General features: G+C 40.7%; 2 protein-coding genes, 1 long non-coding RNA gene and 1 pseudogene across 16 annotated transcripts; 3 read left to right on the top strand and 1 right to left on the bottom strand.

Moving 5' to 3' along the window:
* Positions 1-253: 253 nt before the first annotated feature.
* On the top strand, positions 254-87,471 carry LOC117531395 (corticotropin-releasing factor receptor 1-like). The gene is made up of 14 exons (XM_034194489.1): positions 254-352; positions 14,604-14,691; positions 18,401-18,460; positions 21,652-21,777; positions 53,610-53,692; positions 58,692-58,798; positions 68,558-68,678; positions 72,332-72,485; positions 73,016-73,076; positions 73,540-73,612; positions 81,502-81,587; positions 81,716-81,851; positions 82,102-82,143; positions 86,903-87,471. Exons 1-14 carry the CDS (start codon positions 323-325, stop codon positions 87,041-87,043), a joined length of 1,308 nt encoding a protein of 435 aa, XP_034050380.1. The 5' UTR covers positions 254-322; the 3' UTR covers positions 87,044-87,471.
* Positions 87,472-89,295: 1,824 nt separating this feature from the next.
* On the top strand, positions 89,296-95,307 carry LOC117530946. Its single transcript, XR_004566489.1, has 3 exons — positions 89,296-89,750; positions 91,747-91,750; positions 95,297-95,307. It is a non-coding gene; the product is annotated as an uncharacterized LOC117530946 (long non-coding RNA).
* Positions 95,308-110,847: 15,540 nt separating this feature from the next.
* Positions 110,848-169,898, top strand: LOC117530713 (annotated as a pseudogene).
* Positions 169,899-170,982: 1,084 nt separating this feature from the next.
* Positions 170,983-224,865, bottom strand: LOC117530711 (microtubule-associated protein tau-like). 14 transcript variants are annotated; one of them, XM_034193600.1, is made up of 15 exons: positions 224,743-224,865; positions 216,247-216,250; positions 208,743-208,920; positions 201,638-201,658; positions 197,785-197,822; positions 197,518-197,658; positions 196,858-196,918; positions 196,714-196,752; positions 196,264-196,517; positions 195,707-195,799; positions 191,589-191,681; positions 189,528-189,620; positions 178,395-178,476; positions 178,093-178,201; positions 170,983-171,605 (listed from the first exon to the last, which is right to left on the bottom strand). In XM_034193600.1, exons 3-15 carry the CDS (start codon positions 208,888-208,890, stop codon positions 171,407-171,409), a joined length of 1,371 nt encoding a protein of 456 aa, XP_034049491.1. In that variant the 5' UTR covers positions 208,891-208,920; positions 216,247-216,250; positions 224,743-224,865; the 3' UTR covers positions 170,983-171,406. The 14 variants fall into 14 exon arrangements, with proteins under 14 accessions (XP_034049491.1, XP_034049493.1, XP_034049494.1 ...); XM_034193602.1 differs by having other exon boundaries at positions 197,785-197,824; positions 201,643-201,658; XM_034193603.1 differs by lacking the exon at positions 197,518-197,658.
* Positions 224,866-243,793: the final 18,928 nt, after the last annotated feature.

Genomic DNA, 243,793 nt, shown 5'->3' with positions numbered 1-243,793 from the left:
GTGTGAAAACAGTTGAGGTGGTGGATTGGACACGACTGTCGGTCCTGTAACACAAAGTGACTTCCCACTGGACTATCCACAGGAAACGGACCGGAGTGGACCGATCGCCGTCGCCAGAAATCAGAGAATTTTATTGGACGCGAGGTTACTTCATCCTTTGACGCCTCTTCGCAATTTTGCTTTTGCGACTTTGTGCACTGCGATAAAACTCAAAGGGAGGAGGAAAAGATACAATCAAGTCATAATCGCAGCAGTGGACTTCGGTTAAGAAGATATTTTGATGGCGCACGTGAGAATGATGTGAAACATAAAAGAACTGGAAATGCGCCGCGCGTGCTTTTATCTGCTGCAGGTGAGTTCTGCGCCTTTTACGCACGGATTAAAATCAATGAGCCGGTATTTAAATGTAATTAACGCAACTAAATTAAATCATAATGACATGCAGATTACACTCTCTATTGTTACAAATCAATTAAAGGCAAAAGCAGTAATTTAAGATTCCCCCCCCCCACACACACACCAACCTGACTGGGCTGCACGCACACACACTGAAGATGCAGATATTTACTTACAAAGGCTGAAAAATCATTTTGGTTAGATGGCATGAGAATGATATTCAGTTTATCATGATATGCTCTCTTTTGGGATTTGATGTTGGAAGAGAAAAAAAATGGTTCGGGACACTGAGGATTAGAAAGAGCCAGTCTTAGTGCAGCAGATGTTAAACCCAGTATGCCCCGTTACAAAACTGAAGTGAATATATTCATTACCTGCACTTAGGCACAAAGTGTTAACATTTTAAATCACATAAGAAAATACTTAATCGCATTTATTTTTAGTTAAAAGTGTGTCTTTTGTAACAACAGGGCATGGGGTACTTCAGGGTTCTGTTGTGGGCCCACTACTAGTTTTCCAGTGGCAGCTTCAGTGTTTTATTTATTTATTTATTTATTTATTCATTCATTCATTCATTCCGTACTGGGGCTAAGTGGCCACAATTATTTACTGATTTAAGTGCACAAATGTGCAATTCATAGAAATTTCATGTGAGTATGACATAATTGAGGTTATGACATATACAGTTTACAGCAGAACTCACAATAGCAATCTTAAAAAAGGACAACTACACCATGAAAAACAAATAATGCAGTCAGGAAAGAAGTTGTTCTCCTTTTGATGGCACAATTCTCTTCTACTCTTTCTAAATGTTAGGCTGCTTTCCTCCCATTTTTCAGTTTCACTAAGTTGTGGTTCCTGGACAGAGTTATTTGACAAGGACATGGGCAACCCGATCTCATGCCAAATTTGTGATGGCATCACAAAATCTATTAGTATCTAAAAAATCGATTAGTTAGTGATACATCAGAAAATGTGTTGCAGTTTCGTGACGATACAAAATTATTTTGTGATGCCATCTCGAAATTTGGGGTGATGCGTGTGTGTTTGGGGGGGGGGGGCGGGGTATGGATAGCCTCCCACATGTAACATGTCAACATGTTGTATGCTCAGTTACAGGATGTACCCAAACATGCAGGCAGTAACCTCACAGGATGTTGATGGAAAACAAAGGTGATCTAATTACTAAAATAGGTGGAAACAGTCCAACAAATGGAGTCCCAATGGAGCATTATGAGTAAATGTAAAACCAAACCAAAACACAGGCAAACAAACAGGTTAAACAAAGGGGCAATGACTACAGAGATCTTACATGTAGCAAACTCGCCGGCGGTGTCGACGATAATTAGTACTCACGACTATACAAACAGCTACAAATGGGAGGTGACAAAGAATCGTCTGGCAACGGAAAAGGAACCAGTGCAGTTTTAAATAGGGAACTGCAACTTTTGTTTTGTTTTTTTCCCATTACATGTTCTGTCAAATACACAACCCAGTCTCACAGCAAGTCATGGTACTGGGGAACGAAAAGTATGGGTTCGTGACGGGATTACGATAATGGGGCACTTTGCGTATTGGGGGCACAAATTCGTTTCTTGACGGGGGTCACAACAAAATGTGGGGTGAAAGGGGGGGCTCTGGGGGAGTCATGGTTAACTTTGGGGGAGGGTACACACTTACGCTATGGTTATGGTTAGAGTTAGAAGGGGAAGATTATAAATAGCAACAACAACAAAAAAAGGGCCACGAAACGCAGCGCTAAATGTGACGGGGGCACGGAAAAAAAAAAAAAAAACGTGAGACTGGGCTGCAAATAAACGTTGAGTCTTTTGTTTTAGTCTTAATAGAATGGCCAGAGCCAACCCCACTGAGTCTGGTCTGCTTAACATTTCTTCCTGTAATTAAATGAGGCTGAGGGACTTTTCCTTTCCTAGTGTCATCAATATGATTGGTCACGGGCTGAGTAAGGTCTCGGCCTTATCCATACATGATGGTTTGATGAAACTAATGTTATGATTTGGCGCTGTATAAATAAACAAACTCGAATTAAATTGAATTAAAGGTGGAAAATAAGTCAGTGGACTGCAGGATTTTTGATTATCATGCTCATATTTTGTGTAATAATAATAATAAAACAATAATAATAATTAATAATTTTATTCATGACAGACTTTGGGATTGAAAATTACTTTTACACAAAAATGATCTACCAAATCAGACAACTCACATACACAAGACATGAAAGTGGGGCACACAACAACCACACAAAAACACACACACACACACACACACACACACACACACACACACACACACACACACACACACACACACACACACACACACACACACACACACACACACACACACACACACACACACACACACACACACACACACACCAGAATCAGACACGAACCAGGGGTGCGCCCACACACAGCCTTTATTAAATTATTATGTAGAAATTTGTAAGTGTTGTCATATTATTTCTGTTCTTTTTCACTAATGCTAAATGTTGATGCTTTTTAACTTTGATGATGTTCTCAACCTTTTCAACTTAAAAACCCACCTACTATATTCATACATGTAATTAAGAATACCCTGATCTATTCTATTCTAACGATCTACTATAAAGAGTGTTACTGAAATGCAACATCATTCCCTGTTACAAATGGGAGCCCAGGAATTCAGTTAAAATAATGAAACAAACTGTCATCTGGATTGTATTTTCACAGAACTTTAGTATTTTTAGGTAAAATAGTAAAACGACTTGAGTTTTGTTTTGCACTTAACAAACTTTTACATTCTATCTATTGTTACATCACAGCAGAAAACATTAACTTGACAAATTACGAGTGTCAAATTGATGATGTTTAAAGTTCCAGGAATCATAGTATCTATTAATTTAAAAGTTGCTGTTTATAAATTTTATATGGTGTTTGAATAATCTAATTTCCATCATAGATTAGATCAATATTGTAATATTAATATTGTTAATATATTATTATTATATTATAATATAATATATTATTATTAATATAATTACCAAACTATAGAAGTCAAGTTCTGTGCGGAATAATAATATATACAGTAGAATAGACTACACTATATACAAGCAAAATAATTTTTGTAATATTGCACACGAGTATACAAGTATTATTGCACAAAATGTGTTGTTATTATAACAATATTAATGATTTGAGTGATCTGAGTGGTCTACTGGGAATAAAGGTTATGATTGACATTCATGTAAATATAGATTCTGGAAAAATATCATTTCTACAACTGACCAGTCTAAGTGCTGCCTCTGACACAGTTAAATTCTGACAGAGAGAAATGAAAACTCTGTTGGTCTCTTGGGAAATGGTTCAGTCCATACCTGCAAGGAAGGCCCTACTTTGCTGAAAGAATAGCCTACTTTAGTAAAAGAGAAAATCATGTTTCTTTACGAATGTAAGCAGTGATGCCGGTAACGCATTACTTAGTAACGCGTTACTCTAATCTGACCACTTTTTTTAGTAACGAGTAATCTAACGCGTTAATCTTTCCAAATCAGTAATCAGATTAAAGTTACTTCTCCAAGTCACTGTGCGTTACTATTATTTTTGCATTGTGGGTCGACAGCAGCATTAAACTTGGTCCGTGGGCAGGGGGCTGGGGTTTGACTGAACTACACACTTTAAGCGAGCTGTGAGCTTTTCATCCGCGGTTTTCTGCAGCAGCTACGACTCGTCCTCACCTCTTAAAGCACGGTGACAACAGCACACCTGCACTGAACTTTACCAAGACATTTTTATGCTTTATTTTTCTCCTTTATTTACAATTCTGATCTGAGCCGCTCCGTATCGTCTCGTTAAAAACAGCTGATCCTCCGCGACGTGTCAACAATTAACACTATTTTCCACTCAAATGCACCTAAACTCTCTTTCTGAGGACCACATGATGTGAAAACGCAATAAAACTTTCTTACCTGTAAATCTGGTCATGTTTTCTGCATAAATAAATGTTATCCATTCTTTGTGCTCAAACGCCAAAGCAGGGGCGAATCCAGATGGGATGGGGGCGTGGGGGAGGGATGTGCCCCCCCCAACACCCCTAGATTAAAGGTCCAGTTTTCAAGCCTTTTTTTGCTACAACTACTAATACTACTTATAATAATAATAATTTCGACAAGTAAAATGTTTAGAGAGAATTTAAATGTTAGAATAATGTTAGAAAGAATTTAATAGTTACATTTATAAACAATGTAGGCTAGAAATTGCAAGTTTTACTGTTACAGTGCTGTCAACAGTGAAATATGAGATCAAGAAAGAGGTCTTTATTTTACTTTTTATAAAACAAGTATTTATTTTCATTGAAGTCAAGAAAGGGTGACTATAAAGCGAGTTTTGGCTAAACAAGTATCATTGTCATGTTGAGGTGGCAGAGGGTTGTTGTCGACAGCTGGGGAAAGTAACTAAAAAAGTAACTAGTAATCTAACTTAGTTACTTTACAACTGAGTAATCAGTAAGTAACTAAGTTACTTTTTCAAGGAGTAATCAGTAATCAGTAATTGGATTACTTTTTCAAAGTAACTGTGGCAACACTGAATGTAAGTGACCTGTGGTGTCCCCAAGGGTTTGATTCTTGGGCCACTACTGTTTTTGCTGCTACAACCCCTGGCAATAATTATGGAATCACCGGCCTCGGAGGATGTTCATTCAGTTGTTTAATTTTGTAGAAAAAAGCAGATCACAGACATGACAAAACTAAAGTCATTTCAAATGGCAACTTTCTGGCTTTAAGAAACACTATAAGAAATCAAGAAAAATAATTGTGGCAGTCAGTAACGGTTACTTTTTTAGACCAAGCAGAGGGAAAAAATAAGGACTCATTCAATTCTGAGGAATAAATTATGGAATCACCCTGTAAATTTTCATCCCCAAAACTAACACCTGCATCAAATCAGATCTGCTCGTTAGTCTGCATCTAAAAAGGAGTGATCACACCTTGGAGAGCTGTTGCACCAAGTGGACTGACATGAATCAAAAGATGTTGGTTGTTCACAGTCAGCTGTGTCTAAACTCTGGACCAAATACAAACAACATGGGAAGGTTGTTAAAGGCAAACATACTGGTAGACCAAGGAAGACATCAAAGCGTCAAGACAGAAAAGTTAAAGCAATATGTCTCAAAAATCGAAAATGCACAACAAAACAAATGAGGAACGAATGGGAGGAAACTGGAGTCAACGTCTGTGACCGAACTGTAAGAAACTGCCTAAAGGAAATGGGATTTACATACAGAAAAGCTAAACAAAAGCCATCATTAACACCTAAACAGAAAAAAACAAGGTTACAATGGGCTAAGGAAAAGCAATCGTGGACTGTGGATGACTGGATGAAAGTCATATTCAGTGATGAATCTCGAATCTGCATTGGGCAAAGTGATGATGCTGGAACTTTTGTTTGGTGCCGTTCCAATGAGATTTATAAAGATGACTGCCTGAAGAGAACATGTAAATTTCCACAGTCATTGATGATATGGGGCTGCATGTCAAGTAAAGGCACTGGGGAGATGGCTGTCATTACATCATCAATAAATGCACAAGTTTACGTTGATATTTTGGACACTTTTCTTATCCCATCAATTGAAAGGATGTTTGGGGATGATATCATTTTTCAAGATGATAATGCATCTTGCCATAGAGTAAAAACTGTGAAAACATTCCTTGCAAAAAGACACATAGGGTCAATGTCATGGCCTGCAAATAGTCCGGATCTTAATCCAATTGAAAATCTTTGGTGGAAGTTGAAGAAAATGGTCCATGACAAGGCTCCAACCTGCAAAGCTGATCTGGCAACAGCAATCAGAGAAAGTTGGAGCCAGACTGATGAAGAGTACTGTTTGTCACTCATTAAGTCCATGCCTCAGAGACTGCAAGCTGTTATAAAAGCCAGAGGTGGTGCAACAAAATACTAGTGATGTGTTGGAGCGTTCTTTTGTTTTTCATGATTCCATAATTTTTTCCTCTGCTTGGTCTAAAAAAGTAACCGTTACTGACTGCCACAATTTTTTTTTCCTGATTTCTTATAGTGTTTCTTAAAGCCAGAAAGTTGCCATTTGAAATGACTTTAGTTTTGTGTCATGTCTGTGATCTGCTTTTTTTCTACAAAATTAAACAACTGAATGAACATCCTCAGAGGCCGGTGATTCCATAATTTTTGCCAGGGGTTGTATGCATGCTTCCTCTTGACCAAATCATATAAGTCTATATGTAAACATGCCACAGCTGCAGATATGATACTCAGCTTTAGTTTGCATTTTCTCCAAGCAACTATGGTGCCTCTGACTCACTTTGTAAATACATTGAAGGCATCACTAACTTGATATGAGATAACTCTCTACACTTGAGTAAAGATAAAACAGAGATTATTTTATCCGCAAATAGCCATGAGAAGCAGATACAAGTCACCTATCTGGGTTTGAGGGCCCAAAAAATTGTATGAACTAGTACATAGCCTTGGTGTACTAACAGTCTATGATCTCAGGTTTAGCAGTCATATCAAAGCAGTTACTAAATCTGCATTTTAGCATATTAAAATCCAGTGTAGTGCAAGTGGTTCAGAAGACATTGGCTAGATTAAGGAAATTTGATCTTCTTATTCAAGTGGGGGAGGTGATGGTGTTGTGGTTAAGCTCTGGGCTTGAGACCAGAGGATCCCAAATCCACATCTCGCAAGAAATTCAAAAAGGCTACTTGGTTGAGTTCCTTAACCCTCAAGTTGCTCCCAGTGTGTAGTGAGCACCATGCATAGCTGCACCCTGACATTGGAATCGGTGAATATGAGGCATCTTCAATGGCTATTTGCTCATGTGAGGTCAAATTTCAAGGTTTTGCTGCAACATATACAAAATACAGAATACACGCGTACACGCGAGCCTTCAGTGCCGCACTGGACAGTCAAATTTTGTTGAAACATTCAAGTCTACACTCAAACATACTTCTTTCTTGCCAGTTATAAGTATTGGATGTCTCTATGAACTAATCTGAATTTAGGGTTTTTTATGTACTTGTGGTATTGAATAGTTGTCTGTCTTCTCCACTGTCTTTTTATTTGAATTTCAATTAGTTTGCATATAATTGGAGAGAAATCCTGTATTGTGTGTTATAAAATTTAAAATTTTGTTCTCACAATGATGTTTGAATGACTGTACTGTTAAATTGTTTGGACTTTTTGGAGAAGTTCATCTACACCTTTATTTGTAACAGGACTGATTATTGTAATGGCATCCTGACTGGGCTGTCAGTAAAGTGAATCAGACAGCTGCAGCTGTCGGAGTTCTCACAAGGAATAAAAGAAGGAAACACATGAGCCCCATTCCTAAATCCTTTACCCTGGTTATCAGTATGTTCCAGAGCCGACTTTACGGTACTATTACTGGTCTGTAATAATGGTCTTGGTTCAGCATTTTTTATCTGATATGATGCAACGATATGAGACAAGCTGAACTCTCAGATTATTAGGAACTAGTTGCTTAGTTTTGCCAAGTGAAAAGACATGGAGAAGCAGCGTTTAGGTGATATTAAGTTGATATTAAATGGAACAAGCTGACAGAGAGCAGTGGATGAATCCCAACAGTAGATTATTTTAAATCAATGTTAAAAGCATTCCTACTTGAGCGGTCTTTCAGCTCACGTTAAAACACTGTTCACTTCACTGCACTTCTATCCTTTAATGGCATTTTGTTATGCTAATTTAATTTCAATTTGATATTAAATTTTAATGTTACATTTCTTCTTTTTATCTTCTGCTTAAATCCTGTTTGTATTTAATCTTTTAATCATGTTCCTATTTTCCATTGTCTTTTTACACTTACATTTTTTAATTCTCTGTGTTTCCTAATTTGCAAAACACCCAGAATGAGTTTTATGAAATGTGTTATATATTTAAATACATATATATCCATTGAATATATAAATATATGATTAATATGAGACAACAATACATATTTATTATCAGAATTATTATTACCACTTTCATCAACAACAACAACAAAAAAAAAAACAATAAAAATAGCAATAATAAAATCTCAACAGATATGGATTTTGCGGGGCCAGTACTAATATTTGTGAGAAAAAACTTTATGATACTGATATATCCACCGATATATGAAAGTGCTTATTTCTCGAACATTTACCAAATATAAGATTTAAAAAATGCCAGATATATTAGATTTATACAGAAATGCAGTTGTTTGGGAGTGTATTCACCCAACTTGGATGATATTGTCTGAGCCACCAACCAACATGTGCCACACTGCCATCACATTGCCTTCACTTGGATTGGCAAGCGCCGTGTCACATTGTTCATCATTTGCATAAAAAAGAATTTGCATCTATTTTGGCCCCACCTGTCTGACAACGTAGTGACCACTTGTCACTTCTCGCTGTAAAATCCCCCCTCTGACTGAAAATGAATGGCAGCTGGTCGCTTTGCCTTTGTCTCTTGTAGCTAACATGACCAAAGGGTGGTGGGGTATTAGCCATGCTTGACAACACTGCATGAAATGCCATCAGACTGCAACTCTGCTATGGCACCAATAGCCAGTGTTTTCTACAATGTTTATTCTGTAAAATAAAAGTTTTCATATCAGCTCAAATAATGCTGATACTGATATATATGTGAAAGGCTCATATCAGCAGATGGTATCAGTTAACCCATATATCGGGCGGTCTATGATAATAATAATAATAATAATAATAATAATAATAACTATTATTATTATTTTATTTGTTTATTTCTGGAGCAAACATGCAGCTAACACTGTATACATTGACATGTGGCTTGTTTCACTCAGAACAGACATGCTGATGCCTGAGGTGAGCTACTTCAGTAAGAATCCTGAAGAACCTTTTCTCAAATCCCCCTGCCTTCTATTTAAGGCACAATCCATTTGTCGTGAGTAACATTTCATGTATCACGTGTCAGATGAGGTCAAGAATGAGGCTTGATGGTATGAAAGATAAAATCTGATCCACTGACATTAACCAAACTGCAGTTTTGTGTTATTGATTTGCACACGGTGGTTGCTGTCAGCTTTAATTACTTGCAAAGACATCAAGCATCTTCACCCAGATTCTTCTTGCTGCTTCAAGGCACAGAATCTGGGCCAATATAGATTTTTTTTTTTTTATATGATGTGATGCCACCACAACCCCGTGATCATCAGCTATGACTGAATGACTTTTTTAAAAGCTGTTTTTTTTTCTCCTGCCTGCATTCTGGTCATTTTGAGCAGCTGTGTTTTACGTCGGCAAAAATGTTTCCTGTTTTAAAATGTTGCATTATTGATCGTTATGTTTTATTTAAGGAGGAATGAGCATTTTGCCTTTCGAGGAATAGTAGCCACCCCCTGTGTAGGGCAGCGTGTGCTAAGAAAAGGAGTAACCCAGTTTGGACTCAGTCAGAATAGACACTTCTGCCAAATCAGACAGCCTTTAATGGAGATAAATCTAGCTGAAGTTCAGGAGCAGGATCTCTTGCTGTCAGGCGTCTAGGCTTACCTGCCGAGACTGCCTGCTCATTCTTGGATCAGCTATATCCTTTTCATGGTTATTTATGCTGTTCCACCAACCATCGCTCACACATTTGATATCCAGTAACCAATGCTTGGCTCGAACTAATGGCACGCTCCTTTAAATGGCTTCTGATCTTTCTTGCATCTCAGAAAATGACACTGTGACACATGCCGCCTGTCTGCCAAAGGATCAATAGTGGCCAAATGTCATCAGCAGTGATGCTGTGCAGTTTGGCACACACGTCTTGCATCCTTAGATTTATGAAAACTGTTTATTTCGAACATTTGATACAACAACAAATACAAGATAGATCAGTGAAAACAACAACAAAAAGTTCCTACTGTGTACCCAACATGTCCGAAAAGGGGTAGGGTGAAGCATCAGCTTATTTATCCCTACCCCTTCTTCCCCACAACCAGTAATACCCTTTGCCACATATACACATAGATTCCTACACACCTAAACCGATATCAATATATATATATATATATATATATATATATATATATATATATATATATATATAATATAAACAAAAAGCACCCTAACCCTCATTACCCTTCCTCCTCCCTATACCTAGAAAAAAACATATTTTTGTACCGCTGTTTGAACTGATTCATGCTTGGACATTGCTTAAACCCCACTCCCAATCTGTTCCACATCCTCACCCCACAGACAGAAATACAGAAACCTTTTAATGTTGTTCGTGCCCACTGATGCTTTAAATTAAATTTCCCCTCAGACTGCAATCCCCTGATCTGTTAAAAAAGATATTTTTAATATTTGCTGGAAGTAAATTGTTATTATTGCTTTATACACAATTTGTACTGTTTGAAAATTAACCAAGTCTGTGAATTTTAAGAATTTGGATTGTAAAAATAGTGGATTTGTATGCTCTCTATAGCCAGTATTATGAATGATTCTTATAGCTCTTTTCTGCATTACTGATAGTGATTGTGTTGTACCTTTATAAGTATTACCCCATACCTCTGCACAGTACTGTAAATATGGTAAAACCAGTGAGCAGTAAAGAATGCGGAGTGAGTTGTGGTCCAGAATATGTTTCGCTTTGTTTAGAACTGAAATGCTTCTTGACAGTTTACTTTGTATATGTTTTATATGAGTCTTCCAGTTTATCTTATCATCTATTATCACCCCCAGAAACTTATTTCATGTATCCTTTCAAAATCTACCCCCTCGGCGTGTAACTGAACCTGTATGTCTGTATTACAATAGCCAAATAACATGTATTTTGTTTTACTTAAGTTTAATGATAATTTGTTTCTGTCAAACCATATTTTCAATTTTCCCATTTCTATACTGATCCTCCTCAGTAACTCCTGCAAATCCCCCCCTGAACAAAAATGCTTGTGTCATCTGCAAATAATACTAATTTTAATATTTTGGAAACATTGACAATATCATTTATATAAATTAGAAACAGTTTTGGACCCAATACTGACCCCTGTGGGACGCCACAAGCACTGTCCAAGCATGATGATGTATATTCCCCCAACTTCACAAACTGTTTTCTGTTACTTAAGTAGCTTCTCACCCAGTGCAACACCAACCCCCTAATCCCATACTGTTCAAGTTTATTGATTAATATGTCATGATTGATTGTATCAAAAGCCTTTTTAAGGTCTATAAATATTCCAACTGAATGTAATTTGTGGTCTATGGCATTTGTAATCTCCTCAACTGATTCTATTAATGCAAGTGATGTTGAACTATGTGCTCTGAATCCATATTGACTATCAGTAAGTAATTTATATTTATTTATGAATTTGTCTAATCTATTATTGAATAACTTTTCTAATAATTTGGAAAATTGTGGAAGCAAAGAAACAGGTCTATAATTTGTGAAGTGCTGTCTATCCCCAGTCTTTTATAGCGGCGCAACCTTAGCTATTTTCATTTGATTGGGAAATTTACCGGTTTGAAATGATAAGTTACAGATGTATGTTAATGGTTCTGCAATCCATTCAATGACCTGTTTTACCACCACCATATCAATTTCATTTAAATCGGTAGATGTTTTATATTTACAATTATTCACAATGTCTATAATTTCTTTTCCATCCACTGCTGTGAGGAACATTGAACAGGGATTTCTTTCTATGAGATTATTATCCCAATCCTCAGGTTGGGAATCGGGAATTTTTTCTGCCAAACTTGGTCCAATATTTACAAAAAAATTATTAAAACCATTGATTACCTCATCCTTATTTTCCTTCTTGACATTATTATCAATGAAATACTGAGGATAACTTTTTTTTATTACCATTTTTGATAATGCTATTTAATATATCCCATATTCCTTTAATATTGTTTTTGTTATTATATAATATGTTACTATAATATTCCTTCCTACATACCCGTATAATATTAGTTAATCTATTTTTGTATTTCTTATATCTATTTTCTGCCTCTTTAGTCTTTAGTTTTATGAATTCTCTATACAGTGTATTTTTCTTATTACATGCATTTCGTAACCCTTTCGTCATCCATGGTCAATCTTGGATTTTTTTGTTTTCTGTAGTCTTGTTTAATTGGACAATTTTTATCATATAATTGTTGTGTGGGCCGCTGAAGAGGAGGTACTGCTGGCCCACTACCACCAGAGGGCGCCCTGCTTGGAGTGCGGGCTCCAAGCACGAGAGGGCGCCAGACCCAGAGGAAGTGACAGCTGTCACTCATTACTCCAGCTGTCACTCATCTACACCACCATATAAGCCGGACTGCAACTCCACCTCCCCGCCGAGAAATCGACTACCAGTACTAAGGTAATTTCTCTGCTGAATTTAAACTGTGACTTACGTCTGATCTGTTTGCAGCCGTTGTCCTGTGGTGCCCTTTCAACTGGGTTGGCGGTCAGTGAGAGAAGCGACGTCTTCGCCTCTCACTCCATCCAGATAAGTGGTTCCAGGAGCTGCTAGTGTGTTCCTAGGTTGGAGGTGGAGGTGCTTCCTCCCAACTGTGTTTGGACTGTTAATTACTGAGTGTGCGGACTCACACTCACACATCATCTTTCTGTTTTCTGCCAGCAGTACCAGGGTCGACAGCCGAGACAGAGGCCACCTGGGGACTCGGGACTTGGCGGCTCCGGTGTTCTTCAGGCCGTTGGTGGTGGAGGCCGTGTGGGACGCGGCTTCTCTCTCGTCGGGCGTCTTCTATCTTCGAGCCTGCCCACACGTCACCTGGTGTTTATTGACTGTGAATATTAAGACACGTTTCGTTGTGTAATATCACAACATTAAATTGTTACCTTTTGGCTTACTCATTGTCCGTTCATTTGCGCCCCCTGTTGTGGGTCCGTGCTACGACACCTTCCCAACAATAATGATGTAAATATTTGTAAAAAAGTTTCATATGCACTATCAACATCACTTTCACTGTATACCTTTTCCCAGTTTTGCTCCTGTAAATCCTTCTTTAGTGTGTTCATGTTTTCCTCTGTCCGCACTCGCCTGTATTTTATTTTCTCTTCTGGCTGATTCCGCCAATGGTTTCTATTATAAACGATGAAAACTGGTAGATGATCACTAATGTCATTGATTACTACTCCACTCACAGTGTTATTCTCAATATCATTGCTGAATATATTATCAATTAAAGACTGTCGGCAACTTTCTTAGTTTGGACACGGACTCACCAGGCTGTAAGAAAACCATCTGGGTTGACAGTTTGTGGATTAAATATTAATCCAGACACTGTACACAGTTCCGCTGTTTGATTCTCTGCAAAGCTCGGACGCAGTTGGCGGCATCATAACAACAACCTGTGTGACACAAACAAACATGTAAATGCAGATTCAGTCAGTTAATGTGATTTGCTGCACGCTGATTACATTTTTTTTTATCATGAATTAGTCAGTTCCCCAGTCAGCAGTGCACCCATAAGATTAATGGAATCAGCCAGTAGAGCTGCCAGATTTTTGTTAGTACCTCTGTAAAAGCTACTGCATATTTAGCACTGAAATTCTGGATTCCAATAGATACAGATGAGGACCAGTGAACCTCCTATTTTGGGCCATGTTGTTATCTTTTAACATGCATAACCACCATAAGATAAAATAAAGACACACCAACCTACCCGGATCCTGTGGCCACTAAGGCCACTGTTGCTTGTCAGTTACAGTTTTAGAGTTAATGGTTTAGTCCAGTGGTTCCCAAAGTGCACCCCTAAGGCTTTACTGTGTGTGTGTGTACACACACACACACACACACACACACACACACACACACACACACACACACACACACACACACACACACACACATACACATCCATGGATCCACGATGATCAGCCGAAAGGTCAACATCAGTAAATCTTTCCTCGCCAACAAAGGTACCTAAACCACTATTTTCCAAAACCTACCCAGCACCCAGTGCGTATAAGCATTGAACAGAGTAGGACCCAGAACACATCCCTGAGGAATGCCAGTTCAGACTAAAACATACAGACACACACTAAGAAATGCTTTAAAATAGAAGCACTTAATCAGCAAACTGACAGTCAAACTTGAATAGGCAGCAAAAAAAAAAAGACATGAAAAGCTATGGAGAAAAATTATATTTTTCATTAGTCTCTAAAGCCTCTACATGTTACTTTCTCTCTCTCCCTCTCTGTCTTTCATTGCAGGTTTCTACCATTGTAAACCTCCTTCCTTCGGGCTCTTTAGCAGATCTGACATGTGAGGCTCTGCTCATGCTGGCCGGGAACGTCTCATGTACGTTTAGTGTCAACGACATGCACATTTGTCTGACAACTGTAAAAACAATTTCAAGTTGTTAACACGCTCGACTTCCCTGTGCAATGGAAGTTGAAAGTTAAATTGTTTTTGCTGGCAATGCACACACGCATATACTTATGCACACAAACACACACGGATGCATGCACACTCAAACACACACACTGAAACGCTATAATGATTTTTATTTTTCTAGTCCCAAAGTCGAAAGAAGTCATTACTAAATCCACTTCACAAGTAATCCCTTGTGTATATCTTGTGTATATCTACAAAATTTATTTTGTAATTGTTCTATTTGCACATGCACCTCATCGTGCCAGGCATTAAGACACATACACATGTAGGCATGCATGCACACGCATGTGCATACACACACACACACACACACACACACACACACACACACACACACACACACACACACACACACACACACCACAAACAGGGTCTTAAAATTGCATAAACAAATTATTGACAAATTATTTTTTATTTTGTACAAGTTTCAATAAGATCAAATTGAAGATTTGTTGAAAGATGTGTTCCCACAATAACATTCATTCATTCATTCATTCATCCTCTACCGCTTAGTCCAATTAAGGGTCGCGGGGGGCTGGAGCCTATCCCAGCAGTCATAGAGCGCAGGGCGGGGTACACCCAGGACAGGATGCTAGTCTGTCGCAGGGCCACAAACAGACAAACAAGCACAGACACACCCACACACACACCTATGGACAATTCAAAGACTCCAATCCACCTAACCTGCATGTCTCTGGATGTGGGTGGAAACCAGAGCACCCGGAGGAAACCCACGCACACATGGGGAGAACATGCAAACTCCACACAGAAAGACCATGGGAATTGAACCCACGACCTTCTCGCTGTGAGGCAACAGTGCTAACCACTAAGCCACCGTGCTGCACACCCCACAATAACAATAAATAAATAATCAAATATAGAAAAAAAATGCCCCATTTAGATATCACTAATTACTGAGATTACAAAGCACATTTTTGGCTGAAATAAATCAGAAACACAAATTTTCTGTTTAATCCAATTGAACATTTTTCCTGAAAATAATCAGAAATTCCTGTTGACCTTTGACTCCAATGAAGTGACCCCCCTCACTATATTTCAAAATATTTATTTTCATGTATATAAGCTATTAATGTAAGAGAATGAAGCATTTGCAAGAGGATCCCCCCCCCCCCCCCCCCCCCCACACACACACATTAAATCTTAGGGCCCCTTCACACATAACACGAAAGACGTAGAAACTGGAAGAAAATCTGCATGAAATGGGGAACTACAACTATCGTGCTCGTGCACGCACACAGTGCAAATAGCTGGAACATGTTGCACCATATCGCGGCACTGATGTGGAGAAAAATTAAATAAAAACCAGCTGTATAATTAGTGAATATCACTGGGATGATATGAATGATAAATAAAAGGGGACGCAATACAGAACCCTGCGGTTAAATAACCCTGGTTAAATAAAAAATTAATGCCACTCACAGGATTCAAACCTGCAATTTACAAAAGCTCTGATTAACAGCCGGAAACTTTACCACTGTGCTACAATCACTGTCTTATAACAGGAGCATAAAATGGCTAAAATCAACAAGGAGATAAACATATTTTTAAAAAAGAAAGAAAAGGTGCCGTAATAACTGACAAAACAGCATTTTTTACAGAGTATTTTTGGTGGTACATGACTTAAAGTGGTGTATTTGTGGCACTGGCTTGCCATAAGCTTGTCATATTGTCATAGTCCTGCGGCGCGCATGTTCTTCTGGACACGCGTGTTGGGCCGGACATGCGTAACATTCAGATCACCTGCTGCATGATCTGACAGTTTGTTCCGGTGATCATGTCTGGAAATACATATCAGCATGTCATGCAATTGTGCTCTCCCCCCACACGCCACATGTGTGTGTGTGGAGGGGTGGGGTGGGGGGGGTGGGGAGCACACGTGCACACCACATGCGTGTTACTTTGCAACGCCACACTCATGGGGGAACCTAGACAAATTTCATTGCCAGCTCGAAAATGATTGTCTAATGTCGTGCTGACAGTGCAGACGGCACCACATTTCTTCATTGTCCAGTGAGCGGTGTTGGATATTTGTGTGTGACACCTGGAATTTGGCCGACACCTGCCGCGACAGGGATTGAATGGGCTCTCACAGGGCACTCTCTGTCTTTCAGCCGCTGGTGTGCGCGAATATTTGTAGCAACAGGTGTACGAGGTGTTGGAAGCAGCTCCGATTTTTTACGACTGGCATGCAATTCGTCCTTCATGCGCTAGTCAGTTTCAATCGTGTGATGTGTGAAGGGGCCCTTAGCTATAATCAAAGTAAAACATTTTGACTATTTCATATTTTACATCATTATTTCATTTTACAGTTAAAACTAGAAGCACTCAGAGAGTGCAAACCTCCGCCAAGGCCATGGGGTCACTGACGCCATAACATCTACACGCCGTGGAATCATTGAACCTAAAAAAGTCTAACAATGATGTTTGCTCAGTAGTAAAAAAGTTTCATCCACTGTGACTGGATCACAATTTATTGCAACTTGCACCTTTCCCAGAAGCTACTGTCATCTGAGCACTGATATTGATATTGCATGTGCTTATAGACAAAACAAATTAGAGACAAAATTCAATTTATTATTCAGCTAAACTGCAAATATATGATTTTTTTTTTTTAACATTTATGAAACACTTCTCTAAACAAGGCCATAGGGTCACTGACCCTAAAGAGATTCCCTCCTTGGCACAGTGATCTATTTCTTTTTGTCTCTTTCTCTAAAATTGTATATAATAATCATTAGATTATTAATATATAAACAAAAATAAATGTAAGAAATATTACAATTTGAAAACAAATGCACCCGAATGTGATGACAGCTGCAGCTGCTTAATGCTAACTTTTAACACTGAAAATGCCATAGACATGCTAATGCGTTAGCATCGGGATCCGGATCATGATCCGGATCACCACTAAAATGTAATCACTTGTTCCTCTTGTCATTTCCAACCTCCTTGGCAGAGGTAAAAATAAATTTAAGAAATATTACAATTTGAAAACAAATGCACCCGAACGTGATGACAGCTGCAACTGCTTAATGCTAACTTTTAACATTGAAAATGCCACAGACATGATAACGCGTTAGCATCGGGATCCGGATCGTGATCCGGATCACCACTAAAATTTAATCACTTGTTCCTCTTGTCATTTCCAACCACTCCACAAAATTTCATCAAAATTCGTTCAAAACGTTTTGAGTTATCCTGCTGACAGACAGACAAACAAACAAACAAACAAACACGACCGAAAACGTAACCTCCTTGGCGGAGGTAAAAAAGAAAACATCCCAAAGCACAAGTATTTAACATGGAGTTAGCCTTCCAGAACACCCTTCCTCTTTTTGTTTAGATCATCTTGAGTTATGCCAGCACTGATAGTGCAGCCCTCGAGGTAAGTGTAGATTCATATTTGCCACTGCGGCACCGTGATTGCTTGGAAAAAGCTTTGTCACTAGTGGTTAATGTTGCCCTTTAATTCTCACCCTTTGTAGCTGTTAAGATGAATGTAATGAGATTTTTATATCCTCTGCTGCACTCTGCAAACTACAATGGACAAAAAAAAATTGGTATTGATGAAATTTCTCCCTCTGGATTGCAGTGCAGTTCCTGGCCTCCTCCTGGAACCAAACTGTCAGCAACACCACAGGTCAGTGGAGCGGTGAGTTGGACGCAAATAAGTGTAATAACAGACAGGCAAAGCTTGGGTGGGGAGTGGGGGAGCAAGGATTGGTGCATCTATACCGTTCGATAGTATCTATTAAAAGCCAATTGGCCTCTGTGTATGCATGCATACATGTGTGTGTGCGGCTTCAATCATGGACAAACTGGGGAGAGCTGACATTTGCCGTTTGGTATGTTTATGCATTTTGGATCAGAGATGATTGCTGCAAAAACAGAAACTTGATATGGCTAATATTTTTGGAGGAATTAGGGATATTATCTAACAACAGTGAACAATGGATGTTTAGAATTAAATTCTGGACTCACACACCATTCCAGCAGGGAATGGTGTGTAAATCATCCATATATTAAAAGCCAAGCGGCCTCTGTGTACGTGTATGTGTGTATGCGTGCATACGTGCGTGTGTGAGGCTTCGATCACGGACAAATTGGGGATTTGCTTTTTGGTATCTTTATATACTTTGGGTAAAGGATGAACGCTGGCAAAACAGAACGTTGGTAGGACTAATATTTGTGGAGAAACTACAAATATTAGCTACCAATGATGAACAATGGATGTTGATAATTAAATTCTGGAATCACATGCCATTCCGACATGGGGGAAGTAAATTATCTATATATTGAAAGCAAAGTGACCTCTGTGTATGTGTTTGCCTGTGTTTGTGTGTGTCGTGGACCAAACATAGGCACGGACAACAAAGGGGTAAAAGAAAATTTTCCCAATTTAATGAGGCCAACAAAAATGAACAAATCATTGTAAAAATCAAAGCAACTGAATAGTACAGAAATTCAAGAAAACTGACCTAATGATTATTAACAGAGGTTGCTTAAAAAGGCTTGGAGTAACCAACCCTTAACTCAAGAGGGGAGACATCAAACAAAAAGAAACAAAACTAATTTAGCAACAAAGGTAAAAACCAAAAGTAACACAAAACAACTTTAACATAACACAAACTCAAGTGATTACAAAAGTGAGATAAAGAAATTAAAAAATCTAAATTAACCAAAATTAAACTGAAGCTTCCCCCCTCAGTCCATTTTGACTTGGTAGGCCTCCAAAGTTATAAAATGGCTGCCAGCCCCTTCAGCCATCTTTTGTTCCCAAGCAACTCCTCAAACAGAGAAAACAAGGGTAAGATTCAGACAAATATTAACTAAAGTGTGCACCCAATAGAAAATATGTGTCCAAAATATATATATATATAGTAATAATGAAATTAATAAAAAAAAAAAGACTAACACTGTATGGTGGCAGGGGTGTTTACCACAGTGTGTGTGTCTGTATGTGTGGAGAAACTTGGAAGAGCTTACATGTGCTGTTTGGTATACTTATGTATTTTAGGTCAAGTATGAATACCGCCAAAGCGGAACGTCGATAGCACTAATATTTTTGGAGAAATTACGGATACTACATAACACTGAACAATGAGCCTTGATAATCACGTTCTGGACTCACACGCCTTTCCAAATCATTATAGAAACCTTGCATAATTTATTACTACCCTTGAAAAATGTCAGCTACCTATTTTATATAAAACTACCCAATCTAGAGCCCGTGGATCCACACGGGCAACATGCTAGTAAAGCACCTTATGAGGCGAGCGCCGTTCCTTCCTGTTTCATTTTCAGTTTTAGAAGTGTTTATTTCTCACTAGCTTTTACATAATATATGACAGAGGTTATATTTACACACAAACGAAAGAGTTTGCAGCTAGCTACCAGCCTGTGATGTCACCACGCTAACATCCGAGAAATATCTTATAAATCACTTCAAAGGGGTTATCAAGTTCGAAAAATGACATTTTCAGTTTTAGAAGTGTTTATTTCTCACTAGCTTTTACATAATATGTGACAGAGGTTATATTTACACACAAACGAAAGAGTTTGCAGCTAGCTACCAGCCTGTGATGTGACCACGCTAACATCCAAGAAATGTCTTATAAGTCATTTCAGAGGTGTTACCGGGTTCCAAAAACAGCATTTTCAGTTATAGAAGTTTTTATTTCTCACTAGCTTTTACATAATATATGACAAAATGGTTATATTTACACACAAATGAAACAGTTTGCCGCTAGCTACCAGCCTGTGATGTCACCATGCTAACATCCGAGAAATGTCTTATAAGTCACTTCAGAGGTGTTATCGGGTTCCAAAAATGGCGTTTTCAGTTTTAGAAGTGTTTATTTCTCACTAGCTTTTACATAATATATGACAAAGACGTTACATTTACACACAAACAAAACAGAGTTTGCAGCTAGCTACCAGCCTGTGATGTCACATGCTAACATCCGAGAAATATCTTATAAATCACTTCAGAGGTGTTTTCAGGTTCCAAAAACATCATTTTCAGTTTTAGAAGTGTTTATATTTCACTAGCTTTTATATAATTATCAGAAACATGTTGCATAAACACATAAATTAAGTGGTTTTGTATAGCTAGAGAGATGCCAGCCACTGACGTTAAGTTGCCATTCCACTGTGATTGGCTGTCACACCCACCCTTCAAAAAATAAAAAAAATAAAAACAAAGAAAATGGAACAGAATGAAACAATGTGAAATTTTAATCTCTTAAAAATACCACTTAACCCCCTACCACCTGCCTCATCTTGGCTTGTCAGTATCTCACAAATAAAAAGTGAAATTTCCAGTCAAGGTTAACTATCTTTGAATTAGTCCAAGATCTGTGTTCCAACAATGTTCCCTGTGAATTTGAAGACTCTGGGAGTAATAGAACTGGTCTGAGCACAGACAAGACAGACGGACGGATGCAAAGTCTTCGCAATACCCAAAGGCCATATTTGACGGCCTTGGGTAATGATGATATTTAGTGGAGAGTGGTTCCCCCACCCCCACTCCATGAATTCCTGGATCCACCCCTGGTTACTGATTCCTCCGCAGTGGCTAAAACTATGGAATTCCTCTTGCGAGGCATAAGTTTCATGTGAACACAGATTAACGGACTCACATCAAAGATAAGAACAATGCTGAAATAGAAGAGCGTGGCATCACAGGAGGCAGCGATGACTGCAAAATACTCATTAAAGACTGTGTATACATACAACTTCCTGCCAAGTTCACTGAAGCCTATTGAGATTTTCTCCAAGGCTCCAAGTGGCCGTGAGCCATGCCAAGTATGTATGTCTAACATTTGTGTTCCCACACTCCAGGCTCTGGTCTCTACTGTGACACCTCCATCGATGGCATCGGTACCTGCTGGCCCAAGACCAGTGCCGGGCAGGTGGCATCACGGCCCTGCCCGGAGATGTTCTACGGCGTCAGATACAACACCACTAGTAAGTCCCCGCAGTCATCCAGCGATTTTTAGATTGGCTGCGGATTAAAAATGTTTTTCCTCACTCTTATTCTTCCCCATGGGCCAACCCAGTTTGTGTAATTGTGGATAGAGAAATTAGCGATGGGATATAAATGAATGAGATAAAGAATCGTACTTGAAAGCGTGTAGACGAAGGATGGATGTGGATAATACACCGGTCTCAATCCCAGCGCCTTAACCCTCCTCAACTAGACCATCACCTCCCCTATATGTAGTCAAACTTTGCTCCAGCAGCCAGGATGTGGTGAGTTTATGGGAGGTGTCCCATAATGCTATGACTAATTATTTTTCCTTAAAAAGAAAAGATACTAACAATTAGTTTGTTAATCTTGATCTCCGTCTGATGGCATTTTGGCAAGAAATAAGAAATTTCTTGTCTTTTGAATAAAAGTCAAAATTTAAAGCCAAATATTTTTACATCCACCCAACGACATAATAAAATCATCGCCATTTATTTATTTGTCTGTCTATCTGTCTTTTAGCAAGATTACATCAAAACTACTGCATGGATTTTGATGAAATTTTTACCACAAGCAGATATTAAAGCATAGAAGACTCCATTAAATTTTGGAGGTGATCTGGATCCGGATCCAGATTCTGGATCAAGATTTCACTTTATTTACGCTTTGAAGGATTATATCAAAACTACTTAATGGATTCGCACCAAATTTGCACTGTGGAAGACTCCACTGAATTTTGGAGATCTGGATCTGGATTCTGGATCAAGATTTCCCTTTGTATAGGCTTTGAAGGATTATGTCAAAGTTACTTTACGGATTCTCACCAAATTTTCACCACAGATACATATTAGGCCATGGAAGACTCCATTCAATTTTGGAGGAGATCTGGATCTGGATCCGGATTCTGGATTAAGATACCCCTTTATATAGGCTTTGAAGGATTATGTCAAAGCTACTTAATGGATTCTCACCAAATTTTCACCACACATAGATATTAGAGCGTGGAAGACTCCACTGAATTTTGGAGAAGAGTCGGCTCTGGATCCAGATTCTGGATCAAGATATTCCTTTATATAGGCTCTGAAGGATTATGTCAAAGCTACTTTACGGATTCTCACCAAATTTTCACCACGGATACATATTAGGCCATGGAAGACTCCATTCACTTTTGGAGGTGATCTGGATCCGGATTCTGGATCAAGATTCCACTTTATATACGATTTGTAGGATTATGTCAAAGCTACTTAATGGATTCTCACCAAATTTGCACCACACATAGATATTAGAGCGTAGAAGACTCCACTGAATTTTGGAGAAGAGTCGGATCTGGATCCAGATTCTGGATCAAGATATTCCTTTATATAAGCTCTGAAGGATTATGTCAAAGCTACTTTACGGATTCTCACCAAATTTTCACCACGATACATATTAGGCCATGGAAGACTCCATTCACTTTTGGAGGTGATCTGGATCCGGATTCTGGATCAAGATTCCACTTTATATACGATTTGTAGGATTACGTCAAAACTACTTAATGGATTCTCACCAAATTTGCACCACACATAGATATTAGAGCGTGGAAGACTCCACTGAATTTTGGAGAAGAGTCGGATCTGGATCCAGATTCTGGATCAAGATATTCCTTTATATAGGCTTTGAGTGATTACGTCAAAACTACTTCACGGATTCTCACCAAAGTTTCACCACAGATAGATATTAGGGCATGGAAGACTCCACTGAATTGTGGAGGTCATCCAGATCCAGATTCTGGATCAAGATTTCCCATTATATAGGCTTTGAAGGATTTATTCCAAACTACTTCACAGGTTGAGTCCAGGTTTTTTGAGGATGGGGTGACAGCAGACAGTTTGAGTGTTTGAGGGACTAGAGCAGAGCTGAGGGAAGAGTTGATATCTGTGATGAGTGTGGAAATGACTGGAAAACAGTCCTTAACAAGAGTGGACGGGATGGGATCCAGAACACAGGTGGAGCTTCTCAGGCCTGCCATGAGGTTGTGGAGCTCAGTGGGAGACACACGGGAGCACTGAGACAGGAGCTGAGTGGTAAAGGGGGCAGAGAGAGGTGAGAGGGGATGAAGAGGGCGGGGGGCGCTGAGATTACTGTAGGTGGTGTCAATTTTTGTTTGGAAAAAGGAAAGGAAAGCGTTACATTTGTCAACTGTGAAGGAAGCAGAGGTGTTGTCACTGGATTTGAGACGTTTGTTAATGCTGGAGAAAAGAGCCTTGGGGTTGTTAGAAACATAGCGTATGATGTGTGAGTAGTAGGTGGAACAGGCAGCGGAAAGAGTGTCTTTGTACTGTTGAAGGTAATCAGTATAGGCTTAAAGATGTACTGTGAGAGCAGTTTTCTTGTGAAGTCTTTCAGGTTGGCGTTTACTGGATTTCATTTGATGGAGCTGAGGAGTACACCAGGGGGCAGAGTAAGTGAATGAGACGGTTTTGATTTTAATGGGAGCCAGCAGATCAAGACAGGAGGACAATGTGTCAATAAGGTCAGAGGGATTGTCAGATAAAGGAGGAGGGAATGTGGACATTGGACTGGAAAGAGAGGCTGAAAGAGCAGAAGGGGAGACAGACTTTATGTTCCTGAAGGACATTTTGCGTTTGTCCTTTGAAATGGGAACAAGGGTGTCAATATCCATTACGACTGCCAGGAGATCTGAGATCTTTAGATTGAGGCTGGAGATTTGGCAGAGAGTAATTGGGCAGCGCAGTCTCGTTTGAGGGCGGGCGCTAAAGGGGTAAAATATGACGCATGTGATGTAATTTCTCTACTTCCGGGGACAGAAACATGAGTTTTTGACCAAATTACACAAAACAAAGTGAAAATGCAAAGAAAAAGTGACAATGCGGTGGGAAAGTGGACATGTGTTGCAGTTTGTTTATGACCCGGAGCTCAAATGTGTCGAGGTGGTTGTGCAGGGGAGAGAATGTAGCTACACTGGTTAGGCTTAGAGTCGCCCCTTTGAGGCTGGTCTGCTTGAGGTTTCTTCCTCAAATCATCAGAGGGAGTTTTTCCTTATTACTTTTGCCTGTGTGCTTGCTGTAGGAGTTGGTAAGGTTAGACCTTACTTGTGTGAAGCGCCTTGAGTAGGGCTGGGTATTGATAAGATTTTATCGATATCGATACCCTTATCGATTCCGCTTATCAATCCGATTCCTTATTGATTCCCTTATCGATACTTCCTGTGAATTTTCTGTGTACTACAAATAGGCTTTACAGGTTTTCTATGTTAACAACATTTTATTGAGTCTTAATGTAAATAAATATGAAATTGGTTACTGGATCCTTGATCTCTGAACATAAATAGAAATAAACAAAAGCTGTAGTTTTGTCCAAAGCATTTCCTTTCAGACATTTTGGCATGAATGTCACTCCATATCTCTGAGCTGAACTTAGCCGGCTGCTGCACATCACGACATCTCATTTTGGGAGGTAAAAAAAGCATTTTGATCGATTGCAGCTTATTGTTTGTATTACAACATTTGGAAAGAGGTGTCATTTGATTTAAACGGCAATTCACTTTGAAGTTATTAATTCCGAGTGGACTCTGTCTTTCTAACTTGACTCAGTAGAGAGTGGCGCAGCGTTTGGAGCAACAGAACAGAGGACGATTCTTGTTTCTTTCTCGCAACAAGACAGGAGTCCCAGTTAGTCACTTTAATCTGCACAAACGTGACTCACGATTGACATATTCTAATGACTTTGAGAGGGGTTAAGAAGCAGAGTTGCTGCTTCTGAAGAGGAATGAAGCAAAGAACCAAAGAAACAGTGGATCGAAGCACTGCTTCATTGGTTCAAGTTTCAAAGCAGAGCCGTGCTGCAGAAATGGTTGATTACAGACCCGCTACAGGCTCTGTAATCAATGTAGAGAAATGATAATTTTCCTGACAAACACCCTCAAAAACAACAGTGGATCGAATCATTTCTTAACAATACCTGAAAAGAAGTGGTTCTTGATACCCAACCGTAGCCTTGAGGCAACTTTGTTGTGATTTTGCGCTATATAAATGAAGCTGTGTAGGCTAACACTTATCATCACAACGTCTCACATTTGCCTCGTCTTCCCTTCTCCACTGGGAACCGAAAAAACCTGCACTTTTCGCGACTGCAGCCAAAAACAAAACAGTACACCATTTTCCCGTGTGAAGTGTTGTGTATATATTGTGCAATGGGAGCAGCTGTCCCCATAAGTGGTCAAATCCCGTGATATCACGGAGGGTTCAGATGAGACTGCACTGCCCTCTTGGCGCAGACCAAATCAAGGATGTGACCACGGCTGTGAGGCAATGTAGCAGTTCCAGAAATTCAAGAGCAATTTTGCATTCAGAGTAGCATGGTCCAAGCAGAGGGTCACCTCTTTGAGTCTGGTCTGCTTGAGGTTTCTTCCTCAATATCATCAGAGGGAGTGGAGAGGTGGCACAGAGCTGAGTCCGGAAGTCAGAAAAATCAGAGAGAAAAGACAGATTTGGTTTGGGGGGGACAATAGATTAAGGCAATGACCAAAAGGAGCGGGGGGGGGGGGGGGGGTGTCCAGACAGTTTTATTGTAACGTGTTCAAAAGACTGAGAGGCAGGAATGGAAATGATGGAAATGGTACTCCCTCTGTGAGACCTGTACATATTAACTTGTTGAAATTGTGTATAATATGATCAGTTTGATGAAGTCTGTTCCAGATTAGACTTGACTTCCTTGTAGTTTTGTGAAAAATGTTTGATTACTTTTTCCTGATCCTCCCAGAAAAATATAACCTCCTTACCGGGCAAAATCATACCCAAAATCTTGCTGGCAGCAATTCTTATTACACTTGGAGCCTGTGGATTCTGTGATGTGTATTAGTTTGGGACACTGCGGCGTTCTGACAAACACTTACAAAAGGTTTAAAAGGGAACCTATTTGGGTAAATATAGGAGATAAAAGAAAACGTAATGCACTGTCATTTCAACCTTTCAAGATTTTTAAGAGCCAATTATGAGGCTGCTTGAGCTGGTTTATATTTCAGCCTGAGACCGCTGGTAATTTGTGATAATCTATTCTCTCTATTCAAGTGCATCATTTAAAAAAAGAGAGAAAAGAAAAAAGAAAAAAAAAACATTCAGCAATGCACTTCATGCACTTGAAGTTATTTTGCAGATGACACCCTCCTCTATGGTATTATTGCCACAGTGGAGATGGCAAAGATTGACAAACGTGTGGCATATTTTTAGCGTGAATTCATTATTAATCATTATGAAATATTAGAGAGAGAGAGAGAGAGAGAGAGAGAGAGACCTAACGCTCTAAAAAGCATTTTTCTTCTGCATAAGGCCTGTGCCGGAAGCAGCGCTTATACACAATTGTAATTGCCATCCATTTGTTTCTAAAGCGCAACATTTTCAGTCAGGGCCTTGTATAAATCACTTTATGCTGAAGAGTTTGTTTAAAGGCTGCAGCACCGAGGACACACTGTGCATTCTAAATTGTCCTCTAAAAGTTTGGACTTTCTTTCAAGAACCTTTTCTATGAGTTTTAGCAACATGAAGAAGGTTGAACTGGAGCTGAAAAGATAAAAGAACTCAAAACGCCAATGAGATTAACACATATTACTGTAGACGCATTTTATTTCTTTAGTCAGAGTAATTAACTTCATCTGATATATGATTTTTCTCGATCTGATATGTGATTTTTCTGTTCATTTCAATGTGTTGCAACAACAAAAAATAAAGTGAGTTGTTTTAACTGAGCTTGCTGTATGTTTAGAGTATTAGGTCATAGTACCCAAGTGGATGACGTTGCTAAGGCACTTAGGCAGCGTAAGTAATAGCATCAGTGAGGATGGGCACACTTTGTTTAGCTTAGAATTTCCAGATAAACACAATTAATTGCCGAGTATAAATCTGTCAATTCAGACCAATGACTGTAACCACAGGCTGTACACCGCCTCACACGCAATGACTGTTGGGATAGGCTCCAGCGCCTCCATGACCCTTAATTGGAGTAAGCGGGTATAGAAAACAGATGGATGGACTGTAACCATCACCCAAATTGTTAACCTTTGGCTCATGTTGCCAAGGTAGTTCCGGTGTCACAGACCGAACGGTCCACCCCTAAAAATTGGTCCACATTTTGCATCTGTGCATGCGTCATTTCGGACCACAGCGACACGTCTGAGACGGAGTCTCTTCACCCAAAGCAATCAAATGGATTAATGGGATTATTAACCATCAGATGATGAAGATAAAACCTCTTAAATCATTCTAAAGTCCGTTTTAAGCAGAAACTCAATGAAATTCCGGGACGCTGTGAAATGACCAAGGCGCAGTGAACACATCAGCTAGCAGCTCGTTTAGCTGCAGCGCTCTAATCGCTTCCGCCGCCTTTTATGATGAAATAATGCTGAATTTATGTGGAAATGATTGTTGTACAAAAGTTTCAGATATCTGTTGCTGAGATAGATGATGACTGGAGTGCAGTTTGAAGCAGAAACGAGGTGTTAATCCGTGAACCACGTCATCAGGGGGGGACTGATTTTTAGGGGGACCGTTCAGTCTGCAACAACGGAACAAACCTATATACACAGTAAATTTTGCTGAGTAAAATTTACTCTGCTGGGATAACATTTGATCCCAGTCTAAATAGAGTAAAAAGCATTATTGTAGAGTGAAATCAGCTCCACCAATGTCCCCGCACGCTCCGCCCTACCTCCACTGCACGTGTGTCATTTTGGAGCACAGCCGCTCTGTGGATGGACTGTCTTCACCCAAAGTGATCAAATGGATTAATGGGATTCTTAACCATCAGATGACAAGGTAAAACCTCTTAAATCATTCTAAAGTCAGTTTTTAGCAGAAACTAGGCCGTTTTAAGCAGGAACGAGGCAATACTGTGACACTTTGAAAGGACGGAGGGTCAGTGAATGCAACAGCTAGTAGCCATGTAGCTGTGGCGCTCTTATCGCTTCCTCCGCCTTTTCTGATGAAATAATGGTGAATTTATGTGGAAGTGATTGTTGTACAAAAGCTTCAGATGTCTGTCGCTGAGACAGATGATGACTGAAGTGCAGTTTGAAGCAGAAATGAGGTGATAATCAGTGAACCGCGGCTAATGACGCACGCGCAGTGAAGGCAGGGCAGACCGTGTTTTAGGGTGGACTGTTCGGTCGGCGACACCGTCTACTCAATCCAAGTGGTTTTACTCCAATAAGAGTTGATTTTACACTATGTTGAGTTGATTTAGCCCCATGGTAGAGTATATTTTACTCTATTTACACTGGGATCAAATCTTATCCCAGCAGAGTAAATTTTATTCAGCAGTATTTCCTGTGTATGTGTGCCAAGCTGGAATCTGATCTGGTCTGAAATCATATTTGTCGACCTTGACCGTAATGACGATGACCCATTGCTGGGAAGTAGGGATGCTGGAAATGTTAAGCTTACAGCACCCCCTGACAGATGGCAAAAATCTAATAATAAAACTTAAAATGGTCATTTTTGAGAATAAGCAATTCCAAATAAGTATTATTTAATGCTGTGGCCTAGAATCTGGTAATATTAGCTGCAGCACCTTTCTAGCGTCGGTTGATTTGTTGATGCTGATAGTGTCTGTCTGTGCCCTGTCACGGAGTAGGTGGTTTCAGTGAAATATAGCAATTTCTATGCTGTTTAAATATTGTGTGCATCCTTTTTAGAAGTGATTTTTAGCTTAGCTGGGCACCCCACTACAGTACCCCCCAGCCCAAATCCTCTTCCCATGGCCAGGTCATGACCTTTGCTAAATTGAACCCTTCAAGCAAATTTATGTGGTGGACCTTAATCCAAATAGGGTAAACGGACAAACAGACAGACATGACCTCGACCTTAACCTTAACCCCAAACACTGACCTTTGTCAAAATTGACCTGGCCTTGGTCATCTGGAACCCACCAATGTGGCACACGTGGGAGTGAAAAATCTAAATTTTGACTGCTGATCCCAATGACCTTGACACTTGTTGATCCATACCCTTTAAGGACAATTCCAGGGTTGACCTTCCTTACATAGGCTAACACGCACTCACTCATCTTCAACCGCTTACTCCAGTTAAGGGTCACGGGGGCTGGAGCCTATCCCAGCAGTCATAGGGCATGGGGGGGGTACACCCAAACATCAAACAAACAAACATCTTCACACCCACACGCACACCGACGGACAATTTAAAATTTCCAATCCACCTAATCTGCAATTCTTTGGATGTGGGAGGAAGCCGGAGCACCCGGAGAAAACCCACACAAACACGGGGAGAACATGCAAACTCCACACAGAAAGGCCACAGGTGGGAATCGATCCCATGACCTTCTTGTTGTGAGGAATCAGTGCTAACCACTAAGCCACCGTGCTGCCCTCACATAACACATTTGGTGTAAATTGGGCAAAGGACCTAGGAGGAGGGACAAATGGGCAGACAGAGAGATGGACGGATGGACAGACAGGCAGGCAGATGCTGCTTAAATAATAGTATAATTCTCACTGACTTTGGGGAGTTTTAGCCTTTAAATTTAATAGATGGGATGGTGAAGACTGGGAAACGGCATTGCCTTTAAATTTCAAATCGCTGGCGTGTTTGGCAGGGTTTCATAAATCTCAGCTGAAATACTCTGGGAGTGATCGAGGGCGTACGGCAGGCAAGATGCGAGGAATCTTCTCACATCACTCCATTTCACTGGCAGTTTATTTTCTGCAACCAAGACAAACAGTTCTATTTGATTGTGGTGTTCCTATATCTCTGTCAATCAATTACTTTTACTTATGTAGTAAGTTTATCTTTTTCTTTTCTTTTTTTTTTGTCAAGAATATACAGTGCCTTGCAAAAGTATTCGGCTCCTTGGTATTTCATCCATATTAATTTGTTTATGCCATTTCCAACACAAAAGCAAATCAGGCTTCTCAATATAAAAATTTCTAAAATTATCTTCCTTAAACTCAAACTCAAAGCAAATCTCTACAACTTTTAAGGTTCTGTTATTGGCTTTTAAAATTGTTCACAGACTTGCACCTCCCTATCTGGCTGAACTGGTCAAGCCCTACGTACCGGCTCGGGCCCTGCGTTCTTAGGATGCAAGACTTTGTGTGTTCCCCAGAGTGACTAAAAAGTATTCTCCTACCATGCCCCAGCTCTGTGGAATGATCTCCTGGCACATATATGGCAGTCGGATAATGTGGAGACTTTTAAATTGAGACTGAAAATCCATTTGTTTTCCTTGTTTTATCATTAGTTTTATTTTGTTATGTGTTTTTATGTCTTCTTATTGTGTTTTTAATTTTTTTATTCAATTTTTTCTCTGTTTTCGGTATTGTATTGTTTAGTTTTGTTTAGTTTTGAAGGTTTTATTTGGACATGAAAAACAAAACAAACTAGGACTGCAAGCAGTCATATACGGGCCCTCGTTCCGCGCAACCGCCTACCCAGGCCAGTGGGTGCCCTTGTGACCACATGTGGGCATGTGCATGCAGGGGCAACCACTCATCACACAGTTAAAATTTTAAACAAATCACACAATGCATCAAGGAGTTATGACATGTTGATTGTTCATCCACTAGGGGGCGCTCAGTGTACAGAGGGGCTGGGTGTGTTCAGGGGCCAACCGTCATCATACATGTGAAGTTTCAAGTCAATCAGGCAAAGCATGAAGGAGTTATCATGACTTGATGTTCCATGGCAAAGGGTCAAAATGGCGGCACCATAGCGGCCACATCCTGCAACATAGAGAAAAGCTTTCGATAACTTTTGGTCAGTATCATCTTTGGATGTTGTGAAAGAAATTTGAAGTGCATTGGACAAAATCCCTAGGAGGAGTTCGTTCAAATACAACATGTGGAAATCATTGCAAAATGAAAAGAAAATGCAAAATGGCTGACTTCCTGTTTGGAGTAGACTCATGGTGCAAGAGACTTTTTTGTACGTCTATGCAAGTCACACATGTGTACCAATTTTCATCTCCCTACTCCAAAAAAACCCCTATGGGGAGGGGTTTTTGAAATTTTCAAGGGGGCACTATTGAGGCACTTTGCCCCGCCCATGGGCGAGGCCCCTATGAATTGTAGGAGGTTGTCATGCTTGACCTGTGTATCAATTTTCATGATGATATGACAAAATTAAAGCCGTCAAAAGGAAGAACGTAATTTCATGGCGAATGGGCAATATTCGGCACACCGCCACACAGAAGCCGTTACTCGTAAGTTCACGGCGATCATCACCAACGTTCAACAACTTGTTCTGCATGTTTTAGAAGTGGAAGGAAGTTCATGGGGTTAACTATGTGACTTCAGCACCTGTTTAAGTATAATGTTCCATGGCGAAGGGTCAAAATGGCGGCACCATAGCGGCCACACCTTTCAACATAAAGAAAAGCTTTCGATAACTTTTGGTCAGAATCGTCTCTGGGTGATGTGGAAGAAATTTGAAGTGCATTGGACAAAATCCCTGGGAGGAGTTCGTTCAAATACAACATGTGGAAATCACGCCAAAATGAGAAGAAAATTCAAAATGGCTGACTTCCTGTTTGGAGTAGACTCATGGTGCAAGAGACTTTTTTGTACGTCTATGAAAGTCACACGTGTACCAATTTTCATCTCCCTACTCCAAAAAAACCCTATGGAGAGGGGTTTTTGAAAGTTTCAAGGGGGCGCTATTGAGGCATTTTGCCCCACCCATGGGCAACGCCCCTATGAATTGTAAGAGGTTGTCGTGCTCGACCTGTGTATCAGTTTTCATGATGATGTAACAAAATTAAAGCCGTCAAAATGAAGAACGTAATTTCATGGCGAATGGGCAATATTCAGCACACCGCCACACGGACGCCATTACTCATAACTTCACGCCGTTCATCACCTACATTCACCAATTTGTTGTGCATGTTTTAGAAGTGGAATGAAGTTGATTGGGTTAAGTATGTGACATCAGGAACTCTTAAAGTAAAAATAGGACATTTCCCGCCACCACCAGGGGGCGCTATGGCGCAGGTGGGAACTTAAGATATGTAGACGTTCAGGGTGGAGCCCTCATCATGTCCAGCAAGTTTGAAGGATCTACGATGAAGTATGTGGGCGTGACAGCCGTTCGAAGTGAAATGGCATGCTCCGAAAAACTCGCCAAAGTTTGACGACCCCTAGCAGCCACGCCTTTTGACTTAATTAGAATCTTTTGATAACCTTTGATCACCATTGTGTTGTGATGATTTTGACCAAATTTGAAGACGATCGGATGAAATTCCTAGGACGAGTTCGTTCAAATGTAAGTAGTGGAAATGGCCAAAAATGGCAAAAATTTGCTCAAAATCGAAACTTAAAATCAAAATGGCCGACTTCCTGTCGATATTTCACCATGACAGTAAGAGACTTTTTCGTGCATCCTGGCATGGTAAATATGTGTACCGAATTTCGTGAGGCTACGATGAAAAAAGCCCAATGCGGAGGGGTTTTTGAAAATTTGTAGGGGGCGCTATTTCGTGATTTTTCTGCGACCATGTGCGACGCCCCCAAAATATCGAATTTTGGATCCGGCCGGACGACTTTGGAAAGTTTGAGTTTTTGAGCATGGGAAGAGGCCGAAATTTCTATTTCAAGAGTGAGAATAATAATAATAATAATAATAAATAATAATAATAATAAACAGCGCAATTACAATAGGGTCCTCGTAGGACAATGCCTACTCGGGCCCTAATAATAATAATAATAATAATAATAATAATAAATAATAATAATAATAAACAGCGCAATTACAATAGGGTCCTCGTAGGACGTTGCCTACTCGGGCCCTAATAATGAAAAACAACAACATAGAAAAGCAGCATAATTTCAATTTCAATTGCAATTTATCAAATCATAACAAAGTTGCCTCAAAGCACTTCACACAGGTAAGGTCTAACCTTACCAACTCCCAGAGCAACAGTGGTAAGGAAAAACTCCCTCTGAGGAAGAAACCTCAAGCAGAGCAGACTCAAAGGTGGTGACCCTCTGCTTGGGCCATGCTACAAACATAAATTACAGAAGAATTCACAGAACAGTTCACGGACGAATATACAAGTAATGCTATTGGTGCACAGGACAGGAGGATCGCCAACACGAATACAACTCCCATCTCTGGATGGAGTTGCACCTTAAACAGAGAGAAAAAACAGAATCAGGCACCAGAAAGACAAAAAATACTGTATAATTTGTCAGCATTAATCAACAAGAAAAACAGAAGAAATACGAAGGTGATCGCCGGCCACTAGCCCTAAACTTCACTAAAAGACCCAGAATTTAGGTAAAGTTGAGGCCGCGGCCAGCTCCAATTACTAATAAATGAATTTAAAGAGTAAAAAGCGTAAAACAAAACTGTACCAGTATGCTAGCCATATGAAAGGGAAAATAAGTGCGTCTTAAGTCTGGACTTGAAAGTCTCCACAGAATCTGACTGTTTTATTGACGCAGGGAGATCATTCCACAGAACAGGGGCACGATAAGAGAAAGCTCTGTGACCCGCAGACTTCTTATTCACCTTAGGGACACAAAGTAGTCCTGCACCCTGAGAACGTAAAGCCCGGGCCGGTACGTAAGGTTTAATTAAGTCAGCAAGGTAGGGAGGTGCCAGTCCATGAATAATTTTATAGGTTAGTAGCAGGACCTTAAAATGATCTCAATGGGACAGGAAGCCAGTGAAGGGATGCCAAAATGGGTGTAATGTGGTCGAACTTTCTGCTTTGTCTCAAAAGTCTGGCTGCAGCATTTTGAACCAATTGGAGACCCCTAATGCTAGACTGCGGTAAACCAGAAAATAGAACATTGCAGTAGTCCAATCTAGAAGAGATAAATGCATGGATCAGGGTCTCGGCATCAGCCATAGACAGGATGGGACGAATCTTCGCTATATTTCGCAGGTGGAAGAAAGCAGTCCTAGTAATATTTCAAATGTGGAGGCCAAAGGACAACGAAGGATCAAAAATTACCCCAAGGTTCCTCACTTTGTCAGTGTGATGTATGACACACGAGCCAAGGCTGAGCGTTAACTGGTCAAATTGATGCCGATGTCTCACTGGACCAAGAACCATCATTTCAGTCTTATCAGAGTTTAAAAATAGGAAGTTTCTAGACATCCAACTTCTCACTGCTGCAAGGCAATCTTCTAAGGATTTTATGTGAACGAGATTACCAGCAGTTATCGGCATGTATAACTGAGTATCATCTGCATAGCAGGGAAAGGTAATCCAAAAACACCGCAATATGTGCCCAAGGGGTGCTATATAAAGGGAGAAAAGCAGGGGGCCTAAGACAGACCCCTGTGGAACCCCAAATTTCATGTCACTAAGGTTAGAGGTAGTGTTACTGTACAAAACACAGTGAGAACGACTGGTCAAGTATGACGTCAGCCATGCAAGGGCACTCCCAGTAATCCCAAAATGATTTTCCAGCCTATCAAGTAGAATATGATGATCCACTGTATCAAATGCAGCACTGAGATCTAACAGCAACAGAACCGTAGTGGTGTCCGAATCCATTGTAAGCAGAAGATCATTCACCACTTTAGTGAGAGCCGTCTCTGGGGAATGATATTTTCTAAAAGCAGACTGAAGTGGCTCAGAGATTATTCTCAGTAAGATAGTCTACGAGCTGCCGTGACACCACTTTTTCCAGAATTTTAGAGAAAAATTATAGATTTGATATCGGCCGATAGTTTGTCAATACACTAGGGTCAAGATTAGGTTTCTTAAGTAATGGTTTAATCACTGCAGATTTGAAACATTTAGGAACAGATCCAGAAGTTAAAGATTAATCATTTCCAGCACAGTCGGCCCAGGAGTGGGCCACAGGTCCTTAAACAGTTTTGTTTTGGTATAGGATCAAATAAACAGGTTGTGCTTTTTGTTGACATTACGAGTTCTGTCAGCATGCCTATGAGATACTGTCAAATTCTGTAAATCTAGGTAATACCTCAGTAGTGGAGCTCACATCAATAGCAGGGTGTAGTGGCTGGATTAAGGCATGCCGGGATATGTTTAACCTGATGTCTTCTGTTTTCTTCCCAAAGTAATCCAGGAAATCTTGTGCTGTAAAAGGAGAGCGAACTACAGGTGGTTGTCCATGCAAAACTGTTGCCACCGTGTCAAACAAGAACTTTGAGTTATGCTTGTTTTTGTTGATCAAATCAGAGTAGTAAGTCCACTTTGTAGCCAATAATGCATGCTTATATTCTAAGATAGCATCACGCCATGCAAGATGAAATAATTCTAATTTTGAACAACGCCATTTTCGTTCTAGACCTCTTGCTTTATGCTTGAGGTCACGCAGATAATCATTAAACCAAGGTGACTGTGATTTGGTGGAGCGCGGTTTTAACACAGGTGGTGCAATCATGTTGAGTGTAGTTTTGAGCACAGAGTTTAAACTATCCACAAGTCTGTCTACTGACTGGGTATTTGTCAAATGTGAAGCTAAGGCATCAGGCAGTCTAGCTTCAAGTTCAGTCTTAGTTGAGGAGTTGATGCATCGCCGTAATGATATATAAGGTTGTTGTTCCACTAAACATGGCAGCGAAACTGTAAACTTAATGAGTGATCAGACACCACTGATGTAAGAGGCATGATGTCAATATTCGCGAAAGCAATACCACGTGCAAGAACCAGATACAGAGTATTTCCACTAATGTGCGTTGAATCCCGAACGCATTGCCGAAATCCTAATGCATTCACAATTTCCATAAATGATTTGCAGAGGGGATCAGAAGGCTTATTTATATGAATGTTAAAGTCACCAATGATCAGAATGTTATCTACACGAGTTGACAAGTTAGAGATGAACGCACCAAATTCATCTAAGAATTCAGAATATGGGCCAGGAGGTCTATATACAGTGACAAAGTAATACGACTGATTTTTATTCTTCTGACCTTGGCAATGTGTAATATCCTGAGCAGAGCGGAGAATCAGATGCTCAATGAGTGATATTTGTAACCCCCAACAGCTAATAAGCTAAACCTAGATTTATAAATAAGAGCAACACCCCCGCCTTGCTTCGCATCACGAGGGACATGACTAAATGTATATGCTGGTGGGCAGGCCTCATTTAAGGGGAGGACAGCTGTAGGTTTAAGCCAGGTTTCACATAGCCCAATCATATCTAAGTGATGATCAATAATTAGATCATTTGTCATCAATTATTTTGAGGACAGTGATCTTATGTTAATGAGACCCAGTCTAAGGACCCAGTCTAATGAAAACAAAACAAAAGAACAATATCAACATAACGTGTCCAAAAGGAAGTAGAAAGAAGGATGTGCTTATTCAGTCCTACACCTTGTCCTATCTAAGTCCTTTTATCATCATTTGATGTCAAAATATGTCAAACAAATTTGCAACTAATAACAGTAATACTATTAATAGTAATGATAATAGTAACCACAATAACAATAATAACAACAACAATAATATACCAAACAATTTACATTCACAATATAACAGCACAACCTTGTCTTTCTTCATCAGACACATATCTAGAGAACATCATTTCTTTATATTGATATTTAAACTGATTAATATTTGGACACCGCTTGAGTTCCTCCGTCAAGTTATTCCATATTCCACAAATGGAGATACAGAAAACCTTTCCTGGTCATCTGAGCACCAGCAATTTTAAAATAATACAAGCCCCTTCGTATAACATTGTTATAATGTTGACTTTTTACTTTTACATTTACTAACTACATTAATAATTTCCCTTTCATCCACTGGGCCAAGACATATTGTGTACGGGTTTCTGTCAATTGAGGATTTTCCCATGGGCTGTGTGGAATTTCAGCTGCCAGTGAGTAAAGTGCCTTGTGGCGCTCGCTTCGTGAGTTGGCGCTGTAGAAATTAATAAATTTGAAATTTGATTTGAACTTAATATAAATGAATTCAAAATATAAAAACCAAGACGATGGGTTGCATAAGTATTGAGCCTCTTTGGTATAATACCTGTATTGCCAGTTTTCTTCAGACAAGTCAGGGGATGGATACATGAACATTTCCAAGTCACTGAATATGTCTTGGACTTTATTTACATCAATTATGAAGAAATACAAACAGTATGGCACTCTATGGTAAATCTGTGTGAAGTAGACAGTTCTCAAAAACTGTGACTGTGCAAGAAAAAGTGAGGAAAGCCACCAAGACACCCAGACAACCCAGAAGAAGTTATAGGCTTCTGTGGCTGTGATTGGAGAAATTGTGCACACTGCATGTTTTTGCATTTTGTATCCCCACTTACGTATACATCAAATCTAGGCTTGCATCTCAGATGTACCTTCTAGCAAATTGTAGCTGAACTTTTGGGTCTTCTTTTTAAGAAAATCCTTGGGAAATACCAAGGGGCCAAATACTTTTGCAAGGCACTGTCAATCTAAACATGGATTGTAGATGGAAACTTTAAGCAGATGGTCACCCCTTTGAGTCTGGTCTGCTTGTGGTTTCTTCCTCAGAGGGAGTTTTTCCTTACCACTGTTGCTCTGGGCGTTGGTAAGGTTAGACCTTACTTGTGTGAAGCGCCTTGAGGCAACCTTGTTATGATTTGCCATTATATAAATGAAATAAATTGAAATTAACAGGACATTTTATGGTTAATCATTTTAATATGAAGAATAAATTTCAAAAATTAGCAAGCAGAAAAATAATTTTTCGTAATAATTTTTGCTTGGATTTGGAAAAGCCTCGGCATGTTCCCTAAGAAACGCAGTGAATAAATAGACACACAAACTGGAAAACTGGATGTAAAAATGATGAGCCCAGTCTCACGTTTTTTTTTTTTGTTTTTGTTTTGTATTTTTTGGTTGTTTTTTTTTTTCATGTTCCCGTGTCGAAGTGAGCCAAATTTTCATGACGTGGTTTTTTAACTCACTATTCCTAACCCCACTCCTACCCTCGACCCTAACCTTAACCACCCCCCGCTTCACTTTTAATTTCGTGCAGGCATCACGGAATGAATGAGAATGAATTTGTGCTGCCATGATGAAAATTAGGCGCTTTTTGTCACAATATCACAAACCAATAGATTATTGTATATTTCATGCTGCTGAATCACGACTTGCTGTGAGACCAGGTTGTTTATATCAATAATAATCCTTATATTTACCATATTTTCCAGAGTAAAAACATTTTATATGAGTTTGGAAGCTTTCTCGACATATATACTGAAAAATCACATCTTTGTTATTAATAATAATTAGAATGACTATTTATAAAAGACTTTCCCAGGAATGAACGCACAAAACTAAATAAATGCCAATAATAAAAGCACATTGCAATGCACAAAAATCCAGAATAAAAGCATTAATACTCTTTAACTTCTCTTTAAAATCAGCTGACTGTGATATGGATGATTTACTAAAGTTCCATTACTCTGATTTTATAACAAGTATCCACAGACTATTCCCATTGTTGGCCAGATAGAGGAAGTCCTCTCTGTTTTACATGTAAATAATGTAAAGGGTTTTATGTTATTACAAATATGTGTAAATGAGTGGTTTTATTAAATTTTTAAATAAGTTGTCCTTTGATTCTTTTTTTATATGTTTTATGTTTTTGTTATGTAGCTCTCGATTTTATTTTAATACTCTTATGCATCTCTGGGGTTTTTTGAGTACACCATGTAAATTTTGAGTGCATGTGTGTGAATAAACATATGAATATAATTTAGAAAAATGGTGCGAATTACATAACTCCAGTGAGTTTTATATATGGTTCTTTTTCCCTTTTTAATAGGTGTGAATGAACTGCATTTATATGGCGCTTTTACGTACATCTGAATCAGAAGCTCAAATTGTTTTACAACAATGCCTCCCATTCTCTCTCTCACACACACACACACACACACACACACACACACACACACACACACACACACACACACACACACACACACACACACACACACACACACACACACACACACACACACACACACACTGGGAGCTACTGGGGCATTAAGGACTTTACCCAAAGGCCCTTAATGATTTTCCGGGGTATTGAACCAAGGATCTGCTCACCTCAGGACCACCACCACCATCACCTCCCTGGTAGTTTTTTCAATTTTTGTGCCCTCTGAAAATTCCCTTAGTTTAGTTTCAACTCTATAGTGGTGACATACAGAGGACTAACATGGTCCAAATATGTTTGAACCTGACTGTAACTATATTTTATTCTGAGGATGTATCTGACTGTTATTTATTTATTTTATTAAATTCATGCTACTGCTACAAATCCTCCATAAAATCTGTTTTAAATTCTCAAAACCATTATGTCTCAGGCTTTAAACTTCCTGCCCCGAGCAGCAATACGATCAAATTGCTCTTCCGCAAATCAGGATAAAAATACTAGGCTGGATTTCCAAAATTAGATTGCAGCAAATCCTCCTGCTTTAAAGTTGGTGAGCTGTCGGAGTTCATCTGTGTGGTCCCAATGGGTGATGTCCTTTTCTTTTTTTTCTTTTTTTCTTTTTAAATCTGATCAGGTCAGGGCTGTTGGTGTTGAGAATACGTTACCGGCTATGCAGAGTGTGAAGACTCAAAACGGCAAATAACACTCGAATGAACCTTCTTGCGGAGACGTGGAGTCTGCATGGACGCCTAATTGAAGCGATCAGCACATGCTAAACATCTAATCAGTGCAAACTCCTCGTTATGTTTGATGCTGTCTTCCAAGATCACAACCTGCTGTCAAACATATGTGCCAAGGGATGACAGACGTCCAGGGGGCGTTGTCCACACCATTCAGCCACGGATTCCTGACAGGTGCCCTTGGCACTGCTTGCCCTCCTCTGAGTTAGTGACTCAGCCTGGCAGGGCTGTCTTTGTTGGCGCTTCACCCATTGCCCCTTCACCAAGCTTGGTTTTCCCTTCATACGCTCCTTGGGGGCATTTGTACATGTGTGTATGCGTGTGCTTGAGTCTGTGTACCCCAGAGTGTGGGATCGTGTGACGGGTTGGTGTTGATGCCCATTTCAGAGCCATGCTGTGACCTGTCGCGTCTTGAGCACTCAGAGTAGATGGAGGGTGGGGGAAGGTATTTTATTTAGAGTAGTGCCCGCGGTCAATAGCAGTGGCAAAACCCCGGCCGGGGGTCTCCCTGCTGCACGCTCACAAAGAATGTAATGAATCTTTTTTGTTGAATGATGTGCATTCGATCAATGTTAATAACGAGCTGCACCAAAGCAAGAAAGGCAGACGATGTAGGGTTGTAGAAGTTTTATATAGTCACCGGCCACTTTATTAGGTACACCTGTTCAAATACTTAACACAAATAGCTACACAACCAGTCACATGGCAGCAATTCAGTGCATTTAATCTAGACATGGTGATGATGACTTGAAGTTCAAACTGAGCATCAGAATGGGTAAGAAAGGAGATTTAAGTTATTTTGAATGTGGCATGGTTGTTGGTGCCAGACAGGATGGTCTGAGTATTTCAGAAACTGCTGATCTACTGAGATTTTCACACACAGCCATCTCTAGGGTTTACAGAGAATGGTCCAAAAAGGTAAGATGTTCAGTGAGCGGGAGTTGTGTGGATGAAAATGCCTTGTTGATGTCAGAAGTGAGAGGAGAATGGGCAGACTGGTTGAATCAATCAATCAATCAATCAATTTTTTTATATAGCGCCAAATCACAACAAACAGTTGCCCCAAGGCGCTTTATATTGTAAGGCAAGGCCATACAATAATTATGTAAAACCCCAACGGTCAAAACGACCCCCTGTGAGCAAGCACTTGGCTACAGTGGGAAGGAAAAACTCCCTTTTAACAGGAAGAAACCTCCAGCAGAACCAGGCTCAGGGAGGGGCAGTCTTCTGCTGGGACTGGTTGGGGCTGAGGGAGAGAACCAGGAAAAAGACATGCTGTGGAGGGGAGCAGAGATCGATCACTAATGATTAAATGCAGAGTGGTGCATACAGAGCAAAAAGAGAAAGAAACACTCAGTGCATCATGGGAACCCCCCAGCAGTCTACGTCTATAGCAGCATAACTAAGGGATGGTTCAGGGTCACCTGATCCAGCCCTAACTATAAGCTTTAGCAAAAAGGAAAGTTTTAAGCCTAATCTTAAAAGTAGAGAGGGTGTCTGTCTCCCTGATCTGAATTGGGAGCTGGTTCCACAGGAGAGGAGCCTGAAAGCTGAAGGCTCTGCCTCCCATTCTACTCTTACAAAATGAACGACTGCGTGATGCTATCATGTCAATATGGACTAGCATCTCTGAGGAATGTTTCCAACACCTTGTTGAATCTATGCCACTAAGAATTAAGGCAGTTCTGAAGGCACAAAGGGGTCCAAAGTGGAACTAGCAAGGTGTACCTAATAAAGTGGCCATTGAGTGTATTGGCTTTGGCCATTGAGTGTATTGTACCTAAAGCCATATCTGATAAGTTTGAAAGATGTTGACTTTGACCTTCAAGTTAACTCAAGGTAACATTCGTTCATTCATTCATTTTCTACTGCTTAGTCTAATTAAGGGTCGCGGGGGGGCTGGAGCCTATCCCAGCAGTCATAGGGCGTGAGGCGGTGTACACCCAGGACAGGACGCCAGTCTGTCGCAGGGCCACAAACAGACAAACAAACACAGACACACCCACACACACACACCTAAGGACAATTTTAAAGATTCCAATCCACCTAACCTGCATGTCTTTGGATGTGGGAGGAAACCGGAGCACCCGGAGGAAACCCACGGAAACACGGGGAGAACATGCAAACTCCACACAGAAAGGCCACGGAAATTGAACCCACGACCTTCTCGCTGTGAGGCAACAGTGCTAACCATTAAGCCACCGCGCAAGGTAACATCTGATGGTATATTTTTGAAAACTGATACATGAGTTCCTATTCATGTCTAACAGTAACTATTAGTTTAGCCGCTCAGATTCAGGAGTTACAAGCTTTTGAATGTGCTTTGAGCCAAAATTTGACCTTGCGTTGTGTTGTGACCTCGGCCTTTGACTCCCAAACCTCAAAAATTAATGGGACCATCCTTGGGTGGAAGGCAACTCTTTGTCATATTTGAATGAAATTGACATACATACACACCAGAATAGTTTGAACACGTTGATTGTAATATATAATGGACAGTGAGCTCCCCCACCACCCCCCAAAAAGCTGACTAGGTGGCGAGGTTTCTCATTCTGTCAAACCAAAGAGGGAGACCCACACACTCCACAAGGCTGGAACAAATTCTCCTTAGTAGCTGACAAATGTATTCCAATTGCTCCACTTTCCACTTGGTGTGAATTACGTGCTTCTTTTCTGAACGGATGCGAGTAAAGTCCAAACCGAGACAACAGAAGTACACACGGTTCACCTGAATACTAACTATTGTTTCGGTCAGGGAATGTGGAAACTCGCAGCTGTATATCTGTCATCTGGCTTATTTCATGAGCTTTCCTCTGCTTTTATGTGCTGCTAGTGAATAGGTTTATTTGTAGAGCAGAATGCTTTATTGTTATAACACCATCATAATTCCCTTTTACATTGCACAGCTCCCATGAATGTTCATAAAAATGATATGAATCACATTAGGATTATACAGTTTGTTTGTGTTGTGTTGTGTTTGTTTGGTTTGCGCCGGGTGATGTTTTCCTTGTGTGTATACCCTCGAAAAACGACCAGGCGCAATGCAGTGTCACCGTGTGTGCAGGGCTTGCACAGGGCTGAGCTGAGAGGAAAACAGGCCTGGCCCGTGCACCCGCTTTCTGGCTAAAAGGGAAGGACCAGTACTTCAGGATTCCACCAGGATGATTAAACACCTGGCACTCACCCTGTCTTTTCACGAACAACAAAGGCTCAGCAGTAAGCAGACGCTGTTTGTATCACCTCGCACAATGACTTCCAGTCACAGGCTTGTAAAATGTTTCAGTAATATCTGTCAGTCAGTGCCACTCCTATCAAGTTACTGCTTTTTCTTGACATCAAATGAGCAGTTGTTTTAATAACATTGATCTGTTGACCCCTGCAAAGAGAACTGAACTAGAGCTTGACCGATACCAATATTTGGGGGTCCGATACTGAAACCAATATTGGGAGAAAAACAAATTATGCCGATATATCTGCCGGTATACGTATACATCAAAAATGGCAGTGATTCCTATAAAGAAATGTAATTGAAGCTTTATGTTTTACAGTTTAAACATGAACTTTATTATAATTATTAGGGATGCACCGATACCACTCATTTCCAGACTGAGTACAAGTATGAGTACATACATTTGAGTACTTGTCGATACAGAGTACCGATACAAATAATGATACATTACAGTTTTATGATGACTTTGAAAACATGTTTTATTCATCAGTTGTTCCTTACTTTTTGACTGTAACTGCTACCTATATCATAAGCATTGTTTATAATTTACAAACATTTCACTTAAATCCTGTAACGTCACTTTTTGACTACAACAAATTGTCCTTTAACGTTAATCATGTGTTTCTTAACAAACATGACACTGCCAGACATCTCACTTAAATGTAACCTGAGGACTTCAGCAATACAAAATATACAACAGAAATAAGGCAGAAACAAATACATACTAAAGCAAAATTATTGGTTATTCTGTTGATTAATCTTAAAAATATTATTTGCTAATTTTTATTTATTTATTGTTTCATTCTGTTTTGTCCAGGCAGAAATCAATCAATGATGTTCCATTAATAGTTACATGAAACAGAAAACCATCAACTCCTCAGGTTTTAGAAGTTACAGTCCATCAAAATTTTGCATTTGTTACCTTCACAAAGGGAGTTATGATTTCTCCTGATTGCTTTGTTACCAGAATTGCTTAAAAACTTATAGACCATTTCTTATGAAAGCTGGTGGAACTGGGGGAACCAGACAATGAAAATGAAACTTTGCAACTTTACAAGATGGTACGTTTTGGCTGTTTCTCATGAATCCTCCACCAAGGTACAGGAGACCCTTTAGCCACATTAACCAGAGTGTGACTTTTCAAACTATAAGCCTAGTACACACTTTACCCACGGATGTCTACTGTAGTCACTGGAACTGCTGTTCAGAACCGCAACAATTTTCATATGTTTATAGACATTAAAATTCCACACGTGTGATTTTATAAAAATTTAGATTGCTGCATTATTTCATGAGAAACTGTGAAAACACCATTTAAAAAGGCCTGCTTGACCATGCTGATAAGTGTGAAGAAGAAGAAGGTTGACATGGTTGAAGAACCTGTAGTAGATGCATGCACTCCACTAAGTGCCAGTCTAGATGATTATTAATTAACTTCAAAATAGTTTCTGATTATTTTTTTTTCTTGATCAGAAAGTTGATGAATGATCACGGTGCTGCACACTAGAGGTGGGCGGATCGATTCTAATATCGATAATATCGATACCAACACTGGTATTGATATTGAACGATCCTTGTGTAAAAAGATCGATACTCAAGCTCTTTTCTCTCCTGTACGCACTGACTATTGCGCACCCAGATACATCAAAGTCTACTCTCTGTCTGTAAAAGCAGCACTGCACTGTGTCACACAACATGGAGCAGCACCCCCCCGGTCTTTTGTTGTTGCACCGTCACGTGGCTCAGCAGCGCCAGCCAACAGCCATGCAGGTAGGCTCATCCTGGCCCGCCCACTCAGCGCTCTCCAAGGGTCAGCCCTCTACCTCAGGAGAGTTTGTTTTAAGTTGTGTTGAGTGATATTTTTTTAACAAAAATGTTTATTGTGATAAAGTATTTTGTTGTCATGTACAGTGTTTGGCAAAATTCTGTCCTAGGTTTTTTGGATACTTTGGGTCTATGAAGCTTACATATGAAAAAGTATCGGTATCGATATCGGCGATACTGGGCCTATATTTACTTGGTATCGGATCAATACCAAAATTCCCTGTATCGCCCACCTCTAATTTGCTCCCATGGAGCAGTTACTGTATCTCTGCATTGGGATCTGAACCATCCTCATCCTGTGACGTGTGTATGAAGCAGTCTGTGTTGATTTTCAGGGCATAATGTTTCGTGTGGCTCTCGATTCGTTCTGCACAACACACTTTTTAAAGTCTCCAGTCCAGTCATATTGAGACTTGACCCACCACTAATTGAAAAAAAAAGTTTTATGTGGTATTCTCCACGTACGTATTTTCTTGAAGTTCTAAGCGTTATGGTAAAATAGGTGTACTTTTCAATAATGGTGATACTTAATTAACTTAATTAAGGGTACCCAATTTCAGTTTCTAGTATTTCTAACACTACAGCTGAATTTGGATCACATTTCAGTCCTCCTTTTGATGACAGATACAAGATTTCCAGTTGTTTGACTGACTGGTTCCTTTGTTGTTCGTGCTTAATTAACATACATTTGCATATTTTGGGCTCTTCCACCCCTTCTATTGTGCTCTATTTTAAATATGTTACTCCTGGGTATATCAGAGGAGAATCCCACAAGAAACATTTTTTTAGTGGTGCATTGGAGCCTTAAATTGAATAACATGACTGGACTACCCTGCATGTGCAGTTTGTTCCACTATAGCATTTTACACCTTTTTTTATGTTTTTTAAATCTTCTTTTAAAAATGTACATGCTGCTGTACTCTTTACGTGTGCCTTCAATGTGGCTTGTCTCAACTGTAATCTATGCAAATTATTTGTGACCATGCGCCTGGGCGAAAGTTCTCCAGTGATGCAAAGTTGCGAATTTGATTTGAATAAGCAATGAGGCTGATGGAAGCCATGCGTGAATCTGAGAGGATTTGTTTGGTTTTGGAAATCAAGAACCTTACCACCCTTCATTTATGTGGGATTGAGCTGTCTTGTTGGCTTCCCTCACTTGTCTCCTTCTAGCTATGGTCACCCAGTTGTTGAAAACTGCCTACTTGACAGATTTACCACACAGTATCATCCTGTGTCTTTCTTAATGGGTGATGTGATTATAGTCCAGGACATATTCAGTGACTTGGAAATCTTCATGCATCCGTCCCCTGAATGTCTCAAGAAAACTGGCTGCAAACACACAACATTTAATCCTCATATTTAGAATAAATTTTCAACGCCCCAGCTTTTTGGAATGTCTTGCAGACCTCCCAATGCAGGAATGGATGCATATTAATAAATTGTGTGTTGACTACACATGTAGAAGACATGCCTTACTGAATTTTCAGGAAACATGAAAATTCAGTAAGGTATGTCTTCTATAATATATTCCAATTCTAAAGTAAAACTCTACTAGTGTATACTAAGGTATATCTAAATACCTAAAAAAAAAAAAAAAAGAAGAGTAGAATAGAGTAGAGCCACTTAGGTGCCTGGTCTTGAGAACCAGGGATAGGTAGGTTCAAAAACTGTTTTATCCCATGGGAACTCTCCCTACCCACCCAAGCGGCTCAAGAAATTGGACATCATGTATATAAGTGATATTTACACAATAAGGGTAATAAACAACATATACAACGACATATACAAGAAATATAGTACTACATCATATATAGGAATGAGCTTCTAAAACCTAAATATTCATACAGGAGAAGATTGTACTATATGTATACCTAGTCTGTAGAGTAGTAGTAAAATAAATTATAACTATTAGGCTAAGCTATAAATATGGTTATTTTATTATAGAAACAGAAGCTATGATGTAATATGTTTTAGGTATCTATCTAAAGTTCGCCCTACTAGCTTACTATAGGAAGACAAAATACATATTCTATATGCTATCCAGTGTTGTGAAAGTAACTTTGACAAGTTACTTTTTAGTTACTTTTTCAGTTGATTTATACAGTTACTTTATGCAGTTACTTCATTAGCAGCTTTATGCAATTACTTTATTAGAATCTGCCGAAAACTTACAACTAAGTAATGTAACTAATAAGGTTGTTGTGAAAGTGTAGTGACACGGACCCACAACAGGGGGCGCAAATGAACGGTCAATAGATGAGCCAAAAAGTAACAATTTAATGTTGTGAAATGTGCACAACGAAATACAGACAATCTCAGAATATAATTACAGTCAAATCACAAAGGTGACGTGTGGGCAGGCTCGAGGATAGAAGACGTCTGTTCTGAGAAGAGCCGGAACCACACGATTTCCGCCACCACCGAACCTGGTGAATACTGGAGCTGCCAAGTCCCGAATTCCCAGGTGATCACCGTCCCCGACTGTCGGATCTGGTACTGCTGGCGAGAACAAAGACAGTCAAGTGTAGGTGTGTGCACACCCAGTAACAATAACGGTGGGAATGCCACCTCCACCTCTCACTCTATAACTTGCAGAGTACTGTAGTGATGCCTCAGGGGAAAAGAGTGCCTTCTAGCGCTCTCTCAGCTTCCACCGACAGAGGTACCGGTACTCCTGCAAACACTCAGAATATACAAATAATATTGTAACACAAAACGGCTGAGGATATTACCTCCAATGAAGTATGATATCTCGGCGATGAGGTGGAGATGACGTCTGGGTTTTATGGAGTGAGATGATGAAGAATGAGTGACAGCTGTCAGGAAATAATGAGTAACAGCTGTCACTCCCGGCTGTGTCCGTGGCGGCAGCGCCCTCTCGTGCCTGAAGCCCGCACTTCAGGCAGGGCGCCCTCTGGTGGTGGGCCAGCAGTACCTCCTCTTCTGGCGGCCCACACAACAAAGGTAACTAGTAATCTAACTTGGTTACTCTTAAGATTAAGCAATTAGCAAAGTAACTCATCAGCAAAGTAACTAATAGTTACTTTTCTGAGTACAAAATCTTAAAAATATCCAAATTAGATCATGAGTTACTTTATTAATTACATTCAGCAGCTGCTGACAAGTTGTCCGCAGCTGCTGATGAAGTAACTGTATTAAGTAATTGTAAAACATAACTGTATAAAGTAACTAATGAAGTAACTCACCTGTCCTTTTTACTTTATATACTAATGAGTGTTCAGCCAAGCACCCTGGGAACTATATTTTTAAATATTCAGACGACTCAGCACTTCTGTGCTTACTTCAACAGAATGATGATTTGAATATCTATCATTCAGAGGTGAGGCAGTTTGTTGAGTGGTGTGATTCCAGTTACCTTACTTTAAATGTTAAAAAGACAGAGGAAGTCATTTTTGATCCAAAGTTAGTTGGCAATCACAACCCTGTAATTATACACCAGCAACCAATCACACAGGTGCAATCGTACAAATATCTTGGTGTCTGTATAGACATTTTCCTTACATGGAACACTCATGTTGACTGGTTATGTTCACGCTTGAATCGACTGTATTTTCTACGGCGTTTGCGTTTTCATGGAGTCGACCAAAAAATTATGTTACTGTTTTATCAGGCAGTTCTTGAAAGCATTCTAAGATATGGCATAACCACTTGGTTTGGGAACCTTCCTGTGTCCCTAAGATTAAAATTAAACTACCTTGTTCTCACAGCAATGAAAATCATTGGTTTGAAACAGTATAACAATCCTCAGTCAATTTTTGATCAGTGCGTGATGAAGCAAGCGGACAGAATTCTTTCTGACTCCTCCCATGTTCTTCACACGCAATATGAGTTGCTACCATCGGGCCGGCGTTTCAGAGTCCCCCATTGCAGACTGAATAGATATAGGAACTCTTTTGTTCCTATATCAATCATAGCCCTTAACAAATATCATAATAAACACCGCTAACAATCAGGCACATTAGGAGGTTTTAGTACTTGTATGTTTTTTTAATTTATTTTTATTCTTTATTTATTTATTTATTGTTATGAACTGTTTATGTCTTGTTCTGTATCTTTGTATGGGTCATGATTTTTGAGAAGTCCAAGACGAATTTCCCCATGGGGACATTAAATCTATCTATCTATCGATCGATCAATCGATCGATCGTTGCCAACACTGATGCTAATGGAAAACCCAAAATAAGATACTATATGTTGATATCTATTAAAGAACCCATAAACTGAAGAATATTAAAAATCTACACCATGTAAAATAAATAAGTAAATCACAAAAATAAGCTAACTATAGCTAGATAAGCTACCGTTAAATTAGTTTATACTGTCTGCAATGAAAAGAAATGTAAGTCTCACTGTTTTGTTTTAAATTTGCATTTTCCATATTATCCCTGCTTTTTCTGATTCATGGTTGTAATATAGTTATGAATGTTGACACATAATAATGACTGTTTTACATCCCCCCCAAACACACACGCACACAATAAATATATCAGTTTAATTAATATTAGCTCTCAACTTGGTCAGATTTCTGGACGCAGACGGGTTTTTAAAACTCTCTGGAATATTACACTCAGGGTTTGGGGAATATCACCAGCAACGTAATGCTGATTAAGGATGACAGTCCCCTTACAGTGTCCACATCCTGTTTTTACTCAGCTTGTTACACATTATTGGCCTCAGGCATCTCTATCTGATTTTATCTCTTACGCTGCCCCAAAATCATTTTATTTAAGATGCACTCAGGCTATGAATGTGGGTAGACTGAATTTGAAGCATGTTTTGCTTTCGACTCCCCCTCCCTCCCTCCTCCCCCCCTCCTCTCTGTGCAAAATGGACACACTTGGAACAGAAGCCAATTTTCTGTTGTGGTGCAGACTGGGAACAAACAGTTTCAATCCACAATTAGCATGATTGCTGTGGAATGCATGTATGAATATGTTTGTGCAAGAGTGTTTTGTGTTTTTAAGTCATTTGGCTCAAACTTTATGCAGCTACTATTTGGCTCAATGATCTACATAAAAGCTGTCAAAGCTTTTTAGCCGTTCAGAAAGGATAGAATGTAATCTGAGAATGTTCGGGAAGATGACAAGCATTCCAAAGTCAACACAGAGAACGTGTCACATGTACTGAAATGTAACACCTCGTCCAAACACATGAACCTGTTTCACCCAAGAGAGCTTCTCACGTCAATGTGCTGTGTAATGAAAAATGTCATTAATTTATAATTACACAAAAAATTATTACTCGTCTGTCGTATGTGATTATCAGAATGACAGCTCAAGATGAAAATGATTTGAATAATCCTTTAAAGAAATGCTCTTGTTTTTTGGGGGTTTTTTTTGCTTTTTTTTAAACTCTTGGTGATGGGGTTTGTAGGTGTGGCTTTCTATAACCTTGTGTGCATAAACTCAGTGAGGCTGAATTTTCCTTCAAGATCAGCCAGGATCAAAATCATGTAGTCATCCTTTACTACTGAGGGATATCTTCTTTTATTCACAATGAAGTCCTGATTTTTATTTATTTATTCATTTATTTTTAAAGGGAATTCCTGATTTGACAGTCAAAATAATGTGCTTTTGTACAAATCAAGTTATTGTGTCCATTTCAATTTAGTTTCATACCAGTATGAAACTAAATTGGATATCCATTATTACCATAGATATAAAATTTTACACAGATATAGTAGCTGACATACAGAAGACGTGATTAATTGCATTATTCTAACTTTTGGCATTACTTAGTTATCATTGTTGAAATGCTCATATGTAGGTAAGAAGCAAAAGGCAATTTTAATTAACATGTTGCATTTGACATGATGTGGCTTATAGTGTGATGGTGTCACAGACTAAACTAGAGGAGCATGTTGGGTGTAACAACCATATACACATTTTTATTGAGGTCACCAAAATTTGAGGGGGAAGGGAGGGGGAAAAAGGCACAATTTGACATTGTTAATTAACCCTCTGGAGTCATTTAACCGAATTAAGCGGTCCCCCATCAAATTCCTCACACTTTCAGTTTGAATGTTTATTGAAAGTGCAGACTTCAACCTACATAGCAGTTTTTACATTTTGTTAATACACCAAGTAAAACCTGAACAATGATTAATCATTTTTGACAGGTGTTTTCCTGATTTTTTTATGTTAAAGTAAAAACAGTCCATGGATCCACCCTTGGATACAGATCTGGACCAATATTTGATGAAGTCTTCTGTGACCCATGCCCCGCCCCTTCCCAGTGTTCCGTGACAATTAGTTTGTACATTTTTGAGTAATCGCAGCGGTGAATCTATGATGGCAGCTGTAACTGGCACAGTTTTGAAAAACCAGAGTCATGTGCCCATGATTTGGGTTGACAGATGGTCTGGGAAAGATGAGGTGGGTGGGGCGTGGAGGCGGGGGCAGATAGAATAAAGACACTAGCATCTCTATGCAGAAGTTTGGAGCTGATCAGCGGAGTTGTGTGTCTGAATCTCAGATTGTCAAGTTTGCCTTTATGCATTATTCCACAGGCCTGTGCACATCGATACAGCTATCAGTCAGAAAATAAATGTTGTTTTTTAAAATTTCGCCTTCAACTTCAAATTGGGTCATTTATTGTACTTGAATGGTGCAGTGACCTGTTTTATGAATTCCATTTTCATCTGTGTTAGAAACAACAAAGTAAAAATAATAAATGATGAATGGGAAATTTGTCATTCCAGCCTGATTGCTGCACAAAGTGAGTGCTGTGTGGGCGGGAGGGGAGGAGTAATTTTAACTTTGTCGTCCAGCAATGTGCAGAAGTGATTTTGTTTAATAGAAAAAAAAAACACTTATGTTTTACTGGCCCCAAGAAATATGCACATCCTGAAAAGACTGCAAACAGTGGAGCATCCTCAAATCAAAAGCTAAGAAAACCCACCTCTCTGGATGAGAGGTGGATTGAGGAGTTGCTGGTGACCTCTCTCCTATGCCTTTAGCAGCTCGAAACAATCGTGCAAATGGTGATAGAAGCACCAAATTCAGCACAAATACTCCTTAGACATTACGCTTTTGAAAAACCGATTGGCCACTTACAGGCAGCCAGGTAGGGGTCAATTAAAGGGGTCAAAATTAAAAGATGCTCGAATCATGTTGAAAACTACACTACATTGTGTCTGATCATAAAGATTCCAAAAAGGTATAGTTTGGACTATCTGTGACTGACTGTCATGGAGTTATGGGGTAAAAACAGCAAGAATGGTGACAAAGGTCAGTTTCAGTTTGTACAAAGGTCAAAAGTTAATTTGCTCCAATTTTTGTAAAAAGTGGTGCAGATTATTGATTGAGCTAATAGAAATAATAAATGTAATAGTTGTGACTGTGTTGAGTGCTTGGTTTGCAAAGTAAAGGTCAAACAATGCCAATGTCCATTGGATTCTACGACTTGTGACCTATATATTACCCTGCATGACACATGGTGCAAACTATTCCTTTTTAAAACACTATTAACTCAACCAATAGTTTGCATCACGTTTTACCAGCATTAGAGCAACTGTAACTTTTGACCCCTGTACAAACTGAATCTGCCTTTTGTCACCATTCTTGCGGTTTTTAACCCATAACTCCAGAACATTTAGTCAAAGATAGTCTAAACTATATATTTTCAGAATATTTATGATCAGACAAATAATGTGGTATAGTTCTCAAAATGATTGGAACATCTTTTAATTTTGACCCCTGTGTAATTGTTCAATTGACCCCTACCTGGTTGCATATTGAAAATTCAACTGGCCAAAAGAGTAATGTCTAAGGACTATTGGTGCTGAATTTGGTGCTTCAATCACCATTTGCAGGATTCCTCTGTAAATATTCTGTTATCAAATGCACTAAGAAGATCAAGAACGTCATGTTGGTAAATGTAGGCCGAACTGACAGAAATGGCGTCTCTGTGTAAAAATAATAACAATGCTCAGGCACAAAGTGATAGACTGTACTGACAGCGAAAGTGTGAAAAATCACACTTTGTACCACTAATTAGTTTCAAAAGTTGAAAAGGTCATAGTGGCTCCAGGAAATTCCGCCACAGGATAATTCCACCACAGATGAGAAAAAAAAAAAAAAAAAAATAGACAAATGATAACTTCGCCTTTTAATCGCAGCCTTTGTCTGTGTCCCCCCACACCTTTTTTTTGCAGGCAGTGTTTATAGAAAATGTCTTACAAACGGTACGTGGGCACTGAAGGGGAACTACTCCATGTGTAAGGCCATTCTTCCTAAGGTAAGACAATTATCTACTGAGCGACTTGATTATTGTGGCTTAAAAACCATTAAGAATGATATACGAGTCTGTCGAAACCAATTCTAAGCACAAAGTGATCAAAGATATCATCTTAAATCACATTTTTAGCAGGTGTCCTAATGCATCCTTAGACATGGTGGTGATGTAACCTAAAAAAGAAAGGCATAAAAATGCTGTACGGTGGCCATGAGAGGCTACAACTCTTCCAAATTCCAGTAAGATAAGACGTGCGGCCGGATTGCAGCGTCGGCTCGCAGCCGCCACGACGCTCCACCACAGGAAAAACACCTCTGTTGGAAGCCTTAAGGACAAGCTGGAACATGTCCAGCTGTTAAACAATTTCTCATATACTCACTCCTCTGAAAGCCATCAAAAGCCGCCTGGATTTTACAAATGGTTATCAACACGGAGGTGTTTTTCCTGTGCCGCCGCACCGCGCCGGCTGCGTCCCGATGCGCGGACCCGTCCGCACGTCTTTCATTAAAAAAAAACCTCCTTTAACAGTGGAATATCTGGATAAAATGCTGAAACCAACTTCTTCTGAAACTTCTCTGTTCTCTCACGACATCCTGGATCAATAGAGCCTGAAATGTGGAGGTTTTCAGCTTGAAACAGGCTGACGACGGCGCCTGGGAGTGCTGCGCAACGTCTCGCACCGTGGGAAGTCCTTAAAGCGACAGTATCACCTCAAAATCTCTCATCAGCCGTTAAAATTTTCACCGAAAACCAGCTTAATTTTTCGAACAGTGTCCACTTCGATGTGTCTCACAGGTTTAGAAAAAATTTTGATCAAACAAAGCACCAGTCTCTCAGCAACTTCTCAGACAAAGGAATTCCGACGAGGGGCTGGACGACTCCTCCCACAAGGAGTGCTCACAGGCGAATGACGTCACCGACAGGCGTGGAAAAACTCACGCATGCGCACGAGGGTTCAAGCATGTCTGACGTAAAAACATATGAATGAAATCCATATAGTTTTTGAAAAAAATAAAAAGGACCTATACTTTATTGACAGCCCTCGTATTATATTATGACTTTATTCTCGTAAAATTACAAATTTATTCTCATATTATGACTTTATTCTCGTAAAATTACAAATTTATTCTTGTAATATTACGACTTTATTCTCGTAAAATTACGACTTTATTCTTGTAATATTACAACTTTATTCTCGAAGTCTTAAAATTACGACTTTATTCTCGAAGTCTAAAAAAAAAATTCTATGTGGCCCTAAAACGCCATCGTACAGTAGATACTCTGAGTTTGAAACAAAAAATTTGAATATTTGCAAAGTCCTGTCAGTCTTTTAAATGTTAAAACACAATGTGGCTTTAGTGTCATGTTGCCAGAGTTGCAGGGGTTTGGCTGGTTTGTGTGGAAACTGTGGGAGACTGCAGACTAAAAAAACAACTTACAGCTATTTATTTTTTTAACAAAACAAAACGTTTATTTGGTAAACTCCTGACAATGAGTAGGGGGGTTTCATACACCTCGCTGTCCTCGCTGCGATAATGGAGGTGAGAAGAGGAAAACGTCATGCTGCTGTTTTCATCCCACTGTGCTCCAGATTTTTATTCATTTACACATCTCAGCCATTTTTTTCAAAAAGCTCTCTCCTCCACCTGGACAGTGTGGAGTTCTATTCAAACAGCATTATTTTAACAAGTGAGCGCGCGACAAAGCATCTGCATAAAACCATGTCGCAACAAGTAGGGCCTCTGCAGATAAAAATGGCAAACATGATGACAAAAAAGAGGTGTATTTTTCTGCATCCTTTAGAAAAGATTTTGCATAAACAGTGCAAATATAAAATTATATAAAAAGTGGCAACGTGTGTTTTCGTCGTGCAAAAATGTTCTCTTTTTGTTGTTGCTTTGATTGAATATTTTTGATGTTTTTCCTGGCAAATTTGAGGTGATGCATTTTTTGTTTTTTTGTTTTTTTCTGAAACATCAATGGAGTTGAATCCATCTTAAATGTGTGCAGCACAACCGTAGTGATTTATAGATTTGTGAGTAATGAGAGAACAGTGTTTTGAAATAAGAATCTCTGGGTCTAATCGATCCCAGCAGAAGACAGATATAGAATGTCTGACCTTTATTTTAAAAAACTTTGATCCCCCCCCCTTCAGATTTTTGTTTCTCAAGAAAAACTAAGCAGGTGATAGCAGTGTGAGGAGAATCAGATGGAGGGCGGTTCAGCCTCTGAAGCGGTGGATGTTCGGTGACAGCTTTTGGAAAGAGAAGTGAAGCGGATCAATCACTGCAAATTTAGGCTTGCAGTGTTGCTGCTGCTTCCAGAGTGAGGAGGCAGGTTGCAATTTAATTCTCAGGACCCACATGCCTAGTGGGAGACGGGGCTAATGCACATTTTACCTACCCGTATGGTGGCCATGACACTTCCAATTTAAGACAACACTAGCAAATCAGAATCAGATTTATTGCCAAGTAAGTTCTCATGTACAAGGAATTTGATCTGGTGTCATAGGTGCATAAACAGCAATAAAAAAAAATGCTTCTGTAAGAAGTAATAGGTGTATAAACAACAACAAAAAAGAAAAAGACACTTCTGTAAGAAGTAAAGGAGTCAAATAGACAAATGGGGAAAACTGTTTACTGTCAAATAGATATGATGGAATGGGGCTGTGCAGGCATGCAGATGAACAGTACAGGGATGATCAGTCTGTACTTTGTGAGAGTGGGGGGGGGGGGGGTGGCAGGGTAAATGTGGGTCTCTGGCATTATTTATAAGTCTAACTGCAGACAGAAGGAAGCTGTTTTTTTGTGTCTTGAGGTTTTAGTCCTGATGAACCTCAGCCATCTGCCAGAGGGTAACAAAAGATGTGTCCTGGGTGAGAGGGATCGGTCACTATTTTCCTTGTTCATGTTAATTCTACCCGGTTCTTATTGTAATACTGTCCCTTACAAAGTGCAAAGTCAAACTATTTCGCACTTTAAATTTATTCCAAGTCATATTGGAAAAACAGGCCTGGATTCTGAAGAATGTTTCTCTTGCAGGAGAGCCATCCGTTCAGAACCTCGAACAATGGACTGAAACAGTTTTTAGAAAGCACAACATGGGCGTGACAAAGGCGGACCTTATTTTGCAAAATCCTTCCCTTATTGGTCCCAGTGGGCATTCAAGGAAGGTCCAGCCCCCTGCCCATAACCTGCGCGATAATGGGACATATGTTTTATATTGTAACTTGAATCTCTTTGTTCTAAGTGGTAAAACCAGTTCAACCCAGTTCAACATGCACATTTAGATAAATAACAGACTAAAAGTATATCAAACTAAGAATATAACCGTTGAAGTAAAGTAAAGTACTTAATACCAAAACAAATAGCAAAGAAAACAAAATAATAGATAACCACAGAAATATATCTAACACTCACCTCGGGGCCCTCGAGGTGTACAGGTCCTGTAGGGATGGCAGATTGCAGAAAGCATCAATTCTATAATGGACAGGTGTTTCAAAACCTGTCTTACAAATTGGAAAACACTTGCAAACACTGAGGAAACAAATATGAGCTACAGCACATGCAACAGTTGAATTTGATATGTCTGCTGCAAATTCACACAATGCATGTAAAAACTCAGACATGCTACCAATAGCCACAACACAATGGAAGTACGAGTGACACAAAACAGAGGACTGTTACTGACGGTCTATTTAATGAATCGCTGTTATTAGTGCACAACTGGTCTACAGAGCTGAGCAATTTACTGATATACTTCAATATTTTATGGTAAGATAGCTATATTTTTTGCATTTTGCGATTTTATTTGCAATGCATTGAATGGTCCATCAGTAAAAATCATATTTTGTGTTACAAGTACCTGTTTTTGTATGTGATGTGTGAATTTGCAACAAACACATTATCAAATTAAGTTCTTGCAAGTACTGTAGGTTATATTACAATGTAGGTTGGATGTAGATTTTTGATGCAACCTTCTGTTGTTGAATTAATGCAAGGTTTCTCATGGCCACCATATACCTCCCTCCTGAATCCCATTTCCATGCATCATGCCAGCTCACTTCAAATGTTTAATGTCCTGAGTTAAACTTGTCTGTATTTTTAACACATACTGAGTGAAAAGTTTGTTCTGCAAACATCCATGCGACACCTGTATTTTCCGCATGCGATCTGCTGACTGCACTTTGACAGGTTTGAGCTGCCTGTGAGGATACAGTGAGCACAGCAGATGATGCGCTTATGGGTGGGCCAGGCGGGGATTAAAGATGCCCCACATTTAATCTCCACGTTGACACCAGTTGGTTACATAAATCCACTTACAGTAGTTTCATCAAAGATGTGTCTCTGTTCCTTTGGATGCAGTGCTGGAAGGCCTCCAGTGTAAATCGCAGGGACATAGCAAGAAAATCTTTTGTTACTGGTGATGGTGGTGGTGGGGCTGTCCAACAGTGAACAATTTTCAAAAATAATTGCCTTTGGTGTTGAGTGTTTTGAAACAGTGAATCGTTTCTTGAAGCAACTGTTCCACTTTCAGTGAATAATGAATAATGAATGTCAAAACCGTGCTGTTTCAAATATTGCAAAACAATGAATCATTGTCTGAAGCAATTGTTTCTTGTGTTTTAAGCACATCAAAACAGCAGTGGTTCATTATTTTTATTTTGGCTCACTGGATCACACGGCATTGTTTTTTTTTTTGCCATCTTGCCAATCACTACGGTTGCGCTGCCATCTTCGGGAGGAGGTTTAAACCTAAACTTTCCACCCCACCAGCTACGCCAACGGCAGGATATCTGTGAACATATGTTTATTTGTCTCACAAACACCCTTTAATTGGTGTTTCAAAATAACAGCTGGAGCCACTTTTTTACAATAAAATAAAAACAGAATAAAGGAGGATTTGCAGCCTTTGAAATCCCACTTTCTTTTTCTGACAGCATGTGAAACTGAGAAGTACCCTGAAGACTAACCTGTGTGGGTGTTTGTTTTTCCCACTGCAGAAAAAAGAAAAGATGCACTATCAAATAGCTGTGATCATAAATTTCCTTGGTCACTGTATCTCGATGGTGGCTCTCCTCATCGCTTTCTTCCTCTTCTTGTGTTTGAGGTGAGTGTTCGTCCATCTGTCACCAGCCCACTAATAATCCCAGAGACATCCTTGATGTGACACAAACATCGGAATTCTCATGATCCCCTGTTCAAAGCACCTCCAGCTCTTATCCCAAAACCGTTTGGTCATGGGATGGATCCTTCAATTTCTCAATCCGCCTGATGTAAAAGGGTTTAGATGCCTGTAAAACTAGGGCACATTTCACCATGAGTGGGAATAATAAACCCCTGTCAGACAGCAGAGAGAAACAGAAACAGCCATGTGGAAACCTGGTGGGATGGCGGCGGAGGTGGAATGGATTTCTCTGACCAAGCGAAATAAAATGCATGCTAACGAGAGAAAGGTCTTTGCACCCTCAACAGTGACGCTATCGATCTCCAAGACACCCAGAGGAGTGCGAAAAGCGCGAAAGGGCACAGAGAGACATAATAAAGAGGCTCTACAGGACAGCGTTTGTGCACAATTATGTTTGTGCAACATCGCACTTTGGACAAATACGGAGATACATGAGAAACAAGCATTGCCCATCTGAAAATGACATTTTTAATTGCAGAGGTGTTTGGGTTTCCTTATTCATTATGCTCATCTATTGAATTATAATTGCATTTAAAGGGATCCTAGAAGCATCTTTTAGTGAACGTTCATGGGTAAATATGATTGGGCTTTCATGCTAAACATCCCCAAAGTCCCACAATTCTGTGTCTTTGCATGTCGAAAATAAGTTTTGACTTCATTTTAGAAAACAGTGTCTTTGGACTGACTCTGGGGAAAGTTCCAATGACTAAATGGATTGCATTTATATAGCGTTTTTCCATCTGCATCAGGCGTTCAAAGCGCTTTACACATCAGTGCCTCACATTCACCCCGATGTCAGGCTGCTGCCATTCAACGCGCCCACTACACACTGGGAGCAACTAGGAGATTAAGGACCTTGCCCAAGGGCGCTTAGTGATTTTCCGGTCAGGATGGGATGGCTGCAGAGAAAGATCGTCTGACTGCCTGGAAAGTACTGCTAACAGTCAGGAAAGACTATAAATCAGATCCTTTTTGGGGCACATAAGACCAACAGGAGAACTATGAGGTTGGGCAGTGTCTCAGGTTGTATCTCGGCACCTTACCTGGGTTTGTTTCTCTTCTTGACTTAGTGAGGGGTAAACCGTGTGCCTGCACAATAGGGCAGCGCAGTCTCCTATGAACTCCTACGTGATATTGCAGGATTTGACCACAAATGGGGACAGCCCGCATGAACACGGCAAAGAATACCCGGGTGGAGTGTGTGTAGGAAGTTCAGCACAAACCATTCAGCCCGACTCTGTAAACTTAAAAGCATACTCTCTGTCACCTAGCGACCTGCCGGTTTAAGAAGTGATGGTTTAAAATGGTTTCCACTGAAACGCCCATCCTCCGAATGGTTTGTGCTGACACTCCCACACTCCACCCGGGGATTAGTCTCTTCCCACAAACAGCGTCAATTCTAACAGGAAAATGGTGTACTGTTTTGTTTTCGGCTGCAGTCACCGAAGCAGTTGCGAAAAATGCAGTTTTTTCAGTTCTCAGTGAAGAAGGAAAGATGAGGCAAAAGGGAGCGGTTGTGTCTGTAAGTGTTAGCCTACACAGCTAACCAGAGTAGCTGTGTTCTCTCCCCTGCATATAAACAAATCACAACACATATCCATTTTCCACTGGTGCACTTTTTCTTTGCATTTTCACTTTGTTTGCATGTAATTTGCCCAAAAACTCAGAGAAAGTGCTGCGTTTCTGTCCCTGGAAGTAGAGACGTTACGTCATATTTTACGTCTTTAGCACCCGCCCTCATACGAGACCGCTGCCCAATAGCAACACATCAGAGCTCGCAAAGATGGTACAGGGCTGCTGAATAGAGGTGGGCGGATCGATCCTAATATCGATAATATCGATACCAATGCTGGTATTGATATTGAATGATCCTCGTGTAAAAAGATCGATACTCAAGCTTTTTTTCTCTCCCGTACGCACAGACTGCTGCGCACGCAGATTCATCAAAGTCTACTCTCTGTCTGTAAGAGCAGTGCTGCGCTGTGTCACACAACACGGAGCAGTGCACCCTCCCCCCCCCCCCCCCCGGTCTTTTATTGTTGCGCCGTAACGTGGCTCAGCGGCGCCAGCCAACAGCCATACCTCTAGGCTCAGCCTGGCCCGCCCACTCAGCGCTCTCCTTGAGTCAGCCCTCTACGTCAGGAGATTTTGTTTTAAGTTGTGTTGAGTGATATTTTTTTTTTTAACAAAAATGGTGATTGTGATAATAAAGTATTTTGTTGTCATGTACAATGTTTGGTGAAATTCTATTCTGGGTCTTTTGGATCCTTTGTATCTATGAAGCTTAAATATGAAAAAGTATCAGTATCGACATCGGTGATACTGGGCCTGTATTTACTTGGTATCGGATCAATACCAAAATTCCCGGTATCGCCCACCTCTACTGCTGAAGTTGGTAGGTGAGTTGAGACTACTCTACGTCCAACTGCACTGCAAGGTGTAATTGAAGAATACTTCCAAACATCCACAATGACATTTTGACTATTTCAGCTTCCCCCTTTTTTTTTTCCCTTGGGGTTGCCACAGCAGATTCCATATGCGTCTGCATGTTGATTTAGCACAAGTTTTATCCTGGATGTCCTGATGCAACTAAACCTTATATAAAGACTGGACATGGGTAGTCTTGAACCGGGAACCTTCTATTTTAAAAGCGCTGACTACTTGGCTACTAGCATCCTGACTTATGCCTGTTGTTTGATGCTGGTGACTGACTGGAGTGCAGTGTTGTTGCAGTGTTGTGGGTCATTTGCTCTTACCAGTTGTGTGTTGCTCCGTTTCCTTGCTGTTGGCAAGAGGGACTGTTTGTTGTAGATTGTAGGGCGGGATTTGTGGTGGCCCGGGGTCTTGGTTTGTGGTTCAGTGAGAGGTCATGTTAGAGTGGCATAAACTGTGGCTGACAACAGTTGTTAATTCAGTAAATAAATTACATATTTATAACCAGCCCAGTTTCATGGTTTGTTTTGTTTGTGCTACTGTCATGAAATGCGTCACATTTTTTTGACGCGGTCAAGTTTAGGTCAGTGTTTTTAACCCTAGCACTAATCCCAAGGCTCCCCACTCCTCATTACTCCACATTTTGTGGTACCATCACAACATAATTTTGTGATACCATAGTTAAAATGTAACACATTTCATGATGGTATCATAAACTGATAGTCACTTGTCATGACATTAGCCTTTATATGTGATCGAGTTGATTCTAACAGTGTGCTAAGTTTGAAATGGTGCCTCTCTTCTTTTTTTTGCGAGCTACTTGTCATAATTGTTTCTGTATTAAACCCAGTGGTGGGCAAAGTTCTGCTAACTGCTAATTAGCGAAGCTAACATTTTCGTTGACGGATTAGCTTTTCAGCTAACTTTGAAAACCATCAGCAGACCAATTAGCTTCCACTAAATTTAGTTCCGCTAACTTTCAGTCCGCTAACTTTTTTTTGCTGGTAAAAGGAGTAAATTCAACGATCAAAAACGTTTCTAAACCCTAAAATCATACATGTTAGTTCCTGTATATGAACGCAGAGAGCTAGCTAACACTTCCGGTTAACAGGTCAAAGCACACAAGTGCTGCTATTGCAACTTAGAGCCAAATGTAGTTACACTGTGGACAAAAACGGTATGTAAGCAGCTCAAAAGGTCAGTATTTTTTGTGTATTTGTTTTGTGTTTCTGAACACAAGATGGTTGAGCCTAAGCGCTGTTAACGGTTGATAAGTATATAATATTGAGAAAGACTGTGACTTCTGATACTGCGATTTACCGCTAAGATGATGACAGTGTTTGGGGTTTTATTTTTTATTTATTTATTTTTCGTTCGACTTCTAATGCTGCAGTTTAGTGTTTTGATAAAGATAACAGTGTTTGGGGTTTTATTTATTCATTTATTTATTTTTTGTGCATTCATTTTGTATTTGTGATCCCGCGAATGCCCATCAGCCCCTGTAGCGCTTAAACTCACAACTGGCTTATCAGTACCCGCAGTGTAATCCGATGTAGCTGTGACTGAGTCAATACTAAAAGTTAGCAGTTTAACGGTTTAGCGTCATAAAAGTTAACTTTTCAGTTGGCAGTTTAATGGTTATCAAAGCTAACATTTTGATTAGCTGTGCCTACCACTGATTTAAAAAAAAAAAAAAAAAAATATATATATATATATATATATATATATATATATATATATATATTTAGCACAGCACATGAACACATCACCTGGGAATCATATCTTGCTCTAGAGTTATTCCGTTAGCGCTAAATTTGCGTGACTTAGAAAATACATTATTTTTGTTGGGGCTGTCCCAAAAAGGTTCTGAGTTCCAGAAAGTGGATTTTAATAATACACCAAAATGAAATATAACAAAGGTAGGAAAATGTGTTTATAAATTCCCTGTTCCAGTTATGTTAAGAAATACTTTGCTAGTAACATAGCATGTATGCTATGTTACTAGCAAACTTCTATGTTACTAGCACAGGACAGGAGGATCGTGTTAGCGATCCTCCTGTCCTGTGAGCCAATAGCATTTCTTGTATATTCGTCCGTGAATTGTTTTGTGAATTGCTCTGTAATTTATGTTTGTACTATGGCCCAAGCAGAGGGTCACCCCTTTGAGTCTGGTCTGCTTGAGGTTTCTTCCTCAGAGGGAGTTTTTCCTTACCACTGTTGCTCTGGGGGTTAGTAAGGTTAGACCTTACTTGTGTGAAGCGCTTTGAGGCAACTCTGTTGTGATTTGGCACTATATAAATGAAAATAAATTGAAATTGAAATGCTAGCTGTCTCTATTGCAGTGATTCAGCTGAGACCGCAAACCGCATCAGTAAGGCAATAAATATATGAAGTAATGCATTGTTCTTACCTCTAAAGCATCCCAAAGCCCCATTGCCACTTTAAATGTTTAGTGTCCTGTCTCGCTTGGTTTGACCATGGCCATGATACTTTTACAATAATGTGACTGGCGTCAATTTGCATTCACATTTAACATTCATACAAATGAGTTTAGTTAAATATCATTGAAGATATACAGCCACAGAGCTCTTTAAGATTTAAGGCATAAAATGAATTTTCATTGGCACCACTATCATTTTATTTATAGCCTTTAAGTAGGGGTTTTCATAATAATATATTACCAATACAATCAAAATTTGTGTTCCTAGGGGTAAATTTTCAAAAGAACAGACGATCTTGAACTACTTACGGCAGCAACGGTTGAGACTGACAGTGACATCATAGATCATGGTGGTGGTGGTGGGGGGACTTTCCCAGACTACCCCAGACTTGTGTGAAGCATTATGGGAAGCACATGATATGGCAGCCAATCAGAGTAGAGAAGTACAGTGACGTTTGCTGGCTCCTCCCCCAAATTGTGGAAAATTCTCCAAAACCAAAGTGTTTATGTGTAACTCTGTTTCTCATATATTATGTAAAAGCTAGAGAAATAAACAGGTCTGAAATGAAAAATGCTGTTTTTGGAAATTCATAATAACTCTGGAGTGATTTACAAGACATTTCACGGACATCAGCTAGTGTCACACATTGCATCAAGGTAACCTCCGATCTTTTCAAAAGCTCATGCATGTGCACATGTGTGCCCTCCTGCAGATGCAGATTATGGAATTCCCCCCAGATAAATATGTTCTCTTTATTAAAATGAGCTGTAATTTTTCAAGGTGTTTCAAAAATAAGCGCACATTATAATGCTTGGATTTCAGGAGAAACTAAATTTTGTCAGTTTATTGAAATGTGGGCGGCCCTATAGGTTTAAGGTACCTTGACACTTGTACGAATTTGAGCCGTGCACTGGTACACAATCTGTTGTGCCAGAGAGTAAACTTGTAAACTCATTGTAAACCACTGCAAACTGTGCGCAGTTTGTGCAAGTGCGCAAAGAAAATTTTGAAATCTTTGGCACATATTAATTTTGTGAACTACACATGAACATTCCGCAAACAATTAAAAAATACTGTGTGCTAGTGCAAGTCATTGCGTCAGCGCAGCGCAGCTCATCTGAATGATTATGACGAGATGTTAAATCTATAATGAGCATAATTTTACAGATACTCATAAGAAGGGATGAAAATGCAACTGTTTTACCAAGCCATTACAATATAAATATTACAAATCATTACCTTTGCGATGATTCCAAATGTGTTCTTCACCTCATGAAGCGCAGGACAGAGGGGGGAAAAGCACCAGCTGAAATGGTTCTCTGTGATTCTGGAAGCAATTAGAAGTGGTTTCATCAGCCAAACTCTTACAGCAAATGATTCATTTGGTGCAAAATAATTATTTTATATAACGTAGTGCCCAGCGGCACAAAGCGCAGCATACAGCAGAACACAGCGGGTCGCAATGGCACGACAGATTGTGCAGCAGTGTTGGGGTTAAATGTATGCAAGTATCAAGGTGGCTTTAAACATAAAAACAAGTCTATGAATTGCATGGCAAATGGCCCATTGAAATTGCAAAAGGCCCATTGTGCTCAGCAACGAGGTGCCAATGGTCCATTCATATTTTTTTTTATTGGCTGAATCACTGGTTTTGGGCTAAAATATCAAAATGGACGGTATGAGTGAACAAACTCAAATTTTGTTGCAATAACTGTAACCATGTATGTTCTTAACGTAGATGTTTGTTTCATCACATACTCATACTCATCTTCAACCGCTTAGTCCAGTTAAGGGACTGGAGGCTATCCCAGCAGTCATAGAGCGTGAGGCAGGGTACACCCTGGACAGGACACCAGTCTGTCACAGAGCAACATATAGACAGACACATTCACACATCTACGGACAATTTAAAGCTTCCAATCCACCTCACCCACGCAAACACGGGGAGAACACGCAAACCCCACACAGAAAGGCCACAGGTGGGAATTGAACCCATGACCTTCTCCCTGTGAGGCAACAGTGCTAACCACTAAGCCACCGTGCTACCTTGTCTCATCACATATGAAATCAAATTCTAATATGATCAGTGTCACTTTAATTCATGGTAAAACAGCCTGTCACATTCTTCACTCTGCAACGGGATTGAGTCGGGAACTGTTGAAGAGAAAGCAGCTGCTGCCAAGAAGAAGCACATGAAGGTCAAGCGTCCCCGAGATGGACTTTACACTGTGTAGAAAAGCTCATTTTAACAAAGAGAACTGTCAGGCGTCCGGCTTTCACCCTAATTAATATGCATCAGTTGGTGCCGACCCCACCAGCAACGCTGCCGAGAGAGGTGAGGTCACGCGGCGTAATTAATACGATTATAAAAAAAACTCCTCCCTCGAAGCACTTTGGTAGGGCCTTCGTGCTACAAAGCCACTAACTCTGAAATGAACTGCTACAACACTTTCTTAATGTTCACTCCATGTTACTCGTACCCTCGAGGCTACCGTCGAAAATTTAGCAAAAAAATTGTAAAAGTGGAGTCGTTGTATAACATCTCCATGTATGTATGTTGTGTTGATGAAGCTTTCATTGCCTTTAGGACTCCTGTAAATAAAAAAAAAAAACAGGTGGATCATTCAATATTGTTGTAAAATTCCTGCCATTGTGCATATGCACATTCAGCATGATGACAGGCTGATACCTTTGCATAATAAATGCGCGCTAAAAGAATCAACCCTGTCACACGCGGTTAGCAGAGGGCGAGGCAGGCTGTGCCGTCAGCTGGTGGCGTCACTACAGTGACCGAGGACGGTTCCTTCTGTCCGTCCAGTTTTACGTGCTTCTATTTTGGACTGAGTGCTTTGAGGCAGCCGAGCAGATTTTAATTGTATCCTAAGGTTGATTTATTTACGGCGAATAAAGAAGCATGCAGCAGTTAAAACAGTGAGAATAAAATGCTACTTCATAATGAAGTAAGCGTGAGGAGCGCTGAGGAGTGATGGGAAATGTTACTCAGCAGCCCCGCATGTCTTCATTATTCATATTCATCATCTTCTTTTCCACTTCACTTCTTTGGAAGGGGGGTGGGGTTCTTTATGGATGATAGTTGTGGAATACTTAATATTGCTTCAAATCTCATGCTCGACTCTTTAAAAGGGGTCGTGTTACGTAACCATTGACTGGCTAATATTGGTCACTGGGTACCTTTGAACCCGATATTAAATTTTGGGCTCAGGTCGATAAGTATGCCAGTGTGACATAGTATGACACATAGTGACACTTTTTGAAAATTTGCATCGATGCACCGTCACAGTGAAGTGAAACAATGTGTTTGCAGTGTAGATTATAATAATTTTTTTTGCCACTAGATGTCACTCTAGTTTTGATTTTTCAGGGCCAAAGCAAAACTTCCCTCCTCGGCCACTCTTCCCCAAGCTTCCCTCCCTCTGCCCCCTGTCCCCTGTAGCCAACCAAAGGAGGGACATTTGGAACCTTTAACAGATTTAATGGCTGTATGGGTGGGGGGCAGGAAATGTATGTGGATTGTAGTTCAACCACATTCTTTGTCAGAGGCATTTTTCCTCTCAAAATGTGATTTTTGGATGTATTTATGGAATGTTGCTAGCAGGGGGTGGTGGCCAAGTGATGAAGTGCACTTGTTTCCAGTGCAGAGGGTTCTCAGTTCAAATGACACCCCTGCCCATTCTCTGTCATATGGAGTTGTGTCAGGAAGGGCATCCGGCGTAAAACCTGTGCCAAATCAACATGCAGATCCACCTTGGATTTGCTGTGGCGACCGCAAGTAAAAACAATGGAGAAGCTGAAGGGACTTACTTTACTATGGAATGTTGCTGCTGTCTGCCCAGCTTAAAAATATTGAACAGCTATGCGGTAAGCAGTGAGTACTGATGTCTCTTCACATGTGGACAGGAGCAGTGATTTTCACAGGGACGGACTACCATGCACTACACATTATGTGCACGCCAGACAGACAATGTGAACAAGGGAGAGAAAAGCTCAGAGCACAGATGGCATGTTGCTTCATTCTCCATACAGCATGCCTTTAAGCCACAAAATATTTACATAGAAAAGAGCTGTTGGATGCTATATTAATGTGTATAGTGTCATTTAGAATATTTTTAATTCAAGTGGTTTAACGAAAACATCACGTTAACCATTTTGGAATAACTGTAATTTTTATACATAGCCCCTCCATTTTCAGAGACCTTTTTTAAGACAGGTCAGTCAAAAATAAATGAATAGGACTTAAAGCTAAAAGTCGACATTACAAACATATTGTGTTTCATGGTGGTGTACAGAGGGAAAAATTTAACAAACAAAAAAATGGACCTGAATGTGGATACTGAGGCAATGCTGCATTAAAAAAACAAAATCATGTCTCAATGAACCTGCCTGTTTTTCCCCTGTTGTTTTAAGTGGTAAAAACAAAAACTGCTGCTTGCCACAACCTTACTCCAAAGAGGATGTTAATTTATGTGACATGCGTCACAGAAATGGAAAACAAGCCTTTTCACACCTACTTTTGAATAATAGCAGTAAACTTTGCACAGATACAGATATGTTGGGGCTTTGATGACGTTAAACATGAAATGTCATTTATTTGCGTAAAGTAGATTAAAAACTGCTTTTTGCACAATACTCTCTTTAACCCAAACATTTTTATATTATACTCATGTGTGTGTGTTTCCACACTTGTAATCACGCTGTTTTCTGAAGCACCGCAGGAAAAACAGTGGAATGAACCATAAAACCTCACAGATATTCATTTGAGGGTGTTTTCTTCCGCTGTGTGTCTCAGGAGCATCCGCTGCTTAAGAAACATCATCCACTGGAATCTCATCACCGCCTTTATCCTGAGGAACGCTACCTGGTTTATAGTCCAAATCACCATGAGCCCCAAGGTGCACGAAAGTAACGTGGTAGGTTTCATCGAAATTTGATTGCACTCAGAAAGATGAAGCTCAGAAGCACCTTATTCTCCCAGTGTGTTATGTAACATTGATATGTATTTCTATGAAACCGTGAACATGGACAAGTACTGTTTCACAGGGGGGGGGGGGTGCTTAAAAATGCTATTTTTAATGTGCAAACCACCACACATCAAATTTGAAGTTTGAGATAAAGGCTTTACTCTGCAGTAAAGACATCCATACCTCATGGGTACAAACTGTTTTTGTTTGGTAACAATAACTAGCACAGGTCTAGTTTATTTACTCTAACTAGCGCAGTGCCCGTAGGAAGTTTGTATTCCTTATAAAAAATTGGGAGCATAAATAGATTTCTCATGGATGGTCGTATGAGGCTGTGTTTGAAGGTGGGATGTACAAAGAGGTGTATTTATGTTATTTTATGTTATTTGAATATAGTATTTCATATTGTTTTAAAAAATTAGTTTCATTATCAATTATATGAAAATAAAAAGATTCCCATTAAACAAATTATTGGAAGAGAGTCAGAGAAAATTAAAAAGAGCATTTAGAATATTTGAAACAGCAAATCCTCAGTACCTCACCTCCTGAACACAGTTTATTTAAACTTGAACTCACAGCAAATATAAGATTTTACGCAGTTTATGTACTTACTGAAATGTTGTACAAATAGTGGAAAAATGTAATGTTATTCAGTGTATGTACATACTGAAATGTACAAATAGTGGGAAAATATAAGATTTCATTCAGCTTATGTACTTACTGAAATATTGTACAAATAGTGGGAAAATATAAAATTTCATTCAGCTTATATACTTACTGAAATGTTGTACAAATAGTGGGAAAATATAAGATTTTATTCAGCTTATGTACTTACTGAAATGTTGTACAAATAATGGGAAAAGATAAGATTGCATTCAGCTTATATGTACTTAATGAAATGTACCAATAGTGGAAAAAGATAAGATTTCATTCAGCTTATGTACTTACTGAAATGTTGTACAAATAGTGGGAAAATATTAAATTTCATTCAGCTTATATACTTGGAGCCGGTTTGCTCTGTCAGCCTGATCCTGTCAGATCTCAGAAACTAAGCAGTGTGGCATCTGGTTAGTGCTTGGATGGGAGACTTCTTTGGAACACCAGCGGCTCTGTGTGTTTCTCCTGGTAAAACTGGAGTTGCATCAGGAAGGGCTTCCGGTGTAAAACTTGTGCCAAATACCAATACAAATCTGGCTGTATCTGTGGCGACTCCGTACAATAGGAGCAGCTGAAATGACAACACACATATTCAGCTTATGTGCTCACTGAAACGTTGTACAAATAGTAGGAAATTTGTTGGTGTTCGCTAACGTCTCCTCGGTGTTGTCAAGTGAGTTTCAAGTGTGTTATTTGCTGAGATGCTGGCATTAAACATTTTATTGTTAAATGGTGCGAGCAACATTAACTATCTGATGTTTGTCAGCGAGCCACGCCATCTTGGAAGTACGACTGCTACAATGATTAAAATAAAGGTTTCAAAATAGTTGTTTTGAAAATTAATTCCCAAAATTTTCATAAAAAAGGATGCACATCATCATACTATGTGCAACCCATATCCGAAAGCTGAGGCCGATCTGACAAATAGATATGCAAGCTACATACCCACACACAGACACTTCTTGCATAATGGATAAATACAATTTTAAAGTTGGCTGAAGATTAGAAAATTTAAAGTCATAGTGAAATAGGAGTATTTCAGGGTATGTTTTCAAGTTAAATCAGATTTGTGCAGGGGCTTGTTTTATTTGGTTGGATCAGTGATTCCCAAAGTGTGGGTTGCTACCCCCTACTGGGCTGTGAAGGTACTGCAGGTTATCTAGACGAAATCATTAAGCATAAACTTTTTTTAGTTTCAATTTTGCATTAAAGTTTAAAATTACATTAAAAAATATTCAAGATTACTTATAAAATGTCATCATAAGATTAAAAAAAAATATTTTATGCGGTATTCTTGATTTAACTGAGTATACCATAATTTAGCAACGTATTCTCATGATGCATTTCATATGATGTCGTATGGAAAAAAAAAAAAACACTATTTTGTGCATATTCTTACAGATTTCCATGCATAAGTGCAAATCCTGCGTAAAAACCTGCATAATTAATGCCTAGAAAGAGACATTTTCCCATTCAACTGAATGGGAAAGTGTCCAAACGTTTGACTGGTAGTGTATATTAACCTATTGAAAAGGTGTGTAATATAGTCTTAAGCTCTGGCACCTGGGATTTGAGTGTTAACTTGGCATTTGTGGCTATGAATTTAGCCCAAACAAGCAATTACTTAATTTGTTGATTTCTTAATCTAAACAAGAATATATATGTAAGTCCTATGGAGTCCTTGATGCCCATTGATGCCGGTGCTTATACCCAGATTTCGTAGCATGTCTACGATCCCCCTGGATGGGACACCAGTCAGATACAGGTTACTTCCCCAGCCAATGCTGGTACCCTTTCACAGCGGGATGGACTAGGACAATGCAGATGAAGTGTTTTATAGGCTACTAGCCTATAAAATTATTCACAGACTGGCACCTCCCTACCAAGCTGACCTAATTAAACCCTATGTACCGGCCCGGGCTTTGCGTTCTCAAGGTGCAGGACTACTTAGTGTCCCTAGGGTGAATCAAAGGTCTGTGGGTTACAGAGCTTTCGCTTATGCCCCCGTTCTGTGGAATTATCTCCTTGCATCAATAAAACAGTCAGATTCTGTAGAAACTTTCAAGTCCAGACTTAAGATGCACTCATTTTCCCTTTCGTATGGCTAGCATACCGGCATAGTATGTTTCTATGCTTTTTACTCTTTTAATTAATTTTATTAGGCCGCGGCCTCAGCTTTAGCTAAATTCTGGGTCTTTTAGTGAAGCTTAGGGCTAGTGGCTGGCGATCACCTTAGTATTTCTTCTGTATTTCTTGTTGCTTAATGCTGACAACTTACACTGTATTTGTCTTTCTGATGCGTGATTCTGCTTTTTTTCTTTTCTCTCTGTTTGAGGTGTGGCTCCATCCAGAGATGGGTGTGGTATGTGTTCCAGAAACTTTCCTGTGCACCAGCAACATTTCCTGTATGTTCGTTTTGTGAATTGTTTTGTAATTTGTGTCAGTAACATGGCCCAAGCAGAGGGTCACCCATTTGAGTCTGGTCTGCGTGAGGTTTCTTCCTCAGCTGGAGTTTTTCCTTACCACTGTTGCTCTGGGGGTGGGTAAGGTTAGACCTTACTTGTGTGAAGTGCCTTGAGGCAACCTTGTTGTGATATGGTGCTAAATAATAATAAATTGAAATTGAAAATTGAAGTGTCTTGTCTAAGGACACAGAGAGCTAGCGTGACAAGGAATCAAAACTAAGTCTACGCAGTGGTAGCCCAACTCCACTGATCTACCTGCTCTGCAACTTTAAAAACAGGTGTTATTGTTTGAGAGTCAACTTTCAAAAGATAGCGCTTCATCAGAAGTGCCAAAAATAAAAGCAAACCAGTCTAACTGCGTGGTAATTATGCAAATTTACATTCAAACTGTTGAATGTATTGTGAAAGCATTTAAAATAACTTTGAAATGAATTTGGTGGCAATAGAAAGTAATTGTACTAACATTGTCTCACTTTGTAGGTTTGGTGCCGCCTTGTCACCGCCTCTTTTAATTATTTCCACTCTACTAATTTCTTTTGGATGTTTGGCGAAGGCTGTTACCTCCACACGGCCATCGTTCTCACCTACTCGACCGACAAGCTGCGCAAGTGGATGTTCATCTGTATTGGCTGGTGTACGTACACTTTGTGCTCAGATAACCTGCATAATTAAAGCCAATTCTGGTGTGTAAATTCCTTACGAATAGGTCAACACTTTATCTGAGAAATTCAGAGTCTGAAAGGTCACAAATTTATTAGCGCTCTCGTCTTGAGGCACACAGATTTGATCTGGCAGTGGAAGCTGAGAAATATACTGGTGTGGAGTTCTGCAAATGGGTATAATGTAATTTAGATGAGAAAAAGGGTCCAATAATTCAGTTTATGAGGTCTCTCTGCATCATCATCAATCAGACTCTGTGTAGCTTTTCAGTCATTTCAAGAAGCATCAGTATGCTGACAAGTACTGGCTCCCATGTGGAGACCACAGCGGATAGGCACAGATTGTTTTTGACAGGGGTTGGAAGGCATTGATACCACACTGATAAAAAGAAAAGCATTTAATATGCCAGTGTGAAATCCTCCCAGGATATATGGCATAATTTAAATAACAGAGAAAGATGAAAGAATCAGTCACTTAATCCTTTGTCTTTCGTCTCTCTCACAGGTATACCATTCCCAATTATTGTGGCATGGGCCATCGGGAAACTGTACTATGACAATGAAAAGTAAGCCCTTTGTAACCACTCTTGATGTCATTCAAAGATATGCAGGAAGGCTGCTATTTTTTTTCCTTTGAAATGGCGATAAAGGACGAAATCAAAGTCAAAACGTGTTGCATTAAAGAGATGAATGGCTATTAATAATCTAGTGTAATCATGTTAGTACTGAGACATATTCTTAATTGCACATGAGCCTGCAGCTATTGTCAACTTGATTGGAAATGCTCCATTGGATTGACATTTATAGTCTGTTTTTACACCATTTATTGTTGCTAATGATTCCTTTTTAATGGTGCGTCTAAAAGTTGAATCTTAATTTAAATTTCTCAGTCATAGTCAAAACAGTCTTTATGGTTATCATTCATATTTTGGCCAATTAATTGGAAAATATACTTTATTACTTCACACATGTAGATGTTCTATATTATTAACTCACAAGAACTATGTGTGACTTTTTTTTTTATTTCAGGTGCTGGTTTGGAAAGCGAGCTGATGTGTACACAGACTATATCTACCAGGGACCCATGATTCTGGTGTTAGTGGTAAGAAGTTATTTTTTTTCCTGCAATTGTAGAGACAATTAGGTAATAGTAATAGTAATTCTGAACCTGAAGATGGAAAGGGTTCCAGCAATGTGACTTTTGGATACTTCGACCTTAACCTGATTCCAAAATGGAGAAAATTCTTTTTTTCCCCTCAAAATTCTCCTTACAACACCCCCATAATGACAATATGAAAAAGTTTTTTTTGAAATTATTGAAAATGTATTAAAAATTAAAAAGTAACATGTACACCTGTACATAAGTATTCACAGCCTTTACTCAATACTTTGTTGATGCACCTTTGGCAGCAATTACTGCTTCAAGTCTTCGTGATGCCACAAGCTTGGTGTACTGATCTTTGGGCAGTTTTGCCCATTCCTCTTTTCAGCACCTCTCAAGCTCCATTAGGTTGGATAGGGAGCATCAGTACACAGCCGTTTTCAGATCTCTCCAGAGATGTTCAATCAGATTCACGTCTGAGCTCTGGCTGGGCCACTCAAGGACATTCACATTTGTCCTGTAGCCATTCCTTTGATATTTTGGCTGTGTGCTTTGGGTCATTGTCCTGCTGAAAGATGAACTGTTGCCCCAGTCTGAGGTCAAGAGCGCTCTGGAGCAGCTTTTCATCCAGGATGTCTCTGTACATTGCTGCACTCAGTCCTTACTAGTCTCCTAGTTCCTGCCATCAAAAAACATCCCCACAGCATGATGCTGCCACCACCATGCTTCACTTGTAGGGATGGTATTGGCTAGGTGATGAGTAGTGTCTGGTTTCCTCCAAACATGACACTTGCCATTCTTGCCAACGAGTTCAGTCTTTGTCTCATCAGACCAGGACCACAGGATTTTGTTTCTCATGGTCTGAGAGACTTTCAGGTGCCTTTTGGCAAATGCCAGGTGGCCTGCCACTCCTTTTACTGAAGAGTGGCTTCCATCTGGCCACTCTGCCATACAGACCTGATTGGTGGATTGCTGTAGAGATGGTTGTCCTTCTGGATGGTTCCTCTCTCTTCACAGACTAGAGGTGGAAAACACCGGCTTCAGAAAGTAAAAGTCCAACCACGTACTTGTTCCATCTTCCTAATAAACCAGCTGATTGTAATTAGTTCAACTCTTCAAGCAGGTGGATGAGCTAATTATTGAGATCACCTGTTTTAGGTGCACAGGTAGAAGCAATACATGGTAGGGCTTTTACTTTGTGAAGCCAGAGTTTTCCATCTCTGCTACAGATGAATGTTGGAGCTCTGACAGAGCAGTTATCGGGTTCTTGGGTACCTCCATGATTATGGCCCTTCTCCTCTGATCCCTCAGTTTAGGCGGGCAGTCAACTCTAGGAAGAGTCCTGGTGGATTAGAGCTTCTTCCACTTACAGATGATGGAGGCCACTGTCCTCATTGGGACCTTCAAAGCAGCAGAAATGTTTCTGTACCGTTCCCCAGATTTGTGCTTCAAGACAATCCTGTCTTGGAGGTGTACAAACAATAGGGAACCGCAGTCTTGTTTGAACCCCTGTGTGATTTTGATTTTTGACCACTTCTGGGGACAGCCTGCAGAAACACAGCATCGCTTCTAACAGAAAAATGGTGTACTGTTTTGTTTTCGGCTGCAATCACAGAAGCAGTCGCGAAAAGTGCAGGGTTTTTTTATTTTTCGGTTCCCAGTGGAAAAGGGAAGACGAGGCAAATGAAAGAGGTTGTGTCAGAAGTTTTAGGGCCCTGTCCCACTGGGGAGAGGATTAATTGTGCGTGATTTGAGTACACAAATTGCGGGCATTTGTAGCCGTCTGCAACAAAAATGGCCAAAAATAACAAATGTCCCAGTATGAATTACGGATATATTAATAATATATAGCGAATATATGATGAACAATCACGGTTATATAACGCATGTAGTGAGGAAACTTATCCGACACATTGAGATTATCACGGCAGTATTACGGGTGTATTATGAATGCATCGCGCACGTGTTGCGTGTGCACAGCATCTGCATTGCGGTCATAAAATAAGCTCACTCGGGCCGTCGGCATCGCTATTCACACCAACAATACAGCCTCTGGAGCATTTGCTGGACTTGGACAAGTTGATCACAGGGTGTTGTCATGCGAGGCTTAACTGTTCATGAGAGGGCGCAAGCACCAATGACATCGCTCATCGTTGTCGTTTTAAGCCTGGCTGGTCCCTCGAAGAGATCAAAATACACATTTTCAAATACTTTTCTTACAGTAATGGCCCCATAAATGTCCAAAAGACAAATGTCGGACTAGAAAAGATGAGACAGTTGCTGGACACACAGCATAAAAAACACACAGTTTTGTTTCCGCCCTTGAGACCATCCACTAATCACAGATGTGATATCTAGCATATAGACGACACACTGCTGCATCATTGACTTGGAAAATTGTCTTGTCTTTTCCAGCCCGACATTTGTCTTTTGGACATTTATGGGGGGTTGTTGTATGGGTTGTTGTGTGTAGAATTTTGAGGGAAAAATTAATTTAATCCATTTTGGAATAAGGCTGATACATAAAAAAAAAGGAAAAAGTGCAGCGTTGTGAATACCTTCTGGATGCACTGTATATGCTTAATTAAGTTAACAGGCTAACTTCTAAGACAGCTATATGACTTACTAGATAGTTTAACAGTTAATAAAATCAATCAATCAATCAACTTTTTTCTTATATAGCACCAAATCACAACAAACAGTTGCCCCAAGGCGCTCCACATTGTAAGGCAAGGCCATACAATAATTATGAAAAACCCCAACGGTCAAAAGTGAGTGTGCTTCTCTTATCCAGTATTCTCTTACAACTTTCTGCAATTTACATATATTAATTTGTTTCTGGAATCTTTCTATTTCAATATGGCAGAATTTTGAAGCATGATCATGTGCCATCGCTACGATATCATCCTCTATAAAATAGCACAGAAACATATCGCACTGATTAGGTCACAGTAGATTGTTAGCTAGCATGGCTGTAATAAATGCATCAAAAGAGTGTATTCGTACTCTTCAATATTGTCTTAGAACTGACTGAAAATGATAAAGATTTTTAAATAAACTTTGGTAAGACAACTTTTAATCAGATGATGATTGATGGCTATCTGCTATGATAATCAACGCAAAGTGGATCACAATAGCAGGCTAGCTAGCGTGGGTGCTAGTCATTAACAAATGAAGAAAAACATAAAAGGACTTGATTTGTCCTGTCTAGTATTGTCTTACATCAAACTGAAAATCATATTCATTTGTTTTTAGAACAGTTTATGCTTTGGTAGGGCAAAAATGTAAAAAAAAACAAAAAAAAAAAAAAAACAGCTAGCTGCTTTGTGTCCCTGATTTATAAAGATTAGAGGTGGGCGGATCGAGCCTAATATCGATAATATCGATACCAACGCTGGTATTGATATTGAATGATCCTTGTGTAAAAAGGTCGATACTCAAGCTTTTTTTCTCTCCCGCATACACTAACTGCTGTGCACACAGATTCATCAAAGTCTACTCTCTGTCTGTAAAGCCCAGGTTACACATAGACGGTTTTGTCGGCGAGTAGTACGTAGACAGAAGTTCGCGGTAGTTCTGGCTGTTTTCGCTGTGGAAAGGGGCGGAGCGCGCGCACGTAAAAAAAAAAGAAACTCCACTCCCCGCTGCTGTTTGCGGCGGGGCTGCTCCTCCGCTCTTTCCCCCAAAAAACTGTCATAATTGTTTAGAAACCAGTCACCATTTGTTTTATTATACATCTGTGTAGTTAATTAATAAAATATTCTCTACAGACGATTCGCTCGCGCGCACATAAAAAAAGAAAGAAAAAAAGAAACTCCGCTGGCTGCTCCTCCGCTCTTTCCCCCAAAAAACTCTGTCATAATTGTGTTTAGAAACCAGTCACCATTTGTTTTATTATACATCTGTGTAGTTAATTAATAAAATATTCTCTACAGATGATTCGCTCGCCCGCACGTAAAAAAAAAGAAAGTAAAAAATGAAACTCCGCTCAGCGGGGCTGCTCCTCTGCTCTTTCCCCAAAAAAACTGTCATAATTGTGTTTAGAAGCCAGTCACCATTTGCTTTATTATACAGCTGTGTAGCTAATAAGCAAAATAATCTCCAGGACAATTTGCGCGCGCACGCACGTAAAATAAAAATAAAAATAAACTCCGCTCCACGCTGCTGTGGTGCTGCTGCTCGCTCCAAAAATTCTGTCATGATTGTAAAATAAAGGACAAAAGAGACATAAGTCCTGCTCACAGGCTGCTATCAGATACAGGACATGTTCACATCTTCAAACTCCAGACATCTCCACGTCACTACATATTCAGTCCCTGATTGGTCATCATGTCGCGATGAGAACTGCGGCACTACAGGAAGCAGCAAGATGAAACGGCGATTAAAAAGTATCAAATGCCGTTGTTCGCGTTGTCGCTCTCGTCACGGGAGGTCTCTGGGAGTGCTCCCGGAATTATTCGACATGTTGAATAATTTTTCAACGATTCCCGGTAATGCTGGAACTAAGCCACACCCCCTATTGCCGGCGTTAACAACGGAGTGTGATCCTTAAGACGGCCAAAAACTCTTCCGGGACGCTTCCGGGAGCTCTTACCGTCTGTGTGTAAACGGGGCTTAAGAGCAGCACTGCGCTGTGTCACACAACACGGAGCAGCGCACCCTTGTATTGTGGTTTGTCAGCCCTCTACCTAAGGAGACTTTAAGTTGTGTTGAGTGATATTTTTTTAAACAAAAATGTTGATTGTGATAAAGTATTTTGTTGTCACGTACAATGTTTGGCGAAATTCTATCCTAGGTCTTTTGGGTCCTTTGGATCTATGAAGCTTAAATATGAAAAAGTATTAGTATCGGTATCGATATCGGCGATACGGGGCCTGTATTTACTTGGTATCGGATCAATACCAAAATTCCCGGTATCACCCACCTCTAAAGTTTCAGTAAAGACTGATAGATGAAAGCAGAACTAAGGAAAGAAATCATAAATGGTCAGTACTAGCTTTTCATTAATGTTGCTGTTGTTTTTCCAAAAGCAAACTATTATGATCAATTTGCTGACAGGTTTTCAGATAAATGCAGTTTTTTTGTAAACGGTTAGTCTGCACATCATGATGCATGAACATTCTCCCACCCACTGCAGCTATTAAATCTGAGATATTTGGCATTAAAAAAGAATTATGGCTGCAATTTTGGGATTAATAACAAGAATCAAATCCAAGGTCGTATTGAGTCTCCTTAACAATTAGATTTACATGAGGTTGTTATCCTTTGAGAGATTTATTTGTGGCTTTTATTTATTTATATCCTTACATACTAGATCGATGTCATCTACTACCAAGTTCAGCAGCTCACATCTGAAATACAACTGAGGGTGAAGAGCATTTCAACAACACTTTAAACTGACACTGCCGTCTGCCAAACCTCTCCGTCAGCATTCAAAACATCGGTGTTACTCTTCATTGCCTTGTGAAAAATTTCTCCTCAACAGCAGACACTTCAGCACTGCTTGTGCAGAATCTTGCAAATTGGCTAGGGACTCTGTACAAGCTTTAGCCATCTCTCGTCTGGACTCCCCCATGACTGGGCTTCTAAAACACTGTTTTCAGCCTGTACATCTCATCCAGAGTGCGCCCTCACTCACCAAACACTGCCTCTGTTAGCACTCCCTTTGCAGCAGCGAATTGACCATTTTTCTGCTTTGTTTCAACAATCTGCGGGGTCTCTGGTGATGAAATGAGCTTTGCATCTTGTGTTTTCCTCTGTACTTGAAAAGTCATCTCTACAAGAAGCACTAAAACATACATCTGTGCCCTCATATCTCATATTCTACCAGAAAATCCTTCAGTTTGGCTGACAAGAGAATCAGTGAATTATTGCTATTTGTTTTTGGCATGGTGCTGTGTTTTTGAGCTTGTTGGACTTTACAATTCGTGACTTAAAATGTAGTTGAAAAAAAAGCATATTAATGTCCAAGCAAGCACTAATGAATGGACTTGTTTAAACTGAGTAGTGAGAGAGTGTCTTCAGAGACTAACAGGCTCTTCAGGCCAACTGTGCAAAAGTGAGTACAAAGGTTTGACTCCAGCGCACTGAACAGATCAAATGATTAAGTTCAAAATTCTTTAGTCAGACATTGGAGGCGGTTCAACATCAAAAACACAGGAGATCAGTCCAAACAGGTAGAAGTCTTTCTGAAAGAGGCAGCATTGGATTTTCCAAACACAGGCAGAGTTCAGTATCAAGACTTCATAAGAGAATCAATCCAGAAAGGCAGGTCAAAATCCGGAACATGGAACAGCAGCAAAGGTCTGTAAGAGGAAAGCAGTAACGTAGAATACAACAAGAGACACTAGAATCACAAGGAAAATGCTTAACAATCCAGCAAAGATGTCAAGATAGGGAAACACTAAAGCTGTGCCCCAATTCAGTGTCCGGACCCTTCTAAGGGCTGTGTCCTATGGAATTCTTCAGGCTTCAGATCTTCAAACACAGCGGAGGCTGAAACCAACCATTCTTAAATGAGACAGTCTAGCTCATGGGGTGTTTCGCTATTGTGTCATTAGCATTTCACGCGTCTACTACTACTGCAGCTGACATCCAGGACCAGAAATGTCTCGAGTGTTGGCACCCAGCCACGCCCCCGTCCGTTCAACGCACAGACCGAGGTGTCACTCTGTGATCAGATGAGAAGCGCCTCACCTGTGGGGGCACGCGAACCACATGCACGTGTTGTTTGGGGAGCCGACACTCTGGCACATCACATGTGTACTTGGCATCTCCACAGTCGTGGGGGCACTTAGACACATTTCACCACCAGCTCGAAAGTGATAGTCTGCTGTCTGTTTTTATGTTAATAGCGCAAATGGACACACATTTTCTAAGTGCCAAGCGAACAGTGTAGATGTTCGTGTGTGTCACCTGGAATTTGGCCGACACCTGCCGCGAGAGGGATCGAATGGGCTCTCACAGGGCACATTCTGTCTTTCAGCCACTGGTGTGAGCAAATAGTTGTAGCAACAGGTGTATGAGTCGTTGGAGGCAGCTACGATTTTACACGTATTGCATACGATTCCTGCTTCATGCACAATTCGACCACATTCGTACTATGTGTGAAGATATATATATATATATATATATGGAAAAATTAATGGATTGATCCAGAGAATATTCATCAGATTAATAGATAACAAAAGTAACTGTTAGTTGAAGCTCTATGAAATATGATCTTTGAATTTTATTTTCTGTCATTTGTGTCCCAGGAGGAGGAAAAGCTGTACACAGGATTTTCTTCCATATTTTTTCCATGTCTGCATTTTTCATTTTTGGCACTATATATCATTTATATATTAGGATTTCTTTTTTATTATTTGTAAAATAAACACTTTTCGTGCCAATAAATTTTGAATTCAATGACAAATATTATTTTTTAGTTTGTGGTTGTGATTTACTGGTTAATTAACCTAATTAGAAAATAATCAGTAGACTAATGTAAAAAAAAATCCTTTAGATTAATTGATTAATCAGAAAAATTAAAATTGTTTATTACATGCGTGCGGGTTTTCATTTTTGCACCCATAAACTGGTTCCTGTTAAGTGGGCAACAAATGGTTACTTTCACTGGACCCAAAGCAGTTCTGGGGATAGCTCAGTAGCAGTGCATGTTCCCAAACCTGACCTGAAACTGCCCATCATTATAATCTTCTTATGTAATCCAGTATTTAGCAAATTGTAGAAAATAATAACCTCACACCAGATAGTTGTTTTTACATTAATAGCAATTGAATGTCTGTATAGCTCATTCCATCTTCTGAGGCTAGACAAATGGAATGGACTGGAAAAGACTCTTTATTACCGCTAAGAAACCTCACCATGTTCTTTTGTTTTATCCCCAGATCAATTTTATATTCCTCTTCAACATAGTGAGAATCTTGATGACCAAACTGCGAGCTTCTACCACATCGGAGACAATTCAGTACAGGTATATTTGAAAACATCGTCTGCAGCACCAAATGGAGAAACGGGCTGAAGGCCTTGATTTCGAGTGTTTCTGTCACTGTAAAGACAGTTTGTCTCGCCTCTCATGGCTGACTGCATCCTCATCTGTAGGAAAGCTGTGAAGGCTACGCTGGTGCTCCTTCCTCTCCTGGGAATCACGTATATGCTCTTTTTCGTCAACCCGGGGGAAGATGAGATCTCTCAAATCGTCTTTATATATTTCAACTCCTTCTTGGAATCCTTCCAGGTTTGGCCCCATCTATCATTAAAACCAAAGTTTAGCATGTAAAGAGTTTTTGTGTGAGTGGATTTTTTATGCTAAGACAGTAATTGTGCTGAGTGGACAGCAAAAAATGACATGGCACACTCAGATGATTGAATGAATGTAATGTGCTTGGTAATCTGCTGTCAGTGTGATTAAAAAAGGATCAGGGTGTTGTTTTTCTATGTCCTCCTTTAGATGGTAATGATGTTTTCTTCCTCTCCTTCTCACACAGGGCTTCTTTGTGTCAGTATTTTATTGCTTCCTAAACAGTGAGGTAAGCAAATTCATGTCTGCTATTGATCTTAAATATTTTATGGTGCTTCCGTCCAGACTTTACTGTCCGTATTTGCAGGTTAATGAGGGATTAAGCTTAATGTACTTTTATTGAGGCATCATTAAGATTTGCCACGTGTCAACACAAGTGACATCATGTTGTACGCTTTAAGACAGTGTCAAACCTAACTTGATTGTCAAAACAATCAGGGGTAAAATCCTCTTAAAATAGCACCGAAACATTAAGAAGTGTACATGTTGCGGTTTATTTAATGCATTATTATTGTAGATGTACTATCAGTATTTATTAATTACCTAAAAATGAGTGCTTGACACCTTTTGCATTTAAAGATTAATCATTCAGTGATACTCTTCAAATATGCAAGAGCAGTGGGAGAACACATACCATTACCAAGGCCAAAAAAGAAAATTTTCGATTTTCTGGCAAATTTCTGACCAAATTTCCAAAAGAACATTTTGTTAGTATTTGAGAAATTAGTTAAATGTCTACAAAATCCCCTAAATGGTCCATAATTCACATCCTATTCCAATCAGTACCAATTTTTGAATGATCAGATTTCCAAAAGAACATTTTGTTAGTATTTGAGAAATTAGTTAAATGTCTAAAAAATCCCCTAAATGGTCCATAATTCACATCCTATTCCAATCAGTACCAATTTTTAAATGGAAGCTCTTGAATCTTACAACATCAGCTCTGTTTTTAGATGTTTTGTAAATCATTTTTTGAGTCAGGACAAAAACTAACCGGTATAATGTTGATTTAGATCGTAAACACCGCCATGGGTTAACTGGCTATATACAACCCCTGGCAATAATTATGGAATCACCGGCCTCAGAGGATGTTCATTAAGTTGTTTAATTTTGTAGAAAAAAGCAGATCACAGACATGACACAAAACCAAAGTCATTTCAAATGGCAACTTTCTGGCTTTAAGAAACACTATAAGGAATCAGGAAAAAAAATTGTGGCAGTCAGTAACGGTTACTTTTTTAGACCAAGCAGAGGGAAAAAAATATGGACTCACTCAATTCTGAGGAATAAATTATGGAATCACCCTGTAAATTTTCATCCCCAAAACTAACACCTGCATCAAATCAGATCTGCTCATTAGTCTGCATCTAAAAAGGAGTGATCACACCTTGGAGAGCTGTTGCACCAAATGGACTGACATGAATAATAGCTCCAACACGAGAGATGTCAATTGAAACAAAGGAGAGGATTATCAAACTCTTAAAAGAGGGTAAATCATCACGCAATGTTGCAAAAGATGTTGGTTGTTCACAGTCAGCTGTGTCTAAACTCTGGACCAAATACAAACATGGGAAGGTTGTTAAAGGCAAACATACTGGTAGACCAAGGAAGACAGCAAAGCGTCAAGACAGAAAACTTAAAGCAATATGTCTCAAAAATCGAAAATGCACAACAAAACAAATGAGGAACGAATGGGAGGAAACTGGAGTCAATGTCTGTGACCGAACTGTAAGAAACCGCCTAAAGGAAATGGGATTTTCATACAGAAAAGCTAAACGAAAGCCATCATTAACACCTAAACAGAAAAAAACAAGGTTACAATGGGCTAAAGAAAAGTAATTGTGGACTGTGGATGACTGGATGAAAGTCATATTCAGTGATGAATCTCGAATCTGCATTGGGCAAGGTGATGATGCTGGAACTTTTGTTTGGTGCCATTCCAATGAGATTTATAAAGATGACTGCCTGAAGAGAACATGTAAATTTCCACAGTCATTGATGATATGGGGTTGCATGTCAGGTAAAGGCACTGGGGAGATGGCTGTCATTACATCATCAATAAATGCACAAGTTTACGTTGATATTTTGGACACTTTTCTTATCCCATCAATTGAAAGGATGTTTGGGGATGATGAAATCATTTTTCAAGATGATAATGCATCTTGCCATAGAGCAAAAACTGTGAAAACATTCCTTGCAAAAAGACACATAGGGTCAATGTCATGGCCTGCAAATAGTCCGGATCTTAATCCAATTGAAAATCTTTGGTGGAAGCTGAAGAAAAAGGTCCATGGAAAGGCTCCAACCTGCAAAGCTGATCTGGCAACAGCAATCAGAGAAAGTTGGAGCCAGACTGATGAAGAGTACTGTTTGTCATTCATTAAGTCCATGCCTCAGACACTGCAAGCTGTTATAAAAGCCAGAGGTGGTGCAACAAAATACTAGTGATGTGTTGGAGCGTTCTTTTGTTTTTCATGATTCCATAATTTTTTCCTCAGAACTGAGTGATTCCATATTTTTTTCCCCTCTGCTTGGTCTAAAAAAGTAACCGTTACTGACTGCCACAATTTTTTTTTCCTGATTTCTTATATTGTTTCTTAAAGCCAGAAAGTTGCCATTTAAAATGACTTTAGTTTTGTGTCATGTCTGTGATCTTCTTTTTTTCTACAAAATTGAACAACTGAGGCCGGTGATTCCATAATTTTTGCCAGGGGTTGTAGTATTAACGGTGGGGCAATTTAAAAACACAGGCATGTTTACCTCAGTAATGTAAAGAAACTTTTTTAAGTTGAATGATTACACAGTTAGCTGCTTACCTTAGCCCAGCTATCCTCCCCTGGCGTTGCTTTACACTGAGTCGATTACTGATCAGGGGCCAGGTCTTACAGAAAGAGCCTCTCATTTACCTCCACAGGGATCCTCTGTGCTACCAGACATCGCTACAAAAAGCAGTTTATTCCAAGTGTTTTTAGCTTGCCTATGATGATGTTTGCTTTCTAAATCAGTAATGTGCCAACTAATTTATCTTTTCTCCTGAGTCAATAAAATGACCCCAAATACTTGTTCAGGTTGAAAAATGTCTAAATTCTCCTTTAATAGTTGTCTTCCTAATGATATCAATCACATTAATTGACTTCATGGAGATGCTAAAAAAAAGTAGTAGTGGTAATACATTGAAAATACCAAGATCCTGTTCTGTTTGATGTGTATGAAAAAAAATCTCATCCAGATGTGAGGCAAAAATGGATCAATTGATGGTGCTACTTGGAGAGCACTGAACAGGCATCACATTTTAACTGTAATCCTAACTGTTACCACTGTAATATGCATGACCTGCAGTTTTAATCAAGATAGTTTAGTAACTGACTTAGTTTCTACCATTCCATCATGCCAGATCTTGTATGGATACACGTTAATTTAGGAGATGTTTACGCTAAACGTTCTTCCTTACCCAACATCCAGATGGAGTCTGGTGGGCTTTGGAACCTGGTCATTTTTGCTGTGAGGCAAAAGTGAAGCACTGTATCATTGTGCTCCCCAAGTATTAGATTTACAGACATTGATTGGAATGTCAAGAAATACATAAAAAAAATGATTTGTTTATTTATTTTTGGATTGATTGATGACTGTACCAAGTTTTGACTAGATTGTTTGAAGACTTTTTGAGTGCAGTAATCTTTCTTGCAGACACACAAACAAAATAAATTGCAACTGAAAATGCAAAAACCTTGGTAACAGATGAGGGGGAAAATGGATATGATTTATCAGGTCAGTATACCTTTACACCATAAAGGATATTTTTGATTAATCCGACCAAGGTGCTTGCTCATCCTCAGTCACCATACAAGCAAGACGTTTGATCCATGTACCATCCTGCATTGCAGTATCCCTGGTGCTGTTTGGTGTATTTGCCAAACAGCAACTTCACAAGGAAGTAACCCTAACCCTAACATCCAAAGCAATGGAAGCTGTCATAGTTCGCTAACTGTGCCAGTTTATCTAAATGTGTGCAATTCTGGGATACCAAAGTATAAACTGGTCCAGAACAAATTGATATAATTTGTAGTCAGTTGTGAAAAGAAATGGCGAAGACAAACCACACATTTCATTATAGGCTCTGAAAATACAGTATGGGACGGTCTGTAAAACTGTCCATAATCACTAAAAGGGTAATATATTTTTGTGAGATGTCGTTTGGTGGTCCAGGGGAATTTTCTCAGTTTTACAATACCTTTTGTAACTTCCCTTTTAAGTTATAGTGCAGCAGATAACTGAAACAATCCTGCAAATGGTGATACAAGCATCAAATTTGGCACAAATACTCCTTAGACATTACTCTTTTGAAACAACCGATTAGCCACCTGAATTTTCAATAGGCAGCCAGGTAGGGGTCAACTGAAGAATTACACAGTGGTCAAAAATTAAAAATGCTCTAATCATATTAAAAACTATATCGCATCATTCACTTGATCATACCGATTCCAAAAAGGTATAGTTTGGAGTATCTGTGACTGAATGTTATGGAGTTATGGGGTAAAAACAGCAAAAATGGTGACAAAGGTCAGTTTCAGTTTGTACAGGGGTCAAAAGTTAAAGTTGCCCCAATTTTGGTAAAAAGTGATGCAAATTATTGGTTGAGCTAATAGGATGAATAAATGGAATAGTTTTGACAGTGTTGAATGCTTGGTCTCCAAAGTAAAGGTCAAACAAGGTCAACATCCACTGGGTTCTATGACATGTCACATATGTCAACCTGTAACGTGATAACTAAGCATGACACTTGGTCCAAACTCTTCCTTTTTAAAACTCTGTAAACTCAACTAATGTGCATGTGGAGAGAAAATAATTAGACATCAGCAAGCATCCCAAACACTGCAAGGTAACGTGCCAGAAATCAGTGTGCATGTGGAAGCATAAATCACGATCAGGTTAACAGAACAATCAATCAGCTGCCTGACTGCCCTCGTCTCTCGGGTTGTCACTGACAGGTGCGGTCAGCTGCGAGGAAGCGCTTTCATCGATGGCAGGAGCAGCACTCTATCCGAGCCAGAATGACCCAAGCTATATCCATCCCCACATCTCCTTCACGGGTCAGCTTCCACAGCATCAAGCAGTCCACTTCACTATGAGAGTGAAAGGCAGCCGTGTCCTAGTAAGTGCACCGGGATAAACCTCCAGCTGCATTTCTCGTCGTTTTCTGTCACATCAGCACCAGAGCACACTGAAACATTTAGAGTTTGGACAAGGCCAAAGAGAGAGATGGCTGTATCACTCTGCAGGACCTCTGGGGGATTGACATTAAGCAGCCTTTGCTGAGAAAGTGGATGAGGGACAGGATAAAGGACACTGCAGTATTTAGTAAATGGCAGGTTAGAGGACCAAGAGCTGCAAGAGACCAAGCCGAGTCCAGATCTGTATGACTGGGTGTGAATGTTCTGTGATATTCATCTGCCATTGAAATGATCTCTTATATTCCTGCTTGCACTTCGTTTTTTGTTTGTTTGTTTGGTTTTGGCGCTTATGCTGCTGGACTGCAATGACGTAGTCAGTCCCAGGAGATGCTAAAAGGTCATGAAGAGGGCAGTGAATAAATTATTAAAATAAACATTACAGGTTTTTTTCCCTTTATTTTATGATTTATTCATTTTATTTTATTTTGGGGTTAATGCAAACAGGTGTCTGGTCATTGTTGGTTAATTTGGTGTTGTGCTATTTTTCTTATGTTCTCAGTTGTGTTAATTTCATGAGCTTTCAAGGAAGATTGAATATATTCCATTCTTCCCAACTGGAGAGTTTTGTTCCAAAATAAATTTGCCAGTTAAAATAAGTAAATCTGTAACTGTATGGCACTCCCTGCTGTCCTTAAAGGGATACTGCACTTGAAAAAAATAAATAAAATGCCAGTCTGAATTTTCCCATTACCCAAAATGCAATGTATACTCAACAAAAATATAAACGCAACACTTTTGGTTTTGCTCCCATTTTGTATGAGATGAACTCAAAGATCTAAAACTTTTTCCACATACACAATATCACCATTTCCCTCAAATATTGTTCACAAACCAGTCGAAATCTGTGATAGTGAGCACTTCTCCTTTGCTGAGAAGTGAATGAAATATTCTTTCCATTGCACGAATGAAAAAGAAATCATTATTTGTTTTATATAACACCTAAATTAGATTCTTGTCATTTGATATTTTATTAATTTATAAACAAGAGAAAGGGACTTAAGCCCTTCCCGTTCCCGGTAGTGAGACTGAGACGCCCCGTCTCACCCAGGTGTCATCAGTCGGAGCCTGCTGTGTCCCACTGACTCACTGCAAGCCCCTAACTGTGGTGGGATCAATCCAGCCTGCAGCAGGGCCAACCTGGCCTGCGCAGCTCTGCCTCCGGCAAACACTGCTTTCTCATGACCTCCTCCACTTGCTCTTGAGCCCCTCGCGTAAACAGCCTTCCCGTCCATTACCCAGCGAATCTGGGCATTGTTTGTTTTTAAGCTATGCACTTTCACTGCTAGCTAATGTGAGCGCGCAGTGGTGTTGGCGTGCAATAACATAAAATGAATAAAACCAAACTCTAAATACAACCAAAATTACAAGGTAAATCATATACAATGGCCAATGGGATGAATGATCCATATCACGTGATATACAAACCACCAATCAAATGACAAGGATCGATTTAAGAGTTATATAAAACAATATTTAACACCTCTCTGTTGATACAAGCTATATTTTAACACAACAATTGCCTCCTCTGGCTGGAAAAAGGGAGATCACACCACATTTTATTTTTAATCACCTTCTGCTGGTAAATTTCTCTCGGCCATTAAAAGATGTGTACAATGTTTAAAGGAAGACAGGACGTAAACGTAGCACCATGCTATTGCTAGCAGAAAAGAGATTAATCTGTAATAAAATAAACAATGACAAAAATAACTATTATATCAGGTTACCATTATGCTCAAAAAATGTTTGTGTACTGGAACATTAAAGAAGAATAAAGTTTCTAGTTTTGCTTTCTTTCCTTGAATGCATTCGTAGGCTTGCTTTAAGTCACTGAAATTGCATTTTGTTTTTCATTTGTTTGTTCAATCACAGCTGTAATTTTTGTAACCTATTACCTGTATGTCAGGAATAATTAAGAATTAATGCTTTCAGAACAGGTTTTGGAATGAAACTCTTCGAACGATCATTAGCTCATATTAAATCAAGAAATCAGCACTCATAACTTTCCGGAGAGTTTTGTTGTTGTTGTTGTTGTTTTGTGTTGTTTTTAACATAAAATGTTGTTTGGGTGGCTGAAATGTAACTTTGCAAATGACTTGTTGTACATATTTAAACACAACAAGGGATGTTAAAATACAGTGGAGCTGTCATGAAAATAAACCAAAAAAAAAAAACAATCTACACGCTGTAAATACAAGCACATTATCCAAATAATGAAGACTTCACACAGTAGCATTTGACAACCACATTCCTATGATACCGACAAGCCTCACACCTGTGCTTTTTTTCCTGAACTGCTGTTTATCTAACGTACAGTATGTGGACTTCATCAATGTGTCACCATGAATCTGATTTTTATTTTTACCTTTTTTTTAAATCCCCTTAAAGTGATGTGTGTATTGTAGTTGTTAAATGTGACAAAAAAAATTCACGACACTTTAATGCATCACTTAATGAACTGTGACGGGATTGATTGAGGTGTTTACTGAGTGTTGTAAAAGACGAGGATGGCACTGCTCATTGTTAAGAACTTTTAAAGAGGTCATGTTGTGCACTTCTTTTACTTAGATAATACGGTACACCAGGGGACTCACGAAGACGTGTGTACGTACATCCATACATACGTCCATCTCCACGCTAACGTTCAGATGTATCAAAAGTGAAATGGCCGTGGAAATGTGCGGTACATCACACAAAAATCCTTGTTGGCTTATGCACGTTTCTACAGTTATTGTTCCACTGTGGACATGTAGCGGTGATGCTAGCGACCGTTAATAGATTGAAAACATGAAGTCATCAGAGTGATGTTCACACCAGAGACACACTGATGAGCAGTTAACATACCCACGTGTTTGCAATTATATGGGCATGCATAAAGTGATGCGTAAAATGGTATTAACAATGGCTGCGTTAGCGTTCTTAGAGGACCTTGCAAATGTCATAATCCGGCGAGAGCATGTATTCAGGGAACACAAGGATTTACTTGCTACTGATGATAATTGGCTCATAAGCCGATTTCGTTTACCAAGGCCACTATCACTGGAGTTTCACGCAGAACTGTGGCCCAGAGCCCAATCCACGCTGGGCTTCCTGACAACAGGGGCATTCCAGCGGAGCTGGCCGATGATTCAGGAGTGTGCCAGTCAACCTTGAGCCGGAACGCAGTCATCCAAATGTCATCCGGGTACATCACATTCCAACATTAAAGCACAATTTGCAGCGAGAGCAGGTTTCCCTAATATAATCAAATTTGTTTTTGTTAAGGGAACAATTTCATTCCATCAATGTTCAAACCATATGTGATGCGCAAATGCATCTAACTACCGTAATTTCCGCACCATAAGGCGCACCTAAAAGCCTTAAATTTTCACAAAAATCGGCCGTGCGCCCTATAATCTGGTGCGCACTGAATTCCAAAATCTGTAAAAACGTTGTCTTTGACTGTCAGAATATCGGACCATTTCCCGCTGACACAAGGACGTAATACGTAAAGTACGTACGCTAGCAGCGTAGAGTACGTACCCTGGCAGCGATAAACCAATCAGAGAACATTACGTAATATGTAAAGTACGAGGTCTATTAGAAAAGTATCCGACCTTATTATTTTTTTCAAAAACCATATGGATTTGAATCATGTGTGATTACATCAGACATGCTTGAACCCTCGTGGGCATGCAAGAGTTTTCTCACGCCTGTCGGTTACGTCATTCGCCTGTGGGCAGTCTTTGAGTGAGGAGTGGTCCACCCTCTCATCGTTTTTTTCATTGTTTAGGAATGGCTCAGAGACTGCTGCTTTGTTTGATCAAAATTTTTTCAAAACTGTTAGTGTGGTGCGATATGTTATTCCGTAGGATTTTTGTGCCAAAATTGATTTTTTTGTTGATTTGACTTGGTTAGTGGTCCAGTTAACTGAAAATAATGGGGTACAATTTTTCTGACCCCTGTAACCCCCCTCTATGGGGGTCATTCTGCCCGGGTGGCCCTCAAACAGTATAAAGCGTATCTTCCTCAATTCTAGACCAATTTTCACAATCTTACAGTCCTTTTTTTAATTTGTAAGGGTGCTAAATACATAAATAATACACCCTGCATGCAATAAATCAAGCTTTGTTGCTTTTCTGTATTTTGGGGGGCTGGGTCTCCTAAGGGCCCCAAAATTAATCTATGGGGTTATGAGGGTACTCAACATAATAATGATACACCCTGGATAACATGAAAAATATTGATTTCATTTTTGGTTATCTCCCTTCGCAAGATATCAGCTGTCACTCTGTTTTGCAACTGTCAAGTGAATCTAGGTGGACATCAATAGCTTTGCTAACACCCTTCAGGGTAACAAGTTTGTCAGGCTCATTCTTACGCAGTGATTTGACAAACTGGAAATTTGGCAGACGCTCAGTGATTAACCTTTTCAGGTGTTTTCTGTAGTTTTCATCACCCTTGACCTCTATCTGATATCTTTTCAAGAGCGAGATGTAGGCCTCATTCACCTCAGCCATATTTATTGTGTCACAATCATCCACAACTGTATTTTGAATGAACATGAGTAACTCTTCATCACAAAGAGATTGGATCAGAGGCACATTGCTGTGGCCCTCAGAAAGACAGGTTCTCTGTGCTGACCGTAAGCAGTTTCTGTGATAGAACTTTTCTTGAGCAGCTGCATCACCAGCATCAAACAGATCAGAAACACAAGTTCGGACATGATCATCACAACTTTATCTGAAGCAATGTTTCACCCATTCTATCAGTAAAAACCTGATGCAAAGACTCTTTGGCCTCAGATGCACAGAAAGAACATGAAGAGAACAGACACACCTCTGCTTTAGATAGACTTTTTGACCTTTTTGGACGGTTTGGAGCATTTGAACATGAGGGGCGACCTAGAGCAGGAAAGAAACCTATGGGGGAGTTAGATCTATCACGCTTTTTAGCACCCTCCCTGAGTCTTTTAATTACACATTTATTCACAAGGGGTTTACGGCATTCACTGTGATATAACAAGTCTTTTCTTTTTGACTGTTCCAAACTTGACAAGCTCTCTGTGAGGTTTTGAATGCTGGTATCCCCAAGGCTTAGTCTTTCTTTACAACAGTCCAGGAGTTCTTCAACCATCTGTGGATTACAAACAAGTCTTTTGGATGATGTTTCACCCTCATTGCAGATGATACAAGCACTCATTTTGCAGACACAGCTTCAAGGATACTCACTTCACCGTTATGCATAATCTACAACACACACAAATATAAATATATTTTAATACAGTTACCTATAGATGTTATTTTGATAATGTGTGGTGTCTTATTCTAACTTATTCTATCTTATTCTGTTATCTTGTGTAAACTAATTGTTAATCAGAAAACATTTACCTTATTTACTTATATAACGTGTTATTGTTACAGTATATAAAAATAACTATTACTTAACTGGTCATGAAACCAAATGTTAACACTGAAATTATTATTCCCTTAAAAACCACAGCATCTCCAAAGATTCCTGTCTGTCCAAAACTGACTGTGGTCACTGAAAAATTTATGAGTAACATGTAGTTGATAAAACTGGCAAATTGTAACAAATCCTTATTCCATTAATAATATAAAGACTTAAATATCAGTCTGTGCTGAGTCTGCAATTTATAAAAAAAAGTTTTATATGAAGTTAGCAACAATGAAAACCCATAAAAGACTCTAAAGTTTGATAGAAGTGACTAAGAACAGGGGAAGATAGTAATTTAGAGGGTTTTTTGCATCCTCGGCAAACAAGTCCCTCCAAAAGGGGGTTATGAGGGTCAGAAAAATTGTACCCCACTATTTTCAGTCAACTGGACCCCTACCCAAGTCAAATCAGCAAAAAAATCAATTTTGGCACAAAAATCCTATGGGAGCCCTTTTTATGACATATCGCACCACACTATGTAAGGCACAACTGAGTGGACACCATTCGATAAATTCAGCTGGTTTTTGGTAAAAATGTTAACGGCTGATGAGAGATTTTGGTCTAGTAGTGTCACTTTAAGGACGGCCCACGGCGCCTGACGGCGATCTGCACTTTGAGGCGGCAGCGTCTCGCTGTTTAAAGTTGAAAACTTCCACATTTCAGGCTCTGTTGACCCAGTAAGTCGTCAGAGAACTTTCAGAAGAAGTCGGCATGAGGAGTTTATTCGGACATTCCATTGTTAACGGACATTTTGTAATGAAAGAACATGCGGGCAGAGTCGCATGTCGGGCCGGACCCAATCGCGGGGGTCGCAACAGGAAAAACCTCCGTTGGAAACCTTAACGGACAAGTTGGAACATGCCCAAGCTGTTAAACAATTTCTCAGTTACTCACTTGTTGAAAGCCATCAAAAGCCACCTGAGTTTTACAAATGGTTTTCAACACGGAGGTGTTTTTCCTGTCGCGGCGCACACAGATTTGCCGAGTCGTCACGGAAACGACTCGGCGAATTTGCGCGCACGTCTTTCATTAAAAAAATGTCCTTAAACAGTGGAATGTCCGCATAAAGTCCTCATGCCGGCCTCTTCTGAATCTTCTCTGTTCTCTCACGACGTCCTGGGTGAATTAAGCCTTAAATTAAGATGTTTGTTTTCAGCTCGAAACAGGCCGACGATGGCGCCTGGAAGCGCTGCAGGACGTCCCGCTCCGTAGGAAGTCCTTACACCGACAGAAACACCCCATAATCTCTCATCAGCCGTTAAACTTTTCACCGAAAACCAGCTTAATTTCTCGAATAGTGTCCACTCGGATATTCCTCACAGGTCCAGAAAATTTTTTGATAAAGCAACGCGCACTGTCTCGAGCAGCGTGTGAAACAAAGGAATTCAGCCGAGAGGGCGGGACCACATTTCACTCAAGGCCTGCCCACAGGGAAATGACGTCACCGACACGCGTGAAAAAACTCACGCATGCGCACGAGGGTTCAAGCATGATTGGTGTAATCGCACGTCATTCAAAGCCATATAGTTAAAAATAAATAAATAAAAGGGTCGATTTATTATCTAAGAGACCTCGTACGTACGCTGGTAGCGTAGAGGACGTACGCTGCCAGCGATAAACCAATCAGCGAAGAGTCCGTGAGTCCGTGGTACGTACACTTACCTCCGCCACTTCTCCGGTAGTTACCGTATACTACAGGTATCCTGCAAAACATTTGCTTGTCTAAGGGCCCCCGAAAATGGCGCCAGTGAAGGGACATGCTTACGAGGCACAATTCAAACTGCAGGCTATCAGTTACGCAGTTGTTCATGGGAATAGAGCAGCTGCGAGAGGAAACAAGAAAATGAACTGCGTCAAGTTAAAAAGACCAAACGGAGTTTCTGCAGAAACAAAGCGAGGTGGCCACAGCTAGAAGACCAGCTGTTCAAGTCATACACAGAAGATGAAGACTTCAATGGATTTGTGACAGAACCATAATAAAAAATAATGTGAGTACCATATTGTTAAATACCGGTAGTTCAAAGTTGTTAAAAAGTTCAAATAAACTCACCGTTTTGCTTCCCTGACCTTTTTTTTTTTTGTAGACTGTTTTAGCATGCGCCTTTTGTAAGGGTTAAGTACCCGCTAATTGAGGCCGCCCTTTATAATTCGGTGCGCCTTTTGTAAGGGTTAAGTACCTGCTAATTGAGGGCGCGCCTTATAATCCGGTGCACCTTATGGTGCAGAAAATACGGTAACATTGTGACTAGGTGGCCTGGTTCAACGCATGACTCATTCATCCTGACTAACAGCATAGCTGGGGCAGCCCAGTCTCACACTTTTTTTTTCATGCTCCTGTCACAAAATGAGCAACACTTCTGTGATGCTGTTTCTTTTATTTTACTATTCTAACCTTAACCCCTTCTCCTAACTCTAACCATAACCCTCCCAGATCCCCCCCGTGTCACCCCGCATTTCATCCCCCTGTCTGGCATGTGCCCGATGAGTAGTTTATTCGTGTAAATTTTTCAGAATGAAACCAGCACGGGCACATTTGGCATATGCGCATTCAAATGTTTTTTGTTATTATTATTTTGTTTTTGTTTCCTGATCGTAAAACTAGAGCTTCTTAACAGATCCCCCAATTGTCTCCCCATGTTCAGTATTTGTCAAAAAATGTGTCCACTTGTGAATGTCACACACTGTCAGCTGCGATACCCCTCACTCTTTTAACTTCAGTGTGTGTACGCTGCCCTGAGCACACTGTGTTGCGGCCTCATACTCATGATCCTACTGTTTTCCACTTCATGTGCTCATTTCTACATTCAGTGGGATATACTAACGTAACATACGTGGATCCTTGCGTTCCCACAGTTTGATACATCTGGATATTTTTGTGCTTACGCCAGTTTCTGGGTTTTAGCGTACACCATGTTTCAGTAGGAAATCCACGAAGGTTTTTGTACATGAGGCCCCAGGTGACTTGAAAATTGATGCGTTATTTGCAATGTACTATAATTTGAGAAACATTTGTGTATGTGTTCCTGTACTCCTCTGAGGTCCTCTGGCTGATTTCCAAAAATTCAAAATTAAAGTTTTTTGCTATGATTTGCACCAATCTTGGTACACATAAGGGGCGGGTACTAGAGTTGGGCACCAAGGTCATATTTGTGAAAGGTCAGTCAGTCTTTGTTTCTGTGCCTATCGCATTAAATGAGAGGAGGATAATTGTACTTTAATGAAATTACAATGACAGAAAAATTTGTCCATATTCTAGGTTACTGGTAAAAAATTTGGCCTGATTATAATTCTGTTACCGTAGATTTACTCATGCTAGATAGATAGATATACATAGATATGACCTTTTTAAATGTAAAAAATTTGCACAATGGGAAAAGCTTCTTTTGTTTGTAGCAGAAATAAAAATATGTAGGATGTCGATGCATATTTCCATCCACAAATGACCATTACATCACAGTTAAAAAAAAAAAAAAAAAAAAAAAAAAAAAAAAAAAAACTCAGAGAAAATGTACTTGTTGCTGACACTGATGTTTTCACGTGGTACATATGGTGGTCAGTGATAATCCTATTGTTATGAATGATATTTATTACTATTTATTTGAAATGTTATTTTCATACTTGAAAAATGTCAAATGATAATAAACTGTTCTCTGTGATTGAAATGAAAAATTTACAAATGGTTGCGATGTCAAGTGTGGTTTATTTATAGAGCATACACGGGGCAAGCATGATGCGGTTCTGGTAGAAAAAAAAACTAAACTACACATACGCATCCAGCCGATGTTTCACGGTACCCACTTTCAGTCTCGCTGTTTGTCTCCAGAATCCCCTGAGACTAAGCAAAGAAGGAATACATTTTGAGCTCCTTTTATGCTTAGTGTGTGTGTGTGTCTCAGAAGGGAATACAGCTGCACATCAAATCTTTCTGCACAAACGAACATTCTCTGTTCTATTCCATAACCATGAACCACAGTTCTTTTTTTTCCGCCTTTAATCCGGAACGTCACCGCAAAGCTCAGCTCCAAATAACAGTGGAAAGTCTTGAAAGCAGACGATGGAAACTTTCTTGATGCTTTCTGCGAGTAACAATATGCACTAGGATGTAGTGGTGTTGTTGAGGCTAAACTGAAAAGCCTTCATCTGTTGTGGTGCGCTCTCTGTGTCCTGCTGTTGGTTTTCTCAGGGTCCATCCCCTGTCTGTGGCTGTGGATTGTTCATCCTGTGTTGTGATTTGTCTTCTGGTATGTGTGTCTGTGGTGTTGTTTGTGTTTGCTCACTGTCTGTTTGTCATGTTCCTCTGCCTTCTACGGTGACTGAGAAGTGCAAAAATACTTTTATAAGAAGTCCCAAAACACATTTCCAAAGTTCTGAAACAAATTTACAAATGACAAATTCTGACAGAAGGGGAATGTACCAAATGACAGACATTCCCCTTCCGTCACATTCGCCATTTGATTCTGTTAGGTTCTTTTATGTGGTGAGTGATCTCAATAAGAATTGGACAGGAAACTGACTTCAAAGTTTAGATGTTGTATTGAAAGGTACCTACACTGAAACAGAGTCATCTATTAGCGCTGGGGCCTTTGAACAGATCACATGCAACATCTGGAACAAGGAGCCTAGATTTTCTCTCTACACTAACTTTTATTTCTGCGCCTAGGTCGGCCCCATATGGGCGGCCCTTAGCCTGTCGTGAATCAATGGCTATGTAATTGACTGCAAAAGTGAAGTAGGCGGCTACAGGCGGGTGTCATGCTCATGTTGCGTTGAAGGCTGTATGTAAAAATATTATGGCATATGTCTGTGTCATGCAACAAAGCTGAGTGTTCCATCATGTTGATTCTTTTCCAAATAGATGTGAATACTTTGGTTTTATCAATTAGACATCTATATAAAGATCAAATGGTTGTGCCAAATACAAGGACATTTTGGATGTGTTGGCCATTTTGTAATATGCATCATAGACCACTCTGACAGTACGTGCAGTCATGGATGCATGCCAGCCTCATGTCCACACTCTTGGCACTGTCATGGACTCCTGTTGGCCACATGGCCACCCTCCTGATGCCGCTATGGATTCCTGTCATCTGTCAGACTCCGCTGTGGACTCCAGCCACTCCATGGCCTTCATTCAGGCCCTGCCTACAACTCCTACCAGCCGTCTGGCCGACCTCTAGACTTTGCCTTCGGCTCCTGCTTGTGGCACAGCCAGCCTCCAGACTTTGCCTTCGGCTCCTGCCGAATAATTTTGTGTTGAAAAATTGTTACTTTGGTGTTCCCACATTGTTTGTGGGCAAGAACCCAAACACAGGACTGTCACTACCGAGATATAAGTGAATGTCTCTACAAGTTCAACACTGTCACCACATACAGATACACGTCTTATGGCTAAATCCAGGAAGTTACTGAAAATCTGGATCTTAGTTTTGATCCAGGACAATCGCAAACCCAGACACTCTCATTAATCACTCAGCTTCTCAGGTTCCAAAGATCACAAGACCATCTGCAAAGAGGTCAGTTGACCTTTCCTCACCAACAAAACACTGGTACTTTCCACAAGCCTACCCAACAACCCCAATCCATGCCAACACTGAAAAAAGAAGGAGCCAGAACACATCCCTGATGATCACCAGCCACTATTCACTACATTCAACAGAAATTTTTGAAAAATTCACACAAGATTTTCATTATATACTGTAACCATTTGTCTCAGTTTATCTTTATAGTACTTTTGTCTTAATCCTTTCCTAAAGAGGCAGATTTCATTGCACATACCTGAAATTTTGCTTTCTCACAAGTAAAGACAAGCTTCATCATATATTCAAAAAGGTAAATCACCTCCAAAGAGGAATAAGATCTAGCCAGTGTCAAATATATTGAGTGGAACTAAAGGATTGGTTTGTTTCCCTTCACGCCAGAGTATTGTATTCACATGTGTATGCACAATCTGTGTACAAAATAATTCAAAAACGAGTGGACAGATTTTCACCAAACCTGGTAGGAATATTCATTATGTGGTTGTCACCAGATGATTGCCTTTTGCAGCAGATCAATCAAGCATCAAGGTTGGCAAAAACATCATCTTAAAAACACATTTAGGATATCTTAGCAACAACTACAGCTGGAGAAGCAATGTAAAGTAATGCAAAGCAATAGCAGTAAATCATTTTGAACCAACTACTATGAGTAATGTTATGATAACATGCTCCAAAATTCAGAGTCTTTAAAATTAACCAAATATTAACTGATTTTTATATGCTTTATAATAGCACTGGAGTATATTCTTTAAAAGTTCATATTATGGACCTTTTCGGCAAGATAGTTTCATTCACCTGGCACCTTAAAAAGAGTACTAAAGTTTGCAGACAAAGTTGAGCTTCTCTCATTTCCATTTCCATGATCTTATTCTTTCAGTCATTACCCAAACTTCATGACAATACAGTAGGTGGGGATAGAAGCGAAAATTGACTGGTAAATTGAGAGTCTCGCCTTCACACTGAGCTCCTCCTTCACCAGAACAGTCAGTACAGTGCTCGTAAAACATCAGATGCCACCCCAATTCGTCTATCGATCTCACGCTCTGACTTACACCCATTTGTGAACAAGACCCAGAGATAATTAAACTCCTCCATTTGGGGCAATAACTCTCCCCTGACCCAGATGGGACAATCTACCATTTTCCGACAGAGAACCATGGCCTCAGATTTGGAGGTGCTGATTCTCATCCCAATCGCTTCACATTTGTCCTCAAACCTGCTCAGTGTCCACTGGAGGTCACTGCTTGATGTAGCCAACAGAATTACTGTACATCATCCACAAAAGCACTAGTCACTAGTCCTCACTACATACCCACCTTCCACCTCTGACTCAGAGAAGTTGCTTGCGTGTAGCAGCAGCCACACCGTGGTAAGCCACACTCGCTTGTGGGCTGAACCAAGTGAGGGTAGTGCTTCTGGGTGATTCTTTAACTACGGGCACTATTGGCCTTGTAAATGTAATTTCCACCACACCATTGCCTTACAATATAAAGTGCCTTGGGGCAACTGTTTGTTGTGATTTGGTGCTATATACATGTGCTCTGATGTCACTGTTTATCTCCATAGAAACTACCCAAACAATCTTTCATAAAAACTGTTTAAAGGGACATTAAAGTGTTGTGGTGGAAATTACGGCAATAGTGTGGGACAACTACATTTTGTTTAAAAAAATCACAACAGTTGTATGACATTTAATACCCCAATTATGTTTTGATTATTTTACTGATATTTTATTCAGAGATATTTTAAAACATTAGAAAAAATGTTTTTTTACCATTCATTTTTATCATTGAAGATCAAAAGTCTGGGTGTGGGACAAGCACAAAACGGCAATATTTGCATATAATCATGCTGAAAAAAGGTGAAAAAATCATCATAGACTACTAGAACAAATTTCTTAAAACACTTTCATTGTAAAGATAACTATAAAAGTGTGAAATTTCCCCTTTTTTCTGTTTTTCATACAATATGATCAAAGGACATAATAAGTGCCCGTAGTCTAAGAATCACCCTTCTACATGTGACAAAGTATGTTAAAATGGACACCAAAACAACAAAAGTCAATGAAATTGCATTTAAAGAGGCAAGAACTGGCCTACCCAGTCAACAGATTTAAAAAAGTATAAAAAGTATAAAATAATATTGCTAAGAGCAGCCATCTTGAAAAATAGCTGACATTTTGAGTTTCCAACCGGCAACCGTTCTATTATGAAATACTAAAGCAACACATGGGATGATTAAAGTGATGGTGTGTCTAGTTTCAGGGTCAAGAGCCCCCAAACATATGGTGCTCTGTGTTTTTCTAAAAAAAAAAAAAAAAAGAAAAATTACAGTGACTTGCAGGATGAACAGCGAGCCATGACAAGCACGTGATTAATAACAGAGACTTTATATTGATCAGCTGATGTTTTTACAAACTCAGATTCCCGCTTTGGTTGCTACACATGAAATGTTAGCAGCTAGCACAAGCGACTATTGCCACCACATCTTGAATGCTAACAACATCATAGCATTGTATGATGGGAACAGAGGCACCCCGGGAACCACAAGATTTTTTATGTTTATCAAAAATAGATAAATAAAATCTAAAACTTGTTTATAAACATGTTGGGCCCCTACTCAAAAAAGGTTTTTCAATAAACAGACATTTTAAATTTTTGTTTTTAAAACGTACTTATGGTGGTACAAAGTGCTGTTTGCATTATTTTGACACAAATCATCTCCATCCTGAAATGGAATTTTTGAGATCCGCGGGCTGTGACCACTTTAATTCCCCTGGTGCAACACAATAAAATGTGCAAAAAAAAAAAAAAAGGAAAAGTCCTAAAATGATCCGAATGTACTATATCTGCGAGCATATAATAAAAACAAAGAGGAACTGTGAAGTGAATGCTGAAATCCTTGGAGTTAAGTGGAGTAGGAATGATAAATGGTGAAGCTTACGGAACTCCAGCATGGTGATTTAGTTGAAAGTGTTTTAGCTCCATCTAGTGTTCTTACCCCATAACTACATTTGCACATCAGATGAGTTTTGCAGTTAATTTTTAACAATAAATATATATGACCTTTTGCCTTTGAATTACTTATGTTAAAATGAGTTATTTCACACTACTACAAACACAGGTAAGTGCAACAATGTCTGGTTCAATTTATTTCATTTATATCGTGCCAAATCACAACAAAGCTGCCTCAATGCACTTCACACAAGTAAGGTCTAACCTTACCAACCCCTAGAGCAAACACACAGGCGACAGTAGTAAGGAAAAACTCCCTCTGATGATTTGAGGAAGAAACCTCAAGCAGACCAGACTCAAGGGGGTGACCCTCTATTTGGGCCATGATACCGACACACTTGACAATACAAATACACAGGAAATTTTGGAAGTCTATGCTGGTGTATAGAACGGGAGGCTTGCAGAAGAAGACACCCACTCCCTCTTCTGGATGGAGCCGCACCTCAAACAGAAAAAAAAAAAACAGAATCAGGTGGCAGAAACACAACAAATAAGGTATAATTTGTTAGCATTAAGCAACAAGAAAAACAGATGAAATACGAAGATGATCACCAGCCACTAGCCCTAAGCTTCACTAAATCCAGTGTACTATATCTACTTTCTAGCTCCTCTAATTCCATTTAATTAAAATGGTGACATTGACTAATAAATAAAATGGAAATTATTGACCTATTTAAGAGTTGTGAGCTTGGTTCATGGTTATGGATTTCTGTGTTTTCTGAAAGGTCCTATGATGCGTCTACCGCATGTCAAATATTGTACAGCTTGAGTTTCTAAATGTAAGTTTGACTTCATACATAGTCCCATGTTGTGTTGACCGGACTCATACTCGTGACCTTGGGCATGAGAAGTGGACTCTCTAACAAGGAGGCTAAAAGCCAAGGGCTAGTGTCTGTTGAACATCTCTTGGCCTGAAGGAGATGCATTGTATCCACTGGCGACCATCTCATTTGCAAGCACTGAACAGAGCAGAATTAACCGTACTAACACAGAAACAAGAGAAGTATCATGGCTCTGTATTTGTTGTAATGCATGCGTTATATTACCATGCATTCACTTGCAATGACTACTGTGGGACGAGGCGTGTGTTTGAAGAAACTCTGTCCTTCAATTCCTCTGGAAACACCCCAAGGATCACTACACCACAGATGGTGTGTCACCTGCTCCCAGATTCCTCCAACAAATGCCTCCTTGTTTACCCTCAATGCCACCACAGCCCATTTTCTCAGCTGCTTAGATAAACACAATCCCCAGCTGCTTTCCAGGCCTTGTCATGAAAGAACTCCCACATTCTATTTGGGTCACTAGTTGTGTCCTCCAGATTGTGGCTACAAAATCCCCACAAAACAGTCAGATCTTGTGTCTATCAAGATTAAGTCTGGAACACTGAGCATACAGCGACCTGTAGTACTTCAAAAAAGTACTTCCTGATGTAAGATGCAACAGGTCTGTGGTCAGAGTTCAAAAACTGGGTAGTTGTATAGTCCTTAGAGTTCTGTAGGAGTCTCCATCATCTTCCCAAAAGGGCGTGATTGACCCTCTTAGCTATACTACTTGTATCACAACACCATGCCTGGTAGTGCTGCTCTGGATACTGAGACCAGGATCCAGCAATTCATAGTCCCAATCTTTATGCAAAGCCAAAATTTGTTTTTATGACTCATGTTTCTTAGATAACAAAAACCAATTACCTACTCAACCATACAATGATCCAAATTTTAACTCAAATTTTGTGGATCACTAGGACAGACTACTAAAACCACAAATGTGTCACATTTCCAACTTCTGTATTCCATTGGGCTAGTTGGTCATTTTGTTATGACATATTACATTGTAGCCAATCAGAAGACTGTGTATGGTTCAGAGTGGTAATACTGTTTGGGGGGGTGGAATCTGCGGTTGTTTCCCAGATCCATGAGGACAATAAAGTGCTAGTAGTTGACTTGTAATCATCAATGACCAGAGGAATATCACCTTTGGGACCGTTGTCAATCACAAAGTGAAGATAAAAGTCTCCCTCACTGAGATGCCACTCACCATAGTTGGAATGAGGACTGCGATAACAAATGGGGCACTAAAAGAATTCCGAAGTCTGAGCTTCATAATATGGTCTTTGACAGGGATGGCCTGACACCATTGGATGGAGCCATTCTGCCACTGCAACTGCCACTACTGCAGTAGTAACCAGACCAAAAGTAATTGCATGCAGTACACTTTGTGAGATCTGGCCATGTCATTGTCTGTGGACCTCAGAGTGCACTACCACTGCGATGCAGAGATTTCAAAGCTGCCTCAACAGCATTCTGTCATTGTTGACAGAAAGGATGTTCTAGGTGCCAAAGTTTTGGATCTCAGAGCCGCTGTGCAGTGGATGACTCCAAAGTACCCAAAGTATACCCTCCATACATAATACCCTTTATACTCTCTGGTGGTTTCTTCTTTCCTGGAAATGAGGAGCTATATGTCATTCCCACATCCACTTCATAAAGTACACCACCCTCCACTGGAAAGATCTTCTTTTCCAGTATAAAGCTTGTGAAGTGTTTTACGATGATAATCCCGCTACCAACCCTCAAAATGGAATCATCTGTCATCTGGAGGACCACCTACAATCCAAGATGCAGTTACCATTCCCAGGGTGCATAGAAACACTTAAATAGTGTATTTGAAAGAAAAGATTATGTACTGCAGTGGTGAACACATGACTGATGACTTTTTGCAAACTTGTTGTTGGTATCGATTTCAAAATTAAATATACTCTTCAAAAAGGAAAAAAGATTTCTCAGTTTCAACATTTGACATGTTGTCTTTGTAGTACGTATTTCCAAATAAACACTGGATTTAAATTATTTGCAAATTATTTGTTGTTATTTATGTTTTAACCTGAATCACATTTTTGAGAAACGAGGTTTTATAAACAAAAATCCTTAACTCCGGTCAGTTGCCCGTGCATCTACATTCTTGCCAGAGGTCATATTATGCTCAAATTGAAAGACCAAATACTTTGAAAATGTGGACATTAAATGAAATGTAGTGTGTAAATATAGACAAATAACAGCAAATTTGTCAGAAATACTTAGTGTGTGGCATCCATTTTAACTTATTTTTAATGTATATCAGTGGTTGAATTGAATAAAACACCTTTTCAATAACATCTATGTACATATGTATCCTATATTTGTACTTTATGCATACATTTTTGGTGGTACTGTTTCATTTAATGCTACAGATTAACATCTTTAGCATTAATGAAGTTAATATAAGGAATAACCATTTGCATAGATCCTAAAACATATGCAGTGGGAGCATTTTAAAAAATTTTAAAAACGCACTTGATACCATAGATGTTGACATATTAATCAATAAAATGGGAAGGTACAGAATCAGAGGGGTTCAACCAAACTGGGTGAAAAACTATATAAGAAACCATCAACAATTTGTACAAACAGGTGACTACAAACCTAAATGATATTACTTGTGGAGTACCACAGGACTTGTTATTAGGCCTCATATTGTTTATTCTCTTTAAATTACATTCCTAAAGTAACAAACATAACATTGAAAATTTGAAAATTGAAATTTGGTTTATGTGCAGATGATACACATATTTTATGTTCTTTGAAACATTTGCACCCTTTAGAGGTGGTCACCAAAGAAATAAAAAAATTTAAGATGTAGTTTAAATCAAATTATCATCACCTTTATATGTTAGTGCTCTTAGTTTCAGCACAGAAGGTTCCCAGTTCAGACCCCACCATCCCTGCCACATTTCTCCATGTAATGTGGAGTTGTGTCAGGAAAGGCATCCGGCAACCCCGAGTGAGAACAAGGGAGCAGCCAAAGGGACTTACTCTTACATTTATATGAAACCAAACATATGTTGTTTGAAAATCATGGTATAAATACACAAGTGCAAGTTATGATTGATAATGTTATTATTGGAAATATAAATGAAAAATTTCTGGGTGTTATCTTCTGGAAACATCAAATAACATATATACAATCAAAGTTGACAAAGAGCATTGTATTTCTGAGTAAAACTACATATATTCTGTACAGCAAAGCATTGCACACTCTGTTGATATTATCATATTTGAATTATTGTGTAGAGGTACAGGACAACACTTACAAAAGCATCATTATGGATTATACAATAAAGAGCCATAAGGATAAGATTGGACACTGAAAACACACTAACACTCTGCAGGTAAAGTTACATGCATTGAACTCAAGGGATCCTGCAGAATTTAAAACTGCAGGAATGATATACAATGGAAGCAATTATTTTGTTCCTGACAAGACACAAAGCATACTTTTGGACAGAAAGTGGGGTTATAAGTAAGAAGAAGATGAAATATGCCCTATTCAGCCTCTGATGTCCATCGGTCCAGTGCATATCAGTGCGTGAAGTGGATAAGAGTCCGTGACTCCTGATGGATGAGATGCCAGTTCATTGCAGATAACTTCCCCAGCTAAGGCCAGTACCCATTTCCAGCTGGTTTGGACTGGGAAGTGTCTTGTATATGGACACATAGGCAAGTAGCCTGAAGCAGACACATGGAATCAAACCATAGTCTGGGTATAGATAGTCCAACTCCACTCCCACAAAGCCTTCCACTGTGCCTGTGGTAATCTGCTATAAAGTGGCATTTGTACTAATTTTAAAGGTATGTACAAGGTATGTGTGATAAGGAGTTGGACTAGCAATATATAGACCTGGGTTCCATTCCTGGTCACATGACCTGTCTGTGTCTTCAGACAAGACACTTGACTTGTACCGTCCCAGTCCACCCAGCTGAAAATGGCTACTCGCCTTGGCTGGGGTAGTAACCTGCGTCGGACCGGCGTCCCATCCAGGTCAAGTTTTAGACTCTCATCCATTTCAGAATCTGGGTATAAGCACTGGCACCAGTGGGCCTCAGGTCCTACACAGGACTTTTTCTTCTTTGTGGATTGCACTGATGAAAGAACTCAAACAAAAAGATATCAGATGGTTTAAAATGATGCATAAATCAATTATTTTTTCAAAGTTTGTAAATAAGGGGAATGTAAAACACTTTAATGATACTTATTATGATTTTTCTTGTTGTTTTTATATTTTTGATTATGCAGTGATGTTGACAAGGTATGTAACTGATATATTTTTGATGAATTATTACTGAACAGATGTAGGAACTACTTATTTTCAGACGTGCAATGTTAATTTATGTTGATCATTGAAGGTAGATTTATTTATAGTGGCTTGTATATTTTTCTGTATATTTTTTATTTTAAAAAAATTCACAATAAATAAATCTATTTTTTATTAAAACATTTATGCATTTAGGGATATTTATACTGATATTTAATATGATCAGACGTATTTCTTATGTTTTAAATTGCCTGGATTTTCTTTTTTCATCTGAATTTTGGATTGTTCTGTGTTTACTGTTTTAAATAAAAGCCTAAATAAATAACTGATTATAGTTATGCTACTACAATGCTACAATCTTGGATTTTCATGCCATGAAAGCCCAATTTTTTCTCAATAAATTAGACTTCAAACCGAATTTGGAGCCTCGCCTTCACTCTTGTCTCACTGCTACAGTCTTATAAAGCCTATGCTTCCTATTTGGTTCACTTCATCACATTATTCATGTCTCATTTAGCAGCCACAATCTCATCTAAAAAAAAATGAACAAAGGGCAAATTGAGCACATTCATTCGCACTTTCTCCGCATTATCTGTTTGCAACTTGCATGTGCGATGCTGCAAATATCACTAAATCCCTCGGATGCACAGTCTTTCGCGCTGATGACTGAAAATATTACAATTTAGAGTTACTTTATGTGGAAAATGCATTAGCTTGGACAGTGAGTAGTTAGCATACGCGCTGCGTAAATAACGTCTGAATTAGGGCAAAGTAAATGCAGTGATTTACAAATGAGGGAAACATTGTGAGATTGCTAAAAGTGCTAAAATATCTACATTTTGAATAATGAAGTTTCGTGATATGAACTTTTGTCCACATTTCCGCTGTACGGGTATTTGCAAAGACTGACAGCTGCTGTGACCAATAAAAAGCCTTAAATGAAAGCGTTGACCAATAGGGACTCGGGGGACGGTTGTTATCGCGTCGTAAACGGTTAGTGAACAGCAGAAGCAGGTAAGTCAGATTTTGTCTTGTTATTTTCTCAGAAATAACCAGCGTGCCGCTTGCCTGAAAAAATACTTAGTACTTTAAACATTCTGCTGTTTGGTTTGTGTCGGTTATTTTTTTGTGCGCTACTTTTTTCCACACATACGCATAAAACGGTAGTAAGTCAGTATGGTATCGGAGAGCTAGCAAGCATTAGCACAGCTTGCTAGCTTTATGTTATTGGGCAGCCGATCTGCGTTAGCTGATGATGTCACTGCGCCAGCCGCAAACATTAGCTCGCTAACGCTAGCTCCCCAAAATTTCGTTCAGAGAAAGTAAGGTTAATTTTATCACAATAATATGAATTGCGGCGTATTCATTCACACCATAATAAGCATAGGAGGCCTTTGTGTAATGTACTGTTAAATTTCCACGCTTGTTATTGATTTTATTTGACATATAAAACTTTTTTTATTTAAATAAACCATGTAACGCTAACGATAGTGTAGCCTGCTGCAGTTAGCTTGACGAACAGTGATTTAAAGATACTCAACTTTATTTACTGACCCTCCCTGAGATTAAACTATTGTTGTCTGTTCATTTTCTCTCCCCCCCCCCCCCCCCCCCCATAGGTACATGTTATCACTATATGTGGTAATTTGGATTATGGCCCCTTGGATCGTTTCAATAATGGATTTTAAGGTATTTCCAAACAAATATTCCTGTTGTACATTACAATTCCACTATATATATATTTTTTTTTTTTTTTGAAAGAGAGTGTCAAGAGAATTAATTTTGAAGTCTCTAAATATTCATAGTCCAATAAAAATAAAGGCTGTGGGTATCATTACGGTTACTGTAACTAGGCGCTGTGTTGGTAGGTTATTATTACTGCGGTGATGTGACATCCTAACTTAACCTTAATAGCCCAAATAACCCAAATATTACAGATACACATGAACCAAACAAAAAGTCTTCTGTCAGAGAATCAAAACCCTGTCTCTCGCATGACAAGAGGAAATGCTTACCGCTATACTAATGAGGAGCTAGCAACACACACTGAGTCACAGAACATCAATTACGGCAGCTGCGAGAATAGCTCCAAGATTTGGGGTTCGAAGTGGCTACGGTTACATACATCCGTATCTTCTGTGGAACTGCTAAAAGTACAGACCGAGGTTCGCTGAAGATACCGACAATATACGGATGAATTTTGAAGCCTTGCCGGACCTTTAGCCACATATGGTACGGGTACGGACATATTTGCGCATTCTGATTGGTCGGTAAGACACCCTCTGTTTCTTTAGAATGGTCTCTGTAGATACGGGTCTACCCGTAGCCATGGTCTTTAGGGTTACAGCTGCCGTAACTGTAACCACTGATATTTTTCTTTAGCTTTATTAAAGACATCAACCAGTTTTAATTCATAAGAACATTCAGACATTGGAACTGGAATGTGGGGAAATATTAAAACATCCTAAATAAACAAATAAAATGGACTGTCAGTCTGGTAACAAAAACTGTAAAATAAACAGGGGCTTTAAATTGTTGCTACACCAGCTTTTTTTAATGTTAATGGGCTCTTGAAATGTTTTTACAGTTGTTGAGCTGTGGAGTGTGGCTTTGAAACTAAATTTATTTAGACTTATTCTTCTAAACTGTAGTTGGAATTATGCAGTCACTGGGAAAAACGACTATTACCGCTGAGTAATGTGCTACCTTCACTTCTGACTTTTGCTTCTCTGTGGTGGAGCTGCTGAGCCCTGCCCACGGTAAAATTGACACAGAGACCAGAGGAGCTGTACAGAAAAAAACAGATACAAAACACACACATTTTTATATATATATATATATATATATATATATATATATATATATATATATATATACACAGTTTTTTATTAGTTTGAGAGGTCCTCTGACTTATACTCCAGTGCGACTTACATACTGAAAAATCACATGTTCATAATTGGAATAAATATTTATATCAGGCTTTCCCAGGAATCAAAGCACGAAATGAAACAAAATAAACTTGAATCATAAATTAGTAAATGTGAATAATTAAAAAGTACACTACAAAAATGCACAAAAATCCCAAAGAGCTGATAATACAGAAAAGAGGTCCATTTGGCATTTGCTGTGGGGAGAAAAGGGAAAAGCTGAAGGGACATACGTGTGTGTCCCAAAGAGGCTTTTTTTTTTTTTTTTCTTCAGGTGTGACTTATACTCTAGTCAGTGACATATCTATTTCTGTTAATTTGGCTTACATACAACGGGAAAAAAAATACTATTATACTAACTTGTGCCAACTACCAATGCCGATCTGGCTGTATCCGCTGTGGCCACCACGAACACAAAACGGGAGCAGCCGAATGAACAACAACTATTGTGCTATCATGTTCTGACATTCTTATGTAAACGTAGTGGACAACATCAAGGTGACAGAAATGATCAAGGCCATGTCCATATATTGTATGATGAATCAAGGCAGTAAATATCGCGACAGGCCTGAGGAGCATATGATTTGAATTTCCACCACATACATTCCTATTGAGGTATTCTGCAGTCTGTCTGTGTACAACGGGAGGAGACCCTAGATCAGACTCAGACCGTGCTGCAGGGATTTCATGTCTCATCAGGACAGGGATGACTGTGATATCTCCCCACAAAGTTGCAGCAGGATGTGGTTCAAGAGCTGGATGTCATGGATACTTGTTTAATTGGCTTGTTAGTATATTTTTACAAACTACAGGCATGTTATTATATTTTGCCTTCAAATGCTTTTATACTAGCACAATCTGATATATGAGTTTCAGAAGAAATGGATGCACAATCAGATAATAGTAATTAGTTGAATTCACAAACAGCAACATCAAGGTAACGTGACAGTACTGTCTCTTTGTGTTAATAATTCCTCATCTAGAAGATGTTATTTAGAGACCCAAAGTGAAGTGTTGGGCACATCAAATTGCTTTACACACATTTTCAGTGTACTTTGAATATGTTTGTCCTGCACATATTAGTGGATATAATATGTAATCCAGGTCGTCTAGGTTGACTTTTAACAATCATGTGTAGAAGGGCTCCGTCAAGTGGCCAGAGGCTGTATCTTCATTGAAATGACTGTGGAGAGGGTCGATGGAATTTTTTCCCAGCGTCGTGAGAGTGAGACAGTCTGGGCTGGGCTTAGTTTCTTCAAAGGTTTGTTTCCTATAATGTTGTAGAGAAACATCAGTGGCTCATTATCACACTTCCTGTTAACAGTATTCTGTTATTTACAACAGCGAAGTCAGTCAGCCAGAGATTTGTGTTTTAACTTTTTGAACAAGTGTTGTAGGTGACCACATTAGCGTAATGTAATATGTATGCAACAGTAGAGCAGTTTTTTGTTTTGGTTTTCTTTTCCTTTAGTGACTGAAGAAGTGCACAGATTGAAGTTGCGCTATTTTTTATTATTATTATTATTGATGATGGGGTGGACGTTGCTCTTCCGTGCCACGTTCCTTTGAGCCCTTTTATTCTCTTTTCGTGTCGTTTCTTATCTGCCCTTTGCTCTAGTGGCGACTATGAGAAGCGTCTCCCGCCTACCAGCAGCGCAGGCGCGTGCGCGCGCGCACGCACGGCACTTCTATGTTTGTCAGGCTGAAAGCCGAGGGAGAGGAGCTAGCCGCCATTTTCTAAGCGTCTCTCCCTAAAACGAGAGAAAAAGCCTCCCGACAAACAGCCTTCCGGACTACCTTTCGCGGGCCGAGAATAAGGTTTTTTGGCGAAGGACTGGTGTGAAATCCCATAGGTGTGAAGTAATTTGGAATCGAAAGGAGCGTTTCACGGCCTTGCCTTATATTCGCTGTTAGCGGCGAGGTGAGCTAGCTGGCGAGCAAGGTGTAGATTCGCCCTGAATCCGGAACGAACCCAATCGACTCTGTGGACTGGGGCCTGTGCCCCCCCTGTAATCCGGCTGCATTTTTTATTTTTATTTTTTTTTTATTATTTTTTGGGATTAATTAATGGAAACGTGATCGGGCTGCGCTGTGTTTTGTGGCAGCACTCTTTTATTTATTTATTTTTTTCTTCGCCAAAACTGCAGGGGATTGTTGCCGAAATTCCCTCGGATAGTGCAACCTCGTCACGTGGTAGGTTCCTCCTTTTTCTTTGTTAGCGAGCTAGCCTGACTGGCAAGGTCTACTCCCAACTCCTCGGCTTTTTGACATGCTGTGTCTAGTGTTTCAGTGTCTAATAGCCAGCACACGTTTAACGTTGCAAACGCCGTTGGGCGCAGATCTACATCGACAGGAGACGTGTATTTATATTCTTCCGGACATTGCAATGCGCAGCGTGTCTCCGCTCTGCAATAGGGCTTAACTGCGTTGTGTAAAATAAAGTTGTTTTCTGACGCGGATGGTTGTACCAGGAAGGGGAAAAAAACGTTTGTGGCGTCACCTGTGGGTGAAACGAGCATTATTATTTTTTTTTCCCACGGCTTTAAACATAATCATGCTCGTCACTTTGGGCGTTATTAGCGATCACTTGTCCCCGACGTGAGCGCATGTTTACATGGTTAACAGGCTGCCGTAAAGCTCGAAAATCGCCCTTCACCGAAAGAGAATTTGCGTAACCAGAACGCACGCTGGCATAACGTGATGTTAAGGGAGTGTTTTAGACTGCAGTTGGCACGCTTAGCTTTCGAGCAGGTTGTGCTTCTTGCATCAGCAGGTTTCCTGAGCTAGCGTTAGCCACACAGCAAGCGTATTAATTTCCACGCAGCGTGTGTGTGTGCGCGAGAAAGAGACATTGTTCAGCAAGGTGTTTTTAATGTTGAATGATTTGGTTAACGTGGCGATCGGTTGCTGGTATTTGCCGACACGGCACGTGTGAAGACGCACCCACGTCCGATCAAGTATTCGGTTAATAATTACGAAATAACACTGTTGGACTTGTGGTCAGCTTGGACCGGAAGACATGAAGGTGGCTCCACCATAAATATGCACATATTCCTGTAAACATTAGCAGACGTTACACTTTGCAATACACGTCGTGTGTGTGCATTCTTGTCGCATAGATGGTTTGTACACGTACTGCTATCGGCAACGCGTACGATCTTTTTTTTTTCGCATTACCATACGCTTGACTATTTAATTACTGGTCATGCAGTGTAAGGAGTTATGTATGTTTGGAGAGGAATGGGTGGTTTAAAGGTGATGAATTGCATTGCATAATCAGCTTCGGAAATACCAACATGGCGTAGTGCGCGCTGAGTAGAAACTGCGGAGAAATTCTGAGCACTCTTTCCATCTGACCCTGCAGACGATCAGTGGAGATGCAGTCTGCTTTTTTATTTCCCCTCTTGCGCCCCCCCCCCCCCCCAAAAAAAAATCATCACACTGACATGGCTCAGCAGGCAGTCATTGTGAGTTGCACATTAATCGCTGAACCAGTGCTTCGCCTTTAACTACACAATCGTGTGAATACAATTTTAAATCATTTTTAATTATTCCTATCATGTTGGGAAGGATTTTAGTGCATGTGGAATTGACAGAACCACCTATGCACGATGACATCATGTGCTTTGGACTAATGCTTAGGCCTAAATCCGCCTACTCCTGCGTGGAACCTTTCTGTGCACTGACTCGCCAGGGCACATGTAGGACAGTGGGGTTTCATTCATTTGTGTTGACTCATTGTTTATCCTGTTTTGTCCTTTACCCAGTCCCCCAGTATATCAAGCCATGTTAAATATATTCGCTCATCATATATATAGCTAATTTGTAAATGCATCACTTTAAACAATTCTCTTGTATATGGTAATTAATTAATGTGTGAACTACAGCCCCTGTAGAAAATCAATGTGATTTTTCTCAGCTTTTCTGGCCTTATGGTAAGACTGTCATGTTAAAATGTCAAAATGTCTTAGGGGTCAGCAGTGTTGATGGATTTCTTTGATTAGGATTTGAATGTTTGTACACATTAATGTGGCCTTTGTTTGTAGTTCAGAGTATTAATCTACATGTTATGTGTTGGTGTGATTAAATGATTGTTTTAATGTTATGCTTGTGCTTTTTGGTTTGTGTTGAGTAACTTTCCATGAAGCAAAGGTTCGCATAACATGTACTGCAAGTATTCTGACTGGATGTTTCAGTTCATGTGGGTGCCTTTGTAACATGTTTACTGAATGGTCACGTTTATGTTTTGTAATAATCTGTTGTTTTGAGTAAAGGTTTAGCATTCACTTCCTCATGAAGTGGGTCATGGTCTTTGATATAATTCTTAGTTATATTTGAGCTTTTTTCTCGTCCTGTCTTATAAATAATAGTCACAATGTAAACTTGACAGGAAACTGGGAGGGAGAGAGCAAAGGAGAGATTTACAACAAAGGTCACCCAGCCTGAGAATCAAACCTGGTGATGTTTCAGACTGCTTCAGTAGTACCTGGTGTACCCCATGTATTCGTAGTTGTTGACTCTCTTCGTGTCTTTCTTGATTTTCTTTTATTGTTAGGACAGTAATACAAAACTGGCTTTCTCCACCATTATGCAGGCTCATGGGGCCCATGAACCAAAGCTGGCTGCCCCTGGGCCTGAAAATTTGAGAGGGTACACTTCAAACTGGACAAAATAACAGGAGCAAGCCACAAAAGCTTTGGGCTGCTCTGTGTTTTTCTGGCTTTGCTGATCCGTGTAGTTATTGAAATGTGTGAAGTAGGTATGGGTTGGTTACTAGTTTCACGACGTATACCACAGGTTGGAAATGCCTTAGTTTCAAAACCACAAAGATTTGATGTTCCAAAGTACAACTAATGTAAACAAACCTGACACCAATCCACATGGATCAGTCAGTAAACTTTGCATAGCTAAAACCTGTGTTATGGCCAGAAGTGTATGGAAATGTATATTAAAAAAAAAAAAAAACAAACGAAGAGGACAGCTGCACCTTAGAGGAGGAAAGCCACCTAACAATGGGTAATATGTGCTTTTGAAGAGTTAATAGGAAAACATTCCACCCATCCACAGCTCTCTGCTGAATTTAAGCTAACATATTGAAATCTACTTCATTAAGAATTCAGTATGGAGCTGCTATGTCTGAGATAATTACTCTAACCTCACTAAACCAGCAGATAAGGCCATTTAATTAAACAAGCTAACATCGGTGAGTTGCCTCAACATTTACTTTGATTACAATTGAATGTAGAGTCATCAAACTGTTCAAGAAATGCATCGATATTTTACTTATTCAAAATTTTAATTGATTCATGAAAGCCTTCTGTGGTACAAAATTATTTCTGTATGCCTACTAACGTAAAAAAAAATTCTTGAAAAGGGACTTAAATGTTGCCAATGCCTTTTTGCTACAGTCATCGTTTAGAAACATTTGTTTGTGATGAGCACGATATATGACTGGGTCAAAACCATGATTGATGAACAACTACTCATCAGCTCTCGGAACTCTGTAGTGTTTAGGGACGGGTATTGATAAGATTTTATCTATCAATCCGATTCCTTATCGATTCCCTGATTGATACCTCCTGTGATTTTTGTGTGTGTGTGTGTGTGTGTACTAAAAGTAGGCTTTACAGGTTTTCTAGGTCAATACATTTTATTGAGTCTTAAAGTAAACAAACATAAAATTGGTCACTGGATCCTTGATCGCTGGACATAAATAGAAATAAACAAAATCTGTAGTTTTTGTCAAAAGCATTTCCTTTCAGACATTAATGACGGATGTCTCTCCATACGTCTGAGCTGAACTCAGACGGCTGCTGGAGTCTGCAGTTCTGCATCCATACAGTCTTGGACTGCTGCACATCAGCGCGGAATGTCTCATTTTGGGAGGAAAAACATTTTGATCGATTGCAATTTGTTTGTATTACAATGTTTGGAAAGACGTGTAATTTGATTTTAAACTGCGATTCGCTTTGAAGTTATTAATTCTGAGCTGCACAGTGTTGGGAGCAACGGAACGGAGGAAGATACTTGTTTCTTTCTCGCAACAAGACAGGAGTCCCAATTAGTCACTTTATTCCGCACAAAAGTGACTCACATTTGACATATTTTAATGGCTTTGAGAGGGCTTTAAGAAGCAGAGTTGCTGCTTCTGAAGAGGAGCGAAGCACAGATCCAACAAAGCAGTGGATCGGAGCACTGCTTCATTGGTTCAAGGTCCAAAGCAGATCTGCGCTGCAGAAACAGTTGATTACAGACCCACTGCAGGGTCTGTAGTCAATGTAGAGAAATTATCATTTTCCCGACAAACACTCTCAAAAACAACGGCCGCACCGAAGGACTGATAAGGGAATCATTAAGCAAAAAGGCCATTGATATCGGTGGATGAATCATTTAACGATACCCAAAAAGAACCGGTTCCTGATACCCAACCCTAGTAGTGTTAAAGTCTACAATTTAAAGAGACAAATACTTTGATTAACTTAACTATTTTCCATTGTTTATACACTTGTGTAAGAAGTGAAGGAAAAATGTGACTTTTCTGCTTGTGGCAGAGCAGGGAGAGAGAGACTATGTGGGTTAGGTGGTACTTGAAGATCGGGTTGAGAACTATTGGTATAACCAGAGGGGTTACTTGGTACAACAGTGCATGACTAAAGGCTGATGTGCTGTTGGATGAGCAACTTCAAATAATAGTTTCTTTTTATTTTGGTTTAATTTGAGGAAATTGCTCATTGCAAGCATTAAATACTGTATTTGTAAGTATATAACAAAATATATTGATAAAATGACAAAAGGGCCTTTACTCAGAGTGAATACCATTGTTTTGTCTTGCAAACATGACAAACCAATTTATCTCAAATCAAATGAATCACCAAACTAAAACTAACCAAATTTGAAAGTAATGTCAGAGACTTTGAATTTGAATCAGAATGAGACATAAGACTTATTTGTCCTTTTTTAAATTGTTTAATTTTTGCTTCTGGTCTTCCCTCTTCTCATTTGTCTATACTTCATTTTGTTTTATGTAGGCTGTCCTCTGGTGGGGCAGTAAGCGGGTGGTGTGGAGCAGGCCGCGGTGCCCGTCCCTCTGCACTGCATGGCTGCGATGGCGCCCGCTCTCACCGACGCCCCAGCCGAAGCTCACCACATCCGCTTCAAACTGGCTGCCCCTTCCTCAAGTCTCTCACCTGCCAGTGCAGAGAACAACGGTAACGCCAGCAACATCCTTGTTCCTAACAGCGGCACTGCAAAGTGCAAGGTTGGATCCGAAGAGTGTCCTCTCAACTTCTGTGGCAGTGAACAGGAGGAGCAGCAGCAGCCCCCAAGCGACTCGGTTACCCAGGCTTCTGCCTTGGGCAAACTCCAGCCACTGGTGGCTTCCTACCTGTGCTCTGATGTGACACCTGTCACTTCAACTAAGGAGTCAATCAAGTTGCAAGGAGTGCTCATTAAACAGTCTGTGTTGAAAAGCCACAGAATATTGCCTAGTGCCCTGCTCAACGGCAGAGGTGATTTCCTGCTAAGGAAGCGGCAGGCAATAGATTTCTCAGGCAGCCAGTTCAAATCCCTGATGAGTGGCAGCACTAACGGTGGTGGGCAGCCCATGGCACCTGTCAATGGCTTGGCCAAAAAGCTGACCAGCATGTCTGGCTCTGGTTGTGTGGTTGTGAATGGTGATAAGCCATCACTCACGGCAGACTCTCAAATACAGAACCTGCCCTTGAACCCAGAGACCTTAACAGCGAACTTGTCAGGTCATATCTCAGTAAAAGGAGCGCTTAAACAGAAAAATTACTCTGGGTTTTCTCAGAATATAGTTGGAAAAAACTTTGAGCCACCACAAATTCAGTCTGCTGCAATTTCCCCCTTTACCCATGACAACCCTAACCCCACCGAAGAACTGAACTTGGAGGATGCTGAATCATACACATCTACCACTCCACAGGGGTCTGATGTGGAGAGACCATGCAGTAGCCGGCAGGACTCCCCATCTTGTGTACCTGCATCACAGCCTCCTCTTTCCTGCACTCCATTCTCAGATAGCCTTGAAGCCCATGTCAGGGAGCGCACCTTTCTCAACAGCAGCCGCCAAACAGAGATTGAAAATCGACTACGGCGCCTGCGCAAACGTCTTCAGGTTGTGCAGGCTAAGCAGGTGGAGCGGCACATTCAGCAGCAGTTGGGTGGTTTCTTGGACTCTGCTCTCAACCGGCTCCTAGTCGGGACCCGCAAATCGGAGACGGCCTCTACAGCTTCTTGGAGGACTGGGCGCCATTCCTCAAACAACAGAGACAGCCTGACTCGCTTCTTGAAAAGTGGCTGTATGCCTTTGGAACTGGAAAGGCTGTACCTGAGCGGGTCGGCCAACCTTCGCTCAGCAGAAAGCGCCTTTGACTCAGATGTAACAGAAAGTAGCTCTGGAGGGGACTCTGACCTCGAAGAGGAGGAGCTGGCCAGAGTGGACATTGAGCAGCGACATGTCAAAATGTAAGTAAAGGTGTCCCCACCCACAGAGATGAAAAGATTAATTGTTCATGTGTTTTTACTTTGTCAGTTCTGCTAGATTTGATAATAATGTATTCAGTAAGGCTACTCCACATATGCTGAAATTGAATACACATTGTTACACTTACCAAACACCTTTTACTCTTAATAAAAAATATTCTTAAAACATTGCATTGTACAACTTGCTAGCTAAGCCTTTGTCTGGCCTGTAAAAGTCATTGTATTTCCAGTCCTTCCAGTATGCTGCCTTGGCCTAAATGCCTGATGTTCCATGGTAGTGGTTTGGTCAGACTTCAGGGAAAGAGATACCATTTGTCCAGTAAGGTGTAGGTTGTCATGTGGCTAATACAGTGTTATCTATAGATCACACAGTCATAAAAACAATTGTAAATAGTCATTGTGGCTCCATATAAAGGTACTATAGAGTACACCGGTAGGTGTTTGCTCTGTGGTGTGAATTTCCAGGGTGGTTTCAAGAGGGGGAAAAAGGGCATGAGGGCAGTGCTGATGGCAAGGGAGTGAAGCAACTGTGTTGAAGGGGTCTGGGCTTGTGAAAATGGTACATTCCGGGGTGGGGCTGGTTATTTCTTGTTTCTGCGGGAAGTATCTCCTTGTATGTCAGATGATACTGTATATAAACTATATGAAATCAGGAGAACATGTGGCACATAGACAAGATGGCATCGCAGACTGAACAACAACAGGATGTTGGTGCTACATGAAGTGAAAGTTGTTCAAGCCGCCTGACATCCGTAATTTTGATGTCTTTATTTTTTTGAGCAATTATACTAGGACTGCATGGTATTCTCAGCCCCATGTTCTCATGCTCAATAGCTGTTATCGCGGGGTATGTCAAGCAAAGCTATTTAAATACAAGCTTAAATAGAAGTGTGTTCTGACAAAGAAAGAAAACTATCGGGTTGTGTCTAATAATTGTCATAAAAGGAAAATGCTGGCCTTAGATCAGTCATTTTCCCAAATGACTTTTGTAGAAACTATAAAATTGAGTTTACCAGAAATCTTACCAAAGTTTGGTCAGACCTTAATACATTGCTCATTGTATAATAAATTCACACAAAGCATTATATACTTTGATACTATGGTTATTTGTTTTCCCTTTTAACAGTTGCTGTGAAAATGTTAATTGTTTCCCATGCCAATAAAACCTTTTTGAATTTATTCAAATATTATACAGATACATTTAAAAAAAAGTTTATTGAACAAAAACAATAATTTACAAGAAAATGCGTGCCAGGGGACCACACCAGACATTAATAATTTAACATTAGCTATTTACAGTGGTATGTAAGTTTGGGCACCCCTGATGATTGCCATGATTTTCCTTTATAAATCATTGGTTGCTTGGATCAGCAATTTTAGTTAAATATCATATAGCAGACAGTGATATTTGAGAAGTGAAATGAAGTTTCTAGGATTTGTAGAAAGTGTGCAATAATTCTTCAAACAAAATTAGGCAGGTGCATAAATTTGGCACTACAACAGGAAAAAAAAAACATCAGTATTTAGTAGATCCTCCTTTTGCAGAAATAACAGCCTCTAAACACTTCCTGTAGCTTCCACTGAGAGTCTGGATTCTGGTTGAAGGTATTTTGGACCATTCTTCTTAACAAAACATCTCCAGTTCAGTCAGGTTTGTTGGTTTCTGAGCATGAACAGCCTGCTTAAAATCACACCACAGATTTTCCATAATATTCAGGTCTGGGGACTGAGATGGCCATTCCAGAACATTGTACTTGTTCCTCTGCATGAATGCCTTAGTAGATTTTGAGCAGTGTTTAGGGTCGTCGTCTTGTTGAAAGATCCAACCCTGGTGCACCTTCAACTTTGTCACCAATTCCTGAACATTGTTCTCAAGAATCTGCTGATATTGACTGGAATCCATGAGACCCTCAACTTTAACAAGATTCCCAGTACCTGCACTGGCCACACAGCCCCATCGCATGATGGAACCACCTCCAAATCTTACTGTAGGTAGTGTTTTTCTTGGAATGCTGTGTTCTTTTTCAGCCATGCATACCGCCCCTTATGTCCAAATAACTAAATTTTAGTTTCATCAGTCCACAGCACCTTATTCCTAAATGAAGCTAGCTTGTCCAAATGTGCTTGAGCATACCTCAAGTGTCTCTTTGTGGTGTGTACACAGAAAAGGCTTCCTCTGCATTACAACATCATACAGCATCTCCTTGTGCAAAGTGTGCTGCATAGTTGAACGATGCACAGAGACACGATCTGCTGCATGATCATTTTGTAGGTCTTTGGAGCACGTCTGTGGGTTGACTATGACTGTTCTAACCTTCCTTCACTTCAGTTTATCTGAGATTTTTCTTGGCCTGCTACTTCTGGACTTAACTAATACTGTGCCTGTGGTCTTCCATTTCCTCACTATATTCCTCACAGTGGGAACTGACAGCTGAAATCTCTGAGATAGCTTTTTGTATCCTTCTCCTAAACCATGATGTTGAACAATTTTTGTTTTCAGGTCATTTGAGAGTTGTTTAGAGGCTCCCATGTTGCACTCATTAGAAGAGATGCAAAGAGGGGAAACATTTGCAAATGGTCCCCTTAAATAACCCTTCTCATGATTGGATTCACCTATGTAAGGAAGTCAAGGGTCAATGAGCTTACCAAACCAATTTTGTGTTACAATAATTAGAGCTAAATGCATTCAAATCAGTAAAATGACATGGTTGCCCAAATTTATGCACCTGCCCAATTTTATTTAATTATTACACAGTTTCTGTAAATCTTAGAAACTTCATTTCACTTCTCAAATATCACTGTTTGTCCGCTATATGATATATTTACCTGAAATTTATGATCCAGACAACCAATGATTTATAAAGGAAAATTCTCAGGGGTGCCCAAACTTTTGCATACAACTGTACATACAGATTATAATTAAAATAAAGTGCTGCTCTAGTAGTGTTAAAATGAATAGACAAAAACATTTTAAGACAATAAATTCAACTTTATATACAGATTAATTATTGCAAGACATTGGTCGAGTGCTGACAAACATGAGTCTGTCCAATTGGTGTTGCTGTACTATATCCTTTACAAATCTGGCAGTGACAAGCTCTTCTCCATAATCAGCAGAGCCAAGTAATGCTCTGTGATAAAACTGAGCAAAACAGGATAAAAAACTGAAATAAAACATAGAAATGGCTGTAAAATCAATCAGGATGCCATTGACCAAAAACAGGCAGTTTGAGTTAATTGCCGTTCTTAAACTTTTTAGTTTAAAAGTAGCCTTCTCTCCAGTCACATACAAAATCACCCTAGTCATTCTAGAATGAGTCAGTTTTGCAAGTACAGCTATTCAAGTGATGTATGAAATTTTCTGTAATTATTTTTAAAAACACAATATATTGCAGAAAAAATACAGCAATGTCAGTTTTTACAATATTGTGAAGCCAAAAATTAGTGTGCATTTATTTATTTTTAAAATGAACAGGCATGTTGTTCACTGGCTGCAAACGTGGGCCTCTACCTCCCGGGGAGTGTATTCTGTGCCCGACCTATGGGAAATGCTGTGTTGCCAACTTTGGGCTCTGAAATATCAAAGGAGACATCAAAGACACCCCCCTTCTCCTTACCTTTCTGAATTTGAGAGAGTGAGAAATGTCAAGGACATTGATGGACACCTGAAAATTATTTATTTTCATGATCTGGCCAAACGATCATATCACAATCATTTTGGGTAGAATCACAGTTCAGTTTGAATCTTGTTTTTTTTTTTTTTCTTTCTTTCACCTCTTAAATTGTAGACTAACTACAGCCCCTGGCAAAAAATTATGGAATCACCGGCCTTGGAGGATGTTCAATTTTGTAGAAAAAAAGCAGATCACAGACATGACACAAAACTAAAGTCATTTCAAATGGCAACTTTCTGGCTTTAAGAAACACTATAAGAAATCAGGAAAAAAAATTGTGGCAGTCAGTAACGGTTACTTTTTTAGACGAAGCAGAGGGAAAAAAATATGGACTCACTCAATTCTGAGGAAAAAATTCTGGAATCATGAAAAACAAAAGAATGCTCCAACACATCACTAGTATTTTGTTGCACCACCTCTGGCTTTTATAACATCTTGCAGTCTCTGAGGCATGGACTTAATGAGTGACAAACAGTACTCTTCATCAATCTGGCTCCAACTTTCTCTGATTGCTGTTGCCAGATCAGCTTTGCAGGTTGGAGCCTTGTCATGGACCATTTTCTTCAATTTCCACCAAAGATTTTCAATTGGATTAAGATCCGGACTATTTGCAGGCCATGACATTGACCCTATGTGTCTTTGCAAGGAATGTTTTCACAGTTTTTGCTCTATGGCAAGATGCATTATCATCTTGAAAAATTATTTCATCATCCCCAAACATCCTTTCAATTGATGGGATAAGAAAAGTGTCCGAAATATCAACGTAAACTTGTGCATTTATTGATGATGTAATGACAGCCATCTCCCCGGTGCCTTTACTTGACATGCAGCCCCATATCATCAATGACTGTGGAAATTTACATGTTCTCTTCAGGCAGTCATCTTTATAAATGTCATTGAAACGGCACCAAACAAAAGTTCCAGCATCATCACCTTGCCCAATGCAGATTCGAGATTCATCACTGAATGATTTTCATCCAGTCATCCAGCCACTTGTCAGTCCACTTGGTGCAACAGCTCTCCAAGGTGTGATCACTTCTTTTTAGATGCAGACTAACAAGCAGATCTGATTTGATGCAGGTGTTAGTTTTGGAGATGAAAATTTACAGGGTGATTCCATAATTTATTCCTCAGAATTGAGTGAGTTCATATTTTTTTCCCTCTGCTTGGTCTAAAAAGGTAACCGTTACTGACTGCCACAGTTTTTTTGTTTTTTGTTTTTTTCTTGATTTCTTAGTCTTTCTTAAATCCAAAAAGTTGGCATTTGAAATGACTTTAGTTTTGTGTCATGTCTGTGATCTGCTTTTTTTTTTTCTACAAAATTAAACAACTGAATGAACATCCTCCGAGGCCGGTGATTCCATAATTATTGCCAGGGGTTGTACAACCAGACTTCAAATATTTTTAGAGTTTTTGTTTAATTAAACAAATTATGCTAAAAGTAATTTCAAAATACTAGTGCCGCTTAATTATGAATTTAAGCCAAATTGGTAAATAATAAAGTAACTGCCAAAATGGTATAAATATCAGTTTTGAATAATAAAACTCAATGCAACCAGAGTTGGAGCTGTGTCTTCAATCTCTGCATTTTATCAAACCAGTTTCCTTTGTGTGTTGGATTCTGCCAGGGCTGCCCCTTGTCACTAATCCTGTTTGTGATTTTCAGACAGGATTTCAAGGTGCAGTTGGGGACTGGAGGGTAGCAAGTTTGACCTCAGAACTACATCTGTTTGTTGCAGATGATGTGGTTCTGTTAGTCTCACTAGACAGTCACCTGTGATACCCAATAGGCAGGTTTGAGGCAGTATGTGAGGTGATTGGGATGAGCATCAGCACCTTCAAATTCAAGGCTATGGCCCTCTGTTTGAAAAACGTGGATTATAGGACTGTTGATATGTTGCAGTATTCGCTAAAAATCTGGTTATGTACTTTTGTGACATTCTGAATGTTTTCTTTGGCTGTTCTTTTCCACCATTACAAACATAAATTTTTGCGATAGTTACATTATACAGTGTAACAGCATGTGATCCGCTATTATTGTTATGCTTGCAATTGGTATTGTAGGTGGTGCAGGGTTCTCCCCAGAAATCTTTAGTATAGCAGTGTTGTTGACAATTATTACCCAAGGTGGCACACATAGGTCTTCCAGAGGAGGAAGCTCTAGAATGTTAACTGTTTCAAAGTACAAATGGAGGCCATTTCCTTAAGTTCAATCTTCTGTAAACATACAACTTGAAAGAAATAAAATCCCCAACACAAAGTTGTTCTTATGATGGAATGTAATTTATTGCTTGTAGGGCTGCAGTTATCGAATATTCTATCGATTTATTTTATTGAGTAATTGGATAAAAAGTACCTTTGTGTTTTTAAACAGTAGCAGTAGTGGCAGGGCTCTTTCTAAGCAGTGGCACAATGTTTCTGTGCCATCATGCAGATTTTTAAGTTTAGGGTGTTCTCTCTCTCTCTGTTTTGCCGGGTTATTATTTATTTTTTCATATTGAGATTTAGAGCTTTGCCAAACCATAAGCCCAGGCAGTCTGTGAAATCTTCAGTCTGCGGACAGTGCATTCTTTTTTTTTTCCTTCTTATTGCATATTTCATTTGCACTTTTTATTACTGTGATTTATTCAGTGTTTAATGTATATTTATACATGCTGTATAGAGTGTAGCTCAAACCAAAGTCAAATTCTTTTTCTGTGGATACTTGGTGAATAACAGTCTTTGAAAAACGGCTGTGGATTGCAGCGTTTCCACAAAAGCTGCCTGTTGATTTAAAAACTCTTACTAAATCTGAATTAAAGGTTTTTTTTTAATCATTAAACATGACTCATTTAAAGTGCGCGCGTCCTTTCGCTTCATCTGCGGAGGTGGAGAACGGCCAGTGGAGCAAAACGTGTGTTTTTATATATATATATATATATATACACAAACACACTGCTCACTTTAAATGCGCAGTAAGTCTGTTTTAGACGATCCGCGTGGACCCTTTCTCTTAAAAGGCTTTATTTTACTCAGCGTGTGGCTTTGCAAACTTGTAGCATTGCCTGCTACATTGATTAGCGCTATGGTCTTCTTCTGTATTTTTTGTGCGTTACAGTGCCACATACAGGCCTGGCATATGTACTACAGCTTTAAACAAAGCCTCGAGGCAAAGAATTTGCCTCGAACATTTTTTGTAATCGAATTATTCGAATTGCTCGATGAATCGTTTCAGCCCTAATTGCTTGACACATAACAGTCTACACTCTAAATATACCAAATAGCTCTGGAATTAACTTAATTAGACCGTGATATTTTTACCGTTTACATACGTTTCCAAAATATTAGACAATCCGGTACTTAACAGGGTTCTCACCAGGATTTTTTCACAGTGTAGGGGGAAATTTAGCAGGGCATAACCATGTGACAAGTATTGTAGGAGGGTCCAGGGGCTTTTCTTTTCTTTTTTTTTTTTTTTTTTTTTTTTTAATCCTTTGAAACACAGTTTCCTACATTTTGGGAGCCAATTTGTGTTGCTGAGACATTAATGTGTGACTTCTTTTAAAACAGGAAAAGGAAAAAAAACAAAACAGAGGCTCCCTATGCTGGTTAAATCACAGCACAGGGGCCGTGATGCTCAACTGTGCTGGCAAGAACCCTGTTTAAGATCACAATAACATCCAAATCATCAGCGCATAACATTTTTTGAAATTGTTACGTGTACATTTCTATCATACACTCAACAAAAATATAAACGTAACACTTTTGGTTTTGCTCCCATTTTGTATGAGATGAACTCAAAGATCTAAAACTTTTTCCACATACACAATATCACCATTTCCCTCAAATATTGTTCACAAATCAGTCTAAATCTGTGATAGTGAGCACTTCTCCTTTGCTGACATAATCCATCCCACCTCACAGGTGTGCTATATCAAGATGATGATTAGACACCATGATTAGTGCACAGGTGTGCCTTAGACTGTTCATAATAAAAGGCCACTCTGAAAGGTGCAGTTTTGTTTCATTGGGGGGGATACCAGTCAGTATCTGGTGTGACCACCATTTGCCTCATGCAGTGCAACGCATCTCCTTCGCATAGAGTTGATCAGGTTGTCAATTGTGGCCTGTGGAATGTTGGTCCACTCCTCTCCAATGGCTGTGCGAAGTTGCTGGATATTGGCTGGAACTGGTACACGCTGTCGTATACGCCGGTCCAGAGCATCCCAAACATGCTCAATGGGTGACATGTCCGGTGAGTATGCCGGCCATGCAAGAACTGGGACATTTTCAGCTTCCAAGAATTGTGTACAGATCCTTGCAACATGGGGCCGTGCATTATCCTGCTGCAACATGAGGTGATGTTCTTGGTTGGCACAGCAATGGGCCTCAGGATCTCGTCACGGTATCTCTGTGCATTCAAAATGCCATCAATAGAATGCACCTGTGTTCTTCGTCCATAACAGACGTCTGCCCATACCATAACCCCACTGCCACCATGGGCCACTCGATCCACAACATTGACATCAGAAAACTGCTCACCCACACGATGCCACACATGCTGTCTGCTATCTGCCCTGAACAGTGTGAACCGGGAGAGAACACCTCTCCAATGTGCCAAACGCCAGCGAATGTGAGCATTTGCCCACTCAAGTCGGTTACGACAACGAACTGGAGTCAGGTCGAGACCCCGATGAGGACGACGAGCATGCAGATGAGCTTCCCTGAGACGGTTTCTGACAGTTTGTGCAGAAATTATTTGGTTATGCAAACCGGTTGTTTCAGCAGCTGTCCGAGTGGCTGGTCTCAGACAATCTTGGAGGTGAACATGCTGGATGTGGAGGTCCTGGGCTGGTGTGGTTACATGTGGTCTGCGGTTGTGAGGCTGGTTGGATGTACTGCCAAATTCTCTGAAACGCCTTTGGAGACGGCTTATGGTAGAGAAATGAACATTCAATACACGAGCAACAGCTCTGGTTGACATTCCTGCTGTCAGCATGCCAATTGCACGCTCCCTCAAATCTTGCGACATCTGTGGCATTGTGCTGTGATAAAACTGCACCTTTCATAGTGGCCTTTTATTGTGGGCAGTCTAAGGCACACCTGTGCACTAATCATGATGTCTAATCAGCATCTTGATATGGCACACCTGTGAGGTGGGATGGATTATCTCAGCAAAGGAGAAGTGCTCTATCACAGATTTAGACTGGTTTGTGAACAATATTTGAGGGAAATGGTGATATTGTGTATGTGGAAAATGTTTTAGATCTTTGAGTTCATTTCATGGGAAATGGGAAGTGTTGCGTTTATATTTTTGTTGAGTATAGATTTAATTAAAGAATGTTCAGGCAGTAACATCAATTCTTCTTTTATTCATCTTGGCCCAGTTGTTGCAAGCTGGATGTTTCTGCATCATCTTCTTAAGTAGAAATCATTATAATGTACTACAATGAAAATAAGTGGTTACATGGATGACACTTTCTGCCATAATCTGTGCATTTTTTAAATGTTATTTATTTATTTTTTTTAGTAAGTTCAGTCAATCAAAGAGGTTGTCCAAGGTGTGATGTGATTGTCGTGGGAACAGAGGTGCCGTTTCCTTGTTGGTGAACGCCTGCGTTTTCACACATGCCTTCATGTGGTCTGGGATTTAGCAAATTTCAACAGAAATGGAGCATTTTCTACGGCAGCCGGGCTTTAAACATGCTCCAGCAAACAGCCTGAAGCAAGCGAACACCTGGACATTCGGAACTGGGCTGGAAAAGCTGCAGGAGCGAGTCGAGCAGAGAGGGAGCTTCTCGTCAGCGGGGCCTGCGGCCCGTAGCAGAGATGCGCACTCTTACACACAGCTGCGGCAGAGAACGAGTCATTTGGAGGAAGTGCTTATTCAGTGAAGTCCCTCAAAAACAATGCATGAAGGATATTCCCCCCCCCCCCCCCCCCTTTGCACGAGGGATGGTACCTTCTGTTTGCTGGCCAGCCGTTAGCAGCCACAGAGAACGAGTCATTTGGAGGAAAGTGCTTAATTACTGAACTCCTACAAAAACAACACTCGGAGGATATTTTTTCTTTTTTCCTTTGCATGAGGGACCATAACTTCAGTTTACAAACCAGTGAAGGGTTTGTATAGGGATATGAAGGGATATTAATAGTACATTCCACAATTGAGAGCTGTTGTGCGCTGTCCCATGAAAAGACATGTTAATGAGGAACGCATAAGCCAGTCTGGTGTGAAACGGACGATTCTTGTTTCTTGCCTGCAATAACGGACAAGAGTCCGGTTAGGAGCTTCAATCAGCAGAAAGGTGAGTCATGATTGATATTTTTAAATGGCTTTGATGAAGGTTGATGACTAAATTGTCAAAAAAAACAAACATTGTGAGTAGGGATGGGTATTGATAAGATTTTATCAATATCAATGCCATTATCGATTCTGCTTATCGATCCGATTCCTTATCGATACCTCGTGAATTTTGTACTAAAAGTAGGCTTTACAGGTTTTATATGTATTTCATTGAATCTTAAAGTAAATAAATATGAAATTTGTCACTGTATCCTTGATCTCTGGACATAAATAAAAATAAACAAAATGGTGTTTCGCTTTGAAGTTATTAATTCCTACTGGATTCTATCATTCTAACTTGACTCGGCAGAGAGCCGCGTAGCGTTTGGAGCTGTGTGAACAGAACGTAGGACGACGCTCTCTCTTCTTTCACCAAGACAGGAGTCCCAGTTAGTAACTTTAATCCGCACAAATGTTTCTCACGATTTCACATATTCAGGTATGAATGTGGTGAAAAACCAAAAAAAGCTGAAACTCAAAATTACCCCCCCCCCCCCCCCCCCCCCAACACCACCTGCATGAAAATGTTTCGATTCTAGAAGCTCTGAAATGCAATCTGGGACTATTCCAGACAATAAACTGCAGTGAGTGTAGCATCTATTTAGTGAGGGGGAAAAAAAAAACTTATTCAAATTAATTCCAGTAGTATTCTGCTCTTACTAGGATGCAGCAGTTTTCTAGCTTGGCAGATAGTGCTGGAGGAAATCACTGAAGAAATTAACACATTGAAAATATGGTTTGACTGAAACAAACTCTCATTAAACTTAAATAAGACAGGGATGAAATGGAGGTGTAAGAGTCACTAGGTGTTCACAGGAAACACTTATTTATTTCCGTATGTATGTATTTATGTATGTTAGTTGGTTTTATATTTTCTGTTTCTATTCAGGTTCTTTTTGTCGCTTTCTTTAAAATTGTATATAATAAATACGAGGTCTGTCAGAAAAGTATCGGACCTTTTTTTTTTTTTTCAAAAACCATATGGATTTGAATCACGTGTGATTGCATCAGCCAAGCTTGAACCTTTGTGCGCATGCGTGAGTTTTTTCACGCCTGTCGGTTGCGTCATTTGCCTGTGAGCAGGCTTTGTGTGAGCACTGGTCCACCCCTCTCGTCGTTTTTTTTTTATTGTGAATAAATGTCTGAACGATTTGGAGCTTTGCTGCATCGAATTTTTTCCAGAAACTGTGAGAGACCTCCAGGTGGACACCGTTCGGAAAATTAATATGGCTTTCAGGGACGATTTTATGGGGATTACACTGATGGAGTGATCCAGATGGTTTAAAGACCGCCCACAACTGCTGAGAGCTCAGCTGGAAGACGAGACTCATGATTTATCACTCGATATCTGATGTCATTTATTTAAGCATTGCAGTAGAAATCCAGGAGACGTTGTGCTCTTTTGTTGTTTCTGTTATGACAAAGAATTGAACCTTAGATGTAAGCGCCCATTCTCACCTATGACCATGAGCTGTGTATAGTGACTGAAACAGCAAGATTGCAGAAGCAGCAGAATTTGGAGTCCTCTTGGAGTTGTTATTTTGGGTTTAAGTTAGCTAGCTGAGGTGGTTAGAGGGCCAGGAAGAGAGCCTGGCCAAGGATAGGGAAGTGTGAGATGAGCTGAGAAAAGAAAATACAAATGTATTACACATTAGCAGTATTTCAAAAATGTTGCTCGGCCCATCTCTTAATTTCAGCTTAACTGTAGTGCTGTACAGAGGCAAATTACAAAATTGCCATTGCCCAAATACTTATGGGCCTCTACCTGCAGAAGTGAACACATTTTGCATGTATTCATTTTATGACAGCAGCTTTCATTGCTCCTCTCACTCAAATAATTACTTTAATTGAAACTGGTCACTGCTGTTTAGTCATTGAAAGGATGGACTGTTAAGGATGTGTGTTTAGCACATAGAATAAATGGTGCACACACAAAGGGGGACACAAATAGATTGTTCTTTGCAAAGAGGCTTAAAGAAATACTTGAATTTAGCTTGATCCCCCAACCTTATGTACCACTGTGGAGTTGTCCCCTTTGTCAGTTAAGTTGTTGAACAGATGGCACTTGCTTGCCCACGATACAGGTTACGGCTGTTCCTGTTTTACTACTAAATCTGACCCACCATGCCCTGTGAAAAGCAGAAGCGATGTAAATGTTGTCATGCAGACTGAAAAGCACTTTTTCATAAGTACCACAGACTATGGTTTGAAAATGGCTTTTTTTTTTTTTGTGTTTCCCCCCACAATTTGAAGTGAAATCATAACATTCTGGTGACATCTCTATTGCCTATGTCATGGAAATCATTAAGTATTTAGTATCATCGTAATCACATACTTGTTTTCCGGGGGGTACTTGCACAGGGTAACCGCAAGTAATGTATATGCTTGACAAGTGAACAGCTCTTAAGTGTGTTAAGAAAAATAACTACCTACATTCCAAACTGATTCATATTGTTTTTTTTCTGTTAAACCATTTTTGTATGGCTCTTATTAGTTGTATTTAGTGCAACATTATGGTCGTTAAACAAGACCACTGAGTAATCCTGATTAACATGGATCAAATATTAGTGGCTGTGTTTTAGCTGTCAAAATGCATTAAACATTTTTTTTTTGTTCCTCCCCGTATAAAGTATGGGGTGGGGGATATAGCGATCAGAATGTCAGTCCACATTTTCACTTGTTAGCGCAATATCTCAAGAACCAGCTGACCAATTTCATTCATATTTAGCATGCGGGTGTACTTGGGTGATCCCCCAACACCACGTGATTACTGTGACCTTGGGGTCAATTTCAAGGTCACAGTGAGATATCCAAGATGTCATTGCCACCCTTGTTAGTGCAATATCTCAAGAACCAGGTGACCAATTTAATTCATATTCAGCATGTTTGTGGGGACTGGGGGCACATGCCATCTCCTGATGACTCTGATGTGCAACAACAACAACAAAAAAAAGTTTAGAATGTGAAGAAAACACTGGGCTAAGCTAATGAGGGGGGAAAAAAACTTGTCATCAAAAGACTGTGCGTATTTTAAGGCAGAGTGTAGATATGCTTTTGAAACATATCGTGACACTGCCAGTGAGCTTATAGAGTGGTGGCTACAAGTTTTTTGGGTGCCATGCTTATGAAAAGAACTGAGAGTGGAACACAGACTGATTAGTGTGACACTCATGTTTAAATCCAGTACAATCAATAAAATATTACCTTTACCAGGTCAGATACAATCTTTACATTTGGATCAGGGCATCCACATTTGGTGGGATTTGTATGTATGTATTCCAGAATTGTGGGACTTTGAGAATGTTCAATGTGAAACTCCAAATGAAGCAAATTAAAAAAACATAATACATCGTGCAGTGTAAAAATGAGCACTTTAATAGGAGGGTACATCCTGACTGCAGAGTGGCACAGTGCTCCTCTTCCCCAGATTAAGAAAATCCCTTCTCCAGGTGAACATATTTTATACAGTTACATTGACCATTTTAGCTAATATGTGTTGAGCTATTGTGTGTGATGTAGATATTTTATTTAAAAAATGAGGTGGGCTTCATAGATAATTGGCAAAGCTTCTGGGGAAAACCTGGTCCTTAGGAGAGACGGCATCCATCCCACTTTGGATGGAGCAGCTCTCATTTCTAGAAATCTGGCCAATTTTCTTAAATCCTCCAAACCGTGACTATCCAGGGTTGGGACCAGGAAGCAGAGTTGTAGTCTTACACACCTCTCTGCAGCTTCTCTCCCCCTGCCATCCCCTCATTACCCCATCCCCGTAGAGACGGTGCCTGCTCCCAGACCACCAATAACCAGCAAAAATCTATTTAAGCATAAAAATTCAAAAAGAAAAATAATATAGCACCTTCAACTGCACCACAGACTAAAACAGTTAAATGTGGTCTATTAAACATTAGGTCTCTCTCTTCTAAGTCCCTGTTAGTAAATGATATAATAATTGATCAACATATTGATTTATTCTGCCTTACAGAAACCTGGTTACAGCAGGATGAATATGTTAGTTTAAATGAGTCAACACCCCCGAGTCACACCAACTGCCAGAACGCTCGTAGCACGGGCCGAGGCGGAGGATTAGCAGCAATCTTCCATTCCAGCTTATTAATTAATCAAAAACCCAGACAGAGCTTTAATTCATTTGAAAGCTTGACTCTTAGTCTTGTCCATCCAAATTGGAAGTCCCAAAAACCAGTTTTATTTGTTGTTATCTATCGTCCTCCTGGTCGTTACTGTGAGTTTCTCTGTGAATTTTCAGAACTTTTGTCTGACTTAGTGCTTAGCTCAGATAAGATAATTATAGTGGGCGATTTTAACATCCACACAGATGCTGAGAATGACAGCCTCAACACTGCATTTAATCTATTATTAGACTCAATTGGCTTTGCTCAAAATGTAAATGAGTCCACCCACCACTTTAATCATATCTTAGATCTTGTTCTGACTTATGGTATGGAAATTGAAGACTTAACAGTATTCCCTGAAAACTCCCTTCTGTCTGATCATTTCTTAATAACATTTACATTTACTCTGATGGACTACCCAGCAGTGGGGAATAAGTTTCATTACACTAGAAGTCTTTCAGAAAGCGCTGTAACTAGGTTTAAGGATATGTTTCCTTCTTTATGTTCCCTAATGCCATATACCAACACAGTGCAGAGTAGCTACCTAAACTCTGTAAGTGAGATAGAGTATCTCGTCAGTAGTTTTACATCCTCTTTGAAGACAACTTTGGATGCTGTAGCTCCTCTGAAAAAGAGACCTTTAAATCAGAAGTGCCTGACTCCGTGGTATAACTCACAAACTCGCAGCTTAAAGCAGATAACCCGTAAGTTGGAGAGGAAATGGCGTCTCACTAATTTAGAAGATCTTCACTTAGCCTGGAAAAAGAGTCTGTTGCTCTATAAAAAAGCCCTCCGTAAAGATAGGACATCTTACTACTCATCACTAATTGAAGAAAATAAGAACAACCCCAGGTTTCTTTTCAGCACTGTAGCCAGGCTGACAGAGTCAGAGCTCTATTGAGCCGAGTATTACTAGTAATGACTTCATGACTTTCTTTGCTAATAAAATTTAACTATTATAGAAAAAATTACTCATAACCATCCCAAAGACGTATCGTTATCTTTGGCTGCTTTCAGTGATGCCGGTATTTGGTTAGACTCTTTCTCTCCGATTGTTCTGAGTATTTTCATTAGTTAGTTCATCCAAACCATCAACATGTCTATTAGACCCCATTCCTACGAGGCTGCTCAAGGAAGCCCTACCATTATTTAATGCTTCGATCTTAAATATGATCAATCTATCTTTATTAGTTGGCTATGTACCACAGGCTTTTAAGGTGGCAGTAATTAAACCATTGCTTAAAAAGCCATCACATGACCCAGCTATCTTAGCTAATTATAGGCCAATCTCCAACCTTCCTTTTCTCTCAAAAATTCTTGAAAGGGTAGTTGTAAACAGCTAACTGATCATCTGCAGAGGAATGGTCTATTTGAAGAGTTTCAGTCAGGTTTTAGAATTCATCATAGTACAGAAACAGCATTAGTGAAGGTTACAAATGATCTTCTTATGGCCTCAGACAGTGGACTCATCTCTGTGCTTGTTCTGTTAGACCTCAGTGCTGCTTTTGATACTGTTGACCATAAAATTTTATTAGAGATTAGAGCATGCCATAGGTATTAAAGGTACTGCGCTGCGGTGGTTTGAATCATATTTATCTAATAGATTACAATTTGTTCATGTAAATGAGGAATCTTCTTCACAGACTAAGGTTAATTATGGAGTTCCACAAGGTTCTGTGCTAGGACCAATTTTATTCACTTTATACATGCTTCCCTTAGGCAGTATTATTAGACGGCATTGCTTAAATTTTCATTGTTACGCAGATGATACCCAGCTTTATCTATCCATGAAGCCAGAGGACACACACCAATTAGCTAAACTGCAGGATTGTCTTACAGACATAAGAACATGGATGACCTCTAATTTCCTGCTTTTAAACTCAGATAAAACTGAAGTTATTGTACTTGGCCCCACAAATCTTAGAAACATGGTGTCTAACCAGATCCTTACTCTGGATGGCATTACCCTGACCTCTAGTAATACTGTGAGAAATCTTGGAGTCATTTTTGATCAGGATATGTCATTCAAAGCGCATATTAAACAAATATGTAAGACTGCTTTTTTGCATTACGCAATATCTCTAAAATTAGAAAGGTCTTGTCTCAGAGTGATGCTGAAAAAACTAATTCATACATTTATTTCCTCTAGGCTGGACTATTGTAATTCATTATTATCAGGTTGTCCTAAAAGTTCCCAGAAAAGCCTTCAGTTAATTCAAAATGCTGCAGCTAGAGTACTGACGGGGTCTAGAAGGAGAGAGCATATCTCACCCATATTGGCCTCTCTTCATTGGCTTCCTGTTAATTCTAGAATATAATTTAAAATTCTTCTTCTTACTTATAAGGTTTTGAATAATCAGGTCCCTTCTTATCTTAGGGACCTCATAGTACCATATCACCCCAATAGAGCGCTTCGCTCTCAGACTGCAGGCTTACTTGTAGTTCCTAGGGTTTGTAAGAGTAGAATGGGAGGCAGAGCCTTCAGCTTTCAGGCTCCTCTCCTGTGGAACCAGCTCCCAATTCGGATCAGGGAGACAGACACCCTCTCTACTTTTAAGATTAGGCTTAAACTTTCCTTTTTGCTAAAGCTTATAGTTAGGGCTGGATCAGGTGACCCTGAACCATCCTTAGTTATGCTGCTATAGACTTAGACTACTGGGGGGTTCCCATAATGCACTGAGTGTTTCTTCTCTTTTTGCTCTGTATGCACCACTCTGCATTTAATCGTTAGTGATTGATCTCTGCTCCCCTCCACAGCATGTCTTTTTCCTGGTTCTCTCCCTCAGCCCCAACCAGTCCCAGCAGAAGACTGCCCCTCCCTGACCCTGGGTCTGCTGGAGGTTTCTTCCTGTTAAAAGGGAGTTTTTCCTTCCCACTGTCGCCAAGTGCTTGCTCACAGGGGGTCGTTTTGACCATTGGGGTTTTTACGTAATTATTGTATGGCCTTGCCTTACAGTCTAAAGCGCCTTGGGGCAGTTGTTTGTTGTGATTTGGCGCTATATAAATAAAATTGATTATTTTATTTTAGTGCGTCAGACTAATCAGGCGTCTGGCATCAAGTCTCTCTCTCTTTTAACTGCATGAAGACGATCGAAGCGCAGAGAGCGTCTCAGTGTCCTGAACCAGAGCGTGATCAGTCTGAAGTGGTCTGGATGTACGAGAGAAGGTGGATTCACCGATCTGTGCACACATGCTCTCCACAGTGGATCGAACTGTGTGTTTCTGCTCCAGCGCTGAGTCCTGGCCCAGAGCAGGGTGGAGAGACACACTGCCCCAGCAGTCAGCAGGCTCCAGGGGTGGAGAACCCTCAAAGTCCAAAGCACCCTTTTTGTTTTGTTTTTTTGGGGGCCACTAGCACAGCCAGGACAGTCTGTACCAACAGCAAAAAATGCTACAAAAAGAAGGAATTAGGGAAAAATACACATGGATATTGAGGTGGAATATCTATACAAATGTTTGGAGCATCTGATGAGCATTGGACAGGAATTTGTTTTGAGTGGCACAAATATAATTTATGCGGCATCTTATTGCATGTAAATAACCACAAAACGCCTGAAGCATTTCCTCCATTTTAATGTGAATTGTTGCATATAACTTGTTTATGCTACATTTTTACATATATTTTTGAAATTTACAATTATTTGATATCTTGGCTGTGTGTTTAGGGCAGGGCTGTGAAAAACTCCGCGGATTTCATCATGGGGAGGGGTGCGGGAGTGTCAGTGTTGTACTCTTTAATTGTGTTCTTTACCTGAGTTTTTAAAATGTTATTGCAAAGCATTCTCTTTTTTACGACATCATGCAAGTTTTATAAGTCCGTGGACACTGATCTGTGTGTTACAGATACAAATCAGTTTCCTCGGATCCGCGGAGTTTCAAGGAAATAAATGCCACTCAAAGCCTGGCTGTTACGACAGTTGTCGTAAAGCGGGACTGGTTGGTTGCTGCGGTGACGCTGTGTGGCTCCTGTGCGAAGCTAGCTGAACGTAGCATGTGGACATCGCAAACTTTTAGAACTTTAAAGTTTTTTAAAAGAAGAATTTTGCAGCATGTCTGTCACGGAGCGACATCAGACAGTGAAGATGGCAAGAAAGACGTTTTGAAAAAGTGTGATAAGGACAAGAATCCGTGGAATTGTTGCTGGCTTCATCAACACCTGAAAGATAAACGGGAAAAAGCGAACTGAAATTTTTTTTCTCTCTGGAAAATAAACATTGTGCTGTTCAAACAGGATTTCAGAAAAGATTATGTGCCTTTTTTTTCCATTAATCTAGAGTTTCTTTGATTGGAAAAGACATTGTGGCTTTGAATGAATTTAGGCTACATGAATTTACACAAGTGTAAATTAGTTTTTATTAATGTAGACTTTTCATGGGAAAAAAAGACATTGGCTTTGAGTGGATTTACAGGAATTTACACAAGAATGTGTGGCTTTTTATTATTAGGTATGTTATTGATATTTTACCCTGATTTTTTTTTTTTTTTTTTTTTATGTTCTACAATCTACCCCCTGCAAATTTTCCTTGGATTTCACAAGTTTCATTTCACAGCCCTGGTTAGGGTCATTGTTCTGCTGAAAAGATGAACTGTCGCCCCAGTCTGAGGTCAGAAGCGCTCCAGGGCAGGTTTTCATCCCGGATGTCTCTGTACATTGCTGCAGTCATCTTTCCCTCAATCCTGACTAGTCTCCCCAGTTCCTGCCGTTGAAACACATCCCCACAGCATGATGATGCCACCACCATGCTTCACTGTAGGGATGGTGTCTGGTTTCCTCCAAACATGACACCTGGCATTCACGCCAAAGAGTTCAATCTTTGTCTCATCAGACCAGAGACCTTTGTTTCTCACGGTCTGAGTCCTTTAGGTGCCTTTTGACAAACTCCAGGCAGGCTGCCAAGTGCCTTTTTCTAAGGAGTGGCTTCCGTCTGGCCACTCTACGATACAGGCCTGATTGGTGAATTGCTGCAGAGATGGTTGGCCTTCTGTAAGGTTCTATTCTCTCCACACAGGAATACTGGAGTAAAGTGCTGTGAATACTTTCTGGATGCACTGCATATGCCACATCTGATGGGTAGATATGGGCAGTATGGCCTAAAGTCCTTACTGCGATATATATTGCGGCTTTGTGCGATAATGATATATATATCACAAACTGCTAATCTATCTCCATATGCCAACAACTTCTGTGTCGTGTGAGAGGGTCTACTCCAAAACTGGAGAGGTAGTAACAAAGAAGAGGAGCAGACTTAAACCTGACACTGCTGAACTGATCTTGTTTTTAATAAAAACCTTTGAGGCGTCCAAATCTCCATCACTTGTACTAAGGATGGGTAAGTAAGTCCCTTCGGCTGCTCCCTTGTTTGCACTCGGGGTCGCCACAGCAAATCCAAGGTGGATCTGCATGTTGATTTATACGATTCCTTATTGATTCCCTTATCGATACCTGTTGTGAATTTTCTGTGTACTAAAAGTAGGCTTTACAGGTTTTCACTGTCAACATTTTATTGAGTCTTAAAGTAAATAAATGTGAAATTGGTCACTAGACCCTTAAACTCTGGACATAATAAACTCTACATGGTGGATCCTTGATCTCAGGACATGAATAGAAATAATCTAGTTTTTGTCAAAAGCATTTCCTTCAGACGTTGGCATAAATGTCTTCCATACATCTGAGCTGAGCTCTTGCAGCTGGCTGTGCTGCACATCAGGATATAATTCATAAAGAATGTAGGGCGTCTCATTTTGAGAGAAAAAAACTTTCTAGTCGATTGTAGTTTATGGTTTGTATTACAGCGTTTTGAAAGAGTTGTCATTTTATTTAAAGCGGCAATTTGTTTTGAAGTTATTAATTCTGACCGGACTCTGTCTCGGCAGAGAGCCATGCAGCGTTTGGAGCTGTGCCAATGGAACGGAGGAAAATAATCTTTTCTTGACTGAAAGAAGACAAGAGTCCCAGTTAGTGACTTTAATCCACACAAAAGAGACTGACGATTGACATATTGTTAATGGCTTTGAGAGGGGTTAAGAAGTGGACTTACCGCTTATGAAGAGCAGCGAATGAAAGATCCATTGAGCCAGTGGATCAAAGCATTGCTTCATAGTAGTGCCTGAGTCCTGGAGAAACTGCAAACAGAAGCGCATGATCCGACCCACTGTTGAGATCTGTGCACACGTCGGTGGATCCACCTGCTCTGGTTCCTCGTCCAGAACAAAAGAGGGATAATCTCCTTCATCATCAGAATCCTCACTGTCTGGTTCAGACAGTGCACCTGATGACACGCTGCACTCTGTCTTGCTCCAATTTAAAAAAAAAAAAAAAAAAAAAAAAAAAAAAAAATACTGAAGTGCTAAACATTCATAAGACGCCTCATTTTTACAAGAAGAAAAAAAAAAAAACACCACACTAACCACACACTCTAAATACTCCACCAAAATTATATACACTGCAGACTCGCCAAATATTTCTTAAATCTCTCAAATACCAAAACTCTAATCGCTGTCTGTACATCCGAAATGCACGTGTACTCAGCGTTTGTGTGTCGTTGCGTTCGCTTGCAGCTTTGTATGTTTGCCTTTAATGAATGCATTCTGCTGTGTGTACCCCATGCCGTGCGCCTGCCTTCCTTTTTTTTTTCCCCGTGTTGTAGAAATGCGCTCCATTCTCAAAACCGTAAAGCAAATGGCACTCAAGTTTGAAAATGTACAGCGGGACACACTGCTTCCTTGTCAGCTCTGGGAACATCAGATCGCCAAGTTCAGAGTCCTTCTGTGTCCCCCGTTTACCATTTCTGATCACCCACGCACAGGCACTGTGGGCGTTTATCAGACGCATGCATTCACCTCCTCTCCAGCTGATTCACTCTGGATGAATGCATGCAGTTTTTGGATGTGTTATAGCGCATTTACACGTGCGTACAAAAGGCTGCCTCGTATATGGTTTTGCGACTCAAGCGTTCAAATGACTCGAACACTGGGTTTCTGTTTTCATATGTCACACCTCTGTGGATCAAAGCTGTTCACCACGAGAATGTCTGCTCCTGCTGGAACTTTTTCCATACTTGATGGCTCAAAATTACGCATCTATAAACTGCTGCCTGGTTTGCACAAACGGATGCGCAGTTTGCTTTGATCACAGCAGACGACACAAATGGCTCCATGAAAACAAACAAGGTCATCACTTTTCTGTAAAGCACCCCTGCTGTGAACAAATGCACAGCCATCAAGGATCGTGTCGGCCGTCAGTAGCTACACGGAACGAGGCTGATCGTGCTCCTGCAAAGTGCTGCAAACAAATACACAGCAATCAAGGATCAAGTTCTCAGAACCTTTGAACTGTCAGAAAGGGCCAGCAGGCTCTTGTCTGCACAGGCTAGAGGACAGCAAGCCCTTCAGAGTTCATGGACAGAATGATGCAGTTCTGGCCAGACTTTTTGTGCAGCAACTCTCCACTGGTACGTGCAGCGCTGGAACACCACCACAGACAGCCCTGCGCTGGTGGAGAGGTCGACAAATTCTTCCTGGCCGGGCAGCACTTGCAACGTCACACACAGCAACAGACGCCCCACACCAGCTCCACCACGGAGTTGCTGCATCTCTCCTCCACAAAAGCACTCACAAACTGGCTTCTGTACTGTGTGAAAACATACAGGGCGATGCAATGGACGCGAATGAAGCGCCGTGAGTGAAGCGATTTTGAGCGATTGGCACATTTGTGGCGCAGTATTGCGTCACGTCGCACTGCCCTCCTCACCAAGTTGAAAAATCTGAACTTTTTCATCTTGCCGCAATGACCAATCAGGGACTGAATATGTAGTGACGTTGAGATGTCTGGAGTTTGACTGAGGATATGAACATGTCCTGTCTCTGGTATCCAGCCTGTGAGTAGGACTTATGTCCCTTTTTGTCCTTTTATTTCACAATTATGACAGTTTTTGGAGCGAGCAGCAGCCCGCAGCAGCGGGGCGTGGAGTTTCTATCTTTATTTTACGTGCACGCGCAAGCGAATCGTCCATGGAGGGGTGATTCTTTAACTACGGACACTATTGGCCTTGTAAATGTAATTTCCACCACACCATTGCCTTACAATATAAGCACTTGGGGCAACTGTTTGTTGTGATTTGGCGCTATATACATGTGCTCTGCTGTCACTGTTTATCTCCATAGGAACTACCCAAACAATCTTTCATACAAACTGTTTGAAGGGACATTACATTGTTGTGGTGGAAATTATGGCAGTAGTGTTGGACAACTACATTTTGTTTAAAAAAAAAAAAATCACAACAGTTGTATGACATTGAATACCCCAATTATGTTTTGATTATTTTACTGATATTTATTCAGAGATATTTTAAAACATTAGAAAAAACGTTTCTTTACCATTCATTTTTATCATTGAAGATCAAAAGTCTGGGTGTGGGACAAGCACAAAACGGCAATATTTGCATATAATGATGCTGAAAAAAAGGTGAAAAAGCCATCATAGACTACTAGAACAAATTCCCTTAACACACTTTCATTGTAAAGATAACTATAAAAGTGTGAAATTTCCCCTTTTTTCTGTTTTTCATACAATATGATCAAAGGACATAATAAGTGCCCGTAGTCTAAGAATCACCCGGAGATTATTTATTAACGACACATATGTATAATAAAGCAAATGGTGTCTGGTTATAAACACAGTTATGACAGTTTTTTGGGGAAGAGCGAACAGCAGCCCCACAGCAAGCAGCGGAGTTTTTTTATACGTATGTGCACGAGCAATCATCTGTGGAGATTATTTTATTAACGACACAGATGTATAATAAAGCAAATGGTGACTGGTTTATAAACAGTTATGACAGTTTTTTTGGGGGGAAGAGCAAGGAGCAGCCCCAGAGCGGAGTTTTCTTTTTTTTTTTTATTTTTTATTTTTATTGTATACATGTGCGCGTGTGAACGGGACAGGAGGTCCTCAAACTGGGTCCCGCAGAGGTGGAAGGACCACTGAAAGCGGCCGTCATCCAGACGCAGCTCATGCAGCAAATGATGATACTCCCCGAATTGGGAACGTCTCTTGACGTTTGTCAGCTTTCCATAACAACTTGCTCCGTGTGATCAAGGTCCGTCATGTTAACTTGACTTGACAACCATCTTATTTACATCCAGATGACACACAACAAGCTTTACACAAAGCCAGATCTCTGCATTTTTTTGTTTCGTCTTGGCAGGGGTGCAACTATCGCCAGGCCGTCTGGGGAGGAGGCACTCCGGTGATCATCGCGGAGTCAGGTGCACAGCCGACTCATTTAACGCTGTCTGCTGTGGGATTGATCAGATCAGAGGCTAAGAACGATACTGCAGCCTCTGTGACAGTGAACAGGGAGGCTTTTATGAAGAAAATGGCAGAGCAGAATTCAAAATTATTCAGGTACTGAGACGCACTTTCAGATTTTGGTGCTGGACAGCAGCGTGCATTATTTACATTCTTCTATGTTTTAAAGAACATGTCGCACAGAAATCAGAACATTTCCGAGTGTTTTCGACAGCGTATCGTAGGAGGAAACCGCGCACTTTGAATGAAATGCTTCTAACGTTAAAAAAATGGAACCACAGATTAATTACAAAGTTTATATGTGTGCTGTGGTGTTATGATGATTTGTTTTTTTTTAAGTTATAACTATTAATTTTGATGCAGTCGCAGTAAAAGCAGCCGCTTTCCACTGTGGTGCGCGCTGCTCCGTTACAGAACAGTGTCACGTCAAGACAGACTCTAAAAATAAAACGAAAATAAACTGTACCAGTTCCACTCAGAATAAACCCTGAACAGTCATCCACTTGTGATTTCCAAGGTCGGCTCCACCAAAGAAGTCCCCACGCACGGACCACGCACGATCGCCAGCTGGTTTTGCGGATCTCCTCACAAAGTTCTCTCACGGTTAGATAGAAGGTCCATTATCTCCTGAAAATAACATATTCCGACTTTCTCCAAATGTAAAAAAAAAAAATCCATCTGCATGTCCAGCCTGTTAACAAAAAAAAGGCATTATGAAGACATTCCGCGTGCATGCTCACGGTGGGACTAAAATAGTGTCCAGCAACACAAACGGCAGCGTCACCACACGTTGGAATCCAAAATATGACAGACTCTGAAACTATTAAGAGTTTTGGGGTGAAGTGTGTCACCTCCTGTCTCTCTGTACAGCCTCTGTAAATCCAAACCTTTACTTTCGAATGAAAGCTCACAAGCTTCATTATTAGACGAAGCAGTGTTTGTTTCTTCACCGTGTCAGCCTGATGTTTCTGCTTTTCCTAAAAGGTGCATCACATGCAGAGAAATGCCAACAGGTGCAGAGTAATAAGACATTTTCCAGAAACGCACCTGCTGACTCGGGGAGGAAAGCGGACCTTTTGTTTTTCTATTTTATTTTATTTTACAATATAGAGAAGTGTCAAAACTGAATGACGTGGACAAGGTGAGATTTTAACACTTTGAAGTGAATGCCCCCAGCCTGGTGAAATTACGACTTGGGAATTCAAACTTTTCAAATTGAAATTGAAAGCTATGCAGGGGAAAAAGTGTAAAGTCTGGAATCTCCCACATTTTAAATTGTCTTTCTGTACATTATTTTTTTCTTTCAAACAAGTTTATTGCACTTTTTTTTACATATAGCGTGTCAACAAAACACAAACATTTCAGACTAATTTAACTCATCAACTAGGCATGGGCCGGTATGAGATTTGGACGGTATAACCGTGGGCAAAAATACCGCGGTTTCACGGTATTATGTATAGCCTTAAAATGTGCTTTAACATTATGGCTATTTGCATATGAAGCGCATGTGATTGAGGCGCACTAATTGATGCAATGTCTACCGCTACAAGCACTATACCACTGATAACTTTAGAGAAAATACCAAATAATATTCACTCTTTAAGACATGTAGCATCTGTCCCGTGGGAACCATGACTGACTTAGGGAGGAAACGTGGATGGAATAAGGTCTGGAAATCCGGATGCTCAATACTTGTCCCAGCTTCACCCAACAAGTGCTTGGAATAGATCTATTTGTCCTTCTTGACATGTTTGTGGGAGAAATTTAGTCAACACAAGCACGACTTGAGTTCACCGCTTGTACTTCTCAATGGTTTCAAGGATGGGATAAAGTTTACCTCCTTCCATGTAATCCTTTGTGGGGATCTTGAATCGCTCTGTGTCCCGACAAGGCCATAGCTACGGTGCTTTGTTGCACGGTTTGTGGTTTGAAGGGCTATTCCACAGAAATGGAAAAAGCCAACTTGGTCCTTTTAGACGAAGGGAAACGTTCAGTGTAGGCATTAGCCTCCTTCAGCAATGATGCAGAGCTAAATAACGTTAGCTGCCCTGTTGTAACAGAGACAGAGGTGCACACCAGTGGGAAGGACCGCAGCGGCCGCCTCCGCTCTGCTTGTCAAGAATTCTCATAACCCGCTCATACCTGTAGGGACGGTCTAACGGAAAATTTTAGTGGTTTTGATACCGTGGCTTTTTCATACCGCGGTATACCAGTGAACAGGTTATCGGTATAACCTCAGTTTTGTTATAATTAGTAACTCACTCTGGGGACATTCTGAATATTCTTTATTGTTCTTCCTTTTTTCATTTTTGCAATACCTTGTACTTATTTAACAGCATGTGAATATTAATATTACTGTTTATTGTGGTTTGATAGAGAGATGTGTAATTCTAATTGGTATCATTGGTAAGAGTACTGGACTTCTATGTACATTACTCCTAGCTGTTGAGTACAAAGGAATAAGATTAATCTAATCTGCTTTTTTTAAAAAGACACTAAACGTACGTAAGTGAACACTATTTAACTAATGTAGGCAAACAACAACAAAAACACGTCTGTCTATACTTTAACCATGATTTATCAGTGACAGCAGTATTCTGGCCACACAAGTAAATATGATCAGTCACAGCATCACATTCTATTACCCACAGCTTTTAGCTCTGATGAGCTGCTGGGAGACAGGCTGGTAGCGACTAAACTGCTGTGAACGGACCTTTCTGAGCATTTTATTCAAAATACCTGAAATAATGGCTTGCTGTCTCATGGTTGTACTAACAGACCATCTAAGTCCTCCCGTATTTTAATCTAGTGGAATTTCATGTTTATGTTAGCACTATCAGCAGGGATCCTGTAGCATGGTGATGTTAACTCCAGTCTTTCTACACAGAAGCAATAAGACACTTACAATTTTTTAATACCTGCACCCGAGCCCCCATCATGAATGCCACTTCTCAGTTCAAAAAAAAAAATGCCTTAACACAACCTAGCTTGGTTTGATACCTATGAGACTGGGGCTAAGAAAAAGCCCCATCTGTCACTGGTGAGACTTCAGAATGCAGCTAGCAGGTGAACTCTTTGTTAATGTCACCTGACACCTGAGCTCTTTGTTGGTGTCAACTACAGAGGCCGAAGTAAAACATGGCAAGATGAGCCAAGTGGGATAGAGTTTTTAAAATAGTGAAACAGAATGTTATTTATGCTTTTTTTTTTTTTTTTTTTTTTTTTCTAAATTGATGGTGGGGGGAGAAGAGACCTTTCATGACTAATTGTAAGTGAAGTCCAAGACTTAATCACTGACGTGGAAATATTCGTGTGTCCATCGACTGACATTTCCAAAGACACTGGCCGAAAAGGATTTTTTTTATGTTTTAAACTATGCTGTTATTTATGCAACTCATTGTTTTTGACTTTGATATATTATTTTATACCAAGTTATAAAATAAACTTGGTGTAAAGGAATTTAAAATGTATGAAAGCCCAAAGGGAGTGAATACTTTCATAGTTACTGAAGCTCAGTAGATAAATTGCTGCTCTGCCTGTCTGTGTTCTTGTACAAGACATTTATTTGCATTGTCTCAGTTCATCGTAACTTGAGTCGGACTGGTGTCCTGTCCAATTCATAGTCTGAAATCTGGGGATGAGAATCAGGGCCTATGTGGGACTTTTGTTTTTGTTTTTTTTTTAACATCACCACACATGTACGTGAGCTATATTCCAGGAAAGAGGAGGTGGAGGCCTGCTATGCGTTCAGTAAGAATCAATCTGTTGATCAAATGTCAGATTCTGGTGTCTGCTGCCCTCTGTTGAAAGCTCTGGCTGCCAACTTTGTTGCTTGACAGGAGGATATTTAACATTCTGGGATCAATAGGACATACCAGTGTGTCAAAGCCTTTTTTTGTCGTATTTGTTTTGATGAATCAGTGACAGAATCAGAGACTTCAATCAGCTATTTCCAGAAACTACAAATTGTCAGCTGTAATATTCATCTCTTCACTAGACTATCTTTCACTGATAGCCAATCCTAGAAGCCAGAGAAGATCACATGGGTATGGCCTTTCTCTCTTTGCAAGAGGCTGTACTCTGGCTGCAGCATCTGTTAGATTTGAGACCATCACTGAAATGCACAAGTAAGCTCTCAGAAGCTGTAAAAGAATTGTCCTCTGAACCTGAAAACACTTTTTTTTTCCTTACCAGACAATGAAAAATAAAAAATGTCATGTAAAAACATGTGGAGGGATTATTTTCTTATTTTCCCCCCAAACGTTTCCCAAAGTAGCAATGGATAGTTTTCAAAATCATCAATAGATTAATTAATATAAAGAACTAATCATTAGTTGCAGCCCTAACTGATGCCCAAGTCTTAATTATTTTTACTGGAAGCTGTTTGACACCTGAGTGTGGACTTTACTGCAGAGGCAAAGTAAAGAGGAACTGGGAGTAAGAAACACTGCAAACTAAATTTTCATTGAGAGATAAAGATTAACTAATAATAGCTTACTTCAGTCTGCAGTAAAAACTGTATAATACAGGTGATCTTACTACAGTTGTTTACCTAAGTTGACTGCACTGTGAAAATAGCATTTACGCAGCATGTTTCATTGCAGTGCATTGCCCATCACTGATCCTCTTGTCCTGCTTGTTTCTGTAGACGTGGTTTCCCGTATCTTAGATGTGATTGGGGGTTAGCCAACATCTGTTGCTGTGCTTCCAGCTCATCCTGTTTAAGTCAGTGTGACGTGTTTGAATGTAGTGCTCACTTCAGAAATGATGTTGAATCTGAACATGATCTCTATCAATTTCTTAGGTACTTGCTGAAGAATGTGGAGTGAAGATCATATTTAAGCAATATAAGAAGAACAGGCTGTTCTCTTGAGAAATGAGTGGGTACAGTTTTGTGTTTTTGAGGCAACAATGGTCATCAGAAAAGCTCTATCTTACATAATGTTCCACACACAACACTGAAAATATCTGAAATGAGCTACTACCACCAGAATATAACTAGGTGTCAGAGCATTTTATATGCGGAGATGAAATGACACTAGCAGATGATGGTACTTGCTGTCTGTATGATCTTCATGTATAAAACGCCTGTCTGCTGGCTGCTCTTGAATTAGGGGAACTAGGTTGGCTGAGAGGACAGCATGCCTTTCATACATAGCTCAACATTACTCAGAGTCTAAGTAGTTTCACTATGAACCCCCCCCCCCCCCCCAAAAAAAAATATTGTGCGTGTGCATGCACACGCATGTACATTGCTGTCCCTATAGGTTTTCTCCGTTTGACACATCTGGATATGTTCAGCTCAGTCAGAGTTCCCCAACACAAACCCACAGGCGTTACATAACCTCCCTCTTTTATGTAATGACTGCTGCAGCTCTACAGCTGAATTTGTTCTCTGTAGTTTCTCTGCTCCACGCCCTGTCTGCTTCATTCACAATCCTGGCTCACCAGTACGTTTTTCATTTTAAAAAAAACAAAAAAAAAAAAACAACCAGCTTACATTAAGCAGCTGTGTAATGGAACACTATTCCAGCTTTATTGGCACATCAAAAGTAGTGGGTGTAGGACCTGAGGTCCACTGGTAGTGGTGTTTATCCCCAGATTTTGTAGCGTAAATCATTGAGCCTGTGACTTCCCCTGGATGGGACTCCAGTCCATCTCAGGTTATTTCCCTAGCCTAGGCACGCACCCATTTTTCTGTGTGAACTGAGAGAATGCGTGTCTTCTCTAACGGCAAAGATGAGTCGCAGTGAACCCAGATTTACTGTTGTGCTCAAAAGTTTACATACCCTGGCAGTTTTTTGTTTTGTTTTTGTTTTGTTTTTTTTGGCCATTTCTCCGAGAATATGAATGACACAAACCTTTTTTCACTCATGGTTAGCGGTTGTGTGAAGCAATTTATTGTCAAACAGCTGTTTACTCTTGAAATCATAATGACAAGAGAAAGTACTCAAATGACCCTGATCTAAAGTTTACATACCCCAGTTCTTAACAACACTGTACTGCCCCCTTTACCATCAACGAGAGCTTGGAGTCTTTTGTGGGTGAGTTGTAGGTGAGGCTCTTTATTTACTCTGATGGTAAAGCTGCCCATCCTCTTGGCAAAAGATCAAGCATTCATGATATGCACACTCTTAAGGCTATGAAATTGGGCTATTAGTAAGAAAAAGTAGAAAAGGGGGTGTTCACAATAATAGTAGCATCTGCTGTTGATGCTACAAACTCAAAACTATTATGTTCAAGCTGCTTTTTAGCAATCCTGTGAATCACTAAACTAGTATTTAGTTGTATAACCACAGTTTTTCATGATTTCTTCACATTTGCGAGGCATTAATTTTGTTGGTTTGGAACCAAGATTTTGCTCATTTACTAGTGTGCTTGGGGTCATTGTCTTGTTGAAACACCCATTTCAAGGGCATGTCCTCTTCAGCATAGGCAACATGATCTCTTCAAGTATTTGACATATCCAAACTGATCCATGATACCTGGTATGCGATATATAGGCCCACACACCATAGTAGGAGAAACCTGCCCATATCATGATGCTGCGCTGCCATGCTTCACTGTCTTCACTGTGAACTGTGGCTTGAATCAGAGTTTGGGGGTCATCTCACAAACTGTCTGCGGCCCTTAGACCCAGAAAGAAAATTTTACTCTCATCAGTCCCACAAAATATTCCTCCATTTCTCTTTAGGCCATTTGATGTGTTCTTTGGCAAATGTAACCTCTTCTGCACTGTCTTTTATTAACAGAGGGACTCTTGCGGGGGATTCTTGCAAATAAATTAGCTTCACACATGCGTCTTCTAACTGTCACAGCACTTACAGGTAACTCCCAGACTGTCTTGATCACCCTGGAGCTGATCAATGGGTGAGTCTTTTGCCATTCGGTTATTCTTCTATCCATTTTGATGGTTTCCGTTTTCTTCCCCGCGTCTGTTTTTTTTGTCCATTTTAAAGCATTGGAGATCATTGTAGATGAACAGCTATAATTTTTTGCACCTGCGTATATGTTTTCCCCTCGCAATCAACTTTTTAATCAACTACGATGCTTCTTCTGAACAATGTCTTGGATGTCCCATTTTTCCAGGCTTTCAAAGAGAAAAGCACGTTCAACAGGTGCTGGCTTCATCCTTAAATAGGGGACACCTGATTCACACCTGTTTGTGAATATTGTGAATACCCCCTTTTCTGCCTTTTTTTTTTTTTTTTTTTTTTTACTTTTTACTAATAGCCCGATTTCATAGCCTTAAGAGTGTGCATATCATGAATGCTTGGTCTTGTTGGATTTGTGAGAATCTACTGGTACCTTGTTTCCCATGTAACAATAAGAAATATACTCAAAACCTGGATTAATCTTTTTAGTCACATAGCACTACTATTATTCTGAACACTACTGTAGATAGTCCAAACTATACCCTTTTTGGTATAGTAAATCTACTCCCGTGTCACCCTCTAGTTCAGAGGTAGGCAACCTGTTCCAGAAAGAGCCATGAGGGTGCAGGTTTTCTTTGCAGCCACTGACTCCACCAGGTGATTTTCACTGATTAACTGATTCCATCTGCTCAAAGTGATATTAATCAGTAAAATCACCTGGTGGAGTCAGTGGCTGCAAAGAAAAACCTGCACCCTCATGGCTCTTTCTGGAACAGGTTGCCTACCCCTGCTCTAGTTTGTATCATCTTCTTGCGGAGATACTATGGCGGGAAACAGATAACGAACATGCATTCAATTACACGCCTTTTGAAGAATATATGAACAGAATATATTTTCTAAAACCTCCGAAACCGGGCCAGATACCAGGGAAAGCGCCAGTCAAACGCAAAGCATCAACCCTGCAAGTGTAGAAGCTTTCAGCGAAGAACTGGCATTTTGGCAAATAATTTATAATTAATTACTTTATTCCTATTGATTTGATTAAACAAACATGATACATTTACTTAAGTAGCAAAATAAGTTAAATTATCGCATAATGATTACTTTCCAAGCCTTTGGACCAAGTGCTGTTGAAAACTGGAAAAAAGAATAACAGTGGTGCACATGCTTCCAGCCAAAATGGCGGCTGCTACAGTGCATGCTGGGAGGTCAAGCAGTGGTCACTGCTGAAGAGCTGAGGGCACAGTAAATAACTGCTGCCATCTTTTGACTGCCAGCTGAGTATTGCTCTCATAGGAATCAAGCAAAATTTGCACAAAGAAAAAATGGCCACTGCTACATGCAGAAGTGGGTAAATGGTATATGTACTCGAAGGTGATGGTTATATTTTTATTTTTAACAGTAGCCTGCTGAAACTTTAGAAGTTATGAAACATGTCTAGTACATCATGTTAAGTTAATCAGTTGGGATTTTTTTTAACTGAAAAGAAACACTAAGGTCCTAAATTTATTTTCACCTTATAAAAATCTAATTGGGACATTCACCATGCTTTTAACCCAGTATCATGCACCCCTAATCAGAATTAGAGATGGGAACTATTCGATGCTGATCGGTATCTGGTTCTGATACTGACGTAATTCGCGTACGGAAAATACAGATTCACCTCGCGACATTTTCCAATACCGGAGAAGAGCTACTCTGAATCCTCTCAACTGCTGTTGTTTGCTCTCTGCTTGTCTACTGCCTAGCAGGAGGAGGAGAGAGGGAGGTTTTTAAAGCTGGGCTGTTGAGAGAGCTCTCTTCCGCATGTTCTATCTGCAGTTAGCAGCAAATTCTGCCCAGCTCTCCAGTTCAAATTGTCTGTTTGTCGAGCGTGGATTTTTCCGAAAAAAGTAACTGAATTGTTGATGAAAATGTGTGCTAAAATGTTAGCCCCTTCACTGTCCTGAAGCTGTAAAACACCAGCTCAGCGTGCAGCTGAGGAGGACAGCGAACAGAGATTCTGTCCATGAAAGGGGAAAAAGTCTCCATTAAAGTCCTGCGTTCGTGAGCGTCAATGGCGATACATTTATTTTAGTTGAAAGGCTCGTGTTTGCCAAAGTTCAGTTGCGCAGCACAAAAACAGCAAGAGAGAGAGAGCGACGGAGGGAGACAGAGAGAGAGAGAGAGATGGCTTTCTCTATAAGGCTATAAAAAAAATGAAAGTACTTAATTCTTTCACCAAAAATCAAATCTAGGCTTTCATCTTAGATACACCTTCTGGCAAATTGTAGCTCAAATTTCAGGTCTCCTTTGTAAGAAAATCCTCATGTAAAATCAACAGTAATGATGATGATATTAAAGCAAACAGAGCTCTGATATCGGATTGGAAAATTATCGGCAGATATCCAAATTCAGGTATCAGGATCAGATAGGAAGTGAAAAATTGTGGATCGGTGCATCCCTAATCAGAAAGATTGTATTGTGAAGTCATCTATCAGACTGAAACTGCTACATCTGGTAAGAAAACTGGTCTGAACGAGAATGCAGTGCAGTTAGATAGGAAGATATTAGCCATGTAAACACACAATTAGATTGCTCTTTTGCTTCTATGCGTGCTTTGTGTAGTGACATAAGAGCAGAAATGTACTGTGAGGACGTTTCCTGTGTTGGTGTCCTAAAACTCACTAAAGGCTTTCCCCTAAAGGGATGAGAAGACTATTGCTGGAAAATAAAAAAAAAACCCAAAAAAAAAACTTGAAACTGTTTTGACAGCCATAAACAGAGCAATGAGCTATTCCATACTGTACATAACCACCCATGCCTGCTTGAAGTGTGGTCTGAGCTAGACATATCTTAAAAAAAAAAAAAAAAAACACAGATGGTGTGATTCTGCAGCTGTTCTTAAGGTAAATTTTGTTGGAGTTTGTAGAGTGGAAATAAGAGTGAAGAGAGTAAATCAGGAAGTACAAGGGATAACTGAGGGCAGCTATGAAAAGGATGAAGAGTGGAAGGGCAGTTGATCTAGATGCATTCCGGTGGAGGCATGAAATGTCTTGGAGAAATGGCAGTGGTGTTTCTAACGAGAGTGTTTAACCTTCTGGGGCCGACGCTGTCGTATACGACGGCTAAGACCAAGCCTTATTAAATTGTAAACACCTTTTTAATGATATGAGATAGAAATTTACTTTTTTTTTTTTTTTTTTTTTTTGCTGAAAAGTTAACTCTACGGACTTCCGAGCCAGCCATCGGCCATCTTTGTACTCCTCATAGAAGCTGTGTGAAGATGTGCGCAATGTGAGTGTCCAATCGGAATTGGTTCAACGTGACATGGTTTTCCAAATCCAATCGTAGGGCAGATTTACCTCACGTGAAAAGCCAAAGATTGTTTTCAGGAGTGATATGTTACTAGTTGGCCCGTTTGAATAGCCCCCTGGGTGCTCCAATGAGTACATGCTATTCCAATGCGCCTTGCGCCATTACGCACAGCAATCAGTGAAAGTGAGCAGACGAAGAGTCTCTGATGACAATCTCACGTGCTCAAACAAAGAGTCTGTAGCTATCAGGATTGCTCCACTAGTTTGCATTTGAAAGCTTTAACACAGTGGTGAGACCACATATCTTGTACAGCTTAGAGATTGTGGTACTAACAAGACAGGAGGCAGAGCTGAAGATGTTGCGATTCTCTTTGGGAGTGACAAGAATGGACAGGATTAGGAATGAACATATCAGAGGGACAGCTCAGGTGGGACGGTTTGGGGACAAAGTCAGAGGCGAGATTGCAATGGTTTGGACATGTGCAAAGGAGAGACCCAGTGTGTATAGTGAGAAGGAGGCTGAGGATGGAGCCACCAGGCAGGAGGAAAAAGAGGGAGGCCAAAGAGGAGGTTTATGGATGTGCTAAAGGAGGACATGCCACCTGCACGTCAGTTGTGACAGCAGAAGTTACAGAGGACAGGGTGAAATGGAAACGATTGATTCTACTGTGGCGAACCCTAACGGGAGCAGCCCAGAGGGCAGATTAAAATGACATCTGCATCATTTAAGTAAAATTGCTGCAAGCCAATTACAGATATTATGAATCTTAAGTATTCTGCTTCACGTAGACTAGTTGACATCTGAGAAGGACCCAACATATGGAGCAAATTGAACCCCTACTTCAGGCACTGAGGGGCTATTAGCCCATACCACTCTCTTAAAATATGAATTCTTGGTTATAGCAAAGCCCCGCCCACAACACTGCTTTTGTTAGAGAAGTTCAGCCTGTCAGTGCTGAAGGCTGCTGTCCCACAGACTGGCATAGAAGAAGGTAGCAGTGTGCAGGCTGCAGCTGTGGTGGTTGTATTTATTTAATTGTTCATTTGTTCAACTTCATGATGATATTTGTAGCTCCTTGCACTCTTGTGAGGGTCATGTTGAAGGGTTCTGTGAATTAAACATATGCTGCAAAACATTTAAAGAAAGTTTTGTGTTCAGAGTGTAATATATGTGTTGGCCCTTAAAAATACATATCGGTCCACCCCGAATTTGAATATTATAAAACCTGTAAAAGATTTGAGTTTCAATGTTAATATTACTGTACATGATATTTTACTTCACATATACATGATTAAATCTGTTTATATAGGTATGTGTTTGAGCAAACTAACTATGCCTTCTAGTTCTAAGAGTGGAAAGTGTATCAGCTGTGCATTGGTTGGCTAACCCCGGTGGGCCTGTTTACAGGCTTGAGGCCTTGGATTTTGGCAGAGGTCTAGAGCACATTTTTGAGTGTCATGATAGTTTCAGAAGGGGCTGTGATAAAGGCGCAGCCAGCATCATACAACATATATGCTGCATACAGAGAAGTGCCACAATAGAGAATGTGCTGACCGCCAGTAAACTGTGGCGGTAGCGATTGCTGATGAAGGTGCTTTGTGTGGGAGTGGGGTGTTCTCTGCAGCGTTATCTTGTACCCTCAGTATCCTCCTCTGGACCCCTATGGTTTGTGGCTGTTTATATTCCAGCCTAACCATAACCGTTGCACTTCCTCCTACATCACCTTCAATAATGGTTCCAAGGGCTTGAATAAGAGCACTGTTGTCCTTGAACCATCATTTCCAGGTTTTCTTCTCCTTCTCTGACTTCTTCTGATCATTCTGGACAACAGCGCTGGCCTTACAAAGCAGGTCTACTCTGAGGCGGCTTTTGCTTCAGTGGTGTGATCAGTGCGTCTGAATATGTCCTCATTTTCTTGTAAACTTGCTACGAGTTGACTTGATAATTTTCCAGCTCACCCTCAGGACATTAATCTTCATCTCTATGGTGGGTCACTTGCCCACCTGCTGTTTTCACAGTTGGTGCACCTGCGCGCTCGCTGGTGCTGTTAAATGTGCAACATGCCTCTGGTTTTGTGAGGAGCCCCCACGGGGACACACTGTTGTAATCAAACAATTGATTTGATGGACCAGCTGTGGGTGTGTTTAGCAGCGTTGCATTGTTTGCGACCATTCGCCTCCTAGTGTTTATGTGCAGACCAGGTTCGAGTCTGTAAAATAGGGACAAGAAATGCAGTTGGAAAACAGCTGCAGTCATATTTGCAGCATTGCCCTTCATACTGTATTGCAGTGGACCAGTCATGGAAGGTTAATGAGTAGCTGATGTCTATACCAAACTAAAAATAATTTCCTTCAGCATAACTCCATAGAAAGACAGGCTTCTGGTCGGATTATTCATTATTCCAGTATCTGTTCAACTGTGACCCAGCCTCGCTTTCCTACAGCACCTTGTGGCTTGCAGACTGCTTTTAAAGCATGTCTATTCCTATTTCAGGGTTTCCCCTACAACCAGGCCACACGCACAGTACTGGGATCCCTCAGCCCTGAAATTCAAAAAGTACACCACAAATGATGAAAGTTACTTGAGAGCTCTTACAAACAATTCTGCAAGTCTGTGATCTGTGTTGCTGCAAGTAGTAAAGTTAAATGTATAACATTGCCGATTACTCATCTTACTGAATGTCTTTCACAATAAAAGTTTAAAGTAAAAGAGGTGATGACACACATACTTTTTCCATGAAAGACGCCTTGGGGTGGCAGGTGAATGTCTATAATTTAGCAGCACTTATCTCAAGTCTGGTGTTGGCATGAAAAGGTTTTGCTGAAAACACACTAACTTTTAAACAAATACAAACCTACAATAGCAGACAATGCACCACATTTTTACTTAAATCGTGAAGCAGATTCAACATAAAACAAAACGGGCAGGATTGAAGTGCTGAGGTCACCAAGTTTGCCACAGTTTGGATAATGTTTCAGTAAATTGTGAAGATGGATAAACTCTAACCGTCCTCTGGTTGTGAAACATTCAGCTGCTCCTGTGTTATATATGTCAGCTGTATTCAGCAGTGACTCAGTGAGAGTTAACTGGATGTTTACCCGAGTTAAGATTACAGTGTTATATTACGAAATACTTTGCTGTAAGGTTCTAACTTTAAATATTGTGTAATTTCACCCTTCAAACTAACAACAAGGTTTCTTGTTGTGATTCTTGGTTCAGCCCTGTATACTGTGTGAGGATTGTCAGTACTCTTTGTCTCGCTGACTCCCCCCATTCTCCTTTTTCTTGCCGCACACTTTTCTGGGGGGTTTGTGTGTGTTGTAAACTGAGACGTGGATGCTGGGAGGAGAAGAAACAGAGTGCAGGGTCTTGTTTAGGTCTGCCATCTGACTCATTATTTTCATTATTCAGCCACTGCAGCCAATTTTTTTTGAAATTGCACCCTCTGTTGTCACTGATGCATAGCGCAGGAGCAGACATTTTCCTCTCATGTCCAGCTTTGAAATGCCCATTCTGTGTATCATACTGGTAAAATGGAGTACTATTCTCACAGTTGGCATTCATCCATTGATATGACTGCATCAGTTTAATGGAAATCCCCCGTCCTATTTTGTTGGAGATGGATGCTTGACTGTTACATTTTTGATAAATTACAATCTTTTTCCAGAGTCCTGACTTTTGTCATTGCTGATTCACTGACCTCTGTGTGCAGGGAAATTGCTGGATATTCAGTTGATGATCAGTTTGTGTTGTATGAATATTTTCTGGTGACGATCAAGGTATCATGTTCTGTATGGTCTTAAGTGGTTGCAGAGAGATTCTCACTGCTGGTCTGTATTGCTTACAAGATACGATTTATTTATTTATTTATTTTGGGTTAAAATATAATTTTCAAAAAAAGGTAAAGTTCATTTTTACATTCGATTTTTAGCTTGATTGAGGTGACTATGATTTCTTCTAGAAGCACTAGCCTAGCTGTTGATCTTAACCAAGCGATCTCACTTTATTTATTTATTTATTTGCTTGAACCCCAGATGGAAGCGGGCAGAGAGTCGCTACACAGTGGAGAGAGCTGCTATCATCAGCCACTGGAATTGGCTTCAGGCCCACATCTCAGACTTGGAGTACCGCATTCGACAGCAGACTGACATCTACAGACAGATCCGAGCCAGCAAGGTCAGTTGCTCACCGTTGTATACGTAGTATGAGGAGCAAAATATTGTCATAGTGAGGGGTACATGATTGTTTTTGTGTGTGTGTGTGGAGACGAACTGGTGTAAACATAAATCGAGAACAATACATGGAATATACTCACAACTTGGGTATGGGGAGTAAATGAGGTGTTTACATTTTTGAGTTGTTTGCACATGTTTGCTTATTACCTCATTAAAACCAGGTGCGACGTCTTAGTGTATCTCTGTTTGGAGCCAGATGTGATGTGAACAAAATTTCAAAAGATAGTGTCACTTAGCTTACTGCCTTTTGAGGCACTGCTTCAGTGTTGTTCTCTATGGTCAAGATGTTGGCCACTGTCTGAAGTGAAACTTTTAAAAACATGTCGGCACAAAAAATAAAAATCCAAACTACTTGTCTCACATCCTGCACATTTCACTGAATCACAATATATTTTCATTGGTCTTGTATCAAGAAAAGTGACCAACTCGCTCACAATACGTCCAGCTTTTATGGGAGCTGCACAAAAAATGTTGCTCCCCCATGTTACGTGCACACGTTATCCGATCTTAGTGCGTTAATAACAATTAAGTCTCAATTGCATAGGGCTCAGTGGAGTTGGGAGGTGTTGCGCCTAGTGTGCTGTCTGCTGGTGGGTCAGAAGTGAAGGCAGAGCCTGTCAGTACTCAGGTAAGCAGACATGAAGGTAACGGTGGCTTTTCATCAACAACTTCCTCCTGTCTGTACTTTCATTGGCTATTTGGTTTCAATTATAAACCAAACTAAAGTGATGTGCAACACTTTTGGACAGACAAGTCAAAAAGATACATTAACAGTTGGGATGTTTTGATCGCCCCTGATCCCAGTCAGTCATTCAGTATGGAGTATCTGCAGACTGTCACTAACTGTGACTGTGCTATGAAACTGTTGATGATCTGTGTGAATAAAATAAAACTTGTTGCATATAAAGGCAAAGGAGAGTATTATAATACCTCTAAAATGTGCATAGGAAATGGAAGTGAGTGGAAACCTCCACTCATTTAGCGACTTGGATTTTATTTATCAGACCACGATCAATCAAAAAATGCTTGATTAGCCCAATTCTGTTTGCTTCCATCAGATTGGGATATCCTGATTGATAGTAATAATGTTTAAAGTTTCATCTTTTTTTTTAACATATATTTGTATATCCTTCATGTCATGCTTTGTCAGTCAGCCACCTCAGGGTATTGTGATAGTTTAAGTATGCTCAGTGTTATTCTTACAGTTAATGAAATCTGACAGAATTGTGTATAAAATTTCTGCCAACTGCACACAAACAAAAGTGTTGAGGTATTTATAGGCATTGCCCTGTCTTGTCTGAGTCTTGTAAGACCAGTTCCTCCTAAAAAACAAAACAAAAAAAAACAAAAAAAAAAAATTTAATTGGATTCACTCCATGGTAGTAGGGTTGCCCTGATCAGGCAATCTCCGGTCATCTGAAATGAAGCAAACATGGAAATCTAAAATCTTGCGTCCCTTGAATGGCCAATTGAGGCTTCTTCCAAAAGCGAGTCACTTCTTATAGAAGCCCAAGTTAAAATGCCAAGCTTTAAATGAGAAATAAACATGTTATCAGCCTGGTAACATAAATAAAGCTTTAGTCTGTGTTGCTAGTTTTCCCCTTCATAACTGTATAGCAGCATTTTTCTTAATAACTAATCAGTTTAACTATTTTAAGAGACAAAAAATATGACTAGATAGTGTCTGTAGTCAGGGTTAAACTTAATATAATGACCTTAATGAAAGGCCTACTTTTTTTGCCTATAGGCAAAAAAAAAGTGTTCTGTCCAGCCACACACAAAAAGTGAAACGCTGTGCCAAGGTGAAAAATTCAAGTCACAGACTACTAATCTGTTATGACAAGGAATCTGTTAGTCATTCAATGCTGAAAGTGAGTGTGGTGCTTTCAGTTAAAAAGGTTTGCTTGGCATTAAAACACCAGCTACACACTCTGACGTTCGTTGTAATACATCAAGTAAATTGGTGATATCAGAGCTGATGCATGCTGTGTGATGCATGCATGTGCGGCTGGAGGGCGGATGTTCTGTGTGTGCGCACTATGAAATTACATCTTAGATTCGGGGAGGGGGAGTGGGCAAGGCAGTGAGTGGAAGTGAGATTTTATCTGCCTGGGCAGGTCGCCCAAGGACAGCCGATCATGGGGCACAACGTATTTTATGGCATAAAAACTCTACGTAGCCCGGTAGTTACTAGGTAAAATGTAAAATTGCTCCTTTGTTTTTGTTTTTAAGGGCATATAGGAATGTACATGAGTCTTGCAAGTGCCACTTGTACTATTCCAGTGGTGGATTTCAGTTAAGTTTTACACAACGATAGCGCACAATGTGAAGATGTGCATGAAGGAAAATAATTGTTCTCCAACATCTTCAAGGTCATTGGGCTTCATGTTGTATTTGTCCATTTTATTAATTAACAGACCTGCCGGGGTCTTCAGTACAATAGTTGATCAGTTTAAAAACTGGTATTTCTTTACAAACAATTTACTATCACTAGCTCAGTTAAATTCAATTTATTTCATTTATATAGTGCCAAATCATAGTAAAGTTGCCTCAGGGTGCTCACACATCTAAGGTCTAACCTTACCAACCCCAGCGCAAGCACACAGGTGACAGTGGTAAAGAAAAACTCCCTCTGATTTGAGGAAGAAACCTCAAGCAGGCCAGACTCAAAGGGGCGACCCTCTGCTTGGGCCATACTACCTACACAATTAACAATATCAATGCCCAGGAAATTTTTGGGAGTCCTTGCCAGTGCACAGAACGGGAGGGTTGCAGAAGTAGACACCACAACCATCTCTGGATGGAGCCGCACCTCAAACAGGGAGACGAAACAGAATTGGGCATCGGAAAGACAACAAATACAGTTTAATTTGTCAGCATTAAGCAACAAGAAAAACAGAAGAAATACTAAGGTGAATCACTGGCCACTGGCCCTAAGCTTCACTAAAGACCCAGACTTTAGATAAAGTTGAGGCCACGGCACGCTGTCTTTACTAGTAAAATTCATTTAAAAAGGGATAAAAAGCATAGTAACATTGCTATGCCAGTATGCTAGCCATACGAAAGAAAAATAAGTGCTTCTTAAGTCTGGACTTAAAATTCTCTACAGATTCTGATTGTTTTATTGATGCAGGGAGATCATTCCACAAAGTAGGGACATGATAACAGAAAGATCTGTGACCCGCGGACTTTTTATTCACCCTGACTAACCATCTGGGATGGCAGAGTGAGGGATTTTGTAAGCTTTATCACAGATCTCTTGTTTTGTCATTGAACATTTTTCTATTTTGAGACAATTGTTGGAGTGGTGAAATTCTGTAGGCTTTCTTGTCTATCCTAATCCAACCTGTTTCACCTGAAGTTTTGGTTGGAACCTCCCAGCTGTTAAAAATCATGTTGTGGAGGCCGTTTGATGCATAACTGCTTAGAAACATGTCATTGTTGAATCAGGCTTGCCATTATTGTGTGAAGGATATTTGGGAGAAGCTAGTGCTTTCTCTGAAAAGCAGACTGAATAATTCAGCGTCACGACTCAGACAAATCTGGGCAGTTGTCACTTTAAACATCTTTTATTGGACGTTGTTGATCAGCTAGTGTTGCTGTGGCAGTTACCATTAGGTGTAGTCTCACTGTCTTGCCTTATCTTTCTGTGCAGGATGTTGGTTCAGAACGACTGGAGCACACAGACACCGCCCACGTCACCAATACAGAGCCTGGGCCCTGGAAAGGTCAAAACGGGCAGCCAGTTAATGGCATTCTCAGCAGGTATAAATACAAATTATTTCCTGATGTTTGATCTTCTGCACAGAGGAACCCAAATGAGCAGTGGGAATATCATTTTAATAATAAAATTTCTAATTGAGGTGCTGATACTTCTGTTGCTGAAACTCACATTTTTGTGGTATTGACATTTCCTGCTCAATGGTAATCTCACCATGTCTGTTTCATTTTTGAGATCTTTCATCTCCTCTAAGCAGTGCTGAAAGCACAGAGGGGCTATCATTTTGTGAGCTTGTTCCCAGATGTCTAGGTCTTCTGTATTTGATAATTAACTGGCCCAATGTTCCAACAGAAGAATCAAGTGGTCACATAAATTAATGCGGGCACAGTCCTTTTATCAGGCAGTTTGTAGTTTTTATTAGTTTCATACTTTTACTTCATTCTGCTTTGTGCATGTGTTCAGACACACCATGTTCTACTCATGAATAAGACCATTTATTCACTAGATTGCGTATGTGAAAAAAGCCCGTCACAGTGTCTTAATGTAAATTCAGTACACATTAAAACTGTCAAGCGTTTGGGTCAGTGTTAATCTCTACTTGAGCTTGGTGGAGATGATTGTGTTATCAGATATTGCTCCATTGACATGACATACACAATCTTCATGTGCCCTTCTAGTCCTTATTTGTGGGTGGGACTTACTGGCACTGTGTTAAATTGGTTCACATCTTATTTACATAAGGACTATTTTGTCTCAATTGGTATTTATGAATTGGATATTTATGAATCGGAGCCAATAAACATCACAAGGTTCCGCAAGGGTCCATTCTTGGACCAATTTTATTTAATATCTAGATGCTGCTCCTTGTTCAAATTATGCAATATCATAAGATCTCTTATCATACTTGTGCAGATGACACACAAGTTTACATTTCATTGTCATCACATGGTTATAGTTCTTTGCTTTCTTTAAGTGCATTCATCAATCATGAGTCGATATACCAGAATTTTCTCCAGCTCAATCCAGATAAGACAGGATTATTTTCGGTTCCCAAAACTGAAAGGTTAAAGATCAGCACTTACCATAACTCCCATGTCATTGAAAGCTACAAATTTAGCCAGAAATCTGAGTGTAATTATTGACTTGGATCTGAATTTTAACAACCACTTAAATGTGATTACTAAATCTGCCTATTACCATTTGAAAAACATAGCTTGAATTAAGGGTTTTCTGTCTAAATAAGACATGAAAAACTTGTCCCTGCTTTTATTTTTAATAGGCTAGATTACTGTAATAATGTCCTTCACAGATCTTAACAAAAATCAATTAGGCAATTGGCAGCTAATCCAGAATGTTGCTGCTAGAGTCGTCACAAACACTAGGAAACTGCACTATATGACACCGGTCCTTAAATCATTATACTGGCTTCCTCAGAGTCAAAGGATAGATTTTAAAATCTTACTGCTGCTCTGAATGGTCATGGTCCAAAATACATGCTAGATTTACTAGTTCCCTACAAGCATCCAGACCCCTCAGGTCACCTGAGACGGGTTTATTGTCTTTCCCAGAACTAGATCTAAACAAGTGAAGCAGCATTAGTATTATGCTCCTCACCTGTGGAACAAACTTCCTGAATACCTGAGATCTGCTCGAACTGTCACTTCATTTAAATCAGGACTGAAAACAGTATTGTTTACTGCAGCCTTTTCATGTATTACTTTTTATATAAAAAATTATTTTCACTGTTCTGAATGCACTTTTATTAGTTTTATTTTTCTGTTTGAATTGCCTTTTGTCTTTTAATGTTCTTTTGTTATTTTATCTATGGATTTTTTGCTTTTGTAAAGCACTTTGAATTGCCTGTGTATGAATTGAGCTATACAAATGCATTTGCCTGGAAATTGTATTTGGATCATGGTGAATATACTGCTGTTGCACTTGAACAATATTCTAAATTCTGCTCCCTGAATTGCAGTGTTGGTTGTCCTTGTCTTAGGATGGCAGACAGTACAGATGCAAAGCATCAACAGCCTTGACCCAGTGACAGCACATGCGTGGCTGCACGAACACGTCCTCTTGTCAGCTGTCGACGACGGCGGCTCATTCAGCCCAGCACTGTGCCCAACCTTAATGGCAAGGTGAGTGTTGCTGTCCTGCTGGGCACTTGCATGCTTAAATAGTTTGACGCCCGTCTGTGGGACGGGCAGAATTGAAGATTTACATGTCCAATTCCATATTGAAGTTAGTTACACACACACACACGACGCCAGAGAATAAAAATAAATAAACCTAAAAATGTTGTCATAGCCATCACCCTGTCTGTCCATAAAACTTGTAAGCACAACTCCTCCTCCTTGTTTGATTTCATTGAAACTTCACAGTGGTAGCAAATCAAAAGAAGGTATTCATGAAGGAAAATAATTCCCATCCACCATTTTCTGTAGAATATCATTGAACTTTTATTGTGTAATCCTATTTGTCTGTTACTTTAATAGTGTTTGTTAATTCAGGTGTCTCATCACAAATAGTTTACTACTGCCACATATGTAATAATACATGTAAGGAACGAGTATGGCAGAACGAAGGATAGCATTTTGTGAGATTGCTCGCAGATCTTGTTTTAGTTCTTCTTGCTATTTTCTTAGTAATGACTATAATATTGCTTGCTGTTATTTGCCCACAGAAATTTTGGTCTATTGCTTACAGATTATCAAAATCACAGTAGGCTTTGCATTTTATTTGACCAATTAATATTGGTAGTTTGAAATGAACTATTAAATGAAGCTTCAAGTCATGAAGCATTTGGTGATGCAGTTGGCTGAGATTTTTGAAGTGTCATGAGACTTCATCTTGCGAAACCTGAATGTGCTTTGTGATACTGATTTATCTGTGATCATCTTCCTCTTTACTGCCAACGAGAACGTTGTCACATTTGACTGTATACTGCATGGCACTTGCACTGCCATGATGTTAGCACGCAGACACACGTCAACGTACATGTGTGCGCCTATGTAAATATGGACTCCTCCTTTGGTGTAAACAAAGGGTTATTAAGTTTAATCTCATGCTGCCTGTCCACTGGACTGGTAAGAGACTTTTCAAAATATCTGGTAGCCTGTGACAGCCAGACATGACTGTAAAGACCAGGTGCAGACATTCAGTCTGTCAATTCATTGTGTAAACAGTTATCATTTACAATTCATGCTATGTACAACTCATGTGACAGTTTTTGATGAATTTAGAATCTCCGAATATCAGCAGTTTCATTTCGCCTGCTAGTTCTGCATCTTTCTGTCGGTGCACAGGCCCAGAGAAGCAGCTGTATTCCACGGTACCTGCAGGGTTAACCCCAGCTGTGTGATGTGTGGTGGCTGGCCCACCCCCAGAGACGAGCCTCACTATGAGCTACCCATCCTGGATCGCATGTCAAGACTGGATCTTGGCGTCCACCCCGTTCTCTCCTTCAGCGACGGTCAGTGCTGGACTTGCCGCTCAAAAGAGAACTCCAGTATTTATCCAGTCATTTCCTACTTTACATGTAGAGAGGAAGACAAACAAGGCGTGGCTGCCCAGACTCCTGGCCAGGAAGTTCTTGGAGAACATTTTCAGGATTGTTCAGTCTTTCTGTATGTCATGAGCATCCCACATTTTGAGTATATCTTTTTACTTTTGAAGACTGTCCTTTGTTGTATTGTCATTAAACGTTTGTGTGAAATATCTGTAAAAGAAATTTGGACATGTTCCAAGTAAATGATCAAATGCTGACATGAACGCTTAGATGAGACAAAGCTGTAACAAACACTGGAGAGCAAAGCTGGATTGGACCCGGGGGGGGGACTTAATGCACACACTGCCTGTGGCATATTCAGATTTTTCTTTAGTTATGAGGTTCTGCACTACAATAGAATTACTGTTAGATGTGATGTGACTACACACCCACCCCATTCACTCTGGTAACCAGCGCTGTTCCCGTATGGATCTACAAATAGATTTGGCACAGTTTGATACTGGATGCCCATCCTGATGTAACTCCAGTTCTAGATGGAGAAAACTGTGTTGCATCTTATCGTTTTAAATGTTGCAATGTTTAATTTCTCCCACAGATGTTAGTGTAGGTCTCCGGCTGCAGCAGGTGATGAAAAGCCAGTGGCAGAACAAAGCACTGGAGAGGAGAAACCACTTAAGAAGCTCTCTCTCAAACACAAGCTTTCCTCATCCAAAGAAAAGCACAAGTTCACCAACTCGCTTATGGCAGTCCGTAAGTACAGATACTACTGATCAAAAGAGCAGCGTGTGTGTGTGTGTGTGTGTGTGTGTGTGTGTGTGTGTTGTACTGCCTGCAAACAAAGATTTAGATGGGTGTGGAGGAATCACCCCGTCAGTTGGTCTGTCCATGAGGCTTATAAGCACAACTCTTCCTAAACCATTGAAAGGATTTCTGTTAAATTTCAAAAAATGGCTGCACACCATATGAAGATCCGCCTGAAGGAAAATGATCCTGGTCTGACGTCCTGAAGAGGGAAATAATGTGTTTAATTGTTGCATTACATGTTATTCATCTTGTAAGTCTAAATCCTCCTAAACCGTTGAGTGGATTTCAGTGAAACGTCACACAGTGGTGGCACACCATATGAACCTGAGCATGAAGGAGTCATTCTGGTCTGATGTCTTCCATATGAGGTCATTGGACTTGTTGTGTTCCTCCTAAAATGCTTTATGCATTTCAGTAAAGCTTCATGCAGTGGTAGGACACCGTGTGAAGATGCGCTGTTAAGGGAAATTATTCTAGTCTGATATTTTCACTGGCTTATAATTGGGGCCTTTTTATGTATTATATTTGTAAACTACATGTTTAGAGGTGATTAACATATTTAATTCCAAAAGATTTGTTCCCATTAATGTAGGGTGGTGGGTTTTTTTTTTCCCCTCCTCTCTATTTGCCTACACAGTTGTCACATTAATGCCTCCCAGTGTTAAATGTCTTGAATATTTGTTTACATTTGAAATATTTAATGAGACAACGATAAAACGACAAAGGTAACTTAAGTTTAAATGTCCACTGATGACGTTACTGGTTTCTGTTGCAGGAATGGGTCACTACAAGAGTCGTCCTGATAAGACGAGGACAGCGGACAGCAGTGCCGTACTTAACACAGCCAGACTCGAGGGCCAGGCCATGTGCAAAACAGAGCGACTGCAATCCATCTCACCTTCCTTAGGGCCATATGACAGAAACTACAGCCGCAAGAGATTAAGAGAGCACACGCAGGACAGGGCGGACTGTGAGTCATCAATAAATGAAGTCACATGTCTGCAGGGGAAAGGCGCTGTAGCTCAGGCCACTTTAATAACAATACTGAAGGATATTTGTCTTTTGGGGTTTTTTTTTCCCCCCTTTGGCACTTTCAGGCACTTTTTGCATATCTTGATGAGGAAATGCACAGATTATTTATTTATTTTTATTTTTTAAAATTAATTACAACATGTGGAAACACGCCGGTCATCTAAAGGTGAATCTCTCATCCTTTAGCCTCCCCAAAGCTTTTCATGGACTCCAGCAGCTCCTGCTCAACACTGGCCAACCTGCACCCGTCCCTTCACAGCCCTCTTGTCCGCCAGCTGTCCATGTCTTCAGAGAATGCAACAACACTGGGCCTAACTAACCAGTGCATGACAAGCACACCTGTAAGGACACACCAGACTAAGTCTTTTAAGTGTGGAAAAAGGGGTATGTGTGAAACTGGGCCTACCTGTGTCGTCATTTAGTAGACTGGGATGCACGATAAGAGAAAGCTCTGTGACCTGCAGACTTCTTATTTGCCCTAGGGACACTAAGTAGTCCTGCACCCTGAGAACGCAAAGCCTGGGCCGGTACGTAAGGTTTAATTAGGTCAGCTAAGTAGGGAGGTGCAGTCCACGAACAATTTTGTCATAAATAGATGGTGCTCAGCAGCTCAGTCCTATCATTCGCATGGTTCCTGTACCATACTCTCTTGCTGGAACGCTCAGGGCGTTCTGCTTGTAAATATGCCCGTAAAGGGGGTGAGCACATGCACGAGTGCATGGTCAAGAGTGGGTTCAATGCAATGTCCGTCACGTCCCAGCTAATCATAACTGGGTAAAGAGGTGGAGCTCTGGTTAGCCCCTTTGCAATCTTTGTCATGACAAATGAAGGCCAAACATGCACCCCATCATAGTTACAGAATTTACAGATAACAGATGAGCCTCTTGGGTTGGGTTTTATATTAAAGCATATTTTGGGGACTGGGTAGGGTTTTCATAACTGTTTGCTTGGTGTGGGTATGAAAAAAAAAATTACAACCATCTTGTTTCCTCAGTAACCACTGACTAACTGGGCCTAATGTCATCAAACTACCCAATAGCTGCTAAAAGTGCTAACCAGTCCAACCTCGCTAACATAACACCAAATTTTCACTGTAATTGTAGGCTGTAGTTTAGTTTTTTTTAGTCTTTTATAGATGGACGCTACATTTCACATCATAACATTTAATGTCGTTGGTTTTTATTCTGCACATCCACTGCATACATACTTGATACATATTTACCCTCATGCTTTAATGTTTCTCCGCTCCATAGCAACAGCCAATCAAGCGGCGGCGCGGTGAGAGCTCTTTCGACATCAACAACATAGTAATTCCCATGTCAGTGGCTGCCACCACCAGAGTGGAGAAACTGCAATACAAAGAGATTCTCACACCCAGGTACCTGTTCTTTGTCACCATGTGTTTGGAGCTTTCATGTTCTGCTGAGGGAATGGATATTTAGATATTTCAACTAATATGGGGATGGTTGATCACAGATCTCTAGTTTATACAGGGTTAGTATTTGTTTTGTTCCCCTCCTTACATATTTGTTTATTTCTTAGTTGGAGACCTGTGGATGTTTTTGCTCAGCCCATAACTGAAGAGGAGAATGAGAGAGAGGTGAATTTACCGTTTTTCGCTTGATGTGCTTGTACACTCAACAAAAATATAAACGCAACACTTTTGGTTTTGCTCCCATTTTGTATGAGATGAACTCAAAGATCTAAAACTTTTTCCACATACACAATATCACCATTTCCCTCAAATATTGTTCACAAACCAGTCGAAATCCTGTGATAGTTAGCACTTCTCCTTTGCTGAGATAATCCATCCCACCTCACCGGTGTGCCATACCAAGATGCCTGATTAGACCACCATGATTAGTGCACAGGTGTGCCTTAGACTGCCCACAATAAAAGGCCACTCTGAAAGGTGCAGTTTATCACACAGCACATGCCACAGATGTCGCAAGATTTGAGGGAGTGTGCAATTGGCATGCTGACAGCAGGAATGTCAACCAGAGCTGTTGCTCGTGTATTGAAGGTTCATTCTCTACATAAGCCATCTCCAAAGGCGTTTCAGAGAATTTGGCAGTACATCCAACCAGCCTCACAACCGCAGACCACGTGTAACCACACCAGCCCAGGACCTCCACATCCAAGCATGTCACCTCCAAGATCGTCGGAGACCAAGCCACTCGGACAGCTGCTGAACAATCGTTTGCATAACCAAAGAATTTCTGCACAAACTGTCAGAAACCGTCTCAGGAAGCTCATCTGCATGCTCGTCGTCCTCATCAGGGTCTCGACCTGACTCCAGTTCATCGTCATAACCAACTTGAGTGGGCAAATGCTCACATTCGCTGGTGTTGGCACGTTGGAGAGGTGTTCTCTTCACGGATGATGCGAAGGAGATGTGTTGCACTGCATGAGGCAAATGGTGGTCCCACCAGATACGACTGGTATCCCCCCCCAGTAAACAAAACTGCACCTTTCAGAGTGGCCTTTTATTGTGGGCAGTCTAAGGCACACCTGTGCACTAATCATGGTGTCTAATCAGCATCTTGATATGGCACACCTGTGAGGTGGGATGGATTATCACAGCAAAGGAGAAGTGGCTCACTATCACAGATTTCGACTGGTTTGTGAACAATATTTGAGGGAATGGTGATATTGTGTATGTGGAAAAAGTTTTAGATCTTTGAGTTTCATCTCATACAAAATGGGAGCAAAACCAAAAGTGTTGCGTTTATATTTTTGTTGAGTATACATCCTCAACCCTTTAAATTGTGCTAGGTGGTAAACAGCACCACCTGGTGCTCAAATTCTCAAACATCTCTGAGGTGTTTCATTTAAGAGTTCCCAGTTCAATTGAAATGCAGCCTCTTGAGGGCGCTGATGTGTTTCTGTAGCTGGAGGATTGTCAGATGCAGCCTTCATCCAGCTCCACCAGCCCTACGAGGACCAGGAACGTTTCCCGCTGGACTTGGATGGCCTTGGCCCCTGCTAAGAGGAGGGGCAGCAGGTAATGAAACTGCATCCGTCAGTATGTGGTCATGTTTGAGCAGCAGCAGACTCCTGACGTCCCTCTGTTTTGTGCCTCAGGTCATATAAATCTGTCGATGGGCGGACAACGCCGCTCCTGTGCGGGACCAACCCTCCTACCCCTCAGCCTGCATCCCCAGACCCAGGGCACTGCCCAATGCTCCATGACTACAGCTACGTGCCCTCACCCATGAGCCCACCCAGCCCCGACACCACCTCCAACCCCCACACGCCCTGCTCAAGGGACTCGCTTCGGCTCTTGTCCAGCGAGGACACACGGTGTTCCACGCCCGATTTCACCTTTGAAGAACGGGTATGCGCTGCCACCTTCCACACAGCTCAGACGGGGGGGATTTGCAAACAAAGGGGGCTATTTATGTTTGTATTCAGACCTTAAGTTTGGTTTTAAAAAACAATTGTCACCTGTCTGTTGCCTTCAGACGGTGGCACCGTGGGAACGTCGAAGCTTTCCCCTGTCAGAAGACCCACCCCTGAGCCGGAGGCAGAGAGCGAGCACCACATCAGTCCAGAATGCGCAGCATCTCAGGTTGCCGAGCAACAGCCTATGGACGGTTTGATTCAGACGACATGGACCTGCCTTGTGATGATGACGGCCCTAAAAACACGAGGCGTCCACCCACCGATAAATAACTGACGGGCTGAGGTGTCGTCTCTCCCAACCCCCCCCCCCCGCTCCCTCTCTCTCTCTCTCTGGCATTAACAAGCAGAACCTCAAAGTAAAAGATGTTAAATGGGTTCCTGTTGTTTGATATTCAAACATCAGTCTAATACTTTTCACAGTTTTTAGTGAACATTATGGAGATAGAAGCCTTTCCCAACACTTGTTTTTTGTCACAGGAGATGATTAAAAAAAAGATCAATATTTAAAAAATGCATAAAACAACACATTACAAAAAATGATTTCTGTAGTAGGCTAAACAATGTACATGGGAGGCTTAGTGGTGTTTCATATGTCGTGTGTACACTGTAGCGCACTATGTAGCGGACTCCTCAAAATATGGCCAAAGGGTGGTTTTTTTATTGACTAGTTTGCTTGTAATTCCCATGTACATTTTTAGTGGAGTGACAAATAACAAAACAGGAAGACGTACTTCCCCCTCCCTCCCCAATCCAAATAAACAGGTACATTTGAGACGTGGTCCCACAGCTCCCTCTTCAGGTCGACTGAGATCACAGCACTTCTCTAACTGCCAAGTTTAGTTATTGTTTGTTGGGCTTTCTTTTTCATTCCTGACATGTTTGGTTTGTGTCTGTTGTGTCTGCTTGCGCATAATGTTATTTTGTGTTTTTCCCTCCAACAGTAAAAATCATTCCTTCGTAGTCTCTTCAGAGGGCGTCTGGCTCGTCTCCCCCTCTTTTTTTTTTTTTTTTTGTCTCTGTTCTGTTTAAAAGAGGCTGATGACAAATGCCTGCGGGGGGTGTCTTTTGAGCACTCGCCCCCACCCATGCCGCATGCCAAAAACATGCTCACATCTTTAGTCTTATTACAGCAACACACCAAACGTTTTCCCACTTATTTAACAAAATAATAATCACAGATAACGGGAATGATTGTACAATCTGCTGATTTCATTCCTTGTTGCATACAGTCATTGCTGTTACATTAGAAAAAAAATTAATGCAGAATAATGACTTTACACCAACGGCTCTTGCATTTGAAATGTAGCAGCTCTTCGCTAGACGCCACCCTGAGCTCAGGTTCTAAAATTTAAGGGAATTATATTCTGTAGTGTTAAAATAGTTTCTGCATCAGCTCAAGCAGATCTGACTCTTCTGTTGAAAGATGGATTTCTTTTCTTCCCAACCCGCAGATATCATAACCAGACTATTAAATGGCCCCTTAAGTAATTAATTGCTATGCAAAAAAAAAAAAAAAAAAAAATCTGGTTGTTTTCATCTTCCACCTGTTTTTTGCCACATGGATTCATTCACTGTTTTTTCTTTTGTAGTTAAGCAAGATGTCAATGTACCTGTTTGATTGTTGCAGCAGTTAACCTAATCAACAGCAGAATTTTCTCTTTTTTTTGTAAATAGTACCATTAAAACATTTATGTTAACTTGGTGTTGCTGTTGTGGCCTCGTCATTCTGTTGTGCAATGCGACGCGGCGGGTGAGTTGGCACAGACGGCAACTTCAGAGAGTTATTTTCAAATACACATATACAGCAACAAGAACCGTCCTTAAACCAGTTATTGATCCAATGCACAATGATAAACAATCACATTTCCACAACTGTAGCAGCATAAGAGTAACAAAGTGATGAGACCAGTTACTGCAAGAGAAAAGCCCTCTCAGGTTGCGCCGTTACAAAGGTGAGGATCACGAACCGTTTGTTCTGTGCAGCTGGAGCAGCGGCGCTCACGTCTGTCTCGCACGCCGACACCAGAGCGGCCTTAAACGTGGGGAGAAAAAGAACCAGAGTTTAGCATGCAGAGAACATTGCAGTTGTTTCCTTTGACTTTGCAATTATAGACGTAAAGTACTATTTTAAATCTATGCTGCTGGCAACACATCTTAAATGTACACATTAAGGAACGTTTGGGACTTTTGTGACTGGTGGAGCGTTTTCCCTTGCGGGTTGGCATTGCATCTGCTTCCAACTCAACAGTGAAGTAACGGATGTGCAAACAAACCACTGAGGGAGGCGGCGGCGACCAGATAGCTCAGTCTTACACAAGCTGCATGCAAGAAGGCGATAAGTTCTGTACACGACCTGTAATCTTTTATTTAAGGGAGCATATTAAAACCGAGGGCACAGGGTGGTGGGGGTAAGAAACTACTATCCAGCTGGTTGTGATAATTAGCAAATACAAGCAGCTGTTTGTGTTTTCTGCACGTTTAAAGCTCAGATTCACAACAAGCTGGAGAGATGTCCCGACGCAAACATCACTTCTGTTACATCAAACGCCCCCCCCCCCCCCCCCAAACAATGCACATGTTGCCAACAATAAGCACCCCAATCAAAACCAAGCTAGGTACTTTTTCAAAGAGCTGCTGCCAAGTTTCTGCGTGCTGTTTTGAATGATACACTTTAAATGTTAATCCTTAGGAATAGAGTTTTAGCACATTTACAGTAGAGCGGTAACAAAGGGGAGAAAAAAAAAACACTGACAGCAGCACAATACAAATGTTTCTTCATGTCAATACTTGTCATATATCCACAGAATACGATAGAAAACTGTGCCCGACACAAATGTTTCTACTCTACCAGCCTGTTTGGAATCCAGCTGTAGCAGGACAACACAATACAGACCGCTGGCCGCTCACAATACTTTATCCTTCCCCGTCATCAGTTTGATACTTTCCTAAACGGTTTTCATTTCCTTGCCGCACCCTGTAACTCTTCCTTCTGCATCCTCCATTTAGCAAAGCACTGTTTGGATTTAAACAAAAATTAAGTCACCCATCAACTTGAACGTTGAAAATAATTTTCTAAAGGGTTTACGGTCAGTGTGGCAACCAGGCGAGTAATGAAGGTAAATAAAGGAACGTTTTCACCTGCAAGGGCGCGCAGCCATCAGGGTCGTCTAAGGTACCGGTATCAAGATATAAAAGACCACAGACGAGATTAAGTTAATTTTGGCCCTTTTTTCGTCAAGACTTGGACTAATAATGCATTGAGAAACATTCAAAGGTTAACCAATGACAAATTGGTGGGTAGCTTTAAAAAAAAAAGTCAAAAGATGAGGAAAGCATCACAACTCCTCGAGGTGGTGGTGTGGCGGAGGAAAGGCGGGGTCAGGGGTCATCGTCGACTGCATTCACAAGCCCTGTTTGGCCAGAGAGGCGGACACCTGATCGGCCAGCGTGGACAGCTGCGGAGAGTCCGCCATGTTGATGCTGCCGGAGGAGGACACGGTGCTGAGCTGGTGGGGAGAGTCTTCCAACGAGATGATCTCTGCGCCATGGTCGGTGCGGGCCTTGGCCGTCTCACGGAAACTCAGTTTGTGGCTCTCAATCTGCAGTCAGGCAACAAGGGACATTTCAGCTCAGGTGAGTCATTACAGGTCAGACAACAGTTTTCTACTTTGGTCAACGAGTGACAAAGCAGGAAAAATGTTTTGTGATTTCCTCATCAGTGGCACTGCTACGTGATATACAGTGACACCTAGTGGCCAAGAATGAGATTGAAATTCCAGTTACTGAAAATACTTTTATATGCACTTGAAGTATTTAAGTTAATGAAACCAATCAAAAATAACTATATATATATATATATATATATATATAAACTTCAAGGATTAGTGTTGATTGACACCATCCCTGTGTCAGTTCCATTTCAAAGTTTAGTTGCGCTTTTGCCCAAAGGATTCAGCTAAATAATAATAATGGCTCATTCAATGCAGATAAATGTAATTTTCCAGAAATGTTCTTATCACCATTGGTAAGACCAGAAATGTCACATGTCTGTGTAAAATGTAAAAGTCCAGTAAAATGGACAATGTGTTGAAAATTAGACTTTGGTTTTGTAACATTTACATTTTGGAATAACTGTCCCCAAATATGTAGTTACTATAAAAAAAAATATATTGTGTATTACCAATAAATAAATGAATAAAGCTGAGATTGATTCCAGCACTCCCAAGATCCTTCACTGGAATAAGCGGGTTTAGAAAACTGATTGATGTCCAGGTCCCTATATCGAGTATTTTAGGATTGCATGAATGCACAGGAGAAATGGGCAAATTCTTCATGAATTCAAAGCAGATTATGTTAAGAAGCCTTAAACTCTTGCAAGAATAAAATGGTATCATCTGCAAATAAACATTTTATTCTTTGTGAATTTAAATGGCACTTATGCTTCACAGCAATAAGGTTATGGGATCGATACCCGCCTTTCTGTGTGGAGTTTTGCATGTTCTCCCCATGTTTGCGTGGGTTCCCACCGGGTGCTCCGGCTTCCTCCCACGTCCAAAGACATGCAAGTTAGGTGGCCTGGAAACTTTAAATTGTCTATAGGTGTGCGGGCGTGTGTGAATGTGTTTGTCTGTTAGTCCATGGGCCAAGCAAGTTTTCGGTACCACTTATGGTAAGGAAACAACACTTAGAATCCAGCCTCAGCCTCAGTGTACCATGACCTACACAAAAATGTATAACCATTCCAGGGTGGTAGTTATAGCCACGTAGGGGTCAGTGAAAAATTACACAGAGGTCCAAATGTAAAAATGCTGCAATCATGCTCAAAATTACACCAAGTTATTTGTCTGATCATAATGATTCCAAAAAGGTATAGTTTGGACTATCTACAGTAGTGTTCAGAATAATAGTAGTGCTATGTGACTAAAAAGATTAATCCAGGTTTTGAGTATATTTCTTATTGTTACATGGGAAACAAGGTACCAGTAGATTCTCACAAATCCAACAAGACCAAGCATTCATGATATGCACACTCTTAAGGCTATGAAATTGGGCTATTAATAAAAAAGTAGAAAAGGGGGTGTTCACAATAATAGTAGCATCTGCTGTTGATGCTACAAACTCAAAACTATTATGTTCAAACTGCTTTTTTAGCAATCCTGTGAATCACTAAACTAGTATTTAGTTGTATAACCACAGTTTTCATGATTTCTTCACATCTGTGAGGCATTAATTTTGTTGTTTGGAACCAAGATTTGCTTGTTTACTAGTGTGCTTGGGGTCATTGTCTTGTTGAAACACCCATTTAAAGGGCATGTCCTCTTCAGGATAAGGTAACATGACCTCTTCAAATATTCTGACATATCCAAACTGATCCATGATACCTGGTATGCGATATATAGGCCCAACACCATAGTAGGAGAAACATGCCCATATTATGATGCTTGCACCACCATGCTTCACTGTCTTCACTGTGAACTGTGGCTTGAATTCAGAGTTTGGGGGTTGTCTCACAAACTGTCTGCGGCCCTTGGACCCAAAAAGAACAATTTTAATCTCATCAGTCCACAAAATATTCCTCCATTTCTCTTTAGGCCAGTTGATGTGTTCTTTGGCAAATTGTAACCTCTTCTGCACATCTTTTATTTAAGAGAGGGACTTTGCGGGGGATTATTGCAAATAAATTAGCTTCACACAGGCGTCTTCTAACTGTCACAGCACTTACAGGTAACTCCAGACTGTCTTTGATCATCCTGGAGCTGATCAATCGGTGAGCCTTTGCCATTCTGGGTTATTCTTCTATCCATTTTGATGGTTGTTTCTGTTTTTCTTCCACACGTCTCTGGTTTTTTTTTGTCCTTTTTAAAGCATTGGAGATCATGGCAGATGAGCAGCCTATATTTTTTGCACCTGCGTATAGGTTTTCCCCTCTCCAATCAACTTTTAATCAAACTACGCTGTTCTTCTGTCTTGAATGTCCCATGTTCCTCAGGCTTTCAAAGAGGAAAAGCATGTTCAACAGGTGCTGGCTTCATCCTTAAATAGGGGACACCTGATTCACACCTGTTTGTTCCACAAAATTGACAAACTCACTGACTGAATGCCACACTACTATATTGTGAACACCCCCTTTTCTACTTTTTTTACTAATAGCCCAATTTCATAGCCTTAAGAGTGTGCATATCATGAATGTTTGGTCTTGTTGGATTTGTGAGAATCTACTGAATCTACTGGTACCTTGTTTCCCATGTAACAATAAGAAATATACTCAAAACCTGGATTAATCTTTTTAGTCACATAGCACTACTATTATTCTGAACACTACTGTATGACTGGTGTTATGGGGTAAAAACAGAAAAAAATGGTGACAAAGGTCAGTTTCAGTTTGTACAGGGGTCAGAAGTTAAAGTTGCTCCAATTTGAGTAAGAAAATGATGCAAATTATTGTTTGGCTTAATAGGGTAAAAAAAAAAGAATAGTTTACACCATCTCTCATGCTTAGTTATCATGTACAGGGTAACATACAACACCAATTCCAATGAAGTTAGAATGTTGTGTAAAATGTAAATAAAACAGAATACAATGATTTGCCAAACCTCTTCAACCTATATTCAATAGAATACACCACAAAGACGATATTTAATGTTCAAACTGATAAACTTTATTGTTTTGTGCAAATATTTGCTCATTTTGAAATGGATTCCTGCAACATGTTTCAAAAAAGCTGGGACAGTGGTATGTTTACCACTGTGTTACGTCATCTTTCCTTCTAACAACACTCAATAAGTGTTTTGGAACTGAGGACACTAACTGTTGAAGCTTTGTAGGTGGAATTCTTTCCCATTCTTGCTTAATGTACGACTTCAGTTGTTCAACAGTCTAGGGTCTCTGTTGTCGTATTTTGCGCTTCTTAATGTGCCACACATTTTCAATGGGCGACAAGTCTGGACTGCAGGCAGGCCAGTCTAGTACCCGCACTCTTTTACTACGAAGCCACGCTGTTGTAACGTGCAGAATGTGGCTTGGCATTGTCTTGCTGAAATAAGCAGTGACGTTCCTGAAAAAGACGTTGCTTGGATGGCAGCATGTGTTGCTCCGAACCTGGATGTACCTTTCAGCACTGATGGTGCCATCACAGATGTGTAAGTTGCCCATGTCATGGGCACTAACACATCCCCATACCATCACAGATGCTGACTTTTGAACTTTGCGCTGGTAACAATCTGGATGGTCTTTTTCCTCTTTTATCCAGAGGACACAACGTCAATAATTTCCAAAAACAATTTGAAATGTGGACTCATCAGACCACAGCACACTTTTCCACTTTGCGTCTGTCCATTTCAAAAGAGCTTGGGCCCAGAGAAGGAGACGGTCTTTCTGGATGTTGTTGATGTATGGCTTTCACTTTGCATGGTAGAGTTTTAACTTGCACTTGTAGATGTAGCGACGAACTGTGTTAACTGACAATGGTTTTCTGAAGTGTTCCTGAGCCCACGCCGTAAGATCCTTTACACAATGACGTCGGATGTTGGTTTTTGGCCTTGCCGCTTACGTGTAGAAAGTTCTCCAGATTCTCTGAATCTTCTTATTATATTATGGACTGTAGATGACGGAATCCCTAAATTCCTTGCAACTGAACGTTGAGAAACATTGTTCTTAAACTGTTTGACTATTTTTTTATGCAGTTGTTCACAAAGTGGTGATCCTCGTCCCATCTTTGCTTGTGAACAGCTGAGACTTTTGGGGATGCTTCTTTTATACCCAGTCATGAGTGTCCTCAGTTCCCAAACGCTTATTGAGTGTTGTTAGAAGGAAAGGTGATGTAACACAGTGGTAACGTTGATAACGTTTATCAGTTTGAACATTCAATTCAATATAGGTTGAAGAGGATTTGCAAATCATTGTATTCTGTTTTTATTTACATTTTACACAACGTCCCAACTTCATTGGAATTGGGGTTGTACCACCTGTTATTGAATTCAACAGACATCGACCTTGTTTCACCTTTAGTTTGGAGACAAAACATTCAGCACAGCCAAAACTATTACATTTATTAATCATTTTATTTCAACCTTTTGACCCCTGTACAAACTGAAACTGACCTTTGTCACTATTTTTGCTATTTTACTCCATAACTCCAGTACATTCAGTCATAGATAGATAGATATTTAAGATCAAACAAATAATGCGGTGTAGTTTTTAACATGATTGAAGCATTTTTACATCTTGATCTCTGTGTAATTCTTAATTGACCCCTACCTGGCTACAGCTGCCACCCTGGGGTGGTTATTGTACATTTTTTTTGTAGGCCATGATACACTGAGGCTGGATTCTAAGTGTCGTTCCGTCACCTTACGTGGTACTGATTAGGTCAAAACTGATGACTGGCCTCATAGATTATGTATGTGGCCCTGCAACAGACTGGCATCCTGTCGCAAGTAGGCATAGCAATACTTTAACAAATTATGTAACAAATGAATTCCGATATTTGAAAAGTTCTCATTTGCATTGAAAGTTTGAGATGTTGATGCTGTCTGTTTCAGCACATGGCCAAAGTACTTACGGAAATCCTCAATCTTTACGAGGGGAGTTCATCAAGATTGGCGCAGCGGATGCTGATGGGACATTCAGAGGTGACTGAGGGGGGGTGACAGCGGGGGAGGGGAGGGAAGGGCTGTCTGAGGTGGTCCCCCCTGCTTCCTTCCCCTTCTCTCTCTAAGGAGGAGCCCCAGCAAAAGGAATGAGTGGGCATGCAACAAAAATACGATGGTGTCAACAGAAATCAAAGTGCAACACAATACATGAAAAATCCAAATGAATTCTGCAGAACGGCAACAAAAGCAAATCAAGATGGCAACAAAACTTTAAAGCCTGGATGGTGAAAATGAATGGAAGTGAGACTGATGCGTCATTTGAATGGAACAGGGAGGAAAAAGCAGGAAGGGGAGAGTTGAAGCGCCAAAACTGGAGGAAGTGAGGAGAGAATAAGGAGGTTTGCTGAGACAGCCGCCTTCAGTCAGCGCGCTCTAAGAACTGATGACGAGTGCAGGTGACAGCCGCTTCTTAACTTCTCAATCGCAACCAGTAGTCGCACTCGGAACTCATCCACATGAAAAAGTGCAACAGGGCAAATATTTAACTCCGTTAAAAGTTGTAAACTTAGCTTGATTCAGCTTTTCTTAAATAATTGTGCAACCAAGAAAAAAAGCACCACAAGTATGCGGCTTTGTACACGGTAAACAAAATAAGAAAAGGAAAAAAAAACCCTGGTTAACAACTGGTAATAAATTACAATAACCAGTACTGTAAAGTGGGCGGGGCCTTAGAGGATCTTGGTGAAACCTGATGGTCAAACTCAAACTGGACATGTTCAAATTTGGTAAATATGATACATTTTGTTCCAAGTTATTTGCACGTGAAAGTGTGAGGTCCTGTATCCATATACCCCACCCCCCGCCTCTCTTTTCACTTCTTTTTTCTCCAATTCTTAAAAAGGGCAATGGAGCTATGCAGCTGCCTTCAGAAACGTACCACATCCAGTGTGGTACGTTTCTTTTCACAGAATGCTCCACTTTTCTTGTGCGGCCGCTCTGAGTGTTTTAACTTGAAAATCCCTCGACTTTTCAGAAAGACACTGTGACGTCACTGCAGTGACTTCTCAGGCAACCACAAAGAGCAAAACCTAAGACTCTATCTGGAGGAGGGAGAGGTTTATTTATGCTCTTTCTGCCTGCAATCAGCTGATTTGTCACTCAAAATCTATCACAATAGAGACCGAAAAAAATCCCATCTTCACTTTCACTTTATTCAATGTCTCCAAATCTCCATCTGTGATAGCGGATTGGACAGACTCTTGGTTCTGGCTCTGGGTATATGCCAGTCATTGGCTGCTTTTGCTAAGATTGGCACAAACACTTTTTCAAAGACATTCCTGCTTGTGAAGGTGAACAAATAAGCAAAAATCGTTTTCCTAAAGAAAAGCTGTGCAGGTGAAAGTATGGCCATGCAGCAGGGAGAACAAGGCGGTGTGAAGAACCGCCCAACAAGGAATACCCAACAAAACTAAATCTACAAACTCTGCAACATTTTTACCTTCTTCTGTCCACCCCCAGGCATGTGGCCAATGTTGTCAAGGGAGCCGATCTTAGACTGGACTTTGAACTCCATCTTCTCGTTTTTTATCTCAATGTTTCCACCGCCTGATTGAACAGAAAATAATAGAATTATGATGAGTTGGACCAAACGTGGCACACACATACCCTAGGTAGACATCATTCATTTGGATGCAGGTCAAGATCAATGGGGTCAAATGTCAGTTTCCCATAGCAGTTAGTCTTCATGTCCAGTGGTACTCTTAACCAGGTATTTTAGACTATTATTGTCCTATGTTACCTGGTTTATGATGAATGTTGTCTTTTGAGCCACATTTAGCTGTAACATTGCTCAGATCGATCTTTTTGTGGACGATCTGAACCTGTGCAGGAAAAAAACAGCAGACACAATAAATACTTTACAATGAAAACTCGACTGTCTAAAATCGTCTTGTGTGCAGATACAGTTGAAGTGATGCCACAAACGGACAGGTTTAATTAAAATACAACTATCAGTAAAGACATCCATAAAGGCTCAAATCATGACGACATAAAGACAGACAAAATGCATCCACGTGAGTTTAACATATTAGGGTTGTGAGTTTTACAGGAGCTTTAAGGTAAAAAAAAATGCAGAATGATATAATCCACTTTCTTGTTAAAATGGTTTAGTTCCAGTATTCTGCATTCTTTTACATGCATTGCTCATGTTGACAAATTTTCCAGCCCTGCGTCACAGTACAAACTAAAATCAGTGCCTCCACGATGGCATTTATCTCTTAACACAAAGCGTTCACTTTCTCTCAGCTGAGGTCATTGCAGCGTCCACGACAACAGACACATTTTTGTGAAGAACAGGAGGACAGAGACTCTTTGTTCTGGTCTGGAGTCATCTTTTCTTTATATTTTTATGGCACAATCAGTTTGTTTTGCCATAAATGAGGGGAAGATGACAGAAGTAGGATTGATCTGGTTATTTTTAAAGGGGTCATACACTGTCAACAAGCAAATATGGGTTATGGGGATGACTTAAAAATTGATATTTATGTTTGTAGCCAAAAACACCAGACACACTGAGGTGGTACATGGATAGAAAATTACCCTCCGCTCCCCCAAACCCAGTGCCAAACCTTCAAAACTCTTAGGGCTCCTTCACACAGTAGGAATGTGATTGAACTGCACATGAATCAGGAATCGTATGCAATACATATAAAATCATAGCTGCCTCCAACGCCTCGTACACCTGTTGCTACAACTATTTGCGCACAACAGCAGCTGAAAGACAGAGTGCGCTGTGAGAGCCCATTCAATCCCTTTCACGACAGGTGTCGGCCAAATTCCAGGTGACACGCACAAACATCTAACACCGCTTGCTTGGCACTTAGAAAATGTGTGGTCATTTGCGCTCTTAGCACAAAAACAGCCAGCAGGCAATCACTTTCAAGCTGGCGGTGAAATTTGTGTAAGTGCCCCCACGCTTGTTTTGTTGTCGAGTACACGTGCATGCATGTGATTCGCGCCCCCCCACCACCCTGCAGACGACGCGCCGCTCATCTGATCACAGAGTGACACCTTGGTCTTTGCACCGAATGGACAGGGGGCATGGCTGATTGTCAACAGCAGCGACTGTTGACAACTCTGGTTGTGGACGTCACAGCTGCAGAACACGTACCATGTTTTGACGGACACTCGCATGTGTGTGCTTGCTATCCTCACATGGAAATACATAAAAACATGATTGCTTTTGTGACGGGCTGGAGAGAGTGCACATTGACAGGCTGTCCCAGCTGAAACAGATCATCAGTTCATGAGTACATGCAGCAGGCGTACATGCAGCAGGACAGACGTGTCTTGTGAGCGGTGCGCCACAGGACTATATGACAAGCCAACAGTGCGACAAATACATCACTTTCAGTCACGTATCAGCAGAAATACACCATAAGAAATGCCGTTTGGTCAGTTATCACTGCGCTTTTTCGTCTTTTTAAAAAAAAATACGTTTATGTCCTTGCTGATTTCAGGCATTTCTCCATACCTTTTACAGGACAGCGATGGTAGAGCAGTGGTAAAGTTTCTTTTGTAAATTGTAGGTTCAAATCCCGTAGTTGGCTGTATTTTTTTTTTCACAGCAGCTGCACGATGTGGTTACATGTGCTCCAGCTGCTCAATTTCAATTTATTTCTGTTGTGTGGGCCGCTGAAGAGGAGGTACTGCTGGCCCACCACCACCAGATGGCGCCCTGCTTGGAGTGTGGGCTTCAAGCACAAGAGGGTGCCAGAACCACTGGGAGTGACAGCCATCACTCATCCTCAACACCAGCTGTCACTCATTCATCTCATCACCATCACCATAAAGGCCGGACGGCAACTCCACCTCCTCGCCGAGAAATCTTCTACGATTAGAGGTAATTCTCTGCTGTGATCACGTATTAATCTATTATTGTTCTGTGTGCAGTTGCAAACCCGTGAAGACCCAGGAGAGGGACAAACGGGAGCTTCACAAGTAAAGACGTTCCTGGAGGTGGAGGTTATCCCTCCCGGAGGAATCACTAATCAAGGTTGCTGGGTGTGAGGATTCACACTCACCACCTTCTGTTTCTGTCTGCCAGCAGTACCAGGGCCGACAACAGAGGACAGAGACCACCTGGGGACTCAGGGCTTGGCGGCTTCGGTGTTCTTCAGGCCGTTGGTGGTAGAAGCGGTGTGGGCCCCGGCTCTTCGTTCATCCGAGGTCTCCTATCTTCAAGCCTGCCCGCAGTCCTCTTGTGTATGATTGGCAGTACTCTTGTTTATATTCCGTTGTGTTCTTTCGCAACATTAAATTGTTACTCCTTCTCTTATCCATTGTCCGTTCATTTGCGCCCCCTGTTGTGGGTCCGTGTTACGACACCTTCCCAACAGGATTTCTCGGCCATTCGTCATGGATCCCGAGGGGCGTCAACCACAGCTTGAACAGCCAATGGGAGAACAAGGAGCGCAGGCGTCAGCAGGAGGCGTGGTAAGTGATCTGCAGCAAATCCTTACCGCTTTCACTGCTCAGTTACAGCTGGTAACCGAGCAAAATGCAATCCTCAATCAGAGGATGGAGGCTCTCACCGCCAGAGTGGAAGCACGCGAGTCGAGCGTCGCTGCAGTGTCTCCTCCTGCTGGCCCGGGGCCTAATGTAGATGTTCCACTGGCCATTCAACTACCCCCCCCACCGTCCCCTGAAGCTTACATAAGTCCTCCCGAAACGTACGGAGGCTGTGTGGAAACGTGCGCAGACTTCTTAATGCAGTGTTCGCTCGTTTTTGCACAGCGTCCAGTCATGTACGCAGCAGACGCCACCCGGGTGGCTTATGTAATTAATCTGCTTCGAGGTGAGGCACGCGCTTGGGCTACAGCGCTCTGGGAACAGCAGTCCATGGCTTCTGACGTCATACGCTGGGTTTATACGGGAATTCAAACAGGTGTTTGATCATCCCAACAGAGGCGAGACCGCCTCGACCGTGCTGCTGTCACTGAGACAGGGGCGTCGGAGCGCAGCTGATTACGCTGTCGACTTCCGCATCGCGGCTGCGAGGTCGGGTTGGAATGACGTTGCGCTCCGCGCTGCCTTCATAAGCGGACTGTCTCCAGTACTGAAGGAGCATTTACTGGCTAAGGACGAACCGCAGACTTTCGACGGGCTTGTCACTCTGGTTATACGCTTAGACAACCGCTTGAATGAACACCGTCGGGAGCAGGCCGGGGGGCGTGGCCGGGCACAAGCCGTCCCTCTCTCTTCCGGGTCTGAAAGGGTGACGTCGTCCCCACGCTCCATTGCCAGTGGGCTCCGTGTGGCAACAGCTCCCCTGCTGACGAAGCTATGGACACGAGCAGGGCCAAAGTGAGATCTGATATCAGACAAAGGAGACTGGCCCGCGGGGAATGTTTTTACTGTGGCTCATGTGAACACATGTTAAAAGACTGCCCCAAACGGTCAAACACCAACGCCCGTCCTTAGAAACTGGGCAAAGGGTGGGCCATAACATGTGCACGGGGAAACCCCGCAAATCAGCACGAATCCCAGTGTTAATCCTGAGTGGGGATTTAACCCTTCACGCCCCAGCACTGGTGGACACGGGGTCCGAAGGGAATCTGTTGGATAGCAGATGGGCAAAGGAAGTGGGGCTCCCTCTAGTGGCTCTGCCTTCGCCCTTGAAGGTACGGGCACTAGATGGCACTCTACTCCCGCTAATCACACACCGGACCCAGCCTGTGACCCTGGTTGTGTCTGGGAATCACCGGGAGGAGATAGTGTTTTACGTGACACCTTCTACCTCCCGAGTGATTTTGGGTTTTCCTTGGATGGTGAAGCACAATCCCCGGATCGATTGGCCGTCTGGGGCCGTGGTGCAGTGGAGCGAAACCTGCCACCGGGAGTGTTTAGGATCCTCGGTTCCTCCCGGGATCACGGCTAAGGAGGAGGTTAAAATCCCTCCCAATCTGACGGCGGTGCCAGGGGAGTACCATGATCTGGCTGACGTCTTCAGCAAAGATCTGGCACTCACTCTTCCACCGCACCGACCGTACGATTGTGCCATTGATTTGATTCCGGACGTTGAGTACCCGTCCAGTAGACTGTACAACCTCTCACGTCCGGAACGCGAATCAATGGAGACCTACATCCGGGACTCCTTGGCCGCCGGGTTGATCCGGAACTCCACCTCCCCGATGGGTGCTGGTTTCTTTTTTGTGGGTAAGAAAGACGGCGGACTTCGTCCATGCATCGATTACAGGGGATTGAACGAGATCACGGTTCGCAATCGATACCCATTGCCCCTCTTGGATTCGGTGTTCACACCCCTGCATGGAGCCAAAATATTCACCAAACTCGATCTTAGGAATGCGTACCACCTAGTTCGGATCCGGAAGGGAGACGAATGGAAGACGGCATTTAACACCCCGTTAGGTCATTTTGAGTACCTGGTCATGCCATTTGGTCTTACCAGTGCGCCCGCGACGTTCCAAGCATTGGTTAACGACGTCTTGCGGGACTTCCTCCATCGGTTTGTCTTCGTATACCTGGATGATATACTCATCTTTTCCCCGGATCCTGAGACCCATGTCCGACATGTACGTCAGGTCCTACAGCGGTTGTTAGAAAACCGGCTGTTTGTGAAGGGCGAGAAGTGTGAGTTTCACCGCACTTCTTTGTCCTTCTTGGGGTTTATCATCTCCTCCAACTCCGTCGCCCCGGATCCGGCCAAGGTTGCGGCGGTGAGGGATTGGCCCCAACCAAAAAGCCGTAGGAAGCTGCAACAGTTCCTCGGCTTTGCAAACTTCTACAGGAGGTTCATTAAGGGTTACAGTCAGGTTGTTAGCCCCCTGACCGCCCTGACCTCCACCAAAGTCCCCTTCACCTGGTCGGACCGGTGCGAAGCCGCGTTTAGGGAGTTGAAACGCCGATTTTCATCTGCTCCAGTTCTGGTGCAGCCTGATCCTACTCGCCAGTTTGTAGTGGAGGTGGACGCTGTTAAGGATTTTATATATATATATATATATATATATATATATATATATATATATATATATATGTTATCACTGTTAAACATTTGTACCTTCGTCTTCTTTCTTATGAAAACGGTGTTGTGCTGTTTGCACCTAACCCCGAGAATGTATGTGTTATTCAACCTTGTTTTAGCATGCTGGGGTCAATCTGAACTGGGAATGAAGAGCTGGATGTACTTATTATTATTATTATTATACAACTTGTTTTTGTAGCCGCTAACGACTGGGAGTGAAGCATGACGGGGTCAGTCATGAACTGGGAGTAATAGACCTGAAGGTTGTTTTGACTGTTGTGATGTGATGCTTAGTGTGAAGACCAGGACACTCCAGGCAGATGCACAACAGCTGATAACTGCAACAGACGAACGAGATGTGCTGACCTTCGACGATAAGAGTAAAAGAAAGAAACTGTTTTTCCTTACAGCTGCGCTTATTGACGTATGTGTTTATGTTACGGGAAGAAACTTGTCTCGCGTTGTCCCCCCCCCCCCCTTAGGACAAGTTTTATGATGTAATGAGGGCATCTCTAATAAAAAGAGCGGGAGCACAGGCCAGACTTTAGTGTAGCCTTGGTGTACAGCCTGGCTGCACTCCGCGCGTGATTAATTTGACTTTCTGTCTCACTGGTGTTTCTTGACTCTGTTTGTCTTATCAAAGGTTTTAAGAATGTTTGGAGGAGAAAATACCCAACAGACGCCTCAGACTCAGGAATAGGAGCCGTGCTGTCCCAGAGCGGGGAGTCCGATAAGGTTCTCCATCCTTGTGCCTACTATTCCCGCAGGTTGACCCCCGCTGAACGGAATTATGACGTGGGCAATCGAGAACTCCTCGCGGTGAAGGAGGCTCTAGAAGAGTGGAGACACCTGTTGGAGGGAGCTACGGGGCCTTTCACGGTTTTTACGGACCACCGGAACCTGGAGTACATCCGGACCGCCAAGCGGCTGAACCCCAGGCAAGCCCGCTGGTCCCTGTTCTTCGCGCGCTTTGACTTCCGGATCACCTACCGCCCCGGGACCAGGAATCAACGATCCGATGCATTGTCCCGGGTGCACGAAGAGGAGGCCAAGGCCGAGTTGTCGGACCCCATCGACACCATCCTTCCCGAGTCCACTGTCGTGGCCACCCTCACCTAGGACGTGGAGGAGATCGTCCGGGAGGCCCAGGCAAAGAACCCGGACCCGGGAGACGGTCCGAAGAACAGACTCGACGTCCCACCAGAGGCTAGGGCTGCCGTCTTGGACTTCTGCCACGGATCCAAGCTCTCCTGTCATCCCGGAGTGCGTAGGACCGTGGCAGTAGTCCAGCAGCGCTTCTGGTGGGCGTCACTGGAAGCCGACATCCGGGACTACGTCCAGGCCTGCACCACCTGTGCCAGGGGCAAGGCGGACCATCACAAGACCAGGGGTCTACTCCAACCCCTGCCTGTGCCTCATCGCCCCTGGTCCCACATCGGCCTGGACTTCGTCACGGGCCTCCCGCCGTCCCAGGGCAACACCGCCATACTGACGGTAGTGGACCGATTCTCCAAGGCGGCCCACTTCGTGGCCCTCCCGAAGCTCCCGACGGCCCAGGAGACGGCAGACCTCCTGGTCCACCACGTCGTGCGTCTGCATGGGATACCGTCGGACATCATCTCGGATCGTGGTCCCCAGTTTTCCTCGCAAGTCTGGAGGTGTTTTTGTAAGGAGCTGGGGGCCACCGTACGTCTCTCGTCCGGGTATCACCCACAGACGAACGGCCAGGCAGAGCAGGCGAACCAGGACCTTGAACAGGCTCTTCGTTGTGTCACCTCCGCGCACCCGGCGGCCTGGAGTAACTATCTGGCCTGGATCGAGTACGCTCACAACAGCCAAGTATCTTCTGCCACCGGCCTCTCCCCCCTTTGAAGCGTGTCTGGGCTACCAGCCCCCGTTATTCCCACTTGTGGAGGGAGAGGTCGGGGTACCCTCGGTCCAGGCCCACCTGCGGAGGTGCCGCCGGGTGTGGCGGACCGCCCGCTCTGCCCTGTTACAGGCCCGGACGAGGGCCAAGGCCCATGCAGATCGCCGGCGTTCCCCGGCCCCTACATACCAACCGGGGCAGGAGGTGTGGTTATCCACCAAGGACATCCTGCTCCAGGTGACATCCCACAAACTCAAGGACCGTTTCATCGGGCCGTTCCCCATCGCCAAGATCCTCAGTCCGGCCACAGTGAAGCTGACACTCCCGGCTTCACTGCGGATCCATCCGGTTTTTCATGTTTCCAAACTCAAGCCATACCACACCTCACCGCTCTGCACCCCTGGACCCGACCCACCTCCTGCCCGGATCATCGACGGGGAGCCGGCATGGACTGTTCGTCGGCTCCTGGACGTCCGTCGGAAGGGTCGGGGTTTTCAGTACTTGGTGGACTGGGAGGGTTACGGACCCGAAGAACGCTCCTGGGTGAAGAGGAGCTTCATCCTGGACCCGGCCCTTCTGGTCGATTTCCACCACCGACACCCGGACAAGTCTGGTCGGGCGCCAGGAGGTGCCCGTTGAGGGGGGGGTCCTGTTGTGTGGGCCGCTGAAGAGGAGGTACTGCTGGCCCACCACCACCAGATGGCGCCCTGCTTGGAGTGCGGGCTTCAAGCACAAGAGGGCGCCAGAACCACTGGAAGTGACAGCCATCACTCATCCTCAACACCAGCTGTCACTCATTCATCTCATCACCATCACCATAAAGGCCGGACGGCAACTCCACCTCCTCGCCGAGAAATCTTCTACGATTAGAGGTAATTCTCTGCTGTGATCACGTATTAATCTATTATTGTTCTGTGTGCAGTTGCAAACCCGTGAAGACCCAGGAGAGGGACAAACGGGAGCTTCACAAGTAAAGACGTTCCTGGAGGTGGAGGTTATCCCTCCCGGAGGAATCACTAATCAAGGTTGCTGGGTGTGAGGATTCACACTCACCACCTTCTGTTTCTGTCTGCCAGCAGTACCAGGGCCGACAACAGAGGACAGAGACCACCTGGGGACTCAGGGCTTGGCGGCTTCGGTGTTCTTCAGGCCGTTGGTGGTAGAAGCGGTGTGGGCCCCGGCTCTTCGTTCATCCGAGGTCTCCTATCTTCAAGACTGCCCGATGCCCGCAGTCCTCTTGTGTATGATTGGCAGTACTCTTGTTTATATTCCGTTGTGTTCTTTCGCAACATTAAATTGTTACTCCTTCTCTTATCCATTGTCCGTTCATTTGCGCCCCCTGTTGTGGGTCCGTGTTACGACACCTTCCCAACAATTTCATTTATATAGCACCAAATCACAACAAAGTTGCCTCAAGGTGCTTCACACAAGGTCTAACCTTACCAACCCATCGCACTGTGTTCCCGCTGCGACGGTGTTGTGCACGAACCCATCACAGTGGGTTTGTTCATGCCTGCTGTTCGCTCCGATGTTTTCACAGTTCACTCATACGAGCTGTTCTGCCGTAATTTGCTCTGATTTGTACTTATTCGTACAACCCCATTTCCAGTGAAGTTGGGACATTGTGTGAAATGTAAATAAAAACAGAATACAATGATTTGTAAATCCTCTTCAACCTATATTCAGTTGAATACACCACAAAGACAAGATATTTAATGTTCAAACTGATAAACTTTATTGTTTTTGTGCAAATATTTGCTAATTTTTAAATGGATGCCTGCAACACGTTTCAAAAAAGCTGGGACAGTGGTATGTTTACCACTGTGTTACATCACCTTTCCCTCTAACGACACTCAGTAAGTGTTTGGGAACTGAGGACACTAATTGTGAGTGTCATGACTGGGTATAAAAGCATCCCCAAAAGGCTCAGCCGTTCACAAGCAAAGATGGGGTGAGGATCACCACTTTGTGAACAACTGCGTGAAAAAATAGTCCAACAGTTTAAGAAAAATGTTTCTCAACGCAAGGAATTTATAGATTCCGTCATCTACAGTCCATAATATAATCAGAAGATTCAGAGAATCTGGAGAACTTTCTACACGTAAGCGGCAAGGCCAAAAAACAACATTGAATGCCTGTGACCTTCGATCCCTCAGGCGGCACTGCATTAAAAACTGACATCGTGTGAAGGCTCTTTTCATAGTAAAAGAGTACGGGTACTAGACTGGCCTGCCTGCAGTCCAGACCTGTCGCCCATTGAAAATGTGTGGCGCATTGTCATGCGCAAATTATGACAACGGAGACCCCGAACTGTTGAACAACTGAAGTCGTACATCAAGCAAGAATTGGAAAGAATTCCATCTACAAAGCTTCAACAATTAGTGTCCTCAGTTCCAAAATGTTTGAGTGTTGTTAGAAGGTGATGTAACACAGTGGTAAACATACCACTGTCCCAGCTTTTTTGAAATGTGTTGCAGCATTTCAAAATGAGCAAATATTTGCATAAAAACAATAAAGTTTATCAGTTTGAACATTAAATATCTTGTCTTTGTCGTGTATTCAATTGAATATAGGTTGAAGAGGATTTGCAAATCATTGTATTCTGTTTTTATGTACATTTTACACAATATCCCAACTTCATTGGAATTGGGGTTGTACTATGTGTGAAGGGGCCCTTAGACAGGTGACCTTGTGTACCAAGTTTTACCTTTTATACATGATAAGGTTTTCAAGATACAGCATTAACCCCTTAATGCCTGAATTTATATAGCTGTATATAAAAAAAATGTTTTGTGTGTGTTTTTGCCTTTAAGTAGATGGTAAATAATGTTGAGATTATTAATTTCACTTTTGCACAAAAAATAAATAGTAATTTTGGTATTTTGGTAATGACTTTATGTTATAACGTTATAATAATAATAATGGTATGTTGCAAATTTGCAACAACAGGCATACTGGTCAATTTGGTATGTTGCATATTTTAGTCAAATATTGTAGCATATATGCGACAATAGGCGTTAAGGGGTTAAAACTGAAATGTGCAAAATGCTGATCTTCTCTGAGGTCGTAGTGAGCTGATCTCATGTACCAAGATTCACCATAATACACAAAGCCTGTGCTGACTTATCATGTACACACTGATCATGTGGATACAGACTTGAGAAAGTTACTAGACCTGCTCCATTTCCAGTGACACAAGGGGGAAAAAACAAGCAAATTAAAAAAGAAAAAAACCTAAATTTCTACATATACAGACATAGAGTTGTAGAATTTTGGAGATGTTTAAGGTGGAATGCTGGCCATACTTAAAACATTAAAGTTGCAGTTTCTTTTGAATCATATTTTGCACATGTCCTCCTGCACTTATGGAATGGGTGCTGGAGTTGACCAAAAATGGAACTTACTATTAAGCCCCCGCCGCCCCAAATAAACACCATCAATTGAATTACCAGTAATTTTGTGATATACCACAGAAATAAATTTACTTTATAATAAGTAGGTTTCAACACAAAGTAAATTTTGTCAATGTTGTGTTAAAAGGGACTACAACTTTAACCTCATTTTCTATAATATGACCCCTTGAAAATATTAAATAAGGAAACTCGGACAACATCAACATTAACATACATCAGGAATTGTGCATGTCGTTTTCAGGTCTGGTCTGGATTTTTCAGTCAAACTGACAAACACACATCCAACAGAACTATCAGGCCTACAGCAGACCATGAGCATTACAGAACACCGTTAGCCAAGGTGTCGTACACGTTGCACCGCCAAGATCCGCTAAGGAAAACTCTTCAAGTCAGATCAGCTAGCCATAAGCTTTAAAAAAAAAAAAAAAAAGCTAGAGGACTTGTAATGCTCATGACTGTTTTGGTGATTAACACTGTTAATAGGATGTGTTAAGAGGTGAGCGTTGAGATCTGGAGGGTGGAACACAAATGGGGGGTTTCGTGCAGTCTCACATCCTGCTCCTTTGGCATTCATTAGAAGCAGCCTGCTGTGGTTTATTCACTACTCACGTTGCCACCACCAGGTACATGTTTTATATTATCTTTGGAGCCACACCGCGACTGCACATAGCTTAAGTCCAGCTTCTTATTAAGAATTTGTACCTGGAAAGTCGATATGTAAAAGGGGGGGGGGGGGGGGGGGAGACTGTTATCCAGGAGAAACCAGACCACTGCTGCAGGAAATGGAAGGAAGAGGCTCAGGGAGGCGAGTGCTAACTGGGGAACGTGGCTGGTTAAGAGTACGAAACAGCTTCTTTATTGTGTTTGATCCTCAAGACTCCTTTGAGGAATAAATTTCTTATGTTACTCACATTCCCGCCTTACATTTTGTATTTTCCATTCATCATAACTGTAGAGATGCGCAAGACTGGTGTTGAGTTCATCCCTTAAGCCCGTGTCACACATAGCAAGAATGTGCAGGAACCAGCCCGACAAGAGGCGTGGTCAGCAGTGTCAGAACGCATCCAGATTTCCTCATCCGCGCCTGCATGATGGCATCCACAGCGCATGTAGACAACAGGTAGATGACACAGACTGCTGTAGGACGGGCATAAAAGGCGCTGAAGACTGCCCGATGTCCAAACGTCAGGCTGGCAAACACAAGACAGGAGTGGGAGGGAGCGCGACCGGACTCACGCCATTATTATACGTGGCACATGCAGGTCATACCGGCAGGCTTTACCGTGCCAAATCCATCTCAAGGTTCCCTCATACGCATTCAAATCATTTCAGATCCTGTTTTGGCGCCACCAGAATATGTAAATTGCAGTCAGATGGTGCTCAGATTGCACATGGACCGCAGTCGGGTAGGCGTCCCATCTCGACAGCGCCTGGAGGATTTTGAACATGTGCATCACACTCGGGGCCGCTGGCCGATTTTGACCAACTGTGTGGACTCTTGCAGATGGCTGTCAGAACGTTTTCGGACGGCAACTGGACACTTTTCAGATGTGGGTCAAATCATCATTCTGACGCTAATCGGCCTCATTCCGGCTATGTGTGGCAGGGGTTTTAAGTTACTCACATTTCCACCACCAGGTACATATTTCAAATGGTCTTTGGAACCGCAATTAGACTGGACATTACTATAGTCCACCTTTTGATCAAGTATTTTAACCTGGAAAAGTGCAGAGGTAAGGGGGAGAGACCACTGAGAGGCTGCAGGTGAAGACTGAGACCATCCAACTGTAAAGCCTTAAAGGGAGCTCCTGGATTCTTTTATCCTGGGCTCCATTTTTAGATGATTTTGAGTTCATCTTTTCCCTCAGAACAAAAACTATTTTAATCTTTCCCTACTGATTTAGAATGTAAATATAGTTATTGGCTAACCGGTGGCATAGTGAAATCATATGGCGCAAGCAAAAACACTCTCAGTAACCTGTTTCCTGTTGCCACAGACTTGCCGAAAGTATCACTAGAAGTGTCCAGGAGCATGAACTCTACAAAGGCAAACATGCACTAATATTGCTCATTTATACAGTTATCTATTTGCATCAGCAGTAACAGGGACTTGTTCTGTCAGACAAAGTCCCTTAGCAGTTGGCTTGTAATGACTTACTGACGGCAAGGCTAAGGTAAGCAATACACTCTACAAATTGTAATTTTAAAAAGTTTCTTTACATTTTGTGAGGAAACATGCAAATGTTTACCTCCATGAGGATCCTTTCCGTGCTACCAGACACTTTTACTGACATTTTCGCCTGTTTAGTGATCACAAGCAGTTAGCGTGTGACCCTGTTTGTGTTATAAATCAACACACCATCATTTAAAATCACTTTTGTCCCAATTGAAAAGATGAACTCCAAAACATCTAAAAATAGAGTCCAGTTTGTAAAATATCAGAATTCCCCTTTTAGTTTATAAAATAAAAAACAGAAATAATATATTAAAAAAAAGCTTGAAATTAAATGTGCTTTTGCTGTCACAAGTGAAAAGCCACTGATGTCATAATGTGAAGCTGTGAATATTTTTAAAGAGGACAGAAAATAATCTGATGATCAAAATTCTACTCTGACAGAGGACCAGGAAACTGGTTTTTGGATTGTTTGTGTCAATGGGCGTGTTTCTCACCTTGCCTCCTCCAGGTGTGTGCTTTATGTTGTCTTTGGAGCCGCAACGAGACTGAACATTAGTCAAGTCCAGTTTCTTATCAAGGATTTGGACCTGTGAAATTACAAATAAAAAATAATTTAGGATTAAAAGCAAAATAACTGCAGTGGATCAACCCAAACGTGTCATTTAATTCAAATGAATTAAATGACACATTTGGTTCTTTTTTTATGAACCTTAATTATTATATACAGGTGGGACTTTATGTTAAAGTTAATCAAAAAACAAAGTTCTATATGTGCATGTTGAACCCAAATGTATATAGCAGAATCCCCTTTAAAGATGAAACTCTTCTGTGCATTCATTCTCTTTCCAGCAATGAAAGCAGCTGCAATTATTCCACAACTACATCAATAAAACCAGACATGGGTGAGAAATGTGTCATTTTACTGAGCTGTCAACCGGAACACTTGAGTATTTCTAGTCTGTCCTAACAGGAACTTGTTTTTACACCCAAAAATAAAACCATTGCAGATACAAGCGTTAATTAATTAAAGCTGTGTTGGTAAATTCACTTTATGTAAATATATGGGCCAAACAATCCTAAAATCTAATTAGCTCATCTATTTCCCAGAATGTAGCTACGGTGTAAGCAGTGGTGGGCACAGCTAACCAAAAAGTTAGCTTCGATAACAGATAATCAGCTAACTGAAAAGTTATCTTTTATAAAACTAAACCGATAAACCACCCAAAAATTTATCGGAAGCTACAGATAACCGATAACTTCCAGTATTGTCTCCGGTACACTTGCAACTGCTAACAAGCTGATTTTGAGTTTTAACACCACAATCGCTTCTGGTAGCATCAAAAGTGACAAAAGACCCAAACAATGAATCCGCACTTTTGTTTTTGTGCACCCTGCCCACTACTGGAAGCTCCTGTTTATTACACAGCTTCAAAAAGCGAAACAGTTGAAAAGAGCAGCAAAGCTCAACTCTCTACTCAATAACAGCGTTGCCCTGAGGTGGAGGTCTTGGAAAATAAAGCACTGCTGACTTATGGTTTGGTTTATAAATAAAATTAATACTGATAGATTAACTCCATTAATGTCAATTCTGTCATTTGTACAAAGTTAAAATATAACATATACCTTTTAATTTTGAATAATGCACTCATTCTAAAGTTTTGTAATAGACAGATGCCAAAGGGATTATGGGTAAAATGTGCCTCCGCTAACACTGATTGGTTGACTCATTCATTCTATATAAACCAACACGTTAATGTGATGTGTGTGTTGGTGTTTACATATAAATGTGCTTTTGTAAAATATGCCATTTTTTATTTGTAAAAAAAAAGGGCATTAAAAAAAAAGCCACGTTATAATTAGATAACCGTCTGATATAACCGTTGTCAAAATAAATAGAACAGTGCCATCTACTGGTGTCCAGATGCTCAGTACTTAAGCTGGGCTTACACTGTGCAAGTTTTGGCCCTTTTTCAGCCGATTTTTAACTCGTGCGAGAATTTTTTGGATCGCGCTAAGTTTCAGCTTAATCGCGTGTCCTGCATCGTGTAGTATACATGGAGTAATGAGCTGCATTTAACCTCTCACGACCACCTCCCAATCTGCAATCGTATGGTGGGATGAAAATCAAACCTGTTTGATATTCTGCTCGGCTGTCGTGAGGGTATCCCGCTGCTGAAGAGCTACATCGAGCGTATAGTGTGAGAACATAAATCCTGTGCTCTGAACTTTTTCATTGTGCGGTTTTGTTGTACAGTCTGAGCTGGAACCGAGTACAATGATTGAAAATATTGTAGTGTCTGCCCAGCTTTAGGGTGAATACTGCCATATATTAGCACTTTGAGATTTCTTTGAAATGTAAGGTGCAATACAAATAAAATGTATTATTATTATTATTATTATAATATTAGGGTGAATACTACTGGCCAGTAGATGGCAGTAGAGACCATGAAAACTTGCCAAAACGAAATTCCAGATAATCCGTGTCTGCTACGTTTAAGATGCGTGGAATTTAATAAACGCAAACTGAATTTCAGACATCTTATATATATTACTCTGGAACAAAGACGACAGACAGTGTTTGACATAAGCAGGACTCTAAATAGCAAACAGGAATCGATTGCAGTGATTCCAATTGAAAATAATGGAGAAGCAACCTGAGCTTCTTCTGACATTTTTACATAAAACAAACACAATAACAATGTCTATAAACCCAGAGAATATATTCACGAGAGTTTTAGGCACAATATACAAAGTGTTTAATGCTGTTGTCCGTGTGGAGCCTGATCAGAGCATCTCAAATGCATTTCTTCTGTCGTGAATGTACTGAGATACCCATAATGCACAGGGCACAGCATGTCCACACTACAACCTTCAAAATTAGTGCATTACTTTAAAATTAAGACATATATCTGATATTTTCACTTTATAAAACTTCAGACGTGACGTTAATTTAAATAACTTGTCCGAAATTAGCTTGATTAAAATTTTAACCATAAGTTAAAACTGTATGCCTCTGGATGACTTGGGTGATATTGCCAGCATATCAGTATGGGGTCAAAATAAATGAGCTTTTTTTCTTTTCTGTGACCAGTACGCCTTTATTTGCAGAGGACAGAGTGGTTTCTCCTGGAACCAACTTTCCCATGTTTACAGAGGACAGAACTGCACATCTACTACAAAACATTTAACAGGTAGGTACTCAGCAGCTTTACCATGCCTGTAAAAATACATTAGTGGTCTAAAAATTATTGGTCCAAAACATATCAGAAGATAATTAGTCCGATAATGGTTTTCAAAGTTATTTAAAAAGCTAATTCAATAATGAAAACATTATCTTTGATAACACTATGTAACAAATTTTTATTTTTGTTTTGTTTCTGGGTACACAGTGTGTTTTCCTAACCTGTTATGCCTTAAATAAATAGAAAATAGCTGTTATTCCACAGAAACTTTGCTTCTGTGATCAGGACAATGATATTTTGAAATTTGTCTGTTTTCAAGAATATTCTCGATTCGCCTTCACTACTACTGAGTAGTCTTCTAGAATATTCTTTAACTGCTAGAACTGTCCAGAATTTTCTAGACGTTTCCAGAATTATCTAGAAATTTCAGGAAACTTTTAGAACTTTCTAGAACATAAAAAAAAATAAAATCAAAGTTTGTGCTGAATGTAGTCATTTTTCCATAGACTTTAGACATAAGCAGTTGAAATATAACACTTAGAAGCCAGGAACAAAAATTGTGTTACATAGTGTAATTAGCAGAACTGTGCCCACCACTGGGTGTAAGTATCAATTGGCTATCATTGTACTCAAGAATCACTGTATCCTCATTAATATGTAGACATATGCACCAAACAATGATCAAGACTAATTAGCACATCTAGTCCCCAGACTTTATCTCTGGAGTACGTAAGTCTCAAGTGCCTACCATGCATTATTAGTTATTGTTTTCGCAAGAAGATTGACTTAATCGTTATTTAATATGTAATATATGTACTAATCAGCTCATCTGTTCTTCAGGTTGTACCTATGGGATAAGTATCAAGTGTCTACCACATAGGTGTCAAACCGATTCCAGAAAGGGCCAAGAGGGTGCAGGTTTTCTTTGTAACCACCAACTCCAGCAGGTGATTTCACTGATGAACATCACTTTGAGCAGATGGGAAGAGTTCATCAGTGAAATCACCTGCTGGAGTTGGTGGTTACAAAGAAAACCTGCACCCTCTTGGCCCTTTCTGGAATCAGTTTGACACCTATGGTCTACCATGTGGTTTTTATTGAGTTATTGATTGTATTTTCAAACAGAATCACAGCATCATCATTAATCTGCAGATATATGTATTAAACAATCATAAAATTGAATTATATTGTTTACTTCTGAGGGCGTACCTATGGTGTAAGTACCAAGTGCTTACCATGTAATGCCAATGAGTGATCCTATTTACCAGAACAGACAAGGAGACAGAAGCATGACAAAATAATGTCTCGTATACTATGTACATAGCGGTGGGACATAACAATTTGTTTCTTTGACCAAAAGCTGGTATTCAGGATCATAACTGCAGAGATACTCAAGAGTCTGGTGTTGAGTTCATCCCTCAGTTACTCACATTGCCTCCACCGGGTACATGTTTTATATTGTCTTTGGAGCCACACTTAGACTGGACATTACTGTAGTCCACCTTCTGATCAAGTATGTGTACCTGAAAAAATGAAAACGTCAACTTTTAGACCTGGATTGTAGATGAGGTATGTAAAGGAGATACGGGAAAAAGTGAATTCAGAAAAAGTAGTTACTCGTGTTGTCACCCTTTGTATATCAGTTCTCAGGGACAATCATCAAACCTGTAATGTTTACGACACAGTTTTTCCTTTGAAATTTTTTAAATTTACGAATCTGTCACTTAGTCGATCGCTGAAATCAATCAAGATGCAAAAAATTCCATCGGTAAAAACTGTTGCATATATAGCTTTTAAATTTGGGTTCTGATAGATGTAGTTACTCTTGTAACTACACATGATATTGTATCACGCTTATAAAGTAGACGTTTTCTTTGCATGCACTTTAAGAAGCCTTGTTGCTAATCGCACAGCCCTGATGGTCACTCAGGCCACTGGTGCTTGTTTAGACGCATTTAGTCATTCAAACCATCTGAGGTATTGTTACCTTTCCACCACCGGGCTGGTGTTTGATGTTCTCTATGGAGCCGATTTTTGACCTGACGTTCTTCAGGTCTGGCATCGGGGCTGCAGTGGCCAGAGGAGCCGGTGAGCGGCTCTTCAGGGAGCCCGGGGACTTGGGTGTCGAACGCACCACTGCAATCTTCTTCACCTTGTTGGCCTCGGACACAGACTTTCCAGACTGCGTTTGGCTAGAGGGGGACTTGGGAGTACCGGGGCTGCTCTGCCCGCTTGAAGCATCTTAAGATGTAAAAGTGAAGCAGTGGAGAATTTACACACGCTGACAGTCATAAACAAGAGTTAGAAATGATGAAATGATGAAAACTGACTGAGAATTCCGACGTCTATAAGATGACAAAGTCTAATCCAGGGCAGACCTGATCGGGATAAGGCACTGAGGCCATGTGAGGGTAAAAGTACTCTGTAGGCATTTTACCTTTTTCATTTTTTGGAGTAGGAGGTTTCTTGGCACTAGCTGTATCACAAAAATATAACACATTATAAATAATCCTTAATTCTTATTTATTCTAACAAAAACAAAAGAAAATTTAATGTAAACCGTGAAGTCATCACCCCCTACCTGGCTGACTTCTAGCAGGAGATTTGGTACCTGGAGCTTGAGACTTTGCACCAGCAAGACTCTGTAAAAAATAAAGAGTGATTTACCTTTAAGCACAAACTTTATATATATATATATATATATATATATATATATATATATATATATATATATATATATATATATATATATATATATATATATATATATATATAATTTCTTCTCTCTCTTCTTTTTTCCCTTCTGAAGGCTGTTCAAGGTTTTATACTACTCTTTGAATGCAATAACCACACCGGTTGCCATGACGATATGCTGCATTCTGATCAGGCTGAGCAAGCGATTGGAAAAACGAATTAGTGATGAATAGACAAGGCTTTGGTTAGTGTTCATGACCAAAAAAAAAAAAAAAAATCCTAGTTTGCAATGATGATTTGCATGCTTTTTCATTCCCTTAAAAAAAAAATCTAAATATTGCATAACATCATAAACAATAATTATAAATGCATGCAAGCATGTGTAAATTCAAACAGAACAGCCTGCTTTACAGGTGTTGTTCTTTCTTGACCTTTTCAAGAAGATTTTTTTTTATCAGAGAGGGTCAACGAGTTGGTGGCCATCCATCCCTTTTAGACAGTTAGCTACATTCAGGTTTAGGCAGAAGTGTGTCGGTCCCGTACTTACTCGGAGCTGCCTGAGCCCCGTGCTGCTGTCTTTAACGGGGATGGAGCTGTTTCGGGGTGACGTGTGTGTTTTGTTGCCCTTGGTGACTACGGATGGTCTTTTTAGGGAACCGTTTGGTCTAGCTTGGGTGGCGGTATGAGCCTTTTTCATACAGGGGAGAAAATCAAACGCTCTAATGATGGTAAAAACAAAGGTATGACATCACAAATGTGGAAAATGAAAACGAGAAACCCAAATACGAAGAAGGCAAAGTTAAAAATCACATACCTTGTTCTCCACGGAGCCGTTATCCAGCTTCGCTTGAGCTACAACAAGAAGAAACGTTTTTAAAGTAATCTGACAAATATCAATCTGCAATTCCAGCTTTGTATCGACCCCAATCCTGTTTTATGCATTTCCATGGCAAGAAATTACCAAATGAAAGACCCGCTCGGTCAAGTGGAGCATTCAACATGCAATGTGACGTGATGGTGGAAATCAAAGTGCGGCCAGTGGGGCTGCATAACCAGTGAAGTGATGGATGGATTAAATAAAAGGCTAAACACCCGGGAAGGGAGGACAACAAGCTTCTCCTCGAGTCAAAGTTAAAGTTCTGCGGGAAAGTGCTGCATCACATAGAAGCTGCTTTGGAACTTAAAGAAGTGGGAGAAATTAGAGTATTTGAACAGTGACCCTTTTTGTAGTTGTTTCTCTGTGCACCATGGTGGTAGTGATTTTTTAAAAAAAACCATCAAGATGTGCCTGTAGTGTAGCATTTTAACCTCATTTCATTGGGCTGAACAAAAAATATTAACAATTTAGGAATTAGAGCCATCTGAGAAGTCAAGGATAGATGTATGGACATTTCCAATTCACTGAATATGTCTTGGAGTTCATTTGCATAATTATTGCTTAACTGGAGCAGATAGCTTTTGGGCCACACCCCTAAAAGGCATACAAGCACCTAGGGTGGTAAAACTGACCACCAGTAACTTAATAGGTATATATTCCTAGTTAATATTTATGTATGATAGCTGTCTCATGGTGATAGGTAGGTAGGTTAAGTAGGGGACCAATGAAGGATTACACAGGGGTCAACATTTTAAAATATAACGCAATGCTAAAACACCCTCAGCCATATGAGCATAAAAATAGGAAACAATGTGACCTTTTGACCTCTTAAAATAGGTCAAGTTTCCCAGCTAACAATTTGACGTTGCCGGAACATTGCACAGAAGTTGCAATGACGTTGTAGCAACGTGAATTTGTAGACCCCCCCACAACGTAGCTGCAATGTTGTCAGCAACGTTGCTGACAACATTGTAGCAACGTGAATTTATAGATCCCCCACAACGTTGCTGCAATGTTGCTGCAACATTGCTGACAACATTGCTGACAACGTTGTAGCAACGTTGTGGGGAGTCTACAAATTCACGCTGCTACAACATTGTCAGCAACCTTCCAGCAACGTTGCATTTACATTGTGTGTTACCTGGGTTAGCCATCCTTTAACCCGTCCAAGGTCGGTGTCTCAAGAATGCTCTCCGTGAATTTGAAGACCCTGGCAGTAATAGGACTGGAGTTATGCTGAGCACGGATGGATGGACACAAAGTCTTCTCAGTATCATATACCATATACCATTTTAACCACGGCCATATTTTGGCCTTGGGTAAAAATAAGGGATAGACCGTTAATCTGTAATTTATGTCTGTAGCGTGGCCCAAGCAGAGGGTCACCCCCTTGAGTCTGGTCTGCTTGAGGTTTCTTCCTCAGACCACTTTCCTGACCACTGCTGCTCTGAGGGTTAGTAAGGTTAGACCTTACTTGTGTGAAGCGCCTTGAGGCACCTCTGTTGTGATTTGACGCTATATAAATGAAAATAAATTGAAATTGAATTGAAAAATTGAAAAATCGGCATTGGCTGATAACTGGCCGATTATCGGCCAATGCCGATTATCAGCCAGCTCACAATTGGCAGATCATTGCCCGAGCCAATTATCGGTCTATCCCTAGTAAAAATGCTCCAAACATATTAGATCATCTACCACATAAATTGCACTTCAGTATGATTGGAGCATTTTTAAATTTTAACCCCTTGCTGTCATACATTTTTTAAGTCCCCGTATATATCAGTGACCAAAATGTCAAATCAAAAATGTTTTGCCACCCTGGGTGGGAGTGAGAAATCTATCTGGCCCACGGACTAACAGAAGGATTTTCATACGAGTAAACAAATCAGATTTGGGCTTGAGTATTCCACACACCTTCAGGCAAACTACAGATGAAACAACTTCTTTTTAATAAAATCTTGTTCTGTGCAAAAACTGCACTATGCAGAGTCTCTGCAGTCACAGCCACAGAAGCCTAGAACTCCTTGAGAGCTGCCATGAATGTCTTGTTGCTTCTCTCATTAGTCTCCTTCTTGCACCGTCCAAAGAAAACTGGCTATAACAGTGATAATTTGTATTAAAAATAATCATATAAAGTTCAGTTGCATTTGGGCTCTGAAAATGGAGGTGCTGTGTATAAAAATGGTTGTAATTCCCAACTGGCTAATGTCATATTCTTGTTAAACTCGTTAAATTAAAGGCGCCAATCTACTCTACAAGCACGTGTTGATTGTTTCATTTCAACGCCACTGTGACGGTGCACAGAGGCGAAAAGTCAAAACATGGCATCGCTGTCCAAATACGTATGGATCTGAGTGTAACTGAAGGGGGTGGGGCTGGTTCTGAGCTGGTAAACGTGACAGCAAACAGACCTTTGAAAATAGCGATCGGCACCAGCGACTTTCTGGCTGGAGAAATCCGCGGTGTTTTCCGGAGCTCAGCTGTGCCGGCGGTCTGAAGCACACCACTCGTCTCCGTGTCATTACAAATGTCAGAGTTTGATCCGCTCGCACCGTGTGGCGAGAAGTCAGTTTTGTTGTCTGTAGCTGCAGTTTCAGAAGTGTTTGTCTCACTACTTCCTGGACGCGGCACGTCACAAATCCTTTGACTATCTTTGGGTTGAGAGGCGGAGTCAGACCATGTTTGGGACTCGGTGGACTCTTGTGTTTTGGGGGTGATGTTGTTGGGTTCTAGTCCATTGCAGGGCTTTAAGTCTGTCAGAGCCGCAGACTCATTAGTGGACAATTTGGTGTGGACGTTGGCAACTTCCTCTCCTTGATCTGCCCACCGGTCTCTGTCTCCGATGGACGTCAGGTCCTCCAAGGCCATGCTGCGGAATAACAACGCCCCTGTCACATTTGTCATTTCAGGCAGGCACTCGGACTCATTGAAGCTGGCTGTCCTCTGGGACACTGTCACTCCCGTCCATTCTGGGCTCACGCTGCCGGCTGCAGCATCCTGTCTAATCTCTGACCCGTATCTGAGGTCTTCGGCGTCCCACACAGAGTCACTCTGTCTCTTCCCACGCTCATCTGCCTCACTTCCTGGGTCCAGGGAACAGGAAGCTCCCACGCTCACAAAGTCAACGTCCTCCTCACCCGCTCGTGCTTCAGCCACCTTCGATCCGTCGGCCGCAAATGCTAACTCACCGAAGAGTCCGATAGCAGGGTTTGCTAATTTGTTTGGAAAGCAGATTAATGATGACACTCACAGCACTCGTTTCCGTCTCCCCAGCAACAAAAATCAATCAAAAGTGTGCAATTGATGAGGAAAATGAAATACTCTCAAATGCTCATGGTATAAATGTAGGACTATGAATGCTGATTGGTTTTGAACTGAAATAAATCACACTGAAATAAAAGAAGATGGTATTGGACAGTGGGATGAATAATGGAAAATGACCATGATGCATTCCAGTGAACATAATAAAAAGTTTTCCTGCTCTGTTTGTGATGCAATTAAATAATGCATTATGCATAATGAAATAAAACATCACTATTCCACTGCATATAAAAATAAAAATTCTATCTTGAATTGAATGTGCATGAATCAAGTAAATACTCAAGTATATAAATGACTGTCTAATATATAAAATGTGCTTTTTGAAGTATATTACAACAATAATCCCCTCCCCACTGGGTTTTTTTCGTTGTCCACCTCAAGTTATAAATGCATTAATATCTAAATGATGCAATAAATAAGTAGATCCTAAGTGAAATCAGTAGAACTGGAAGAAGAAAAATAATCCTACCTGTTGAAGCTGCTCCTCCTGCTGCTGATCGAACATGTCAAGGCATATAAAACAAAAACCACACACAAATAAAGAGAATATCAGTCAGTAATGATGCGCTCTCATTCATGGTTGAGTAACGTGGACACTCACTGCAAAGGAATGAATAAGAAGCCCACATACAGCATGTGAAAGCAGAAAGCCGAGTAAATAACTGTTCAAAAAAGTGGGATCAATCAATATTCAAATTGTTAAGAGCATGCAGACACGCAAAGCAATTAGGTTTTTTTGAAGACGTCGTATAATACACATTTGCAGGGAGGTAATATAATAGATGTCTTTAAAACGGATAGAAAAAGTATCCTCCACACATCGGGATAATACATCCAATAAAAAACAGCTTTTGAAGGTCTCGAAGAAACAACGTGTTTCTGTGCCTGTTGCTTTAAATGGGAATGAGCTGCTGTTGGCCATGCCCCCTTTCTACAGGAACGGGGGGTACCCTGCATCCAAGTACTCAGTATGTACCTCCCAACTGTGACTGTAGACAGACCATGTCCCTAGCACTCCCTAAGCAAGTACTATAGGGACACAATTCAAGATTCAAGATTCAAAGCTTTTATTGTCATATGCACAGTAAAGAAAATTGTTTCCCTGTACAATGAAATTCTTACTTTGCTGCCCACACTGGATGCCCAAATATATATATAAGTAACTAAGTATAAAATATCTAAATATTAGGTACTAAATAATAGGTACTACGCCGCCGCCATCTTTGACAGATCTTTATAGATTAGGCATACCCACGTGTAGCACGAAAATTTGTATTTTGTAGCGGCAGACTTTTTTTTAATGGTTCCCTTTACTTTATAAATGTGTATTTATACAATACCACAACCCCTTGGACTCCACTACCATTTTCATGTATGTCCGCTATTTTTGAATTTTACCAGGAATTTCTTCTTCTTTGGTTACTATGCTCCAGATGCCTCATGGGATACCACAGTGTAGTCCATCTGTACACTATGGACCTACAGTAGTACATCCTTCATGTACATTACACCACTACTAAATGCCTACTGAGTATTTGGATACCCTACGGATTGTGGTGTGCTGCTTTTTGCCTATCGTAAGCTAGTTAAGTATGCAAATGTATTTGATGTCTCTGCTACAGACTGCTTGGGTGTGTCCTAGAGAGCAGGGGCGTGTCCTACAGAGCAGTTGGGACTCATATGCATCGGAAAAACAAGTCAGCTGCTGCTCATTGGTGGTCAAGTGCACGATGTTGCCAGGTCCACTTATTATAGTGGCTTGTTTGTTTCTTTGTGAATTCCCCTGGAAATTCTATGAGTTGTTACTCATGCGCAACATTAATGTCACTATCTGAGGAGATATTCCTTCTGTGTCACTGCAAAGCTGCATAAATAAAGTGGCCATTGCTTGATTAATTCTTTGAGGCACAGTATAGAATAATTGCGTCCCCCAACGATGTAATAAAATCATCGAAGTTTATTTATTTGTCTGTCTGTCTTTTAGCAGGATTACGTCAAAACTACCGCACGGATTTTGATGAAATTTTCACCACAGATCAATATTGAGCCACGGAAGAATTCATTAAATTTTGGAGGTGATTGGATCTGGATTCTGAATCAAGATTTCACTTTATATAGGCTTTTAAGGATTACGTCAGAACTACTTCATGAATTCTCTCCAAATTTGGTGAGGTTGGTAAGGTTTGACCTTCCTTGTGTGAAGCACCTAGAGGCAACTTTGTTGTGATTTGGTGCTATATAAATTAAAATAAATTGAAATTGAAATTTGCACCACGATGGATAGATATTAGGGCATAGAAGACCCCACTGAATTTTGGAGGTTTGTATGCTTCACTTTGTCTGATTTTGAAGATTACGTCAAAATTGCTTAACAGATTTTCACCACATTTTCAGCTCACATTGGTGTTAGGCCTTGGAAGACTCCATTAAATTGTGGAGGTGATCTGGATCTGCATTCGGATTCTGGATCAGGATTTCACTTTGTACACTTTTAAGGATTATGTCAAAACTACTACACGGATACGACATCATGATGTAAAACTAAGATCAGGAAGACACTATTTTGTTTCAGCTTGTGAATTAAATATCACATTGCAACATCTTGATCAGTCAAACCATTTTGGATCAATATGCAATTCTTGCATTGTGTTGTACAATCCAGATCCAGGTAACGTCCGGGTCACGATGTGAAGCACATATCTGTTATTTTGAGTCCTCGACAACCTTGGCGGATGTAAGAAACCTCCGACTGATCTTGTTACAGACTATTTATTCCTGTCATTTTTATAATGATGTGACTTTTTTGGTAAAAGCGTATAATAATATACAGATTTGTTCAAGTGAAAACATTTCACAGCTCACTTTTGCTTATTTTGTCCTTTCAGAGAGCAAAGTCAATACTCTTGTGCTTCTTTTTACAAGTACAGTCGCTTGTTTCTTTTGTGAAACTTGGCAACACACTCAGAAGTGACTAATCTCACATATGTGAGCTGTTTGTGACCTATTTCATGCTTTGTGTTGTGTAAACAGCAAGAATAATGGGATGTTGTTGATGTTTATGTCAGTAAAATCAGTTCTGCACAATACGACCCCTTGTAGTGTCCCTCCTAACATGAGGTTCCATGTGGCACTTCGGCTGCTTTTAGCATGAATCTGGCATTTCCCGTGACTGGGAGCCACGCATCTGCTGAACAGATCACAGGAGCCTTAAATGTCCCCGTGGTTTGGCCGTCTGTTTCATCCTGGAAAAGCCGGGATGCAGCGATCCTTCCCGTGTTCGCATCACAGATCTGCTTGTAATCATGTTGCAGCTGTACTCTCACAGGGCCCCACAGTGTTAGCCAAAAAAGGGAAAAGAAAGCCAGCAAAAAACAAAAAACACTTCAATCACAAAGCTGAAAAATACACAAAATAAATAAACATCCTGGTAGGATTAGTGCATTCAGGGGGAGGGGCTGAATTTAAGGCAGAATAAGCTGGAACAAGGCCAGCGGTGGAAACCGGCATACCAAGCTGTGCCGCGTCTTCATGTGAGGCGCTCTCGATCTCTGAGAGCTCGGGCTCAGGTTCAGCAGCCCCTGATGGCTCAGTCATCTCCACTGCAGGATAAATACATGCCTGTTTTAAATAACAATGATGTTCTTCTCACCGCCGGGCTCTAATCTGACACATTTACTCAGGACCCGTGTAATTCAGACAGCCTAAAGCAACTCTCACACCTAGCCGAGTCTGCCGCCATAACAGCTGATTTCCCCAAGCAGCTCTCACCTGGCCATGTTTGGCGACAAGTACCTCCAAACAGGTTCACCTCGACACCGCTCGGCACAACTCGGAAAAAGTCTTTTTTTTTTTTTTTTTTTTTTGAGGAATTCAGTCAAGCCTGTCAACCAACTTTCCTAAAACTGCACTCGATTTAAAGTAGTGGGAAGGAGACCAGAGGAACTTTAGTTTGAGTTCACATCAGACAGGAAAAATCACACAGTTCTCTCGGGCAAGGTCCTTATTTTTCTTTTTTTTCCCTTTCATTTTATTTATATAGCGCCGAATCACAGCAAAGCTGCCTCAAGGCGCTTCACACAAGTAAGGTCTAACCTTACCAACCCCTAGAGCAGGGGTAGGCAACCTGTTCCAGAAAGAGCCATGAGGGTGCAGGTTTTCTTTGCAGCCACTGACTCCACCAGGTGATTTTACTGATTAATATCACTTTGAGCAGATGAAATCAGTTAATCAGTGAAATCACCTGGTGGAGTCAGTGGCTGCAAAGAAAACCTGCACCCTCATGGCTCTTTCTGGAACAGGTTGCCTACCCCTGCCCTAGAGCAAGCACATAGGTGACAGTGGTAAGGAAAAACTCCCTCTGATGATTTGACGAAGAAACCTCAAGCAGTCCAGACTCAAAGGGGCGACCCTCTGTTTAGGCCACACTAATATAAAACATTTTTAACAATACAGAGGAACAGCAAATGTTTGCTGTGCAGAAGAGTGCCCTGCATGGCAGCACACTGACATCACTGTGTGAGTGTGTGTGAACACGTGAATATGAGCCATCACTGTAAAGCACTTGGAGCATCAGCGTCAGATGGAAGAAGCACTTACAGAAATGCAGTCCAGTCGATTTCAACTTGGGGCTAAACCGTGTACTCAGTGTAATTCTGGGTAAACTCATACTCAACTCGTTATAGCATGAGGTAACTGTTTCGGTGTTTATCGTGGAAACTGGATCGTGAGATACAACAAACCACGCTGAACCGAAGAGCGGTCAAGTTGAGGCTCCTGAAAATGTTCAAAACCGGTATGAGTTTAATCAGCCTATCCTGAATTGCGCTGAGTCATGCTAAGGCCACCACCCCGTTCCCAAACCCATCCTGAGTCGCCACTTGGGAAAACTTCGGCAGACTCGGCAAGGTTTAAGACCTGCTTAAAGATTTGCTGTGGTGTGTCAGAGGTGTTCATTCTAACAGATCAAGGAGACTTTTCCACCTGGTTATCTTCCCTCCCTCTATGACATATGTATGATCAAGGCATGTTTGACCCCAACTGGAGTGAGGCTGATTCTTACAGCGCTGTGCATTTAAAATTTCTCTATGATAGCTGCAAGACAATTGGCTGAAAAGATTTGTAATGACAACACAGTGAGCGGTGCCTTCACTTGCAAGGCTATAAATATCAGGCAAATAAGCAGGTTTCAAAGCGCGCATTAGCATTCAGACATGAAAAGTGAAAGCTCATATTTAAACCAAGAAGGGTTAGAGTTGAAAGGCTAAAAATAATGTAGAATGAGTGAGAAGAAAATCAGTAAAAGAAGATGAACATCTCAGCATCTGTATCTTTGAAGGAACTTGCATGTTGTTGGTCAAAAAACAGGTCAAACTGATAAGGTTATTTGCACACAAACTGAAAGACGGGGAGAAGAACATGCGTTAGTATTATGTTCTTTGGTATTCAAAGCTTGACGGAGTGTGGCGGGGAGGCAGGGGGGGCGTACCAGGACTCGCCCGTGCACGCTCAACAGGTTGCACCTCGTCATCGCAGACACCACTCTCTGCTTGCGAGAGTTCGGACGCCGATTTGAGCCCGTTCTCAGGTTGCAACACTTCGTTCGCTGTTTAATTAAAGACGAGTGTGAAGTCAGACTGTAGATTAGGTATCAACAGAAAACATGACTTTTTTTCTAAAGAGATGCTGCAAAAAAACATTTAATAAAGATAATTAAAACCTCACTGTTAGTCATTAACATGCAAGTTTCATATCATAAGGTTCACTTCAGATTGAACCACTTTGACAGGATGAAATCAAAGAAATCAAAGATTCAACTACTGTATTTATGACTGAACATCCTGATTTTGGTATTGTGAGAACACGGCTGTAATTAATAACATTCCATTACGCTACAGCAGGCCACATGCCTGCCTGTATTAATTCTGGACCATTATCTTTGTTTGCTGGTATGCTTAAATAGAACAGATCCATCATTAGGGTGTGACCCTTGTGTTCTGTTGTGACAAGGACCTTATTACATCGCAATTCACAATGGATCAGCTCACGCCAGCTTTCACACACAAAGCTAAACGCTGCAGCAGGAGTTTCCAGTTGTTCTACCCAATAAATTTTTATGTTTTGTCATTTGTTTGCACAATTACATATTTAGATGTGGAGACAACCCCATTAATATGAAAATATTTGACAAGAGTAAATAATGTCTTGTTTTAGTCGAGTTAGCAGGTTTTAGCCAAATGGTTAATAGTAACATTACGTCTTCACTTAAATATTATACTCAATGTTAACTTTGTTCATTATCCCTTCAAATTTTATGCACATCTCTGCACTTAGGTTACTTAAAAAACCAAAACTATGCAACAAATGTGTTAGCTAGTCCTACCTAGACCAATAACAACATTATCATTCAACGTTACACTCAGTGTTAACTGTGTTTCTTGTGTCTTAAAATTTTATGAGCATGTCCTGACACTTAAATTATGAAATTACTTTTAAAAAAAGAAACTAAACTTAAAATGTTTAGTCACATTTGTAATATAAAATATATGGGTTAAAATAAAATAAATGGGTTAGCTGGTGTTAGCTAGACCAATAAATATGCTAATAATTTTAACATTCTGTGTTTTCACTTCAACATTACACTGTGTTGTGTTCATGGTCTCTTGAAATTTTATGAGCATGTCTCCACACATATGAGGTTAACTTTAAAAACTAAAAAACAAACAAACAACATTTTAGTTGTTGTCAGCTGTTGTTGCTAGCTTCTCAATGTTTTCACGTCAACATTACACTCATTACATTACACTCAGCTGTGTTCATTGTCTCTTCAAATTTTATGAGTATTGCTCTACGCTTATGAGGTTAACTTTAAAACAAACAATAAAAAAACTATTCAAAAAAGTCTAGCTGGGTTAGCTAGTGCTAGCTATTCCAATAAGTAATAATGTTAATGTTCCTGATGTTTTCACTTAAATGTTGCACTCACTGTTAACCAAGTTCATTGTCTTTCAAGCTTCAATGAATGCTTTTACACTTACATTACAAGGTGAGTGCTAGCCAGACCAATAAATATTAACATGAACATTCTCTGTTAACTGTGTTTAATGTTTCTTTTTAGCAAAGCTTAGATGATTTAATATCCTGAGAAATTCAGAACTACATTGAGACTTTAAGCATTTTTAACATTATTTCCATTGTTATATATCATTTATTCAACTTGAATACACCTGCATTTTTGTCATTGATGCCACTGTTATGAAGGGGATATATTTTATATTACTTTTATATTACTTTTATTTATATTACTTTTATATACTTTTACTTTTATTTACTGTTTATTTATGACTAAATAAACAGTGTGCTGTTGTTTTTTAAGATGTAATTTTGTGCATCAACCTCACTGAAACATAATTATTTAATGCAGTTATGACTCATTGTGGATTTACAGACTGGATGACGTCAGGATTTAGACGTGATCCATCTCATGGCATGATGCTAAGAACATATGACTGACGTGGAGTTTGCATCTATAATTAAGCTGTGCTATTACATTTCTCATGGATTCCTGGTTGTCTGACCTTTCATTTTGACGTCTCCTGGTCCTCTGTGTCCCATCTGGACTCCGTTCTCCTGGTGGTGCTGGTCGTTGATAGACATGTTAGCTAAGGAGGCGCTCATGGTGTCCCCAGAACTGTAGCTGTTTGAGGTGTTGTTCACGTAGTCCATTACCTGTCGTACTTCAGGCTACGAAAGGCTGTAACCCAAATGACGAAACAATCAGTCTGACACGTCCCTCTATGAAGGTTAGATCAACAGATTACATTTTAAGATACAAGATGTCTAGTTTTAAGGAGATAATATAACTACGGCCTGCTACACCAACACTTGCCCAAAACGTGGCCCATCACCACTAAATGTAAACAGACACTGCGTCTGTGAAAACCTGGGTATTTATATCCTGTCTCGGGGACAGTGCTTCATATTACAGCCCAATAAACTAAAATAGTCCCATCAGCTCTGTTACACTTCCTAAACAAACCCGTGACCACCTCTGATTTCATCACCACCACAATGGTGCTTCTCAGTCTTTGACTTCACTGAGGCCAAATTTCACCAGCATACAATATATGATTGATGTGAACCCAATAATTACTGACAGATAGGGTAGCCAGGCAAACATTTCCTATGGAACACAAACGTCACAAGGTGGGGCCAAGCAGATTGTTGGACTGGTTGTGCAGTCTTGATTTTGGCATTAAATTGTTCCAAACATGCAAAACCATTTCCCTTCAACATTCCAATACCATATATTAGCTGCACATCTTTTCCTTCTCTTGACTTTATCTCTTCATTAGAACAATTTTGTTGTTCATGAAACACAGTAAAGGTCATCGATTTAATAGGGCAAATAAGAGATTTTGAGATTTTGAATTTTCAGGTAAAATGGCCAAATGTATCAAATATGAGCTTGGAGTTACAGAGGAATTAAAGGGTGTAATTCTTCTGATTTTCACTTAAAAATATAAATATAAATTTGTTCCATAGTATTCAAATGAAGGCTTCACAATCTTTGGTTGCTAATATTATCAAAATTTGCCTTTTCAGGGAGACGTTCGGGTGAGTAGAACCATGTGGGTAAAAATAGCAAAGACACATGACGCACTGGGGAACTCAATTTCCCAACATGCTGTTTGTGAGTCAAAGGGTACTACTACGATACATATGCTAGCGGTAACTTCAAAGACCCAGAAATTGCAGTAGACCTTCAACTGTGACAGAAAGCACAAAAAAACCAACAACCAACCAACTAAAAGCTGTTTAATTGGAACCAAAAAAAAAAACCATAAGCCTTTAGAAATCCCATTAGGAAGAACACCAGATAAAATTTGGCACAATCTAAGACAAAGGTTTTGCTGGATATCTGCTGGACAGGTAACACAACCCTCATTTGTCAATATTAACATTAGTGACAGTTTTATTTGGTTTGCCAAAGTGAGACAAGAAGGACATTCATGCATTTCTGTCGTTTTTTTTCTTCTTCTTTAGGAAATATGTTCAATTAGATCAAATAGAATCTTGGATTTGATGATTAATTTACCTAAATAAGTCCAGTATTTGCATTCTAACCTAAAAGGGAACTGTTTCCCTAGTAACGCTCTCATTTCTGACAAAGCATTCCATTATAGCCTGATATCTTGCAAACGACAATTTCTGACATAAGACAGAAAGTCCGACGTAGCACACACAGGTGCACTGACAAATAGAATGCAATGCGAAACATTTTCAGTTGAATTAATCGGGTTTGATTGCAACGCTCGAACTTCATGTTGCACTACATGAAAAACCAAGCTGTCCACACATGTTCAGTCAGCCAGCTCAACGTAAATCATGCCAAAGATCATAAAAAGAGGATGACATAGCAGATTAAATCCAAGCCTTTGTTACATCAGCGTTTTACAGCAGGCCCGGCGCCAGAAAAAAATATTAAGGGGGCGATGAGTTTATCACAGCCCCCCCACACACACACAAAAAAAGTGCGCACCGGAGGGTACCTGCCTCTGAGCGTGCGTAATGAATTGGGTGCGCTCCTAGAAAGCTTGTGTATTTAGGCTACACTGTTGTAAGAGACTGACTAAGAGTAAAGAGTGATGACAGTATTTTTAATTATTATTTGAACATATAGACCCTCGGTCAAGTGATCTCCTGTATACCACAAAACCAAACCAACAACTGATCTGAGAAGTGACACGAGACAGTAGATATACAGTGGTCCCTTGTTTATCGCAGGAGTTACGTTCTAAAAATAGCCCGCAATAGGCGAAATCCGTGAAGTAGTCAGCGTTATTTTTTACAATTATTATAGACATTTTAAGGCTGTAAAACCCCTCACTACACACTTTATACACTTTTCTCAAACAGGCATGAACATTTTCTCACTTTTCTCTCGTGTGTAAACACTCTCAAAGTTCAAACCTTAGTAGAAAAATAAGACCAACCAGTTTTCATGCCCAAGCATTTGTTTGTGAAATAAAAATAGAATGTTTTCCTATAAATAATTATGATGGCTTTTAGAACTAACAAATTTAATTTTAACGATCAACCTACGAGGTTGGACACATAAGAAATTATTAATAGTGACTGACCAGTATTTCACAGTTCCTCTGATCGTGCCTCTTCGTCGTGGCCCCCTCACACCTCGCTGCAGGTGTCTTTTTCCGAGTGAAGAACACAGTTATGGATAGTTGTTGGTGCTCTTTTTTCTTCTGGGCGAGAAGATTCTTATAAACAGACACGCAGAACACAATGCGCGTGCTCTCCCTTCGCGGTGCTGCAACAGGTGTCCCGTCATCTTGACAGAACACTGGCCTGCTTGATGAGGACGCAGGGCACAATGCGCTGTTAAAAAAAAAAAAAAAGCATGCAAAATTGCACTAAAAAAATCCGCAAAACTGCGAGGCGCTATATTTTCCAGTATTTCTTTTTTATTCTTATTTTTGATAACTCTCATATCCGAGGGGGCGAGGTTGATGACGTGAGGGGGCGTCGCCCCCAAACGCCCCCTCGTGGCGCCGGGTCCGTTTTACAGTTTGAAACTTTTTTTAACTGTCCTGTCACACAAACACAAAACAAGGGCACAACGGCATAACGAGTGTCTGCATCTAAATTGTTCTTTTTGTATTTTACAGAGTGGATTTACAAGCATCATCTTCGGTTTATAAGCACGACTTGTTTAACACTGTTAGAACACAACGCTGTCAGGGTCCAAATCATGCAAGCATTGAAAATGAATTACACTTGATTAACATGGAAAAAGTCATGAAATGCAATTAGTTTAGCTCATGTTTGTCCTGTTACAGCTATCCTAAGTGATGTTAGGGCCCCTGACACAATTATCACTTTGCAGGCAGCGATGTCGAACCCATTACCATGGTTACTCCCCCTAATAAACCCGGCTCTCTGGGCACACTTGGCTCAACTGTGTGACCTTCCTTCGGCGTGCACATCTCCTGACCTTGGATGTTTAAATATTCAACACAAAGTGCACCAATGGGACACATTGGTCACCAAATCAGAGCAGGAAACACTTTTGAAAAGACCACAACAGGAATCCTTTGTTGCAGAATCAATATAGATCTATATTCCATCCGAAAGACACATAGGTCTGATTTATGAATGTGAAGCATTAAATCGGACTAAAATACCATGTTCTCTGTAAATGGTGAAACGAGGCTTGTCTGTTTTATAGAAATCGTGATGAATAGTGTACTTGGAGTCCTCTGCAGAGCTCCCAGACAGCTCTCTCATTGTGGCATTACACATGACAGGATCCAAACAACAGCTAAGCTGCACCCATACCAGGGAGCAGCCTCTCCCTGGGAGAGCTCCCGCTCTGCATCCGGGAGCTAGAGAGCAAACAAATGCAAGACTTAGAAGCTCTGGGTGCTTTATCTAATAACTATGTTTACATAGCGTATGTACAAATGCCTGTGTCGTGGTTATGGCACAACTTAAGTAAATATTCCAAGCAAGATAAAGTCCATATGCTTGGAATCACCATTAAACTGCCTACTTTACAAACTTTTATTTTCACCAAGACTGCCATGCTAACAGAACCTAGTGTTTTTGCCTGGCATTGGCTTGTTGGCCTGTTCGTCAGGCCAACAAGCCAACAAAACATTGTTTGTTTTGTATTTTAATAACTTTTAATTGACACCACACAACAGATTTTATGATAAAATACTTTTATTGTGAAGCACTTTCAGTAAAAGAGTAATCAGCAGTAGCTTTACACATTTAGATTTACCACCAGCAGCAACAGGGATGTACAGCAGATTTGTGTTGTTTGTACAGATGTTTGTTGCCACCTGGCGTTATTCCACCATCAGCTTCACTAAAACAGATCCGATTGAGGCCAAACTCTTCCAAGGAATGGATTATTATCATGGCTTTCCCTATTGGGTATTTTCAAGTTGAAATTTTGTGCAACTGTCAAGTGTGGGCTGATTTCTTTCTCTTATGTATCTCCAAGGCGTCATCTTTTCCGCCATGATTGTTTTGGTCTCACAAACATCGCACAGACAGTGAAAGTTCAGTATTGTTGCCAAAGTTATGTCTACCCTTTTAGCAGAAAGGAGAAATCACTGTGTTCTGTACTGATAGCAGTGGTGGGCACAGTTTCGCTAATCTGCTAACTAGCGACGCTAACATTTTTGTTAGCAGATTAGCTTTTCAGCTAAATTTGAAACCCATCAGCAGACCATTTAACTTCCGCTAAATTTAGTTGCACTAATTTTCAGTCTGCTAACATTTTTTTTTTTTTGCTGGCATAGTGAGTAAAGCTTAGCAGTCAGAAGCATCTGTAAAACCTAAAATCCCACATGTTAATTCCTGTCATGTGTTTTGTAATAATCAGATCGCTGTGAGAAGCTCAGTCCTCCCCCAGTAGTAGTTTTTTTGCTTGTAAAGTGAGTAAATTTAACGGTTAAATACATTTGTAAACCCTAAATGTTAGTTTCTGTTTATGAATGCAGAAAGCTAGCTAACACTTCCGGTTCACAGGTCAAAGCACACAAGCGCCGGTAAGAAAACAAGAAGACTGTGGACAAAAATGGTATGTAAGCAGCTCAAAAGTCAGTATTTTTATTTATTTATTTTTCGTGCATTTGTTTTGTGTTTGTGAATGCAGTACGGGTGAGCCATAGCTCTGCTAATGGTTTCTATATATATATATAATATAGAGATAAACTGGCCCTGCGACAGACTGGCGTCCTGTCCAGGGTGTACCCCTCCTCACGCTCTGTGACTGTTGGGATAGGCTCCAGCTCCTCACGACCCTTAATTGGACTAAGAGGTTGAAGATGAGTGAGTGAGATAAACTGTGACTTCTAATACTGTGATTGATTTACTCCATCCATCCATCCATTTTCTTATGCTTCATCCGAGATCGGGTCGCAGGGGCAGCAGCTCAAGCAAAGCCGCCCACACCTCCCGATCTACACACACCTCCCCCAGCTCCTCCAGGGGACCCCAAGGTGTTCCCAAGCCAGACGTAGTCCCTCCAGCGTGTCCTGCATCTTCCCCGGGGCCTCCTCCCAATGGGACGTGTCCAGAACACCTCTCCAGCGAGGCGTCCAGGGGGCACCCGAAAAAGATGCCGGAGACACCTCAGCTGGCTCCTTTCGACGCGGAGGAGCAGCAGCTCGACTCCGAGCTCCTCCCGAGTGACCGAGCTCCTCAACCTAACTCTAAGGGAGCGCCCAGCCACTCGCAATCTTGTTCATTTGGTCATGAGCCAAATCTCATTACCATAGGTGAGGGTCGGAACGTAGGTCGATCAGTAAATCAAGAGCTTTGTCCCCCTGCTCAGCTCTCTCTTCACCACGATGGTCCGATACAGCGACCGCATCACTGCAGACGCTGCACCGATCCGTCTGTTGATCTCACGCTCCATCCATCCCTCTCTCGTGAACAAGACCTCGAGATATTAAAACTCCTCCACTTGAGGCAAGGACACTCCACCGACCTGAAGAGGGCAAAGCACCTTTTTCCGGTCGAGAACTATGGCCTCGGATTTTGAAGTGCTGATTTTCATCCCGGACACATCACACTCAGCTGCAAACCGCTCCAGTGCACGCTGAAGGTCCTGATTTGACAAAGCCAACAGAACCACATCGTCCACAAACAGCAGAGACGAGAGTATGTGGTTCCCAAACCGGACCCCATGTATCCCGGACTGCGCCTAGAAATTCTGTCCATAAAGGTAATGAACAGAACCAGGGACAAAGGGCAGCCCTGGCGGTGGCCAACGTGCACTGGAAACAGGCTTGACTTACTACCGGCAATATGGACCAAGCTCCTGCTGCCGGATAGCCCTTAGCAAAGGACCCCGGACCCCGTACTCAAAGAAGCACCCCCCCACAGGGCGCCTCGAGGGACACGGTCGAACGCCTTCTCCAGATCCACAAAACACGTGGACTGCTTGGACGAACTCCCATGAACCCTCGAGATCCCGATGGAGGGTGCAGAGCTGGTCCAGTGTGCTGTGATTTACTGCTTTTGATAAAGATCATGACAGTCTTTGGGGTTTTATTTTTTATTTATTTATTTTCCGTGTGCTTGTTTTGTGTTTGTGATCGTCTTTCAGTTTACCCAGCAGCCCTTGCGGCACTTAAACTCAAAATTGGCTTACCAGCAGCCAGTGTAAGCCAACTGAGGTAATACTAAAAGTTAGTGGTTAACTTCCGCTAATTTTTTTATTGGTTTATCGGTTTAGCGCTATAAAAGTTAACTTTTCAGTTAGCGGTTTAATGGTTATCAAAGCTAACTTTTTGGTTAGCTGTGCCCACTACTGGTAATCAGTAGCTTTACACATTTAGCTTTACTACCTGCAGCAACAGAGACATACAGAAGTCTGTTCACAGCAGCCTCCACTTGACTCTCCTCATTTAAACTGTGCTCGATCATGATTATAGGCCCAGTAGGCCTAGGAGTTGGGCACCAACATATAGATGGTTTGATTCCTGGTCATGTTTCCTATCTATGTCCTTCAAAAAGACACTTCATCTGCACTGGTCCAGTCAGTCTGCACTACTATAAATGGGTACCAGTCTTTGTTGAGGAAGTAAGCTGTGTCAAACTGGTGTCTAGGGAGGAGATGAAGACTCTCATCTGCTTCACTTTACAGAGTAGAATAAGGGGGATAAGCACCAACACCAATCGGCCTCCGGCCCTGTAAATCTTGTTCTCTTCATGGTGGCGGGGCGAGGCTCTGATCCATCTTGGTCCTCTTAGGTTGATGTGAAAATGTGATCTTGGCAGAGGCCCTCGCGTCCAAGCAAACTGCTGAATTTGCCAAGCAGGACTGTTGACACATCTCTGGGAATAATGCAAAAAGAGGCCGTCTGATTGGTTTGTGTGATACCGGCTCGACAAATACAGCTTAAGAACTTAAACTGACACAAGCCGAAAATGAACTTGAGTTAAACCACATCTGGCATTGACACCAAAAAACACAAAAAATAACGGAGTTTCTCCGCTGCCCACGCGTTCACCAGCGCTGCTGCTTCTATCTCAGCCTCGGATGCTGCTCTCATGCCTGACTGCCTCTGCATCTCTGACCTACTTTCCCCATCGTTCCCTCTCTGTTGTCTCCCCGCGAGCCACACACTGACTCCACCTATCTAACGCGGGCCTGAGATGGTAGCGGCTGAAGGTTGGGCTGGTTTCCATTTTGCCTTTCATCATGATGAACCGTCTTCACACGGCGGCGGCGGCCTGCTCCTCCTGCTCTAAAAACGCAGACGTCTGGCAGCACTGAAGCTCCGCCTTCATATTAGTGGAGAATTTTCCAATTTGTTTTTATACCTCCAGGCTGTCAACCACACCCTACTACTAAACGCACACACACAAACATTCAGTTCGACTTTCATTCGCTCATCCTGCTCCGATTAACATAATTAAAGCTCGTTCAGCTCCAACGTGTTTGGAAGACACGTCAGTGGCGTTCTTGTTCTTGTAGGGGAGGAATTCAGGATCTGATGGATTCTTCTTGGTGCAGCTGTAAAATAATGGGCTCTGACACGGCAGCTTGTTTCAATAAGTACACAAGGATGGCCTGCAGCCACGATCTGATCCGGGTCTGCCATTGGAATGAAGTGTGATGGTGCAATGAGCCACAGCCTCCCATCAGCATGAGGCCAATTAATGACACAACAAGCCCACAGTGGAATTTCTTCGTCTCTTTAACAAGGCATCTCAAAGATGTCTGAGCATAGCAGCTTATGTTGGCCGATATTACAGCTCTGTCTAGACTTATAAAAGTTAGAATGTAGGTCCATGCACATAATAAATGCAATCTCAGATATGGATCAAACACAGGAAACGCAGAGCTAAAGTCCAGAAAACTGGACTGCATCAATATAAATGCTCAACTGTGGCAAAGCAACTAAGATGGTTTTGTTGATTTGCCAGCCTAAGCTTCTCAGGCTGGACACGGTCACCTTTGGACTTGAGCCGACACAATGCAACAGTCTTTGCTAAACGGAGCACTTCAAAGTGGATTAATTTCATATTTCTGATGTTTTAGGACGAGCCAATGAGTTTAATGCCCAAATGAAGTTCGAAACTAATCATATAAGCATGACTCTTTCCGTGCTAGGCAGAGAATACTGCAGTTTCACTTCAGTTCTAGGCCTGCAACTGACATTTATATTATTGATTCATGTGTTGATGGCTGAAAAGATTAGAAATGTTTCTCTGATAAAAACTGACAAAATAGTTAATATCTATTGGAAAATAGTAAATATTTATTGGAAAATAGTACATTTCTATGGGCTGTCACAAAAAAATATAAAGATGTCCAGTTTGCAATGCTAAAGCTCTTAGAAATGACTACGTTCTTACATGTGATGATCTTAAATTAGCCAAAGTTAATCATTTTAATTTGATTAAACAATATTAGTTCCAAACCTGGAGGTCTGGACACTTCAAATCGACCACAAGATAAATCTAAGACGATTGGGAGATGATGACTCAGTTATGCTCTTTAACTTTATTGTGGGCTGACTATTAATATTACAAAAAAATAAATAAATAAACGGCATTCAAGAACAAGACCAAAAATATATATAGAAGGGAAAATATTACTTAATTTATACAAAGTTTCTGCCAACATAACAAGAATATTTGGACTGACAAAAGATGTTGAAATGTCACGTTCTGCAAAATGAGTACACACAAAGACCTGGACAGACAAAAACTGAGCATATTTTGACTTTATTTAAAATTATTTAATTTCTATTTTTCAATTTAATTCATTTTATATAGCACCAAATCACATCAAAGCTGCCTCAAGGCGCCTCACACAAGTAAGGTCTAACCTTATCAACCCCTAGAGTAAGCACACAGGCAACAGTGGTAAGGAAAAAGTCCCTGTGATGATACTGAGGAAGAAACCTCAAGCAGACCAGACTCAGAGGAGTGAGTGTGTCACAAGGTTTTTACAAAGTTTTACAAACAGAAGAAACAGAAAACACGAAATCAAAACAACATAACATAAAAGTAGATACATTTGATGAGAAGTCCACATGGGAATAACAGGAACATTTTTGCTAAGATTTCAGTTTTTGCAGTGGACAATTTTCCTTTTGATCAGCAAAATGTCCAATGCAACACTAAAAGTAATTGGTGTAGAATAGGGGCCATCAACCTTGCTTCGAGAGATCGCCTGTTCTGCATGTTTGCCAAGTCTACCCCACGCATGGACAATTAACAAAGTCAGGTGTGATCAGCCAATCAAGAGCAAGGAAACACCAGAATTGACAAATTAGCTGTGGTTGCAGCAGGTACACATGGAAACATGCAGGGCAGGTATCCTCCAGGAGTAGCAAGAATAAGAAGGTGAAAAAGAAGTATCCTATAACTATGTAGTTCCTGAGGCCCATTGGTAGAACAGAATAGAAACTTTATTGTCATTACACATATATACATACGAGGGCTGTCAATAAAGTATAGGTCCTTTTTATTTTTTTCAAAAACTATATGGATTTCATTCATATGTTTTTACGTCAGACATGCTTGAACCCTCGTGCGCATGCATGAGTTTTTCCACACCTGTCGGTGACGTCATTCGCCTGTGAGCACTCCTTGTGGGAGGAGTCGTCCAGCCCCTCGTCGGAATTCCTTTGTCTGAGAAGTTGCTGAGAGACTGGCGCTTTGTTTGATCAAAATTTTTTCTAAACCTGTGAGGCACATCGAAGTGGACACGGTTTGAAAAATTAAGCTGGTTTTCAGTGAAAATTTTAACGGCTGATGAGAGATTTTGAGGTGATACTGTCGCTTTAAGGACTTCCCACGGTGCGAGATGTCGCGCAGCACTCTCAGGCGCCATCGTCAGCCTGTTTCAAGCTGAAAACCTCCACATTTCAGGCTCTATTGATCCAGGACATCGTGAGAGAACAGAGAAGTTTCAGAAGAAGTCGGTTTCAGCATTTTATCCGGATATTCCACTGTTAAAGGAGATTTTTTTAATGAAAGACGTGCGGACGGGTCTGCGCGTCGGGACGCAGCCAGCGCGGTGCGGCGGCACAGGAAAAACACCTCCGTGTTGATAACCATTTGTAAAATCCAGGCGGCTTTTGATGGCTTTCAGTGGAGTGAGTATATGAGAAATTGTTTAACAGCTGGACATGTTCCAACTTGTCCTTAAGGCTTCCAACGGAGGTGTTTTTCCTGTGGCGGAGCATCGCGGCAGCTGCGAGCCGACGCTGCAGTCCGTCCACACGTTTTTCATTAAAAAAAATCTCCTTTAACAGTGGAATATCCAGATAAAATGCTGAAACTGACTTCTTCTGAAACTTCTCTGTTCTTTCACGACGTCCTGCATCAATAGAGCCTGAAATGTGGAGGTTTTCAGCTTGAAACAGGCTGACGATGGCGCCTGAGACCGCTGCATGACGTCTTGCTCCGTGGGAAGTCCTTAAAGCGACAGTATCACCTCAAAATCTCTCATCAGCCGTTAAAATTTTCACCGAAAACCATCTTAATTTTTCGAACCGTGTCTACTTCAATGTGCCTCACAGGTTTAGAAAAAATTTTGTTCAAACAAAGCGCCAGTCTCTCAGCAACTTCTCAGACAAAGGAATTCCGACGAGGGGCTGGACGACTCAGGAGTGCTCACAGGCGAATGACGTCACCGACAGGCGTGGAAAAACTCACGCATGCGCACGAGGGTTCAAGCATGTCTGACGTAAAAACATATGAATGAAATCTATATAGTTTTTGAAAAAAATAAAAAGGACCTATACTTTATTGACAGACCTCGTACAACAAAATTTGTCCTCTACATTTAACCCATCCTAATTACAGTTAGACATAATCCAACCACTAGGAGCAGTGGGCAGCCACAGTCCGGCGCCCAGGGACCAACTCCAGATGTAAACGCTGGAAATCCCTGGATTCCATAATGTGAACTGGATGAGAGTCTATGACTCCAACTCATCGCAGGTTACTTCAAAACCAAGGCTGATCCCCGTTTCCAGCTGGGTGGACTGGGACAATATAGACAAAAGGGTCTTAATCATAGACGCAGACAGAAACCATGACCAGGAATTGAACCTGATAGTCTAACTTCTGTCATATGTTCTGACCTTATACAATAATTTAGACAGTAATTCATTCAACACGAATTGAGAATTCCCCAGCACTTTACTTCTTATATCTCAAAAGTACTTCTTCCACTAGCATTGACAGCATGTCCACTGTTTGGAGGTTGTGAAGCTGATACGAGGAACACGAATAACTCATCATGTGTAGTAACTACACATCAACAACAGCACCATATCTGCAACCAACACCCACATCACAAATCCAACTCTACAACGGCACCGTTTACCTTCAGAACATTTGGATTTGCAGTGAACTGTTTCAAGTTATACTGCAAATATACAAGAACATTGCACCCATAAAGATTACTTCAGAACATCGTGTTGGATGCTTCACTCAGTATATTTTGGTAAGTAAGACCCTTTGGCTGCTCCCTTGTTTTCCCTTGAGGTTGCCAAATCCAAGGTGGAGCTGCATGTTGAATTGGCACAGGTTTAACGCCGGAAGCCCTTCCTGACGCAACTCCACATTCCATGGAGAAATGTGCACTGTTGCCAGCTGCTGGACACTGCTGGCAGTGAGCCATGCTGTCCCATGTGTCAGACACAGCCTTTCCAGGGAACTTTAGTTTATTTTTTTGTGTGTGTTTTGGCTCACTTCAGCAGCACAACGCAACTCTGTTCACTGCGATGGTTGGATTATCACATGGGATTTATTTTTGCGTGGTTCATTCCAGCACACAGCAGCAGAGTGAGAGGATTTTAACCACAGGCTGTGATCCCGGCTCCACACCCACGTTCGCGCTGTGAAACACCCCTGGGCCGTTGTTGGAGGTGAGATTCATGTTTATTCATGCTGTCACAGCCTGGCACAACAGTTCCATGTCATATCTCCTACAGAGTTAGAAGGTGATCATATATTACAGCGGTGAGATCCATTCAGCTCCGAGCCTGATGCGTGCAATGATGCATTACTGTGCATGAGACCACGGAGAGGCGCAGCTGCCTGTGGTATATAGAGATATGATGGAGACAATAGTTCACATTATTTACGTCGCCCATGGGAAAGAATGGACACATATCTGTACTGTAAGGTCTATAACGGTCTGTTCAGATTTGTGTCGACGTGTGCATAGGAGCGCACAGTGCTTTCGGTTTGATACCCGCTGTTCGCATTCACTGAACAGGATGAAGCCTGCCAAATACATAGCAACAGTTCCTTTGTACTCAGGTGGGCAGTTAGGGTTAGGGTTAGGGTTGGGGGAGGGGCATCGGAGGTGACATTGTTATACGTGGCATGTGCAGGCCATACCAGCAGGCTTTGCCATGCCAGATCTATCTTGAGGTTCCCTCATACACTCTCAAATTGTTTCAGATCCTGTTTTTCCGCCATCGGAATATGTAAATTGCTGTCAGATGGTCCTCAGATTACACATGGACCACTGTCGGATAGGTGTCCCATCTCGATGGAGCCCGAAGGGTTTTGAACATGTGCATCACAGTTAGGGCCGCCGGCTGATTTTGACCAACTGTGTGGACTCTTGCAAATGGCTGTCAGAATGTTTTCAAACTGCAACTGGACCTTTTTCGGATGTAAGCCAAATCTTCATTGTGACGCCGTTTGGTCTCATTCTGGCTTAACATACTATTTGGTCTTAAAACTTAACAAGAGTTGATTGTTATATGCAACAAAAAAAGCACTTCTTGTTTTCCGCAGTAGCGTTATGACTGTGTAGTTGCGTCATAAATTACAAGTTTGTGGCTTCAAACCCAAACTGATGGCTTTGTCTGTGATCATCCCATAGAAAATAAAACCTGGGCATAACTTTAAACACAAACAGTTAAAAAAAAATCTTTGTAGTGTTGAAAATCACATTGTTGTGAGTTCAGATTTGGAACAGCACACAATGTGAACTTTGCAGAGTAAAATAAACTCTGCAAAAGCACATTTGCTCCCATACAGTGTTAAATCAACTATATGATAGTATTAATGAACTCTATTGGAGTCAATCAACTTGATTTAACCGCTAAGACAGTGCACAGTAAATTTTGCAGAGTAAAATATACTCTGACTACATTTGGTCCCAGTCCAAATAGAGTTAAATATACTCTATCACAGTGCTAAATCAACTCTGCCACAGTGTAAAATCAACTCTATCGTATTGTGAATGGCTCTTGTTGGAGTTGAACAATTTGATTTGACAAGACGGCAGAACTGCTTTCACTCTATAACAGAGTGTATTTAACTCTATTTGGACTGGGACCAAATGTAGTCAGAGTATATTTTACTCTGCAAAATTTACTGTGCGGATTTACACTATGATCAAGTTGATTTAACACTCTTTGGATTGGACTCAAATGTACAATGCGGAGTCTATTCTGCATTGCAAAATTTAACTGTAGAGTGTTGAATATTTGGATAGTGTTGGAATGTTCCATGACACATGTCCAAATGTCCTCAGACCACTTGATGTTACAAACTGGATTTGACCTGACTGCTTTACGAACAGTCATGACACATGCCCAAATGTCATCATTTGCATACAGTCTAAACTGATAAAACCAAGTGCTTCATATCTGTCTGGGATAAACCTCAGCACCATGAAATGTTGTTATTGTTCATCACACTGACACAAACACATTCATCACAAAGCTTTTGTATGACATATACTGCTTGAACATAACGCGATCACGTCACCCGCTTACCACGTCAACACACTGGCAATTGCACCCAAACACATAGGTCCACTGATCCACATGGCAGGGCAAGGCCCGCCCAGCTGGGGGTTGACTGTGTGCAGGCTTAAGAACAGCCTCGCCTTAATATTGAGGCTCTTGTTTGCAGCGGTGCATGTGACGTTTTGCTTTAAGACCCCAGCGCTGTTGTAGTTGACTCTGTTCGTCAGTGTAGGCATCTTTATAATACAGCATCTGTTTTTTAAGTCCATCTCCTGTCAGTTTTTAAGCTCGCTCACCACATAACACTACCAGAAAAGGGTTCAGCAGGCAGAAAAACCCCTACAATAGTATGAAATTAATGCTGGAAATTGTAGCACTATAAGCATTGTAAAGTGTTTATTTAACACTGGCCTTTGTGCTGTGTTGGCCCTTCATGGACATACAGTAGTTGCCTGTCCCTGACGTCCTTTGTGGCCCACAGTGGAGCAGAGAGTCTGCACATACCAAAGTGCTGCACCGACTTGCAGCTTTAAAAAGTGGCTGGCACTGTGAAAACATTAACACGTTTTTACAGAAAGAAGAAGAAGAAAAAAGACTTCTTCCATTCCATTCTGCAAATAATGTGGATGTGCTGGAATGGCTTCCAGCTGCGGTTGCACTTGCAGAGTACAACATGCCCACTTCCTCTTGTTGCAAGGGGGGGGAATCAATGTGGAGTGGAGAATCCACCCAGTCCATCAGCGAGCACCTACAGGTGTGACACAGAGCAGGTCCTTTTGTTTGGTCCGTGCGCTGAAATCCTTTTTGTGCGCGCACGAGCCTGTGTCCGTTGACCTCCATCGCAGATTTTAAAGAGCCCATATGTGTCACAGCTGCGCTGCGCTCCGAGACAGTGAAGGCGTGCGCTGCTGTGCGCCATGCTGTGCGCACTGTCCATAAGGAGAGAGAGAAAAAGGGCTTGGCATTTGCGCACAGGCGCCGCATCATTCCCATATTCCCCACGGAGGCTTAAATAAGGCATAAAATATTAAGTGAAATGTAAATAAACGCGCCTGATCGCGCGTTTATTTGGAGTTTTTCATAATAAACGAGCCCATCTGTGCGCCACTCGTTTATTTTTTTCGTTTTGTTTTTTTTTCCAGTAGGCATTTTAGGGCCTCGGATGCAAGAATGAGGAGAACGATCGAGAAAGAAGCCGAGAAGGGGAAAGCAAAGCCAAGGGCCCAGTGCGCGTTTTCTTCATACATTTTGCGCGATGAGGCGCAAAAGCACAAAGGGAAGAAGAAGAAAAAGAAGAAGTGGTTATTGTTCTTAATATTGGAACGAATGGCGCACAAAACAGACTCCCGCGGGACCCTCCAATAATCAGATTAGTAATATTCCGGGGGGATTATGAAGTGGGAGCAGCTCCGGGGGTGAGGGAGACATTTTTGCGGCGGATGAAAAAAAATGTGTAGCGGCGTTAGTGAGGAGGGAGACGGCTGCAAGAAAAACACCGACGCGTCCACGAAGATGATGAAGATAATGAATATGATGAAGATGATGAAGATGATGCGCGCATTTAAATCTGAACTGTCAGAAACATGCACGATGGAAGGATTCATGTGCACAATATTTCTGTGTATGTTCTAACGCAGAGGCCCGACCTCTCCCACCGAATTAACACAAAAAAACAAAAACATGAAGTGACAGGACGAAATACCCACGGACAGTTACGACGCGGCGTCTCGATCACGCGTCCGTGGCGTTTTTGTGCCGTAATTTGGCCACAGTAAGGCGAATTTGAGTGTTTGCTTACCTGGTGCAGACAGCGGTGTTGTTTCTTCAGCGGCGGTCGCTCACAGAGCGCTCAGCTTCTCCTCACAGTTCAGCAGCAGGCCGCAGCGGGGCGCTGCAGAGTAGAGACGCGCTGACGTCCTGAGACGCAAACTGTTCTGAAATGTATGGAGTACTATAAGTGCCACAACAACAATAAAATAAATAATGGTGGGAGAATTCTATATATATATAGTATATAAAATGAGAATAATAACAGTAATAAATATGGACATATAAAAAAGAAAGCATATTAATAAATATGCAAAATGAAGAATACATTTAATGAAATGAAATGTCAGAATGAAAAAAAGAAACAATCCAAAAACATTGATCAATTACAAAGGTGCAAGCCTAATTTTATATGAAAAAAATTCTTTGAAATTGTGCTGGTTGATGATAATGCAAAGACAATTGCTGATTATCATTCAGTAATAAAATGATTTATGATTTTTTTGTAATAAAAAGAAAGAAATTGATGCATCGTTGTTGGTTCAAGGATCAGAGATTGAAAGAGTACAACTCCTGGCAAAAATTATGGAATCACCGGCCTTGGAGGATGTTCATTCAGTTGTTTAATTTTGTAGAAAAAAAGCAGATCACAGACATGACACAAAACTAAAGTCATTTCAAATGGCAACTTTCTGGCTTTAAGAAACACTATAAGAAATCAGGAAAAAAAATGGTGGCAGTCAGTAACGGTTACTTTTTTAGACCAAGCAGAGGGAAAAAAAAATATGGAATCACTCAATTCTGAGGAAAAAATTATGGAATCATGAAAAACAAAAGAACGTTCCAACACATCGCTAGTATTTTGTTGCACCACCTCTGGCTTTTATAACAGCTTGCAGTCTCTGAGGCATGGACTTAATGAGTGACAAACAGTACTCTTCATCAATCTGGCTCCAACTTTCTCTGATTGCTGTTGCCAGATCAGCTTTGCAGGTTGGAGCCTTGTCATGGACCATTTTCTTCAACTTCTACCAAAGATTTTCAATTGGATTAAGATCCGGACTATTTGCAGGCCATGACATTGACCCTATGTGTCTTTTTGCAAGGAATGTTTTCACAGTTTTTGCTCTATGGCAAGATGCATTATCATCTTGAAAAATGATTTCATCATCCCCAAACATCCTTTCAATTGATGGGATAAGAAAAGTGTCCAAAACATCAACGTAAACTTGTGCAATTATTGATGATGTAATGACAGCCATCTCCCCAGTGCCTTTACCTGACATGCAGCCCCATATCATCAATGACTGTGGAAATTTACATGTTCTCTTCAGGCAGTCATCTTCATAAATCTCATTGGAACGGCACCAAACAAAAGTTCCAGCATCATCACCTTGCCCAATGCAGATTCGAGATTCATCACTGAATATGGCTTTCATCCAGTCATCCACAGTCCACGATTGCTTTTCCTTAGCCCATTGTAACCTTGTTTTTTTCTGTTTAGGTGTTAATGATGGCTTTCGTTTAGCTTTTCTGTATGTAAATCCCATTTCCTTTAGGTGGTTTCTTACAGTTCGGTCACAGACGTTGACTCCAGTTTCCTCCCATTCGTTCCTCATTTGTTTTGTTGTGCATTTTCGATTTTTGAGACATATTGCTTTAAGTTTTCTGTCTTGACGCTTTGATGTCTTCCTTGGTCTACCAGTATGTTTGCCTTTAACAACCTTCCCATGTTGTTTGTATTTGGTCCAGAATTTAGACACAGCTGACTGTGAACAACCAACATCTTCTGCAACATTGCATGATGATTTACCCTCTTTTAAGAGATTGATAATCCTCTCCTTTGTTTCAATTGACATCTCTCGTGTTGGAGCCATGATTCATGTCAGTCCACTTGGTGCAACAGTTCTCCAAGGTGTGATCACTCTTTTTTAGATGCAGACTAACGAGCAGATCTGATTTGATGCAGGTGTTAGTTTTGGGGATGAAAATTTACAGGGTGATTCCATAATTTATTCCTCAGAATTGAGTGAGTCCATATTTTTTTCCCTCTGCTTGGTCTAAAAAAGTAACCGTTACTGACTGCCACAATTATTTTTCTTGATTTCTTATAGTGTTTCTTAAAGCCAGAAAGTTGCCATTTGAAATGAATTTAGTTTTGTGTCATGTCTGTGATCTGCTTTTTTTCTACAAAATTAAACAACTGAATGAACATCCTCCGAGGCCGGTGATTCCATAATTATTGCCAGGGGTTGTACATGAGATAAAGTTTTTAGGTGTTATGATCGATGAACACTTGTCATGGAATTTCCACATTGATGATGTCAAATTAAAGGTATCCCAAATTATAGCTGTGTTACATAAAGATTCTTTAAATAAAAGTGCACTGTTTCTATTGTATAACTCATTGATTGTTCCATATCTGACCTATTGTATTGAAGTGTGGGGAAGTGCATGTAAAACCTATGTTAGTCCACTTTTCCTTTTACAGAAAAGGGCCATTAGAGTTGTCAGTGGAAGTGGACATAGAGATCCAACAAATCCATTATTTAAAGAATTAAAGACCTTGAAATTTAATGAATTGGTTGAAGACAACCTTTTAAAAGTTATTTATAAAGCTCATAAAGAAAACTTACCAGACAATTTGCAAAATAAATTTGTTAAAAGAGAAAGTACACTCAACAAAAATATAAACGCAACACTTTTGGTTTTGCTCCCATTTTGTATGAGATGAACTCAAAGATCTAAAACTTTTTCCACATACACAATATCACCATTTCCCTCAAATATTGTTCACAAACCAGTCTAAATCTGTTATAGTGAGCACTTCTCCTTTGCTGAGATAATCCATCCCACCTCAAAGGTGTGCCATACCAAGATGCTGATTAGACACCATGATTAGTGCACAGGTGTGCCTTAGACTGCCCACAATAAAAGGCCACTCTGAAAGGTGCAGTTTTGTTTTATTGGGGGGGGATACCAGTCAGTATCTGGTGTGACCACCATTTGCCTCATGCAGTGCAACACATCTCCTTCGCATAGAGTTGAAGCGAACACCTCTCCAACGTGCCAAACGCCAACGAAGGTGAGCATTTGCCCACTCAAGTCGGTTACAACAACGAACTGGAGTCAGGTCGAGACCCCGATGAGGACGATGAGCATGCAGATGAGCTTCCCTGAGACGGTTTCTGACAGTTTGTGCAGAAATTCTTTGGTTATGCAAACCGATTGTTTCAGCAGCTGTCTGAGTCGCTGGTCTCAGACGATCTTGGAGGTGAACATGCTGGATGTGGAGGTCCTGGGCTGGTGTGGTTACACGTGGTCTGCGGTTATGAGGCTGGTTGGATGTACTGCCAAATTCTCTGAAACGCCTTTGGAGATGGCTTATGGTAGAGACATGAACATTCAATACACGAGCAACAGCTCTGGTTATCATTCCTGCTGTCAGCATGCCAATTGCACGCTCCCTCAAATCTTGCGACATCTGTGGCATTGTGCTGTGTGATAAAACTGCACATTTCAGAGTGGCCTTTTATTGTGGGCAGTCTAAGGCACACCTGTGCACTAATCATGGTGTCTAATCAGCATCTTGGTATGGCACACCTGTGAGGTGGGATGGATTATCTCAGCAAAGGAGAAGTGCTCACTATCACAGATTTAGACTGGTTTTTGAACAATATTTGAGGGAAATGGTGATATTGTGTATGTGGAAAAAGTTTTAGATCTTTGAGTTCATCTCAAACAAAATGGGAGCAAAACCAAAAGTGTTGCGTTTATATTTTTGTTGAGTATAAATATCAACTAAAAGGAACTGAGGTTTTTACCAAACCCAGATTTAGAACAACTTTAAAGGAACGATTTATTTCAATCAAAGGTGTCACTTTATGGAACAGTCTCGATTGTAAAATTAAAACTTCTGAGTCCATTTATGTATTTAAAAAAAAATGAAGTCTTCTCTGTTGCAAAAATATAACTCTGTAGAGTATTATTGTTGTTTATTATGTATTGTTTTGTTATTGTTATTATTGTTATGATTACTTGTCATATTATTTGTTATGTTGCAATATTCTGAAACTGATCAGATGTCTGTGTGAACAGCTGAGATGAGCTGGAGCTGTTGATTTTGTGTCTTAAAGGGGGCAGATAAGCTGTTGCTTCTTTCTGCTCCTTTTCATTCATGATGAATGCTGCTGTTGCATTAGTCTTTTCAATGAATGGAATAAATAAATAAACAAAATGAAATGAAAAAATGAAATGATCATAAAATGGATTAAATATCACTATTTATTATAAAATGCAGGAGATCATTTGAAAGAATTTTATGTTTTTATAATGTGCAAATTGTGATAGATGAAAAACAAGCGAGAATTTCCCATGTTGACAATGCAATGGCATGTCATTTATTTCTCTTTTGGTTCACACAACACACAGACTTTATAAAACAGCTTGGCCCCACCCATTAACCACACAGGGGTCCTGATGGGAAAACATTAACAGGGCCAAGACACTTTGGTATGCGCTTCACACGTCAGCATTTTTTCATATGCATAACAGGAACAAACATTGCCCATTACCCAACCAGAGGTCCTGACATGAAAACATCAAAGGCGCTGAGACACTGTGATAGGCGCTTCGCACATCTTGGCGTGTTATCACATGCAAAACAGGGAACACACTCTAACCACAGTTGATGACATGTGGTATGGTGAATTATGTCCAAAATATCCATTATGTATTGAATGTCCACCACAATAACCTCAAAGAAAGAAAAGAAATTTTATATTTTATAGGGAATATTTGTTGTATATATAATTACAGTTAAATGCATCGAACATGTTTGCACACTGCTGTACATTATTTCATGCCTCTGGTGTGTCTGCTTGTTTGACAGGAATAAATACAGAAACATATTCCACTTATTACTTTGAATATTCAATCAATCAATCAATTTTTTTATATAGCGCCAAATCACAACAAACAGTTGCCCCAAGGCGCTTTATATTGTAAGGCAAGGCCATACAATAATTATGTAAAACCCCAACGGTCAAAACGACCCCCTGTGAGCAAGCACTTGGCTACAGTGGGAAGGAAAAACTCCCTTTTAACAGGAAGAAACCTCCAGCAGAACCAGGCTCAGGGAGGGGCAGTCTTCTGCTGGGACTGGTTGGGGCTGAGGGAGAGAACCAGGAAAAAGACATGCTGTGGAGGGGAGCAGAGATCGATCACTAATGATTAAATGCAGAGTGGTGCATACAGAGCAAAAAGAGAAAGAAACAATGCATCATGGGAACCCCCCAGCAGTCTACGTCTATAGCAGCATAACTAAGGGATGGTTCAGGGTCACCTGATCCAGCCCTAACTATAAGCTTTAGCAAAAAGGAAAGTTTTAAGCCTAATCTTAAAAGTAGAGAGGGTGTCTGTCTCCCTGATCTGAATTGGGAGCTGGTTCCACAGGAGAGGAGCCTGAAAGCTGAAGGCTCTGCCTCCCATTCTACTCTTACAAACCCTAGGAACTACAAGTAAGCCTGCAGTCTGAGAGCGAAGCGCTCTATTGGGGTGATATGGTACTACGAGGTCCCTAAGATAAGATGGGACCTGATTATTCAAAACCTTATAAGTAAGATGAAGAATTTTAAATTCTATTCTAGAATTAACAGGAAGCCAATGAAGAGAGGCCAATATGGGTGAGATATGCTCTCTCCTTCTAGTCCCCGTCAGTACTCTAGCTGCAGCATTTTGAATTAACTGAAGGCTTTTTAGGGAACTTTTAGGACAACCTGATAATAATGAATTACAATAGTCCAGCGTAGAGGAAATAAATGCATGAATTAGTTTTTCAGCATCACTCTGATACAAGACCTTTCTGATTTTAGAGATATTGCGTAAATGCAAAAAAGCAGTCCTACATATTTGTTTAATATGCGCTTTGAATGACATATCCTGATCAAAAATGACTCCAAGATTTCTCACAGTATTACTAGAGGTCAGGGTAATGCCATCCAGAGTAAGGATCTGGTTAGACACCATGTTTCTAAGATTTGTGGGGCCAAGTACAATAACTTCAGTTTTATCTGAGTTTAAAAGCAGGAAATTAGAGGTCATCCATGTCTTTATGTCTGTAAGACAATCCTGCAGTTTAGCTAATTGGTGTGTGTCCTCTGGCTTCATGGATAGATAAAGCTGGGTATCATCTGCGTAACAATGAAAATTTAAGCAATACCGTCTAATAATACTGCCTAAGGGAAGCATGTATAAAGTGAATAAAATTGGTCCTAGCACAGAACCTTGTGGAACTCCATAATTAACTTTAGTCTGTGAAGAAGATTCCCCATTTACATGAACAAATTGTAATCTATTAGACAAATATGATTCAAACCACCGCAGCGCAGTGCCTTTAATACCTATGGCATGCTCTAATCTCTGTAATAAAATTTTATGGTCAACAGTATCAAAAGCAGCACTGAGGTCTAACAGAACAAGCACAGAGATGAGTCCACTGTCCGAGGCCATAAGAAGATCATTTGTAACCTTCACTAATGCTGTTTCTGTACTATGATGAATTCTAAAACCTGACTGAAACTCTTCAAATAGACCATTCCTCTGCAGATGATCAGTTAGCTGTTTTACAACTACCCTTTCAAGAATTTTTGAGAGAAAAGGAAGGTTGGAGATTGGCCTATAATTAGCTAAGATAGCTGGGTCAAGTGATGGCTTTTTAAGTAATGGTTTAATTATTGCCACCTTAAAAGCCTGTGGTACATAGCCAACTAACAAAGATAGATTGATCATATTTAAGATCGAAGCATTAAATAATGGTAGGGCTTCCTTGAGCAGCCTGGTAGGAATGGGGTCTAATAAACATGTTGATGGTTTGGATGAAGTAACTAATGAAAATAACTCAGACAGAACAATCAGAGAGAAAGAGTCTAACCAAATACTGGCATCACTGAAAGCAGCCAAAGATAACGATATGTCTTTGGGATGGTTATGAGTAATTTTTTCTCTAATAGTTAAAATTTTGTTAGCAAAGAAAGTCATGAAGTCATTACTAGTTAAAGTTAATTGAATACTCAGCTCAATAGAGCTCTGACTCTTTGTCAGCCTGGCTACAGTGCTGAAAAGAAACCTGGGGTTGTTCTTATTTTCTTCAATTAGTGATGAGAAGAAAGATGTCCTAGCTTTACGGAGGGCTTTTTTATAGAGCAACAGACTCTTTTTCCAGGCTAAGTGAAGATCTTCTAAATTAGTGAGACGCCATTTCCTCCCCAACTTACGGGTTATCTGCTTTAAGCTACAAGTTTGTGAGTTATACCACGGAGTCAGGCACTTCTGATTTAAAGCTCTCTTTTTCAGAGGAGCTACAGCATCCAAAGTTGTCTTCAATGAGGATGTAAAACTATTGACGAGATACTCTATCTCACTTACAGAGTTTAGGTAGCTACTCTGCACTGTGTTGGTATATGGCATTAGAGAACATAAAGAAGGAATCATATCCTTAAACCTAGTTACAGCGCTTTCTGAAAGACTTTTAGTGTAATGAAACTTATTCCCCACTGCTGGGTAGTCCATCAGAGTAAATGTAAATGTTATTAAGAAATGATCAGACAGAAGGGAGTTTTCAGGGAATACTGTTAAGTCTTCTATTTCCATACCATAAGTCAGAACAAGATCTAAGATATGATTAAAGTGGTGGGTGGACTCATTTACATTTTGAGTAAAGCCAATAGAGTCTAATAATAGATTAAATGCAGTGTTGAGGCTGTCATTCTCAGCATCTGTGTGGATGTTAAAATCGCCCACTATAATTATCTTATCTGAGCTAAGCACTAAGTCAGACAAAAGGTCTGAAAATTCACAGAGAAACTCACAGTAACGACCAGGTGGATGATAGATAACAAATAAAACTGGTTTTTGGGACTTCCTATTTGGATGGACAAGACTAAGAGTCAAGCTTTCAAATGAATTAAAGCTCTGTCTGGGTTTTTGATTAATTAATAAGCTGGAATGGAAGATTGCTGCTAATCCTCCGCCCCGGCCCGTGCTACGAGCATTCTGACAGTTAGTGTGACTCGGGGGTGTTGACTCATTTAAACTAACATATTCATCCTGCTGTAACCAGGTTTCTGTAAGGCAGAATAAATCAATATGTTGATCAATTATTATATCATTTACCAACAGGGACTTAGAAGAAAGAGACCTAATGTTTAATAGACCACATTTAACTGTTTTAGTCTGTGATGCAGTTGAAGGTGCTATATTATTTTTTCTTTTTGAATTTTTATGCTTAAATAGATTTTTGCTGGTTATTGGTAGTCTGGGAGCAGGCACCGTCTCTATGGGGATGGGGTAATGAGGGGATGGCAGGGGGAGAGAAGCTGCAGAGAGGTGTGTAAGACTACAACTCTGCTTCCTGGTCCCAACCCTGGATAGTCACGGTTTGGAGGATTTAAGAAAATTGGCCAGATTTCTAGAAATAAGAGCTGCTCCATCCAAAGTGGGATGGATGCCGTCTCTCCTAACAAGACCAGGTTTTCCCCAGAAGCTTTGCCAATTATCTATGAAGCCCACCTCATTTTTTGGACACCACTCAGACAGCCAGCAATTCAAGGAGAACATGCAGCTAAACATGTCACTCCCGGTCTGATTGGGGAGGAGCCCAGAGAAAACAACAGAGTCCGACATTGTTTTTGCAAAGTTACACACCGATTTAATGTTAATTTTAGTGACCTCCGATTGGCGTAACCGGGTGTCATTACTGCAGACGTGAATTACAATCTTACCAAATTTACGCTTAGCCTTAGCCAGCAGTTTCAAATTTCCTTCAATGTCGCCTGCTCTGGCCCCCGGAAGACAATTGACTATGGTTGCTGGTGTCGCTAACTTCACATTTCTCAAAACAGAGTCGCCAATAACCAGAGTTTGATCCTCGGCGGGTGTGTCGTCGAGTGGGGAAAAATGGTTAGAGATGTGAACGGGTTGGCGGTGTACACGGGGCTTCTGTTTAGGGCTACGCTTCCTCCTCACAGTCACCCAGTCGGCCTGCTTTCCCGGCTGCTCGGGATCTGCCAGGGGGTAACTAACAGCGGCTAAGCTACCTTGGTCCGCACCGACTACAGGGGCCTGGCTAGCTGTAGAATTTTCCACGGTGCGGAGCCGAATCTCCAATTCGCCCAGCCTGGCCTCCAAAGCTACGAATAAGCTACACTTATTACAAGTACCATTACTGCTAAAGGAGGCCGAGGAATAACTAAACATTTCACACCCAGACCCTAAGAGTTCAATCTTTGTCTCATCTGACCAGCGAATTTTGTTTCTCATGGTCTGAGAGCCTTCAGGTGCCTTTTGGCAAACTCTAGGCGGGCTGCCATGTGCCTTTTACTAAGGAGTGGCTTCCATCAGCCTGTATACAGGCCTGATTGGTGGATTGATGGTTGTCCTTCTGGAAGGTTCTCCTCTCTCCACAGAGGAATGCTGGAGCTCTGACAGAGAGACCATCTGGTTCTTGGTCACCTCCCTGACTAAGGCCCTTCTCCCCCGATCGCTCAGTTTAGATGGGCAGCCAGCTCTAGGAAGAGTTCTGGTGGATCCAGATTCCTTCAATTTGGGAAGATGGAGGCCACTGTGCTCATTGGGACCTTCAAAGCAGCAGAAATATTTCTGTACCCTTCTTCATATTTGTGCCTCGGGGCAATCCTGTCTGGGAGGTCTGCAGACAATTCCTTTGACTTCATGCTTGGTTTGTGCTCTGACATGCATGGTTAACTGTGGGACCTTATATGTAGACAGGTGTGTGTCTTTCCAAATCATATCCAATCAAATGAATTTACCCCACGTGGACTCCAATTAAGCTGTAGGAACATCTCAAGGATCGTCAGTGGAAACAGGATGCACATGAGCTCAATTTTGAGTTTCATTGCAAAGGCTGTGAATGCTTATGTACCTGTGATTTGTTGTTGTTGTTTTTTTTTTATATGAGATCTCATGGAATCTCGCGGGAAGTCAGTGGAAAGTTCACACTGAAACAGGAAGTGCCAAATTTTGAGTCCACAGTGAATAAAAAATGTCAAATGTTGAACACTTCCTGGATCCCACGCAAACCACTCTTATGGCAAGTCATGATTCAGCAGCACTAAATATACATTAATCTATTGGTTCGTGATATTGTGAAGAAAAGCACTTCATTTTCATCATGGCAGCATGAATTCATTCTAATTCAATCCGCGATGGCTGCACAAAATTAAAAGTGAAGCGGAGGGTCGGGTGGTTATGGTTAGGGTAGGGGAAAGAAGTAGGGTTAGGTTATGGTTAAGGTTAGGTTTGGGGGTGGGAGTAGGGTTAGTAATAGTGAGTTAAAAAAAAAAACCCAGTCACCAAAATTTTACTCATTTCATCACGGGAGCACAAAATGCCAAATTTTGAGTACACAGTGAAACAGGAAATGTCAAATGTTGAACACTTCCTGGCATGGGTGGAGCTAGAGTGGAGGCCAGGGTTGCACTGGACTCCCTTGACATCTGATTGGACAAAGATGATTGGCATGTCACGGCACAATACGTCTGGTTGAAAAGAGCTGCATTTTGAAATCAGTGACTCATATTGACTGCTACGTTCCTCCTGTACAGTAGTTGGTGCTGTGTACCACAAAATGTTCTAATCCACCTTAGTAGAAGAAGAAAAATGTTTGACTCAGATTTGAACTAAACACATCATTTGAACTGTGGATTAATAATGACCCCAAAGTTATATTGGTGAGTATACAACTGTATTTTATGCCAGAAATGAGGTCCAGGTTGTTAAACGTGGCATTTCTCCTTTTATTCGGGTTGCTTTATATATACGTGTTTCTAAAGTGATTTTAAACGAGCAGGCAGCTGTTGATTCATGAGATATAACGTGAAGACACTCAAGCTAAAAGAAATACAGGTAATTTACTCCTCCAGCTTCCAGTCCAAGACATATTCAGTGACTTGGAAATGTTCATGCTTCCATCCCCTGACTTGTCTGAAGAAAACTGGCAATAAAACTGATTATTATTTACATGTATTATCAAGTGTTACAGATTTGCTTTCAGTTTGCGTTTGAGGAAGATCATTTTAGAAATTTTTATTCTTTATATTTTTTGTATTTTTTTATTATTTGAAATGGCATAAACAAATTAAAATGTGTGAAATACCAAGTGTTCCAATACTTCTGGAGAGCACAGTATCCTTACCTAATGATGAGTGCAAAATGAGTGTAGTATTATTGTTTTGTTTAAGAATGTTTAATTTTCACTGTTGCCGCACTTTGTCTGAAATAGTCATATCGTATATCATATTGAAATGACAATATTGAGATACAATAATTTGGCCATATTGTGCAGCCCTACTGTCAACAAGCTGAATATTAGTTTGAATTTTAATTTACATCTACATTAAAAAAATGCTTAAAGTGGCAGGGGGGTTAAGAAAGTTGTAATTAGGGGTCTGGGGGGTGGAGCCCCTCTCCCTGAAAGGCATAAAAAAAGAAAAATGTTTAAAAGGATGCATGGTGGAGGGCGGTCAGGGGGAGGGGTGCCTCCCCAGAAGCTGAGAGGCAAAAAAAAGAAAAACGCTCAAAAAGGTTTTAGCCATGCTAATGCTCCCCTGAAGCATTTGCTCAAAAAAGTCTGAAAGACCTAAATGACATGGTGAGATGCTGAAGAGCTTCACTCATTCATGTCTGCAACATATACGTATTAAATTTGCAAAAATCTAAAAAACAAAAAAAAAAACAAAAAAAAACTTTTTTCACATTGTCATTATGGGGTATTGTGTGTCAAATTTTGAGGGGAAAAAATGAATTTTGTCCATTTTAGAATACGGCTGTATCATCACAAAATGTGGAAAAATTGAAGTGCTGTGAATACTTTCAGGATGGACTGTACTACATATCTCAAGAGAAGGCAAGTGATCATGAATTCCTAATTGGTAAAGAAGCAAAAACATGAAGGGAAACAATATTATGGCCACGGATGAAATAATTCAATCTTAAACATCACCATTAGGTGACACTAAATCCTACACACTGTAGCTTTATACATATGAAGAATAACTATTAGAAACAGTTTGCAAATGAATTCTTCCAGTGTCACTACAATGATTATAACAGGGCTGTAATTACAACAATGCCATTTATGCATACACAAATACTCAATTTTTTTGTGTGCATATTTTAAAACATATCTGCACACCAGACTTTTTCAGTGATTTGGGTTATTTTTAAGCGTGTTTGTCAGATTCATTTATGTTGCTGCTAGACTGTAAAATGGTGCGAGACTGAAGCGATGTAACAGATCAGTGTGATGTTCACACAAAAGTCGAGTGTTGGCAGGCAAAACAGTGGAGGCCTGAGGGACTAAACAGTGAACCCTTGTGTCTTTTTTTGACGCACCGACCTCGCTGTGGCCCTTCACTGTCTCACACTGGTCGCCAACTTTTACACTAAGTCAAGAATCCATTGAGCTCCAGAAAGCTGCAGTGGAATTAATGACGGTCAGATTTCATTGGGAAATGCTGAAGCGATGATGTCTTTGCAGGACAAGACTCTCTGTAGCTTCTTTCAGTGACTCTTTTTCTCTTTCTCTCTCTCTGTCTCTCTGGAAATCTGCCCTGCAGCTGTGTCGTTGAAGATGATTTGGATTTAAGCTGTGGATGGAATTCAGGTTCAGTTTGACGTTTCTGCTGGATCATTTTGAGCCCAGAAACCTCCAGACGCCCTTTAAATCCTCACAATGTGGGGTGTGCAAAAGTCCCTGGAGGTGACTGGAGAATTTGCTTGTGGTTAAAGTTATCACGATTGTGGCAAAATCAGTCAATTTTTCCAATTAAACATATCTGAGATTGGAGCTTTTTGTTAAACATTTTCAAAACCACATCATTCTGTGACTTTGCAACTCAAAACTACCCTGATATATGGAAAATGTAGACCTGAAATGAGTCATTTTAGACTGCTGTGACATATGTCACAAAGGTCCTTATCGTAACTTATGATGCAGCAGATGAAAGTTACACTCTGCACAGTTTCTCCAGTCACAGTCACAAAAGCCTATAGTTCCTTTCGGGTTGTTATGCTTGCCTTGGTGGCTTCCCTCACTTGTCTCCTTCTTACACAGTCACTCAATTCTTTGGCAGTTTCTTACTCCAAAATAATTTGTATTTATTCATTATTGATGTAAATGAAGTCCAAAACATATTCATTGACTTATGGAATGTTCGTGTATTGATCCTCTGGCTTAAAGAGAACTGGTTCTAAAAGTGATTATCTAGTTGCAGTACTCCTTATATTTTGATTGTTCAGTAACGTGGGGGGGGGCTCTGAAATTTAACAGGTTGTGTATGAAAAATTGCTGCAATGTTTGATATGATAAATTTGATAAACCAGTTGAATTAAAGCTGAAAGTCTACACTATTATTCCAACACAACAATCGCAAGAATTGTAGACTCCCTTCACCTTTACACTATGGGATCCGGGGATAAAAACGGGCCTCACAGCCGGTACGTAGTGCTTATAAAGGGCAAGTCATGAAACAGCTGAAGGTGGGTAAAAAAAACTACAAGGAGCTGAAGTACTTTGGGGGTAGAGATGATTGTTCTCCTGGTGTTGCAAATAATGTTTGCTTCCATGTCTGTCCATGACTGGAAGAAATAACTCACCATTCTTCGTATATTGGTCATAGGATTCAGTGGCGGCTCTTGGTGTGGAGTTGAGAGGGTTGCAACCCCACCTTGAGCAAAAGAGAAAAAAGGTTTGGTAAAATTAGGGAAAGGTCTTGCATAAAGAACGGCTGATTTATGAATCCTGCTGCATGCAGAATTAAAGATTTCCGGTTTACAATAAAAACTAGTGCGTTGCCTGTGGGGATCCATGGCCTCAAGATTGGGTAGTGTTTATAAAATAGGTAGCAGACATTTTTCAAGGGTGGTCATAAATTATGCAAAGTTTCTATAATGATTTGGAATGGCGTGTGAGTCCAGAATGTAATTATCAACATCCATTGTTCATTGTTGCTACCTAATATCTGTAGTTTCTCCAAAAATATTAGTCCTATCAATGTTCTGTTTGGCAGTGTTCATCCTTGACCCAAAATGCACAAGCATACCAAACAGCAAATGTCAGCTGTCCCCAGATTGTCCATAATCAATGTTATAGACACGCCCACACACATACACACATGTACTACACAGAGGCCACTTCGCTTTTAATATATAGATATTTACTGCCCCCTGCTGGAATGGTGTGTGATTCCAGAATGTAACTATCAACATCCATTGTTCCCTGTTAGCTAATATCCATAGTTTCTCCAAAAATATTAGTCTTATCAACTTTCCATTTTCGCAACGTTCACCCTTGGCCCAAAATATATAAGCATACCCAATGGCAAATGTCAGCTCTCCCCGGTTTCTCCATGATCGAAGCCAAACACACGCATACACATACACAGAGGCCACTTGGCTTTTAAAATCTATTTTGTGTATTTCAAACAATGACTAGACAGTCAGTATTTAGCGTCCCAGATTGCCTTTGAATGTATCCTTGGACCCAACTAGTAGGGGCGTACTTTTGGCAGTCCAAGTTCCAATCCCACCCCCTCCCTACACCTGAAGCTAGATCCACCCCTGGGTTTCATCACCACTCATCATGGTGGACCAGAGAAGAATTTTCATTGAATAAAACAAATCACATCCTGAGGTTTTTATGTGTTTTTTGGCAAATTGTTGCTGAAACTCATGTCTTCTTTAGAAGAAAGTCTTTCTCTGTTCCAATCCAAAGGTGAAGCTGTGAGTGGTGATGCAGCAGACAAAAGCTGTGGGAGAGAAGGTAAAAATGTTTTTGGTTCAGGGTGCCACCTGCTGGTAAAAACATCACAGTACAGCCACAGAACCCTGCAGTAAATAAAGAAATTCAGAATAAAGACACTAACGGAGCAGTGATGTTCAAGAACTTTGTGTTTAAAGATTTGGTTAAATCAGCTAAAGATGTTTTCAGGAAGTGATGTTTATAATTAAATGTTGGACAGATGACTGTATGAACTGAAGGTGCTGAACCATGTTGGCCCCCTGAGGCATCAGTGAGACAACACCAAGCTGTGTGTCTTATGGTATAAATTAATGTAGGACCCTGCAGAATGCTGCCCAAATATGAAATTGCTTTATAGTTCTTATTTATATTCAGTGTTTTGTGTTATACAGCTTCAGGGTGGAGAATGTTCTTCCAAAGAAGACATAAAATTTCAGCTGCACGAGAGACTTGACCTGTTTTCTTGTTCTGGTGATGCAATTGATGAAAGACGCACTGTGCACTTCCTCCAGACAGCCACAGAACTATATACTGTAGCTCCTTCAAAGTTGTCATGGGTGTCTTGGTGGCTTCCCTCACTAATATCCTTCTTGCATGGTCATTCAGTTTTTGAGAACTATTTACTTCAGACAGCTTTACCATACAGTACCATTTGTGTTGCTGTAAATGAAGTCTGAAATACTGTATACTCAGCAACTTTGAAATGTTTATGTATTCATCCTCTGACATGTCTAAAGAACACTGGCTGTAAAAGCGAAGCTTTTTGTTATATCTAATAATGCTTGTATTTAGTTTGACCAATTATTTATGAGCTGTGAACATGGAAGTACAATGTATAAAACTGACTGTAATTCCTAAATGGCTAATTTGATCATTTTGTTAAACCCCTTGAAATAAAGCTGAAAATCTACAACAAAAATACATCTTCATTGTTTTATTTCAACTCCATTGTGGTGGTGTACAGCGTGAAAATTAAAAATATAGCGCTGTATGAGCGTTATAATGTTATATCTCGGCTGTATGAGCTTTGTGTTATTTATATTTGCAGTTGTTTAATTAATGATTAAGATCCTATTGTCTTACGTACAATTTGTACATGTTCATTAAAACCCCTCTATCAATCAATCCATCAAAAACAATATTTACATTTTAATGGCGTCTGCAGGAGACCTTGCATATGGATGTACATGAGCTTTTGACAAGAGCAGAATTTGTGCAAATCAAGGACTATTTGTAGATCACCCTCTGTGAATTTGCTGGCATTAATGAGACAAATTTAAGTCCATAGGAAGTTAGCTTTGAGTTAGCAGAAGTTAGTGTCCACGCTAATGCCGCAAAATGTCTTGTAAATGACTTCAGAGGTGTTATCACATTACAAAAACAACAGTTTTCAGTTTTAGAAGTGTTTATTTCTTGCTAGCTTTTACATAATATATGTGTTGGGAAAGTGTAGGTACACGGACCCACAACAGGGGGCGCAAATGAACGGACAATGGAGTAGGTCAAATAACAACACTTTACTGTTGTGAATGTGCACAACAAATACAACAGATTGCAACAATAGACAAGAGTCAATTCACAAAGGTGTCGTGTGGGCAGGCTCGAAGATAGGAGACGCCTGTCCAAAGCAGAACCGGAACCACACGATTTCCTCCGCCACCAGACCCCGGGAATACTGGAGCCGCCAAGTCCCGAACTCCCAGGTGGCCACTGCCTCCGCGTGTCGGACCTGGTACTGCTGGCGAGGAACAAAAAAGCAATTAACTGAGGATGCGTTTGCACCGAGGAATCAGTTCGGCAGGAAAGCTACCTCCACCTCTCGTTGGAAAAGCAGTCCACAATATAATGCACAAAGTCACAAAGGATACTGTCAAAACAGTCAGCTGAGGTACGTTACCTTCCAGGTAGAACGATATCTCGGCAAAGAGGTGGAGACGTCGTCCTGCTGATGTACCCCTGCTGATCAGGTGATTGGTAACAGCTGTTGCAGGTGATGTGTGACAGCTGTCACCCTGGCTGCTCCTGTGAGGCGGCTGCGCCCTCTGGTGCCTGGAGCCCGCACTCCAGAAAGGGCGCCCTCTGGTGGTGGGCCAGCAGTACCTCCTCTTCTGGCGGCCCACACAACAATATGACAAAGAATTTATATTTACACACAAATGAAACCGTTTTACAGCTAGCTACCAGCCTGTTACGTCACCATGCTAACATCCGCGAAATGTCTTGTAAATAAGTTCATAGGCGTTATTAGGTCCAAAAACAGCGTTTTCGGTTTTAGAAGTGTTTATTTCTTGGTAGCTTTTACATAATATATGAGAAACATGTATATAAACACACAAAAGTAAACAGTTCTGTCATCATTGTGCAGCTCCACTCTGATTGACTGTCACCCCGCCACTCAAAAACAAAACAGAACAGATTGAAAAAGAATGTGACTTTTTAACCTCTTTAAATACACTCAAAAAATAACATGGGTGTTGGTTTTTATGTTACATGAACCAAAGTCTAACATGTAGCTTCTACGTTACATGAACCAAAGTCTAACATGTAGCTTCTACGATATAAAATCAAGTTTTATGGGTGAACACATTCAGATCATGTAGTTTTAACATAAAATGCAAAACTTAAATTTTAACTTGCTCAGTGAACATAATAAAATTATTGAAAGTATTTCCACCCAAGTAAAATGCATTAATGTAGCCAGAAACAATTTTGCTGAGTGACCTAAATGTAAAGTTGTTGGTTAAACATGATGAATTTACGTTAGTGTTACTTAATTACCATCAGGACAACTAGATTTGGAGGGGTAAATGTAAAAAACAAAACAAAAAAACAGTAAGTCGTTTTGGCTGCTCGCTTGTTTGCGTTCGGGGTCGCCACAGCAAATCCAAGGTGGAGCTGCATAAATTGTGCTGATCCAACACAACAAAGATAAGTTGACATGTAACGGTACTATTTTAAAAGTAGTTATAACTACTTACAGGGCAGGGGTGGTGGACAAGTGGCTAGTGCACTTAGTTTCAGTGTTAAAGGTTCCCGGTTCAAACCTAACCCCTGCCACATTTTTCCATGTAATGTGGAGTTATGTGAGGAAGGGCATCTGGAGTAAAACCTGTGCCCATTCAACATGCAGATCCACCTCAGATTTGCTGTGGTGACCCCGAGAGCAAAAAAAGGAGAAGCTGAAGGAACTTACTTTTTATTTTTGTTACATTTACCCATACAAATCTAGTTGGCCTAAACCATGGAAATTGAGTAACAGTGATGCAAATTTATCATGTTCACCCAACAAATTTGCATTTAGGTCTACATTTGCCTTTTCAATCTAGTTGGCCTGAACCATGGGAATTAGGTAACAGTAACGCAAATTCATCATGTTGACCAAACAAATTTACACTTAGGTCACTCAGCAAAATTGTTTCTGGCTAGGCTAATGCATTTTACTTGGGTGGAAATACTTTACATAATTTTTTACGTTTACTGAGCAAGCTATTTATTTATTTATTTATTTTGTGTGTGTGTGTGTGTGTGTGTGTGTGTGTGTGTGTGTGTGTGTGTGTGTGTGTGTGTGTGTGTGTGTGTGTGTGTGTGTGTATATGTCAAGGTTAGCCGTCTCTGAACTTGTCCTATGTCTGTGTTCCAAGAATGTTCACATGTGCATTTGAAGACTGTGGCAGTAATAGGACTGGACTTATGCTGAGCACAGACAGACGGACAGAAGGGCGGACGCAAAGCCTTCGCAATACCCGATGGCCATAGTTGATGGCCTCGGGTAAAAATGCTCCTGCTGTTCAAATACTTATGGACCTGACTGGAAGTATTTTAAAAAACGTAAAGTAGCATCAAAACATACTTTAAGTGCCAAAAATAAAAGTGCTTTTACATAGATAGATAGATAGATAGATAGATACACACACACACACACACACACACACACACACACACACACACACACACACACACACACACACACACACACACACACACACACACACACACACACACACACACACACACACACACACACTTTACATAATGTTTGGTAGCTTGTGATTTTCTCAATGTGGATCTGTAAATCTTTGTTGATAGAATATACTTTATTTACCAATTATATTTTTTATTGTTAATCTGAATTTCTGGAGTAAGTAATAACTAAAGGTGTCAGATAAAAATAGTGGAGCCAATAAAATAAAATAAAATAAAATAAAATATTTGCCTCTAGGATGTACTGACAAAGAAGAAGAAAGTAACAGAAATTATAAATCCT

This window comes from Thalassophryne amazonica, chromosome 18 (assembly GCF_902500255.1).
Source record: "Thalassophryne amazonica chromosome 18, fThaAma1.1, whole genome shotgun sequence".
NCBI classification, from domain to species: Eukaryota; Metazoa; Chordata; class Actinopteri; order Batrachoidiformes; family Batrachoididae; genus Thalassophryne; species Thalassophryne amazonica.
Note: the sequence above shows the minus strand (reverse complement) of the source record. Positions and strands in the feature narration are given on the sequence as shown.

What these genes read in the sequence shown, in the direction of transcription:
- LOC117530711 (XM_034193592.1), bottom strand. Translation starts at nt 200,751, where the DNA reads ATGACAAATGTGACAGGGGCGTTGTTATTCCGCAGCATGGCCTTGGAG. An exon ending in GCCGATCGCTATTTTCAAAG is followed by an intron (nt 197,823 to 200,258) that starts GTCTGTTTGCTG and finishes TTCTTGTTGTAG; the next exon opens with CTCAAGCGAAGCTGGATAAC. An exon ending in TCCTGCTAGAAGTCAGCCAG is followed by an intron (nt 196,753 to 196,857) that starts GTAGGGGGTGAT and finishes TTTGTGATACAG; the next exon opens with CTAGTGCCAAGAAACCTCCT.
- LOC117531395 (XM_034194489.1), top strand. Translation starts at nt 323, where the DNA reads ATGCGCCGCGCGTGCTTTTATCTGCTGCAG. An exon ending in CGTGCTTTTATCTGCTGCAG is followed by an intron (nt 353 to 14,603) that starts GTGAGTTCTGCG and finishes CTTTCATTGCAG; the next exon opens with GTTTCTACCATTGTAAACCT. An exon ending in CCATGATTCTGGTGTTAGTG is followed by an intron (nt 73,613 to 81,501) that starts GTAAGAAGTTAT and finishes TTTTATCCCCAG; the next exon opens with ATCAATTTTATATTCCTCTT.